General features: G+C 42.2%; 2 protein-coding genes across 4 annotated transcripts; one reads left to right on the plus strand and one right to left on the minus strand.

Moving 5' to 3' along the window:
- The first annotated feature begins 73,450 nt into the window (after positions 1-73,450).
- On the plus strand, positions 73,451-172,498 carry VCAN (versican). 3 transcript variants are annotated; one of them, XM_085043651.1, is made up of 16 exons: positions 73,454-73,732; positions 82,039-82,114; positions 87,108-87,479; positions 97,551-97,725; positions 98,361-98,488; positions 107,741-108,034; positions 118,626-119,036; positions 120,543-121,556; positions 138,937-144,429; positions 146,542-146,655; positions 148,109-148,222; positions 155,289-155,447; positions 156,591-156,673; positions 168,386-168,530; positions 169,028-169,210; positions 170,280-172,498. In XM_085043651.1, exons 2-16 carry the CDS (start codon positions 82,045-82,047, stop codon positions 170,408-170,410), a joined length of 8,886 nt encoding a protein of 2,961 aa, XP_084899777.1. In that variant the 5' UTR covers positions 73,454-73,732; positions 82,039-82,044; the 3' UTR covers positions 170,411-172,498. The 3 variants fall into 3 exon arrangements, with proteins under 3 accessions (XP_084899775.1, XP_084899777.1, XP_084899778.1); XM_085043649.1 differs by having other exon boundaries at positions 73,451-73,732; positions 118,626-121,556; XM_085043652.1 differs by lacking the exon at positions 120,543-121,556 and having other exon boundaries at positions 73,456-73,732.
- A 30,524-nt stretch (positions 172,499-203,022) lies between these two features.
- HAPLN1 (hyaluronan and proteoglycan link protein 1) lies at positions 203,023-231,971 on the minus strand. The gene is made up of 4 exons (XM_085042154.1): positions 231,858-231,971; positions 221,010-221,381; positions 211,260-211,562; positions 203,023-203,454 (listed from the first exon to the last, which is right to left on the minus strand). The coding sequence occupies exons 1-4, from the start codon at positions 231,955-231,957 to the stop codon at positions 203,165-203,167; spliced, it is 1,065 nt and encodes a 354-aa protein (XP_084898280.1). The 5' UTR covers positions 231,958-231,971; the 3' UTR covers positions 203,023-203,164.
- Between the last annotated feature and the right edge of the window lie 56,387 nt (positions 231,972-288,358).

The raw sequence follows: 288,358 nt of genomic DNA on the forward strand, positions 1-288,358 counted from the left end.
TTTTTTCGAGTCTTTGCAGGTATATGTAATTCATTTGGAAAGAAATCCTTTAGCATTATATCCCAATACTGTAATAAGTTGGACTTTTGTCTTTCTTTTGATAACCTCCCAGCCCCTAAAAGCACTCAGAGCCTGTGGTGAACCCAGAGCTCCCTGGGGATCTTCTCTCTCTGCATTTGTTTAATTTATGGCTTGCGGTCCACATTTTTGAAGTTCTAATCCAGCATTGATTTAAAGTGTGGTCTGCCACCACCAGTGACTCAGGTGGGAGAAACCATGGATCTGTCTTGGAATCTGGCATTCCTGGAGGGTGACACACAGACTTTGGGGTTTCTGTCTCACACAACAACTGATTCTTCTCGTAAAAGCTCAGCCAAGTAAAAATTGGGTTCCACTGAAAATGACACCGTGACCTTCTATGCTCCAGAGGGGTTATGAAGTTCACTTCATGAAGCTCACCACACTTATCCCCTTTTGGAGAAAGATGTATTTAAGAGCTCATGATGACATGGCACTTTTTAATTCTTTTAAGTGCATTTATTTAATGCAATAGGGGAGAACTTTCCTGGTATGGCAAACACTGTGGTCACTGTTATCTTTCACTGAGTCAGAGCAGTGAATGTGTACAGCAGTGAGAAGCTCATTCCTGCCACCATAAATTCATGGAATGAAATGTTTAGAAAGCTTTTGATGATTACTTGTTCAGGCTGAAATGTAAACAATTTAAGAAATCTCTTAGAAGTGGGTGGTTGGGTTGGATGAGCATCTAATGTGAGTATTAAACCAAAAAAAAAAAAAATAGTTAATTAAGGCATCTTTGTGATTCATGCACACTCAGCATTATCTCGTGCTTTTGAGTGGTTTTTCTTCCTTTCTCCTTCCCTTCCCTTCCCTTCCCTTCCCTTCCCTTCCCTTCCCTTCCCTTCCCTTCCCAAACCTTCCCAAACCTTCCCAAACCTTCCCAAACCTTCCCAAACCTTCCCAAACCTTCCCTTCCCAAACCTTCCCAAACCTTCCCTTGCCTGAAACTTCCCTTCCTTGAAACTTCCCTGAAACTTCCCTTCCCTTTTTCCACCTATTTTTCCTTTTTCCTATTTCTATCTTTGCATCTCCCTCCCCTCCTTTGCCCTGACACTGGCAGCAGCAGTGTGACATCAGCCACAGCAGGCAGTTTTGCCCCACCTGAGCAAACATCACAGATATTGAAGCACCTTTGTGTGGCCCGAGGGGAGCTTTGATAAGTGACCCTCATCGTCTGCACAGTCACCTGTGACTCTCCCAGGCTGGGGTGGGAAGGAGAGCCTGTGCAACAATGGGGTCTGTCAGAGCAAAAAAATGGGATAAAACCTTTGATGGCAATATTGCAAAAACTGTACAAGACATGAATCATTGGGGGGAAAAAAGTGGATGCAAAAAATCGAGAGTAATTCTTTATTCAGTGGAATGAATAAGGGAGAAATAAATGCAACAGAGTGCAGCTGTTTTATTCTTGGTGGCACCTGTGCAGTGTCTTTGTTTTAATGGATAATTAGGCTCCCACCAGCCATGTGGGAAAGGCTGATTTATTTCCATGGGAGGTGGAAGGGACTGGGATCCACGATCACCATTCCTCCTGGCTCCCCAGGGAAAGGTGGGAAAGCATGAAGGCTGAAGGGCCAGGGCAGGGAAAAAATGAGCATTGTCTGCTGACCTCAGAGGTTGCCATTTCTCATGGGGAAATCTCCCAGCTCTGCAGTTTGCAGCACATCTCACCAGGTTTTGTCACTGGTAATAGCCCAATAATTGACTGCTGATGGAGGAGTTATTACTCAGGAAGACTGACAGGGCTGTACCCTCTGCTGTCTCAGGGCATGTTCCTCAGGTCAGGGTTTTATTGCTGTGACAAATCTGGTGAGATATGTGTCTCCGATGATTCATCTATAATGTATTTCGGTGAAACATTTCAAAAAATTTATTTCATATTCCAGGCTGTGAGATCACAGGAGAGGAGCTTAAAAAATGGAAATAATATCTTCCTCCTTACCTTTCTGGTAAACTTTCTGATGCTTTTCCCTTGCCTTTTCAAAAGAAGTTTTTAATGGAATAGTGTTTGACCTGAGCCTTACATTTTAAGCTCCACTTAGCTAGGTTGTGGGTTGGAACAGTTTAATTTATCACACTATGCATTAGCTTTGTTAAATACTGAGAACCTCGATGGGGTGTTGTAACGTGGGAGGCCAAAGAATTTCCCCTCAGAGGTAAATTACACTGAGAAGGAGGGAAGATTGTGTGTGGTTGAGGTAACCAGCAGTGCTGGAACAGTTTTTGGCTTTTGAAGTAGACCATGCTCCAACATTTTCAGCCTTTCAGGGGGAAGGGTGGGAAGCTAGGAGAAGGAGATTGCATTAAAAACAACAAAGAAGGCAATGTTTGAAATTCCACGTACATCCTTGTGATCAGGGTGCACTTTGTGCGGGAACACTTCTGCAAAGGGCTCTTGATGGAGCCATTAAACCTCAATTTCCTAAAGCAGCTTTTCAGGCAGAATTACTTTCACATTATTGGTAATAGGATGGAGCAGGCAATGTGGGTGCCTGAGATTTTGATTACTTGTTGGCAGGAGATTGAGGCTAGGCTGATGGAAAGCCCAAGTTACCTGCTTGCCACCACAGCCCTGATGCCAAAGACAGCATGGAAGAGAATAACAGGAAATCTTGGCTCTGTTAATGACATAAATCTCCCTCAAATACCTGATTATAAAAAAATACCTGTTTTTATTGTTCTTCATGTGATCATGATGTTAAGCCTTCTTTCCTGCATTAAATGGAGTGTTCTGCATAGCACAAGTGTCTGTGCAGGGCATCATCTTAAATCATGATGGAGCCCAGGAAACATGCTGGAGAAAATCCTGTGCACAGAAATACACTAAAACTCATGATCTGGGAAATGATTCCACAAACTCTTGCAAATGCTGCTGCTCTGCTGAGGTGATTGCTCAGTTCAGTGCACTTTTCAAAACTCAGACTCACTGCATGAAGCTATTAATCTTTCTATTTTTATTTCTGTTCTTCCTTTTTTCTTTACTTTTTACCGTTTTTTTCCCCTCCCAGAAATGTCCCACCTCAGCAAAGCAGGGCTAAAAAGCAACCACTTAGATTTAGCAAGACTTTTCAATTTCTTCATGCTAAAATTAGGGCTTAATCCCCTGCTTAAAATCCACAGAACTACATGTGTGGGACTTATTTTTCCAGTAGTGTCTTCACTTGTCAAGCAGTGATGGCTGTGTCTGGATTGTCTATTTTTGTTCACCTGCTTAATTTCACTGATTACTGGTAAATGGGAAGACCTACATCCAGCCAATGAGAAATGTTTTAATAGATTTGGGTGTCCTTCTAGACCTTGTGTGTGTGACGCATAAAGATGCTGTTGAAATTGAAAAGGATACAGATATTAGGACATTTTCTGTTCCAGGATGTTTAAAATCTAGTGCAAAAACAGATGGAAAAGGGGAATAGGGCTTGTATTGTGTTTAATTTTAATCCTGTTCCTGCCTCAGAATGGCTTGGAGAAGGAGCAGGAAAAGGTCAGGAGCACAGCAGAGGGTGGGAGGTGACACTGGACATGTCTTTGAGCAGACATGTGGTGAGAGTCACTGATGGTGCATTTGTTTTCCTATTTTCCATAAATCCATGTCTCCCCAAAGCAGCAAATCAAACCCTTGATGTCCATGACAATGAATTTCCGATGATATTTAGAGCATGCCCAGATCTGGTCAGAGTGGATAAATATTCATAAATTTATACACTGTGACTAATACATACGGTCTGAGCAAATGCACTTTCATGGTCGGGTGAGGGGACTCATCTGTTTCTGCCAACCTGAGTCAGAATTCCTGTGACATTAATCAGGATCCCTTTCTGATGAGGTCTGCCATCTGTAGCAGGGCATGGAGAACATTCTCAGTCCAAAAACTTACAGAATTAGAGAGAGAGTAGCGCAAATCAGGTCTCTCTTAAAATTATTTAACTACCTTTCAATCTCCTCGAGCATAAATAAAAATGTCCTTATTAGAAGCTGCAGGAGGTGCAGAATTAGATTAATGTGATCCTTGTTAACACAGAGTATTGCTGACACACTCCCTTGATTGCTTAATAACACTTAAAATAATTCCTTACTTTATTCATCTGTCAAACCATTCATAACAATTGTCATGTAGCTGTTGCATCACTCAAGCTTGAACATACAACCAGCAATTTGAAAGCTAATTACATGCTTGTATTTTCCTCAGATGGTTTTCTGCATATCAGCTGTTGTAAGTGGACTGGGTATGAAACTGAAGGAAAATGGTCAATATTCCAAAATCATCATCAACAGAGGCAATGAATCATAATGAATCTTTAATATCAGAAGTGAGATAAAATTAAAGGCTGTTTTCAAAGGTTTTTTTAATGATTCAAAGTACTGAGGTGAATTAACATCTAAGTAGTGTAGCCATTGACATCAGTATTCCATGAATGAGCACAGCAATAATGGCTAAAACTGAGGAAATGTGACAAATGTGCAAGAAAACTCCACTATTTGGTGAGGGTGAGTTTCATTCCAGGTCTCATGCTGGGAAGAGATGAGATTTCTCATGTGCTGCTTTAAGAGGTGTTAATTATTCAGGAGTGTAGAAATAAATATTTTATATACCACTTATATAGACCCCCCAAGGAGTATTTGACATTAAAGTAAGAGACCTGTCTGTTAAATTAAAAAATGGTACCTCTGGTCTTGTGTTTATCTAGAAAAGATAAAGAAGGTATTTAACTTGAGAAAATAATTTATGAGAAGGTTGTTGAAAAAGGTGCTAATTGTAGAAAAAGGTTGAAAGACATTTGTTTTATGTTTAAGAGGCTCACAGAGATGTGATGTTCTAGAGACATCACAGAAGACAGAGGGTGTTCACTGCATTTAGCAGAAGTTTGAAAAAAGATGATTTTTTTTGGTTTTTTACATATTGAGAAGTTTTTCACATAGTAATTAAAATTTTGGCTACAGGAATAAAACTGTTATCAACACCCAGTTTACATTGTGATATTCCCCACTCCCCAGATTCCTGAGCAACTCTATAAAATATTTTCATATGGGTTATTTTTTGTTCAGAGAGGAAAATTGTTCAGTATTCATCACTTCAATGTTCTGCCACAACTGGCTAAACCTTGGAGCTGCACAAGTGTAAAACTGGTGATAAATCAGTTGTTTTCTGCTGGTGATGTGAACCATCCAGAGAGTTATTGCTTTAGTCCCTCTGGAGTTGCTCCTTGGGTAACTATTGAACTACCTGAAAAAAATTCTATTTTTATTAAGCTATCGTGAAAAAAATACATATTTTTATAATGAAAAGCTTTATTCCTTTAGGCTAAAACTCACCACTGAATAGGAAAACATTTCTACAAGGAGTAAACCTACTGGATTTGCTGTTTGTCACAAATACAAAACTGTTTTTCTGTTCAAGTGCTATATCAGTGTCAAACTGTTCTGAAACACTGGGGTAGGAAAGAATATCTTGGTATTAAAACTCCACTCTAGTTGTGTATCTGTGTAGCTGCAGCATTGACTAAAAGTGTTAAATGGAAAAAAAAATCAGATTACACCCAGTTGTGTTGACAAAATGGCTCAGAACCTGAGCAAGTATTTCAGTTGAAGTAAAAGTAGATTTGAAGACACAAACCAGATCTCCAAATAGAAATAAAATATTGTCAGGATGTGATGAGTTCCCCGTTGATCCTTTAAATTATTCAAAATACCTTGTGAGCTCCAACGTTTTAAAAAGAGGCAAAACCATCAACTTTCCATCAATATTATTGAGAGCAATCCCCGAGCTAAATGTATAATCAAAAATCAAAATGTCCAAACCACTATCACCCAGCCAGTGAGGGAGGGGAAGAACAGGAGGAGAAGAGAGAAGAGAAAGAAGAGGAGAAGAGAAGGAGAAGAGGAGAAGGAGAAGGAGAAGAAGAGAAGGAGAAGGAGAAGGAGGAGAAGGAGAAGGAGAAGGAGAAGGAGAAGGAGAGGAGAAGGAGAAGGAGAAGGAGAAGGAGAAGGAGAAGGAGAAGGAGAAGGAGAAGGAGAAGGAGAAGGAGAAGGAGAAGGAGAAGGAGAAGGAGAAGGAGAAGGAGAAGGAGAAGGAGAAGGAGAAGAGAAAAGAGAGGAGAGGAGAGGAGAGGAGAGGAGAGGAGAGGAGAGGAGAGGAGAGGAGAGGAGAGGAGAGGAGAGGAGAGGAGAGGAGAGGAGAGGAGAGAGGAGAGAGAAGATACAAGTTTGTGCCACCTCCCTTTGGGGTTGTCCTTCCCAAATCTGGGAACAACAGGGGTTGTTTGGGACAGTGAGTCCTGTCTGTGAGCAGGTGGTGGCTGGTGTGGCTGAACAAAGGGAGTAACACAGCAGGAGACTTGCAAAAGCCACATCATGGCCCTGAAATAAGCAGGGATGGGGCTGTGGGGGCTGGAGGGTGTGTGGTGACACAGAATTCAGGTTCAGAGGGATGTGGTGCTGCCCAAGTGAGTCTTCAGCCACCCTTTTGTGTGAGACCTCAGTGTTCTGCTTGCCTCCCCACCTGATGCTCTGCCTTGAGAGGCACAGGATGGCCTCCTGCACGCCTGACAGGCATCTGCACCTTTTCTGCTCTGTCTGACACCAAATCAAGCATCACATCTGAGGGCAGCGGCAGGAGTGCTCCTCAGGCTGTTTGCTCAGCATGACTGCCTGCAGGATGTTGCCAGAGACCACAGTCCCCCCGTTCACAGCTCCTCTCATGCCATCATCTGCAGGGTTGAGGCGTTCCTGATGCTGCTGTCACCTTTCCTTGAGCTGGGTTGACAAAAAAAGGCAATGTTTCGTGCTGCCCTGGGGCAGTGTTAGCCAGACACTCCCTTTCTTCATGGTTTTGTTCACGCCACTCCCAGCCCTTGACGTGTTCTCATTTTGCCAAGCTAAAAATGTACCACAGACTTATTGTTTCTGACCTTTCTGCTGCTGAGGTCCCTTTGCAGAACCAGCCCACAATGTGTCACATTGAATATGGTGACACATCTAGAGTTTCATGGTGCATCAACCAAAATATGTATTTCCATCCAAAAGAGAAATATACAAGTGAAAGAAAAACAATTAATCTGGGGGAGATTTGTATTAGTAAAGTTGATTACTGAGATTACAGATAGTGAACAGGCTTGGAGGTTGCTGGACAGGAAAGTTTGCATGTGCTCTGCAAGCCTTTCAAATTACTTGAATCACCCTGAATCTAAGCTGGCTATTCATATTTTTGTTTCACATCTTCACTTTTTCTTTTTTACCAGGCGTTCTTGTCTTCAGTAATATTTAGTAGTTCATTTTCAGCATTCACTCAGTGTTGATTTAAAGGCCATTGCCTTGGCATCAGAAAGCTGAGTCTCAGTTAGGGCTTCCAAATCATTAACCTCAAAACTTGTGTCACACCTGAAATTGCTGTTCCTTAGCAGGGCACCAACATTCCAAATGTAATTGAGTTCTCTGCTTTTACATATATTTCTTGGCCAAGCCATGTTGACAAATGCTTTTCATCTTGAGAACTTTCCAGTTGTTGAGACTTAGCCAATTTGACATGGAATTTAGAAAATTAAATCGAGGTAGATCCTGGTGCTGCCTGCATAAAGGTGCACCTGTGAGGAGGTTTACCTGCCATCACCTGACATCTCCAAATATTATTCTTCCATTGTATGTTCTCACAAAAGTGGGTTGTCTCATGTAACACAGTCTCCATTGTACCCTGGGGCAAAACGTGACTGCCTTAATGTAGGTGAAGAAAGGAGAAATCAGATTGTTTTTCTGAGCAATTTCACCTAAACATTTAGCTGATGGAAACAGAAACATAAGATCCACAGATACAGGGTTTTTTTCTTGAGGCATAACCTTGGCCAGAGCATCCTGGGATGGCTTTATACAGTTTTTTTAATATGGTTTTATACATTAATTTATAGGTCACTGCCTTCAGTGTTTGTTGTGTCAAAATACCACTGAACTACGAAATTCCAGGTGAATATTGGAGATTATTTATAAACTGGGACAAGATCTGTAGTCTTGAAAGCCTGGTTCTCATCCCTCTTTGGACTCTGTAGAGTAGGAGTTAACTGAGGACAGGAGAGTGACAGGACATATTCAGGGTCCTCAAAAAGTTCCTACACACATCATTAACATGTCAATTCCTCGTTTGTGTTATTGTGGATCTATTAATGGAGAAAAATTTGCAAGTCTTCAATAAGAAGGTGGATTGTTGAGTTTTGTTTTGTTTTGTTTTGTTTTGATGGGGTTTAATTCCCAAAGACAGTTTTGCACTATGCAAAATTAATTTTCAGTGAGCCAAGGAAATAATCAGTGCTGCAGGACAGGATATTACTAGGATATAATTGAAAAATTGAACTTTTATTATAAATGTGCAAGCAAGACACCTCCCTAGATTTCTGTCTTTTTCTTCTCTGCAACAGGATAATTTTAATTTATGCTGTTTTACTCTCCTTCCTCATTTTATCTTGTTTTCAATATGGTGCTATATTTATTTTCTCACTTACCGTCTTTCAGCAAAATGAATTTTCCTGCCAGCAACCAAGCTGTCAGATAAATTATAATAAAATTTATTTATTAACCTGAAAAATAAACTAAAGGAGTAATCCAAATTAAAGTACACTGTAGCAATTCCATATTCTATCTGTTTATGAAGCTTACTTGAGAATTCCTTGATAATGCCAACGCTGGAGCTACTGTTTTCATTTTAACACTCCTTGATTTCACAAGAATTCTGGTCTAGATTTGCACACAAATTAAATGAAATAGTGCGGGGCTTCTCCACCAGGGAAGCATTCAAGATAAAATATGTAATAGGTTGACAATAAATACCTTTTTAATTGGATAAATAAGACAAGCTCCTGGATGAATGATGACTGATGGGTGATAAAGCTCTCTGGTGTTTAATTATAGATGAAATGACACCACGAGCATGGCACAGATGTGTGAGAAGGGCTCAGGCAGCAGCTTCAGTTTTATTAAAAAGCACTTCAGAAGGAAACTTAATTACACAGAGGCAGTGCATGGATCTAGATAGGGGACAGAGAAATTCTTGGTGTGTTGAGAGATGGCAATAAGCACACTGGCAGGGGGTCAGGGGTTTAGAACCTGATGGTTTCCTCCTTTCCAGGAGCTCAGGCTGTGTCTGGCTGGATCTCTCCATCCCTCTGTTCCCAGCAGCTCCTGACACACCTCCCAGGACAAGGCTGTCCATGTTCCACCAAAGCCACAAGTCATGGTGAAATTTGAAAAGTGTCCCTCTTGTGCAACTCCATGATCTCTGCTGCTGTGAAGAGAGTAGAAAGCTTAGCCCAGCCTCCTCTTCCCAGCAAAATTTCTTCTTTCTCCTGACTTTTTCAGGCAGGATAAACTATTCTGTATCAACTCCAGACTGTCCTCTGGAGTACTTTGTGCCACAGGGCAGGCTGTTGAGCTTTTTGTGGTTCAGAGAGACTGGGGGATGAGGAGTGAGCTGAGCTGTGGCTTTACCTTCTTTCCATCTCTGTCTTTAACTTAGGCCAGTCAAGCCCTCCACCTATCCAACTGTAAAAAAAAAAAATGTCTGCTAGAGTAATTTTAAATTCAGATTTAAAATTTATTTTTAAACTGTGGAGCCATCACTGGAATATTTATGCATTTTCTTTTTTGGCTCATAATCTATTAATTAACAGTGCACACTTTGAAATAGACACTTTTTCCTTGCTTTTCTATTTTAATCCTTATCTCTTCTTCCTCATACCTCCAGCCTGCCGAGTACGCCCACTGCTTCCCCCTGAAGCTAATGTGAGAATTTAAAATTCAAATTACTGACAGAAGTGGATTGCTGTTCAAACAAGGCTTCTCAATGTTCTCAAACACCTTGATGAGTTATGCATTCAGAGGGCGTTTGATCAATGAAATCTTTAGTGTGTTTTTATTTATAGTCTTTCCTATCAATGGAGTTGCCTTCTGCTTAATCTCCAAAGCCCAGTCTGACAATTGCCATGGTGTTTCAGGTATTTAATACACTTATTTCTAGAATACAAAGAGCAGATTAATAAATATTGCACACATGATATGTGGTCCCTAGACTTATTAACCAGCACAGAAGGTTAACTGCTTGCATTGAGAAGCATTCAGAAAAACACAAATATTTTCCCTGAAAGGCACTGAAGGTATCTTAGATTTTATTGCACCATGTATTCAAGTACTCCATACAACTGATCATGATAATAAATGATGGAAGGCTGTTTTACAGGTGCCTTTATAGCCCTAAGCAGAAAAAGAGATTTCTTATGCGTCCGTTTGCTGTTCTAGCAATTAAAAAAAATTACATGCAGCTCATTCTCTGAATAAAATATATACTGAACAGAGTTCTAAGCATAACAGAATGAGTCTGTAGAAAGGGGGTCACTTGGATTAGTGAAAAAATTCTTTTTAACAGACACATGACCAGTATAAATGGCTGAGCATAGATTCTACCGAGACTGAAATAAATATTTTTAGATGTATGGGCCCAGCCTCCTCACTTAGTCTCATCAATTGTAAAAATCATTTGGAAGGGGGATCCTTTTTTAGCCTTTGAATGGTTTGTTTATACACTCATCAGTCAGGAGCTGCTGCAGAGAGCTCACCTGCCAGAATCCTTCCACAGGGCTTCCAATTTCCTGCTCTTTTAATCACACTGTGTCATTGTGTGTGTGCCTTCCTGAGGATTTCAGTCAGAAAGCAGGTGAGCCTCAAAACACTAATTGTGGCACACTAAATCCCTTGATATTCCAGAAGGCAGCTCTGATGTCGGGCAGTGCCTTAACTACATGGAGCTGCTGGATTTTTACTTCTGCAGGTTGAAATTTAGATTTCTTACTGTACATTCCACAGGGTTTACTTTTGGCAGGTGGTTTTTCTGTGTAGGAAAACATCCACCCAAAACTGTAATTTTGCACTTCTTGGATAACCTGGGGGGTTTTGGTAAAGATCTTCTTTGGTTAGGAATCACAGAATCTCCTGAGCTGGAAGGGACCCACAAGAATTACCAAGTCCAACCCCTGTCCCTGCACAGACACCCCAAAAATCCCACCCTGTGCATCCCTGGAGCTCTGGCAGCCTTTTCCCTGATCATATTCTAAGTGAAATTGCATCTATATTTCTTCTACATAGCATGACATTTTTGTTTGGGAAACAAAAAGGCGTTTTGTTCTCCAGCATGAAAGAATAATGATGGAAAATGGAATTACTGATCTCCCTTCCTGCGGTCACAGCAATGACTGGGACTTGCATCAGAAGATAACTTCATAAAGGAGCAGTCTGCAAAAGCTTAAAGTCAGCCCAAAAGGCAGTGGTAAAAATTAAATTCATCCTGATCTGGTTTTTGGGCACAACATCCCTTCAGGTGGAAGGGAACAATGGAAGGCAGGGAGCCCCAGTACCTCCCTGTCCCAGAAATGTTGGGCAGGATGTGTCTCCTTTCCAAGGGAAGGGTTTTTATGGCAGAATGTTAAAGCACAAGCTGTGTTTTTGGTGTGGATGTGTGACACCCTGATGTCCTGGTGACACCCAGGACAGGAGTGACACTGGAATGTGACACTTGGGGATGCCCTGCTGGACCCACCAGCTGGAACTAAACTGGGTTTCAATATTTGCCCTGCTGCCTTGGGTTAGCAAAAACACAATAACACAACAAGCAATGCACAAAGAGTGCTGATGACAGGCAGACAATGCTTGTGGTGCAGCTGTGAGGAAGCACTGGGTTCTCAAATATGGATTATCTTTGAATTTGTGCTTGCTGGTAATCCACTGTAATTTCCATTAAACAAGCATTGTGAGCAGCCTATTGTTTTTAGGGGAGTTAGTTAGATGAGCATCTTAATGAATTAAAAATGTACCTCATTTATCTGTGGAGGAAGAGCTTTCATCTGCAGTCCCTCAGGTCCCAGTGCCCTCCTGGGGAGAATGGTCACCTGCTGAATTGACCAGAATAAAGTGCTGAAAATTGCTTAATGGGAGGAGAAGAAGCAATTTATCACTAATCTGTCTCAGGCTTGCCAGAGGTGATTTCTCAATTTGAGCTGCTGCTGCCGGAGCTCAGAGGGATGGCCAGAGAAAATGGGCAGGTGGAATTATTCAGCATAAAACCTGCCTGCCTGCCTTCCTGGGAGGGAGGTTCTGGAGGGCAGAAGTGCTGTTTAGGCATGTGTCTCCCCTTGGCTATCCGTGGAAGGAAGATGTGTAATCACCCATGACTGGCAAATCTAAAAAAACCTCTTCCTTCACCTTCCGAACAAACTGTCGGAATAGGAAGTTTGAATTTCAGCAGAGTGAATATAATGAGGTCAGGGCAGCTGCAGAGCACTAATCATTCTTCAGAAAAAGGCCACTCTGTGCTCTCAGTGTGAAACGTTTCCCGTCCTCAGACATGCATTTTATCCCCTTTTTGTCTGGCTTTTGCAAGTGGACGGCTTAGTCACCCTGGTATTAACAGTTCCTGTGTTCTAGACCTTGCTATAAGCTTGATTACGTAGGCAAATTATTGCAAAATAAGCTATTTGTTTAATAAGTGAATTTAAAGAGCAGTGGTGTTGCACAAGTCTCTGAATTACACTCTGACTCCACAATTATCCCTTTTTATGCTCCAGCTCTGCCCAGCTCCAGAGGAGGCAGATTCAGACCCTGTGGATGCTCCCTTAGCATAACAGGAGTCTCCACCTGAGGAATTGCTCTCCTGTTGCTCTTCCTGGGTGCTTGAAAAATAGAAAAGTCCTGTTCATCTCAAGGCATTAGAAAAATGTTACTTTATCCAGTACATGCCCTGGTCTATAAGCTTTCCAATAGTGTTAATTTCTGGGGGGTAGTTCAGCCTGATCAGCTTTTAGAAAAACGGTTTCTTGGGCATTTTTGTAGCTTGGAGCCAAAGTAATGTGATTTAAACTTTGCTTTATTTCAGGGGTTGGGTACCCTGTTAGCAAAATTACCTGTTTTGTGCGTAAACTGTTCCTGTGTTTGGCATTCAGCTATCTGATCTGTATTTTTACATATTCCTGCAGCTTAGCCCACAGGACTGCAGCACCAGCTAAAACAAAGCAACGTTATAGGGCAGGATTTGTGGTGCTGCTCAGCCCCTGAGAAATAATGGCACAGCTGGAGAAATAATGCAAAAAGTATTGAAATTATTCCAGAAAACATGAAGAGTTCTTATGAGAACTGCAGGCTGCCGAAGCACAAGAAACCGTGGCACACATGAGGCTGGCAGAGGGAGGTTTTTGGGGGAATACAGTCCCTGGAGGAACTAGTCCTGACAGTTTATCAAAGGCATAAAGCAAGACAAACTGGGAAAAGTAAACAGAGGGACAGAGCTGCCTTTGTCGGGACAGGTTTGGGATACAATGGCTCATGTTGTTGCTGCTTCCTGAGTGAGCTTGCCCCATCCCTGCCAGCCAAGAGCTTTTGGTGTGTGTGCCTCATTGCCCCTCTTTTCTCTCACTGCCCCTCTGCTCAGAGAGGGGAGGCTGGAATGACAGTCTGAAAAGCTTCTCCATAAATTCCCTGTTTTCTGGCTGTCCCACTGACATGCCACAGTTCTGCTCAGGACCAGGACAGCAGGAGGTTCACCAGCCCCCTGAGAGTGGGTTTTCCATGGTGTTTTATCCCTGTGGGTGCAGGGAGATGTTTTCTGGGATGGCTGTGTGTGCCTCAGCTCGTGGATTCCCAAGGGGATGATTTGCTGTGTGCAGTCAGCCTGTGAGGAAAGAAATAAACCTACAACATCTGCGGAGTCATAAACATCTTGAATAAAAAATTGTGTTGCTAAGTATCAGGAGGGAAGGTTTTCTTCACTCCTGTAGGCCTCATCTCACACAGAAATTACTGTAAAGCCTCACATGCCCTGAGAAATGTGCCTGTGGTTGTTTTCAGCCACTACACACACATTCTGTAGTGGTATCCATTATTAGAAATATTCTGGTTTCGATACAGAGAAATCCTTAAAAAGGCAGAATAGAGCAAATTTAGATGGGGGAAATACAAGTCAGCATACATTACATATTATTTAGAGATCATCTGGAACATCTTTGCTCTCTCTGGCAAGAGTTAAGAAATTTTCTTCCAGAATAATTTTCCTGTTGTAAGAATTCCTTCAGGCCATAAAAACCTTGAAAAGCTGCTTCTTCCTATTCTGCCTGCAGGCAAATTACAAAACTTGCTGCTCTGAAGCAGAAGAGGACCTGACACTTTTACACATTCATGGCTTTGGTAAATGGATCTTTCCAAAATGTGAGGGAGATACAGGGAGGATAAAAGGAGGAGGTGCATTTCCATCCTCTATTGCACATTTTAGAGTTGAAGGCAAAAATTTAACATTCTGAGGGTCTGCAGGGCAGGAAGAAAATGGAAAAAAACCCAAAAAACCCAAAACATCTTATTTATTTATTCAATTTCAAGCTGCAAGAGGGCTGCTGGAATTGTGGCTCGTGGCAAACTGCTTTGCTTGGAGAGCAGGGAGAGCAAGCACTCAAAACCTGTAATCTTTGGAAAGGTGCTTTGTTTTAGCTGTATTTTTTTAATCTGTTGGCTTGATTACTGCCAGCTCGTTATAATCAGAATGTGATTCTTGCAAATGCAGTGAATTGACTTTAACCAGAATTTCCACTTCTGTAGGGAGGACCAACCAAGTAGTGAGAACCCCAGAACAGAGCTGTGTGATGCTGCAGAGGCTGCTCCTGTTTCCTGGTGATGCAGGAGGAGGCTGGAGCTCCCTGCTGCTCCTCTGCCTCTCCAAAGTGCAGCTCTGAGCTGTAAAACTGATCCAATGAAAGCCCTTAAGGTCTAGTGGGCAATCACCAAAACAAAAGGTACAGTTTTCTTTCAGCCCGACCAACACAACGTTTCTTTGATTAGACAGCTGAAAGTCCGAGTAAATAAAGGAAGAAGATCATCACTTGCTCTTACTTTGGGAGCAATTAATAGTCCTTTGATAACAGACTATTTCCTTTTTTCCGGCTTTTGCATTGCCCTTCCTTTCCTTCTGCTGGTTAAGCACTCTCAATAGAGTTTGTCTAAAATTGTGGGCAGTAGAAATCGTGATGGTTTTTATCTTTTCCAGGTGATTAGTTTTGTTTAGTTTGTTTGGGGTTTTTTGGTTTTGTTTTGTTTTGGGGTTTTTTGTACATGGGAGACAAAGGTTACCCTTCTAAAAAGAAAAATACTAAAGGTTTTCTCACATTGTTTTTTACTTTCCTCTCTAACTAACACAATTAGGCTGAACTGTCTTGTATATCCCGGATGGAAGATCCAGTAATTTCATTTTGTTCCATTAAGCATTTATTTTTATTTCTTTCGACTGTCAGAAAGTTCCTGTGCATCTCAGTGGATTAAGAAAAAAAGCAGGTGGGGGTGAGGGAAGAGAATATTCCTAGTGGATACATTTCTGGAATCAAGAATTTTTCTGGAAAGTGCATGTTTTTTCTTTCCTAATGAATGGTACTTTTTCCTTAAAATCGTGCTTAATACCACATTATCCATCATTGCAAGCACCAAAAAATTAGATAAATTGTTTTTCTTATTACTGATGATGATAGTTCTTTAGCAACAAAACTGATAGTTAGCAATCATGCATAATTAAATTTGTAAGTTTCACTCTGCAGCTGTGCATTTGTTTCCAGCCTTCCTGTCCCATTTAGATACCCATTCCAGGACTTCTTTTTTCTTGAACACGTGGGAATTTTTTTTCCAAGGTTTTCAATAGGCCTAGAACTGACAAGTTTGTCCCTAATTCATTTGCATACAGCTTAAATTGACTTGTGTGATTTAGCCCTGGCATAAGGGTTGTTTTCCTCTCATGGTAATGGTGTAGAGTTAGAAGCTTTTTGTTTATTTCATTGTTTTCCTAATCTTTTTTTTCTGTTCTTTAGGCAGATAGCTCTGAATCTATAATTTCATGTAGGCAATTATATATATTTTTATATATATATATTTATAATCTGTTAAGCCTTTGTGTTATGTGTTATTCTCAAGAGGAAACCATGGAGCAGCCATACCCTAAATCCCTCTCAGGTTTGTGTTTGAACAGTGTTAGAAGTGGTGGCTCAGGGCAGCCTGTTGACTGCTGAGAGGGAACTGCAAGCAAACCAAGTTCTGCAGAGGCAAATTGAACTGTTTTCCTGCCAGAATGCTGGAATTATTCACAGCACACCGCAGCCCCTGGGCTGCAGGGGGACATTTGGTAATTGTGCTCCATGTCTCTCATCCTTTTCCTGTGAAAATGTGGATTTGTGGCCATTCCCTCAGTGCCTTTGAGGTGTGCTCTGGGCTGGAATATGCTTCCCCCACCCACCCTCCTGCAGTTCTTACACTCCTTGAATACATGAAGTCACAGAAGCAGCCTTATTTTTAAAATCAGTAAATATCCATGCTGCAATGACAGGGCTTTGCACCCAGCAGCCTGAAATGGGCACAGGGATCCAGCTGATGATGGTGAATTTGGCACAGAATGTGAGGTGTGAGCTGACAGGTGATCCAGGTGGGGCTCAGGGTCCATGGCCAGGTTTGGAGATGTTCCCTGCTCACTCTTTTTGTGTAGCTTTCTGAAAACTTCCATGCCATGCCAAAACGTCCACATTGTTCCTCCTTCTCCGCTCGTTTATCTTTTTATTATTTTTTTCTGTTTCTCTGGCTTTCTGTCCTTATGGCAAGGAGTTTTGAATGTTCCACGGGTTTCTTGCCATGGGATGACTAATGTCAGAGCAGTGCTGGTCCCAGATCACCCACTTTGAGGGTAAAACAGAAGGTGCCTCTCAATTCCCCCTGTGCTGGCGTGACAGGGCTTTGAGTCACCCTGACTCATCCCTCCAACCTACAGCACAGGACAGGCAGAGTTCCTCACTTGTTTCTTGTGTAATTTCTTTTTTTAAAATCTCTTCATTACTTATCAGGCGCAGAATCGCTGGTCCCATAAAAATAGTAATTATAAACAGATTTGTTTCTTCCCACAGTGAGTGCAGCAAGCCCTGCTGCTGCTGCCCTCACCTTATGGCAGAGATTTAAAACAAAAATCAGCACTGAGTCCTTCTGTTTGGAGGAGTGACTCCCACCCTGCCTCCTTCTTTCACTATGGGAGAACACAAGCCCTTGCTAATAGCCTTTATCAACTTCTTAAAGCCTTTCCAACCAGCTTGCTTTTCTTTTTTTCCCCTTTTTTCCCTTCTTTTTCCATTTTTTTCCCTTTGTGTATATGTGTTGGTTTTGCTGTTTCCTGGATTAAACCTTAGCTAGCAGCTTTTGACCAAAGCTCTGCTTCCCAAACACCATATTTCACCAGCTCATTGCAGTGACACTGATCTTGTCCTGTGATTTTAATATTTCTTCTGTGAAACAAGGCTCAGTTCTTGTCTCTCTTCCTGACAGGTAGCATCTGATACCTTCAGGGAATGAAATGGTTCTCTCAATCAAGAGGAAGGAGCAGTTTTTAACCACTGCCACAAAAACTGGGTCTTTAAAAGGATTGAATGCTTTGGGGAAGTGCTGGAGCTGAAGGCATATATTTGAATGCCTGATGATATTGAGTTACTGCTGGGTGTTATAAATAGCATTTGTTTCAGTGTCCCAAGGTGTTACCCAGCAGCAGTTTTGGTGAGGAAAATTACTGGTTTGTGGTTGTTTTTTTTTTAAACACTGAGTATTTATGAAATACCTCACAGAGGTCAAAGTTTGACAATTAATTAATTGCAAAATTTTAAAACTCGAAACATTGGCAATGAGTTGATTGTGTATGTTAATAAGGATCTGGGGGTGCTGTTTGATTCCTATTTCTGAATTTAGGCAAACTTAGGTTGTGCTAATGTTTTGATGCTTTCCAGGAAGGACACAAACTGTAAAGACAAGAATTATTTTTGTATTCCCAAAATTTTCTGACACAAATATAGCACCCTGAGAAAAACATATCTTAGCAGACATATGGTAGGAAGTATTCTTATTCTTTATGATGGTATCAATACAGTCACCATAAAATCTCCCTATTATTATACTGTTATATTTTTACTACTTTTCTCCTAACTTCTGTCTGAGTTGTTGCTCAGATCCAGGTTCCTTGTTCAAAATGCTTTCCTAGCCTGTGAAAAGGGTAAAGCACACCCAAAATTTTGTTTTTTTGGTTTTGGTTTACGTATCAGGGAATCAGTAGGAGTTAGTCCAATCTAAGGCTATAGAGAAAAGCAATAACACTTGTACTAATCTGGTGGATTTGTTAGGATATTTCTGCACATTCAGTCTATAATTAACAGTTAATAAGGCTGTCTGTAATATTTTAATTACAGCATATTATGTATTATGTATATGATGTATAATCAGCATCCTGGATCTCTAAATGTAGCTTGTTTTTGTGACAATCAAGTTCTTGGTTAGCACTTATTACACTTTTCAGCAGGGAAGAAATTTTCCTCTTCTGTCTTTTCTAGGAAGTGACTCCTCATAGCTCCAGCCCTTCCTCTTGTCAGGCAGAATATCAACATCAGGGAATGTATTTCCATCAATATTAGGAACCATATCAGCAGCTTGTAGTTCTGGTTTTGTAATCATTGATACCTACCTTTTCTCAGAGGTTTTATTAGTTGAAAACTCTGCAAAAGTAGGTCACTTCTTAGTGAAAAATAAAAATTTTTCCATGGGTGCTTAAGAATTTAAAATAGCTTTGCACTTTTTCAACAGTGCCTTAACATGTAAAGTGTTAAGGATTAGTGTAACAGTGATGGTTCATGCCAGTAATCTGTATTTTTATGCCAAAAGATGAGAAGCATGGACTGCCTTAAAAGTGAAATAAAAGTGTTAACAATATTAATTTCAGTCTGCATAGCTCCTTTGCTTTTTAGAGTTACCATGTTGGTAACAGAGGACATTTTGACTTAAATATATATAAAAAAAATCTGTTTTATTTCTACGCCCTCATTGGATCTGATACTTTAGCTTATGTAAATCAGAGAGGTTGATGAGTATGGTAATTGTTACCAACTGAGTGCTCTGACCTGAATCTTCACGTGATTTTTATTTTTTTTTTAATGGAATCATGAGGCAAGCAGGTAGCACAATTTCCAGGCCATTTTACCTTATTTTTTAACACTTCCAGTACAACTCATGGGAAATGGAGACACTCATGGCAGGGCCTTGGACTGAATAAGCTGTAAAGCTCTCTTCCATCCCAAACCATTCTATGATTCTGTGATTTTATGGTAAGTTATTCACCATATTACACACCTGGCAGCCAATTCAGTTACTTTTATCAGCAGAGTAGATACAGCCATTAAGTCCTTCTCTTTTTCTGCTTGACTGTTTCATTACTTTGATCGTCACGCTGCAAAGCATTACTAATATTGCATTTCTTCACCGTGTGGTTCAATATCTGTGATTTAATTTGGGTTCTTAGTGGTATCTTCCCATCAGTGAGGCAGCTCAGGTGCTCTCTGAATTTTGGGGCAATGAGCAGATTTTGCAGATTATCCCCATCTTTGGTGTAAAGGGGAAAATGCAACTTACATTCCAAGCGAGCAGTGTGGTCAGCTGGGGAGTAAAGTGTGACTGACAACAGCAATTTTTCTGGTTTCTCATAAGAGTGGAAATACAAATAATCAGGTGACATTATGTTTTATAAGGAATTGTTACTCTGTAATCCTCGTTGTCTCAAGGTGATGCCACTTACTGTCTGCAGATGTGTTTGAGAATCATTTTCATCCCTCTGAGACCAAAATGTGTATTTCAGTGTGAACAAAGACTGCCCATATCCAGTACAAAAATATTATTTGAGGAGAAATTGCCAGTGGTGGTTTTGTTTTTTTTTTTAATAATTTCAATTACCGTTGTGCTTTTAATTTACATTTCTGTAGTGTAGAAATATTCAACCATGCTTTTTAGGGTCATTAAGCTTGTATTTAGTAGGTGTACCTCTGGGATTGTGATGAGTGACAGCTCATAAAATTCAGAGTCACTGGAGACCTCAGTGTATGATTGACATGAAAAGCACTGAATTGGTTGATTTTAAAGACTGTTTTTAGAGGCCCAAGGCATAAGGCTATGCATTTTTAAACTGGGTTCTCTGATACACGGTGTGAAATACTCTTATTTTCATTTTGCATTGCATCAGAATAATCTGCAGCCTTTTAAAATAACTAATGGAAAGGATAAAAGGGGTGCAGACTGCATGTATTTCCAGGGAGGGAGAAAAAAAAATCCAAGGGAAGGAATCTCCCTTGTGAAAGGTGCTTTTTTCATTATTCTGGAGTGGACAATTGTTTCATTACCCAAAGGCTGCAACTTCTGTGCTCTGCTTGGCTGTTTGGTTTCTTGGATATCTCAGTGAGCAGTGAATGCCATGGAAGATGAGCTGCTAAAATCATTTCCGTCGTGTCCAGCTGCTCAAAAACATCAGTTCATGTAAACAAACCCCTGTTTTGTGGAGTTTGTCATCCACTGAAATGTCAACAGCAGCAATTCTCATTAGACAGCATGATGATAGAGAGATGAACCCTCTGAAAACCTGGTTTTGGGGTTTTTGCTGTCCTGGTGTTGTTTTGGTTAGTCTGGGTTCGTGGTAGATGCTGAGCAATTGCAAATAAATCCCATGCATTTTCTCACCAAGCCATCTGAAATCTGAGCTGCAGGACTCTGCAAAGCTGAGTTTAGGAAGTTCATGAAGTCTCTGTCTCAGAATTCTGTGAGAACATCCCCCTTTATTTATGGGAAAACATGGTGTCTTCAGAAATGTGGCATTTATCTTAAAAACTAGATAAACTTGTGTAAGTAACAGATCTGTATTAGAGAGTGCCAGAGGTGGACTTGGTGGGAAAACAACATCAGGTAAAGTAAAGTAAATACTTTAATAAAGTGAAGTAAAGTAATTAAATACTTTAATTAAGTAAATACTTTAAATAAAGTAAAACATTAGTGTTTTACTCTCAGGAGATGAGATTTGTGGAGCAGGCTGGTGCATTTTGAGCTCACACTGGATTTGTATTTTCAACAGTTTTTTGCTCCATGTAATACAGAAAATTATGCCTTTTGGAATTTGAAATGGTTTATGACCTATTCCACGAAGTTACTTTATAGAAAGACACCATCTTAACCCAGTGTAGATATCTCAATTATTCATATTCAGGACATAAAAAATCCACCATCTGCTACCTTAATATTAATGCTACTTTCCCAGTAGGTATGAGCAAATTATAAAATATGTCCCTACAGGTTTTCTGCTTATCAGAAAACAAAATACAAGGAAATGCAGTGTTCCTTTATGCTGGAAAATCTCATTTTCTTGTAGTTGCTGTGCAGTAGCAGTGCTGCAATACATTTATGTGGGAAGAAGAAGAACAGAGGTGAGAAAAAGAACTTCTGTGGCTCCCACGTGTTCATCTTCCTTCTTGTCTTGCCCTTCTGGCCACAGAAATGTTGCAGCTAAAGCTGGTTTATTTACTAAATTTATTAAATTTACTGGAAAATTTAACAAGTGGAAGAGCCAAAGATGGGAAAATAATTAAAGTTGCATTTGCATGTCTGTGGCAAACTATTTATACAAAAAGAGAAATTCACCCCAAATCAGATATCCCATCAATCTCTCTGTGTTCCATGCAGTTTCCAGTTTTCACTGTCAGGCATCTCAATATCACTGCAGTCCTGTGTGGAAAACTCAACTCATTGTGGAATCCCAAGAAACTCCATAAAAACGCTTTCCATTCAAGGCATTCCTCTTTCAGTCATATTCCATTTCATTTCAGGCATTGCCAAAGGAAAAACGTGAATTAGACCTGCCTGAATGTGTACTAAGAATGGTCATCTAGCAAAAGTAATTTTTTTAATTGGTTTTTTGTTTGTTTGGTTTTGGTGTTTGTTTTTTGGGGTTTTTTTGTGTGTGTGTTTTGTGGGTTTTGTTGTTGTTTTTATTTGTTTTGTTTGTTCTTTTGTGGGTTTTTTTGTTTGGTTTTTTGTTTGGTTTTTGGTTTTTTGCGTTTTGGTTTTTTTTTTGGCTTGGTTTGGTTTTTTGGTTTTTTGTTGTTTGTTTTGGGGTTTTTTTTGTATTTTTGTCACTTAGACAGAAAACGCCAAGCTGTTGAAGAGAAGTTTGCAGGTTGCATCATGCACCAAAGCACCAAAAGCCATTTTGCTTTGAAATTTTGAAATCACTGTCAAGCCCAAAGACAAGCAAACAATTTTGCTCAGGATTTACTGAATTAATACAATCCAGCTGATACACAAACACAAAAATCTATTTTCTTTTCAAACCATGGCATAAAACCCAGCAATTTTCACAACTCTCACCAATTGCCAGACATGATTATTCTCCTGCATCTATTATTTCCAATTGTCTGTGGAATGAAAAAGGGAATTTTGAAGCATATTTTAAATAATGTTAAAATGAGAGTAGTATAAGTCTTTTGGTTGCAGTGCAGGGAACTACATGTAAATGTCTCAGCTTTTTGCAATTATGTTGAATATTCTTGCTGCTCTCCTGTTGCTTTTAAGGTTTCTAGAATGCATAAATATTGCTTTGTGCACTCTGATAGCCTAATTATTTTATTAGGTAAAATAATGTCCTGTATCTCGTGGTTCCACCAGTATTAAAGTTGCTTTTCCTCATCGCCCAATTCACTTTAGGGAGTGGTGGAAGGACACCAGAGCAAGATAAATCAGTGACTTTATTCAGGATGAAATTAAGACGTTAGTTCCTCCTATTTGCATGAAAATTACTCAGCCATGCAGACCACAACATTAATGAGATACGAGGCTGTGACTGATGGTGTCACTGGAATTTATTGAGCTCCCTTTGTCCAAACTCTGATCTTATCCTTGGTGTTGCTCTGTGATCATAGTTCAGATCTCAGCAGACCAAACACCTGCATTTATCAAAACCTTGGCTATTTTTGAGCTGCTAATGAGAGCAGGAAATAAAGGGATTTCTTCCTTGCTGCTTTTCTGCTCTAGCTTCTTGTTGTGATGCCATCTGAGGAAGATACAATCACGGCTGGTATCAGCCATGAGTGCTTCAAAAGAGACAAAACTCATCAAGAAAAAATGTATTGAAACATCCTACCTGTTTGGTTTCTTTTTTTTTTTTTTTTTTTTTAAATTCCAAATGATGCCTGCATGGCATTACATTTGCCCCCATGTAATCTGATTTTGGAGGGAAAGATGTCATACCTGCTTGATTTTTAAAACAGTCAGTGGATGAGGTTGCTCTGCAGTCTCACCATCAATGTCTTTTATTTGATGTACACTTTAAAAAACCTCTTTATCCCTGTGTGTCAAATCTTCACAGGTTGGTTCTCCCTGACCCTGGGCAGTGTTTGCAGTGCCCTGCTTGGCTGGGAGGAATCCCATGGATTGGAACAATAATGTAAATAAAGGAAAACTGGCACAGTTCTGTGTCTCCCATACTGAAGTGTCACCCAGGAGTCCTTTGTGACACAGAAATCAGAGGGTTCAGAGGCACAGCCCATGGCTAGAATTGGGGGTTTTAATAACTTGTGGGGACTTTCTGTGCAAAGATAGCAAAGTAGGATGGTTAGATTAGTTCTTGAACTGCCTTAGGAGAGATCAATATATGAGCACTTCTCCCACGACAACTGCAAGGAAAATTCTTGTAATTAATAATAAAAAAAATTGATTTTTGTGATGGTGGTGGTTTCAAACCATAGCTCTCAGGCAACCCTGTAGGCATAAAGCACTGCAGTGTTTGGTGAGAAAGTCCAGTATTGATTCAGTCTGATAAAATATTTTTATTTATCTTTTGAGAAGCCTTGCTACATGGACGGTATGAATAAAAGATTGGTATTTCCAACACGTCAAGGGTCCCAGCAGACACAATTCTTTTTTGTTATAAAAACTATATTCTCTCTCTGTCTCGTTTGCTGTTGGACAATGTATGTGAACAGAGAACTGCACACAGAGGCAGAGAAGTATAATTCTCTGTTTTTCTGGGGCTCAGGCTACTGAATAGGTATCATTGTATCCATGCCTCTTGAGGGAAAAAGAAAAAAAAAAATCACTGCAAAAACTTCTTGGAGCTTTTTTTTTTTTTTTTTTTGGTGTGCAGCCTCCTACTGACAGCTGCAGAGAGAAATGTCTTGTGGCCTTTTCATCCCTTCCTCTGGCTGTGTGCTTTTCCTATCAAGTGCCCCATAAATATTTTCCTGTAAGGATGCTCCTCGTTAGGAATGAGACACACAGCTCGGTGGCTTCAGGGCAGCTGGGGGCTGGCTCTGAATACCAATCATCCTGCTGAGCTCAGGGACTTCTCGTCCCTCCTGGGCTCAGGTTTCAGCCCTGTGCTCATGGCCAGTTCATACTTGGTGCCAGAGTTCGTTCTCTGTTGTCAACAGTTTGTATTTATCCTGATCCACACCGTGGGTTCCCTTCCTGCCTATTCCCTTCCTTCCAGACCATCCTGCATTGTCTCATTGTGCACCAGATATCATATATTATATTTATAGCTAAATAAAGCTCTTCCGATTTCCAGATTTGGCTCAAAATTTCTCTGAGAATTCTCCCTCTACAAGGACAGAGGAAATTCCCTGTGATGGGTATTAATGGGAACCAATCTCAATTCTTGCTAAGTTCATCCTGATGGACACCTCCTTCATAAGGAGGGAAGAAAGCCATGTATATTCCATGTTAATGTTGGCCCATTTGCTATTTAAAATGTTTATTTGGGATGTCACAATAAGATTAAAATAGGTTTCTCTTGTTCTAGGTAGATGGGGAAGGTAGTGATACAAGGAATTAGAATTTCTAAGTCGATGTAGAAGATGGTGATACAAGGAATTACAATTTCCCATTAAAAAAAAGAAAAAGGTCTACTGTAAAGCATGTAAAGAGATGCTGGCATGTGTGGTCTGGAATTGTGATTACATGAATTACTGAATGTGGGATTTGAAAACAGAACCAAGTTAGCCAAAAACACACCAAACTGCACTGGTATTTGTAAACTTTATAATCTGAGTTACGGAGACTGAGGAAAAAACAAACTTCTGTGTGTGACAGCAAAGATTAGCATGAAAATCCCAGATCATTTTTTACAGTGCTATTATCTCATTGCAGGATAATATTGGTTTCATCTTAGGGATCTTTGCTTCCTGCAGGGAGCACTACTATAACTTTTATTTTTTTTAAAGGAAAAGCGTAACTTGCTTATGGGTGGATGTTTAAGTGTTATACAATATGGCTTTAAACTTTTCCTGCAATTAAAGCCTAATCCAAAACACTGAGGCACATTATTAATTTTATGCTTAACTGGAGCATTTTTTCAACAGCCCTATTCATCTACTTAAAACTAAGCACATGCTTAAGTGCATTGTTGAATCAGGGCCAGAGTTGTTATGCTGAAGCAAAAGAAAGGCAAAAAAAAAAAAACAACAAACCACCAAAAAAAAAATGTCTAACAGATAATATTCGTTTTCCTGGGATTAAAATGTTCATTTAAAGAAGAGAAGGGGCTGCAATGGTGTTGTGTGCAGGCACAGGTGAGGCAGGCAGCTGCTGGGACAGGGCTGCTGACAGCTCTGATTGCTGGCAGCTCTGGGACAGGCTGAGATGGATTATTCCCTGTTTGCTGCTCGGGGAGCTCAGCCTGCCAGGAGCAGCAGCTACTGCTGGGCAGCATGGAGAGGCTTCCTTGGAGTAAAGAGGCTCTGGGTGCTGAGCAAGGAACAAAGACTTCTCCTCTTCCAGTCCCACACCCCATCTCCCCACAGACCATGTTTTTCTCTTTCTTGAGAGAAAACTAAAACTTCCACTTGAACCTTCTCACAATTTTTTTTTTTTGCCTATTAAGTTTGGCCATGTGGGTTAAAATTGCTGCTTTTAAGGCTTTGTTTGCTGCTGTGGACAGGTGGTGACAGCATCAGCAGCGAGAGCACTGCAGTGGTGAATTCTCCATGGGATCCCAGGCTGGTTTGGGTGGGAAGGACATTAAATCCCATCCCATTCCCTCTGCCATGGCAGGGACACCTTCCACTGTCCCAGGGTGCTCCAAGACCTGTCCAACCTGGCCTTGATGGTGACAAGATGTAGAGTAAAACATTGATTTGGCAGCAAAGTCTGTCCCAGGAGGAGCAGAATTCCTGTGTGAAACCTGCAGGTAATGCTGAAAATCAAACCACTTACAATAAAAGCACAGCCTGGGGAAGGAGGACTGTCCCTAAGCGAAAAGATGTTTCATTTTTCACTTTTCCTCCGTGTTCTCTTCCCCTTTTGTCCCTGAGTGGAGCAGAACACCTACACTGGTCCCCAGCACTCCTGCAGGGTGCCCCAGCTTTAAAGTTAAGTAGGTGTTGAAGTGCTCTGTAACATCAGGGAGCCTGGGCAAGAAGAGGAAGAGGCCATTGTGTTGTAAACAGTCTAGTTGCCATGGAAACTGGTGATTCACAGAAAGATGGAAGGGAGAAGAGGAAAGAAAATGGAATTTTTTTTTTTTTCTTTGCTTAATATTTAAATCATATCTGGGATTAGTGACCACGCTTCCTGTATTTGTTTAGGTAACGTGGTGGGCAAATGTAATTGTTTTGGAGCTGCCAGGAATCCCTGTGTGTTGTTGCATGCCTTGTCTGTGAGGCAAGGATGCTAAAACTTAACAATTATCTACTGAAAACAGTTGACCTCATAGCTGTGTATCCTGAGCTATTCTGCAGATTGCCACGGTTCTCATACAGAGCAATGTATGCTGTCTAATGATTTGTTAACTTTCCACTTCTTGGCCCATGTTTGGCTGTAAAACCACAGTCCTGCTAATTACAAAGAATCCGTGTCTGTGTTTTCTTTACTTTGCCTTGTAGGGGGAAAAAAAATTAAATGTTTGGGAGAGGAGTTGGCGTTTTTCAATTTTTTTTTTTCATATAAAATGTTAAGTGACCTGTGGCAATTTCCAAAGTATTTCAGTGTGTTCTCTGATGTTTAAATTAAACTTTACATCATTTGTTATAGTGACACCTGCTGCCCTTGTAATGGTTAAGTGCATGTGAGTACATAGAACCCACTTTTCAAAAAAATTTATAACTCCACTGTAAAGATTTTATTCTGTGCTGAAACCTGGCACACAGGCTTTTTGACTAGGAACAAATTATTCTTTTAAAAAATGTGTTGGAGAGAAGTTGGTTATTCACAAGAGCTTACTGTGCAGTAAAAGCAAGCTGATTTTACTGACACATTTATCTGTTTGTGCCTCTGTAACTTGGAATATGAAGTTGAAACACTGCGTTTGTCCACTTTTTCTGTCTTTAAATCTCAATTCAAGCTACTGCTTAGGTCACTGCTGGAAATGGACCTGATTGTCTTTTCTTAGTTTTCTTCTGAATGTTTCTCTCTGTCACTGACAATTTGATTAAAGATTGCTCAGCAAGGAGCCCAGATGGTTTTCAGCCAGGGAAGAGACATTCCTGGATGAAATCTTGGAAAATTCCTTTAAGGCTGTTCCAGTTTCTAGGTCTTTCAAACCTGCTGCTTGTGGGAACAGCAACAGGTGCTGTTCTTTCATGTTAAGGCTAGTTTTTTTTAATAAATATCTCCCCCAGTACTTAGACACCTGGGAAGGTAATCACTGCTGATAGGTATATGTGTTTTTTGTGGCATTTTCACCTTTCTGAAATGGCTGTGAGCTTTCCAGCATGTTTGCTGCAATCACCTCCATCATGTCTTCGACAAAAATCCCTTGCACACCAACCTTGTCCTTCTGGTTGTCTTTTATTAGGAATAGAAATGCAAATAAAAACTGCTTGTGCTTTTTGTTTGGGTAATTATGTGAATGCAGGGAACATTTTTTCCAAATCAGCGTTGTATTAGTTTATCTGCTTAATGCCAGGAGACAAAACCTGGAGCTAACACGTGGAGGGTAATAGTCAACTAAGAGTGTTGTATCAATGTGTAGAAAATGAAGCAAATTGAATGTGAGCAATCAAGGTAATAGAGTGGAACTGCAGCAAAATGTGCTGCACTCCTGAAATCAGCTGCCTGTATGTAGTAAATTGAATTGGTTGATTTTTAAGAGTGTTTTTAGAGGCCCAAGGCATAAGGCTATGCATTTTTAAACTGGGTTCTCTGATACACTGTGTGAAACACTCTTATTTCCATTTTGCTTTGCATCAGAATAATCTAGCCTTTTAAAGTAGGTAATGGAAAGGACAAAAGGGGTGAAATCAGCTGCCTGAACCTAGTAAAATGTACCCTTTTCTTTCACATATTGTTTTTGTGAAGACTGTCCTGAATTTGGTGGTGTTTTGTGAATTATTACCTCTGTGTCCTGCTGCTGAGGCGACTGGAGTTAAAAACTGCAGGTAAATTAGCAATAGTGACAGAGGCATTGCACATCCTCTGCTCCAGCTGCATCTCAGAGGTGAGAAATGCCCGAGTGGGAAGGAGGATCACCTGCAGGCTGGGTGTGAGGATGGATGGGGCCTGGGAACCATCCTGGGAGGGCAGAGATCATCCCAGAGATCATCCCAGACCTGCTCCTCGTCCCCCAGCAGGGCTGACAGTCATGCACAGCTCTGTCCTCGTGGTAATTCAGTAACCAGCAGCAGCACCAGCGCTGGTGACTGTTTATCCAGAGTCTAGACATTTTATACGAGGTTCAGGGCTCTGTTCTCTGTTTTATAAGGGAGGCAAACACGGATTTTTTTCTGGTCCTGTGGTAGCATGACGGGTGCTTTGGCTGCGTGCTGCGCTGCCCAAACAATCTCCAAAGTAAACAACCTGCTGGCTTTTTGTCTGGAGCCACAGTTTGGGGAACCTGGCACAGGTGTGCTCTGCTCCACCTGCAGAAATGGGGAACACACCTTTCTCTCAGCAGCACCAAGCAGAGCTCAGCAAACACAGCCTGGCATGCAGAAGCACTAGGTGGTTGGATAGAATGGCTTTTTTGCAGTCTTTGAGAAGATCAAGTGCTGTTTTTTCTGCTTTGGTCTGAATTTTGTAGAGGGACTCTAGTCCAGATAAAGAGGGAATATGGTAAAATATTTTTAATGTTTTATGGTAAAATGCCTCATGACATGGCTCATAAATATATTTGTTGGGACAAAATAGAGGTGGAAGTGAAGATCTGCCATCCTCATGGCTTTGGAGGAGGTTCATAGGAACATTATCACAGAGCTTTCTGAGTCAAAAATTGGTGCATTTATAAAAACCCTTCTGGGCTAAGTGGTGGGTGAATCCTGGTAGGTGCTGATTGTGCCAATCCCAACCAAACCCGAATACATAAACCAAGATTTAACCCCCATATCTCTGCATAATTCCTCTGAGTTCTGTGGTAAGTGATTTATTGGACCAGGCCCAAGCACGCAGCCTTTTGGAAGAATAAACCTTGCCAACCTATTTAATGCCTGCTTTAACAAATTATCTGGGTTGGTTTCCTTCCTTTGTGTCCCCCATGCTCATTGTCCCCCTGGGCTTGTCCTCTGTGTCACTAACCCATGAGCTGTGAGTCCCCAGGGGCACCACGGTGAGGATGCACACCATCATCTGCCACGGTCTGAAGGTGCTAAAAATGTACAGAAATACCTTCCACTCCTTCGTGGAACAGAGCTCTGACACCCATTAAAGGCAAATGTAGGAAATGCTGGGCAGTGCAAACACAAGGGCTTTTGTTCATTTGTTTTTCTGAATGATTAATACCCAAGCTGCCTGAACTCACCAAACTTCATTTCATTCAGCATCTAACAATCCCCTGCACCAGGCCTTGCTGGGCAGCCAATAATTCAGCCAGACAGTGTTTATACAGCAAAAATCGGTGTAAAACACACAGGCAAAGCTGCAAACCATCCTGAGTTTCTGTTTACATTAAATACATAAACAGCAGAGCGGCTCAGGCCGTGTTTTTGGGTGCAGCACACACGGTGCAGGGCTCAGCTCTGGTGTGTGCACAGCCCACATATAAATATTTCCCATTATTGCACCCAGCCAGCAGTGCTTTGTTGGAAATCAAGTGCCCATGACCAAGGGCTGTGAGCAGAGTGTGTTGATGTGAAGTTTATGTGACAACAGTAATGGAGCACATTTCCCATCTCAGATAAGGATGCTTAATATTTATACAGCGCTTTCCACTTTAAAAGCATTTTAGAAACATTAATTAGCGTGAGCTTATCAAGGGAAAAATAATCTGAGACACGGATTCCTGCGGGTGAGGGAAACCTTGGAAGGCAGTGATGCCAGAAGGGACTTAAAAAGTAGTAACTGACAGCAAATTAGGCATGAATTTGGAATGCTGATTTGACAGCAATAAAGACCAATTCAATTTTAGTGTAATAAGCAGAGGTCTCCTGTCACCAGGGATGCTGAGGTCTCGTTAGCAGGGAGATATTGACAGCTGGAGGGATGGAGGGAAGAGCTCCGTGCACAGGAAAGGTATTTGGAGCCCGGATTTATGAGGGATGGGTTTAGGTTAAGTACATACAGGCTGGCTGCAGGACAACAAAGGAAACATTTGATAAGGCTTGAAGAGTATCAACACGGAGCAGAGGATGTAATATGAGAAATGGGATTAGGAGAGATGACTTGAAATGAGAAAGAGCTTTTGGACAATATATTCAGAAATTGTCGGTTACATTTATTGGCTTGCAAAATAGTATTTCCAGAGGAAAAATGAAGCAGCATCTCTTGCTGCAAAAATGCTAATAATGAGGAAGAGTTCTGGGGGAAATAGGTCCATTTGAGAAACTCCACAGTGCTTGTTTCTCTTCACAGTCCTTTGTAAGGGACATAAAGACCCCTCATCTAATTCTGTGCTCTGGAAAAACAATGCAAATAGAGAAATTAATTATTTTGTGCCTGCAAGAAAGCCAGTGCAGCTCCAGATCTGTGAACAGATAGATGTGCAAGCACTGAATTCAGGCAAATTGCTCTTGGTTGTCAGGGCATCCTGACTGCTCGTTGAGCACCTTGTTTCCTTAGGAGCTATTTGTATGGATAAAAGGCATGTTTTCCACTGGCACCACCTCATTTTCCCTGCGCCTCTTGCAATCAGACTTTAATGTTCTGAGATGAGCTGAGATGAGCACGCTGGAAGTTGAGATTCCATTAGGGGTACCAAGGCAACCAGTTCAAGTGATGCTTGTTGTGCTGAGTGATGTCCCCAGCCTCATCAAGGAGCAGATTCAGCTGAAGTGACCTGCTCTGATGGAAAAGCTCATCTCTGGGCTGTGCATCAAGAGCCCTGCAGTGTTTGCAGGAGTTCTTGTGCTGCAGGACTTGTCCAGTCTCAGCCACAGCATTTCTTGTCAGACAGCACAGCTGAGGGTATTTGTAAAGAAGCCTGCTTATTTCTTTGGATTTGAGCATTCTGTTTAATGAATTATTCAGTTCTTTAGCCATTTCTGGGGCTGTGACCTGCTGTGGGCTCAGATTTCCAGCTCTTGTGTGTTGTAGGAGAGGATCTGGGCTGTGCAGCATGTGTGTGCTGAGCACAGAGCTGGGCTGGGCAGGCTGCAGAAGGGAAGGCTGAGGGGATCCATCCATCCATACCAACATCTCCAAGGGTGCAGAGCATGGGGCAGACTGTTCAGAGGTGCCAGGGACAGCATGAGCAGCCATGGCCAGAAAATAAAGCACAGCAATTCCAGCCCAGCAGCAGGAAGAGCTTTCCATGGAGGGGCAGAGCCCTGGAACAGCTGCCCAGGGAGGGCTGGAGTGTCCCTGTCTGGAGACATGCCAACCCAGCTGGACACCTTGCTGGGTCACTGCTCCAGGGCACCCTTGGGCTGGGGGAGCTCCAGAGGTCCCTCCAATCCCAAATATCTTGTGATTTACAGCTCTTTATAGTATTACACCCAGTGCCTTTGCCTGTTTGAATCTGCAGGCTCCTGGTACCAGGAGCATTGCTTTCAGTAGGATTATGATAGTCAAGTTAGGATTGGCAGAATGAGATTCCATCCAAAGCCCTTTATTTTTCTCCTTTCTTCAATGCACAAGATCCTGTTTTGCAGAATTACTGGAAAAACTCTTGATTTGAAGGAAGTGCTGTAGTAAAAGGCTCAGAGCTTTGAGACCTGTTAGTGTGAGGGACCCCACTGACAACACTAAAGAAAACAATAAAGTACTACAAAAGATGAAAAAGAAAAGTTTTTGTCTGCCCACTACAGAAGATAACAGAAAAAAACCCCACTTAAAAAACCACCAACCAAACAACAAACCAAAAAAACCCAGCTATGTTGCTTCTGCGACATACTCCATTTTGGTGTCCTCAGAACAGGTCTTTTTCCATCTTTTCCCCCAGTAATGGGGCAGCAACATTGCTTGGTGAATGCTTGAGGGCACAGCCTGGTCAGAATTACTAGGGGATACTGCTTTCCAGCTATGGTTTGGTGTTGCCTAAGTTCCTCCTGGAGATTTAGCTCAGCTGGAAAGCACCCAAAGATTCTTTCCTTTCCGAAGCGCCTTCTATGAAAGCTGTGGCTGGTGGCAGCAGAAAAGTTCCAAAAATTCATCCATTCCAGCGTCACTCCTGCCAACACGAGGGCGAGTTTGTGCCTTTTCTGCTTCCAGTGTCTTTAACAATGCATGGAGGGATGTAGAGTGGAAAATAACAATGCAGACCAAAAGCTGTTTGCAGAGCTGCATGTGCATTGTGCCACATGCATCCCCTTGGCTGATTTATTAGCCTCACGTTTCGCTCTTGAAGTTAAATTAAGTCATTATGTTCTGAATGAGGGGGGTTCTTTCAGTGCAAAATGTTGTTTCCCCTCTAATGCCTGTGGCTAAATGCACAAGAAGTTTAATGGTGGGTTTGATGTAACAGTAAATTCTTTACAGTGGTTTGACAATCCCTAGCAGATTCTGTAGCAGTTTTCATTCACTTAATTGTGAAATCCTTTGCAAATTCTTTTCATTATCTAGGAAAATATATGTTCTAAGGCTGATTTCCAGAGTTTAAGGCTTTAGGGACAGAAGTTAAATTTTCAAAACTTCTCCCAATTTTTTCTAATACCCCAAAGAAAATGCTTTGTCTTATTACTTGGCTAATCTCCCTGAAATGCGGAATTGCGGAATGAGGTTTTGTTTAAACAGCTCCAGACTATGTATTGTGTTAATGCAGAAGATTTCAGGAGGAGTAAACTGTGTTCCAGTAAAAACACAGCAATAAAATTTGCAACCTACGATTCCTCTTTGATCACTGAGATTCTTTGGGATTTGATTCCCAGCATTGCAAATTGGGTCAGTAATTGATAGTTCATTGTGCTGCCATATAATTCATGGGGTTTTTTGGTTGGGTTTTTTTTTTTTTTTTTTTTTTTTTGCAAAACCACAGCAGAGGCACGACTGCCTCCTGGCCAGGGTGAAAGGACTGATTAGGCAACAGGAACTTGGATCCCTGAACAGCTTCTTCATGCTGGGCTCACACTCTTGGCAGAGCCTGGAGCTGGAGGAGTTTGTAATCCTGGCTCAGCTGTTTGTGCACAGACAGAGCAGGACTGTGATGGGGAAAGCAGCATCAAAGGGGAGGACAGTGGGGGAAGGCAGCACTGAAGGGCTGTCTGTGGAGAGGAACTAATCCGTGAAATGCGTCGGCTGAAGAAACCCCAAGCCGTAAGAAATAAACCATCACGATGCCTTTATGGAAAATTAGCTAATCCAACCAAGCTACAAGTGCAATCTGTCTTTATTTCAGTGATAATCCCCTCAATTAAAAATAGGCATTGATTACCATGCTGTCAGTGCAGTGAGACACTGTTGGCTGCTGTAAGGAAATAGTTATGTCTTTAGAACGAGGGTTTTTTGTGGGGGAGATCTGCCACGGCCTCATTAAAGTCTTATTCCATAGAGCTGTAGACAAAGAAATAGCTTATGGTTCAGATCAAATCTGGTAAATCCCAACCTGGAATTACTCACCATTAGCTGTGTTAGTGAGTGTCGTTTCCCAAAATCAATTCTGTCATTTTGGATTATTTTCTGTGCGCTGTATGTCACAAGTGTTTATCTTGACAGAAAGCAAGATACGCTCCTCTCTCTTCTAAAATTAACTGTTTGAGCTGAAAAATAGCATGTAAGGATGAATTGCTGTGATAAACGTATGTGAAGTGATTTTTCCATGTCTTTTGTTGAGCTAGCTGTAGATCTGTTGGAAATTTCCATTAAACCTGAAGCCATGGCTGTCCAGATCAGAGGACTTTCCTCAATTAATATTCATTAAATACCTGTCTGACACCCAGGTATGTAGAGAAAGGCATGTTTCATCATTTGGTTTGAAGAGATTCTTGTAGTAAGTTTCCATCAGCCCTGAAATTCAAGCCCAAGTGATCAATGTACTGAAACAATTGCCTTTAAGTAATGGATTGCCTCAGAAAATGCTCTTTTTTTCACCTTCTGGTTATTGGTTGAATATTTACCTCTAGACTGCCTTTAGTGTATTCACCCAGAAACAGGAGTTCAGCTGTGTGAGAGAAACTGGAAAAGCCAGGAATAAACACTGTCCTGTCCCAGGACTCATCTGTTCCCCTTGCTGACAAAAACTATTCAAAAACAACCTGAGGTTGGTGCTTAATATCTGTATATTTAGCCTGGCAAACATATAAATTGAATGCCTGTCTTTCCATCATGTGTTAGACAATTCCCAAAACCCAGCTGTGTATCTGGAGTATTTTAAAAAGGAAATATCAATGGCTTCTTTTTGGGGTGAGGAGGACACTTTTAAAAGCTCAGTTGTAAAGGGGAGTATAATCCACATTTCAGGTGTATTGTGTCACAGTATTCATTAATATTGGATGTGAGACTTATGCTGAACACACCATTCTATTTTTTAAGCCTTTTTTTTCACGTTTCTTCCCAAAACTCTGGTATTTGAGTTCGAGGGAGACCCAATGACTGTCTGTCAGTGTGTGTGGTTTGGTCTCTGAATTAGTCACATCCAAGGCACACCAGAGCAGCACTGGGGACAGGAACATTGCACAACAGATTTCAGGAAGGGCAGTGAGGGTTGTGAGCATTTTATCTGTTGAGAGCAGGAAAAATGCTCTATGTGGATGAGTGTAATTAGGTCACTGGTGTATGTGCCCAAAGCCCTAGTTTCCCAATGCTTCTTAAAATTAGCGAGGATGTATATTTAATGTGTATCTTTGATTTGCCTGAAAAACATTAGCCAGGCAATCCCCTGCTGTCTATACATAATTGTATGTATATAATTATCATAATTGTATGTGTATAGTTATATTCAGAGCTTCACAGGCATGGATTATTCCAAGGACTAGCAAGAACCTCTTCTCCTCTTCCTCAAAAACCTCCAATTTCAGAGACAGTCAGATTGTCAGGCTCTGGAACACCTTTGGTGCTACAGAGCTCCCTGGGTGTCTTTCATTTAAAGGACACCTTCAGGGGGTCTGTGGGCCACAGTTATTTACTGGGATTTCCCATGGAGGTGGAATCCTGCGGGATGTGATGAGAGCTTCAGCCTAGTGCTGGAAAAAATCTGTTTCCAAATCTCTTGTTTAAGGTTGCTTTTTGCTTCCCCCCAGAAGATTCCCTTCATTTCCCACTGAGAACAGCCCAGCTCAGCAAAGTCTCCATTGACTGCAGAGGGAATTCCTGTTGGGAAAAGGCAGCAACACATCACTCACTGGAGGCTCTGCTGGAGTGTGCTGTACTTAACCTTCTGAAAAGCCATTCCTGCTGATGCCTGGTGGTTTTTTGTCTTTCCTTTTATACCCTTTTTATACATTTTATACCCTTTTTATACATTTTTATACCCTCTCCCTCTCCTTGTACCCTTCACAAACACTCCTTGTACCTTAGCCCCACATGTTTATAACTCTTCTAGTCTGATATTTAGCTTAGTTTGGAGTTCTCTGGGGGGAAGATGAAATATTTGTAATTATCTCAGAAATAGAGGCTCCAACCTTGGATGAGCCTCCTCTCTGGAACTTGTTTGTGTAAACCAGGCTGTAGTCTCACTTGGGGGGGGTAATTAGAATAGGGGGACAATTACCTCATTTGTTAAGTTTCTTACTGGGGGATTTTAGGTAGATATGCTAATTTGTGAGGTCCATGAATTTGTATAGACATTGTACATGGGGTGCTGCTTGGGGTGATTCCACCTTGGATGAGTTGAGCACCTGGGATCCTTTTTCCCTATACTGCTGCGTCTGCCTCTTATTTTTGCCAGCTTTAAGGCATTCCTGCCCCCACAAAGCTGCCTGTGCTGTGGCTGGAATGGCTCCAGTGCTCCCAGTTTGGAGCCACCCTGGGCTCCTGTTCCCCTCAGAGCAGCACCTGGGGTTTCGTACCACATGGTGAGGGTGGGAGCAGGGAATTAAGTGCTCCAGGAGGTGTTTTTGGCACTGGTGTGGGACAGGCAGCCCAGGGACACCTGGGCAGTGTGACCATGCCAGCTGGACCTTCAGCCTGACACTGACAGCCTCTCCAGAAAAGGGATTTTTAGCCAGACTCATGCTGCTCTGAGTGCTCCTCAGGAGTCCCATGCTTTCCTCTCTCTCACCCAGCTTTGTAACATTTCCAATTCTGATCATTCTGCAGGTATTTAATCATCCTCAAGGCATTTTTAGCAGCACAGTGGCTCATCAGCTCTGAGCAGTGTGGAGGCCAATCAGCCCTGCTGAGGCAGGATGGTGTCTGTGAGGGAATTTGAACCATCTGGGGTTTCTGCTTTGAGGAGAAGTGTCTTCAAGTTCATTATTCCCTTATTGATTTAATTCTAGCTGTTCGCCTCGCATCGATCTGCCCTGCTCACCAGAGACACTTTCACTGGAGTTTCTGTCTTTTCAGGCAACTGTTGTGAGAAAAACCACACACCTTTGAATTAAGCATCATCTGCAAGGAGCGTTTTCTAGGAATATCTGTTTTTATCACACTCCTGATGTCTAGTTTGTGATTGCTGACACATAATAGACACACAGAAGTGCTGAAGATGAATGACTCAATGTGATAAAGCAGTAACTTCCCTTCCTCTGCCTCTGCCCCCAAGGCTTCATTCCTTTTTTTTTTTTTTTGATTCAAACTTCAAAAGGATTGTCCTGAATGTTTATGCTATCCCATTTTTCATCCCACACTGCAAAGGGGGGATGGCTGGTTTTATCCCCTCTCCTTTTTGAAAGCAGCAATAGAGAAATCTTACCAGAAGTATTTCCTTTCATGATCCTCTGCTGTTTAAAGCCTTGAGGAGAAATGGGTGGTTTGATAAGCCTCCAGTCCACTTCCAAACCTTCTGAATCTGCTGATTTTTGTAATGCTGGAATCAGGTCTAGGATGCTTGCAGGAAGAGAAACATCTTTCTGTATAAATTCTGCCTGGGAGCATGGGCATTTCTTACTGCTCTGGTTTTGTACAGCTTTAGTAATCAAACAAGAGGTTTCTTTTCTTTATATCTTATCTTCTAACTCTTTCTTCTGCCTGTTGAGCTCTTCCTGTTAAGAAGAGCTTGAACTGAAAATCTGTGCTTCAGACTGAATTCTGAATTTTTTTCCCACCTAATGATACCAGGAATGTCTTTGGTCTGCCAGATTTATAGGAAAACTCTTCAAGCAACCGTTTTTATTTATCATAGTGCCTAAAAATAAATTTTTAAAAGGCTTTTTGAACAACTAGGTCTTTTAAATTGTTTGCATCACTACTCTTCACTGTCTGAAATGCCCATTCTGAGCAAGAGATTTCATCCCAGGGCTGAGGCTGTGATTTGCTCTTTTCGATGGGAATTCCTCTGTCTTGTTCTTTCTCCTTCCTCTCCTCTCTCTCCTTTGTGAAGATTCTCATTTCAGACAGAATCAGGATTCAAAATGCTCAAACTGTCACAATCTTAACACCAGACAGTGTCTTCCCTGTGATTTTGGGCTATGAACCTGCTCTTGGTTCTAATTTCTTTTCCTCTGGAGAGAAAACAATTCAGACATCAGGTGAGGAGGTGTGAAAAAAAAGCATTAAAATAAATTTAAAACCCCTCTTCCCCTGTTTCCCAGTACCACAGGGTGGATAAAACCACGTGGGTTTCCACTGAGTGGATTTGTCACCAATGCCTCAAGATCCAGGTGCAGTTCCATTTTCAGTGGTTTTTCTGGATGCTTTTACCCAGGCAGCAGCCATTTCATATGTAAACCATGATTATTGTACTCTGATTGACACCTGCCTTCCCCTAATAAAGTCCCAGTTGCCCACCTGTGTGGTGTTCCCTTTTCTCTTAATGCTTTTAATGTAAGATGAAAAATTCCTTTACAGCGCTGTGCTGAAACTCAACAAAAAGGCAAACTATCTAAATTTTTCAGTAGTGGCGCAGCACTGGGACAGTTTTCAAGGCTCTCTGTGGATTAAAACTGTATAATGTTTGTGGTTTGGACGCTGCTTTGAACCAGAGCAGCACAAGGAAATTTTCTGGAGATACTTTAGGTTTGTGCTCATGTGTCAGAACTGAAGGTAAAAATCTGGCTTGGGCTGGAGTTGAGACAGCTATGTAAGGAAAATCACTGTACACTGGTGTCTAATCAATTTTGTCACGTTTCCTCCTTTATTCTGTGTTTTTTGCTGTGGTTTTTCTATTCCTGTGCATCAAGTGTGGGCAGTTTGGGCAGACTTTGGGAAGTTTCCATGGCCTTGGGAAGACTCAGGGCCATCCTGTGAGTGGGAATTGCACTGAAAGTTACTTTCAGTGGCTCCAAGCTGCCAAGGACACCCAGAGAAAGGGGTCTGGGCAGCCTTGAGTGCCCCAAGGGCAGCTGTTCTCACCCTGTGGACATCTGGCAGGTCATCCTTTAGTTTCCTTGTTTAGTTCCCTCCTCGCAGGAAGGTGCTGATTCCACCTCAGTGTGGGTCACAAAACTGCTGAGTGTTTTTCCAGTCCCCACCAGGTCTGAAATGGAACCTGCAGGTGCCCAGGGCAGGTGCTGAGCTGGCTGGGAGAGCAAGGTGGCTGTGGGACAGCAGAGTCACACATTGCTGTGCTTTCATGGTGGTTAATCCTCCTGATGAGCCCAACAATCAGTGCCTGAGTTTTATCCAGAACCTGCTCTTGATTTCCTGATCAAGTGTCTCTGGAAGCCTGGTGCCTGAGAAGAAGAGTCTGGTGGAGAGAAAAAGAAAGAAAAACAGCTTGTTAGGAAGAAAAACCCTCATTTTGTAAGAATTTTAGTGGAAGGAACACACAGGGCCAGTCCCATCTCTTCATTTAGCTGGGGTTTTGTTGTTTATTTGGAGATGGTGCAACCTGCCTTAAAAATCTCATTCTCCAGACCCTTTTGCAGCATTTACCCAGCAAGTGATGGGTAAATGGCATTTACCCACAAGATGGCTCGTGCATTTGGTCTGTCATGAAATGCTCTTGGGGAAGCTCTTACTGCAGGTTTTGCTGCTGAGGCAGACCCCGAGAGCTCGGGCTGGAGTTTTGAGGAGGAAAAACTGACTTTAGAAGCTTGTTAAACAGGGTATCTCACAGCACTTGGCCTCAAGAGCTGCAGATATTCCTGCTTCTTATTCCTGTACCTCTACAGGAGGTACATTTGGAAAGTGGCTTTTTTACTCCAATAAACAGACATAGGTGGGTGCTAGAGCATCTTAACCACATGTCTGGAGTAAAAAGAGTTATTACATCTTATTACCATTAAGAAGTTGAGATTCACAGCCAGTCTCCTCAGCTCACATTCATTTGCTTCATGCACCCCAAAGTCTGCCTGTACCTGATCTTTCAATTTCTCCTGGTGTTTCCAAAGGGCTGGACATGCTGTGTCCCCATCTTTTGGGTTTTTGGGTTGTTTTTTTTCCTCTTGTGTGTTTGAACAGGTTTCTGCTCTCACAGGTGTCACTGCAGGCAAATGTTTGATCTTAATTATCAAAGCTTTGATCTCATTTCAGGAAAGCATGAATGAATTCAGATCTGTGGCTGGGGAGGGTCAGGAGGAACATAGGGAGAGGTTGAATGGAGTTAAGAGGCAGCAGAGAGGAAAGCACAGTTCTCAGTTCTAAAAACAATTTCATATTCAATAGAGACCTATTAGAGGAGGGGAAAAAAGCTCATTATACTTCATCTGCTCTACCTTGGCTTGCAAATTGAATCTTGCTCCGTTTATCCAAGCCACTGCTCCCAGATTTATTAACAACTTGCTGCTGCTCTATATTTCTGAGTGCATTTTGTCATTAGAAAACACCTACATGAGTGATAGCCACATGCTCTGCTGATCTAAAGGGGTTTTCTGCAATAAGCTGATTAAAGTGAATGATCCAAAACCTGCTGAGCAGATCTGTGGATAATAGGTAATCTGGGCAGTCACGGGCTCCTGATGGTGCCCAGGTGTATGTGTGCAAATTGTTCAGCAGGGAGGAAGAGTGTACTTAATTCAGCTGTAGGAGTTCATGGGCTGAGTCCATGGATCCTCCTAGATCAGAATACCCTAGTCTGGTATGAAGAGGGAAATTTTCATCATGTAGGTGCTGAACTAGTCCACTTTCCTTTCACAATAATTTGAATGTCATTAATTTGTGGAGTGGGGAGCTCCATTCTTCAGCACAGGATGGAGCCCAGAGAGCTGGAGGCTGTGGTTCAGGAGGCTCTGCAGGCACAGACTGAACTCCAAACCAGCTCCTGTTTTTCTCCAGTTAAACACTTATTTTTTGTGATTTGTTTCAGTGTGGCTCTCAGTTGCAGCTGCCGTGTGCAGTCACCAGATTTTGGGGTGGAAAACCTCATTCCTGCAACAGGGATGCAGGGGTGCACCAGGACACACATTCCACACACAAAAATCCATCCAGGGGGTTTTATTTTCCCTCTGATGTCTCTGGGCACTGCCTGTGGTCACCCTGAGGGGCAGGAAAGGGTTAGGGACACGCAGCAGCCCCAGGATCTGACAGCCTGCAGCAGGATTGTGACACAGTTTTGCTGGTGTGATACAAATGTGTATGAGATAAATAGTGCCTAATGACTGTGAGAAATGTCCCCCAGCATTTGCCAGTAGATTTGCAATGTGCTGGATTTATGAAAGGCCTTGACAAAATTCCTAAACAAACCAAGTTTTTCCTTTACTCTATACTTTCGTAGCTGTGATTAAGAGATTTGTGTTTTTTTCCCCAGTGCAGGCAGTGGTGCTGGTGAGTTCCTCGAAGTGCATGTGGTCTAGTTTATTTAAGCAGGAAGGAGTTTAAGTGGAAATGAGCCACAGAAATGTGTGCCACTTGTCTAAAACAAACATGGTTTAGGCTTTTTCCCTGTAAGTGACATCTATTATTACATTTTTAAGTAGATCTTTGTTAGTAAGCATCTGTAAGCGTGTTTGATCAGATGGAAAGATCCGAGGCTGTATTTAGATTGCTAAACCAGAATGTTCTCTTCACATAAGGACCTGCACCAAAGCCAGCTGAAGTTAATTGGGAATTTGCAACTCAAAGGATACAAATCCCTAAAAAAGTTCCTGTTTTGTCGGACTAAATAAATGGAGTGGATGAATAGAAGTGTTGAGAACTGATCTAGACCACTTACTGGAAATTATATCAGATTTTAAAAGGTGTGTCATTAAGAGACATATGTGAGCATCTTCTCAACAGAGCAGATTTGTTTGTGAGTTTGCTCCTGTTGCAATCACTGTGTCAATTTATGTGATATTTGGGGGATTCCAGGCTCACTTTCCTCCCTCTGGAGCATTCCAGGGATATGTAAACCAAAAAAACACCCACACAACTTGTACAAGCATAAAACAAAATCCTCCCACATCTGATGGTTTCTGGTCCTGGGGAATGAAGAGTGTCACTCACAGGAGCTGAAGACAATATTTAAAATTGTTCTGGGTTTTGAAGTTTTGCTTTAAGCCGTGCTTTCCTGAGGGAATTCCAGACTTACCCTACTGTGCAGAGGTGGTGATGGATGCAGGTGCAGTTGCAGATTGGCCTCCAGCCAGAGGAGGAAGCTTATTAGGGAACATTTGATTCCCTGGTTGAACTTTAACTTCGTGGTTGCTGCATTGAAAATATTCCTCATTAACTGTGTAATTGAACAAGCTTATTGTTATTATTGTTGGTGTTGTTGTCTGTCTGGTGACCTCAGCTGAGACTAGACTGCTTGTTCAATACTCAGAACTTAGGGAAATGCCACACATGGATATCTCAGGAATCAATCTATTCAGCTGTTTCTTGAGTATTTTTCTCTAGTTTCTACGAATTTGTCCTGGGGCCAGGTATGGATTGGGCTCTGATGATCTCTGACACCACCGAATCATGGAAATCGGCAGAAAAAAAATCCCAGTTTCTTCACTAACTTAGGGGAAAATCCCTCAACAGTAATTTGAAGTGATGAAGCTGACTGCATACAGCAAGTTCTTCAAGACTTGCTGGGGTTTACATTTTGCAGGATCATTTAGAAGTATATGGGCCTGTTTTGATATCATTTCTAGGAATAAATGCCAGCATAAACTATATCTGGAAGCTGAATACTCTTGCTACTGCCAAAATGTAGAACATTTTATTTTCTTTTTCCATTCTAAATTGAATTAAGGAGAAAAATGCCTTTATAATTTTCCTTATATTATAGTCACTGTAGCATATCTCTTAGGGGGAACACCATCATATTTTTAATCACATGTAGCTTCCATTTAGCCTGCCTGCCTCTTTAATGTTCCATTTTAAAGAGCTCTGTCTGCACATGATGTTCTCAGTGCATCTCATGATGTGAGAGGCTTTTCCCCCTTCTCCATGACACCATTTCCTGTTCTTTTTATGGTTAACTTTCCTCTTTTTGCCCAAGGGCAGTCAGGACTTCTCCCAGGAGCAACAAGAGCATTGGTTATTCAATGCCAAGATTTTACCTGTAGCCATGAGCTTCAGTCAGGCTCTGAGGGGCAACAAAAATTTGAGGTTAATGCTGTGATAATTCTCTGTCCATGAGCTGCTGCTGCCACCTGTTTTTATGACACTGAAGAAAGTGTGTATCAGGTTATATCCTCTGTTATTATCTACTCATGGTGTGAAGTCTTCATTAAGATTCATGTCCAAATGAAGGAGGGAACCATTAAAGCAAGCTGGGGAAGAGGTGCACACTGAGAAGTTCAGAAGGTGAGAGCTGAGATCCTTAAAATGCCAGCTTATGGTTGGAAACAATTATTTTAATAACAAAAAAACGAGGAGAATAATGTAATGGTTCAAGGGCACAAGTGTGCCTCGAGGATTACTGAGGATTTTTGGGAAACCTTTCCATCTACATTGGTTTGTAAGGGTTTTTCTCTCTGCTAATCCCATGAGAGCTGCTCAAGGACAAAGCTTGGGCAGAGTCATAACCACAGGAAGTGCAAGGACACTTTATCTTCCCAGGAAAGAAAGATTCTTTGTCCATCACCCTGCAGGGCTCTGAGCAACGAGAGCCTCGCGTGTCTGCTGCTCCTCAGGGCTCCTGCTCAGCACTGGAAAGAAACACCAAGTCATGAAACCACTTTCTTCCAGATCTGGGGCCAGAGTCTCAGCTGGTGTAAGTCAGCAGAGCTCCACTGACATTATTAGTGCTGCAGTGATTCACACCAGCTGTGGCTCTGCTCTTCTGTCTTAATTTATGAACTAAATGTCAGGAAATATGAAATGATCTCTTATAGTCAGCAGTTCTCCAGATGTGTTAATGGAGTTTAAGTTTACCAAAAGGCAGGACTTCAAAAAGAGATCCAGAGGAAGAATAAACTTTCAGGAAGAATGCCTTACTTACAGGCTTTTTGGCAAGAAAGGGCTGTACAACTCGCAGCAATTTACAGAAGTTAACTCAGTTATGCATCAGGACATGGTAATACAGCCTCTCTGAGAACCCAGGATCCAAAATAATTCCACAGCACAAAGCAGGCTGTTGGCATCCAGTGAGTAATTGCCATGCAAATGGGAATCACCAACTCCCAAACCCAAAATTTAGGTTTCTGGTGAGCTTTGTGTGAAGAGCCTGATGCCTCCACTCTGCAAGTGGGGTTGGGTTTATCCAGAGGCTCAGTGCTGCAGCTTTTGGAGATTAAATGAGGACCATGTTGTTGCAAGGACACAGAAGCTGAATAGTTCTCACTGTGTAATGTGAAAACTCAACAGTGGCTTGGCTTAGGGATGTGATCTCATGGATGGTGTTGAAAACTGTTATTTTAGCCAATGAGGATGGAATGGTTGTTGACGTTGCTTAAACCCTGTCAGATTTCCTTGTCCAAATCAGAAAATGATTTCCTTGTCCAAATCACAAAATGCTGGAATAGCTGAAACCTCACAGCCAGCAAATGTGGGGTCTCAGAAATCTTTTAATTCCTGTATGCCTGCTGCTAAAAAAAATAAAAATTGAAAACAAAGATCCGTACCTGAAATATCCTGTAGCAGCACAAAGGCTTCCACAGCCTAATTTATTTGCTAATGAGACCTTTCAGAATTAATTTAAATGATCAGTGTGTGGCTCCACACTGAGTGATTCACATATGTTGTTCTCACTGGGGATAGACCCACAAAGGTAAAAGAACAGCACACCTTCACTGGCTGAACTTGATAACTCCCTGCTGGGGCATGGAGCCTGTATTTTAATTTTAAATAAGTTGATTTCTAGCCACCAGAGCAGCATGGGATGCTCTGAGGTCATTGGTGAAAGGTCCAATGCTTGCAGATCTGTTTCACAGTTAATCCCAGTGACTTTTGGTGAGGCAGATATCTGTTTAGGTCTCACTGCGTGCCAAAAGGAACATAAAAAGTGCTTGGGCAGAATTTATTCAGACTGAAAAAGTGTTTTGGAAGAGTTCTCAGAGAAAGTTCATTAGAGTTTCAGAGAAACTAATTAACATAATCTGAATATAGCAATACACTGAATTTAGAGGGGTTTGCAGAGCTGGAGTGGCAGATAGAGTGGTGAGGAAACCCTTCTGAGTACTGGAAAGATCTCAGGAAGTGACAGCTTCCAAGACTCAGCACTTACTGGGCTTTTGCTGATTTCCAGGAGCACAGGGGGGATGGAATGAAATGAAACTCATCCCCCAGATCCACAGCAGGAAACAGCAGAGTGTTCAGAGCTCTGAGCCTCCAAGGGCTTGAGGAACTTGAAGTGTGAGTCATGCAGCGTCCCAGGGAGCTCACTGCATTTTGAAATTTCCACTCTTGATAGAGACTTCTGCTGCCCAGAGGTTCCTAGGTAGGGGTAATGGAAAAATGTGGTTCTTGAAATTGCTGAATTTGACCAACTGCATTGACTTTGCCACATGGAGCAGATGCTTGAGTCACTCTAAAAATCAAGATTCCATTTCTGTGCCTCATTGCACTGAGCCCTCACAGGGCAGCACTGGAGGGCAGAGCTCTCCACCACTTCTGTCTAGTTCCTCCCGTCCTGAGTAATACATGATTTTTTCACCTTTTTGTCAGGATTGCACCTGTGGAATATACCTGGGCACGAAGCCATCAGCCCTCAGGGAGCTCCAGCCAGCTCCAAATCCTGTAGGACACCACACCAGGTGTGGTCCCTGCTTCCCACACCAATTCCCTGCAGCCAGGGACTGAGCCAAAGTTGGGAGATTCCATCTGATTTTCAACATAACCAGTGATGCTGACCTGGGATGTCTTGTCGCTGGAAACATGCATCCCTGTGATTGATAAATCTCCCTTAAATTCACAGAAATAAAGCTATGCAAGATTGAGAATTTTTTTTTTGTGGATTCAGCCTAAGAGAGTAATTCCTACAGGGATCAGAAGCTGTTGCAAATGCCACGTTTTTTTGGAAACACAAGATACCTCAACTTTCCAGACACACAGGCAGAGCTGTCTTTACTGGAATTGTCTTGGAGAGAGAGGGGAAATAGGAAATATGGTCTCTTAGCATGATTTCTGCATCTGTTCTGCTCTTCCTAGCTCTCCATGTGGAAATTGTGAGTGAAATGGTCATTCTCAGGGCCTTTTAAAAAAAATGTAGCATAACAGCCGAAGCTGTATCATTTATAAACCGAATTTCATCTGCTTGCCTTGGCATTGCCACCTCAGTGGGTGAGCAGGTCTTACAAAAAACACTTTTCCTTGACCTTCACAACACCCAAATATGTTGGCATCACCTCTATCTGTTTGCAAATCTGTCTCATACCCCTTTGTTTTTAATTTCCAGGGCAGATCTTGCCTCGCAGACAATGCCAGTGCAGCACTGCCCGGATTGGGAACTGGAGACACTGGAAAACACCTGTGAGCCTGAGGATCTCTTCGAGGACATATAACCACCTGTGGGCTGGGAACAGAGGCTCTGGAGCTTCCAGAGTGATAAACTGTGAACTAAAAAGGTTTTTTTAATAGAGAAAAGCCAAAATCTATGATCTGGAGCTCTAAACCTGCACTGCACTTCTCCCGTTCTTCACCGTGCGTTTGCAGACCCTTGGCCTTGATACACCTGGTTTGTGGTGCTCTGAAAGCTGAGTTTGGCCTCTGTGTACATCTTTTGTCAGGTGTGTGGGAAGGGAGAACACTGTCAAAGTGTTTTTGCATCCTCACATCCTCTCACTGTGTCCAGGATCAACCATTTCCCAGGTCTGAGGCACAAAGGATTCTAAACCACCACGTGCTTCACCGTTCCGAGCTCAGCCCAGCTGTGGTCTGGATAAATCATAAAATAAATCATAAAATCATAAATCATAAAATAAATCCAGATAAAATTCAGTGTTTTTTGAGGTGCAGCTGGGGGTTTGGAATAGTCTCTGATTCAAAGCATACAAAAAGTGTCCTTTTACTTGAAGGTTCTTTGTGGCACCATGCATTATAAGGTATTCTTGCTTTTGGGAGTGAAGTGCTTCTAAAGCTGATGTTGGCTCTATTTTAACTTTCTGTAGAAACCCACAGGGTTTGAAATTGTCATTTTTGATACTCCACCTTTTTCCTTGAGGTGATTTCTAAAAAAAAAAAAAATAAAGTAAAATGCATTCTACAAATACATCGAATTTGTCTTTATTTGTCAGACATTATGAGTAAAAGCAGTAGTTACCAAAGTGTGTTAATGCCTGGGCTTTATTTGCCCCAAACTGTTGCATTTATTTAGATTTAAGGCTTCACCAAAGGCCAAGCTAACATGCATTTACCTTCAGTGGTCAAAATTAAGAGCTAGACATGGATCTCAGGTTTCTGCTTCACAGTTTGAAGAGCCTGAATCAATTCTTGTTTAAGACAGAAGGATCTAGTTCTTTCTCCAGAAGGAATCCCACTGAATTCAGGCTCTGAAGTCTATTCTGCTCTATGGGTTGCAAAGCTCTTTGGTGAAATAGTTGGTATTTTTGAAATGGCTCTGATTCTGCCAGATTTCCATTCTATATTCAATTAAAAGCATCCGTGTCAGTATTGGCAGGATCAGGGGCTCATGCAAGAACATGAGGATCTGGGAATATTATATTTAAGCATTCCTCTCTGAAAAAACACGGTCACAGCATTTTAAATCCACAAAGGGCTTCAGGACAGTGCTATAAATCACACAGTAAAAATAAGAATGGCCAAAATATTTTGCTTGCTAAAAAGGCTTTGTGCCTGAGAAGTGACAGGGCCACAAAGGAACCATTCATGCACCCATTCATAGGAACAGCCTGATTTAAAATCTTCCAGTGCTGATCTGGCAATGCTTTCAGCAAAACCTTGTATATGGTTTCAGTTTTAAAGTGAAAATGTTCCATGACTTAACCCGGAGTGCCAGAGCTTGGCTTAATTGTGCCTGCAGCAGAAAATGGAGGTAAATGAAGCTGAACATCCCACAAAACTCCTGCTCTCAGGAAGCTGTTGGGTTTCTAACAGCAAGATGCTGTTGTGCAAATAGGAAATGTTACACGCCGTTGGCATGCGTAATAAAGTCTGCCAGAGTGTTTATTCTTTTCTATTTTCTTGGGGTTTTTTTGAGCTGAGCAGAAAATTATGTGTTGTGAGATGCACACCTTGGTCTGTGTGAGTTCAGCTGTGCTGTCTGGGAGGGAAGCTGTTGGGCAGAGACACTTCCCACCCAGCTGAGGCTGTTTGCACTCACAGACACCTCTTCTCCCCTGGAAGCATCCTGAGAACATGTCATTGTCCTCAGCTTTCTGTGAAATGGTGCTGAGATCCTCCTGTCTGGAGATTTGGTGGAGAAAGTATTGATTTTCTGATAAGTTTCTCTTTTCCAGTTGACTTCGAAGGGGAAAAACCTGCCAGCCTTAAATACAGTTCAGATCTGTGTGGGTTTTTCAGAGTATTGCAAAAACTGGAGGGAATCAGTGAAAATGCTTTGGGAAGTGCATTTTTCTGTGAGAGAAGTGAGAATATCTGCTTTATCCTTAAACTCATTCCTCCCAGTGCATGGAGATATACCCAAAGGTCCCACTGACCAAGGCTGGTGAAATCTATTCCAAATTAACTTGTGATTTTTGGGAAGGGAGCTTCAGTGGTAATGCTTCGTAATATATATTTTTAAATCCTACCAGGTTAATATGATACTTGGTGCTGCTTGGCTGTGTCTGAGAAAACCCAAGGTCTTTGTCATCCCTCCATGAACAGTTCTGGATTTAATCCTCATTCCATTCCTTTTCTTTAGCAGATATACCAAATTTAGACTAATTTTTGTGAGCAGTGGTTCTCTAACTCAGTGTTTGTTAAATAAAGATTTATTTATTTCCAGTGAAACCGTCCCATGGAAGGGCCTGGTATGGGATGTCACATCACTCAATTGCTTCTCCCCTGCCCACAATAACAGGAGAAAAAATAGAGAAAAACACCCACAAGTGGGTTTTTTAAGGCAGGAAATTAACCTAAGTTAGGAATCACAGATCAAATTTCAAAGATCCTTTATTAGCACTTCTCCTTGATATTGATCTACAAACGATTTCCCAGGTAAATTTTTTGTTTTTTGCCAGTTTAGACTGTATTTTTTGGGGGAAGATAAAACATGCAGTTGCTTTACAGAATGAAAAATGTGTTTTCATTAAAAGTTTGGACTCATATGGAGTTTTATATCTTTAATGTAACTGCTTAAACAGAATGGGTTTTTATGCAAAACCATTTGTTACTTGAGGTCAGAGTTTATCCAGCAAATTTTAAAAAGTGAAGCTCAAAAATACTTCTTTTCAAGAGAGGAAAAAGAAACTTCTGGACCAAAACAACCACACTCAATTCTTGAAGAAGAGCTGTACAAAGGATTGCCTTTGGGATGATAATGTTTGATTTTGAGACAATGTTTTGACAATCTGTATCACTATTTTAACTATCTTCTCACTATTTTTCCCAAAAGCAGACACTCGTGTGTGTGTCTGTGTTTGTATTAGGTTTTTCTTCTCTTTGTACCTGTGATGAATAAATGTGATTCTCTGGAAATATTTAGTGCAGTGTAGCTGCCTCTGACAGCTCCTGCAGGTTGATCCATCAGCCAGGAGGTGCTTGAGGAAAGAAAAAGCCTTTACATGTGGGTGAAGGTGCTGAAAAATGTTTAAGCTTCTCTTTTTATTTTTTTTCCTGGCTTTCTGGGAAAAATAAAATATGGGAACAGTGGAGTCAAAATGGAAGGAAAACAAGGCAATAAAAGTGTGTCCAGGCTGCCTCGAGACTGAAGGTGATACATTTGGACTTCTGAGCAATCCTGATTGAGAAAAATGCCCAGGAGCTGTTATCCTACAGGAGGGGATCAACAATCAATCCTCTCAGCAGGGGCTAATACCCCTTTCCTGTTAAATATTTTCATGCTCTAATTTTATTCTAATTCTCTCCACAAAGTCTTTCTCCTGAATTTCCTTTTGGTGATCTGTCATCCTCCATCTCCCTTTATTTTCTCATATAATGTTGGTCAACATCTGAATTTTCGCCCTTTGCTGACCACTAAACAATTTCCCTGCTACAATTACACTCCAAAATCAATTTAATTCATGCAAGTCGTCAGTATTAATCTGCTACTGTTATGAAATTGAAACCCTCTGTATTTTTAAAGACCAACAGTTCTAAAAGGGAAAATACTGAGCTGCAGGAAGATTGTTTCTGGAGATCCTGTGGGATGAGTCTTGGGGTCTCATTCAGCATTTTCACCAGTGGTGTTGGCATAAAAACTAGGAACTGCAATGAAAGCTGTTGAAGATGTGAATCTGGTAAGCCTGGCACTCCAATTTCATGCTGTCCCACTGGTCAGGAGTGACAACAGTAACCAGAAAGCACTTTTTTTCCTTTTTTCCTGAATTCTAATGCCACCTGAGGTGATGTTTGTAGAAGCCCTGGATAAAAAGGTTGACCATTCTACTTTAAGGTTCCTTCTTGGGAAGGAAAAAATCTCTTTTGGGGTTTTTATGGCTCTGTTTGTCTTGTACAGAAACATTTAACCAAGGGAAGTTTTACCATCCTTCCTGCGGCCTCACAGAGTCCCTGGACAGGTGATTTTGGAGAGGCATTCTGAAGATCACCTCCCCCAGCTGCTGTAAAGGTTTTCTTCTGATTCTTTTTGCCTCTGCTGAGGAACAAACCAGTGGAACACTCCTCCTGCTTAGGAAACAAACACATTAAACCACTTCAATACTGAAGCTGAAAAATGCTGTCCTTATTGTCTTCCTCACACACATGGAGCTGTTGTTTATTGCAGACAGTCTGAGAGGAGTATTTGATGGGAAAATTTATATCCAGAGGTAGACATCCACTCCACGAAGGGCATGAAGGTACATATTTAAATACCTGTTTTTACGCAACTATTACTGTAGTATTCAGTTAATAATCATCAGTACAGCATGTAGTGCCTATGTTGCTCTGAGTAAATGACATAATACCACATGGTCTTTCTTTTCCTGCTTAATTAATTATAACTTTGAAGCCACAGGGTTAATTTGTTCACATGAGAGTGGAGAAAGCTCAGCCTCCGGCTTGGACCTGACCATCCCCATCTCCCCAGGGGATTTCAGAGATTCCAAACCATGAAAATGTAAAATTTAAAACATGCTATGCTATGGATCTTTCCCACTTGTGAGGCATCCCTGCACTCCATTTTTCTCAGCCTGTCTCAGCTCAGCTTTGATCCAGCTGGTCCTGTGCAAGGCTTGCCTGGCTAACCACATTTCTTTCCAAGAGCTGTGTCAGGTCTGTGGGAACAGAGTCTGGTCCTGAGCAGCTCCTCATGGTGGCTGATGAAGACAAATCCCTGTCCAGTTCCCTGCCTGTGTTTCAGCTTCGTGACTCCATCATTCCCACCACAGAGCCAAACCCCGGAGAGATGGGAAATGAAATCAGCTGTCTACGAGCTGCACTAATAAATATCTATAAAAAAATAAGTGTGTCTTCCCGAGAACAAAGGAGCGATTGAGACATTCAACCTAAACATCCACAATAAATTAATCAGAGGTGATTTAGGGCGAAAAATATTTTATGCTGCAGAGGCATGGAGGAAGTGAAATAATTTCTGCCTGACACTTGGCCTCCTGCAGGCTGTCTCACTCCTGCTCACGCAAGCCCTGGAAGGACGGGACAGAGCTCCTCATGACAGCTCCAGGAATGTTGTGTCTTCCCCTTCGCCTTCAGCAGAGCTCTGCGGCCAAACTGGATGGTGATTTATTGCAACTGCTCCATAATAAGCCTCTGGGAGCCCAGAATAAGCTGTTGTTTTGCAATATTTTTTTCCTCCTTTTTTAAATCTCGATTTTGCTTTCAGTTCTGTGTGGAGGAACAAGCTAGCAATTTTCTCCAAGTGGAACTGCTGTGAGAGCCTTTCCTGTTGCTGCCACCATTTTCAGTGGATGGTTCAGCTGCCTTCATGTCAGGTTTTTGCATCTTTCAGGAGGTGTATTTGGTTAATTAATGGGCATCTGTTGCTCCTGAGGAGCAGGTTTATTGCTCCTCACCAATAGACCTTCAGAGCTGCTCAAGGCTCCTGCAGAAGGGAAATCTCTGGAGTGGAATTTCCCAAATCAAGAAGCCCAGACCAAAGTGTGATGCTTGAAAACCACTGGCAAGTTCTCAAAGCAGTGAGATGAGAGAGGGTGATCCTGTTGGGTTTTGTCACTCCACTTCAAGACCATGAAATGACAAATTAAGCAGCACAAGAAGGTGCACAAGACAAATGAACAAACAAACAAACAAAAACATCCCCCCCCCCCAAAAAAAAAGGGAAGATACAGTCTCTGATTTCAAAAAAAATGTACATAGGTTCCACAGTAAGTTCTTCATACCCTTTCCCTTCCCCTCAGCACAAATTTTGAGGGAAATTTTAAAAATCAGGCTGAAACTGAGGCACATTCTGGGCAGCTTTTTACTGTTTTGTAGTGATTTCTGTTTCCCAGCTCTGGGGAAAATACTCAAATTAATGCTCACACACCTCGCAGGGCTGGCCTGGGTCCCTTTGCTCCCCTATTGCCACTGAGTTTCTAAATAAGCTCCTCCACACCCAGCCCTGAAATTACAATCTGAATGGAAAACTGTCGTGAAATGAAATCCCTTTGAGGGCCTCGAAAATGTCTCTATAAATTCTACTGACAGTGGTGCTTTTTCTTTATTTGCCTGGCTAGGTTTTTGCTGTAGCCCTTTTGTAATGAATTGCTTTGCATTGTGGGACAAAATTGCTGGAGAGAGTTTTGCTGGGGGGCAATGGTGGTGCAGGAGTCAAATTCTCACCCCACTGCAGTCAACCCCAAACTCTGTGCAGCCTTCAGGGGAGCAAGGGTGTGAGCTGTGTGCTTTCTGAAGAAAAATGGCACTTTTGAAGCACAGAAAAGTGGTCAAGGTGGCAAACTAGCAGTTAAACAGACAGTGCTTTAGGGACTGGAGGGCTCTGATGTGTAGGGTGAGGGATGAAAAGGGATCTCCTTTGGGTATTCTGTGGGGGATTGGGGTATTTTTTGAAAAACAGGTTGATTTTTTATTTATAGGAGGGAAGAGCCCAAAAACAGCACTGGGGACAACTTCTGGGTTAAACTCAACTCTTACTTTTACCGAGTTTAACTTAATATGGGCTTGGCTGAAGGTCTGCGCATCATCCCACCAAAAACTTCCTCTGCTCTAATTTTGATGCATCTGATAGGATCTGATGGATTTGATGGATCTGCTCTGATTTGATGGATCATTTTGTGACCTTCCAAAACGCAGCACTGAATGTGATCCTCATGTCCTTCCACCCAAGGTCAGAGCTGAGTCTGGACTTGCACCAAATCATCTCCTTTTCACCCCAAAAAGGTTGAGTATTGCTCTGACAAGGCCTTTGACACAGCAAAGTGAGTTGTGTTCCAGACAGAGCCAGTCTCATAATGAGATATTTAAATGTGACACTTTCAGGAGACCATAGAATCCCATTTTAAATAATGTGTGTGTGTTTTGCACACATCAACACCCAGGCAGCTGCTGCATGGGCAGGCATCAACACAGGTGCAGCTTCAGAGCATCCTCAGGCTTTTTGTTGTTGGTCAGCAGAAGGAAAACGTGGTTTTTCCACGTTTCCTTGCAGCTGCACAAGGTCTAACTAATGTTACAGCTTCTTGTCTCCCGGTGTGTTTTCTTGATAAACATCTTGGTCTCTGCTGACCTTTCTGCACATTTGCATCACGTTGTCTGGTGTGGAAAACATTTCTTGAGTTTCAGCCTGAGAGACATTTCGCTGCCTGACTGTGTTTGATTTCTGTGGCCAGGCGCTTTGGGTCTGAAGGGTTCTTGAGACGTTGTTGTTATGGCTGTGGATTTGATCATAGATGGATGATAACAAGCTTGGGAATCAGCCCCAGGAGCTGCCTCAGAATCCCACGATCCCAGGATCCCTGAGGCTGGAACAGAACTTCAAGACTGTGGAGTCCCAGCTGTGCCCAATGGCCACCTTGTCCCCAGCCCAGAGCACTGAGTGCCACAGCCAGCAATTCCTGGGACACCTGCAGGGATGGGGACTGCAAACTTCCCTGGGCAGCTCCTGCCAAGGCCTGAGCACCCTTTCCATGCAGAAATTCCTGCTGCTGTCCAAGCTGAGCCTCCCCTGGCCCAGCCTGAGGCTGTTCCCTCTCCTGCTGTCCCTGTTCCCTGGAGCACAGCCTGACCCCCCCCCCGGCTGTCCCCTCCTGTCAGGAGTTGTGCAGAGCCACAAGGTCCCCCTGAGCCTCCTTTGCTCCAGGCTGAGCTCCTTTCCAGCTCCCTCAGCGTCTCCTGGTGCTCCAGGCCTTTCCCTGGCCTGCTCCAGCCCTCAGTGTCCCAATTGTCATGAGTGTCCCAGAGCTCCCCCAGGATTCCAGGTGGTCAAACAGTGACAATCCCTGCCTTGGCCCTGCTGTCACCCCATTCCTGGCAGTCCTTTCGTCCCTGTTCCCCCAGGTTCCCAATCCCTGGGGAATCTGTTCCTCCATTCTCACACCAGGCCCAGCGTGGAGGATTGGTCACAGGGCCTTGCTCTCCACATCTCACACGAGTCCATTACAATTATGAACACGTTGTGAAACGAAAATAAACATAATTCCGGGTTATCCAGTGTAAAACTAGCTTAGTCATGCCGAGATAGGGGCTGTCTGCATCTGTTAATTACAGCCTGACAGGCCTCAGCTTGAGGCTTGTAAGACATCACAGGTTTTTCTGAGGTATTTTGATAGAAACCTTTTTCCCCAAAGTGCAGCAGCAAGGGCCAGAAGAATGTTTGTTTGTTCTTGAGGACTGTGTTGGGTCTGTCAGGCAATGGGGGAGTTAAACCCAACCAGGGCATTGGTTTCTCTGTCACACAAGTCACAGAACCTCTGCAACCCAAAGGGCTAACTTAGAGGGGAATTTTCACTGCAGAAAACCTGGCAAATAATGTTATCATGTGCTGCTCAAGAATTTTTGCTGTTTTGATTTTAAAAATGCTGTAGAGAGTCCAACAAGTAAGAGTTACACCTTCTGTAAGAGACACATATGGGAGAGGAGCTGCAAAGCACAAGCCAATGCTGGATACCTAAAGCCCGGAGAGAGAACAGATGTTTTACCACCTGCACACTCTTTTCCACCAGAAAATAATTCAGATTTGGATGCTTCACACACACTGGATGAGGTTTTATTTCCTTCTTTTTTTTTTTTTTTCTTGAAACTAACTTACCATCTCCTTAAAGTGTAAGCAGTGGGGGAAAAAAAGACATTAGAATTATACCCTGGGTTTGCAGAGTGCTTACAGGAAAAATGTTAAAATGAAGTTTGTGTCTCCTGGGGTTAATAATGTATGGTTAGTGTAGGGTTGTTATGAAAAGAACATAGTTACAGTGAGAGCATATGGCCAAATAAAAGAAGGAATCCAGCCTTTTTGAGATGCTGTTCTCATGGAGTGGGAAAGGCAAGGCTGACTGGAGCACAGACATGCTGTAAGCTGCTTGTTTTCCTCCCAGAATGTTAGGATTCTGCTTCAATGGTGGCTTTTGGTGAAGTACAGCATTTCAGTCAGAGGGCAGAGGTTTTAGGGAGAGACCAGAGAGATGAGGGAGCAGTGTAACACAAAATCCCTGATCACTAAAGGCGTAAGGAGCAATTTAAATTGGGGTGAAATCCAATGCTCTGGGGGTGGGAGGTGATGGAGATAATTCCTGAGGGACTCTCCTTTGCATGCTGGTGCCTCAGAGCTCAAGAGGATGGCAGGAAAGCAGAGACTGAATAAAGGCATGTGCTGTCACTTGGGGCACGACTTGCCATGTCGATCTTGGCAGATTCAAGGGAACAAGCAAAATTAATTTTGAATTATCACAGGCTCGCAGAATGATCTGGGTGGGAAGGGACCTTCAAAGTGACCTGGTCCAGCCCCTTGCTGTGGTCAGGGACAGCTCCCTGTGAGTTCAGGACAGCCCATGGTCAAGTTAAAACCACAAAAACTCCATTTCCAAACAGCCATGAGAGAGTTTACTCCACTGACAGACAGAGATAAACAGGAGGAGGCAGCTGTTGAAAGAATTCCATTGACCACTGACCTGACAACATGTAGCTCTCCATGCAAGGCTGTCGAGCTGAATAAAAGTGGATATTTAGATTCTGCAGAAATACTTCCTGCAGCACCAAGGATATTAATTAATTTTCAAGGGTGATGTGTGGGATGGGGAAAGGCCTGGCTCTCTAGGCTGTATCACCACACGTTTGAGAATTACTGTGTGGACATCTTTACCCTCTCCAGTAAGTCCAGAGCAGATGCCCTGACTGCTGCTGACTGTGTAAGGATTTAAAGAAACTTTTCTTAAAGAAAAATTCCAACCCTGGCTTCACAAAACAAACCCAGACCTACTCAGAATCTCCCATTTCAATGCCTTCAATAATTTAAAGTGTTACTGGCATAGCCATAGTCTGAAAATACTGGAAAATATATATTAAAAAACAAACACGGAAATAATCCTGATTTTTTTATTTTTAATTTTTTTTTTTAAATTTTGGTGGGTGGGGTAGGATTTTCTTGCTTGGCTTTGATCAGTTTTGGTATCTACTTAAAACAACTGTGTGGCTGCAAGTGGTTGTGGTTGTCACCTTAGCCAATTCTCTTTCTCACTTGCAGAGACTGGAAATTAATTTATTGGTGGCTGCAGTTAATATGTGGAACGTTAAATCACTGATATAATAGAGCTGATCTGTGCCTTTCCAACTAACAAAAAGAATGGGTTTTTTAAATCTTGATCCTCCCCGAACACCTTCTCAACAACAGGTACCTGAATGTTCAAACCCAGCTGCACTTCTTATTTGGGACAGCAGGCTGATAAATGTCAGATATCTTGGGCATTGGAGAAGATGCTGCCCTACAATCCAACAGGCAAATTGTTTTTATTTCCCCTTCCAAATGATAGACAAGTTATTAGTGGGAATTAACCCCTTTCTGAGCTGTGTTTACTGCAGCTGCCCACAGGACATGAATCAGTTGTTTAGAACTGGCTGAAATTTTTTCTGTGAAACACAGAGATGTGGTGACATTGCAACATTTTGCAAATGCAAATTTAATTCTTGCCAAGTCATTTGTCCTACCAAAAAAAAAAAAAAAATCCCAGAAAGTCCAGGAAAAGCTGGAAACAGAAGAAAACGGAAATCCAAGCATTACTTCAGATTATTTTGGGGATTTCCATTCAGGCTAGAGTTTTGTTCCACATTTCCTTTAAGTTAGGAGTCTCAATCCAAAGCAACATCGTTTTTTAGAAATGAGAACATATTGCTTAATCCCAAAGTAATTTTTGAATTGACTGAAAATGCCAAAATTTCAATCAGCCTGAAATGAAAGTCTGGTTTTTTTTATTTGTGCTTTATTTTTGATCAGCCTGAAATGAATATCTTCTTCTTCTTCTTTTTTTTTTTTTCTTTTTTTAAAATTTATTTGTCCTTTATTTTATTTGTTTTAAAACCCAAGGATCTGTTCTCTCCTCGCTCTGGTGGCAGGTGGAAAGTACCAATGGAGCTGCTGGGATTTACCCAGATGGAGCAGGGAGGAGAGGTTGAGTTTTCCCCATCCTTGGGGACTTCTGAATATATTTAGGAAAGGGGAAGCACAGAAATTGCTGCAGATGTGGGGTCATTTCTGAGGAAGTGTTTCTCTAAATTGCCACCAGTGTTAGCAATTTTCATAGTAGAATTTTAATTTGTTGGTTTTATACTTGAAATAGGTTTGGTTTCTCTGGTTTTTAGAGGTTTTTTTCCCAAATATTCTGATGTATAACTTGCACTGACCAACACCAAGTGATGGAAATGCCACTCCTGTTACACCAGATAAAATGTGATCTGCTCAGGCACCTTCTTGCTAGCAAAACATCACAATTTTGGTACTTGACCTCTGTCTAGTGGACAATTTGGCTTAGCAAGGACCCCTTAGGGACACCTCTTTTTACACCAGTCAGGCTCTCTTTAAACTGAACAGAGATACAGAACTTTTGCTGGCACCAACCATGCCTTTTCCACTGGAGAAAAAACATGTCATCATGAAAATTTAAAAAAAATATTTCCAATGCTACCATATTATCCAGAGGCATTTTTGCTACTTTGTTAGCTACTTGGGTTTGTGTGGAGTTTCTTGGGTTTTTTTGTTTTTTTTTCTTTTCTAAATAATTCAATTCCAAACTGGCTGATGAGTACCACAGTTGCTTTCTAACTGCGGAACAAATGGATTCTACAAACATCGGCCAACAGCTACATTCTGGTATTTGTTTTAAATGCAAGAGAGACAAGTGTGAGCTGAGAAATTAAAGCCCATAAATCTACCCTGTTCACATTGCCAGTTTATTTAAGTGATACACTGTTATGTTAGTTGAAGTGATCATAGGAGAGTGCTAATAGCAAGTGATTAGTTGCTCAGGCATATTTATTTAAGAAATATAATGGATTAAAAGTCTTCTGGTCAGAGTAGATACTCCATCATCTTTAAAGTAAAATAATTCCTGCAATTTATGACTCCTTTTGTCATAATTCAGGCTTTAAACCCATGAATCACAACTGAATTGCTGTTGACTGGGCTGTAGGCAGAGAAATTTCTAATGGCGATAAAAAGAAAGGGCAAATTTATGATTGCTGAACTTATTCTCCTCAGCAGGTTTGAAAAGAGAACGCTGAAATGTTCATTTCTGATGTCACCCTGCCTCTGATATTTTCAACTTTAAAATTACTCTTTAGCAACTGAAATTGCTTCAGCACTTTATGTAATAAAACAATTTGCTCTGCATTGTCGTGGTAGCTCGGTGGAAAACGATGCACGTTGAAAAGGCAGCAGCAACATTTCTGTGAGCACTAGACATTAAACTCTTTTTTCATTGCATTGACATTCTACATAAGTACCATGAATGCAATTCTTGACCATAAGTGCTGTGTGAGGCTAATTATAAAAACGTATAAAAGGAAAGAGAACAGAAATTTCAGGTACTGTTTGCTGATGTTTCAGCACCCACAGCCTGCAGAAATGGGATCACTAGAGGCTGGTTTTGCTTATCGGGATCTGAACTATTTCCCTCATGTTTCTCCTGGCAGCCTTTTTGACTCCTTTGCCAGGACATGCCGTGGGAATGGCATCTCCAGGGGGTTTATTATTTAATGTATCTCTCACCAGACATGGAGCTCCACCAAGCTCCAAATGCTTCTCTTTGAGAAGTGATAATTGGGGAATCATGGAGTGGTTTGGGCTGGAAGGGACCTTACAGCCCATCCAGTGCCACCCTGCCCTGGCAGGGACACCTCCCACTGTCCCAGGCTGCTCCAAGCCCCAGTGTCCAACCTGGCCTGGAACACTTGCAGGGATCCAGGGGCAGCCACAGCTTCTCTGTCACCCTGTGCCAGGGCCTGCCCACCCTCACAGGGAACAAGGCATTCCCAACATCCCATCTAACCTGCTCTCTGTCAGTGGGAAGCCATTCCCTGTGTCCTGTCCCTCCATTCCTTGTTGAGGCTCCCTGCTCTGTAGCTCCCAGGGCCTTCCTTTCCCCCTTTTTAAAAACAATCATGTTTCTCATTTTCCAGGCACTGGGGACTTGGCCTGAGCGCTGTGACTTTTCCAGTATGATGGGAGGTGGCTTGGCAGCACCAGGCAGCTCCCTCAGGATGTGGGATGCATCTCATCAGGCCACAGAGATGTTGTGACTGTTCAGTTTCATCAAGTGATCCCCAAATTCTCTCTGCCAGCAGTGGTAGGGAGTTTGCTCTCTCCTTGGCCCTTATTTCTTACCTCTGAACTCACAGAATCTTTTCTTGCTGCTCACCACATCCCTTTCCAAGCCCTATTCCATCTGTGCTGTGGTTTTCCTGATGCCATCCCTACACACCTGAGCTGTATTCCTCTTCTCTTCCCAGGCCTTGCTGCCACTGGCTCTGCATTGCCTTCTCTCCTCACTGTGAGGAGTTTAGAGAAGTGAAATTACAGGTGTTGTGGTCCTGATTTCTTTGTGTTGGAGTGGTGAGGTGTGTTTTATTCCATACCCACTCCTGTGTTCTTACAAGGTATTGAATATTTATTTTTTTTTTAAATTCAGTTTTGAAATTGACAATTGAATATTGAATAGGTAACACTTAAATTTTATCCACGGAGATGGGTTACCTATTCTGTACCATTCTGGTAACTGGAAAGGCTTTCTGGAATGAATGATAAGATTTATTGGACGATGCCTCAAAGCAAGAAATGGGTGACATATTAAAATATCTGCTCTTTTTTTGTTTGTGTGGCTGCTGATAGAGTGTCTGTTGCTCTAAAAAACAGGGTTGGATATATGTTTTATTCTGAATAGGTCACTGTGTGAGTCCCTCTCTGTAAGAGCTTTCATTTGCTATCTGGGACCCAGAAATGGAGCTGCTCTGTGTGTGGGAGCACCTCTGCAGGTCAGGAAAATGAAAAACATTCTTGTCTGCCTTGCTGCACGGCGCCATAAATGTTAATACATGGCAAATATGTCAGCAGAAGGTCTCTAACATCAAATCCTCATGAAGGATGCGTGATCCGTGGTGGAACTGAAGCCTCTTTATGCTGCTCACCAGCAGGAGTTGTGGTCAGAGCTTCACAGTTTGGATCCCACCAGGACTTTTGGTTTGGTTTGGTGTCAGGGCTTTGCTGGAGTCTGTGGAAACCTCTCATCTTTCTGCAGATGACAATGTGCAGCCACATCTCTTAAAGTGAAGATTTCAGTCTAAAACCATGACAGCTCTCCTGAGACAGCCATCAACAAAATGCCCACAAACCTGCACTTCTCTTAGCTTCCTTCCACAATCCTCCACTCAAAAACCCCCTCACCTGTATGCACAAAAATGTGTTTGTTGGGTTACCTGTTACTGACTCTAACCGCACAAACTTACTGGGATTATCAAAAAATTATTAAATAGGGCTGCAATCCTCTGTGTTTAAAACAATATCTATTTTTCCTGTTCCAGAGAACAAAAAAACCCCAACAAATCAGTTTCAGACCATTTTTTAGAAGCAGCAAAGGTGCCTCCTGCTCCTTCTGACAGGCTATTGTACACAAGCTATTAACACACTGATTTGTGGCCCGATAGGATGAATGCCCAGGTGGTCTCTGGCCTCCCAAAGGAGCTCCAGCTCTCTCCCCAGGTGAAAAGAACCACTCACTCAGATTAATGCTGCCTTATCTCGCCCTCCTTCAAAGCCAGCCCGAGCTGGAGCAGAGCTCAGCTTTCAGCTGGCAAACCCAGAGCTGTGAACTAAGCCCCTGCACTGGATGTTAATATGTTGGGTTTTTTTCTGGGGGTAATGTCACGGTGTGTGGTGAACGCCTGCGTGGGCACAGTGCATGAACTCACACAACCCCCCTGTCCTATCTGAGCCCATTAATTTAATTGTGACATTAAATGGGGAGCTTATTGCCGCCTTCTGGGGAGGCTTAAACGCCTGGCCTTGGGAACACCCGTTTCAGGAAGATAGCATTTTTCTATTTTAAATGCTTTCAGGTTTCCTTTTATAGAAGCATGAGAGGAGTCAACATATTCCTTTTGTTTGACCTTTTCTCTGAACACACCAGAGCATAAAGCTCTTCAAAGCCAGGGGAAGATTTCTGAGAAAATTCAAAACACTTTGGATTAAGACCTAGATATACATTCTAAAAGGAAACAAGAGATAAAAATACCTCCAGTATTTTCTTCTTTTCAAGAATTAGACTGGTCTAATGTTATAGTCTAATAATGAAGTCTAATAATAAAGTCTAATAATAAAATCTAATAATAACCAATATAGCAGCAATAAAAACAATAAAAATATGGTAAAAGTTCTAACTATGTGGTTACATATACACATCCCGCAAGCAAAAATTGCAAATTAAATCTTAGGAATCCCTTTGGCTTCTTGGGAAATGACAAGAATTCAGTAGTTAAGACTTTGATGGCTCCCTGGCAGTAGTTGTGGGAGCACCTTCCTATGAACCAATGAATACTAAAGAATATAAGAAATAACCATTTTTCCCCCCTGATTTATAACCTTGCTGTTGCTTTTTTGCACAAACCACTAACTCTCATGCAAAAATGATGTCAAGGCTTTCAAACAAGATATTTCAAGGTATATCTGTGTTTTGAAGGTTGACTTTCAGTCCTAAAAACATCAATTAATATCTTTGTAGCTTTTCAGCACCCAAGGGTCATTTACAGTTGGGTAGTTAATACGTTCCACTAACAGGACAGGACCTCTCATGGATGACACTTATATATCCCACAGGCATTTTAATTGTGACCCAAACCGTGGTGAATAGCTTGTTATTACTGTATATCTTAGGGGTAATTTTTGAGCTATCTGCTAAATTTATCTTTGTCATTTACTATCTGTGCAACAGTTTAAAGATTTCCTCGACTTTCCTACGTAAGAAAAGAGCTTTATTTGCTTATTCCTCTTTGTTGAGGTGGAATTAACCCCAAAACAAAAAGTTTTAGCACATGGCAACGAAAGTGCAAATCTCTTCTTCCTCTGTTTGCCCTGCACAACCCTCTCCTCTTTAGTTTCACAGTTGCTCAAGTCAATTAGGAGGAACAAGGATTGGGGAGCAGATATGAGCAGCAGGGGTGTTATCACCCATGACTCAGTGCCCCTCGTGCTGATGGAAGTGATTATGGTTTCAGAGCAGAGTTGGTGCTGCTGAGAGCACCTCAGACACCATCAGCCTCTCTGGGATTTGGGGAAATACCCTGTGAAAACAGATGTTGACAGAGCTCACCCTGCTGTCCATCAGTGTCCAGAGACACCACCAGGGCTGCTGTGTGGCACCTCAAACACTGCCCAGCAGCCAGGATTTTCTCAGATTTGAGTCAAAACAGAAGTGATTGCCCCAGAGAAGGAGAGGCCCTGGCAGGAAGCAGGCATGTTACACATCCAGGAAAGATGTGTAACAACAGGAGGGGCTGGGCAAACCCTGCAAAGAGGGGCAAAGCTCCATGGAAAGATTTCTCCAGTTGCTGCTGACAGGTACAGCAGGTTTTCCAGGGACTGACAGGGCTCCAGGACCTCTCCTGGCCCCAAAGCACCTCTCTGAAGGGTCTCTTGGTGCAATTTTGCATCCCTACTGCCCTCTCAGACATCCAGCATCCCACTGCCTGCCCAGGGAAAATCACAGTCAATATATCATCATCAACAGCAAACAAATGCAGGTCTTCAGACCCAGAGCCCTTCCCAGGGACCTCACCAATGTTAAAGTCCTCAGCTTCAGCCCTATATTCAAAATATGGAACTCACTTTTTCTTGTTGGCTTTCAAATACTGTAGGTACAAAAATGCCCTGACCTTTTTTCCATCCAGCCTTTTGCACCAAGCAAAAATTCATTCTTTTTTTCCGCCCCATCTTGCACACCTGGGTTGCACGTAAAGCCATTATTGCAGAGTGTGGCTGCCATGACATAATTAGTGTTTGCTAACAAGGCACTGAACCTGCAGCACAAAGTGGCGCAGTGCAAGTCCTCAGTGAGATGCTGAAAGCAGCAGAATGGGCTGGAATATGTTAGGAAGTTTTAACAGGCATTAATCCTGGGGGATACTCGGGGGCAGAAACAATCCAAGCCTCTGTGAATGGGAGTGAAATGATTGCAGGGGAGCAGAGGTTACACCATGTGGAGAAACCACTCAGGCTTTCAGAGCATGGAAAACAAAATTGCAACAAAATGAGCAAAATCCGAGAAGAATTTTTCAAGCCTCTCTTTGTGCTGCTTCAAGCCTGTGAGAGTTTATTAAACGATTCCACAAGTAGGAAATTATTGCTTCTTGTTCCATTATTTTTTTTAAAAGCACACAAGTATCCCTGTGGAGCTCAGCATCTCAAGCCACTCAACAGGAAAACATACAGACCCTGCCCTGCAAACAAAGGTCTCAGTCCTCGTGTGTCAGCATGAGAATAACTAACACAGCTAAACACAGAGGAAAAGGGCTGGGCACAAAGAGCATGCAAGACTTGGCAAATTCAAGTGTTGTGAAGTCAAAAGCTACAATTTCACCCCCAAAAAATTTAATAAAATGGATCTAGCGAAGATGGATGGACAAAAAATGAAAGGGGCAATGGCAGTGTGCAGGTATGAGTGGATATCTGGATGCATCACAGATGATAAAGTACAAACACAGTGGTGCACACTAAAAAAAACCGGGAGAAGAAGTAAAAATCCCCTTGTGCCCTTTTCCCATTTGCATCCCACATGCTTCCGCTGAGCCACGCGGGGCTGAGTCAAAGAGCCCACTGTTCACCAGCAACTGGGGAGCCAGGGGCAGCTCCTGCGCCTGGAAAAAGCCACATTTCACTTATCTTTCCTCCCCTCCTCGCGCCCAGATGCTTTGCAAAACAAACAAACTGCATATCTACATATCATAGCCAAAACTGCATATCAGACTACATCCACTGAAAGCCTCACTGTCTGGGGCTGTGGGGTTCAGCAAACCTTGGCTGGGCTGTCCTTGAGCCTGCTGCTTGATTTATGTTTTCAGATGGAAGCTATATGAAGCTCTTAGTTATGCCTGGTTTTCTGCCAAAAATCAGTTTGACCTAAACTGGGCTTTATGGAAACCTAAAGTGCAAGGTGAAGTGTCACATAATCCACAGTAAAACCTGGCTCTCTGTATTTTTTTTAAATAAAGAAAGTGTACATTTTCTTAGTCTGAACTGTGAAGCTTTCACTCATTTTTAGACTTTCTCTGTGGCTGTTGTGAAAGGAGTACCTGGAAGGCCCAAATTGGCTTTTCTGTCTTGTCTTTTTTTTTCATGTCACATCGGTGGAATCTGATACCAAGGCAACAAAGAGGGAATGAATTGGGACCGAAAAATTGTCTGTTTTCACTGACAAGCACTACGTTTGGAGGAAATGACCCAACTTCACACACGTGTGGGAAGCTAAGAAGTTCTAACAGAGGCAAAGAAATCATTGTGAGCTCCAAGCATCTTAAAAGAGAAAAATAAAAAAAAACAGAGATAAGAAGCTGAGACAAAGAATATTCACCAGTCGTGCCTGTTTAAAAAAAAAAAATTAAAAAATCGTGGATCAGGTTCCGTGCCCTGTAGCCGATCAAACAGAGCGGGCAATGTTCATTAGCGGCGTCAGACGCGCGGGTTAATTACTGTAATTTGTAGGATGGGAAGTGCCACCTAGTGGCACGGAGCGCGCCGCCGCGGGAGCGCATCCCGCATTCTGCATCCCGCATCCCTCATCCATCATCCCACATCCCGCATCCATCATCCCGCACCCCACATCCCGCATCCATCATCCCGCACCCCACATCCCGCATCCCGCATCTTGCATCCCTCATCCCTCATCCCTCATTCCGCATCCCTCATCCCATATCCCGCGCTTCCCGGGTGTCCCAAATCTGCCAAAAACTCCCTCATAACGCAGCCTATTAATGCTTTATCAAGTGCCAGTGGGAATCACAGCTCCTGGCAAACACAAGAGGCCTCCTAGTCTAATTTAGCTGGGACAATAGGTCCCCGAGACCCAAGATGGATATCCCCAGTGCAGATGCATTCCTTTTAATTCTGTTTGGTTTACCAAATAGGAATTCCTCTAGGAAACCTCAACAAAGAAGTGGATTAATGAGAACCCTAGCAGAGAGTGTTTGCTGTATAAGCAATTTCGAGCCTAAGTAAAGCAAGGGGCAAAGTCTGATCAGTGTTCAGCACCAAACTCAAATAAATTCTGACAGAAGTGGGTGAAAAATGCGCCAGCTGCAGGTCAGCAAGAAATGCTAACAACCCTCAAACACTCGCCTGCCTACATTCATTAAAAAGCAAACAGGGAGAAAAACAAACACTTATTTTCCCCCTGCCTTTTGTTGCTCTGTGGAGTTTGTTTTGACACTTGTCCTCCCTCAGCAGTAGTGTCCCCTGGTTTCCCTTGTTTTCATGGCATCTGCTGTCCTCAACTCCCTTCTCTGCCTGGGCAGCTCCTTCTGCCAGGTCTGTTCCCTGTCTCTGCTGTCCCAAAGACTCCTCAAATTCCCTGTTTTGGCTTCATGCACAGAATCAGGAAGATCCTCCTGTCCCAAGCTGCTTCCCTGAAGGGAGATCCTCTCCCTTCTTGGGCTGACCTGAGTCTGCAGTGCTAAAACTCACTGAATGGAACAGAGGGGTGTTGCTGTGCTTCAGAAAGATTTGTTGCAGCAGCTTGGTCATAACCATCTTCAAACAGAGAAGCTGTTTGTTCCACTGAACAGAAAAATATGAGATATTCTGCGGTGCTGCTGGTGGTGAAGCTGGAGATGCTTCTGGGCACATCTACTACTGGTTTCAGTAGAAACATTTAAACCCCACAGCTTCCTCTATCCCTGGTGCATCTGAAGCAGGGGAAGAAAAGAACAAGGAGGTGATCAAACAGCTCCTTCCTGTAAAATGCTGTGCAAGGATGCTGCTGAGGCCAAAGACAAGGAAAAGATATACATCACCTCCCTGTCTGAGCAGGCCTGGACCACCTCTTGTCCTTCAAAATCAAGTACCAGGCAGGTGGTTTTATCTATATTTATGGTTTCTTGGCTCACAGGACCAGCAGGAAGAACCAGCAGCTATTACAAAACTTCCACAAGGAAGCAGCTTTTGGAGAGCCTTGGGGGGACCTGGTGCCCCCAGTCTGAGAGCTCCTTATCTGCTCATCACCAACCCCATCTGCAGATTCACCACCCCAAAAAGATGGCAGCAGCTGCTCTCTGAGCACTCTGGGCATGGAAATGTCCAAAGCTTCTGGGGTTATTGTGCTGAAGGTTTGTGCTCAGACAGGTAATGAGAGAAACCCTCCATTGCACTCACAGCAAGAGTAGCTCCACTTGCTTTAGTATGGAAAAATCTCACAAAGTTTATGGTATTTCTGTCTGATTTTATACTAAAAAGGGCATCTTTTAGCTCCTACAGCTGGGGTTATGAATGCTAACATTGTTCCCATTCTCCCTCATCCTGGGAGACCCCCCTCGCCACAACAGAGAAAACCTTTCACTGAATATCTGGTTACCAGAAACACTTCTTTTTATCCCTTCTTTAGCAGAAGGAGGATAAAAATGGCATGTGTCTCACCAAAACCTGGTGAGAAATCCTTGGTGGCAGCCAAGCCCTTGGATACTTGGTCCTATCAGAGACCTGAGGGTGGTGTGGGGAGAACACAGAGCTCGAAGCTCTTGGTCAAATCTTGGAGATTTGGTCTACAGAGGCATTTTAGCAGCCCTGCCTGATTCTTGGCCTTCAGGGCTCACCCAGGGAGGGCTTTTTGCTTGTTGTACCTGCCTGCCACAGCTGGAGGAGGTGTGAGGGTGGCTGGTGCTCATGGTGTGCATCACAAGTCAGTTCTCACCCACTGACAGTCCTGGGCTTCCCAAAACACTGAGCCCATGCTCCTCTCAAACAATGAGGTTTTTTGGCAAATCACTTTTCTTCTTTTTTCCTGTCTCTGATTATTTTTATTTTGTGTATGGGTCTTCAGGGCAAAGTTACTTCCTCTTTCCAAACTTTTCTCTGCTCCCACCGTGATTCATGTTCTGTGTAAAACTCAAAGCAGCTTCATGAGTTACATTTCCTTATTTGAGGCCTTCAAAAAACTAAAAAAAAAAAAAAAATCATTAAAATCAGAGAATATGCAACAAAGCAGGGTAATTTTCAACAGAAAAGGACTGAATTTTTCTCTTTGCTTTTATGCCCATTCTTTCCCCACTGAACAAAAAACTGCCATTTCCTTTGTAGGAAGTAATTAGTTTTTTGGGGGGGACAAATGTTTACAGCTACCCCAAGAGCCTTATAAATTGTGCAAGACACATTTGCAGACCTCCCTAGCCATTTTTTTGTTTTGTTTTGTTTGTTTATGTATTTGTTTGTTTGTTTGTTTTAAATGGCATTATGACAGGTAGTATCTTGGACATGTCTGAGAGCCAGCCAAAAGTCATGAGCTGTCAGGAGTAGGTCTGGATCAGCTCTTTCAACCTATTTACACTCTTTTTTTTTTTTTAATGTGGGTTATTACTTTTCCTGTAGACGTGGATATATTCATCTTTCCTTGCCTGCTAACAGCTACCAAAATTTCCACCTTTCTATTTGGATTTGCAGAAAGAAGTCCCCAGAGAAGACAAGTAGAGATTTTCCTGCATGGCAGAGGGCAAGGAAAAAGCCTGAACTCTCCCATTCCTCCACTTTTTAGGGTCTTCCCGATCTATTCGATTTCTTTGCTTCCCCTTCACACATAGCCAAGGAGGAGAAACTGTTGACTGGCACTTGTGGAGTCATCAGGATCTTTCCAGTGACTTCAGTAGGCTTTGGATTAATCACATTGCGAATGTTTGTTATTGCTTTAGCCAAGGATGAGAAGGCCCAGGAAGAAGAGATTAGTTAAGAAAATCTCTCTTAATCCATTTCAAGAGTTTGCCCTATCAGTGTGGAACCAGACCCAGGGAGTTTATTCTTTGCACAATGGTGGTACCTTCATATCATAAAGAAAAAAAGAAAAAAAAAAAAGAGTATGAAAGACTCATTTCTTTTGGTAACAGCACGAGAACAAACCCACGTTTGATTATTCAGGATTACTTCTGCACTCAAGCTTATGATGCAGCCACGGAGTTATCAAAACAAAAATAATGCATGCCCAGGATGGAGTTTATCAGAGGAAGCCCAGGACAGCACGGATTAGCACAACACTTGACTGTGGCTCAGGCCACCCCACACTGATAAAAGTTTCTTAGTTTCTTTCCCCCTTGCTTGCCTTGTCCCTGTGCTTGGTCCTCGCAGGGATCAGCACTGAGAAGGACCTTGGTGGTGCCCTGCCCACGCTGCCCACTCCCCCCAAAATCACAAAGCAGCCATTCTTCAAGGCGTCAGACCCGGCTGCGGGAAGCAGGCTGCTCCTTCAGCCTGACTGGAGACACAGCCTGACACTTCCAGCAGCCACAACCAAACACCACCAGCTTCCTGACACAGCTTTTTGGGGGATTAGCCATGGAAACATAACACATCCCAGTCTGGCCCCTTGTCCTTGGAGCCAAGGCAGAAACACTGAGTCAGAACAGAAGGCAGCATCGGAACACAGGAGGAAAACATATCGCTGCCTTTGCCATCATCATCCAGTGCTGCTGAAAGCCTGGACCTCCTCCTGATAAATCCTGTCCTGGAAACTGACTATCTCAGTGTAGATAGCGCCGTGTCTGCATCATTACATTTAATGCAGAAATAATACCTAACCATCAATTGTGGCTTGTTCTGCTACCAAATGAAACACTCCATTCATAGTTTTTCGGAGCTGAGTGCTCTCCCGTCCGCTGAAGAAATATGGAGTAAAAATAGGTGGAGAAGGGTTTTGCCACAAAAGAAACATTGACATAAGCCATCAAGTGTTTTGTTTGAGAAAGTGGTTGTGTACACTATGGTTACCACTGCTGCTAAGCCTGACTCCTTTGGAGAGTTTTAATTTGCCTCTGAAAACATATTTCACTTGAAGCGTAGGAAAGAGAAGTACTGGGAGAAAAAAAGCTTTTCTTAAACGTGGAATCTGAGAACTTGCAAAAAGTCTATTGTTTCAGAAGATTTTGTGGTTTCTGAAAACACACTGGGGTTTAGATAACTGAATCACTGCAGAATAAGGAAGCAGCCTACATTTCTATACCTCTGAGAGAGGAAAATTGGGCCAATGGACTCATTTTCAGCACAGCTGGCATGGCACAACCCTTCTCAAGTAGATGGGGTGGGAAGTTGGACCTTCAGAGCCACTGACCAAGTGGAATAACTTTGAAAGGATCTTTGATTTGCTCAAACTGACCATAGTACTGCTGACAATTAAATTACATTAATTATTTCCTTTACTTTTACGTAAGGCTTTTCACACACAGCAGCTCAGGATGGGGAAAAAAGCATAGACAAGACAAAGAAAAGGTGATTACGAAGCCACAAAAGATGGCTTAAGAGAACCTATGCCAGACAAATTAGTTTTTCCTTGGGAGACTGTGTTTCAGATCCACAATATTCTTTCAAGTGATGGGAAGCTTTTTTTTTTCCCACAGATGTTCAGTTTGATATTTGCACATTGGCTGTAGCCATGGTCTAATTAATTTCAGATATTTTAAAACAATGGTTTCTCATAAAGAACCATTTAGGGCCTGTGTTTCACATTTAAAATGATAATCATTGTTGAGTCAGTAACATAAAACCTGTGCTTAAGAAGTGTGTAATGAAAATAGTATTTTTCTTCATCTCTGGACTACGATGTAGCTGGGAGGATTATTTTTTTTTCTTGAGTGATATTGCTTTAGGATGGAGACAAAGCCTAAACATTTTCCCTTTTGTTGGGTTTTCTCACACAAATCTGAACATCTGAAAACAATGATTTGTCATGGGAGACTTTGGCAGCCTGAGCAAAGGTTTACTGTTTCTACTTTGCCTAAAATATTTACAAAGAAAAACATCTGACATTCGCAGTAAATCAGACAATGTTTCAGGCCCCTGACATAACCCATGGAGGCAGTTTGCATGGTCTCCAAGAAGAGGAAAGGAGATCCCCTTTCCCCTTTCTGGACAGTTTTTTGGTTCAGCGCAGAAACCTTGGCTCTGGAGGAAGGTGGGGAGGGTTAAATAAAGTGGGATGGAAACACCGAGGGGCTGCAGCGGTCTGTTTTTCCAGCTTGATCCACTCCTCACTTTCCCCAGCCATCCTTAAAAGCCCCGAGGGTCTCCGGTGTAACCCACCCTCCTTCCTGCGGGGTTTTCTCTCCCGGGCGGCTTAGGGATGCCCAGAAGGAGCTCCTCATCCCTCCCTTCCCATCCCCACAGGATCCCTGCCACCACCTCCGTGCCTTTGTCTCGCCAGCCCCAGAGTCTCCCCCTGCCCAGACACCTCCATCCCGGGGCGGGAAGGGCTGGGGGACACGGAGCCCCCCGCCCGCCCGCTCTCCGTGCGGCCCCAGCGCCGGCAGGGTGAGCAAGGGGAGGCTCCGCGCCTCCGGCCCCGGGGCCCCGAGGCTCCGCGGGGGCTCCGGGAGCTCCGCGCCGGGCCGAGAGGAGGAAGAGGAGGAGGAGGAGGAGCAGGGGGAGGAGGGGGAAGGGGGTGGGTTCTGCATCCTCCGCTTTCTTCCCAGCTCCGAGGCTGAGCGGCTTTGGCCGGCCGGTTCCCATCAGAGCTCTGGCAATCGGGGGGTGGGAGAGGAAAGGGGAGGGGGGAAGGGTCTTTTCTCTAAAAAAAAAAGAAAATAATCTATTTCCCTTCCCATCGTGAGAAAGAAAAAAAGAGGTGTCAGCAGCGAGCCGACCCTAGGCTGGTTAGCCTGGGGCTATAACTACTGGTTGCTTCTTGTTGGTGCTTGTAGGGCAGAGAGCAGCGCTACCCCCCGGCCCTGCTCGGATTTCTGGTCAGGCTCAGCATCTCCCCATCCCCTGGAGAGGTGGTCAGTTCCTCTGCAGATGCCCCAGTGGGAGCAGAGAGCTGCAGCTTGCCATCGTGGGGCTGTCGTGCTGCAGGCACAGCCGCGGGAGGATGCTCCTCAGCAGAGCGAGGATCTCCACAGGGCAGGGGCAGCAGTCACTCTCTCCTCTTCCCATCCTTGGCCAGGAGCAGTTGTTCAGTCTCCAGTGGACAAGAGTCCAAGAGGAGATGAAAAAGCAAGACCAGGGCTGCAGAGGTGGCTCCTGCTCTGTTAAAGGTCACCCCTCCTGCCTGAAGCCAAGGCAGGGAGCAGAGTAGGAAGAGGTGAAGCTGGAAAGTTGGGGCCAGTGAAGGCTAGAGGGGTAACTTCAGTTTGACAGTGGTGCCTGGTCATTTACAAGTTCCTCATTTGTCTTGGAGGGTGGAGATACCCAATGTCATGGGGCATGTCCTGCCCTCGTTTCCAGAGGCTTGGGATGGCAGCAGGATGGTCTCCCATCCTCTTCTCCTGGAAAAGGGAATGGGCCATAGAGGTTCCTGCTTTATGCATGTGTCTTCAAAGGGTTTGTCTGCAGCCTGGGATTGTGTGGGGAGAGGGAACAGTGCCCTCACGGTGTGTCTCACACAACCCCCTTTTGTCTGGGAGGCAGACAAGGCTTGTTTGAACCAGTGCTGGAGAGATTCAACGTCAGAATCCTCATCACAACACAGTGCAGAGGAAGTGTGCACTGCCTCAGCAGTGACACTGCACGTGGCAAGGCAGGCAAGGCAAGCAGAAGCAGGAACTCCAGAGCCTCCGTGTGAATTTGCATCAAACACCCTCAAAAACGTGCCCAGAGCTCTTTACAGTGCCTGTTTGTGAGCAGTGTTGTATTTCAATCAACTCCTCTGATGCAGGAGGCTTAAGGACTGAGAAATCTGGTCCCGACCTGGGGCAGGTCTGGCGTGTTTAGGTGTGGCACTGCCCAGGAGCCACATGCACAGTGCAGGGATCGACCCAGGGACGAGGAACTGGAGGGGCTGGGGCTGCTGGGAGGTGGTGGTGGTAGGAGAGAAGCCCCTCTGCAACATCCCAAGTAAGAAATTGTGTATTTACTCTATGTAAGGAGGAAAAACAAACACGCTCTGCAGGCTGAGATAAGGATTTCACCCAGAGCTCCAGCTCCATTTACCCAGGAGCTCACACAAAGCTGATCTGGTTTAAGACTCCAAATCTCCATTTCTCCCTGCTTTGCTGTCATCTCTTCCACCTCCCGCCCCTCCAGCTTGGCACCAGGTCCGTCTTTGGAAACAAGGGCTTTGGGCTTGTCTGAAATCCTCTGTCGGCGTGACTCCGGGGATGCAGCACCCGGAACAGTAACAGCGAGAGGAGCTGAAGGAAAACTCCTTCTGCCTCTTCCTAGCAGTCGTACCTGGGGCTGCCAAAAACGTGCCCAGAGCAGTGCAATCAGACACACCTATTTCTCCAGGCTTTTCTTTTCTGGCTCCAGCTTTACACCTTCCTGGAGGAGGGGGGCTTCTGGCATCTGCTCCTCGGAGGGGGAGCATGCCAGAGACACTGCTTGCCCGCACTTTGTGCCTGCTGAGGGTGCCTTGAATGTCTCCCACATACCGAGATAGGCACATTTTGGGATGGGAGCTGCCTGGAGAGCACAGCAGACCTTGTATTAACTGCTGAACATCCCTTGTAAAAGGGTGGTTTAGAGTTCTGCTTATGACTTCATCTCTGAGAGGTTTGGACAGCAAACGCAGAGTCTAATCTTAAAAAAAAAAAAGGGAAAAAAAAAGGAAAGAAAAGTGGCTGGAGATGCATGGGTGGAGAAGCTTGGCTCGGGCGGCTGCCGATGCGAGGCTGCCTGTGAATTGGCATCGGCAGGGGAAGTTTGGAAGCAGCACCAATATATTCTTTCATTGCAACCTCCGCTGAGACTGGGGAGGCAAAGGGGAAAAAGGCATTTCGGTCCCAGTCACTTTCCCCATTTCAACCGGCTTCGGGAGCCAGGGTGGAGGAGGTCTCTCCATTCTCTTCCCGGTTAATTGTCTAATTGGGGAACAATGCGCCTCTCGCACCCGCCTGCCCCTCTCCGGAGGGCTGGTGCCGGGCGAGAGGAGGGACTCGTCCCGCCGCACCGGGCTGCGGGTCCCGCTCGGGTCTGGGGCCGCGGGTGCCCCGAGGGGGCGGCGGGCCGGGGGCGGGGGGGCCCCGCTCTGCGGAGGCAGGCGCTGGGGGCTCTCCTGCGCCCAGCAGCTGCGGGAGCTTTGGAAATTGCAAGGAGGCTCTCGCAGAGCTTGTGAACCCTCCTCTCCCCGAGCCAGCGCCCCTCCTCTGCAGCGCTGACGGTACAACGATATAATAATGATGGGTGGCTGAGGCTCGCATTTGAACTTGCAGGCTCGCTCGCTTTGCCCACTGCTCGGTCCCGGCTCCGCGGCTCCGAGTCAGGTGCTCGCCGGCGGGAAGCGAGCGAAGGAGGGGACACCGAGCTCTGGCAGAAGGGGAGACCCCGGAACCACCGGCTCCTTGCAGCACTAACGAGGGGATTTACTCTTTCATGCGGCCACTGGGATCTCTGGACTAGCCCAGCCACCACGTTGTGATTTTTTGCGATCTCTGCAATACGCTACCTTTTAAGGTAACTATAACTCTTTTATTGTGGGTTGGTTTTTAGGGCTTTTTTTCTTTTTCTCCCCCCCCACCCCCCTTTTCTTTATATATGACTGCCAGCAAACACCTAGTCTAAGATTTAAAACAACTGCTTTACTGCTTGTACCAACAAAGAGTTTGAACTGCAGATCTTAAGCGGGAGGGAATAGCGATGATTGGTGAATTTAAACAACCTGGGGTAAGTTCAACGACACGCGGGGGAAGAGGAGAAGGAGGGATGCTCGGGAACCCACCAAAAAAGAAAAAGAAAAAAAAAAAAAAGCCAACCAAAAACCCAGTGCAAAGAGGAGAACAAAGAAAACTAGGGAATAGAAGACTTTGGGGTGGGAGCCCTGACAGAAGTGCTCGGTGCTGGTGGCTTGGATGGCTGGGAAGGTAAAGCCGCACCTTGGCGAGCGATGGGGCTCCGGAGGGAGACGGGAGGAAGCTGTTCCTTACGGGTGTTAAGTACACAAAGCGCCCGTGTGGCAGCAGCGACGAGAACGGACCTTTCCCCCCGGCCACCAGCTTTCTAGCACGGGGAAAAGCCTGTGCTCCGTGTCCTCCACCACTCCTGTGTGCTCCCCACATCCCTTTTTTTTTTTCTTTCCCCTCCCCTCCTCTCCCTCCCCCGATGTTCCTGGAAAGCTGCTCGCAGGGCAGAGCGGGTCTGAGGTGCTCAGCATCTCTCCGGAGGAGCCGGAGAGCAGCGTGCCCTGAGCCACATTTTCTCTGTGGAAAAGGGGGGCGGTGGGTGAGGAGGAGGAGGAGGATCGCAAGGTCAGTGGAGCAAAACGCCCCCTCTTACACCCACGTCCAGTTTCTGGGGCACGGGCTTTGCCTTCCTCCTCCGCTCCTTTGTGTCACAAAGGAAAAGTGAGAGCACGGTGGAGGGCACGGAGGGAGTTCCGACGGCGGGAAAGAGCGGGTGTGTGCGGGTGGGTGTGTGCGGGGACGGCAGCGGCACCGGCGGGACCGCGGGCAGCCTCCCCAGCCCCGCACCGTCCCCACACAAAGGGGCGGCGGGCAGCGGGCGGGGGCCGGCCCGGCCCTCATTGTCCCCCTGGTCACGTCCTCCCGGCCACCCCCTCTCCCTCCCCCTCGGCACTGGCTCCCGGGATTAAGCCCCGATGGCTTTTCTTCTTCTTCTCCCCCCACCTTTTCTTTTTCTTTTCCCCTTCTCCCTTTTTATCACCCACTTCCCTCGGTTTTTCTCCCTTTCCCGCATTCTCTTCCTTCCTCCCTTTTCTTCCTCTTTTTCTCCTTCTTTCCCTTTCCTCCCCTTTCCGCCTCCTTCGTCCCTCCTTTCGTTTTCCTCCTTTCCCCCTCATTTTCCCCTTCCCCCCTTTTCGCGTCTTTTCCCTTCTCTTTCTCCCTTTTCCCATTTTTCCTTCTTTTTTTTCCTCCCCCGTCCCCTTTATTTCCCTTCCCCGCCCGTTTTTGCCCCCTTTTTTGTCCTGTCCCTCCTTCCCCCCCTTCTTTTCCCTTTCTCTCCTTTTTTTCCCCTTTCCTTCCTCTTTTCCCCTTTTTCTCCCTCCCTCCACCTTCCCCCCTTTTCTTTCCTTTTTTTTTTTTGGTTAATTGAGGCGTGAGCATTCAAACGCGCTGAAAAAAAGAAACAAAAAAACCCCAAACCTAAAAAAAACCATCCCAGGACGGGAGAGCCTAAATGTTGGGTGGGTTCAGGGATTGCCTTTATTCCCGTGCCTTTTTTTTTTTTTTTTTTTTTTAATTTTTTTTTTCGTCATTCGGTCTGAGCGCAAGGGGAAGTTTCCTCCCCCACGAGGAGCGAGCGAGGCTCGGCGGGGCGAGCCCGGGACGGGGCGGGCGGGAGGCTGCGGCTGGGCTGGGCTTTGGGGGTCTCCGCGCCCCGTGCCCGCCGGCCATCCCGGCTCCGTCCCGTTTGGGGTCCCGCCGCGGTGCCGGTTTGGGGGTCCCGGCTCGGTCCCCTTTTAGGTCTCGGCTCCGTCCCGTTTGGGGTCCCGGGCTCGGTTCCGTTTGGGGTCCCGGCTCGATCTGGTTCGGGGTCCAGGGCACGGTATGGTTTTGGTGTCCCGGCTCGGTCCCGGTTGTGGTCCCGGCTCGGTCTCGTTTGGGGTTCCACCTCGGTCCCTTTTGGGGTCTGGTCTGGGGTCCCGGCTCGGTGCCGATTGGGGTTCCGGCTGGCTGCCGATTAGGGTCTCGTTCGGGGTCTCAGCTCGGTCCCCTTTCGGGTCTCGGCTGGGTCCCGTTTTGGGTCTCTGCTCGGTCCCGGTTCGGTCCCGTTCGGGGTCCCGGTTCGGTCCCGTTCGGGGTCTCTGCTCGGTCCCGTGTCGGTCTCCGCTCGCTCCCGTTCGGGGGCGCGGCCGCTGTCGAGGAACGGGGCGGGAGCTGCAGCGGCCCCGCGGCGCCCCCGGGCGGCGAGCAGCGGCAGCGCAGCGCCGGTCGGTTTCCCGCCAGAGGGCCCCGGGCCCCTCACCGTGAGGGGAAAAAAACCCTAGAAACCTCCAAATCGCCGTTCTAATGAAATAACGTAAAAAACCCAACACCCCCCTCAAAAAAGCCCTGTCGTCGCTGTTCGTCGCACTCCCCATTTAACCGTGGGAGTCCTCCGCACAAGGAGTGAGCCCAGAGGAGCTCCAGCAGGAGCAGAGGATGGAGCAGCTCTGCTGGCAGAGCTGGCATTGCTCAGCCTGCAGAGGAGAAGCTTTGGGGTGACCTCAGTGTGGCCTTCAGTGCCTGAAGGAGCTGCAGGAAACATGGAGAGAGACTATTGACAGGGGATGGAGGGACAGGACACAGGGAATGGCTTCAAACTGGGAGAGTAGGTGTAGATGGGATATTGGGAGGGAATTGTTCCCTGTGAGGGTGGGCAGGCCCTGGCACAGGGTGACAGAGAAGCTGTGGCTGCCCCTGGATCCCTGCAAGTGTTCCAGGCCAGGTTGGACACTGGGGCTTGGAGCAGCCTGGGACAGTGGGAGGTGTCCCTGCCAGGGCTGGGGTGGCACTGGATGAGCTTTAAGGTCCTTCTATTCCAAACCTGTGAGTCTGCGATTCTGTGGCCCAGGAGCTGGCAGTGCCCTCTGGGCAGTGCTGGACAGCAGGTGGGACAGATGTGTTTCCAAATCTCACCTGTGCTGAGGTGTGAGGGTGCCCAGGGCTGTGGGCATGGCAGGGCAAGGTGAAGGCACCCACAGCCACCCTTGTGCCCAGCAGTGGCACTGTGGGGACACCAAGAGGCACTGAGGAATGCCTGCTGGAGCCCACAGAGGTGTCCTGGTGCTGAGCTCTGTGATGGCAGCGTGGGGCTCTGCCATGAGGGACACCTCCATTGCTTCATCTCCTGCTCCCTTCCCCCGTGCTTGGGAGAGGTGGGCAGGAGAGCCCTCAGTTCTCCTGGAAAAGCTCCCCAGGGCAGTCAGGGCACCCAGCCTGGCAGAGCTCAAGGTGCACTTGTGCAACACTCTCCTGCACAGGGTGGGATTGCCAGCGTGTCCCGTGCAGGGCCGGGAGCTGGACTCGGTGATCCCTGTGGATCCAGCTCGGGATATTCAATGTTTCTGGAAGGCAGGAGCGAGAAGGTGGAGCCGGGTGATGCAGAGGAGCAGGGTGTGCTCATTGCCGCTCCACGCGCTGCCTCTGGCAGTGTTCCACTGTGTCTCTGTGGCTGTCCCAGAGCCCGGAGCTGCTCCTGGCATCAAAGCTCAGGGATGTGAGGGATGTCCTGAGGCAGCAGCTGCCGCAGCCAGGAGTGCTAGAACACGCCGTGCTCTGGTCACTGCTCCTGTCTGTGCTCCAGCCTGTTCCCCCCACAGCTGCTGGGGGTGATGCAGATGCCCCAAAGACCTTCTCCGAGGCCTTGGGAGGACAGTGCCAAGAGATAACGGGCCAAGCAGAGGCCACTGATTAATCAGATACAGGCTGATGTGCCATGTGTTGGCACAGTGGGCTAATTAATCACGTGGCAGAGATGTGGTGAAGCTGGTAAAAGTTAATTAGGCAGCGCTGACGGTGAGGTGGATACATGTCAGCAATTAACAGTCAGATGGAGTACCAGGATCAAAGGACTGCAGAAGCAAAAGAAAGTGAAGAATGTGTGCATTTGAGGAAGGTTGGCACCTTTGAAAGTTTCAGAGCTTGGAAGATAGCAAGGGATGTGCTATACTGGGATTGGTAATTTCCAGCTTTTTGGGGTTCCACTGGAAATTAATTTACTGTTTTACCCATTAGTATGAGCAGCCTTCCTTCTTTTCTCTATTGCCAGGTTCTGTTGGGTTCCTCCCTCTTATTTTTTTTTCTTTTAATTTTTTATGTCATTCTGACTTTCACTGTGAGGGTCAAATGGGCAGAGGCTACTTTTTACGTGTTTAAGGAACATGTCCAGATTTCACAGTGCAGCTGCAGAGCATGTGCTGAACCAATCTCAATGTGACCTGAGAAGTTGCAGATTTTAGATTCATTGTTATCTCTGTGATGATGGTTAATTTCTCATTGTCTCAGCTTCAGAGAAATCGGGAGTATTTTTGGATGGTGAGGTTTAGTCTGTTCCACACCAGGACAATTCACTTTCTGAACCTGGAGTTTTAAACAGAAAGAGAGACATGATGTTCTCCCATCTGGTTAAATTAAAATAGCATTGGTGTGAGATCAAGCTTACACTGCAAACTAAACACAAGCTGGAATTTGGTCAGAACTTACTGCTCCTATGAGTTTTTGCTGTAGTGAGGGAAGGTAGCTTTGCCTGCAAAAAGAGGAGCTGTGCTCTTTCCCCAGAGAAACCACCCCTGCTGCTACTTTTTAAAGATGTGAAGTTTGTCCAGGACTTCGGCATCTTTTGGTTAAAAGATGCTGCGCTTAGGGTTGCATCCCATTTGAAAATGTGGCACAGATTTCTACTGTGGATCCATCTGCCTGTAGCAGCTCCTAATAAAATGGATCAGCCCAGTTGGAAACCAGCCAGCAGGCAACCCAGGTTTGGTCACATCAAGTGAGGTACTTTTTTAGCAGAAGGTGGAAATTAAACACTTACTCAAGTCTTGCAGCTTGAGTTGGCAAGATTTTCTCACTGTGTCCATAGTGTTATGGATTTCTTTTACTATGGGTGTAGTGACACCAAGGGGAAAAAAAAAATCTTGTGGAAAAAGGTATGGTTAGATGGATTTTGGCTAATTGCAGTGGACTTAGGGGCAGTACAGCAGCCAGACAGGAGACTTCTGTGAACTGCAGAGTGCGAGAATGGGAAATACAAACCAGTTTTAGAGCAGGGATTTAGCTCTGGAGGCTACAAGGGAACACAGTCAGCTGCAGCCTGTGCCAGCAAAAGGGCAAGAGGCAGGAGCAAACTCAGCCAAGAGCCTGGAAATGTGGGCAGGAATTGGGGTGAGGTGTAAGCAGCATCCTCTGCCTTACCTGTGGCTCCTGAGGAGGATTTTTGGCACCAGGTCTGCAGAGCTCTGTCTCCTCCTAAGCCCTGTGGGGCTGAGCAAGGTGCTGCTGTTATGGTCTGCATGTTTGGAGAGTGTGGCAGGGGTGATTGCACATTTAATTTCAGCAGCTGTAGTGGAGCAGCACTCAGCAATCCAGGAGTGTTTGTGGGAAGCCACCAAGGACTGGAGGATGAAAACCAACCCTCAGGTGTGGAGAGTTGCATGGGAGTCACACTCCTGACCCTAAGGGCTGAAAATCAGACTGTTCTCCCAGGGTTTTTCATTGCTCGAGCAAGCATTTCAGGATAAAGAAGATTTACAAAAAATCAGGAGGTGGTTTTCCAAGAGTCAAGTAGGGATTTCTGGCAGGTGTCTCATATTAAGCTCTGTACTCAAGCAGTGCAATTTCTTGGAGCTATCCAAGCCCTTGGTGTGGCAGGTGTAATTCCTGCCCTACTTAGTGAAAGTCTAGGAGCCATCATAGCCAGGAATGCCCTCTTCTGTTCCCATGCCCGCCTTTAAATTTGTAATTTGTCCTTCCACTCTTTCCCTCTGTCTCTGTGGGTATGTGTGCTGTGTTTGGTGGCTGGAAGCGTAGCAGCAGGGTTTGTGTTCTTACCAAATGTGGAACCAGTTGGGTTATGGCAGCAATTGCAATGAGCTTCCAAGGGCACCAGGTTTCCAGTGACATGTGTGAGGCACTCAGGTACTCCAGATCCAAGCCAGAGAAGGGAGCTAGGTTGCAAAATGCAGCCCAGCCCTGTTTAGGAACAACACCCCCATTGTCGGGAGAAAGAAAGAACTTCATTCTTGTCCAGTTTCTTTGATTCCCTTGTTTCTGGTCCCAAAGTGCAAGGCTGCCTTCAGGGGAAGGAGGGAGATAAAGTGGGTATGGGTAAACATGGAGATGTAAACTTGTAAACATTGTGTTCTGGACCTTGGCTGCGCTGTGGATGTGGATGGCGTGTGACGCATGGGAGCACATGTGGACACAATATCTCCAGAGGAGGTCTGGAGCCACTCAGCTCTCACAGGGGCCAGAACTTTGTCTCACAGTCGAGTCCATCACTCATCACCTTGGAAGGTGGAGAATTCTGTCAGTCTTCTTCCTGTGCTCTCATCAGAGCTGTTGTGTTACTGCTGGAACAGATCTGCAGTGGTTTCGGTGCTTGAGGCTTCCAGCACTTTTGGGATACAAGAGTTGCTTGAAGGACCTTCTGCACATCTGTAGGCTCAGACTGACATTGCTTTTTCTTTTTAATTGTTGTGTAATAATGACGATCACTGAAGTGTTTATGTAGGCAAACATGTGACTGTATTTCAGAGCTGGTCCATTGCATTTAAAGGACTTTGATATCTGCAGCTCTGATCTTGTGCAACCTCCTCACTCATAACAACCTTCTACAGGGAATTTGTACTGGGGCACAGTATGGAATTTTAAAGTTAGCTAATAAATAGCTAACTTTTGTTTTCTTCACATGCAGCTTGGCTTGTTGTGAGTGCAGGAAGAGATAAAACTCTGGCTGGGTGATGTTGGGGGTCTGTGTTAGGGTCTTCAGAAGAAGTTTTATGGCAGGTAGGACTTAAACTGAATGAAGTCCTGGCTCTTGTTTGGGGCTCAGTCGTGAAAAGTTCAAATTCCATGAAGTTCATGTTGCAAAATAAGTGATATCACACTCTACACTCTTCTATCCTGAATGGCTGCAGCGGAGATGGGGCGTCCTTGGCAGTGTGCAGCCTGCTCTGTGGAAAGCAGCTGCATTTCTTCCTCCACGCCCTGGGAATAGGTTGTAGCACATGTTTCCCAGTGCAACCAGCTGGCTCTGGCCATCCATGTACAGGGAATGAAAGGCTCAGGGGTTTTCAGCCCTGTTGGGTGGGAATTTTTAACTTGCCTCAGTGGAAAGGCTTGGTTTGAGATGTTTTGCGTCTTCCCCGTGCTGCTCAGACATTACAGGACGTGTGCCAGTTCACACAGACTCACGCGGAGTTTGGGCTGCAGCTGCGAGCTGTGGAGAGAACTGTCCTGAGGCTGAACACGTCACTCACCCACGAGTTCTCTGAAGTTGCTTCTCTGTGTGTCTTGTAGTCATGTTCAGTGCAGCCTGTGGAGTTTTTAAAAGTTAAAGCTTTAAATTGTACATGTGTGCAGTTCAAGTTCCACAGTCATGACACAGTTTTTTCCTGTTCAAGAGAGATGATCCTTAACCCACTGTAAGGATGAGTGAAGCAGAGATTTAATAGATGTGTATCTATCAGCTAGGTTACTTGCCCAAGTGAAGAGCCCAAGTATCATATTTTGCAGCAATATCAGGAAAAATCAAGGTCTTGTGATAAAATTTTTCAGTGGTTTGACAAACTGCTGCCAAAAATAATTTCTTGTGTTGGGATGTCATAGCAGTATGTGTAACTGTGTGGGCAAAGGACTATTTATAAACCCTTTATAGTCTTTGGTGTTTGTGTGTCTCACAATGCTTTTGTAATCTTTGGGGTATTTACAGGTTCAATGTGTGTAACTATGAACTGAAATAAAAACTGAGAAATACTGTTGTGGACATGCAATTTATTATTGGGTACCTATGGTACACATGAACAGCTTTCCAGCTGTTAGAAGGTGGAGCCTGTAAAGGAAGTGAGAAGCAAACCCAAAGGGAATGGACAGGTCTGAGAATCACTCAGGACTCAACAACCTGAAACTCATTATAAATCTGTTTTCCATAGAGACACATGGTCATTATAACAAATCTCCACCATAAATTGTTAAATGAAGATGTCCTGAAAGCAGGAAGGACTGCTTCCAATATCAGTGACAAATACTGATGTGCTGAGTTACATTTGCTAAGGACACAGTGCAATACTAACCTCTCACTCTTTTGTTCTTCATTTCTAGGTCAAGATGTTGTTAAGTATAAAAAGTATCTTATGGATGTACTCTACGTTAGTTATAACATATATGCTACCTAAAGGTAAGTCTGCTGTATGCAGAACAATTCATTACAATAAATTTAGTGGTCAACTCTGTAGGGCATTTCGCAGGACTGAGGAAATGCAGGAAATTGACTTTCTTTGCCTCTGCCACACTGCACCATGTCACTAATTTTGTTTGTGTGTCCTCCTCAAGGCCTTGCTGGCTAATATCTGTTGTGCTTGGGCTGCCTCGAGCTAACCTGGGGCAGGTCCCTTTGGCTGCTGGGGTGTGGAGCAAGGGTGTGTTAGGGCAGCTGCAGGTTTGGGTGGAAAGGAAGGAGTCCTCCCCACCTGTCTTGGTGATTACATGCTAAAACTGATGTATGTATCCACGTGTAGTGCCATGGTTATTTGAAAGTTTGGGTCAGGCCTTCAGTAAGGAAAATATCCCAACAGCTGCTGCAGACTCACAAAATTGGGAAAGCAGCTTTCCCAAGTCTCCAAGCAAGATTTTTCTTTATTTTCTTTCCACCTTCTTTCCAGGAACTCTTCAAACTGATTTTAGCCCTTGGGAAAATTAAATTTACTTTTTTTTCCCCCCCCACACAACTTGAGCACTATTGCTAGTAATGCCTTTTGGTAGTCCTGAACAGAAAAAGAAAAACACTGTTTCATTAGTGGAACTAATTAAAAAAGGATCATAGGTTTAGATTGGATATAAGGAAGAAAGGTCTGGAACAGACCAAAGACCAAATGCAGAATTCAGGGATGCAGGGATTGAGAGGGCAACACTGTAAGTTGGATGGATCATTGTAGAACATGGGGTGACATCTTTACATATTCCCTCACTTACTCCACCTTTTATTATCTCTTAAATGGCTCATCTTATCTCCAGAGTAGAATTTTTGGAACTTAAGCAGGTTTTTTTATTAATGTCCCATTCTTTGGAAAGCAGACCAGGTTGTGACTCACCCTTATTTGTCCAAGTTTTTTCAAAGAAATTCAGGAAGACACTGATATTCCTAGAACAGACTGTGAACCTTGTGAGGTTTACTTTTTAAGTTTGGGGCCATTCTTTTGCCCTACAGAGTCTTAACCATGTTCAAAGTATGGCCATAGAGAGGAAGACAAGGACAAAAAACTTTCATTTTTCATTAGTTGATCCAATTCATGATCCCAAAGAATCTGTGGGATCACCTCTTGTCCTTACCTTTTGTGGAAAAGTCAGTTGGTGCAATAATATTTTTGAGGATGAGTGTTAGAAGACTAAATTAATCTTTCTGACTATGGCTCTTGTTTAAAAATACTCTAAAAATAACATATATCTCAGCATTCTGAAGTGATAGACATCTTAAATTTCAACCATTTTTTAAAAATGCTTTGTTTGAATATAAAATTGGAGCCTTGAAATCTTTTGTGAAACACCAATTCCCACCACTCATCACTATTCCTGTCTCTGTTTCCTCTCCCATGCTCATCTTTGGGAATGGCCACACTCATAAACACTTTGGTGAGTTTGTTAGATTTCATGTAGCCAGAAAAGTGTTTTCCCTTTGAGGGCAGATTGAGAATGGCCCTGCCTGGCTTCTCCAAGACTCTGGTGGGTGTCAGGAAGGCAGCAGGAGATGGGATGTGAGATGATGAGTCACCTTGGCTCCTTGCTGGGGCACAGGTTTAATTAATTGAAATGGCACAATGTTCACAATCAATTTGTATGCCTACTGCTAGTGTGGCACTTTCAACTCACTGGTGTGAAGATATTGTAGTTTAGAGGCTGGACCTTGTGCTTATAACCAATGCTGGTTTTTTTTTTAGCCTGTTTTGGGTGACTAGTTGTGGTGTTATGTTGAGTACTGCAGCTGAGATTTACATTTGCCTGCCTCCCTGTGAGTGTCTTGCAGACTATAAAAGTTGTTCTTCACCACTCTGAGCCTCTTCTCTTACTCTGTTTGCTCAGACCACAAAGCACCTGGCAAAGGACTCAGGGAGGGTTTTTGTTGGGTCTCAGTCCATTACCTGTCAGTGTTTCATACAAGTTTCACTCATTTTAATTCATCATTAACTCCACTAAAACACTTGTGGTTAATGAAAAGTCTTCTCTTAGGCTCAGTACTAGTAGCTGGATTGACAAAACACTCAATTTCACTGATCCTTTCTATTTCTGCTGCTAGACAGGGCAATATACCATATGTCCCAGCAGGTTGTTGATGAACTGAAAAATGAGATGCAACTTTTTTTTTCCCTCATAAATTTAGCTAAAAATAAATGGAATATTTTATTCTTTAAGCATGTGGGATTTGACTGCACAGTCAGTGGCAACATTCTGTTCAGTTACACTTAATTACGTGGCAAATTCACTGCTCTAAGCAGTGTTACACCATGTAGAGTACTCTTTTATTCAGACTGCTTATCCACTGCAGACCTACTGGCCTGGTCATGGTGGTTAACGTGATACAGAAGGGCAGAATTCTGTCCTTTTTAAAAATTATCTAGACTCCTACTTCAATAATTTTGTAACATTTACCACAGAACAAATGCACACGTTCTAGAGAAAGAGACTTTGTTCTCAAGCAGGAATTCCTTTCCTCCCACCTCAAAAGAAAGATATCCAGCTATGTGTCATTGGTCTATCACATACCATTGATAGGGGCTGACATGAAATATAAGCTTATTAAAAATGCTAAAGGGGAAAAAAAGGGTTTATATCGATTAGTGTAAGATACTGATAGCATCTAGATTGGTCAGTAAATTCTGCTAGACTAGCTAATTTGGACTGCTGCAAGAAATCAAGCTTTTTGGAATTGTGCAGGAATATCACCTAATCTTATATATCAGATATCATGTCAGCCAAATGTTTTCTTTTGCAGTAGGAAAAAAGCTTCTTCCTCCTCCATTCTGCTCCTCCTGTCTCCTTCTTCTCCTTCTCCTTCTTCCCTCCTCTCACCACAACAAATAGCTTTTTATAAAGTATTTTAAAATGATTTCTAAAGTTGGTCAGAACTGCAGCTACACAGAATCTCCTGTTCTGGGAAGTAGCACAGTTTAGGCCGGATCTAGTTTGCATATCAAGGTGATAGGTGTTGTTTGTCAAGGTTTCCAGCTGGCTGATGCGCAGACACAAATTTTAAAGGGAGGAAATTTCCTCAGGGTTCAGTGCTGATATTCCAGATCACTCATAATCAGAAACAATGTTCTTTAAAAAGTTTATTAAAATACTGTCAGTCAGGATAATTATGTCATTCTTCATTTAAGAAGAAAGTTCCTGTAAGGTGTATAGATGACAAGAGATCTTAATAAATTCTAAATATTTTGAGACTGATTTTAATCTCCCACCTGTGCAATTTGGCAGTAATTCCATCACAATAGCTAGAACTGAGAATTCATTCTGTTTCTTTATCTCTAACCACTGTAACTCTGTGAAGTTTCTAGAAAATAAAGGTGATATAAAAGGTCTCTGGTTTCATCAGTTTTCATACCATCGCCTTGACTCCACCTGAATCATGTGCCCAAGGAATTCTATTTTGATAGGCATGGATGGAAAGGACCTGAGAATTTCCATTTGGAATTCTGTGTCTTCCCTGTCAGTTCATTTTTCTCATCTTCTAGTCAGTATTTTGTTATTGAAATGCTTGGGCATCAAGCTGATGACTCTTGTATTGAGCCTTTTTAGATAATACCATTAATACTTCATCCTGTAGAAAATCAGCTGTCTCTGTTAAAAATAATCAGGTTAATGAGCAATTTTCCTTTTGTCTTCTCTTTTCTTTTTTTTCCCCTTTTATTCTGTTTTCTTTCTTCTCCTTTTTCCTTTTTTTTTCCCCTCTTCTTTTTTTTTTCTTCCTGTTCTTTCTCCTCTTCATTAATTCTCTCCCTCTGCCCACCATTCCATCCCACCCCTTAATCTTCTACTCTTTATGGAAAGATTATATGTTTTATCATAGATAAACAGCTAGATCATTTTCATGTCCTGGTGTCTCCTATTTCATGTATCGCTCTGTTGATGGCTAATATATTAAGTTATTATACTTCTAAGCTTTAGGAATCCTACCTCCCTTCAAATTAATGATGACCATGTTCCACCTTTAAAAAAAAGTAAAAGTGAGAGATACTGTTGTGCATCAGATTCTAATCTTCATTAAGCCATTGTGTGAGATGAAACAACATCACACAAAAAAGGTAAATCTATCAGAAACCCTGTCTTCATCTGCAGCATGCAGGCTGGATGAACAGTAGTCAGCTTCCCCCTGAGGGTATTGTCAGATGGCAGCATTTCACTGTGAAATGTTTGCAGCTGGAGATGACATAAAAAATGATAAAGGTCCTGATCATGTCAAGTCTGAGCCAAGTAGGGACTTTCTGTGTGCTTTACTTCCTCCTTTGCTTTTACATCCTGAAATATTTCATTTCTGCCATGTGTTAAAGACCCCGAGGCTACAAGGAAACAACTTTGAAAGAGTCACTATTTGGGAGACTCTCACTGGAAAGGCTTTTGTTTCAACACGTATGCAATAAAAAGAATTAACCCCTGAGAGAACAGTGGGGTCAGGGGTGACAGGGATGCAAAACCAGGGGCTGTGTGTCCCTCTGAGGACAGGAACAGCTGCTGTGAGGTGAGGCAAGATGTGAACACCAGGAGCTCCCCTGTGTTCAGGCTTTTGGCCAGCGAGGTAACTCATCATCTTTCACTCAGAGTAGTCTTCCTCCTGTGAATTGAAGAGACAGCTCTTACAGTTCATCTATCACCTGAAATTTCAGACCACTTTCCCAAGGTCAGTAACTTTGTGACTATAACAAATGGAGAAAATAAGTCAAAATGAAATTTACCCAGAGAGAAATGGACTCCACCAGCAGCCTAAGATGAACCAAGATTGGTACAAACTCTTTTTTTAGCTTATACTCCCCAGTCCTGTTGCAAATCAGCTAAAGTTCATGGATTTCAGGCTTTGCACAAGTGAATCATTAAATAACAATGAAATATATCTGTTTCCAATTTTGCTGTTACACTGATACGATTTTTCCTTTCTTTCTCCTCCCTCTCTCCCCTTTTTCTAGTTAAAGCAGAAAAAAAAACCCTGGTCAAGGGATCTCTCTCTGGAACCTCAGTCCTGCCATGCTTCTTCTCCACCACGCCCACCATATCCTCCAGCTACGCCGCCGAGTACCTCCGGATCAAATGGTCCAAGGTTGAGCTGGACAAAGGCGGGAAGGATGCCAAGGAAACCACGGTCCTGGTGGCCCAAAATGGCAACATCAAAATAGGCCAGAGCTACAAGGACAGGGTGTCTGTCCCCAACCATTCGGAGGAGAGCGGGGACGCCTCGCTGACCTTCTCCAAGCTGCGCGCCAGCGACGCCGGCGTCTATCGCTGTGACGTCATGTATGGAGTGGAGGACACACAGGGCATTGTCTCTCTGGCTGTTGAGGGTAAGGATCTGCCTGTTTCACTTGTAACCAGCAGTGATTGCAGTTAGAACTGTGAAATTAGTAATTAACACAAAACCAGAGAGGATTTAAGGCACCCTTTGCATAGAGCGAGAAGAAGCATCTTATGAGGAAAATGATGAAAACTTATGGTGAAAAGCAACTGAAGCTGTGGTTGGCCTGTCTAGATGTCCCAAACTATGTTGCCACCAAAAGTGGGAGCCACTCTTTCTGGGACAGGAACGTAAAGCATGAAGGAATTGTTTCTTTTCGCCCAGTAATAAATTTTGGATAGGCAGAAGGAAACTCATCTGAGAGAAGCTGCAGGGATACAAGTAGGGAGTGTTTGCTAAATGTGGGGCTTGCAGAGATAGCAGCTTGCTTGCCATCATTATTAGGAAATAGCCTTCAAAATTTTGAGAGGGAGAAATGTACATGTGGAGAGACAGAAGAGACAGGACTTTCAGAGTGGCTGAGGTTGGAGAAGACATCTAAGATTATCAAGTCCAAGCAATAACCCAGCACTGCCATATTCACCACTAAACCAGGCCCCTAAATGCCACGTCCAAACACCTTTTGAATCCTTCCAAGGATGGTGACACCCCCACTTCCCTGGGAAGCTTATTCCAATGCCTGACCACCCTCTCAGTGAAGTTATATTTCCTGATGTCCACCCTGAGCCTCCCCTGCTCAGCCTGAGGCTGTTCCCTCTCCTGCTGTCCCTGTTCCCTGGAGCACAGCCTGACCCCCTGGCTGTCCTCTCCTGTCAGGAGTTGTGCAGAGCCACAAGGTCCCCCTGAGCCTCCTTTGCTCCAGGCTGAGCTCCTTTCCAGCTCCCTCAGCCTCTCCTGGTGCTCCAGCCCCTTCCCAGCTCCGTTCCCTTCCCTGGACGCTCTCCAGTCCCTCAGTGTCCCTCCTGACCTGAGTGGACCACCACTGGACATAGCACTCGAGGTGTGGCCTCAGCAGTGCCAGCACAGGGATGGTCACTGCCCTGCTCCTGCTGCCACACCATGGCTGGCACAGCCCAGGGGCCACTGGCCTTCTTGGCCACCTGGGCACCCCTGGACACCCCTGGGCTCATGTCCAGCTGCTGATAGCAGCACCCCAGGGTTTTTCCAGCCCCTCTGTCCCAGCCTGCAGTGTTCCATGGGGTTAAGCAAAACAGAAGTGTGAGTGGAGAAGGAGGATGTGATGTGTAGGAGTTCCTCCCCTGCTCATGGAGCATGGCAAGTGCAGCACAGAGGCTGCTCCAGAGCTGTGCTGGGCTGGCGCTGAGCCTGAGCTAACAGGCTGTGCTGAAAGGCAGGAGATTCACCCAGGCTCTGTGCCATGCACAGGCAAGTGCTGGGCCCAGGTTTCTGCCTGTGCTTTCAACAACATTGAGCTGTGTGCATGGATCTCCTCAGAGGAGCCTTGCTGTGGGTGCTGCCTTGCACACCCCTTTGCAGTTCAGTGTTTTTTGGAAGTTCAGTATTGACTCAAATGAATGAATCCCAAAACAAACATTAATATCTGCTGCTAGAAATCATGGCTTTGGCTAAGGCCTTTTTGGTGAGCTTAACACTGTATTGTTCTTCCAATACGCCTAACCTAATGTGAACAGTCTGTTGGCATTGATTTGAAGAGAGGATTTGAAGGTGTGGCCTTAATTTGGAAATACAATAAATCAGTGTAGCCATTAATGTCTGCATAACTTCATAAACTGTTAGGTCCTAATGACAAAAGCAAAAGAAATCCTGTTTTGGACATTACTTTTCCTAACGAGTGTACCTGGCATTCCTTACTCCTTTACAAGTGTTCCCTTGACTACATATCTATATCCAGGAGCAACAGATGTTTATGACAATAAAATGGGGGATGATTTATGGTGATACTTTAGCTTTTGTAGTTGCTGCTCCTGTGAAAACACTGCAAAGTGTTGAACTGATTAGATTTATGATTTTACCTCAATGAAAACTTCACACGCTCCATTTTCCTTCTGCAACTGTTCTTTTCCATGACTACTTTAATGTCACAATTTCAGGAGAGGAAAAAGCTAGGTTTTGACTCAAATGGAAAATCACTTTGCTAGACCATCATTTGTGCCATCCATTTTCAGTTTTCTACATTATGTAAACAAATAGCATTTATTAGACTCATAAGAACTTCATGTGAATGTTGCTGCTCAAATCTTTTGCCCTGTTTTCAGTGAGGCTTTATGGATTCTTATGATTTCAGCTTTTATTTATAAAACCAAAACCCATCAGCCCTAAATACAAGTTATCTCCATGGTGTTGTCTTTTTCAACCTGCACCCCAAAGTGGCACGAGCTGAAAAGGCATGATCTCCTGTCCTCCCCCTTGGTGCACTCTGCATTGCCTGTCCTGAGTGGGGTGCAGGGAGGAATTTCCATGTTTGCTGAGCTAATTCCAGAGCTGATGGATAGCCTGGTTCAGCACTGTGCTTTGGTCAGCTCTCCTGGGTGGAGCTGGGGCTGCTGAAGTCCTGGTAAAATTATCATCAGTTTCGTTACTCTGCTCATTTTGTGCTCAAATGAAGCAAGCCAAAACTGCTGAAGCAGGTGTAATTCCTCTTTGGCCATTATGATGAATTTATGGGGGTTTTTAAGGCTTCTTTGGGTATTTTTTAAGCCCATTTAAAGGCCTTCTTTTCAGGGTCTCCATTTATTTTATGGAAACTCCCTAATTTTAAACTTTCAAACAAAAAGCATAATGCAGCATCAATGAACCCAGGAAGATAAGATTAGACAGCTGGCCTGGTTGTTTTCCAAATTAACCTTTGCTAGTAGCATAATAGATAGCTGGGAGAGCTAACTTGAATAAAATCACTGTAATTGCTATTTCTCTCCTTTAGGTGTGCTGGGAATAAAAAACTGCTATTGAGCACACTGTGCATCAAATGAGTGTATTTTACCCGTGATGGAATGTATTGTGAATGAAAAATGGGATATCTGAGGAAGAATAATTTTCTCTGTAGCATACAGATTTTCCCAGGTTAAGCTGAATAGTGGGTGTTAGTCATTGAAAGCCGAATATCTAATGCTTAATTATTTTTTTGCCTGAGCCTTAAATCCAGGGCTGTGCAAAAGTTGTGACTGTGCATCTATTTCTTTTTTCTGTTTAGCTATCAGAACAGATAAATTTGATAATTTGCATGCAAATATCCAGTTAATTTGCTATTTTAGATGCCAAATGAACTTCTGAAGTCATATTCACATGTTATTAATGACAAATTCATTCTCTGCCATTTCAGATAAAAGATATGGCTGTCCCAGGGTCCTGTTCCAATGAAAGCAGCTGTAGCTGATATCAAAGGGCAGATTTAAACATTTACCCTATTCCTGTCAGAGACTTGTCACCCATGAAATTACCCACACAGAGGCTTTGTGTTATTCAATCCCAAACAGATATGTTTTTGGGTTTTTTTCCCCACTTGGTTTTTGAATGTCTTTAGATTTTCATTATCCATGGGTGGACTCCTGGTTAAGCCACCACTTAACCACAGCTCATTAACTTTACTTATCATTCTCAAGGAAGACACATGTTTCATCACACACTTTGTGTTGCCTATTTCTGCTACATTTCTTAACATGACAGGATCTTGAAAATTGATGTAATTCTGTGGGCTTTGGTTATAGGAGTTAACTATGCCAGCTACTTGGGTATCAGTAGCTGCTTATATTTGGAAATAGGTGGTATTTAAGGTCCTTTCCATCCCAAGCCGTTTTATGATTCTATCTCTCAGACATCATCCAGACCCTGTGAGTTCACATGGTATCCTATGTAGTGGTTGGCTATGTGTGCACCAAACTGAGATCAAATATTTTGATTTGAGCACTGCTCAAATGTCCCATCTTACAGCTTGTTTTGTTTTATCCTAGGGGTGTGAGCAGCTGTGATCTGGCTGGGGTGGCTCTGTGTGCACAGTCCTGGGGATCTGGGAAAGACATAGCAAAGTGTAGGAATAGGGTCACACATTGGGATCCTTGATCCAGTTTTCCTTTGGCGTTTCAAGGATCCACATTACGTGCTGAGCTGTGTGCCCAAATCCAGCAGAGAACACCCATCTGTGGGGTCAGGTGCTCTCCACGCTTCACCCCTGAGATCTGTGTCACTATTTTGCATTTTGCCCTTGGCAAGAATGTAAGAGGGAGGAGGGAAACACTTAATTTTAGCCCTTGCAGGAAGTTTGGGGCAGCCAGGTGCCTGCCCTGCTTGATAATCACTCCTGCAGGGCTGTCCTTGGGGGCAGGGCTGCAGGATCACTGGAGGGGCACTTTCCTCACACTGGATACCCCCTTTCCTGTTACTAAACATGGGAAATGCTTTCCTGACATCCTGGTTGCAGCTATAATTACACTGACCCCTCTGACAGGGGTATTTTGTGTTTGGGTCTAGCAGCATGGCAGTGCTAGATGCTTCAGCTTCTCACAAGGAGAGGAATGGAGAATCTTAGAATATTTTGAGTTGGAAGAGACCCACTAGGGTCATCCAAGTCCAATCCTGGATGTGTAGAACAAGTCATTCATACTCGTTTTCCCTTCCGTGTGTTTTCTTCTCTGCCTTACTGAGGCATGTTCCTCCGAAATTGTCCCTTTTTCTCAGGAACAACTCTTCCTTTGTCAAATTTTGTAATTTCATCTCTCTACAGTATTTTGTGCTTTTCTCTTAACCCTTCTTGGTGTTATTAAACCCACAATTCAAACTGTCTCACACTGGGAGTCTTTGGCCTCTAAGCTTTTGGATGTTCCTGTGTGAGATGAGATCTCTGCATTAAAAATCCTTGATCACCAGTTTGGGAGACTTATAGATGACTCTTTTAGGCTCAACTTGTAACCTTTAGGCAAAGCCACCTTGGGTGAGTTGAATCCCAGAAAGGGTTTTATAAACAGTATTGTTTTACCTTTCTAGGCCCACATTTATTCCTTCTTTCTAGTTATAATGAAGTCCACTTTCTGTAAAACACTTTTGAGCTACCTTGTAAAAAGCTGACCTAGAAGTGAAATGAGACAGTAAGTTTCATTCTGGAACATTTTTGAATATTAAATGAAATCCTTGCTTTGTGTGGTGCTATGATATTGGGCAATTAACAAGAACATGTCCAAATATACTCAAAATTAAGAAGTCTGAACAAACCACTCATTTGAGCTGATTTTTTTGTTATCCTCCTTGGAGATAATTGGATTTAAAGGGATCAAAGTGCCAAATGGGATCCGTCCATTTTTTTTCCCTACTCTTTTGTCAGAGCTTCTCAGTGAATATTTTTTTGCCAAAAGTGAGAGCATTTTATTATTTTCTAACCGATCTTTTGGGAATCCACTCTTTTCATGGGCCTCATTTTCTCAGTTTCTGTTTGACTCTCCTGCAAATTTGAAAGAGATTTTTATTCTTCCCCTCTCTTTTTTTGTTTCCTTTTTAAAGCCTGTAAAGACAATCCCAGGCTTAAGATACTGATCTTGTTAATGGAAAGAAACAAGAATTAGAGAAGCAGCGGTGGATGGTAATTCACATTTTCATTTTTACGCAAACTTGTCTTTCCTGCAAGCATTATAATGATAATAAATGAAAGTTATTTCCGATGTGGGACTGCTGCCACTCAGTGCTGCTGTTAGCCCTGGGAGATTGTGTGCTGACAACCTAATTGATCCATTCTCTCCGGAGCAGATCTCCCCTCCTTTATCCCTTAAGTAGGCATTTGGAGAGGTGCTTTTACCTAATCTTTCGGACTTACCTCTCATGAAACCTTGCCACCTCTTGATGTCGAACTTCTGCACCTCCTTGCTGAGTAAAGCACCACGGACCGCCGCGTTTTTCAGCTTTGTGTTTTACTCTCCTGCATGAGGGACCCCGAGGAATCTTCCCGGGAAGGGAATGGTGGTGGGATTATAGTGGCCATCAAAGGATGGCAGAGGGACATTTATTTCTGGGTGGGAAAGAACTAGTGTCTATGTGGAAGGTGTGCCAGGAAGAGGGAAGGAAATGCTCTGGCCAAGCTGCTGTGTCCCTCTCGTAGAGTTTGGGAGCTTGGCAGCCTATGGATGGACAGGCTGGGGTGCTCCTGCCTCAGGCTGGATGCAGGGAATGTGGTGGGAGAGTAGTAAAGGATAAAAACGCAGGTGAAACTCAGCACTGATGCCTCTCCTTATCTGGACCTGTTCAGAGGAGTTGCTGTGCCTGTCCACCTGTGCCCTGTGAGGATGGACACAAACATTTGCACAGAGGAGCACAGGGTGAGTTGGAGGGGGAATGTCTGTCCCTGGAGAGCAGGGCTGGCAGGGCAGGGCGGGGAAGGCACTTTCCCTCCCCACGGTGAGTTCCCTGAGGCTCTTGGCAAGGCGAGCCTGTTCTCAGGTTGCCAAAGCCCGAGACAGGGGTCAGAAGACAGGTGCAAAGCCTCGAGAGAGGGACACACATGAATTATTCATGAAGAGAACCGAAAATGCTGCCCTATTCCTTCCTTTCCTGTAACCTGTATTTTTGGGTTGTGCTTGAAACCTAAATTGCCTTCTGTACTGAGGGCGGGGAGGATCTGAACTGTGGGGTAGTTCTGGCAGGGCTGGGGTTATTTCAGGGGTCTGCACCACAGTGTCCGAGGTCTGAAGCCAAAAATTAACAGAATAACAAGCACTGCCATCACAATATTTTCTCTTTAGATATCCTCTGCTGTGTGAGGAAACCTCTGAAATTCAGGCTTAATGTTGCCACATCCAGCACTGCATGTGGCAGCAGCGTGAGCTCGCTAGTGAAAGTGAACTATAATTTATTAGCCATACCAGGAGCTAATAAACTGGCTTCCCCTGCAGTTCCACGGGGTTTTGATGCATGATACACAGCAAAGTTGCAACCCAAAGGGGTGTAACCACAGAACCAGGCTCTTACTCCTGTTTGTTAAAAGTTAAACACTTTAAATTTTTATATTCTGGTCTAAGACATGAGATAAACGACTAAAAGACGTTCACCCTTGCTCTGACAGAAGTGAATTTTGGATGCTACAAATTGCTTTGCTATGAGTGCTCTTTCTTGCTGCTACTCCTTCCTGTAATTACACTGACTTTGTTTGCCAGATGTTCGGTGACAACATTATACTGCCCTAGTCTGTTTTCCAGTTGCTTTATTTGTTCCTAGGACAACTCCTTACTTGCCTTTTCTTCCAGGGAGGAAACAGACAAAGGAGGAAAAAAATCCTTTACAAATGTTTCAAAGTGCAAAGGCCGGGACAATGGGTTTTGCCCCTCTCTCTGTCTAACTGAAACAATGAAAGTCCTGCACTTTAATCTCCTTAGCCCCAGGGGTTTTTCTAATTATTGCAGCTGTTGCACAGGCTTATTCAGAGTGACGTCCTCCTTCCCATTCATCTCGGAGGCTCTTTCATGTCCATTAGCTCCTCGCTGGAAATGGAGGAGCCTCCAGCTCTGAGAATAGGTGAAGTTTACCTTGTGCATCAGGGCGACGAGAACAAAGCATTCCCCGAGTTCCTTTCCAGGATTTAGAAATGACCAAAGGCTCTTCTTTTGCCGCCGCGAAATCCACTTTAAATTGGCTGGGATATTAACTCTTTACCTTGTTCAGGTTCTCGCACAGCTCTGCCAGGGTAGGAAGGTGCTTCCAATACGGAAAAAAGGGAAGGAATTAGAGGTGAAATAGCTAGTTGTGGAAAATGCACTTGTGTGTTTAAACAGGAGGAAACTTTAAAAAAATATACAACTTTAGATAAATCTATTGCTATCCTCTCTAATGCAACAAACCTTTTTATGGTTGTACTGAGAAGTGGAAAGTCTTGTGCCCAGTTTGAAGTCTTGCAGTATCACTTAAGCAGTCTTGGAAAAAAAATTTTTTAAATGGCAATTAATTCAAATTCATGCAAAATACATTTTAATTAGAGTTAAAACAATCAACTGAATTAACAAATTGCTTCATATATTGGGCATTTCTGACACAGCATCAAACATGCTTTACTACAGAAACACCAATGCTACTAAAAAAAAGTGTTTTAAAATGTTTATATGTTTATGTATATGTTTATATGTTTATGTATATGTTCAAAAATAACATACAGTGAAGCCAGATGCACAGCTTGTGAATATTATTATGGGTTCATAGTTATGACACAGGGTAAATATTTTATGTGCTTCTGTTGTGAGCTCTGTAAAAGTTGCCCATTTTTAAACTCTAGATCCAGATCACCAACCTGGCCACCTGAACTCATGTTTTTATTTACTGCTGTACTGCTAATATGGCAATGCTCACTTATACCAGCAGGTGTTTTGCTCACAGTGTCAACCAGTGTTACTAAATTCTGAATATATTAAAATCAATATTTTTTTGCATACTGCATGTTAAAAAATATAAATCTCCAGGTAGTATTTTTTGTTATTTCAAGTTTTAAATGCCGGTGATGCCTTTGTGCTGTGAGGTGGTCCAGCAGTGAGGCTGTGTGGAGCAGGATGTCCTCCATCCACACTGCAATGCTCCTTTGGCTCCCAGCACAGGATGAAGATGCCCTTTGGAAGCTGTCCCTGTTCTCTGCTAGTTCTTGAAATCCACCCAGAAATTGTTTGGAACAGTGTTGTGTGGCCTGAGCCAAATAATGCAGTGAAATAACCTAACAATTTAACACTCCTAATGACTGAATTTCAGGCACCTGGAAAATTTAATTTAGTGATACAGACATAGCCATAGTTTTTCAGGGTGTGTTCTGCACTTGTCACTACTGAGGAACAACACTTGGATGCATTTCAAGCTGAAGTCCCACTGTTGCTTGGAAGAAGCTGTTTGTGATGGGTTTTGTCAGTGGTTCTGAAAGGTATTTTATGGGGTTGTTGGTTGTCTGCAAGCTTCCAGTTAGTGGCTGCAGCTGGCGTGTGACTCCCTATGAAATGATGAAATATGGGGATTCCCAGCCTTTCCTCTTTTATTTTCCGTTTCACTGCAAGTGGCTTTGATTTTATCTTTCTTTTTTTTTTATAAAAAATGATGTCTGATGGCTGAGTAGTTTTCAGATAATATTTTCTATATTAATTTATTAGTGAATCACAGCAAGAAGAAAAATGTCTATTTTCTTTTTATTGGCAATATGTAGATTTTTAATGACTGGCAAAATTTTGGAATTTTTTGCATCAACAGTTTGCTAAGTGACCTGTTCCATCTTTCAACAATGCTTTAATAGCAAAGACATGTTGTAAAATTAATTACTGTTACAATATCACCATTTTCCCAAACTGTATTACAGTATGTTATTTCCTCATCGTGAAGTTCTTCAGTAAAACCATCAGAGGAAAGGAATGTTTTATGGTTTAGGGTTTTGGTTTTTTTTTTTTTTTGTTTGTTTGGTTGCCATTCTGTGGGTGTTTTATGATGTTGAAATGCTTCTGAGGATTTTGGAGTGCAATAAGTGAGGTATTGCAAGGGACATGCCTTTGATGCTAAACTGTAAAAGATGGTGGTAATAGGGGGAAATGATTTTGCAAGGTGGAATGGCTGCTTTCTGCCCCTTCGATGCCCTTTATGGTTTGTTCTAGCTGTTGTCAAATTCAGTGGGAATTGTGTGTCTGTAGAAAACAGAACGTGGCTTCTAGACAGATCCTGTCCTGACCAAAACCATTTTCACTCCATGCCCCCCTCTCCAAAGTTCTGACATGGCCCAGAAACCGCTGAAATTGTCAAGGTCCTTTTCAGAACCAGAAAAAACTCCAAATAAAAGCATGCTTTGTTTGGTTTGTACAATTTGTAGTGTGTGCAGGAAAACATGACTATGAAAAATTGACCGAGAGCCATATATTGATAAATGTTATATTTGTAGCAATCTCTGCTGGGTAGGAACAGACACCAGGCCCATCACTGATCAACAAATCTCCTTCAAAAAGCACATTTTTGGGGTATTTTGTCATTACTGGTAGCAGCCACTAGAGGGGGAACATCTTTTATGCTCTCATATATCTCATTTTTTTATGCTGTTTTTATTCTACCCATCAATTTTCAGCGTTGTGACAACACCCAGGTAAGGTCACAGAATGATGATGGCTGCAGAAACAACTCAAAACGTGCAGTTAACACCAGATTTTTGCCTTTTTAGGTGTCGTGTTTCACTACCGCGCCGCCACCAGCAGGTACACCCTGAACTTCACCCAGGCCCACCAGACCTGCCGGGACAATGGGGCTGTCATGGCCAGTCCCGAGCAGCTGAAAGCAGCCTACGAGGATGGCTTTGAGCAGTGTGATGCTGGCTGGGTGTCTGACCAGACTGTCAGGTGAGGCTTTCAAAGGGCTCTTCTCTCATTTACCCAAAATTTGTGTGGATTTTGAATCTGCCTGATGATTCGCCCCAAGTGAGCCCAGAGACATTTCAGAGACAGAGTCAGAGCAGTGGGTATTTGCTTTATTCAGTGCACTGGGTGTGAGGGATTCACTCCTCCAAACACACCTCAGTACCTCCAAAGACAGTGTTATAGATAAAATTCATGAACATTGATCGCATTCCCTGGGATAGGAGTGGTTATAGAAATCATCTCTCGGAAGTCATTAATATCATTAGCAGGTGCTCCATGCGTGCTCTGTATGTCCCAGTGGTGTCTGGAGACCCCAAAGCCTCCTCCAGGATGAAGGTCCCAGTACTCTTCATCACAATGCACTTTTCACCTTTCTCTCTGGAGCAGATGTAGTCCTTTGTGGGATGATTCAGTGATTTCCTGTGCTGGATTCAAACAGTTTCTTGTCTCTCTTATCTTGATAAGATTAAGGGAATCCTGTTTTTCAGGATTTTAGAATTCACATATTCTGTCTCCCACTAATTAACTTGAGTTACCTATGGACCACTCCTTTCTCACTGGGCAGCCTGAAACTGCTGGTTCGCTGTCGTAACAAATTTTGCCATGATGCATTCCAGGTATCCCATTAGACACCCAAGAGTTGGCTGCTTTGGGGATAAGATGGGAAAGAAAGGAGTCAGGACCTACGGGCGCCGCTTCCCTAACGAGACTTACGATGTTTATTGCTACGTGGAGCGCATGGAAGGTAAGATGGGAGTGCAAAGCCTGAAAGGGCACTGCAAGACTTGAAAAATGACCAGGGAGCCTAACGTGGAGGGGCAGAGAAATAGGAAATTCCGTTTAAAATAAGTTTGGGCTGCGTTGAGTCTGAAGGGAATTGCCAAATGGAGGGAACCTACAGTTTGTGGTCTTGCAGGTCTTAATTAAAGGCTAGTGTGGAGACTACAAAGAGGCAGTCAGGGTTGAAGCTGCCTATAGTTAGTGCAGAAGATCTCACAAAAGTTGCTGTTGAAGCATCTTGTTTTTTGAATGTTACAAAAGTATTTTAAAAGAAATGCATTTAATGTTTGAGAAACTATGTATACTATATATAAGTATATACAAAGATAGATATAGTATATGTGCTAACTGTATTATAGTTCATAAAGTATGTAATTTAGTATTTTTATATGTCCGTGGCATAAAATTAGACAGATATTGAATTGCCATCTGTTTTTAATATCTTTTTAATAAGGTGTGATCTCAGATCCAGAAAGAAACAAACAAGAAAAAAAATTTTGTAGTTTCTGGGTCTTATTTATTAAAATTATGACAGAGATACTTTGCAACCAATACATTTTCCAGTTATTAGAGTGCCCTGAGTGTGTCACACTGCTTCTGCTTGACAGGTTTTTATTCCACACCAGTTCCACAGCTCCTTTCTAAAAACCCCTGATAATTCCTAATTAAACATCTTCAGGGATGATCCTTCACTGTTACACATTTAATTCAGCTCTTGGAGTCAGCAGAACAATAAATCAGCCACGGCTCTGAGTAAGGCTGACTTTGTAGGTGTATATGGATTTTTACAAAGCAGTTGCAAAATGCAGGTGCTCAGTGTTTGTTTGTAATCTGTTCTACATAAGATAAAGATTAGGTCATGCAAATTTTTCTCCTGGTGATCACTTGTAGAGGTTTTAGTTACTGAAATCAGTAAGTGTTTTAGCGGCTGAAGATTTGTCCCAGACGGTGTTCAGCTTAGAGACTTATACAATTCAAGCAACACAGGTATTGCAAAGCCCTCAGAAAACACATATGCTTGATAACTTGAAACTTGAAAATGAAGTGACAGAATTTCGTTAGTGCTTTCCATTGTCCTAATTTTAGTTATGCCCCATTTATATCTGTCAGTGAGCAGCACCTGTGAGCATCTACATTTCATGACATTTGATGTCATCATCAGTCTTTGATGGGATTGGATTCTGAATCACCTCTAAATCAGGGCTTTAAATTCAGTTCCTGTCTTTCGTAGCTTAAAACAGAAGTTTTAGTCAAAAACCTAATCTCTGTCACTCCTGGGTGAAGAGCAATCGCTTGTTTTTTTTCCTTCTCTGAGAACAGAGAAGTGTAACTGATACAGAGAAGTTTATGCTGGATGCACATGAACCAGAATTTCTCAGGGTCAAATATTCTCACTAAACTTTCAAAAATAAAGTCTAAAATAAGTCAAGACTGAAGTCACAGACCCCTGCGTGGTTCAAATAGGCTGCAGTGACTGTGAAGTCCTCATGGGTGAAAATGTACAGGTCCTCAGTTTCTCATGGACATTAATTGGTTCTTCTTTGTTATAAAATTTCATTTACCAAGATTTAGGACCTGGTTTCTCTCTCTGGATGCATCCACACTTCTGTCCTACTGTTGTGGGTGATGATCTATTTATACATGTACACTGTGGTGAAGGGATCTGCTTCCATAAAACTTCCAGCTTTTGAGAATATTGAAGAGATTTGGTTCATTATATTGAACAAGTTTAGTGCCAGATTATTATAACAGCCAAAGACACTCCCCAGCTTTGTTTTCCTTTTGTTGTTGTTATTGGCTTTGTTTTGTTTGTTTGTTTTGGGTTTTTTTGGGTTTGTTTATTTGGTTGGTTTTTTTTTGTTAAGTTTTGGGGTTTTTTTTGTTGTTGGTTCTTTTTTTGGGTGGTTTCTTTTGTTGTTGTTGTTGTGTTTTCGGGGGGGAGGATGGATTTTGTGATGTTCTGGGTTTTTTTTTTTTGTATGTGACTTTTTTCCCCTCATTCTCGCAGAAGTTTTCAAATTGTCAGGAGCATGAAAGAAAATTCTATGACCTCCAGAGGGGTTTTATGGTATAGGGTGTAGAAACAGAGTAGGCAGGTTGTACTGACATGCAGAGGAGTTAAATTACTCTGTTTGGATGAGGAGAATCAGGCACACATTGGGAAGACATGGTGCCACATCGTAGTGTAGTACAGGATAAATAATTCCTCAGTGCCTTCACAGAACCCTGAGCCTCTGAGCCAAACCTCCTTTTCATATGAGGCTGAGGAGCCAGAGTGGCTTGGTCTGTGTAACAGGAGCAATTTCTGCAAGGACAGAGGTTAATTTCTAATGAGGAGCTTGTTAGAAGATACACAGCATCAATGAGTTTATACTTCAGAACCACTCACCCACAGAAGAAAGAAATTTAGACAAAACATTGGTGGAGTTATTGGAAGGAGAAGGTTGCACTAAACTAGATTGCTGTGTTGGTAGAAAATTTACAGTTCATGTTTTAAATGATGTCAAATTTTTCGTGGCCCTGTCCAACAAAGTCTGACCCTGCAAGGTATGACCCTTAGCTCATGACTTCACTCACAGCAAAAGCCTTCCATGGCACTTAGGGTGTGCTTAAATACAACTTTTTCCATGCAAATTTGGAAGCTCATATCTGTGTACCCTGCTCTGATTCAATGCCAAATCTATGAGACTTGCTTGCACTCAATAAGTCCTTATTTGGAGGGTCTGTGTCAGTGGAACAACTGCTCATGGCACAAGCTGGTGCCTGACTAATGATATCAAAATCTGGCCTATAACAAGGATGTCACCAGGGAAGCCATTGAACACTTATTGGTTTGTTGGCTGCTGCTGGTGTGTCACCCCAGAAGGCCATAAATGGTGGTGGGAATCCCAGCAATACATTTTGAAATAAATGTGCATTGAATTTGCAGTACTAATTTGGGTATTTGCACTGAGGATTTGTAGGAGCAACTCCATCTCAGTTTTATTCCTTTTTGGCCATATGGAATCACGAAGTTAGCCAGAGACATGGATTTCTCCTTAAATTGCAAACTATTAGCTTAAATTAAAACCAGCTATCTAGGCTAACTCTTACCATTTCCTTGTTCTGAGGAAAGCCAGAGAGATTAAAGACTGCACAATTCTAATTTAAATAGTATGAGTTTTGCTACAGCAGTCAGAAGAAGAACTGTAGGAAGGATTTAAACTTTCTGAGCTCCTAGAGATGAAAATGAGAACCTGGAGTCAAAAGGTGCTGGGCACTGTCTTATTACAAACTGTTTTACATTTCTGGTATTTCGTGGTTTATTTCAGTGCACCAAGCAGCAACAGAAGCATTTAGGATACTTTTAGCTGCAGGAAGCAATTTACTATTAAAGAGTTTAATCCAAAGTGATTGAGCTGCAAAGGTTTGGGTGAGGTTCTCTTAACACCACCAGCCAGAGGGGTGTCTGCTGTGGAATAATCCTTAGATGGAGAAGGGTAGTGGGGGAGGAAGAGTGTGAATTCTTCAGATAAGCAGCATGTGGTCAACTTGGTGTCAGAGATGGAGATAAAACCCTCGCCAAAGCCCACTGCTGGAGCAAGGGCCAGTGCTGAGCCAAAGCACAAATCCGTCAGGATTGTCTCCTGGCCAGACCCCCTCAGAGCCTCTGCCATGTGCAGATGGGGCACTCACGCTAGCAGAGTTATTTTTGGGGTGTCTGTGGGGAAGATTATGCAGCTTCCCTTCCATGCACCATCTTCCCCCCCACAGTGAGCACAGGGAAGAAGGATAAAAACCAAAACCAGATGTCCTTTGAATACTTTCCACCTACTCTCATGCGGTTTTGCTATTGTCATGGAAATTTCTGTGAGAATGATAGTCATAATTAAAGGAGTCATAGTCTACCATATGGCTTCAGGTGAGGAGTTGCTTCTGTGTTTTGGGTAGCTAAAGATCTTCTCTGGAGTCTCTCCTGATTTTGGCTAGTCTCTTTTAGTTTAGTCTCTCCTAAACTACTAGATTAGGTTTCAAAACTGGGACAAAGAGAAGAGGACCTTTTTCTTTCTAGCTCAGAGCCTGTGGTAGAATTATGAGCTTTTGCATCCTACTGGAAACTTATCCAGTGTGGATTGTATGACATCATGCAGGCGTAAGTTTTCAAGAGGATTCCTGGTCAGCCAATGGGTTTGCACAGAGCAGACTCAAGACATCCAGGAGAGTTTAGTTAAATCATTGCTGTTGTGCATCAAAAGGAATCAACTGACTTGTTCTGACGTGCAAGAGAAAAAGTCTTCTTCAGCTTGTGCAGCCTCCTGCTTTGAAGTTGAACCAAGCTACTTAGATGTCTGTGGTTTTCCAGCCCTGCAGACTGGTTTTGGTAATTAATGACTTTGTCAAGGATGCCTCTTTATTACCCTGGTGTGTCAGAGAGCCAGCCCTGAACAGCGCAGAAAGAGAGGAGTGGGACATGGAAATCTTTGGTCCTGAAGGCACAAGGCTTTAGTCCTCAAAGTGGTGATGGAATTCCTGCTTTGCATACTCAACCGTGTCCTAGGGATGAGGTTTTGAACAGATTCTGCATTTCTGAGGAAAAGAAAGTCATGGAAGCAGTGGCTCATGTCTGCCTGGGCTTTGAGCTGCCAACCATGCGGCTATGACCAGCTGGTTGTGAGGAGCAGTAGCAACAGGTTACAGCTGCAGGTGAGAAAATGCCCTCAGGATGTTCTGTGTAACATCCGAAAACATGACATTTTGTCACTTTTAGCCAACTTTTATACCTAACGCAGGGCATCCTCATCTGCTGCTGTAGTCACAGAGCCCAGGAGGAGCTCTAACACTCCCAAAGCACATCTTTGCCTGATGAACTTGGTGGGTTCATCATCTCTCAGAAACAAACAAACATGTGTGTGTGGAGTTCACCACACACACACATTATGCTTCAAAAAAAAAAAAAAAAAAAGGGAGCTGTCAAATTCTTGGTGGGAGATAGTGTTTCTTCTCCTCAGACAAAAACAACACCAAGGAGCTAAAATGAAAAGGCCCTGGAAAGTCTTGGTTGTTTTTTGTGGTTTTGGCTTTTTTTTTTTTAAGGTCATCAAGTCCAGCTGTCAACCCAGCACCATCCCCATGTTCACCATTAAACCATGTCCTAATGAAGGCTCCTGATTGTCTTAGGGAGCAAAATGGGGGAAAAGACTGAAAATATTACAAACCTGAGTGTTTGTCATTCCCTCACATGGACTGGATAAAGGCAAGGACATTGCACAGGTGCTTGGCTTTTAATCCACAGCATTTGGTTAAACATAGATGTGCCAAAAGCATTCAGAAGGAGATTCCCAACTTCCCTCCTAAACTTCTCTGCAGTTTGGGAGAATCATTCAGACTTCTGTGAAACTTTGATCACAGACTTGCATGTGATGCCTCTTACTTTGCTTTTAAGATGTGTGATTTGTGAAATTCACATCTCCCAACATGCCCAGCTCACTGAGACATCTCCTGATGAGAGAAAGTGAATCAAAGCAACAAAACTTGCCATAAACTCAGCTGATCAGTCTGGTAGATCTTAAACCTCTTTCCTGAAGGATTGTAGATGAACCAGTTTTGTCCTCAAGGTAAAAACCTGACTTCTCCATCTGCTCTTATACTTTGGAAAGAGATGGAAAACACATGACTTTCATCAGGTGTCTCTTTTGACCAAGCAAAACAAACACGTGTAAGAGGAAAATCCTGGATATTCTTGGAGTGCTGAGGCTGCTCCATCAGCTTGGTTTGGAACAAGAGCCTACAATAACACACATTACTTTATTGTCTGCAGCCTAAACACTGTCACGTTCTCCACCCCACCCCTGGTACTGCAGAACCAGTTTTTCTTCATCTGCTGGCCTAAGCCCTGGGCTTTGCCTGCACAATATTGCTGATTTACCAGGGTGTGCTCCAGCTATAAAAACATTGCACGTGGCTGTTTAACACACACAGAATTGAATTTGCCCTGCCTGGTGTCAGTGGCTATGTCATTTGTTTGTCGAGCAGATGAGTTTCCCCTCTTAATTTCCTTGTTTTCAGTGCTTTGGCTGGGAAACTGGGGTGCTTCCAGTCATCATAATAAAAACACTGTTGGAGTGTGGCAGGATCAGTCTTCCTGTTAAAGATGGAAACTGTTGTGCTTTCAAAAGCAGGAGTAAAATGTAGAGACTGCATAGATTGAATATGTTTCATTAATTTCAGAATTACTTACCTTGCTTTTAAGAGGAAGTTTCTTTGCAAGGGTAGAGTTCTTTTCTCTTTGATACTTGAAAGATGTTTCAGCCACGTGCTGGAAATGAATGGGCTCATTCCCACTCTCAACCCCAGGAAAAACCTCATATTTTCTTAAAATTTTTTGTAAGGTGGTTTTAAAAGATCACAGAACAAACTTTTAAGTGTTTCTGGATTTATATAGCAAGCAAGGCCTTTATTAAATTCTTGCTTTGTTTTTCACATTTCATCCCAACAATTATTAAGCACATTAAATGCACACTTAATCATACAGAAATTTAATTGATTTTCAAACTGGAGAGACAAATTTTAGAGTCATAGTTCCTATAGTAAATTACTGGTATTTGCAGTCTGACTTTTGCCCATTGCTCCAGTTTTTGAAAATAAGAATTGTGGAATCATAGAAAAAGACTCTCTAACTAGAGCAATTACAAGATGACACATTTTAACATTTTTACTCTTTATCTTATCACTAGCATTCCTGAAATAAATGTGCATTTATTTGGTATATGATATAATGTTGCTGATTGCTCTGATACCTTTTTGCCTTCTTTGTGAGGTTATTGTCATAAAGTCTTGAATATAATATTGAGATGGCAAAGACTTTGGATTGTGCTGGTTAGGATGTGCTTTTCCTTAAATACGTGGGGGTTTAATTTTTAAAAAAACTTATTATGAGTATTATTGTTTTTTGTAAAACAGCCATTGACAAAGATGGTGTCTGTATGACAGCAGCTGATTATAAGAGATGAACAAAATTAGCCCCTGTGGGGTCAGTAGAATATATTCAATAAAGGGAAATACATGACACCCATCTTTTAAGTGTGCAGGATTATCACTATTGCAGATTCAGGAGTACTCCAAGGCAAATTTGAGGCAGACTTCTGCACAGAAATGCTGTTGTGCAGCTTGGATAGGTCAGTTCTCTGCAAAGTGACCTCTCTTAAAGAAGAACCCTGAGTTTTGAAATCTTACAGCAGGACATAACCCCTCGCTAAGATTCTCTGCCGTAACTCTGCAGATGACAACTCAGAGGAATAAATAACACTGACTTTAATGATGTTGTGTACAAGCTCCATTTGGAGCCAGTGATCCAAATCACTTGATGGAGAAATTGCTTTTCTAGTAATCTTGCACTGTTTACCCATTTTCCTGTGTGTTCCATAAGTTTTTGTCAGAAGGAATGTTGTGGGATTGTCTGAAGTTATTTTTCATTTCCAGAAGTCATGACAATTCATTGTTCTTCTTCACTTGTCTCACTTCCTCGCCTAACTGGACTTATGTCTGCGATATAATTGCAATTAAATTGCATTTTAACTGTTAATTTTCATGCACATCATGGTTGCTGTGAGAGAGGATCAGTGAACGGTCCTCAGAGCAGAGAGGGCTGCTCTGGAAAGACCTTTCTCTGCTCGCCTGTTTCATGGTGCTGCTTTTGGGGCAGGACTGTGGGATAACTGCATCCATCACTGTGCTGGACATGACACCAGAGCTGGCAGGCAGATGCAGAAGGATGCAATAAAAATTGCTGATTATCTGTGTGGTCTGAAGGGCTGAATGAAGCATTCTGAGGATGAATGGCTCTTTGCTTCCCTTATCTGTCCCTCTCCAATAGACACACTCTGTCCCTCTACCTCCAAGCTGGGAGCTCTGTACAATGAGCATAAAGAAAGTTACACCATGGGATTGGTGCTACAGCTGTAAAAACAAACCAGAGCCTCTACCTACGAGGAGAAAGAAAGCTGGCACCTTGCCTCCTTTCACACTTGCATTCCTTTCAGTCCCCAAACAAGCGTAATATTGATGTGAATGAAACTGCTCGGGGTGATGTAGTTTCTGTCTGCATTTTTCTGGGTTCCCTTCAGACCTGTGCAGGGCTAAGACAGATGGCATGGCCAGTGTGGAAAAGCAGTGCTTTCCTGCAACAGTGGCTGTTGTGTTCTGGACTGCTGTGGCTGAGGGGGGAAACACTGTTTTGCAACAAATATTTTGAATCTGGGCTTCTGGTTTGAACAGAATCATTTTAGGTGTGATTGGTTTCATCTGAAGTCTAAGCAAAAACTGGAAAAGGGTCAGTTTACTGCTTCATTCCCAGGACATGAACATTAGCAGCTTGGTTTTTCTTCACAGTGTTTGGGTGAATGAGGCAACCAAGACAACTGCACAATGGTGATTTACCTTGGAAGCAAAATTAAATTAGATGTGCTATTTGCTTTGTTTTATTTTCCAACTCGATGGTTGTTACTTACAAACTGTTATTCCTTGGAAGCTGAACTGTACTATCAACATTCTAGACTAATTCAGCTTTTCCACACAAAGAGGGCTTTGTGCATGCAACATTCTTCACCTTTGTTTCCACATGGGGCAAGATGAAGGCTGATGGAAGTCTGACATTAGAGCAGCCAGTGAAGAACGTTTACTTTTTTTTGGGGTGCTTCAAGTGAGATTCTAGTGATGCCTTAAAAGGTCAGGTAGGAGGCTTGCAGAAGTAAAAGATTTGCCTTATGGAAAAAATAAATTCTGATGGACTGGATTTAATTAGCTCAGTCGAGCTGCAAAATCTACTCTAAAAGAGGTCATAGGAGAGCTTCAGAGCTGCTGTTACCTCTGCTAGAGACCAAGGAAGGGACTCAGTGTCCAACCACATTGTACTTCATGGCATAAAGTTTGCTTATAGACACTCATACTTTGTGGCAGTTTAATTCAAGCCCGGAACATTAGGTTTACAAATATCTGATTATTTTTATTTTTAAGGAAAAATACACTCATGTTTTGGGGGAAAAAAAAAAAAAAAAAGGATGTTTTCCAATCTTTTGGAATTCCAATTCCAATCTTTTGGAATTCCAATTCCAATCTTTTGGAATCTTTAGGAAAAGGTATTTTTACAGGACTCGGGGTGGGGGGCAAAACTGACCTGGATTGATTGGTTGATGGTGGAATGCGCTACTCAGCCCTTGTTATTTCTCCTTTCCTCCCCCAGATGAAGTGGTCCACGTCACAGCCCCCGAGAAGTTCACCTTCGAGGAAGCCAGGGAGCTGTGTGAGGAGAGAGGCGGCGTCCTGGCTTCCGTGGGGAACCTCTACGTGGCCTGGAGGAACGGCTTTGACCAGTGTGACTACGGGTGGCTGGCGGACGGCAGTGTCCGGTACCCGGCCTCCGTGGCGCGGCCCCAGTGCGGCGGGGGTCTGCTTGGGGTGAGAACCCTGTATCGCTATGAGAACCAGACAGGCTTCCCTTACCCCGATAGCAAGTTTGATGCCTACTGCTATGAACGTAAGCATTTTATTTTTTTTGGTTGTGGTTTCCAGCATGCTTGCCGCGAGAAGCGGTTTTTCTTAACGCGGGTTTTGTTTTGGCCCTGGTGGCATGCGGGTTTTTAAAAACTAAAACTAATGTCTTAAGGTAACATTGGCAGGTGGAGACAGGAAGAGTTTTAAGGTAAGGTTTCAGACTGAGATGTATTTTGACATGCTAAGGTCACTGTAAGTCTGCGGATGCTCTGTGTTTTGGTGCCTGAGTGCACCTTGGTATCTTTGCGTCACATCAATGGACACAAGGAAAATCACATATTCATGCCCCACATGGACATGTCACCTCCTCCAGGTGACCCTGCCTGGACTGCATGATCTCCAGAGGTCACTTCCAACCACATCTAATCTGTGATTCTGTGATCAGAGCAGAAGAAATGTCCTAAAGGTGACTGATGGATATTCTGTCTCCAGTGATGGCAGTAAGAGAAGATGTTTGCAGGTTGTGTACGAGGCTGGCCACTTCCAGGTCTCTGAGATGCCAGTAATTTGGGGGCTATCTCTAGATCCCAAGCACATTCTCCCATCATAATCTTTTGGTTTTGATGCAGTGTTTTGTAGTTCAGTGTGTTTTCTAAATTGCCTTTCTTCCTGCTGCTCGTTTCCCTCCTGGTATTTTCACAGGCACTTCAAGCACTTGCCACATTCATGTGGTAGACTTCACCAGTGTAAACCAGATGTCCTCCACACCTACCAGCTTTCTTTGAGGGTCAAATATTCCTCTGTAACTTCATCTATCTTTAGTGCCAACCACCTGGCTCTGCTATTATGGTGCAGCCTGTCCTTGCATAGGTTCCTGTTGTCCCAGAAGGTTCACCAGCTTCCCAGCTGAATATCCTGCTTCCCTGAGGGTTGCAGCCTCCTCAGCAGCACAGGGGGGTTGGACAGCTCAACAGTTTCCCTGCAGGCCTCTCTATCCAAGGAAGTTCCTTGTTGCAAACAACACAACTGACTTTAATTTTGTGTTGAGTTAAAAGTTCAGAATATGCTCATTAACTATGAATATTTAGGTTCTTTGGACTCAGTCCAGTGACTGTAACTCAGAGCTACTTGAAATGTGCAGTTTGTACTGTCTCCATTTTTGTGGATGATGAACCTACTGCAGCTGCAGATCTTTCCAGCCCGGGCACTGAAGACCCATTTATGAGCAAATCTTACTCTTTGAGAACAAATCCCGACATCTGCTGCAACATTACGGTCTGGCTGTACTCAGACACTGTTGGTTTGTTGTTTTAATTTTCCTTTATAGTTTGTGGGTATGATGTTCCAAAACTTCACATGTGGAAATAGTCCTCACGGAACTGCTTACAGGAAAAAGGACTTAAGTTCTGTGCTCTAATCTGTGGAGCAGCGTTTTGTCATATCGCTCCTTCTGTTCCTACTCCAAATTGTTTATGACCTGTTTAAAGTGTTGTGGATAAAAAAGACTTTAATGAGGGTGTATTTCATAAGTCCCTCTAAAAGACTGGGGTAAGAACTGAACATTTTGCCTGTAATCTAGTCTTTAGTTAGGACAAATTCCAACCTGCTGTTTGTTTTTGTGAATTTCGCTGCTTTCAAGCAAGATGTAATGTTCTTTCCAGAAGTTTTAGTTAGCATAGTTTGTGGTAACACACCATTTGTTCTAAAAGCGACCTTGGTAGGTATTGGGTTGTTTCCTTTTATGTAAAGTCTTTTCCTGCAAACTCTTGCCCTTGGTATATAAAGAATAAATATTTCATGACTTTGCAACCCAGGAATAGACAGCCCAGGACTATCAAGCCTTTTACAAGAGAAAATAAGACTAAACAGAACCAAAACAATTTGGTAGAGACTGAGCCGCTCTCTAGCAATTTTAATTACAAGCGACAGAATATCAGAATTGATTAAACATGGCTAGCCAGAGGACTCAGGTTTTGCCAGATCCATCTGGCTTTCTGTAGGGAAATGCAGGGTTGTTGTAGGGAAATGCTGTACCCTCCTTCAGAGTGCCTGTCTGCCACACATGTCAGGAGTTACTGAAAGCTCTCTCTCCCTCTCAGAAGGTGCTTGGGATCTCACAGGAACCAGCTGTGACTCCTCACTGCTGTTGCTAAAAGATTTATGCAAGTGGTGAGTAATGAGACTCCCTGCCCAGCATCCTGGTCCATCCCAGGCAGCTGCCTGGTGCAGTGGCTTCAGAGTGAGTCACTCTCTCCCACTGGGGCCCTGAAGCCAGTCCCTTCTCTGGGGCAGAAAAAAGGGAGAGCACATAAAAAATGGCTCTGCATGAGAGCAGAAGGCTTGAATTTAAGCCTTTTGTTTCAAATCATCTTTTGTCTGGAAGCTTCTTCCGAAACTTCTCATTATCTCAGTTTCTGAGCTTTGGTCCATCCAAAAATCCAGTGTCCTGCAGCTCTGGCTGCTTTGGGGCTGACATGAAGCTTTCACACAGTGATTCCCACCACAGCTGACAACAAAACTGTCCTGCTCAGGATGTGGGCTCTTGGTGCAACCCCAGCCCTCTGGTCACAGCTCTCTCTATATGTTTCCCTCCTCACCTGAGCACACAGTCACACCACAGATCTGTGGCAAGCCAGGCAGCTGTTTCAGTCATCACAAAGACAAACTGGATATTTAGGAAAGGGGATATCTCCTTCATCCCTGCTCAGGCTCCTCACTCCTATTTCCTGAGTCTCTCCAGAAAAAAATCTCAAAATATTAATTTTAATTTGCATTTAAAAGTAACCTCAATCCGTATTTTGAGCATTTTGCTTGCTTTGAAAGGGGAATCATATTTACTGAAATACATGGAAAACACAGGGAGTAAATTCAATTTAAAAATGATATTCACTAGTTTCAGCAAAGCAGCCAACCTGGACAACTTTTAAAGTACAGTTAAGTTCAGGATTTTAACTTCAGCAGTGTTCTGGTTACAAAATTACATTGTATGAAGTGTCTTGACTTTATGAAAATAAGAGTGCCCCAGACTAATAATACATGATTTAAAATCAAAAAGTCTTGTTAAAAACCCCTGAAACTGTTTTCCCTTTGATCACAAGTGCTTTTCACTCTTCAAAAACCACATGGGTCTAAGTTTCTGAAACATTATCTGTGTGTTTCATTTCATCCCTCCAAGGCTTTTGCCAGACCTTTTCTTTCCTTTTTTGCTTTTTTTTTTTTTTTTTCTGAGAGATGCCTAATCATGTATCCTGATGGGGCCTGAAAAGGTTTCAGGTTAGACACATGATTAAGTACTTGCAGCTTCTTGGAGGCTATCATCAGAGGGAAAGCTTTTCATGTACAGGATTTATATTAACACATTTGAATAAAGTTAAAAAAATAGGAGAGCTGTTGCTGAGAAATTATGCTAATTTTTAAGGGATTAAAACTTTTTATCGTTAAAAAAATCCTTTTTAATTGATACATATTTAGTAATTAGCTCTTGCAGGGAGCTGTAGGGGATTTATTTAATTTACCTAATCCCATATTTCAGCCTCCCAGTCTTGCCAGGCCTAATTCACTGGACTTTGTAGAACTCTTGCCACAGACTTCAGCTCACTTTGGATGGGCCATTGTATCCCCACACCATGTGCAGAGCAACTTGCGCTCTAGAAATGCACTAATCAAAATGCATACAGGTTTCTAGCTTACATACCTTCAACAAAGCTGAACCTGATGAGCTCCGTACACAGAGGTGGTGGAATTTTGGAAACATAAATCCCCATTTTGCTGAGAAACATCGATTTATTAAAGCTGAATTCTTTCATAGACCTGTATTGATTTTGGCGAATCTTTCAGCAAAACATTTTTTACTTGACTCAAAACACGTGTTGACCGTTTTGCTCTGGATTTGTCCATTCTCTTTCCCATTTTCCTCTCTCATTTTGACTTTGTTTCATGCACCTTTATTGCTTCTCGTTGGTTATACCACTTTGGTTTGGCACAGCGATTTAATTTTAGCGGGAGATTGGAAAATTCCAGTTCTGGGGTGGTGTTGCCATGTGTGTTCTTTGGGAACGGAGTCCACCCTGCTTTGATTGTTTCAATACAGCAAGCAGAGCAGATCCAAGTCAGCCACTGTTTTGGGCCTCTTGCTTTGATGCTTCATCCATCTAAAGCTCAAAATCAGAGCACGATTTCGTGGAAGAAATATAGGAAATTGTGACCTCCACAGAATTTTGAGGTGTCCTACAGCACCAGCCATGATGACTGCAGGCTCAGGAAGTATCCACAGTGCTCCTCTTGCCCAGCAGCAGGAAGGAGAAAGACTTTTAGGCACAGCTCAAAAGCTGGCAGGGGAAACGTTGTCTTCCCCTTCTGCTGCATGTGACTTAGCTTGGAAAACCTTGAATAGCTGGGCAGCTTTGTCCTTCTCCACAGCAACCGTCGGTAGCTGCGTGTCCCAGCTATTTCCTGGATGAGGGAATTATTTCCAGCCTGATGTCAGGGGCTGTGTTACGGGAGATCTGTGGACTTCTGATCAGTTTGGGAATGGACGCAGAATAATGAAGACATAGGGCGTGGTGACGCCCGAGGAACAGAACTGCCGGTCTGAAGGGGAAGAAAACAAAAATAAGTTTATCTCAGATGAAACACAGTAAAGTGCTGAGCGTAATAAGGGCAGTGTGATCCACCATTTCACAATCCAGTATCAGAATGGTCAAATGCCTTTGGGCAGGACAGGATCCCAAGGTCAGGGCACTGATCACAGTGTCTGCATGGCTGCTGGCTCTGCAGCTCCCCTCTGTGAAGGTGAAGCTGTGCAAAGAGGTTAAGCTGCCTTTTGAGGCAGCTACCCCCAGATAGCTGCCTTTTGTTATTTTCCTGGGAAGGTAGATGTCTGTGCCTCTCTCAGATACGCAGTTTATCAAGAGCTGCATAGCTGCAGAGATCCCCAGTAATTTCCTGGGCCAGGTGTGGCAGTAATAAATCCCTTCAGCTCTCTGCTGGGCTCATGGTGACAAGGACACGCCACAGAGGCTAAGCCCTGCAGCTTCCTCTCACCACTCTGCCTCAGGGTTCTGAGAACTCAGTCAGACCATGCTGAGATCTACAAGAGAATCCCAACCCACTCCAAACCAGCCTGTGCTGTACATCTCAGCAGCATCTCACCCTGAGAAGGAGGGGAAGGATGTGCTGGTTGGGTGCAGCTCAACCTCTGAAATGCTGGGAAAAGTAGGGACAGAGAGAACCTGATTTGTCCACCTGACGGAAATACATGGAACAGCTGTGTGGAGGTGAAGCCTGGGGAGGAGATGCTTCTTTCGCCAGAGCAAGTGAACTTGCATTTACCCAAGTGATTCGAAACTGGATGCCTTAAGAACAACCTCTAAATGCAAACCTTGTGGCCAGAGAGAGAGAGGACAGAGAAGAAGACACAGCTGGAGGCATTTTCCTTTCATTCCCTCAGGTCACTGGATGGGTCAGGTGACAAGGATGGGATTGGGAGCAACAAGGTGAAGAAGAGGAAGATCCATCCCTTGAAGTGCTCAAGTGCAAAGAGATGAAGTCGATTTTGCTCTTTGCTCTGTTTGTGCTCTGGGCACTGGGTATGGCCCATGGCACACAGGGATAATTTCCCTCCTCTCACACCACCTGGGGGGAGCAGAGCAGCAAGAATCCTGCTGCCAGTTCTTACCCAAGTGACAATCTTGGCCGTTTTTTTCTTCAATTGTTTTTTGCGGTCATGAAGCAAAGATTATTGCTTTTATTTGGTGCTGGGTTACAGATTTAATTAGGAAGAGCTGACTAAGAGGCTTGCTGATTTTTTTTTGTCCTTTTTGGCAGTTTTATGATAAATAATGTGGAAAGAGAAATGCTTTTTGCTATTGTTCTTTCGTGGTTAGATTGGCAGGTTAAAATTCGCTCACAGAACTACACTTGCATGTGGGGAAACCAGGAGATAACATAACATATCTTTCCCCCTTCAACCATCTGATTCCTGAAGTTATGAAATAGCAAGTGGTTTTACTTAAGAGTGTTTGTGTTCACAGAGCTAAAAGAGCTCCTGCCTCTGCTGTTTTGTTAGCTGGAAGAAAAGATCATGGGCTGTGGTGTGAAGAGGATGTAAAACTTTTCATTATAGGTTTTTCTTACAAATAAGACAGATTGATAGCTTTCAAATTTCTGTTTTTATAAGAGTCCATTGGTTTTCTCTGATATGGCACATACTTTGTAAGCAGGAACAGATACTGCATTTAGATTTCCATATTTTTCTCATTACATTTGGCTTTTGATTTCAACATCAAAACAGAGTGTAGGTAAGTGGGAGTTATACACCTGGAGTTAGAGAGAAATTCTCACAGCTGCACTGTCAGATTTTGAATTCTGCTACCAAAGTCTCATTATTTATGAACAAAATCCCACAACCCCTGTGCACCACTGTTTCTGGAAAGGTGTGAATGAGCAGGTACTGAATCAGTGCCATCATCAGAGGTTTCTTGTTCAGTCTGTAACTCAGAGAACCAATTTTTAATTTTTTTTTACTTTTTTTTTTTTTTTTTTGTTCTGTTCTTAATCTTAGACTTGTTCAGCTTGGAAAGTTCTGCCAGTAATTTAAACTCCAGCTGGCAAAACTCTTGGACTCAGGGGAACATTCAAGGCTGTCCTTTCTGCCAGGGTTGGTAGCAGGGAAGGAACAGACACCAAGAAGAAACTTAACAAATTAACATATAAAAATATGTAAAAATTAAGCAAAGCAGCTCTCTGCATAGGCATTATGTTCAAATTTGGCTCGAAGATTTCCAACATTAGTTTTGAGTGTCTCAAAATTACTTATATTTTGTAATAATTTATTTTGGCTGTAATTCACAGAAAGAATTCACTATTTCCAGCTTTTGTTCCAACTTAAAGCAATTTTCTGTTGTTCTGGCTGTTAGTAATGACTCAAAACAATCTCTGCCTATCGGGTCTATGTTCTTCCAGGTTCTTAGGTACATACCTAAATGTAAACAGATAAACAATATTTCTGAGTGCAGAAAAACTGCTCAAGTGGTTCCAGTTAGCTACGTGGGTAGATCTGGTAATGTTGAAAAAACAACTTTATAAATTATAATATATATAAATTTTAAAATAAGCATTTTTCTTCCATAAAGTAAAGTAATACATCTCAAAATTATTATTAAACATCACAGAACATGCTAAAATCCTTATCTGGGAATTGCAGAGTTAAACCGTGTCTGAAGTTAGGCAGTTTGATTTCCTTGAAAAAATAGTAAGTTTCAAAATTGCTCCATAATTTTGAATCCTTGTTAAACCATGGTGGAAAAGAAGAGAAAGAAAATGCTCTACTGTGAAAACATAAAATAAATAAATAGAGACTGAAAAAGTATAGTATCTCTGCAAAGTCCTACAGTCCTTCCAAAGTCAACTTCATGCATGTTGTTCAATGTAGAAAGAATCGATTTAAAAAAAAATATACATATAGCCTTTGATATGAGCAGCTGTTGGTGAGATAATTTGCTTTCTTGCTGCTAATATGTTCATGAATTTTATTAGGAAAATCTGCCTCATGTCTTGAACCAGAAGGAGGACAAAGGAGATAGCATATTGCACGCATGATGCAAGGAGTACAGTAATGCAAAACATCTGGGTGGAGCGGAGGACAGCTCAAACTGGTGTTGTCTATTAAAAAAGCAACCTTCCCTTTGTTTATTTTATTCTTTTCACACACAAAAAAAAATAACATGGATAGATTTCTCATTGAAGAAGTGTTGTCTGGGGTTTTTTTTTATCCACTCAAATAAATCCTGAATGATCTGAGTGAAAAACCTTATATATAACTTTTTTGACAAAGTGACTTTAGAGGCCCTCTAGTTGATTTTAGCCAGAGCTGAACTGCATGCAGTTACCATGGAAGAAAATCTGGCTGTTTATTGATAAACTCTTAAAAAATATGGCCCTTACTTATAACACTCTATAAAGGTAATATTTATTGATTCAGTTATTAATATAAACAAACCAAATATGCTTGGTGTTTTTTCAGGTTTGCATAATAAATGTGTACCTATTCTGTCAAGTCATTAGCAGATAATAAGTCATGAACAATAAATATCTGCATCCCAGGCATAAATATGTGAACTCCTGGGACTTCCAAGCATTTCTTGGAAATCTGGGAGCTGCGTAAGTGATTGTGAGTAAGTGTACACAATTTCCCAGCAGCGATGAAATAAAGTTACCTCCTTTTTCCACAGATTTAAAAAATTTATTCACTTTGCCCTCATTTTTGTCTAGCTCTGTTGGAGGGTATTGCAATTTCATGTTCATTCAGAGGGTGATCCTGATAGTCACTCAAAGTATGGCAATTGGGGTCTGAGGGAGTGTTTGTGTTGGCTGCAAAGCCAATTCCATCCACATTAAGGAAACTGGTCCTGTGATTAGAAGGCAAAGTTTGAGACTTTGCTGCCTCCTTTCCATTGTGCCATTGAAAAAACCAAATAAAGTAGCCATTGAGGAAGATTGGTGAATTTTTTAGGAGATGTTTAACTGCTATCACTCAGGAGCACACACAGCTTGTGTGCTCTCCTTCATTTCCCAAGCTGTGAAATAAAACTGGTGTGGTTCAAATTGGCCCTGACCAAGCAGAGAGGGGGGAAAAAATAGCAAGAATTCATTGATGCTTGATTGTCTGAGCACTGTCTCATACATTGATAAAAAGCAACAAACATCTTCTCCAGGGCCCCAAACACAAAAATCTCTCATGTTCAGGCTGTCCTTTGCTCCACGGGGTTTCAAGAACTTTACTCCTTCTTGCTCAACTGGATGTTTCAACCTAAAAGAAGTAAATAAATAAATATAAATGGAAAAAACACATGTCTACATAAAATCTAAGTCTTCTTTATAAAACCACAAAAAGTTTTAACATGTGGTAGGGAAAAGAAGCTGTTCCTTTTTTTTTTTTTTTCCTGCTGGCAAAGAACACCACCACTTCTAAACACAGCAACGTCATATTTTCTTGCCCTCACAATTTCCTTTTCACTTTCACTTCTCCTTCAGGAAAGCTGAAATATCAGCCCTTTAACCTCATTTTCTTACTCTGTAATTCTACCTTCAAGTTCTTCCAGAAACTCTGAGCAGCCATGCTCTGACCAGCCTTCCTACATCAGGGTAAATCAAATGGGTCTCTTGCAAAGGTGGCATTTTCAAAGCTGAGTTTGTGAAACTGAACAAATATTTGTGTCATCCTGACTTGCAGCTATGGAATTCCTATCTGCAGCTATCCAAGGAGCACCTCATTAGCTATGGGTGTGTGACAAGACTGGATTTGTGCATAGCTACTGCTTATGCTTGAGTACACACTGTAAATAATGTAATTGTTTTGATTTCTGCACGTGAGGGGAGCTGAGTTGTTTGCACTCTTAGAAGCTAAGCAAGATTTGATTTTGCAGGAAGTTCTAGATGTAGTCGTGTCTGTCTGGTAAGCAGTGAGTCCTCATAAGCACAGACTGTTTAATGCATTCTTTATATGCTTACTGTGACTTAAAAACTATATATTTTTCTTTATTTGCATCCTTATAAGGTTTTTCACTCTCAGTCACTTAGCAGTTAACAACACTGGTTTAAGACATTCACATCTTCCACCCACCTGCTCCCATGGCCCTTCTGAAGATTTCTGACCTGGAAGAACTGGCAGAAGGGAAGATGCTTCCAACCTGGGCTTTTCTGAGGAAAACCTGTTTTCTGAGCACTCACATTTTTCTGGAATTTAAAATCTACTGACAGACCTTGCAGTGTTGGCACACATTTCCTCCTCAGATGGAATGGAAATGTGGGAGTGGACAAAGTGCAAGGCCACCAGGTCCTTTAAAACATCACAATTTGGTTCATTGGAAGGACTTTTCTTTCTGTCTCCTGCTCATCTAGGAGGGTTCAACACTTTGCCTTTGCATGTTCAGCACTCCCATGGAAACATTTCTCTGTGTGGAGGAGTTTCAGAGGAGCATCTTTGAAGTGTTTTCCAAAGATCAACATCATTTTCTTACTATTAAGTTTATGATCTTATGGCTCACCATTCTCACCTTTCCCCACAATAAATTTCTTCCAGCATAATTTAAAGGCAGGGCAGCAGCAGCACTATCTAGTGGCATGCTTGGTTCCACTGCTTAAGCACACGCTCTCTGCAGTGAGGGTTCCCTTTATGCAGCTTGTAATTAAGTGCTGAAAATCAGTGAAGTCAGGATTTCACCCTCTTTGTACATCTGAGTTGGGTGCTTCAGCAAGCCTTGAAGAAAACCCACAGGTCTGCAGCTCCATGTCATCCTTGACATTTTCAAATAAAGTTTTGTCTTCCCAGATCAGTACCTGGCTGTCTGATAGGCACTTGTTTGACACAAGGACTTCTAGGGGTAATTACATAAATGACAAATATGAAGAATATTGCTACTTTTCTCATTCCATCTGACTTTAAGTTAGGTGTTCTGCAGCTTTAAAGTGTGTTATTGTATATCATTCAAAGCTCAAAACAACTACCTAAAGCCTTTGAACTTAACAATTGTTTTTCAGCGTGGCATTTAGGGTTTTTTTGGGAACATTCAAACTAATGAATTAAGGTAACATTAATTTGTGTACTGACTGTATTTTTTTCCTTTTTTTTTAAGCTAAAAAAGTCACAACAGAGCCTACAACTGTTGAGCCTGTGACATCCCTGAGAACTGACAGTGTGAAATTGTCACCTGATGTAGTTCCTCTGGAGCCTCCCATCTCTGAGACTCCGACCACTGAAGTGCCTGCCACCCCAACAGCTTCTGAGGAGGAAACAACCCCAGAGAGCGAAGAAGACACAGAAATGACTACTGATGTGGCTGAGGAGAAAAGGGAGATGGAGGTGCTCATGGAGAACATTCCCTTAACCACCCTTCTACCTCAGACTGTCACCGATGGCGAAATATTCACTTACGATACACTGGGGAGGACTGAATCCGATATGTCACCCAGGCTGACAGAGACCACGTCTCCAGCTTTGGAACTGGATCACACTTACTCTGAAGCAGAGCTGCCCGAGGAACCAGGTAGGTCTGAAAGCATTGAGGACGCTTTCTTGACCTCTGTAATTTTTCAGGATAGCACAGCTGTAGCTAAGAGTTCCACTGGTTTTTGGGAAGATACTGAAACGGGAGATGCGCGAAGGCATGATGCTGATAATCAGACTGAACAAATAGAGGTGGGTCCTCTGAGGACAGCCACAGATAGCTTCTTACAGACTTCTCGGAGAGAGGCTGCCAGGACAGGGACTTCAGAGTCATTGACAAAAGAGAATGTGTCTCACCTTACGAATGCACCCACAGAAGAATCAATGGAGGCCAAATCTGACAAGAAGCTTACGACTGTTGTAATCCCCAAAGCTTTGCTGACCGATGGGTCTGACCTTTCTGCAGAGGGGGAGGGCAGCGAGATGCACACCACGGTGCTTGGCAGGGATTCTGGTGTGGCTGCTGGGAGTGCCTCAGGATCAGAAGTGCCTGCTGCACCACAGACACTCCTAGATGAGCACGCAGTGACCACTGGGCAGTTTGCTACAGCAAAAGAGTCAACGCCGTGGGTTAAATTCAGCTCTGCAACAGTGTTTGACAGCGAGGCCTCAGCTCAAGGGAGCAGAGAGGACCTCAGGGATGTGCAGCCCACCGTGGCATCTGGAACACCTGTATCCTTTTTTGTGTCAGCTGCTGACCAAACAGAATCTGGGGCCGTTTCTGGAAGCACTGACTCCCTGCCAAGCTTTGGAGAAGACACCACGGCTGTTATCCCCTTGTCTCAGCAGACAGAAGCATCAGCTGGTTTGGAGGAGCAGGAGGAGACAAAGCAGCCAGAAACAAAGACTACAGATGTGAAGGTCCCTCACTCCACTGCTGTTGTTCCACCCTGTGTTACAGCAGAATCTGAGGGATGTTCTGCACGGGAGAAGATCACACAGGCTCCTCCAGGCTCTGGCACAACAGATGAAGAAGAGTGGTATATGACAGAGGAGTCATCTCACACTGAAATAGTGCTTGAGCTTGCTACAGAGGATGGCTTCTCTGGAATGGAGCCCACATCGTCCCCAGGGCACATTGCAGAATCCACAGAGCACCCAGGAGCTCCAATTTCAGCAGCTACAGATGAAACTGAGACAAGCACAGAGCCAGCGGAGACCACAAGGGATGAAGAAGTGGTGTCAGCTGATTTTGGTCAGAGTAGAGACACCACAAGCGCCTCCCACACGAGCAGCTCTTTGGATTTGGAAATGACCAGACTATCCAAAATACCAGTGGAAGAAAGTAGTGCAACCATAGGGTCTTTTAGCTCCTCCAGTGTTACTGTATGGCCGAGTGCTGTGCCCACAGCCGTGGGGGGAACTGAAGGAGATGAGACACCAGGGATAAAGGGAACTATTGTATTTACAGATGTAACAGAGGTAGATACTGCAGTGCCACAGAAGGAGTATGATGCTTCCCTAGTTCCAGTTACTGTAGACGGTGAGGTCACTAGAGATGTGCCAATTACTGATCAGACTCCTTTTGATGATATCTTTCATACAGAAGCAACAGAAACAACTGCAAAGCATAGCGAGGGGTTCTCAGAGGAACTCTCCACACAGGACCGAGGTTGGGAACCAGGAACTGCCACAGAGCCCATGCTTTCTGTGACCTCTGCCCACACACAAGAACCAGAGATGTCACCAGGACCTGAATCACCTCGAACAGCGGTTCAGGAGAGGCAGGATGAGACAGGCTCAGCTTATGAGGAGATGTTCACAGCAACAGAGGTACCAGTGCCTGCAGCAGAGTTCACAGACCACGGAGGAGTGCTGGGACCTGAGGAAACCAGCACCTGGTTGCACCTCACAGTGACCCCGAAAGCTGAAACTGCTCCTGGCCGAGATGAGGAGGTCACTGGAGTGCTGGCCATAACTGCTGGAACTGAAGCAAAAACACAGGAGAGCCCAAGAGTTCCCACCAGGGAGGAAGACAGTGATGCAGGGAGCTGGGAATCTGTGCCACCCTCCCACAGGATGCCAGCAGGACACTCCACTGTGGAAAGCATTACTCACCTGACCTTGGGAGCTTCTCCAAGCCAAGCTACGGAAGGCTCAGGAATGACTGCAGAACCTGAGGAAATCAAGCCAGCTGTATCTGCAGCTACTGCAACAGATCAGGCAATGCTTCTCAGCAGTGTAAAAACACCTTCCATTGGTGCTGTAGACAGAATTCAGCCCACATCTGCATCCAGACCTTTTGTCACCCAGAAAACTCCACGCATCATCCCTGAGGAAGAGGAGGAGGTAACAAGCCATGACATCATCATCATTGATGAATCTGTCTCCCCCAGCAAAGCCACAGCTGAGGATGATCTCCCAGGAAAGATGCTAGAGCCAGAAATCGATACGGAATATTTCACAGCGTCAACTGCCACGGCAGTGGCACGACCTACTGCTCCACCCCAAGTGAAGGAGGCCACAGAGGCCTTGCAACCTCAGGAGGTGTCTCCTTCTACTTCACACCCTGATAATGACATAAGATTGTATGTTATTCAAATCACAGGCAATGACACAGGTAAGATTTTGCCTTTTAGACCCGCAGTCCATCAGAGTGGACAGTTTGTCTTGACAGACAGGTGTGCTTTAGAATATGCTGGAGATGTTTCTTGGATCACTGAAGGATGCAAAGTGCCACTTTTGTCTAGACAGCAACTTACCGAATATTGGTAGGTCTATTTTTCTGTCCATTAAAAGCCCCTCAGAAATGTGTTTTATATATGCTGTGTGGTAAGAATAATTTCTATGTGAGAATGAATATGAAACTGTTATATTTCCTCTTAAAAGTCATGATGGCTACAGTCCAGTTTTCTTTTTGAATGTTGTCAAGTCATCAATTTAACTCCAGCTGTCTGTGAAACAAGCATTTTAATTTCACAGCTTCCATTCCATGCATTACTAGTCCTAAACGAAGCACCAGATTATTTTAACATTCCATTGGTCTGTAGCAATTAACAATGCCATGTACAGTGTAGTCAGCTAAAAAATGGTTAAACCACTCTAGTGCCTCCTGTCATTTGGAGGAATGGGGTTTTTTTCATGTTTTTATAGCATATCACAGCATTTTTTAAATCCATCTTAGAAAATATGTGATGCAAATTGACGTAATTTTTAATTCTGCCACATTTTTTAGCTGATGGTTCTGTACATGTGTATGTAGCTTCAATTCCATGGGTATCCAGAACAGAAACTTCTAAAGTAGCAATGAACTGTTGGGGTTTATGATGAATATGTCTCCATAATGCAACGGCTGAGGGATGTGCAGTTTTACCTTAATGAAGACTGTCAACTGACTGTTATTTAAGATGTCACGGTAAAACCTTATATTTTAAAATGAATGTAGAGGAACTGACAAGCAGGACAAAGCACAGAATTTCTCTTCGGTTCAATGTTTTATTCTGTTTATTATTTTATAGTTGTATAATAATTATTTTATTTTTTTGAAGGAACACAGTAAAAAATGGATTTTGTGTCTTAAATATCGTAACTACAAGCATTGCTTTAGAATGATTGTGTGAGAAACTGTTTTCTTTTTGGCTCTCGGCTGTAACCTCCGTGTCTCTGAAGAACTCATCCAGCAGAATCCATAATTTATGGGAGTCTTTTGGATGGTTTTGTCAGGTTTGTGCTTGGTAGGGTTCCATTCAAAAATCAAAAGCCAGTAGAAGTTTTTTTCCTTGAGATGTGAGGTATCCTGGTTGGACATTTCATACCTTAACTTGGTATCTTTTTTTGACGTTATGCTTATTATCCTACTTCATATTTACAGGATGCAAACCTGCACAAGTTATATCAATGGTAGCTTAGCCTTCTATTTCAGAAAATGATAGTTCTGAAGCTTTTGTTTCCGTGGTATATTATCATTATTTTGTCTTTATATGTTACTGGTGTCTTGAGAGTCTCCATTAAATGATACAAGCCCAGTAAGTCAGAGCAGAAGGGTAACTTCTGAAGAAAAGAGTTAACAAATCCTTTTGTACCTCTGGAAATTCAATTAATTTGACTTAGTAATGAATAGCTGGACTAGTTAGTGGGGAAATTATTTTTGTTGTTAGATTTTTGAGTTATGCTGCAGTTTATTTCACACAGGAGTGTGGGCTGTGCTGTGTTGCCCCAGGTGATGGAAAGAAGTAGGATGGTTTGGAAGGGTGTGGATTTAGGATTTCTCTGCATGTACATCAAGGAGAGCCTTATTCTACACTGTGTTCTTTCAGAATGCTGTGCTTCATTAAAATAGGATTTGGTTCAAAGCGGATTGTCTGAAGGACAGTGGATCAATGTGTAGATGCTCTTCAGAGGTACTCTTGCTCTGCCTAGGGTGATCAGGTCTCCAGGACAAACTAACTTCAGGATTTGTTTTCTTCATCTTCACCACCTTTCAAAGCTGTGCATGCATTTCCCAGGTGTAGACTTGCAGATGTGTGACGGTGTTTATAAGCAGAGTTAATCATCCTTAAAAAACTGCCTTTAAGAAATATTTAGCCTCTGAGGAGAGAAAAAAAAGTTTGCTTTCTTGAAATATTATTAAATTCTCAATATGGCACTGTCAGAGTTCTTTTGGAACACAAAGAGCCTCATCATGTATCTCATGCAAGGTTAAAAAGGAGTTTTCTTTATTATTCTGTTTTCAGGCCCTGGCAGTGGGAATTCCTCCACTTAGCCATCCAAAGGCACCCTGTACCTCCTTACCATAAATTCAGTTAGAGCTGCCAGATATCTATTCTCTCTGAGGGTTTGGATTGATTACTTTTACTGCTACAGAAATGAAAGACTATGTCTGAAAAATCCTGTCAGGCCATTTTGCTTCATTTTTCCTTAGTCCATAAACTTTTCTTTGTGCTGAAGAGAATGTGCATAGGGAGTGATGAAGAGGAATGAGTTTGGCAAATCTTACCAACATATGCCTTTCACTAGGATGCAGAGTCTTCTTATTCTATCACCCTTTATTTGAGAATTGATTCACAGTCATAAAGAACTACATAAACTGTGCCTCTGGCTTTTTATTGATCAGCAACTATAAATACAGTTTTCATCATTATATCTCTGATAAAATAAAGGGTTTTCCTCCTTTGGCATGCTTTCAAGGTAACACAGCCTAGCATTTTAAGGTAAAATTAATCAGTGATGGTTATAAGCAAAGTCTTTCATTGATTTTCCAGTCAAGAGTCCAAAAGTGCCTCCTAGGAAAGGACAGCTTTCTCACCAAAGCCCTTCAAAAAATAGCTATTTCAAATAGGAATAATAATGAGAGGTTATATATAGATGGTATTGTCTATAAACGAATATATTTTCCTTTTTGTGTTTGCAGAAGTCCTGGAACTATTTATGAGGTTATTCTTTCCCCCTCATTCTTCACCTCCTTTTGTTCAGCTTTTGCCAGAAGCAACAGTTTAACAGCGAGGCAGGGCTCAGCAGAAATTCAGCACCATGCTTTGTTTCCCATCACTCAATTACAATAAAAACTTGCTATTACACAGCTGAATATTGCTCTCTGCAGCTCCATTTGCCATCCACAGCGTGGGCACAATAATATTTAAGTGCTCCACGGAGGTGCCATTAGGCTCTGTTAGTTAGGAGCAGTATTTCACATTCCATGTGGAAGAGAAAGATCGTGCTAAATGGGCGAGTTTTTGAGGATTTGAGATGTTTCTGGCAGTTTCCATCTGGCAGGACAGAGAACATCCCTGGCAGAACAGAGGCCTGTGGTGGTGGGAGCAGCCCTGGCTCAGGTGGGTTCACCTGTGGCCAAGTACAGGTGGAAGGAGAAGCAGGAAGGATTTCTTGAGCCTTTCTCCTCAAAGCCTCACCAAACCAGCACCAGCTTCTCTGGAGAGCTTTGAAGTCCTTGGGCTGGAATGTGCTGTTGATATATGGAATGTTTTATGGATGTATGGAATGTGGGGGATATTATTCTTCATTATTATTGCAGGCTGAAGCTGCACTTGAAAGGTGTTGAGTTAAATTCAATTAAATATAATGGCAAGGATATTATTCTGTCTTATACACACATCCCCCTTAATATGAAGTAGTGCAATATATATAACTGAAAGTTGCTATTAAATGTTGTCATTTCTAAGACTTTACATTTATAAACCAGAAAAAGTTTTTCCTAGAGGACTTTTCTTATCCAGAGGGTAAATAGCTTTATTACTCGCTTTAAAAATTCATGCTTGCTGTCAATTAATACTTTCATAAAGGAAGTTTCAGTTGCTTTTAGATAAAAACAAACAAAACTTGGAAACAGAAGTAATTTGGAGGCCTGGTAGAAGGTCAAGCTCAATTTAGATTCTGGAGGATGTGTTCTAGGGCTGATAAGAAAGAACATAGAGTTGAACAGATAAAGAATTCTAATTTGTGTAATAAGAATAATGAAAGAGCAGTTTTCATTGAGGAAATGTGCAAACAATCCACACACTTCCATGTGGTCAAACGTGAGGCAGGTGCACAAATTAATCAGGGTAATAAGACACATCTTTTCTGATGGCACGTGGGCAGATCTAGAGCTGGTGTTTCAATTAATGAGGAAAATGACAGTCAATTAATGAGGAAAAAAGAAGGGAAATAATGAGGCAAATATTCAATTAATGAGGAAAATAAGCACATGAGGAAAAATCCGTTTTTTATGCTTCAAACAGGACCAATGGAAGGGGCTTGGGACCTTCACTCCCTTGAGTGGAACGAGGAGCTTTTCCCTTGGAATCATGGAAGTGAGGGAGCCAAATACCCCTGCACCACAAGAACAGCTTCCCACAGCATCAGATGGGACACAAGAGTTTGTCTTCCACCGCCAGGATGCAGAATTTGCCACCCTGTGCCCTGTTGTGTCCTCACAGTTGTAGTTTAGTAATTGTAGTTGCAATGTTGTAGTGGTGAGGGCTGCTGCTGGTGCTGGAAGGTCATGGATTAGCAGCTGGGGAAGAAAAAACCCAAACCTGAAGGAACTTTTCAGCTCATAAAGCTTTTATGAGCTGAAAAATGCTTGTGGGGGTGTTGTTTAACAGCGGCTGGGGGGATGCTGGAAACATAACTCCTGTCTGAATCAGGAGTAATTTGCACACCTGCGTTTTTTGGAGACATTTAAAAGTCTTTATTTAGTGAATGTGTTTCAAAGTACTTATTGGACCCTGGGACTCACACCAGCTCTGTCTGGTTTCTTGTCCCCTCCAGCTTTGAAGAGAACGAAATTGCAGGAACTTGTGCTTTGTAGATGTGGAATTTTATGGGAAGAGGTTACAAACCTTTGTGTTTCAACATGTAATTCTCTGACATGCATATTTCTGTCTTAGCAGTGTGAGAGGGCATGTGAAATTTGAATGAAATGCAGAATGGTAATGAGTCATAGTCATAAACCTTAACAAAGGAGGCAGAATAGAGTCTTTTCAGGTCGATCTTAGGCCTTGCCTTAAAATTCCTTTAATCCTGTTGTCTTCACAGCTCCTTCTGGAGGGCTGTCAAAGATCGTCATGGCTCTCTTTAAGCCTGATTCTAATATCTAGCCTGAATTGCTTCTTGGCCAGTTTATACCCGTGTTTATTCTTGCCAGCATTGTCTTTAGCTTGAATAGGTCTTTTTTCTTCCTGACACTTATCCCTTGATACTTTTATTTCTCTGCTCAGTCACAGAGAATAACCATGTCCCCTTTTTCAGGCCTGGTTTTGGTAACTTTGGAGGGGGGAGTGTGTGTGGGAGGGTGGGAATGCTCTGGTGCTGGGCAGGGAGGGAAGATGCTGGCTCTGCTGTGGGGCTGGGGGTGTTGGGATGAGAGCAGTAATCCCTTCCAGGCAGCACCTTGCCTGCAAGAGAAACAATTTAAAAGCTTGCACCATCCAGGCTTGCATCTTTCTTCATCCTTTATGTTCTCCTTTATGTTGTTTTATTTATGCCCACTGGCAAATAATCTCTGTGGACACCCTTATTTGTGGTACACTAGGTGCAATTTTGGGGTGCCTTTCAAAAAGTTCAGGTGCTAATTACTGTGTCACAGAGACTTCTGCTGGAGGAGAAGAGACTTTGTCTTGTGTGAGCTGAAATCACCATTTGTTTTTGCTCAAACGAAGGGTATATGCTACTGAAAGTCATGATTTCTTCACAGGGCCATTTGAAGCCAAGGTTTACTGTCAGGAAAGATGTTGTCTTGCAGCTAGGCTGGGCTGAATTAATTTCTGGTGGGATCTTGAAGCAACAGCAAAAATGGCCTCACATGGGCAGGACCGATTTCCCACCTTACTAAATGCAACATTTCCTTTTGTTTTTTTATTTTAATGGAGGGCTGGGTTTGTCTCCTTATTAGCTGTGACATTCTAAAGTTCATTTCCCAGGGAAGCAGGTCTGACTGAAGTAATTTCCATGTAGTTTTCATGACCAAATTCCCCATGTTATTCATAAAAGCTGGCGTGGAGATGGCCACGTTCCTCTCGTGCCTCAAGTAACTGAAGTGTTAAATGCTGAGCATCCTGGCCAGATCCTGATATCATCCTCCCCAGTGTAATTACACCACAGTAATTCCAATGAGGTGATTGAGAGCAGAGTGTTGTGGGGATAGTAGGTATCAGAATGTCTTCAAAGCAGTTTGCAGCTTCTGGATTGTGGTATAATTAGGTGATTATTTTTCTTCAGAACACGTTTGAGTTTGACCAGACTGGTAGGTCTGTTGCTTAGTTAAAACAGTTGGGGTTTTTCTGTATTAAAATACTCATTTTGTGTTCTGGTGATGTGGAGGGCTTTTTAAAATAGGTTATACACCAACAGCAGTGATGCTCTGTATGAAAGCAAAACCTAACAACCAAATAATTTTAATAAATTCAAGCCTCTTTTTGTTTGCACTACTCCCTTTTTCAAAAACAAAGGAAAAGAAGAAAAAAACCCAAACCACCAGCCCCATATCCAACAGAGCTGAAACTTGATACTTAGAAAGTTTCACAAGAAGCTAAAACTGAATTAACAAGTGGTCTTTAGGCCACTATTGCTGGCTCTTCCTGAAGAAAGACTTATTATAGAACAATAATTTTTTTTCCAACATTCCTTTCTAGACTTCCATAGATACAAGGAGCAGTGCCCTCACATTAAATACTGTTCAGAGGATGCCTACACATTCCCTGCTGTTTTTGCATTGTATCCAAGGAAACGTCTCAGATCTAGACATAGGGATTACACATTTCCAGCTTTCTTATGGCTCTTTGTTTATTCATGTGAGAAATGAAGGAATTTTATTCATAGGTACAATGTAGTTTTTCATACTTCTGTTGTGAAGAACAGGAATCCTTTTAGAGGTTTTGTTTACGTGTGGAGAAAGCCTTAAGAAATCCTAATGCAGAAAAGATGAGCTGTCTTTTACATGGTGATGCAATATGACTTAATTTTTTTCAGGAAAGTGATTTTCTGTACCAAAGTTTTCTGAATGTGTTCAGATTGTAACTTTCCTAGATGGAGTTTTCAGTGGTCTTTTCTTGCTGTTTTTCTTGCACATTTTCAGTGTAATGATTGGATTAATCCTTGTTAATCCAGCTAGTCTTTTTAAATCTTCCTCTTTTCCTGGAGTGGTTAGGGGATAGATTTAATCAATAATATACAAAATATGCACTGATGTCTTTCAGAATATTTTCCTGCCACAAGTGAGGATGTGTGCAGAGTGGCTGCTGCATATTTTGTGTTCTCTTTGGGAACATGTTGCTGAAATTTTCAATCTTTCTTTCTGGAGTAATTTTTTCTTTCCGAGCTTCTGAGTGAATTAGGACTTTTCTGACAAGTCTTGCATTACTATTTTTCTTAAATGAGGAGAATTCAGTATGAAAAATTTCTACTTCCTGAGGAGGAGAAAAGCAGTTGGAATTTTATTCCTGGTCAGGAGTGTCTTCCAGTAGTCCCTGCCTGCCTTGGTATCACCTCTGCTACACTTCATTACCTCCTTGATAGCCATCATTAGCTCAAAGAGTGCACAAGAAACATTAATTTTTAACTTTCAACCATACTCTTGGATTTTACATGTAACACCTCATCAAGCAGGAGTCCCATAGTTTCAGTGGGAGGTTTTTTGGCATCAGAAAAAGAATTTCCACATATTTGATGTAATTTTTTTTTGTTGTTTTTGCCAAAATAGCAGCAAAGAATGTGCCTATATGTACACAGAGTAGCACTGAGATTTTCGATTGTATTTCATTATGGGATTTTTTTCTAAACCATTGCTTTTCTTTTCTTGAAAGTGGTGAGTAAAATGATTCTGGGGTTACGTATATATTCACTATTCTGGCTTCTGGTGAATTTCCAGTCACATGTTTAGTTAAATATTGAGCACTGGAAGCAAAATTCATGAGTCCTTGGGAAATGCTGTGGACATTTGGTCCAACAGAGAGGACCAAGGATTAACCCAAAGTATTACAGGATATGTATTTGTTCACACCTTAATTGAATTGTTTGACTTCTTGAGCTATGTATATATATTTCAGTTTATTCTGACCACATACAGAGCCTGTCAGGTGTGAACTAATGCTGCAGCTATGTTAGCACAGGATGGAGTCGGTGGCAAGCAGTAGTTTATAGTCAAAAATATGTCTCCCTCTGCTGATTTTTACTGGTGAAAAGCATCTATTTTTAGCTGTAGTTGATTTACAACCTTTGTTCTCAAGTATTGTCCAACAGAAATGTCTTTTTCATAAAAAACCAAAATATAAACCCAAAGTGTTTCTAAAAACAAATTAATATTTTTCCAGAACAAATGTTCCAGTTTTTCCAGGGAAAAACAAAACAAAATGGAAAAGAAAGCTGGGATGAAAAATGTTCTTGAAATAAAAAATTATGTGATTACATGGTTAAAAGAAACACTCATGTTCTCTATGCACTATTTGAAGTTGTGTCTGATAGAGAGACACATTTGTGTCACTCCAGCTGCCACAGAAGGGTCTTTACAGACTTATGCTGATTTCACTGAGAATCTCTGGTTTAACCCTAGGCTGCTTTGGGTGTTTGATAACCAAAACAATTTCATTTATTATCACCTGCAGTTAAATTTAAAAAAAAATTAGTTTGGTTTTATTTTTTTCAGAAGTAAGGGATGATACTGAGAATAATTTATTAAAATTGAAGTTGCAGAATCCACTCTGTGTCTCCTGAGCAATATTTGCAAAGCACAAGACTCAGATCTATGTGGAAAAATCCTTGTGCCATGTATGTCAATATTTATGCAGATAATCACTCTAATCATGTATTCATATTTGCATTTAAGAAGTTTTGAAGATACTGCATAACTTGAGTTATCACTGCCACTTCTGTAGCTACTCAAGTAATTTTGCACATGCAGATGGGTCCAGGACAAGGGTGATTTGCCCCAGAATGGACTATTCTACCAAAGTTTTAGTCATAATTCAATGAAGAAAAATGAAGCTTAAAAATAAAATTGTCATGAGAAAATGACTGTATGTTGCCAAAGGATTAACAGCTCAAAAAAAATCCCAAAAGAGCAGGGATTGCAGCCAAAAAATGTGATTTTGGGTGCTGTCTGCATGACCAGTGGGATTGTGCAGGCAGTAAATTAAATGTGTTCTTATGAGGTGCTTGGAAAAGTGCTTGAGAAATGGTAGGAGATAGAATACCAGAAAAGTGTCATGATCAGTGGAATAAAATTCTCCAGATATCTGTAAAAAGAGCATTTTGGGGTAAAGCAGGTGGAGTAATTGTCATCATAGCTTCAGTTCTTAGAAAAATCCCCATTTTCTATTCCTTCCTTCCTTCCTTCCTTCCTTCCTTCCTTCCTTCCTTCCTTCCTTCCTTCCTTCCTTCCTTCCTTCCTTCCTTCCTTCCTTTCTTCCTTCCTTCCTTCCTTCCTTCCTTCCTTCCTTCCTTCCTTCCTTCCTTCCTTCCTTCCTTCCTTCCTTCCTTCCTTCCTTCCTTCCTTCCTTCCTTCCTCTTTTTCTTCAACCTTTCTTCCTCTTCCTTTCTGTCTTCTTCCCTTTTCTATCTCCTTTTTCCTATCTCCTTTCCTTCCTCTTTTGAGACAAATCAAGAAAGTAAAATTTAGTACATGCCTAGTATGTAAACCAACCTTTCTTACTCCTAAAATAATATGATGTCAACCAATTTTTTCCCCAAACTGCCACATTAAGGAGTATATTGTAAGATTTTTCCTGAAGCCAGGTATTTTTGATATTACTGGAAAAAGGGAGAGGGGAAAGAATATTCCTTCCAGCCCTGAGCAGCCACAGGAGCAGTCAAAGGGTGGGCATATGCTTTGAGATTCTAAGTGTAGTATTCTGACTTTTTCCCACATTTAGGTTGTGGTAAGTGAATTTTTGATTCTTCTTGGAGGGGACATTCTCTCCCCATATTGGTAGGGCCAGAACTGGTTCTTTCTTGTGCCACCTGAGTCATGGCAGAAGCATTTGAGGTTGCCCCAGTCAGCAGGGTGTGAATGCAAGGAAGGGATGGTGGTGAAGTGGGATAGGGAAGGACAAGAACCATTGATATCTCAGTGTTTCCACCTCAGTCACGGAATATCATACATTAAATAAAGGATTAAGTCACTCTGGTGAGCAGCTGCTCTTTCCTGCAGAGTTGGCCTTCCCTCCTCACACACCCAGACACACCAGCTAAGTCAGATACAGCCTGACTCCTTGCTTTGTTTCGGATTCCATCTGGAGAAAAATGATTTATTGCACGGCAGTTGTTCGGGTTTGGGTTGTTTAGCCCTGCAGAGCTGTAGAATTGCCTTCTCCGTGGGCAGTGAGTGCAATGTTGTCATTGGAAGGATGCTCACGTCCAGGACTGCTCAGAGGAGGCACCAGTCGTGTTTTGTTAGTGACATATTGGAGCAGCAAGGAAGTGGGAAGGACTGCCCTCTGAATATTGCATGACAAACATCCAGGCACCATCCAGGGAGCTGCATCCTGCCCGTGCTGGGCTCAGCCCTGACACGGCAGAGCTGCCATTTTTAACAACTTGACATTTCACTCAGTCTGCTTCTCTTTAACGAGGTTATTGTCGGGTGGGAGAGGAGAACAAAGGAAACGCCAGGGATTGCCAGAGGGCTCCACGATATGCTGCCATAATAAAACAGTTCCTTTCTTTCTGACATGGTTTCTGCACCATCCTGCCTGTTGCCCTAGAGCTTGGCAGGGCTGAGTGAGCCCAGAGCCCTGTGCTGGACAGATGTCCACCTGAGTGATGTCCACTTTCCACAGGTGCCTCTGGCCGTGGCCAGCAGCTCCAGCCTGGGGTTCTGGCGTGGCTGTAAAAAGGCTGCAGTGCAGGAAAGTGCCAGAAATATTGATACTCATAGATTTTGCATGAAAACACCCAAATATGGTAAAGCAGACGGACTGGATAAGTGAATTTCAGTAGGCAAGACTGACCACCCACCTTGAATTACTTTCAACTCCTACCCAGCCAGCTGTGCAAAAGTCACTCCTTACAATTACTTTCTTCCAGAAGTTTACTTGAGTCATTGTGATTTTTATGCAAGGTAAATTTATATATATGTATGTGTAATGCATTCATCTCTTTTTACTCTCAGAGTAAAATAACTCTCAGAGGGATAACAAAACATAAATTTTGATAAAATTTAGAAGTTAAAAAAACCCAAACAATCCAAACCCCAAACTATTGAAATCTGCCCTACATCCTTAAGGATTTGTAAAGGGAGCCAAAGTTAACAAAAGTTTTAGAAATATATATCCAGCTGGGAAACATTTTAAAGTGAACTAAATAAAACCTTTTATTTGTTTAGAGTGAACACTAATCAAGAACTGGATTTTACTAGACCTCATCACATACATTAGTCATGGTAATGAGAGGTAGAAGGATTAAAAGTATCAAAAATTTAGTTATTTCTGGACTTTTTTTTCTTTCTTTTTTTGACTTAGGTGTGTATAATAGTAGCCATGTTTCTTTAATGCCTTAGACCAGCTCCTTGGCAGTATTCCCACTTTTTCCTGAAGAGGAGAAGGGGTGTGCCTGGAGCACTGTTGCACTTTGACTGTGCTTAGGTAGGATAATGATACTACAAGATTGCACAAGTTAGAAGAATTGCATGTACCAAAGGCTTGGAATTTTGCTTTAGCAGGACATGTCTCTATTTCAAAATCTTGTTTCTTCTGAAATTAAATGAAAAGAACAATATATTAAAAAAGAAAGAAAAATCCCTTTTCTGTGAAACAAAACAGCCCAAAAGATGTTATCAGATTGATTTATTTCTGTAAAATTGAATGGTTTTGTTCCAATTTAAATGTAATATCTTAAGGGGAATGAACCTCCTTCCTAATAGAAAGGTTTTGATTTTTTTTTTCTTTTACTGTGGACAGCTTGTCAAAACCCTTTTCTATTTACTCAGCATGCTTTTAAAACAAAATACATTCAATGAAACTGACACATTCCTGTGGAATTGGTTGAGGTTTTGGATTTTTGCTCCTTGCTGTAAGAGTTTCAGCAAGCCATGGCCATAAAGCTGCTCGAATCCACCCAGGCTGCAGATCTGGTTCCTGGCAGAGCTGAGGTTCAGGGCAGTTGGTGCATGACAGAAAGATGGTTAAGTCTTTCCTCGTCCTCAATCCTATCTGAGGCTTCACTGCTCTTCTAGAGGTTTTGAACTATTTTGAGCTCCTCTGCTTTGAGGACTCCTCATTGTTTTCCAGGTGAAGTGGAGTTTGGATTTTAGCTGTCCATAGGCTCTCTGTGGTGGGTAACCTTTGCAATCTCACCAGGAGCATCCCAAAAATGTGCAGGGATTTTGCAGCAGACCATTGAAAACATTTACATATATAAATGTGTTTTATTAACATTTTCATAGAACCATAGAATCATGAAATGGTTTGTGCTGGAAGGGACAATTAAATCCCATCCAGTGCCACCCCTGCCCTGGCAGGGACACCTCCCACTGTCCCAGGCTGCTCCAAGCCCCAGTGTCCAGCCTGGCCTTGGACACTTGCAGGGATCCAGGGGCAGCCACAGCTTCTCTGTCACCCTGTGCCAGGGCCTGCCCACCCTGCCAGGGAACAATTCCTTCCCAATATCCATCCATCCCTGCCCTCTGGCAGTTTGCAGCCATTCCCTGTGTCCTGTCCCTCCATCCCCTGTCAATAGTCTCTCTCCATGTTTCCTGCAGCTCCTTCAGGCCCTGAAGGCCACACTGAGGTCACCCCAGAGCTTCTCCTCTGCAGGCTGAGCAATGCCAGCTCTGCCAGCAGAGCTGCTCCATCCTCTGCTCCTGCTGGAGCTCCTCTGGGCTCACTTCAACAGTAACTCATAACATTTTAATCTTTATTCACCTTGATATAACTCTATTGAAGCCAACCCCAAAAAATTCTGATTATCAAGTGCAGGAAATAATTTGACTAATGCAAAGTCTTTTGATTTTTCATGCAAACCTGTCTCATCATTATGGGTTGTTGGTGGCAAATGTTATGGATTTTGTGATAGCATCATGTTATGCATTGAAGTACTTTCAAAACAAACAGTCCAAAAATATTTTAGTCTTCTATTTAAAAATCTCTCTTTTTGTTTCCTATTTAACTGTATTCTTATCAACACATGGGGACCAATTTAAAGTCTACAGAACATTTTATGTGAATTTCATGGCTTTATCAGACCACTAGTCCTTCTACAAAAGACTGAACTTACTATTGCTCACAAGTAACTCAGCATGTGGCTCTGAAGCAATAAGTGGACAAATTGCAGGCATGTGAAATTGTGTTATCTGCAGGATGCCAGATTAGATGCTAAGAGCCCCACTTTGAAAGAGACTTCACAAAACCATTAAGTCTTCTGAATGGAATATTTTGTGTTTCGAAAGCTTGGAAAACATCATAATATGTTTTCTGTTTAATTCCCTTTTAATTCTTCTTCAGATGCTTATCTGATGGTTTTTGAGAGGGAAAATGCCTTTTGCTGCCTGCACCCCCAAAAACAGCCTTGGAAAATCTCTTTGTAGAATATTAAAAGTCTTCTCAAGAAAAGAAATATTGCTGCATGTTACACATTTCTGGATGTGTGCAGACATTATCTCGTGCACCAGAAACAGGGAGGCAGCTTTTCTGTTTGACCCACTGAAAAACTGACGTGGGTTTGGAACCAGTCATGATGGACTGGAAGGGCTGTAATGAAAATTTATGGCACCTTATTCAGTGGCTCAGTGGTTATATGCAGTAGCAGGGTAAAATCACCCTGTAGCCAGAGGGATTTCCATTTCTTACGTGTAGGAACTTTTACTGAGACAGATGCCTGTGCCATGCAGGTCATTTGGAACATCTTGGTGTATTAAATGGATTAAGAAACACTCTGTGTTGCATTCACACCCATCCACCTATCCTTTCCATCTCCATTTCAGTGCATACCTCATCACTTCTCTCCAAGAGGGTTTTGCTGATAAATCTCTCACAGGACTTGTTTGGGTTGGCACTCTGAGCTGACAGCCCTTGGCTTTGCTCCTCTTTAGCTACTTGTTTTCACTTTCCTTTTCCTGGAGCCAGGATAACAAAGCACCTCTTTGAAAAAGTGCTCCTTTTGGCTTTTTTTTCCACAAGCCATTGATAAGCGTATTTGATAGCCAAACTCCTTCCCTTTAAAGTCCTGGTTTTTCATCTCTTTTTAGTAGTCTTTGGTCTGTAAGTGTTTACCTGCAGCTGGAATGGGGATGAAATAAATAGAGGCAGCATAAGTCAGTGGCATCTGGGCAGTTTAATTCAAGTGTTTGTGTTGCTGCCCTCAGGGTCTAACAAACCAGTTCAACAGATAAAGAATTTTTCTCTATATTCATCTTTTATGGTAGGTTTTCATCCCAGTGCCTTATACTCGGTTGACAAGGATGTATGAACCAAATCATCATGTAGATTATTTGCCCTCTCTGGAATCTAAGAGCATTTTTCAAATCTCTTAACCCTGAATAATCTGAATACTAACACTGAATAATCAAACCTGTAGGAAGGAAAAAAATTAATAATTTTTTAAAAATCATTCAATTGCATTCTTTACTGTCATCTGAAAAGCTGGTTATTTTTAACTTGGGGTAAAAAGAACATCCATACAAAAAAAACCCCAAACACTTATTATTTAATGAAAGAGCCTCCTGAAAGCTTATTATCAGACTATCATACTTTTTGCTAAGGTTCTTTTATGTGGATTGTTGTGGCATGTGAGATCTTGAAAAAGCTAATAAAGTAAAAGTAGGGTCTGATAGAGATCTCTGCATGTGTAAGAATTTGTATTTGTCTTCTAGGTGAATTTGGAACAGATGTTGTTCACTAAATTTATTGCCTTCCATAAATGACTAAGCGTGAGCTACTAATTTGAGGGACTCCCAGGTGTGCTCTGCTGCAAAAATACTGTGCTCTTGGTCAGGACTTGTTAGTCAGGGTGCCCTCCTACCTTACAGCCCATCCAGTCCCATCCAGGCCTTATAATTTATATTTTTAATGTACATTTCTGTGCAAAGCTGCACGCTTTGTCGCACAGTCTTAATTGCTGTGTATGAAACCGTAATTAATCTTTATGGCACACCAGTCTGTACATCAGCTTGTTTGTACACATCCCTCCTTCAGCTGTTTGCACAGCACAAGGCATCTTTCCTGGCCATGCACAGTTCTGTGTGTGGTGCTCTGCTTCTCTATGTGGGTGCAGTTATTTTATAGTGAATTCAGGGAGAATCAGAAACTCTCAGAGCTCCCTAGCAGTTTTGTCTTGCCATTCTTCTTTCACTGACTGAATTACCATGGATTTTTGCATGCACAGATTTGAAAGGAAGGTGTGAAATGATGTCTCAATTGTTGTCTCTCTTCTGCCTTTATGAAAACATGGTTTCTCAGTATGTCCAGGGTCGCCTTTTGCTGAAATTCATGGGTTCTGAAAGGGTTGTTATTAAATGTGCTCCTCAAAGTCATACTGACAATCTATGAGAGATTACTGAATTCCTGCTATTCACAGAATTTGAAAGGGAGATCTGGGAAAGCTCAAATAAATGGCTGCAGAAACTTTATTCTTCTGTAGCACTGGGCAACCGTTGTAAATATTTCCAATTTACTGGAGAAAAATATTATTTCTTTACAAGAATTGCATAGAATAACAGCCAACAAGCACATGTGAGGGAGAGAGAAGAAATCTCAGTTCTGTAGTCATCTCATAGAGTCATCATAGCACAGAGTAAACACCAGGCTTCACTGGGCAGTGTACAGCAACCAAGGAGAAATGAGGTTAAAAAAACCCTTTTGTCGTTACACTGGGAGCACTGAGCTCAGTGCTGCACAAACTTGACATTGTGGTTGAAATAAACAATGCTGAAGGTGATTTATTCTCTGTATTCTTCAGCTGGAGCTTCAGCAAAGCTAAGATCCCGTAATACTTCATGAGTTTAGCTGTAAACACAGCGTGAGATATTAGAACATTAATTCCCAATGGAGTTGCAATGACCTTTTCAAAACCAAACTGAAGTCAATTTGCACACGCAAACCAGCCCAGGCCAAAGGATCACAAACCTTTCTCAGTGCTTTGTGTCAGTTTGATTTGATTGAGTACATTCTTTTCCAGAATGATCACCTAATGACTCTATCTCTGAGGACTCAGTAGACATAGAGGTTAAATTATCTTCATAGGTAGGGGAATTACTTCAATTTGATGAAGTGCTTTAGCTCAGGTTCTCGTTGTTTTACGTCTTGTACATAGTTTTAGTGAGGAAGATTTGGTCATAAAATTGAGCTCTGTCATGTCACGAACTGCAGATATTTTTCAGGAAGCCATTGTTACTGACAGTGCTGTAAGGCAAGAGTCCTTTTAATTTCTTCAGATCCTCTCCTGGCAGATGTGGGCAAAGCTCCATTGGCTGTACCAGTTTGTACCAGCAAGAAAGCAATCCTCTCTGGGAAGATGGTTATAAACATAGATCCAGAAGAAAGAAACACTCATGAAATAGGATTTCAGCGCAAGGTTTCCAATTTCAAGTCAGTTGGCCAAGCTTGAATTATGGCTTTTTTTCTGAGTCTGTTGAATCCTTTTTAATTTTGTTTTAATTAGGATAGCTTCTATTGTCTGGAACAGAAGGTTTGAAGCAGTGCTTCTGCTGAAAGGGCAAGTTTTAAAAGTGTCTATGGAATTTGGGATCATAAATCTTGGAGGAATTCATGAGGCTTTCTGCAGCTGAAATCTTGACTTCTTACATCTTCTTTCCTCCTCTTTATCTGCCTGACCTAGAAAAAAACTGTGAGAGGTTTGCAACTGGTGGGAGTGTGTAAGTAATTCAGAGTGAGTGGTAAACAGAAGGAAATTGCTGGGCTTCAGTCATGTTACTGTCTGAGTGGGAGCTGACTTCTAAATCTGTGATATTTTTTCTTACTTGCTGCACAATGCTTTAAAATTCCAAACAGCAACAACTTTGTAAATCAAGACTTTGCTCGCTGGCCTATGGTCCAAGTCTAAGGAAGAGTGTGATTGATGTAGATGTTACGGATTTGAATTTCTCTGTACTAAAAAATGGAGATGAAGAGGGAGTTTTTGTATGTCTTATTTTATTTTAGACTGTGCCTTGCTTAGCTTTGTCTGAGTTCAGTATTTGGTAAAGGTTAGTGTCTAAATCCATGGAAGCAGTTGCAGCAGGTTGGTCTAAACAATGGTTTTGATTGTGTCCATTTCTCGTCTTTGCTGAATATTGTGGGAGAAGGTAATTCAGGTGTGGGTTTGGGACCAAGGACCTGTGGCAATCAGCACTACTGAATAATCAATGTGTTGAATGTACAGAAAATCTCCAACAAGAAATTCACACACTGTGGCAGAGTTTAGCTTTGTGTCAAAAGAAAAACACACTGAATTTACAATGAATTGCTGAATTTCGGATTTTTTGGGTTTGTGGTTTTTTTTTCTCCGATGGTTTGCTTGTACTTCATGTGTCCACTGTCACTGAGGGATTATGAAAAGCTCTCTTTTTCTTGCAGATCACCCGGTGAATGAATTTTTGGAACTGTTCAATCGCCACATGCTTCCTCATGCAATAGATGAAACCCACATTGATGCAGACTCAGCTCAGACTGAACCCTGTACCTCAGACTCTGTGCAGGATTCATCTGAATTTATAATATTGGATCATTTCTTTCCAAACTATGCAGAGTTTGAAGAAGATGAAGACTGTGAAAATACTACTGATGTGACAACTCCTCCAGCTTTGCAGTTCATCAATGGGAAGCAACAAGTCACAAGTGCACCTAAGAGCACAAAAGCTGAGGAAGCCAGGAGTGACCAAATTGAAAGCGTTGCACATTCCAAAAACGTAACCTTTTCTCAAATCAATGAAACAAACACATTCATAATAAATGAATCTGAAGCTTCTGGCACTATGCAACCAAGCAAAGCTGGAGAGGTAATAGGGGCGTTTGAGGTCACACAACCAACGTCAGGGGCTGCAATGTTAGAACCTGTCTATAGTGGGGAGTCTGAAGTTGCTACAACATTTAAATCAACAGCCACCACTTCTTCACACGAGCAGTCTCTGCAAAACAGTGGAGAGACCATAACATGGCAGGGGGCTGAGGAGAGCTCTACTAAAGATGGCAAAAACCTACTTTTAATTTCTAGTGAATCCTCTGGAGATGGCTCCACCGAGTCTGATCTGTCCACTTCTGTCCCAGAAGTCATGACAGGGTCAAGAAAGGAAGATGATGAAAACATTTCTGGTATAACATCTTCTCCTGATGCATTTACTGTGGAAGGTTCTGCTGTAACTGCTTCTCTGGATGCAGTTTTTATTCCTGCTACAGCAGACAAAGGTGTAACTGACTTTATTCCCGAAGAGGCAACCCTTGCTCCAGGAGACCATTATAAAACAACTATTAAACTTAATGCAAATTCCCCTGCTGAAACTATTCTGGAAACAAGTCACTCAGCAAAGCCTGAGATGAGTGCTGCTTCTTTTATGGTTCTGGAAGGCTCTGGAGATGCAAAAGATAGCACCACTGTAACTTCAGCTGTAACAGAGAAAATAGCAGTAACACAAACACTTTCAGTGCAAGACATTTCTTTGGGCTCCGGCACAGCACTGCCAACAGAATTTTTTGTAACTCATTCAGGAATCACCTCTGCTTTGCCCAGAGCTATCAGTACTCATTACTCTGATTTTGATCAAAGTTCTGAAGTAACTGTTGCCACCAACTCTGTGTCTGAGCTTAGCACAGAAGGAGTATTTGCCAGCTCTCTTGTAACTGAAAAGAGTATTGATGATGAAAAAGAAATACAGACCACTGTTTATTCAGGTCTCCAAAATTCAGCTACTGCTACAGAGGAAAATTTGGATTTCAGTGAACTTGGGAGCACTACAAGTGAAGTCAGAACTGTAAGTCAAGAGCCACTCAGAAAAACAGTACCAGGTACCATAAGTTCTGAAATCAAAAAGGTCACCACCATTCCTCTCCTGAGAGAGAAGAAGCTTTTTATAACTGAAGGATCAGCAGAAGAGCCAGCAGACATATTTTCAGGGGGTCCCACAAGCAAAGGGGTAAGTATTGGCTCCCCATTTATTGATCCAGGTTCTGGAGACATAGATTTTATCCTTGAGTCTGCTACTTTGACTTCGGTACCGTTAAGGCCCATCACTGAAACACAAACAGAAAAGTATGAAGGGAAAATTTACAGCACAGGTGATGCTTCGCTGAAGGATGCAACAACAGAATATGAAAAACATGCAAGAACAGATGAATCTGCAGTGACAGTTTTGAGTACTGGGACAGAGAGCTTCACAGAGGGGTCTGGAGTAGACAGTCAGATGTTCCTGGATGTGTTCACTACCAGAAACCCAGGGAAACAAAACATGGAAACAGAACCAACATACACAGCTCCTTCCGACATAAAATCTGTTTCTATCAAAGAGATAACATCTCACATTGCACCAGGAACTGAAACTGGGGATTCAGAAACAGGGGAGGTCACATCATCTCCAGGATCAGTGGTCAGTAACAAGCCTCATGAGGATGTGGTGACACATGGTACTGGCAGTATAAAAGCAATAGCTGAATCTACAGAAAGCAAAGATGCAAAAGTTGGTTCTTCAACTGTCTCATTGGGCAAAATTTTCCTGATTGAGCATGGCTCTGGAGATGAATTCAGAGATGACAGCAGCACCACAAAACTTATGTCTAATGGACCTACTGAAGAAATATTTGGACATCATTTCTCAATTACTGACCAGGGATCTGGAGAACCAGACACATCCACTGAATCATTTGCAAAAACAGCAGTAGCCCCTACTGGGAAACCAGAAACATGGGAGGAGGATGACAGACAAGTTGTCAGCACATCACCTCTGGATCTTGCCTTCACTACAGACCCTGATGGCCTGGTCACAAGTTCTGAGCATGAGGTAACCTCCATGGGAACTGCAGGGGACATGAGAACGGAAGAGAAAACAATTGATGAGCTCAGAACTTTTTCTACCAAGATTCCTTTGATGGAAGAGATACATTCTGGGGAAGAGAGGCCAAGTGAAATTTCACCAAAAGCTACAGAATTTTCTGAAGAAACAACAACAGACCTGTTCTTTAAAAGTACACAGACTAGCCATGAACACCTGGGATTTTTAAATGTTCCGACTACCAGTCCGTATTTGGAAGAAAAGGAACTAGAAACAGAACCTGTTCAAGAAATACTTTTGCCATTTAATGATGACAGAGTGACTGAGCCTGTAACGGTTGGAAGGAAATACATAAGCTCTCCAGTCACAGTTATAGAGCAAGAGGAAGAGCTGGTGCAAAACATTTTCCCTACAAAAGATATCCCCAGAACATTCCTGACACCTAAGGAAGAAAAACTGTCAGATAACGAGCTCACTGGTGATCCACTGTTTTCAGGACAGGGGTCAGGAGATGACCCTGCTGCTCTTCCTTCTGTAGTGCCATTTATTGTCAAGGAAATCAAGAGCACCTCGAGTCCTCAGACTTCTCACCCTGCAAATGTGGGACCTGAGCTTTCCACTGACGAGACACAAGACTTTGAAAGGGGAAGCACTCCAGGAAATGCTGAAGTTAGTGAAGAAGTGACAAGTGCTGTAGCCGAGCTGCTGCCAGAGACTGGAGACCAATTCCACACCTCCACGTTCCCAAGTCCCCCAGCTTTAGCAGAAGACAGCTCCAAGAGCTTCCTCTCCAAAGAGATTGAAGAGACAACACATTATTTTATTGCAAATGAAGAACCTCAGGATAAGGAAACTGACTATAGCAGAGGAGAAAATGAAACAGACAAGACAACAGCCATTTCTAAAGCAATTTCTGAAGAGGAAAATTCACATTTTCTGATTAAAGCTGGCACAACTCCTATGTCTGTTATACTGAATGGAACTCCCAGTCCTGAAACAGAGGAATCTCTTGTTACATCAACAAACAAAATGCCAGGCAAATCATTACCTGAGAGCTCTGGGGAGGGATCTGGCTGGGTTGGTGTTTCAGATTCATCTTCTCCTGACATGTTTACTCATTTCTCAATACCCACTGTATCCAAAGTAGAACTAAATGCTTCATCCAGTGTTCCTGGGCATGTTTATTCCAAAGTTCTGACCACAGAGGCACCGAGAGGTGGGTCACAGACTGTGATCACAGGACTAGCATCCCTGTTCACAGAAGAAACAGAGGTTGTGGCAAATCCATCTGCTGTTCATCCAAAGACTGTTTCGTCAGAAGAACTAACAAGTGACACTGGGATATATGACAAAATTATTCCCATGATTGATGACAAAAGAAGTGTTATATTGAACGTTTCTGTTTATGGTGATATTACCCTGATTGAAGAGCGACTGCAGACCCCACCAGAAGAAACAACAATTATAGACATGGATCACTCAAAATCAATGCCTGAGGATATAATAAGTGTGCAGACCATGCCAAATCCTGTTACACAGTCAACATATGGCTATGATGATAGCGTGACAGCTGAAGGGGAGACTTATCATTCAACACCTAAGTTTTCCACAGACAAAGAAAAGACACTTGGATCTGGTGATAGTCTTCCTCTGACTACTTCCAGTCCACCAAGCAGAGAGTCAGTGACTTCTGGGCACAGGCCAACCTCAGACAACACGGATTTGGGTTCAGGGGATGACATGAATTTTGCAACAGAAACTCTCACCACCACTGAGCTCTCTGAACTGAGTGTTTTCCTTCCCACAGTGCCTTCTCTGGCAAGCCCTCAGGTGCCTCATGAGTCTCAACCTGCTGTAACCAGCACCACAGAAGGCACCTACGAGCCAAGTACTTCAGCAAACAGCCAAGTAACAGTAGATCAAAGTGAAACAGTCTCTGGCTTTTCTGGAATGGGCCAAGAAGAACTGGCTGATAATCAGCCCGTGGTTCCTTCTCTCACACTGGTTGCAACTGCTGAGCCAGAAGAGGCTTTGACAACTGGGAAGCTTGAGTTGAGTGTTGTCACCACACAGCCTACATCCCAGCTGACGACAGTGTCACCTACCAGGAGTGCAGGGAATTATCCCATGGTGTACACAAACACAAAATCAGCATCAGCAGAGTACGAGGAAACAGATCCGGTGACTTTTTATTCTCAAACGCCTAAATCCTCAGTAACTGTTCATTTAGTAAACGGAGTATCTGAGTACCCTGAGGTCATCATTACGAGCACATCATCATCATCATCACCATCATCACCAAGGGATTCACATCAGTCCAATCATTCATCAGGAGGAATGTTCAAAGAGGTTAGCTCTGATATTACAGCAACATATAAACCTCCCACTACTGACCTTCTTGACACAACAGAGCCTTCTCTGCTGGAGCCTTCACCTGAGCCTGTTTCAGACAGCACAGCCATGGAAAGCACTCCTCACTTTGGTAGGCTGGTGACAGAGGAGCCAGAGGAGACAGAAACCCCTGTAACTGATTTGACTGGTGAGGAAGAAGCTGCTGTTTCTGGAGATTCTCCATCAATATCTGTCCTGCCTACTGCTTTTCTGAATTTTGGAGAAAGAGCGAGCACAGATGTTCCAAAAGTCAGCACAACAAAAGCTGAAGCTTCCTCGGAGAGAGTGAATAATCCAAGCCAAGAGGAAGACAGGAGCACTGAGAGACAGAACCCCTGGCTCGTCTCCACAACTGTTTCAGACTCACCCAACAGCATCGAAAGTGAAGGATTTAAACCTGGCCAGGAAGCAGTTACCATGCTAACCTCACCTTCCCAGCTTTTGGATGGAGGCACAGAAACACAATCAGCTGTGCTTGGTCAGGCAGAGATCACAACCATTTCCTCTAACATTGCAGCAAACATTGCCCCTGGCAACAGCCCCTTCCAAAACGAGCAGTCAACACTGAGCTCTGAGGAGCCAAACACTGTTGAAGCAGTAACCTCGTCATTTTCCCTTCCGGAGGTCACCAACGGATCAGATTTTGTGATTGGCACCAGTGTGGGTTCAGTTGAAGGCACAGCGGTGCAGATTCCAGGTAACTTCCCAAATGTGATCCCTGTGGTGTTGTGTGTGTTGTGGTCCTTGTGAGAGTGTTGCCCGAGCTCTGGTAAGAGGTGTGACAACCATGTGAAGTGACAACAGACCTCGTCACCCTCCAGCTGAGAAATCAGCGTGGTTGGGACCCTACAAATGGAGGAGGATGGAGGCACCAAAATCCAAGCCTGGTGACTTTCCATCAGTGTCTGCATCGTGGAGCTCTGGATCAGACTGGAGGTAACCAGCCAGTTCTGAAAGGCAGAAGGTAACGGTGGCTGTGGTAGGGAGTCCAGCTGTAATTATTTAATTTTCCAGTTTCCAGCAGGTAATTTTGTCTGATGGCTTTTCTTGTGAGCGTGGTGATAGTACTTATACAATTGGTCGTTGTTTTTGACATCTTGCAGTTGACTTAGAAAGCAACAGTGCACATTTTAGGATCAGAATTTTCTACAAAAATGAGCTTCTCTTGACGTACAAGATAGCTTTCCACACAAGAGAAAACCAAGATCTTGTTTTCAGCCTGTCTTTAGCTTTAACTGGTTGATGCAGTGTCTGTCTCTTAAAAATTACAGAACTTTTTGTTAGACATCTTTTGCCACAGTATTTTGATTTCCATGATGGTTATTGGGCACCATTTCATCAAATAAATGGGTGGTGCCAGTAGTGTCACTTCAATTCATATTATGTCTAAATGCAGCTGAGGAAAGAACTGAATTGGCCTGATTGAATAGAGTTTTTTGTTATTTTTCCTCAAATAATCCAGGTAGCAGTCAATTTGAAAATGTTTACTGGGGAAATATCCCGTCTGTAGGACAACAAACAGGCAGCAAACATACAAAAAACCCCATTAAGGTGCTTTAACAGAGCCCTACATTTGTGACTTTCAGTGAAGCAGTCCTAAAACAGTAACACTATATTGAATGGATGGAATCAGATCCCTTCTGAAACCTCCAAGATGAAATTTCTAATTACTTAATTACGATCCTATACTTATGTACATAGGATTTTCTTCTGGAGGCTTTCAGCTGGACCTTCTGCATTCCCATGGTGCTTTAAGAACACTTTGAATGTTTAATTTGCAAGAGTAAAATAGATGTTCTTACCTTTTTTTTTTCTTTTTGTGTTTTTTTGGTTTTGTTTTTTAAATAAATGGTAGTCAGGTTGTTTTGGGAACATGTGATCAAAAATCTTAATTTTTCTCATGTTTCTGATTTACAGCTCTCTTACCCATTTTGAAAGTTTTCAGAGCCAGGGCTTTATTTTTGTATCCCAGAAAGACTTCCTTTGGGATTTCCCTCTCACTGTGAGAAGTTAACTCTTAGAAATTGTTTAGTGTGCACTTGTTTGTGTGAGTGAGTGCTCCTAGGCATGAAATCAAATGCAAATACCCAGGTATCTAAACTCAGTGGAAATAAACATCACTGGAAAGCATAAAGCTCTTCAAGGAAAAGGTATTTAAACTTTAACTCCTGTAACACCTGAGGATTTCATAGCAGGTAAGTTTTAATCTTAATGTTTAGTTCAGTTACAAATGTACTCAGTGTCTTTGTTTGTATTCTTTAAATGTATTTTTAAGAAAGGCAAGTGGGAAATACTCATGTGAGAAAAGAAATAAGACTTTGTGGGCATTGATTGATAAAATATAAGGGAGTGAAACAGCCAGTCAGTATGTTCTGTGTACCCTGTCATTCTGCATAAACTAACCCTGTTCAAGAAAAAAGCATTTTCCATTCATTTTGCATATGTTTAACTGTTTTCAGCTACAATTAATTGCCATGTCATGCAAACTAAATCCTCAACAGAGTATCATGACTGCCAAATATAGTACAAAGTGCTGTGAAAAAAAAGTGATTCCAAGAGTAATTTACATTGGTTAGTAGTAAATGCCATATTGTTGTTAAAGTTGAAAGTAGTGATGCCTGAAGACAAGCTTTGCTGTTTTATAAACCTTATTTTGAGTAGCTGAGTATGTTAATAGAGTTTCTGTAGCTACAGTAAAGCCTGCACCACCAGTGTAGCAACAAAGAAAGATTTTTTCCCTCCCAAAAATCAAAAATACACCATTCCTTGAAACTAGGGTGTCAAATTCCTTTTTCCACTTGTTCAACAGGCCAAGATCCGTGCAAAAGCAACCCCTGCCTCAATGGTGGTACCTGCTACCCACGAGGTTCCTTCTACATCTGTACCTGCCTGCCAGGCTTCAGCGGGGAGCAGTGTGAATTAGGTAAACTGATGACAAACAGCTGCTGATTAACTCGAGTTTGAAGCTCTTTCAAATCAGATCTGGTGTGCTTCAGAATTGAGGGCTACATGGACAGTGAAAATTCCACACTGGGGCCTTAATAAGGATGATGAAATGGAGAGTTCTCTACCTTCTCTCCTCTTTTCTCTCTCCCCATAAAGTGCACAGGGTGTGTGCACACACACAGTGATTGAGGGAACTGTGAATGAACTGCAGGGACTGGAATTCTCAGCATTAAATTCCAAAAGACCAAGTGAAATGAAATAAATATTGATATTTGCAGTAGTTCCCTGTGAGCTTCATGCAGTTATTTGCAAGGCTGGTCAAATAAACTAATCCCAAATGTGGCTGGGAAGCTGAGCACTGTACACAAACCTGAAAATTTTTGCAGGAAATTTTAAATATGATCATAATCATATGCATTTTTGATACAAATGAGTGTATTGGTAAGAATTCTAGCTGAGGAACCTCTTCCAGTTGTCTTGTAACTTCTGTGCATTTCCTGTGATTGTAGATTTCGAGAGACTCACCTGTATGGTTCAGAATAACCAACTTTTCCTTTCAAAAGGCTAGCCAAAGTATGATGAATTGACTGGAACAAGACCCAGCACAAAATTTGAACAGAGCCACATTTCAAAATATAAACATTTTTTTAAAAGCCTTCCATATGATGCAGCAATTGTTTCTAGCTGTTTGTTGGTTTGTAGACATGTCCAGCTTCTCGCTTGTATTTTGATGTTTGAATCACTACCAGCAGTTCATTTGGACTGAGATGTTTGCAAAATCTGCACTGAAATTTAAGGTCTGATTCTTTCAGAGGAGCAGTGCTCATTAGGAAACAGCATATGATCTTTATTAAGAGATATACTAGCTTATAACTTGTGCAAAAGTAACCTGTGCTCAAAGTCATTATGCAAAATGAACTTGTGCCCCAATTTAAAGGTGAATACAAAGTATTTTAGCAGCTAGATGAGACAGGGAAAGATATTTTATTTACTTGTTGTGCAAGACCATGAGTTCTATGATATTTTGTCCTTGTCATGATAAGATTAGACAACAAAGAAATGAGAAATGCAAACCAATATGAGGCCAGGGCCTGCTGCTCTGCAGAATAAAATTAGCAGTCTAATGATAAAAGGGATTAAAGGCATTAAAGCCACATGATAAGATTTCCAATATTTGAGTTTCATGAAGATACTCGAGGTCTCTGGTGGTTAATGGGAATTTTTGTTGTGCCAGGCTCACACACAAGTCAGAATTTCCACCCAGAGAATGCTGCATGGCATTCCTCTTTCTCAGCTACACAGTGACCTCTTGCAATACTTCATTCTTCTGCTCTGAACTGCTCCCCAGCCACCAGCGTGACTAAGGCTGAACAACATCTCCCTCCTGGGGGTTTGGTGGGTGATAAAACCACTTTTTTTTTCTGCTGCAGATATTGATGAGTGCCAGTCCAACCCGTGCAGGAACGGAGCCACGTGCATCGATGGCCTCAACACCTTCAGCTGCCTGTGCCTGCCCAGCTACGTTGGTGCTCTCTGTGAGCAAGGTAAGGGCTGCTCCTCATCCTCCATCCCATCCCAACACCTTCTGGAGCAAAGGGGCAAAGCCTCCTCAAAATTAGAGGGTGGAAGGGACTGACAAAAATCTGCAGGAAGTCATGGTGGTGAGCAGGGCTCCTAATTTTTGTTAGACTTCCATGACATGAGGCTCAGGGGTTTTTCCCACCTTGCATTTTGCACAAAACCTATCTACGTGCTAACCTGGCTGGAAGCCATGTTGCTGTGTACCACATATAAACTGATATTCTGAGCAATTTCTGTGTCAAAACAACAGATTTTCATCAACAGTTTTCAGGTGGCAAGGCCTGCTGGCTTATGCTGGCTTGCAAACTGCTGGGAAGACACATGAGGAGGTTCTCTCATTACTGTAGTTATCCTCAAAGAGTGGGAGCAGGTTACTTTCTGGTTGAGTTTCTTAAAAATCAGTGCAAAAGACATGTCCAAAAAGCATCAGTGAGATGTAGGAATAGTTTATTGAATGAGACAGATTATTTACTCCTCCACTGGGGACCACAGCTTTGACAACTTCATCCCACAATGATCAAAATGATTTGTTCTAGGATTATTGCTGGAAAAGTAGGTGCAGGATTATCATTGCAAGGGGATCATAAAAGGCTTTCTGAACAGGACAAGTGAAATAAGATTGAATATCCAAGAGCCTGTAGTTAGAAAATTGTCTCCAAGAAATTCCACTGCATTTACTGGAAACATTTACAGTGCAAGATGCTTACTCAATATGTGGGAGGAGGAACAGGGTAGCAAAATTTGCTCTGTCAATAAAATTAATGAAGGCATTTCCGTGGGAAAAAGAAATGGTGTATTAAAGTGTACTTGCTAGATCTTATTAAAATATTTTTTTTCCTTTTTCTTCAGCTGAATGATTTTGGTCACAGGTGAAAGAACTACACCTTAGGATTTGTTTAATTAATATTGTGCATTTTCATGTCTGTTTCTCAGCTTCAGTGAAGAGTGGTTTGCAAACTTTCAGCTCAACCTGTAGAGATGTTTGTTGGAGATGAAAAATCTCAGAGCTGATCCATTCCTTTAACCTTTTCAGCAGTCTGGCTAACCTTGTAACTTGAGAGGTCTTTCTGAATCTTGTCTCCCAAATTAAAAAGTGACAGTGTTTGCACATTAAAGAAATAAGTGTTTTCACTCCCTTCCTCCTCCCCTTCATTCCAGCGAATCCATAGCAGTGAGTGGCTCTGAGTACCATGGTAGCTTTAAGCTGCTTTTTATGGCTAACCTGAGAGTGCATTTTAGGTGGTTAATGGGAACATTTCCTAGTTTGTCAATCAGAACCAGAGCCGTGCTCTCTCAGCTTTGGAATTTTAATTTCCTCCACTTAAAGTCCTGCAGTGGTTTGGGACTTGGGAAAAGGTTTTAGTGCCAAATTTCCACTCCACCAGACAAAATAAAACTGTGTTGGCAATTCAGACATGGTTGTCTGGCAAGCAGGCTTTATTTCAAGGCATCAGTCCTGACCTCACTAGATTTAAAGACCAGCCAGGACGGCAGAATGTGCACCTCGGTGCCACAGGAAAGGTGGAGCTCAGCACACCGAGATTATATTTCATTACTTTCTTTTTTTTTTTCCTCCCCTCCAAATATACTATTCATTTTAGAAAGCTTAAAAAAAAAAAAAAAAGTCAGGCTGGAGGGATTTCTTAGGCACAATGCTGAGCATTCAAAATACCATGGGAGCAGGGAGTGGGCATTGCCTGGGAAATGGAGCTCAGAGTAGGAGATCACCACATCTACACCCATGGGAAGAAAAAAATTCAGAGCTCAGAATTTCACCCAAGTGACTGCTGTGGGCTAAGGGATGCTTGACAGAGATATCATGCTTGGGTCAGCATTTGGAGGGGATGTGAGCAGGGACAGCACAGCTGCACATCAGGGAGCTCTGGCAGGTGGTGAAAGTTAGAGGAACCTTCTGGGTGATCTAATCCAGGCCAAGGCAAAGCAGTCCTGAGACTCAGAGAGCTGGAGCTGGCTCCCTGACAGCCCTTCCTCTTGCCAGGTGGAAAGAGTTCAGCAATCTGAGCCCGGGAACATCTTCCTGAAGGGAGCTGAAGTTGTCTGATGTTAGAAATAATGCAGCTGAAAGTTCCTTGAAAAGTTGCTTAGAAGTTGCTTTTAAACTAAATTGTTAGCTCAGTTAAGACAGTATTGCTTCTGGTGCAGGTGAGACTAAAAGAGAGCACATCCTCTTTTGCCCACCACCTGTATCTTTTAAAAACAAAGATGCATATTCTGCTTGTCACACCTGAACATCGCCTCTTAAAATTAATACATATTCCCGAAACACTTTCTCAAAGAGTGACTGTAGGCTACAGTGAATCTTGGTGTGAGTTTTATTCTGGGAGAGACATCAGTGTTTCCATTGTCATCCCTCTGTAAAAAGCCCATATGACAACTCTCAGGAAATGATAGAAACTTGCAATTTGAACCTCAATTTTAAGGGTGAGCACTCTTTAGGAGAACTGGATGAGCACCTCTATGGATTTTCCTCTTCCTTCCTTGGCTGGCTAGAGTTTCCTTTTCCTTCTCTTCTTTTGCTGCTCTAACTGGTGTCTACCTGCTCTAAAGGAATGTTTTAAACTTAAGGTTTGGCTTCCTTACAGCTGGACATGTGTGCAAAAATGGCACATGTGTGTTTGTAACAGGATGTGCCTCCCTGGGATAATTCAACCAGCTGTTCTCTTCCAGGTTCTGAAAACAAAGCAATTGTGGTTTTTAACCATCCTATCAGGGGCTGTGTTTTCTTATAACCCAAGTTCATTGTTTCAATGTCTGTGATTGCTCCAATCTCAGCTAATTCACTTTGCTCCCAGGGCTTTGTAGTCTGTGATTGAAGCAGTTGAGAAGGGCTCAGGGAAAAGATATTTTCTGAAAACAGATCGTCTCTTACTGATGTCTATCAGCTGAAAAAAGATGCTTTTGAATACTTACTAGAGAAATGGGTTTCCCCTCAAGATGTGTGGCCTGAGTGGCCTCCAGCATTTCCCTGTTAGCTGAAGGCAGAGAGTCACAGAGAAAATTCACAGCTGAGTAAGACTCTCATTATGTTCTAGTACCTGTGTCAGTCTTTATTTCCTTTAAGCCTCTTCTGGAATTTCTTTAAAGACAAGAGACCTATTGTCAGCAGCTTATTGCAGCTATTGAGAAAGCAGTACCAATTTATGTACCAAACCTACAGAGAACTCTTTTTCAATGCAATGTTTAGGGATGTTGTTACACGTGTACAATCACAGGTACAGAGAACAGAAGCTGTGAGAGTAACGCCTTGCACACCTCACTGAAATACCCTGTAAATTGCCATAAATCCTGGTTTAAAACACCACAAACGTGGGGAGCAGTGTTTCAGTCTTTCCATCACATGCTGGAATAAGGTTACAGCAGTCTGTGATTTGCTCCCTGGCTAAGAACACAATGAATGTGAAGTATTGCATTCAATAAGTGCCTGAACCTACTCTGCTCACTGCGGTTGGGTCAGAGAATTTACAGCCACCTGCAATTAGGGTCTACTGGTTCAGTAAAGGCACTAAAAATTTATACCCACATGGAAGCCTTTTACCTTTTTGTCACCCTTTCAGCTTTCTTCATTGAGTGAGGGATGCACACTGAGGACAAAGCACTGCAGAGATGAAACTGTCCCCACATTTTTACTAGTCTGGTTTTCATTTTTCATTCTCTACCACCTCAAATCTTCCTTTCCCTATTTGTTTTTTCCCTCTTCTCATCAACCTCTCCTCTAAAAAAAAAGCCCACCCTCAAAAAAAGCCAACAATGAACACCAAAATAAAAATCCCCCAAAAAACAAACCCCAAAATCTTCAACATCTCCCACAACCCCAAACAAAAAAATCCTCTTTTCTCCCATCTTGTGTTTTATAACCATCAGTCCTGTCTCTTTTGGATTTTTGATTTTTTTTTAGATTTGGGATACACACAGGTGCTGAAATTACTTAACTTTTCCCTTTGTCACTGTTTGGCACTTTTTTCCTTGAGAAGAGAAATTGTGTTATTTATGATTCATGCCAGGCCATTATTTCTCATTTTGTGAATGCAGTCCTCTCTGTTTCGTGTTTTCAAGCCTTTTCGCCTCCCCAGTGCTCCTTTCAGCAAAACTTCTCTCAAATCCTTCCCTTCTTCCCTAGCAGAGCCCAGGGAAGAGCTGATTAGAATAGCCTGGAAATCCTCTCTGGCCATGATTTCCTCAGCTCCTTCTAATTATCTGACTTGTTTCCTGTGGGAGAAAGGAGACTCTGAACAAGATAAATAATAAAATCTTAAGTGCCTTCACAAAGGACATAGGTCTGTTAGTCAGCCTCATGTGGTAAAACTAATGTTCTAGAAAGACCAGAGCAGACTAAACTTTAAAAACTACCTAGATGCCAGAGATTAAAGCTGTGTCTGCAGCCTGCACATCACACAGAATACAAAGAGGGAAGAGATAAAAAAACTAACAATTTGGTTATATGGATTACATTCCTTCTTTTCATATCTGGGATGACTCAAGGCACAAATAGTTTTCTACAGTTCAACTTCCTGGAAATGGGAAAGAGATAATCAGTGTAAGCTTTATTATGCCTTTGCATTTGGTACATTTTATGTCAATAGTGATGACTTTTGGGACATTATTTTGGTATCAGACTCCTGAGACAATGACTACATTTTTAGTGTCAGAGAAATTCTGATAAGCCTCTGACGTGATATGCTTGTCCTTTGAAATCCATTTATGTACACGTAAAATCTAGTTTGTGGCAATGGGGATTTTAACCCTTTTTTGAAAAAATAAACATTTTGGTGTGTCAGGATGTAAATGGCCTCTTCCTGTTATGAATTAATAATCAGCTCTGTGCTGTGAAAAATATTTCACAGTTGTTTCTTAGGTGGTAGCAGCTCAAACCTAAGTAATCCCTTAGTTAAGGTATTTTCAGACATCAGTCCTTGGCATATTCTGCAATATTTGGCTGTTTCTTTGCTAATGCAAAAGGAGCCCTTTTGGCCAAAGCACATTATTGACCACTGACTATACTCACTTACTGAAACTGAGAAAAACCCAGTTTTCAGCCCAAAACATCTCCACACCTCTGGAAAAGGCCAGAACAGTCGGCTTCAGACGCAGTTTCGCTCGGGGGATTTGTAAAACTTGGTGGGAAGTGGCAGATTGCTGCTGGGTGGGTGGGTTGGAAGATGCCAGGCCTTGTGCTCCTCAGCATCCTCCACCGAGGCCCCTCAGGCTGAGGCACCCTGTGCTGAGATAGCTGTGGCTGGAACACGCTGTCATCTTGTTCTGAAACCTCCTTTATGATGCCATTGCATTGCGTTTCCCCTGTTGTATCTCCCACTCCTTCCCAAAACCCTCTCTGATCGCTGAGTCCTTCCCATCCTCAAGCACAGCTAAGACACATTCAGACATCACATTTGTTTTGCCCATCTTATTAATGCTGACTTCTTTTCTATGATTCATCCCTGCAGAAGCAAACTTGGAACTGAAACTCTGTTGTTTTTCTGCCATCTATTCTGTTTACAGCTGCCTAACCTTGACAAAATAATTAATGTCAAATCCTTGGGCTGTTCCTGTTCCAAGGCTTGTGTTTGTTCCTCTTTGAGCTGAAAGGATGTAGTGGTTGGTGTGAACTTCTCTCTGTGATGCATTCTTATCAGCACCATGCCTCACGCCAGCACAGACAACGTGCAATTTCATTACTTTGTGTTTCAGCTTTGAAAACTTCCTGACAAATTGGTGCCTAAAGTTGGATTTGTCAAGGAAGATGGGTTTTGGGGGAGGATTTGGAGGCATGAGTTCAGACAGATAATGTTGCAGCTTTGCTTCTGTGGACTGAACAATCACAATAATTTCACTTCATATAACTTATAGTTATCAGTTTCTTCCAAACTTAGTGCAGTCACTCAAAGAACCATTTGTCCTTGCAAGTAAAAAATCCTACCCCCATGTACTCCTGTCCAATAGCATCCCACACGTATTTTATCTGTAACGTGGGAATGGCCTCATTTCCAATTTGATTGAGAGAAATTTTGTCCATCCTCCAAGAAAATGGTTAAAAAACATTCCATCCTTAAGCAGATGGACAATTCATCTTCACAGCCTGAGTGTTTGCAAAGTCCTGCCTAAAAACCCTGAAGACTTTCATTAAATGTGCTTTCTCCTCATGTCCATGAGAATAAGGAGTTTCAAACAGGTTCAGAAAACTCTGGTGAAATGTAGATTCACTGCAGTCCAGCATCCAGGCACTTCATCCATCCAGGGTTATGGATGAAGATGTCCTGAAATTGCCCAATTCAGCCTAATTCAATCAGTGGAAATCCACCAAGTTTCCAATTGCAATTATACTCCTTAGATAAGTAATATCCTTGCAGGTCATGCTGAAACTGGGTAAGCAGAACTACCTGAAAGTGAGGTTCCAAGGATGAGTGTTTCTTTTTGCACGCCCTAACTGATGGGTTTTTCCTTGAAGCTTTGGCCCAAGGAAAATCCATCAGTGGAGATGAAACTTGCCTGATTTTGGTGCATTGACCAGACATGGACGGTTTTGGTGTGTTGGCCAAACGTGGATGGTTTTGGGTCATCGACCAAACGTAAATGGTTTTGGTGCCTTAACCAAACATTCCTGGTTTTGGGGCATTGACCAAATGTGGAAGGTTTTGGGGCATTGAGCAAAATACGCATGGTTTTGATGTATTTACCAAACATGGATGATTTTGGTGCATTGACCAAATGTTCTTGGTTTTGGTGTGTTGAGCAAACATTCCTGGTTTTGGTGCATTGATCAAAATATGGATGGTTTGGGTGGGTTGACCAAATGTGCCTGGTTTTCTGTGTTGACCAAACATGGGTGGTTTTGGTTCTTTGACCAAACGTGGATGGTTTTGATGCATTGACCAAATGGTCACCTGGTTTTGGTGCATTGACCAAACATGCCAGGTTTTGGTGTGTTAACCAAACGTGCCTGATTTAGGAGCATTGACCAAACACACCAGATTTCAGCTCACTGACAGGGGTTTGATCTTGTGTTTGCTGCAGACACAGAGACCTGTGACTACGGCTGGCACAAGTTCCAGGGGCAGTGCTACAAGTACTTCGCGCACCGGCGCACGTGGGACACGGCGGAGCGCGAGTGTCGCCTGCAGGGAGCTCACCTGACCAGCATCCTGTCCCACGAGGAGCAGATCTTCGTCAACCGTGCGTAACCACAACCTTCTGAGTGGGCAGAGGAGGGCCATGGAGATGGGGAAGGGTCTAGAGAGGGGCTGAGGGCACTTGGCCTGTTCAGCTGGAGGAGGCTCAGGTCAGTTGTGGTCTCCAACATCCTCGTGAGGGCTATCCCTGCTCTCTGTGAGCAGGACAGGGCTCAGAACATGGCTGGAGCTGGGTCAGGTGGGGTTGGGATGGATCTCAGGGAAAGGGTCTTCCCCTTTCAGCCTCCCCAGGGAATGAATGGGCACGGCCTGAGGCTCCAGGGGCTTTTAGACAGCATTGCCAGGGATGCACAGGGTGGGATTGTTGGAGTGTCCTGGAGCTGGACTGGATGATCCTGGTGGGTCCCTTCCAGCTTGGGATGTTCTTTGACTCTTTAAGCAAGAGGGGTCACTGAGGGTTCAGTGCTGGTGAGATATCCTCCTCACCACTCAGCTTATATATCTCCAACTTAAAACATACTTTTAGAATGTTTAAAAGGCACACTTTGTGTTATAAATGTTTGCTTCTGCAGTTAGTACAAGTTTTCTATCACTATTAAGTTATTATTTGTTAAATAGAAAATACTTTTTTTGGGGAAGGATGAAAATAGCAATTTTTGTTTTGGCATTGAAAATTTTTGAAACTTTCCTTTCTGGAGGCTTAAGATTTTTTATGCAGATGACATCAAACCAGTGCCACTACAGGTCACATTATTTAGGCATAAAGAAATGCCTAAATGTATTTCACAATACAACACACAGCTCCTGTGTGTTAGGCTGGTCACAGCCTAACCAAAACTTGAAAAATATAGATTAAAATATGTTATTTTAATTTTTTTTCTTCTTTTTTTTCTCCCTGTCATATGCTCTCAGATGGGAAACTAGTTCTGTCTGCTTTGGTAGACACCATTGGGAGTGAAGAGACAGGGCTCCTTAAAACTGCTAGATGAGAATATGCATTTTTATAAACATCCCAAATTAAAATAAAAAAGCTGGAAAAGAGCCTCTACACCAGTTGTTAGCACTATGAGCAGAAGAATCTTGAGCACAGGATGTCTGATTCATTCCGTGCAAATTATTTCCTTTGGTGAAATCTCTTCCATTTATGGAATTTTTATTTAATAAAAATGCCCTTCTGGTTCCCTAGGTATTGGCCATGACTACCAGTGGATTGGCCTCAATGACAAGATGTTTGAGCGTGATTTCCGCTGGACTGATGGTAGCCCTCTGGTAAGATGCCTTTGAGATTAAATCACTCACTCATTTCTTTTTGTGGTGGCTTATCAAATTCCCACCAGCAGCAAGGGAAGGAGCATGAAAAAAAGCACAAAACCTAACCAAAAAACCCCTGTCACTAAATATGGACCCAAGCAAACAGCCACTAAATTCATTTTGGGATACCTAATATTTTGTGGTTTAATTCTAAGGTCTTGTTCTTAGTTCCTGTTATTGTATGTGTGGGAACCCTCGAAGCTTTCAGACAGAAATATTCAAAAATCTGAGTCTGTGGTAAGTTGAGGGTCTCTGCTGGAGCTGGTTTGTGCTCTTCTGGTGTTGTGCAAGGCTGTGTGAGGCAATCCTCTTCAGTCATCAGGATGCATTTTTGGGTGGTGATCTGGTGAGGAAGCTCTTGCCCTTGCTGGGTCTGTGGGGTGCACAAAACATTTTGGGATCCTGGTCTGTATGGCAGCTCTGCAGCAGCAATCCTTAGGTGGTTCAGGAGGCCTGTGAGCCATAATTCACCCGTAAAAATTTCAAGATGCTGTTGATACCTCTTGCTGCCTTAAAACAAGGAGGAAAGTCAGCAGAAGGAGAGGGAAAACATCTCCACCCAATATCAACGAACCTAAATCAAAGAGCTGACAGACACAGGAAATGACCAAGCTCTTCCCCATTCAAAATAATCCCTTTTGTGGGAGGGACAGGTGAATTATTTGCTGTTGAGCTGAGGTCGTATTTTTTAATTCAGGCTACTGACCAAACAGGGTGCTGTGTTTTTACTGTAATTTTCAATTTTAAGAAATTAAGATATTCTAGGAACAGAGTGATACCATCTGTCCAACAGATTTCTGTTTTGATTGATCTTTTTTCCACCTTATTTTTCTTTCATTTTTTAACAACTGTCCTCTCTCTCTTCCTTTGGAAACAATTTAGGTGTCTCTTGAAATCATTCATGTCCATTGCTTCAATAGATTTCTCTCATAACGTATTCCATATGGTTTCTGGATCCCATGGTTCTGAGCAGCTGCCTCATTTGTTCCTTTTTCCCTGGCTTTTAGCTCATTTCTCATACTTTCTAACCACTCTTGTGGTTACAGTGATTTATTACTTCTCTAATAATTAATAGGAATGATAGCATAATTAAATATATGCATCAAATCGATTTCCCTGATGATGTCCTAAAATTGCAGTGAATTTGAATAGTATGCAGGTAGGAAATTTGCCTCTTTTATGTATTTTCAGTTGAGCAGAATCCATGATAGCTTTAATTCATTACCATAATTTGTGATCATAAAAATCAGCATTATTACACCAACACTCAGGTTCTAACTTGAATTTCTGAGTTTATAGCTGGCTCTTGCCTATAGCCAAAATTTAAATAGCCTTCACATGTTTTGTGTATCATGGTGCATCTGTAATTCAGCTTTTTCTAACCTTGTTTCCCAACTCTGTGCACTCTCCAAATAAATATTATCTATCCACAATTCTATTCAATACTTCTGGCATAGGGGAAAATTTGTCAAGTCTGCTGAGGATCCCACTGATATGAGTTTTGTTGGAGATACTATCAGAAGAGTGATTGTGCAGCTACAAGTGGTGCACATTCATCTTTATCTTGATACTTCTTTGAATTATCTCCAATAACAGCTTGGTTTAATAAAAAAATCATGCTTGCATGATTTTATGAGGTTTTTATGGATTAAAAATAAACCCCTAACTGTTCTGATGCTTGGTAGACTTAAAAGAAAAAGCAAATTAACAACAACAACAGCAGCAGCAAGACATGTTGTGGGTGACAAGTTTTAGTGATTTCTCTCTCACATGAATTTTCTTTCTGAACCAAAACAAGCCTCTGGCACTGGGAATCCTGAAACCACAGGCTGGAGATACAGAACAAGGTTTATATTGCTTTGGTACTCATTTCCCACCAACATAAGAAAACCAGTTGAAATATGCAGCACTGACAGCAACTCTTTTGGAAAAAGGGATCAAATACCCTTTTTTTTTTTTTTTTCTTTCTTTCTTTGCACCTAAAAGGTTTTCCAACCAATGAGTGCAATGGAAGGAAATCAGTAATTTTTTGACATTTTCAGCCCCTGACAAGCTGTGTTTTTTCAGTTTTTTTTTTTTTTTTAACTGAGGCCAAGAGCCAGCCACCATTAAATATGATATTTGGGCAAATCATGCACATGAGAATAAAGAGTTAAGGTTATTAGTGGGAAACCTACATTGAACCTAAAGTACCCTTGACAGGCTCTTAGCCCTAGTGAATAAGATTGTTTAGGTGCTTAATAGTTGACTAAGTATAGTCAGCCACTCTTGATAGCTTTGAATGCTTTATTTTTGACCCCTACAGAAAATGCTGTCTGTTAACAATTTATCAAAACTGGCAGCAGTCAAAAAAAAAAAGTCTCTCTATTCCTTTGCACAGTTTTCGTGCTTCAACTGGAATTCATGATGAACTTGCAAAAATAATGCCAGTAAGCAAATTTTGGAAAAGGTGAAGAGTGATCTTGTAAATCATGCTCTGACTCTCAGAATTCCTGGAGGAAAATGTTGGTGTCTTGAATAATGAAACAAGTACAATCAAATTCAGTGAGAAAGCAAGAAATAGTATTTAAAGCTTCTTGGTCCACATGACCTTTGTCCATATTTGCATAGAGTCTGCCTGTTTTCCATTAAAACAACCCCAACCTTTTAGGACAGGAAAAACGATCATAACAAGATAGAATCAGTCTCACTCCTAAATCACAATATTGCAGGTTCTGCTCCTGCACAGAGAACTTGAGGAGGCTTTTTGATCTATCTCACTTGAGTGTCTGATCACTCAAGTGATCATCATTATCTGTGAGATTTTAGAGGGGTTTGGCAGGTTTATTTCTTAACTGTACAGTGGTTTTTAATTTAAAATTGGTTAGCAGTTTCCTGCCTTTCAGGCAAAATGGCAGAGTCTTGTGCCAGGGGCTGAGTTGAGCAGATAAAGCCTCACCATCTGCTGGTAAAACACACATTTTCAGCTTGTTGTACCAACTACAACCCAAACACAGACTGGGCTTGAGAAGAGCCAAATTACATGAATAAAATAGTTGTGTCCTACCTCTCGTGATCTAAAGTTTAACTGCCAGTTCATTTTCCAAATGGTGGCATTTTCCAAAAAGAAAATGGTTATCAGGTAACTGCATCATTGCTGGATTTTTTTGGCCAAACCAATTTGCTTATATTTGTCTTTTTTTTTTTGCTGTTTCTTTAAAACACAAATTGGGAGCTTCTTGGCTAAAGTCAGAACATATCTTGAAAGTGCTCCTTGGCTAAGCTTAGGGCACCTTGTCCAAAAAGCAGGATAAAATGGGCTATAATTACAGTAGGCTGTGGGGTCCATTGGCTGCTCACATGTATCTCATTTGTTCTGATTTGCTGTGCTGTATCTGGATGGCAGGAAGCAATCTTTCCTCATCTATGTCGTGTTCCTGCTCCCTTTTTTTGATTCCTTTCATTTATTGTTTTTACCCCTGTTCTTGAAAGAAAGAATTTTTCAATGGTGCTGGTTGGGAGAGATGAATTCATGTTCTGGAGCTGATGAGCCACACAAAACACCGGTTTGGCAGCATGAATCCTTTCCTTTTCGTATGAAGTGAAAGGAGTTTTTGGCAGCTGTGTTGGTGCAACATAAAGAGTGGATGTCCTTTCAGGAAACCCAGATCCTGATGTGTGGGGTGGGTTTAGTGAGAACTGCAGGTGACTAGGAGCAGCATCTGAGGTCCTGTGGACCAGCAGGAGGCTGAAACCTTTGGCAAATCTGCCAAAGTTCTTGATTTCAGATAATTTGTCTCAAAGGTGGAGGTGGTGAGAGCAGGTCCTGAGGTGTGTTCAGAGAGCTTGCAGCACCCCAGCTTTTAGAGCTTTGTTATTCATTACTTCCTGAAAATCAAGCCAATTTCTGCTCAAGATGTTTCAGGTGTGATTACATTGATGGATTCAAGAGGCAGGAGAGAATAATACAGTATTTTTTAGAGCACGTTTTGCTAGTTCTGCTTTTCTTCTGTTCAGTGTAGTTATAGGGCTGTTCAGTTGTCATTTGGTGCTGGAGAACATTAGTTTCCCTCTGATTTACATTCTACAGTGGGATGAAAATGGCTGTATGTAGTCTTTGTTTACATTTAGACAATTACAGAATCTAAATTATTCTGGCACTTTACTGTAGACTTTTCTCCCAGCATTTCTATAATAGTGAACAACTCTCTTAAGTATGCATCAAGGATAATATTCATCCCACAATTATCATAAAAAGCTCTAAGCAGTAAAATAAACACATTTGGGAAAAAACACAGAAGAAAGCAAGGCCCAAACACTCACACAACTGTGTGAGCAGAGGAATTTGCCTACTTGGATCTTTTTATACTTTAAAAGAAGTGATGCAATACAAACTACAGAACAACAAAACTTACACTATCAGTGGATGCATTTGATAATTGATCAAAGGGAGAGAGGACACAATGGGACACTTGAAAATATGCCAGTGAAATAAAATTTAAATAATTCACTTAGCTCTGTGAGTGGAAACTGCTTTACAGCTTTACAGTAAAGAAGTAAAGCACAGTGAAGCACACTCATCCAAACAGGAAAAAAAAAAGAAAAGAAAAAAAGAAAAGAAATCTGGTGTTGCTTTTGGCAACTCCCCCTTTGTGTTTGGATTGCTGGCATTTCCCTGCTAAGGACCTGAGGCAGAGAAGGAGCCCTGAGCAGCTATTCTTGTCATGGATTAAGCACATCCAGCCACTTGGGGTTGTGCCCAGGGCCCCCAGCCCCACAAGGGGGTCCTTCACATCCCCTGGAAAACACTGTTGATAATTAGTGCTTTGTAGGGCGGTGAGCTCACTGCCATTACATAAGATTAGTGCTGTAATAAGGAGCTGGCCAGTGTCTGTGGCCAGATTGTCTGTCACCCACACAATGCTGCCAGCCAGGGAAGGAATGGGCATTTTGCCACTTTTAAAGCTGTCCAGAGACCCTGCCTTGGTTTTCCTCCCCTTGGGCACAGCAGCGTTTATGCTTTGTGTTCCTCAGGTTGTCAGCATTAAGTAGCGACATTAAAAAAAAAAAAATTAAAAAAAATTAAAAAGAGAAGGAAAACAAAACAGAAACTTAATTCTGGCAAAAACAAAGCCCTCTCTTTTCCTTCCTTTATTGGTCGGTGAATCAGAAGGCTTTAACTTGAGCAAATCTGAAACTGCACCCCTCTCAGAAAGAGTAACTTCATTGAACACATACCAAAAAAGTAAAAAAAAGCCTTCAAAAGGCATGGAGTATTGTAGGGAAGGAGCCTGCCTCTGAGGGTTAAGTAAAGCAAACAAACTAAAAAAGTGCTGTAGTCAGCTGCAAACAAAAAGCTCATTGTGCCCATGTCCCACAGGATCCTCGGTGAAGGAGATTTTAAACCTACCAAATGTTTGGGTTCTGTGCTGCAGTCAGTCATTACTGCCTCTCTTTAAGATGCTCATTTGACCTGTGTTTAAATGGAGGAGAACTATATAACCCTGTTATTAATGACAGGTATATTTCTGGCTCAGGATGTCGTAGGCAGGGAGAAGGGCCTCTTGGACAAAGTGGGTTTTTGTCTTGTTTTTACCAGGGGGGTCAGCAGCTACTTCAGAGACTTGTTACTGCTGAGCTGAAATTACTTGTTACTCTGGGCTAAAATTCTTGGACACTTTCAAACCTGCAGTAATTGTTGACAAAGTGCAGGATTTTCCCTTTTCTTTTCTTTTTTTTTTTCTTTTTTTTTTTTTTCCCCCCGTGGCTCTCCTGGTAGCTGTGCAGAAAAAGATTAAAGTCACACCCCACACCATTTGCATCATGCTGCTAATATATGTATTTATGTCTGTGTGACTCCAAAAAGAGCATGAATTTCACCAAACCGACACTTGCCATCCTCCTTTTGTCTTCCCTGTGGCAAGAGAAATCCACCAGGTCTTTGCCACTCATTTTTAACACGACTTCTCAGCTCTTAAAGGGATTTCTGAGAGCCCAGCATGCCCAAAAAATTGAACTGTACAGTGTGTGAACCACGAGGAAAGCTATTATTCTGAAAACAAAACATGGTACAGAGGAGGTAAAAGTCCGCAGCTTCATTAAGCTTTGAAAGAGTTAATGAAGGAGGTGTCTTTTCTGAGTAATTATAATTTTGGAGCAACGCTGGACTTTGCAGTGAGTAGGCAGCGTCACCTAGTGGGGTTTTATTGCCATACTCGCCGTTTTCTGCTTCTCATGAAAAAAAATTGTCATTCTATGGGATTGCTTTAAAAATAAAAAATCCCAGAGCTACTCCTCTGCTCCACCATACCATCATCTCTGCCAAAAACTATGGGGTTGACAGTGCTTTTATATTTCAACTTCATCAGGTATCCTTTTTTCACTGGTCTAATTTCAGTCCATCGGATTTCTCTCCCAAGTTATTTATTTTTTTTGCAGAGATCTTCCCACTTATTCAATGTGGAATCACATCTTGTGGATACCCACAGATGAATATGAAAAATATACACATAGAATGTATGTTTTTCAGAATCCCTTTTGCAAGCTGCTGCACAGGACTCAGACAGTTTTCCAACACATTCCATCACTCTTTTACCAAAAAACCCACCCCTTTCCAGTGAAATTTTTTGCAGAAGTCCTTAGCAAAGCTGCTCCTGGGAGCTTGTCTTGCTCACAGTGTGACTCAGTCATGGGGAGTGTTGGGCTCCTGCCTGGTCCAAATCCTGCCAGTTTCCCAAATCCTATGCAAGTAAAACTCAGATTAAGGGCTAAGGGGAAGGCATTCAACTATCACCCAAAAAAATATCAAGATGGTGACATGTGATTTTTGTAGCTAGGTTTAAATACAGAAATTTCTTCAAATTGATTTGAATTTCCCCCAGCGAAGATTTATGTACACACTCAGTCCTGCTTTCAGGCAGTTATTTTAGCATCTGTCTGAATCCTGCATGTGATCTTCCCTTTAGAGCTTGAAGCATGACCCATGCCTTTAAATCAAGGTATATGCTTAAACCCTCACTGAATGGGGTTTTTAATCTCAAGAATGCTTTTGGTGAGGTCTGTCAAACTACTCCCATTCATAAAATTAAACAGAAAAATCCTTTGCAGGACTGGAGTGAACTTTAGTGAAACAGAACCTGCACTATGAGATATTTTCTTGTCTTTCACGCACATAAATGCATTAAAATACTAGATGACCTTAATGGAAATATTTCAGACATTGCCAAATCTTCAGAGAAATCTGGTTGATTTTTTTTTTTCCTGTGGAATCCCAAGTGCCTCCTGCAACAGCAGTGCAGCAGCATGAGTCACAAATGAGGGTTTTCTGGACTGGTCCATGCAATTCCACTCACTGTTACCTCGTGCTGATCTTGTTGTAGTTCAGCCACAGAGTGATTCCCGAGACTCACTGAAAGCGAGATGTAATTTTCACTTAAGCTGTCCAATTATAACAACCCCCACAGTGAGGGACTCATTCAGGGCCTTTCCTGATAAAGATTTCTAAGACATCGCCTGCTATTGTGTTGGAAAAAAAGAAAAAAGGAAAAAAAAAAGAGTATTCCTGTCCTTATCAGAGTTATGGCAGGACAAGAAAAGGGTGATAGCCAGAAAGGCTTGCAGTGGTGGTTTCAGCTTAGTGATAAACACCAGGCAGGAAATGTTGCTTCACTTTCAGATGGAATGGCACAGAAAGTATCCAGTCAGCCAGTCCCTACATCTTCCATTGTTGTTTTTTCTTTAATTTGCCTCATTAGTCTTGCATTGGGAAGGAATCAGATAGGGAAGTAGCCAGGGTGAAAGAAAATAAAAATCACAACTGCAAGTTCCAAAAAGTGCCAAGATAGATTTGTACTTTAAGCTTATTTAAACATGCTGAAAACATGCTTCCTCTTCCCAGAAGGAAAAGCCTTAACCTGTAAATTGAAATAGATGTATTTCAAGTGAATGATTTCCTAGCTTCAGTGTGTACAAAAGATTACTGGCCTTTACACAATACCGAGGTCAAGCAGTAAAGTTTTGTTGGCATCAGTGGTTTATTTTACTGTGCTTCGTTAAACACAGTGCTGCTGGCTGTTTTGGAATACAAAATCCGAGTGTTTGATTTCCGGCACTTGATGAGCCCTTTGGAGATAAAGGAATGGCTGCGATTTCCAAAGGAGTGTCACAAAGCTAGATACTCCTGGATTCACCTGGGGAGCACCTGAAAGAGCTGAGTGGATTACCCATTAGTAAGGGAATGAGCCCATCAAGAAAGGCTGCTTATCTGAGAATTTAAATGACAAATCTCCCACGAGGTGGGATCTTGCTCATGATGGGAAGATTATGCTCTTTCTGTTTAATTAGCAGCCACCTGAATGAGAATAGGTAGTGACTGGCTAATGAAGTTTTCTGTTTTACAGCTCTTGCTATAGTCCTGGCTTTCTGACCCCATTTTATGTGACAAGTCAGTCTGCCACCCAACATGACGGTGGGTTTGTGCACAGCCATATAAGGAAATCCTCTCCAAAAATGTGGAACTCAGTAAAATGTCCCCATGGGCTTTTGTAACCATCATATCCAAACTCCTCCTGTGAGGCAAGAGAATACATTTTCCCTGTTTTATGGACTGAGAATGGCCAGCCAAGTGCATTGTCTAGTGCCACGTAGGAAGCCTGAGGAGCTGAATCCCAGCTCAGCTCCAGCTCTACATCATGGACCATCCACACTCTGCTGGAAAATCTTCAGGGCCTTTCAGCAGAGAAAGCCAGAATGAATAAATCCAAGATGACACAGAAGGCTCTGGTTTCAACAGTAAAACCAAAAAAGCACAAGGAAGATTAAACAATTATCACAGTATAATTAAAGGCATAAGAATCTAAAGGTGGAAGGTGTCCCTGCCAATGACAGGGGTGGGACTGGATGATTTTTGAAGTTCCTTTCAAAGCAATCTCCTCTGAGATTCTGTGATTGCTCTGAACCACTCTCTCCACAGCCACCTCAGTGAAACATGCTGGAGGAGAAGTGTGGTGGCCCGAACCTCCTCTGAAGTATATTTTGAATCTTGTACATAATTAAGATTCTATGCTCAGAAATGTGCAGTCTGGAAGTGCTTTGCATTTTAATACAGAGAAAAAATTCATGTCTCTTATGGTACCGTTGCTTAAAAACCAGATTAGTGACTGTTTTTAGGTCACTCTGTACAATCACCCAGTGTGAGTGTTTCTGATAGGGACTAAAACTGTTACAGCAAATTTTCTTCCATGTATGAACTTAGTATTTGATTCTATTTAGGTTTTTTCCTATGAATGATAGAGCTAAGAGCATCGCCAGAGTTTTTTTCCCATTAATTTTTTGCTGATTTAGGTTTGCTGGAGATGGTGCAGTCACCCCAGACCTACGCTAGGGTGAAGTGAAAACCAGAGTGATGCCTATGCTCACGCAGAGATCTAATCCATAGGAGGAAAGGAAAATATTAGTTAATTTGTCTAGCAGCCTATTCCACTCAAACTGTGAGAATCTCCTTCTATCATTGTCCCATTATCAGTGTCTAAATAAGGAATTGAAAAACTACAGAGGAGCTGGGTGGGGACCTAAGAAAGCAATTCAACAGTCTGGAACTTCCTCTGCTAAGCAATTCTGGCACCAGACCCAGGCAAAATCAGAGCTCCTCAGCCAAAATAAATCTGTGCAATGACGATATCAGATGTGAGGTAACAGCGAGTCATGCTGCAGGATATCAGACATTCCTGAACAAACCACAGGGCCTGCATGTAATCCTTTGCTACTACACTGCAGCCCTGCCAGCTAAGCAAACACAAATTTTGGAGTCATTTTGGCAAGGCAAGTGAGAGCATATGGAGTCTATGTGCTGAGGGTGGGAGCTGGCTGAGCACCTCCAGTAGCCACTGAATATCCTTCATTGCCACACTCTCATCCCCATGGAAGCAAGCAGCTCTCCAGCATAATTTCCATAAGAAACAGCTGCAAGGCTTGGTGAGATCTTTCCTCTGCTCTCAAGACATTATTGATGGATTTTTCTGCCATTAACCTTACAGTTTTCTGTAATTGTTGGTGTGTGTATGCACATGTTCTTGAAAGCGAATGGATTCTTGTACTTGAGTAAATGCATTGGTGGACATTGTAATTTAGGACTGCTAAACACTGAGAAGTTGAGATGGAATTAATTTAGTTCCAAATGAAAAGGGCGGTGTTTTATTAGAGGCCATAAATTCAGTGCAGAGCAAATTTACTCAGACTGTGCTGGTGAAATTGCCTGGATAATTAAAACCTATGATGGGCAAGATGGCATGTGGTAGGAAAAGGTTAAGTATTTAACTAATTTTCCCTTCATAGTTTGATTCATTGTAAGGTAAATACTGCTTGTGTGGGGTATGTTAACGTTATTTCTAAAATGTGTTCACCCAGGCAGTGAATAGGGTTTTTTTCAGAGAGTTAAGAAAATAGAAAGCTAAACTTTTATGACATTTATACAGGCCAGCTCTAGTAAGAAAGATGTAAGCACTGAGGAAAATATAAGCACTGTAGAAACTGTGTCATTTTGCCCATACAAGGGGCTAGCTGCCTGGTTTACATCTGGCATTTATGTGAATTCCAGTTCTTACAGATATCTATTTTTATCCTTCATTAAATTCTTCTCAGAGTGACAACAACAGAAATCCCAGAGAAAATCGCTAGCAGTGGCTTCCAAATATTCTCTCCCTTTTCTTGACATGGTGTTGTGCAAATCTCAGATTCCTGGGCTTTGTTTGGGAACAAGGTGGGCAATTTTCTCACCTTTTCTGATTGCCAGGACAGGAGGCTTGGTGTCCCCTGACCAGAATGCTGCACAGGTTTCAACCAGTGTGACATTCTGTGTTGCTACTCTTCCTGCTGATTGATTGAAAAACCAGTCTGAATCCTCCCAAATTGTCATCCAAAAATTACATTTTGGCTGATATTTCACTGCCATTTGAAGATTCTTTTGTGAGTTTTTTGTTTGGTTTCTTTTCACACACCAAAAATCAGATTTCTACTTCTGAAAGTGGTGTGTTTCAAAGAAGCGCTTTCTGCTTTTATTTGTATGTTTTCATAGATGTCTGGAGCTTGTTTTTCCACAGAGGGCAGAATTGGAATCACAGTTTTTAGAGCTGAGAGGCTGCTGTCTGGGCTCAGTCTGCCACCTAGCATTTTTAGTGGAAACACCAATCTGCAACAGCCACGTTCTGACTCTTTCACTGATCTTGCACCTAATTCTGCACATCGTCCTGTGGAATGACTTCATTAAGCAAATGAAGTCATCTAACGTCATGAATAATCCAAATCTGGGAAGTTAGTCTGTAATTTCCCACTTAGTAGACGTGGATAAATGAGAGTTATGGGCTATTTATTTTCTTGCTTTGTACTTCATAACTTTTATGTAGGGAAGAGTGTTTTTGACACATTTAGACTCCAGTTTTCCTTGTGTCTCTTTGTTTTGTTCACCTGACATCAGTTTAGAGTAAAAGAAAAGCTGGAACAGAATGTTTTTTCCCATTAAGATAATCTTTAATAGAGAGGGAGGATATTACAAATCTACCTTTGTTTAGCTCACTCTTATCAGCCAGAATCAAACAGCTGAGATTGCTCTTCACCACAGGTGATATCATGTGCTCTTTTATCAATGTAAATATTCTCCAGCAGTGGGAATGATGGTTTTGCTTCTCTTTTCTGCAGCAATATGAGAACTGGAGACCAAACCAGCCAGACAGCTTCTTTTCTGCTGGAGAAGACTGTGTTGTTATAATCTGGCATGAGAATGGGCAGTGGAATGATGTCCCCTGCAATTATCACCTTACCTATACCTGCAAGAAAGGAACAGGTACAAAATTTCCAGTGAAAAAAACATAATTTGCTAAACTGGCACTTAAAACTTTTTAACATTTTCTCTGGGCCTTGACGGATCCATCAGTTTTTTAACTGCCTTTGAACAGTTTGTCATTGAGGACGACATGAAGAGTCTTGAAAACAGGACTTTTCCCTTAAATGTTTGCAGTAAATTCACTGATTTTCAGGTTTCTGGAAAAAACCCACTTCTTTGTGTGAGTATGCCAACCTTTTTGGCTCAAATTTAAGCTAGAATTTAAACCAGAAAGGCAATACTAACTACAATATCTGCCATTTTCTGATTTCCATCGCTATTGCTTTTGGTTTACAAGACTGGAGAGCTACAGGACAGACTGACCCTTCTGTCCTCACCTGGATGCTCCTCTTGGCAGTCCAGCTGAGGTCTCCTGCCCCCTTCCCTTAGCTCGGAGCTCAGAAACCCAAACTGGGCTCACCAGCTGAATTTTGGGTGCTTTTCTCTCTTCCCTCCAGTGGCTTGTGGCCAGCCTCCCGTCGTGGAAAACGCCAAGACCTTTGGGAAGATGAAACCTCGCTATGAAATCAACTCCCTCATCAGATACCACTGCAAGGACGGCTTCATCCAGCGCCACATCCCCACCATCCGCTGCCAAGGGAACGGGAGATGGGACATGCCCAAAATTACCTGCATGAATCGTGAGTGCTCTGGAAGGAAAACAGTGGCAAAGCACAAACAGAGGGATAATTTAAGATTGAGGAGTAATGGTTGTGCATTTTGCGAGAGGAGCAAATATGGTGGGGCTGATTATGGCAGCAATACTGCTCATTCTATCTGCGGGGAAAATACACCAAGTTTACCAGACTGATTGGAATTTTCCTCTTCTACAGAGGAGGAAAATTTCCTTTCTTCTACAGAAGGCATTACAATTATTTTAAATACTTAAAAAAATTATTTTTAAATTATTTTAAATTATTTTAAATTATTTTAAGCGGCAACACTGTTAGAAAATCCTGGAATCAACAGCTTCCTGACAACGCTAATGATTCTCTCTGCAACTTTCTGCAACTGTCATAGTTCTATCTGTAGGAAAATACACGAAGTTTACAAGACTATCTGCAGGAAAATACACCAAGTTTACAAGACTATCTGTGGGAAAACACACCAAGTTTACAAGACTGATTGGTATTTTCCTCTTCTACAGAAGAGGAAAATTTCTTTTCTTCTACCAAAAGCGTTTACATTATTTTAAATATTTTTTTTAAAATTAAATTATTTTAAATTATTTTAAATTATTTTAAATTATTTTAAGCAGCAACACTGTTAGAAAATCCTGGAATCAACAGCTTCCTGACAATGCTAATGATTCTCTCTGCAACTTTCTGCAACTGTCATAGTTCTATCTGCAGGAAAATACACCAAGTTTACAAGACTAATTGGAATTTTCCTCTTCCACAGAGGAGGAAAATTTCTTCTACCGAAAGCATTAAGTTTATTTTAAATATTTTTTTTTTAAAAAATGAATTATTTTAAATTATTTTAAGCAGCAACACTGTTAGAAAATCCTGCAATCAGCAGGTTCCTGATAATGCTAATGATTCCTTCTGCAACTGTCACAGTTCCAGTTAATCACCTGTTACCCCTCCAATTAACCAAGTAAAACAGAACAGCGACGCGAAGTGTAGCCAACCCGCTCACACTAATACCATTTTAAATCAATTTAACGAATTTCCCTCATTTTTCCTCCCCTCCTCCTTCTCTCTGCAGCCTCCACATACCAAAGGACTTACTCTAAGAAATACTACTACAAACACTCCTCGTCAGGCAAGGGGATGTCGCTAAACTCGTCGAAGCACTACCACCGCTGGATCAGGACGTGGCAGGACTCGAGGCGCTGAGAGCTAAATGGTGAAAGGGGATTTCCACCATTTCAGCCAAAGTCATAACTTCCTGTGCCTTTTTCTATCACTTATAGGAGTATTATCAAAATCGTTTCGAAAACTACGGACTGCAGTATTCACGGCAAAAAAAAAAAGGAGAAAAAAAAAAAAGTTGCGGTGTTTATCAGAAAATTTAAGAAATAAATAAAAAAAGAGGAGAAGTGCTTATGGGGATAAAAGGAAACCATTTCCAGCCTATAAAGATTATTAGTTTTCTATATGCCATCGGTGTGGACCATTTTATGATATGTACCAGCCTTCTGCAATATTTAAACGGCTCAATTTTAGCACCAATGAAAATGTAAATAAGATGATTTTAATGTTGTTTGACTGTGTGTTGTTTTTAAAGTCCTGTATATAAAATGAAAAGTCACACTAATTTCAGGCATATTTATGGTTAGAACGGCCTCAGAGGTCTTCAGTCATTTATGACGTTGTTTCTGTGTTGTTTACCTAGGCTGGAAATGGTTGAAATCATGACTTCACTGACTGAAATTTGCTATTATCAGGTGAAGATAAACACACAAGTGACATGATTTTGCTTTTGTTTTGGTTTTTTTTATTTTCTTTTTTTTAATGGGAACTGTGCCAATTCCCACCCAAGGTACAGTTTTTTTGTCCCATGAGATGAAAAGTTTAGACAGAGCACATAAAAGTGGCATGAAGCATGAACTAGGGACTGCAAAATGGAACTTTTTTTCTGCTCTCCATCCCAGCTTCACCACACGTGAGAAAGGACTGCGTGGAGGAGTTGTGTATGACAAGGAGAGCCTGTAAAATTCCAAGTGCTAATACATTAACTTTTATCAACCAGGCCCACTTTTTTTTTTTTTTTTACTTTTTCTTTTTTTTTTTTTTTTTAAGGAGACAATAAAAGGAAAAAAAGGAAAAAATTACTTTCACGATATTAACCACAAGGTCTATATTACAGGTCTCTGCATTCTAAAAATGGAGGTAGACCTGGTGTTTGGGGGATTTTTTTTTTGTAAAAAACAAACAAAAATCAAAAAAGTAAATAATTTTGTATATATAACCATTTTTTAATCTTTTTATAAAGTAATGAATGTTTGTGTATGAATGCTGCAGCTGTGAAGCGTACATAAATAAATGAAGTAAGCCATACTGATTTAATTTATTGGATGTTATTTTACCCATGCAAAGAAGATTCAGAGAGCTCACCTGTGCAGTATTAGCCCCTGAGCTCCACTTTTGGAACCATCTTTCAGTTCAGCTTGCTCTTTTTCCCTGGAGAACAAAATTCCTGCTAAACAGGATGACTTGTTTGAGGTTGGATGGGTGAGAACTGTGTGACCTGCAGAAGAATCAGGATCTTGGCTTTCTCTACAGAAGTGTGTGCACAGATTGGTTCTAGGTTCGTAGCTGGTGCAGTGTGTATTTAGGAGTTTTCTGTTTTGATTTCTTGCCCTGGTCAGTGCCACAGCTGACCCCGATGTGTACAGTGAGTGTAGAAGGTGACGTTTGAAACGACCTCTCCACGGAAAGGACTGCTATTCCTGCAAAGTGCCTTGCACACCTTTGGGCACAGGACAAAAAAAAAAAAAAAATTTTAAAAAAAAAAAAAGAAAGAAAGACAAAATAATAATTAAAAAAGGTGAAAATAAAGTAAGTTTCTTAGGATGTACCTTTTAAAGTGACATGGAAAATACACGCAGGCGCGAGGTTTACACCTTTGTGTTCATGTGGGGTTGTGATGGAAAAAAAAACTGAAAGGGAAAGGAGAAGAATTGAAACCCAGCCAACACGGCAGAGCTGCCCTTGGAGTGACCCTGAAACAGCTCCAAACATCTTCCCCTGACCTTGAGGAGGGCAGTGGCTGCTCCTCACCATGCTCAGCCTTGGCTGGTCCATTCCCCACCCCTCGCCCCCAAACAATGCACATAATACTTTTCTCTATTTATATTATTATCTTGTATAGTGTATAATGTGAATGTCTGGGGTTTTTTTTGTGAATGAAAGTCTAAAATCTTTGTAACTTTTATATCTGCTTCTGTTTCACCAAAGAAACAAGGTTTTGCTATACTGTGACTTGTCTTGTTATTGCATGTCTTCCTGTTTAAATCTATGCAATGTGATTTTTTTCATATGAATACAACTAGACTGTCAGGTACTTCACAATTACCATGGGCTTGGTCAAGTGCCCACTGGAGTCAAAGAGTCAGCTGGCTGAACTTTAGTAGGTGCTGGATTTGACTTTATATGAGCAGCTTTAGGGGATATTTTAAGATATACGTTGTATGTTTTGAAGTCGATTATTGCTTGTAAAAGTCAAGGCTCTGTTCATGAATATACACTAATCTACACATCACTTCCTTGTACCAGAAACACACAGAACAGAAAATATATTTTAACACTTTGCAAACTTTCTCACCATATGTATAAAAAACCCTGCATAGATTTGTTGTTTTCTTGTCTACTTGTTGGATTTAAACAATGTTGTAAGACATTCAGATAACATTGTGATTGTAGTTTTAATTAGGTTAGATGCAGTGCTTATATTGATTTTTTTTTCACCTCCTTCTATTACGCATAATAAAATAGGACTGACAACATTCCTTATTAAAAAAGAAACGACAAAAAAACCCTAAAAAAACCTGTCACCCATGCTTGTTTATTCAGACAGGGAATGGCAAGTTACTCAGCTCTGGAGAATTTTTCCCATACTGATGTAAACCCAGAAATGTTTCTGTACCTCATGCAGAATGCACACACTCGTGTCACAGAGCTGGCTCTGCTGTGAAGCCAGGGAGCCACCAGGACAAATTCCATCATTCCTTCACCTGGAGCACCTCTGAGCCTGTGGAGCAGAGCTGGGGTTGGAGTGGAGGGGTAGGAGACAAAACCAGAGATTTCAGAAGGGCTTGGAGTGACAGGGGAATGTGACAAGGGGGAATGGCTTTAAACAGAGAGGGCAGGTTAGATGGGGTATTGGGAAGGAGTTGTTCCCTGGCAGGGTGGGGAGGCCCTGGGATGGAATTCCCAGAGAAGCTGTGGCTGCCCCTGGATCCCTGGCAGTGTCCAAGGCCAGGTTGGACACTGGGGCTTGGAGCAGCCTGGGACAGTGGGAGGTGTCCCTGCCAGGGCAGGGGTGGCACTGGATGGGCTTTAAGGTCCCTTCCAACCCAAACCATCCCATGGTTCCATGATTTGAGAACAGATTTTGCATTTTTTGTGCTCATGAAAGTCTCTGCAATGTACCCATTTCTGCTCTGAACATCCTCCTGCCCCTTCAGGAACTGACAGTACTCGAATTCCAGAGCTGACACCACTCAGGGCAGGAGCCAGCCAGGCCAATTCTTTTGGGAGAGCTTCTCAGACAGCAGGAGAAGGTGCTGGATGGTGCACACATCCTTTTTTTCCCAGCTACACCCTCATAGATGCACAGCTTCTTGAAATGAGAAAGGGACATCTCTGTGGTGGCAGAACTCCTTTAGTTTCCATGGGATCTCCTGCCTGAGACATCACAACTTGCCAGAGACTGGGGATGGAGGAGTCCTGTAGGAGAAAACACAAATGCCTGGAGCTGCAGCAGCTGGGCCAGCAGGGGAGCTGACAGTGCAAGGATTTGCTGCCAACAGGGCTTTGGCATCAGGAGTTTCCTTGCCAGGGCAGTGGCTGCAGGAACACTGAGGTTCAGAGTGTGGGTATGGTCTAGGTTTTTGTCTTTTTACCTCTTTTAAGAGAAAAATCCTAATTTCTGTAGGCACCATCTCTGCCCTGAGCACAAGCAGAGTTCCTGGGCAATGGGAGGTGAAACTGCAACAGCTGTGCAAAGAGGCAAATCCATCCTTTTCCAGAGAAAACACACCACTTGCATTATTGATTTTAAGCAGTGAGTTGTACAACACTCTATGAGCACATTGTTTTCCAGATGAATGACGAAAAAGATACAAACAATGCTTGGATGAAGCATGGATGAAAGCCTGAAGGCCACACAGAGCTGCCAGCATGGCAGAGACAAGAATTAAGGACAGAAACACCATCCAGAAAAAGGTGTCTCATTTGAGCATTTCAGCAGCAGACCTGGAAGGAAGCTTTAGACGTTGCAGAGTGCAATTTGATGGCAAATAAATATTTTCAAGTGGGGAGGCCATTAGCTGTTGCTGCTCCAGAGGTTCAGTCAGTGTATAAATGCTGATAAAACAGAGAAACAGAGCCTTGAGTTGTACCAGGGAGGAATTTATTGGATTCACGACACCATCTAGAATGCCTCCAGATTTCCAGATGCCAATAGGTGGGAGAAATGAAGAGAAAAAGAGCAAAGCAGAGGTTTGGCACAGGTGGTAGAAAAAGATCTGCAGCAGACCTGAGTGTTCTCTGAAGGCCCTGTCCTTTTACATGTTTGAAAAAATAAAAAGAGCAAAAACGGGAATAAAATGACTTTTCTAAGCAGGTGGTGGAAGATTTAATTGCAAAAAGTAGCAGGATCCCAGTTTACTTTATTCAGAGCTAGAATAAATGCTGAGCTCACCCCAGCTCCGTGTCTTTGTTGAAATGTATATTCTTAATAAGCTTGGGAAAGGAGGAAGAAGCACCAGATATGGCTGATGGTACTGTTTGCTGAATGAGAGATCCCTTTGGTTCCTCCTGAAGGGAATTTAATCCAGTTCAGCTTCCAGATGTGCTCAAACCCTTTGCAAGGATGCAAAATCCAGGAATCAAAAGGATTCCCGTGTTATCAAAGCTCAAAAATTCTTACCAAGGATCCAAAAAACCCCAAACTACATGGATTTTTTAGTTCATGGCAGGCTAACAGCCCCTGTGTCTCCCAAAAGTTCATTCCCACGGGAAAGTGTTCTCTCTTAGCAAAACCTGTGCATTTTGGTGAATTTCAAACCATGCTGCAGCCAGGCTGCTATCTGCAGCTTGGAAACAGCTGATGGCAAAAGGCTGAAATGAGAGATCTTCCCCTTTGCTTTTGGGGCAAATAAAGATGTTTTCTGTCACTAGCCTGAGCAGGTTGTGCTGGTTTTCTCATCCTTTTAGGTCATAACAAGAATCCTGAACCCAGGGCAGAGGCACTGATGGTCCCAAAGCCTCTCTGAGCCTGGCAGAACTCATCTCCCTCAGCCCTGCAGGAGGATCTGGAGCAAACTCCTGTCTCCTTGCACTGTGCCAGCACTGACAGACCAGAGGATGATGCTTTAAGGGAAAAAATATAATTTGGAATACTGATCCCTATTCTCCCTTGTCCCTCCTGTGCCCACAGCCTGGCTCACTCCCTGTGGAAAAGCTTTCCAGGCTGATGTTTGCAGAGGAAGAAGATTGAAAATAATAATAAAAAAATATTGTTGTGAAAGGGAATTCTGATGGCAGAGATAAAAATGCAGCAAGGGTGATGGGAGAAAAACTATGTGGGTATTGATTTCAAAGTGGAAAATCAATCTGGGTTAGCTTTGTATTAGGCAGGAATTAGAATTTATTGCAATGAGTTTAGACCAACCAGACAGCGACAACCCCAGCAAATGCACATCAGTAGAACAGCTATATAAGATAAAAAACATATGGCATTCTAGTTTTTGATAAACTGGCCTAAATGTCTGTGTGCTTTGGTGGTGGATTTTGTTTGCACTCTAGAGGGATAGGTGTTTTTTATTTTTTAATTTTTTAAAGCCACTCCAATCCTTCAGGACCTTTTCCTCAAGATGAGACCTTTTAACCTGTGTTTGCACAAGTGGGCTACACTTCCTGTCACTCTCTAGTCCTTGAAAATGGTTAGGAACAGCTGTTTGCACTTGTAAACCCAAACACTAGAGTTTAAAATGACAGCCTGTGTGGACACAGGGATCTTGCAAGCTGAAGTGACATTAACATATTGCTGGAGGGAAACGACACCCAAAGATAAGAGCCTTGGACATCCAGCATCACTTAGTGCTGCTCTTGGGAGATTCTCCCTGCAGAACAGATCCCAGATGTGAAATTTAATGAAAAAATTGGGGTTTAGAATGCAAAAGCCTTCTGAGATAGGCAATATACTGGATATTAGCTAACTAGATTGGTCCCAAATCAAGGGAAAGCTGTCCACTTTAATTTGGACATGAAATGCTGCTTCACACCTCTGAGGCAGCAGGACCAAGGCAGTGTCCATCCCTGTGCTGGAATTTATTCCAGGAAATCACAGAATTCAAGCACAAGGAGGTGTGTTATTCAGCCTTTCCTCTAAAATGGGGAAAACATCAAATTTAGCATAAACATTAGGAACGGATTATACAAATCTGTTTATATATTACATTATACAAATGTATTTATGTACTACATATCTGATTCACGAGTGGGTAGGGAGGAAGAGCTGGAGACTGGAGAAATATCATTAAAAACTCATTGTCTGGGGTTAAGTTTTGGTGGATGTCAGTAATTGTCTCTCCAAGATCAGCCTCTCCACACTGAAGAGTGAGATAAACTCCAGGAAGAATTGAAATACATGGATTTTATTCACAATTATGACATCTTCAGCTTCACACACATGGAAAAATTAAACCCATATAGTTATGCCCGAGAGCAAAACATCTCTGGGTGAAACAGCCAGAGGGGTGACAGTAGCAGAATGGATTTTTTTTCATTTTAAGTGGCTGTATCTCTCTGTTTCTTACCCTTCCTGCAGCTGCCTGACATCTGAGATACCATCACTCAGGGAGTTGGATGTGAAAAAACTATTTGCTTTCCTGTAATATTTACTTAAAAAGTAAAATTACTTACTGAAAGTTTAAAAGAAGAGAGGAAAAAGTCAGGAAAAATATGGAAAACTAACCAGGACTTTTCCTAAAGTCTCAAAAGCAAGAAAATTACCTGAACAGAGGAAATATTTGATAGCATTAAGGAGAATTTATCACCTCAAAAATTATTCTTGTTCATGATGGATTCCCTAGTGACTCAGAGACTTTTCATTCCTGGGAGCTTATCAAGATGTGGTAAAATTTAAAGATGCCTTACAAATCTTTAGGACACTTTTTTTTTCAGTGATAATTAATATTGTTGTTCAGCTTTTGAAAGGATTGCTCTGGGTGGCTACAATGCCAGTTAAATATCATTACCAGTTTTATATCTTCACCAGTTTTGAGTAATCTGATCTGACATGAACCAGGGCCAGGAAGGAAAAAATACAATAGATTAAAGAATGAGTGTACTAATTGCTAATGAGTGCATGAGCAATGCCAAAAAGCCACATTTCTTATGGCTTTTGGGCATTATTTTCCATCCTGCAGGTAAGTACCTACCTCCAAGGATCATGAGGAAGTGCACAAACATAAAGAACTTGATCTTACAAGATTTCAAACCTCCCCACGCCTTGTTCTTCATTTAGATCTGGGCTTGTGCAAACTAATTTCCAGCCCTAAATGGTTCAGCACACCTGAGATTTCAGGCTTTGCTCCAGTATTTGTTGTTTTCATGCAGTACCTGATTTTGCAGTGTGATTAACATCAGGCCCAGGGGCAATGTTTACCAATACAGAGTCAAAAACAAATGATGAGATGTCCATGACTTTCTTCCCGGTGTGCTCAGTACAAGTTCAGAATGGCAGAGCTGAAGCTCTAAATACAACTATCAGCAAAAACAAATATTCAGACAGAAAATGTGTCATGAGGAAACTCTGTTTGCCATGAGCACAGACCAATTTTTTCATTTTTAAGGCTTGCTTACAGATCTGTGGGATCTGGAACACAAGGAAATGGTGGAAAGTTACTGATTTTAACTAATTTTTTTTTAGGTTTTGCTTGGAAGCTACTAGGCTGAATATTTCTGCTTTTTAATGAAGTCTGCATAGCTGAGTGATTGGGAAAATCAATAAATCCCCCAAATATTTCAGGACCTGTGCTGTAAGGGTTGAATCTGATGCCTTCATGGTACACTGGAAAAAGAGCTGCTCCGGTAACAGGCAGACACTCTCAGAAGTCAACACTGAGGTGTAAAGCTTTGCACCAACAGCAACTTTGTGCATTTTATTATTAACTTTATGGTGAACTGACTCAGGAAATTCCAGTGCTTTTTTTTTAATATATTTGTCATTGTGACCACTTTTAAAGTTTCTTGAACTGAAAGGAAAAAAACCTATATTATTTGCCTGCACCTTTTGGGTCTTCATGGTGGCACTGTGATCCTTTATTAAAGCAGTGATCACTAACGAGAGTGCTGAAAATTGTGTTTTCAGAGAAAATGCAGCTTGGGGTTTCAGCCTCTTCCCACATTTGTTTCCTTGAGACAAAACTGGCCTTTCTGACCAGATCAGGACCAATTTTCAGATTTTACCTTGGAGCAGAAGGGTGGAGTGTTTGCCTCCTCCTCAGCAGCCCCACTGAAGCTCTGAGTCTCTCCTCACACAACAACAATCCTCAAACATCAGGGTGTTTTTCCTTTTCCTCTGCATATTTTACTGCAGAAACACGAGGTCCATTGAAGGGCCATTTGGCCAACCTAAAGCACACAGAGGACACACAAAACTGTTCCCTCTCAGTGTCAGGCAGAACAAGGTGGGTGTGGTTGGGCATTTCTGCAGGTGAATTAGGGAAAAGGAGGATAAACAAGTGTCTGTGATGTGTCAGTTGAGAAGGATTTACAGGGATTTGCAATTCAACAGATTCTACCTCAGGATTAGTGTCCACTGACTACGAAGTCATGATATTAGCTTTTATTTTTTTAATCATATGCAACCAGCTACGGACTGTGATAGGGGCTTTGAGGTGGATATCAGTGTTTTAACAGCCAAGGCTTTCCAAATTAGTTTCCCAGGCATCTGATTCCCTGCTACGCCCCTGGAATTCTATTTCCCCTTGGTAGCTGAGCGTGGACAGAGCTATTTTCATTAGCTCTGTGATTAGTTACAGTCCTCTGCAAAACGAGGTGTCTCAGTCTGATTCGGCAGCCAAAGGCCAAACCCAAATCTCCAGAACTCCATCTGTTGATGTTTCCAGCTGGTGAGAAGCAGTGACCTCATGTGGCCTGTGAGTTGGGGATGTTTTCTGCTTTTTCCCAAGGAAAATGTGCCACGAGTTTTCTCCTGCATGGAGGAGGAATACCCTCAGATTTTGCAGCAGTGATCAGTGCCCAGGGTGGACTGAAAATCACTTTTTGTGTGTGGATTGGCCACGAAAACTTGGTGATATGCAGATTCAAGTCAGAGCTCTGCAGTTTGACATAAATGTTTTCTGTGCTGAGGGAGGAAAAAAGAAAGGACTGCACTCCCAGCAGCTCTTTCTCAGTTTTTCTGTTGAAACAGAGGATTGGAGGGGTTTCATTTTCCCCTGCCCTGTAAAAATGTCTTTTTCTAAACTAGATCAGTTAGAGGAATGAAAAATTCTCTACCTTCCTATAACCTTTCCCTTTCTTTATATCCCTAGACAGCCTTGGCTGAAATAGCAAATTTAATCTTAAGCCAGAAATACTGTTTCAAATGGAAACTACAAACCACATGCTTTAAAAGCATATTTCTTCTTCCTACCAGGCAGTCAGCAAGAGAGGCTCCTGAGGATTTTGTGTTTTCCCCTGGCAATGACTGATAAAGGTGAGATTCCAAAGAGGGTGCAGAGCTGAGGGTAGCTTTACAGAAGTACCAGGAGGATTGAAGAACAGAAATATCGTTCACCCTCTGCCTGGCTTTTTTCCCCCTTATAATTGTATTAAGATCCTCTGAAAAGCAACTCATCTGAGCTTTATTTATTGGACCTGACCACTGACAAGGACTGCAATTACAAATGTCAGCGGCTCTGCTAGCAGTGGTCATCAGATTTGTGTCCAATTAAGGGTCTGAAATACAGCTCAGGCATTCCTTGCAATTTGTATGGAAATCAGAGCACTGAGGCTCACTCAGGGAAGTGTCTTTCCCTAGCTGATCTCTGGTTATGAGCTGACCTCCTGCACTCCCCAAAAACACCTGTGAAACTCTCTTTATTCACTCTTTAAATGGAACAAACTCGGTTTATTAGTTTCAGGTTCAATACTAGCAATAGCCTTGCTAGGCTGGGTGAGGCAATTCCACACCTGTTCTCAAATAATTCATAATAATGCACTTTTTCCTCACCCTGTGCCATGAGCTGGGGTGACCTGGTGACATCTGTGACCTCCAGGCTCCTTGCCTTTCTTTCCTTCAGGGAATGTGGCAGGATAAATCCCTCCAGCCCCGATGGGGTGACCCAGGAGTGGCTGGGAAAACCCAAAGTTGTCCCCTTGTGGCTCCTTTTTCCTGCAGAGCTGCCCAGCAGAGCCTCTCTCAGCGCTGTCCTTCGGGCAAGCCAACGCTAGATGTCACACACAGGAGGGTTATTGCACAGGGAAACAGCCTGCAAAACAGGATTTTTGGGGTTTTTTTTTTCCTATTTTACTTTATTTTCAGTTCTTTCAGCTGCAGCTATGGGTTAACTCGTGATAGACCAGCAGAGCTGTGAGCATTGTCTGCTATAATAAATAAAAGTGATCCATTCTGGAGGTGTCCAGGGGAGAAAATAATCTTATATTCCTGATAAATTCCTGATATATTCCTCTGTCTCCAGACCTCCAGACTTCAGCAGGACTCTGTTCTAATTAAGGATTGCTTGGTGTCACTTGAAGAGCACAGACTGCCATTTCAACATGAATATTACACAAAATTGTGTTTTCAGGTATCAGAGATTTTTGGTGGAAGCTGATATGGAAATTCCACCACTTGCTGCAATTGCAACGACAATGTGGGAAATTCAGATGAAACCAAATAAGCCCTGAATCCTTCAGATAAATCACACATATCCTCTGCACACAGAGTGGTGTCTGACTAATTTTGGACAGTTCATATTTTCACTCAGTTCTCAGCCTTAGGTAGTGACTGGAGCAGTGAAATTTTGGCTTTGCACATCACTTTTGATAGGTTTTCTTTTTCCTGGTTGCAAAGTTCTGTAGTTTTATTGGTGAAAGTCTCAGCTTTAAAGTATGAGCCTCCAATTTTCCCCAAAATTATGCAAAATCCCAGAAATAATTTTTACAATCCTTTCAGTACTTTGTCTTGGACTCTCTGGGGACTCTCTGTGTGGTTTTTTTGTCTGTCAAAAGTGTCTCTTATTTCTGTTAAAATCACCACTTTTTTGTGGTTTCCCACTGCCCACCACAGTTTCATTTGCAGTCTGGTTGCTTTTATCACTGTAAAAGCAACCTGTAAATGATAATTTAAAATTAATAATTTTGAATGATTGATTGATGCCTGGAACACAGAACCTCCAGCTTTAATTTTGTATACTTTTTACTTGAGATATATTTGTGGTGTGGAAGAATCTGATAAAACAAAATGTATATTTGCTGGTAAAAGTGTGCTAAATTGAAAGTGTAAGGAAAAATATCCTCTCCATTTTCAGGCTTCTGAAATCTTTGTGGTTTCCTCCAGGGAGCAGAAGATTCTTCATTTTTTCCCCCAAAACTCTGCAATATCCCCTGTGCATCTTTCCCTGCCACTCCCCCCAGCCCAGGTCTGTGGATCAGCAGGTGGAAAATGCAACTTTACTGTATTTTTGGAAATGGTGAAATGAGCCCAGAAAGCAGAAAAAACCCTGCAGGTATTCTGGATTGGTCCCTGAGAGAAGGAATGGCCAACAGCTAGTGCTGGAGTGAGATGAAGAATAAAGAAAACATGTTTTCTGTTGTCTCTGCAATCACCACTGGGAGCTTTTGGTCTTTCTGTGGCTTTCATTAGCAAGATAAAACTGAATATTCCTCTGGAAGGGAAATTCTGGGCAGAAGTGTGTGGCACCTGGGGAAGCTTGGATGTCCCATGGTGGCAGAATGTGATTTTCCACCAAGGCTGGCTTCACATCCACCTCCCAGGTGACATCAAATTGTCACCAATTATGTGGAAAATGGTGGCTGGAATAGGTGAAACCTTAAATTATCATGAGTTTTTGCAATTAGCTGGTTGCTGGGGGGAGAAGGAGGTGTTTCCTTGCAGATAGTGGAGTTTAATTAGTCAATGAGAAACACTGAGGGATGAAAAGCAAAACAGAGGAGTTTGTATTGAAACTTTGTGTGAGATTTCTGCAATGTCTGATGAAAATGAGACTCTGCTGTACCTCCATTTCCTTGGAATATCAGAACAGCTGAGGATTAAAGGCACTCTGGAGTCACCTCTGCAAACCTCCCTGCTCAAAGATGGGTCAGGCAGAGCAGGATGACCAGGAATTCTGATTATTTCAATTTATGGAGATTTTATAACTTCTCTGTACATCTTTCCCCAGTGTTTGACCACAAAAAAACCCACAAAGAGCCAGAAAAATGAATTAAATAGTGTTTTCTTGTGCTGAGATGAGTTTTTGCCCATTGTTTCCTCTCCTTTGAGCATCCCTGAGAGGAGCTGGGCTCTGTTTCCCTCCCTCCAGGACTCTGCCCAGGCATTCCAAAGGTCATCCCTGAGTTATGATGTCCTGTGGAAGGTCCAGGCAGTAATGCCTTGTGCCTGAGTGCCCTGCAGATGTGTTTATCTGCCGAGTAATGTCAGCCTTTCAGTCCAATAAATAATGCATGGCTGGGGGGTGATGAGCCCAGCCTGGAGTGAAATGAAGCTGTCAGGGAGAAAGGGCAGTGCTGAGCCCAGGGTGGATCAATGGAAACAGAAAAACATTTCTGTTTGGTTTATAACTAAGTGATCTTTGCTGGAAATTCTGATTTTGTAGAGCTGTGTCCCAACAAGTGCCTTTTTCCATGGTCAGCCAAGATTTGGGGTGTTGTGAGTGACCTGAACATCATTTTAGTTGAGTCACAAATTCAATAATTTTAGTTAATTCAGTGAAATTTTGATTTGGTTTGATTCAGGTAGACATACAGCAAGGAAACAACTCATAAACAACAATTTTTGGACAATGTCCTTGGGGCAAACAACCCATTTGGCTGCTCACGAATTTCTGCAGGATTTTCCAGTTATTTCTCACCCAAATATTGGGTTTAGATCTCATTGCTCCTCCTGAGGATCAGTCTGAAACTCCACCACTCTGCAAATCTGACTCTCAGTGATGAAAACAGCTTGGTTTTTCCTTCTCAGGCTGAAGAAATACAATGATCTCCATATTTATTTATTTATGTAAAGACTTTTCCCTTTTATCTGGAATTTACAAAAAAACTCCAGTTGAATGCTCTTGGTTTGGTGAACTGCCTGATTCTCTTCCTCATCTTCTCCACATTTTTATTTCAATTATTTGTCTTTACTTTTAATTGTACATTATGATAGTTTTTAAAGAATATTTATTTTTACTTTCCTGTTCTCTTAATATCTTTTTTGCACATTCACTCCCCATCTTTTAATTTCTCTCCTTCCTCTTCTCCAAGGTTTTATTTCAATTATTTTTCTTCACTTTTAATTATACATGATGATATTTTTTAGAAGATTTATTTTTATTTTCCTGTTCTCTTTTTTTGCACATTCACCCCCACCTTTGCCCCAAAGCTTATTAAAACCTCAATATTGCCTTTTCTTTTGTTATATGGCACCAAACTGACCAAGTCAGAGACAAACCCTAATTTTAGAAACAGTGCAATATTTTACCCAAATAAAATGTCATGCAGGCAGCTTGGAGCAAAAATTATCAGCAATGGCATCTGTGCAGTTTCTTCTGTCAGTGACACAGAGCTCTGCAACTTTCACATGGGTTCTTATTTCTCCTAAAAACATCTCCAAAAAAAAAAAAAAAAAACCCCAAAAGCAGCACTTGTGTGGAAAAAAGCATTTCTGTGGAAGGTGGATCAGTGTTCTCCCCTTGATAATGGGGCTGCTATTATAATTGGGGTTTTTAATTTGAAATAGGAGTACAGTTGTGAATCTGAGCTGCATTTCCACAGTGCAGCATCCTCCTGATCTCCAAACAAAGCTTGTCAAGTCCACAGAGAGTGGGGAATTTGCAGCTATTTGCACATTTCCTGCAAGAGGAGTGTCCTCAGTGCAGCTCAAGTCAGCTTTGCTTCCACTCCTCACTGACTGAACACGAGCTGGGGATCAAACCCAACATCTGGATGTGCCAAACACATCACTCTCCTGGAGACAAAGGTTACTTCTGCTAGCTAAAATCTCCTCCAGAGCTAAATTTGTTTATCTAAACTTTGTTTACTGTGAAATGCCTGGAAGCTATTTTCATTAGATTCTTGCCTTTTTTTTTTTTTTTTTTTTTTTCTATGTGTGTCTGTTGTTGGTTGTTTGTGTTTTCTTCTGTAATTTGGTTAATATGAGCTCAGTTTCTCCCTCAGCCATGAGGCTGGTGGGTGAAACAGGCAAACTTCAGCAGGGCTCAAATAGCAAAAAAGTGAATTTATGATCACTCAGAATGAGCATTACTGTTAAAATACATGTGAAAGAAAACCAGAGCAATGAGGAGCACTGGGTATTTCTCACAAAAAACTGGGGGATGGTGGTGATGAGGGGGAAATTCTGTCCCTGAGCAGAGCCCTAAGCCTCAGTGAAATTTGTTCTCTGCTGGAAACAGCATCTCTCAGCATCAGTTAGGACAGATCTGGGCACACCACAGCCTGCCAGACCTTTTCCAAGACCTCTCAGGGTCAAGCCTGGAGAAATCCAGGTATCCCTGGGGGTCAGCAGTGTTTCCTCAGACCCCAGAGAGCAGATCTTGGTGTCCTGCAGTGGGCAAAGCTTCTCCCAGCCCCAGCAGGCAGTGAAGCACAGCTTGGAATGCCCTGGTGGGTCACAGGGTGGAGAGTTTTGTGGAAGCCAATCCTGGACATGGTGAGGCAGTGTGGCAGAGGAGCTGTGGCTGCAGAGGCTCAGCAGCAAAGGGCACCACAAAGAGCTGCTCAAAGTGCTAAATTATGAGACAGGGATTTGGAGGAGACGTTTCCCTGACTCCTGGGCTGTGAACTCCAGCTGAGATGCAGACAAAACTTGGGATTTCTTGGCAAGAAACGGTGAGCAGCAGGACTGTGTCTTCAAAAGATGCCTGGCAGTTTATCTTGAGGTGTCCAGTCAGTGAGGCTAAGTCAACATTTAAGATGAAGGGGTTAGTGATCTCTCTTTTCTCCCCTCTGAGGGCCCAAAGTCCTCTCCTGTCTGATTTATGAGTTCCTGCTGGTCTCCAAATGGCCCCTGGTCCTCCCTCTGAAATCTGAGATCCAAAGGGCCCTCCTGAAGTCTCTCCTTCACACTCAAGTGGGAAAAAAAATAAAAAATTCAGTGTCCAAGTTTCCTAGTGGATGTTTTTTGTCACCCTCCTGTCCCATCCCCACACACAGAGTGTCTGTGGATTATTACAGATGTGATAACAGCCATGTGAAGCCAGGAAAATTTATATCCACTTGGTGTGACACACAGGAAAGGCACAGAAATGAGCTGGGTGAGGTGACACAGCGTTTTGTGGTCAATAAAATGCCTCAACACAGAATCCAGCCTGCACTCATCCCTTTCCTGCATCCAGAGAGACCTCATGGCAAGGGGCAGAGAGATTTGCTGATGGAGTGAGAGGCAATCACAGAAAAATCAATCCAAAGTGAAGCTCTCATCCAGTGCCTTCCAATGAAATCTATTTCTTGTCATCTTCCTGACAGGTTTCTCCAGAATGTTCAAAGCTTGGGAGAAACTGAGGGTGTTTGAAATTTGTCAGCAGGAAGTATGATGTGTTTTTAGGGGTGTTTGCTGTGTTTTTGTTGCACATTGGTCTTTATTATTCCTTCCACTATCTGTGTGCAGGTTGGAGCTCGATGCTGTGAGCTAACTTGGGAATTTTTGGCAGCCTGGTGGTTTTGGCAGGGGGAAATGGACACAGAGCTGGAGGATGTGGTGTGTTTGAGACATCCCTCAGCTTCCTGAAGAGGTCTTTTCCCTGAGTTTTGAATGCAGTGTTTCAGTCAAGGCAGGGAAAATATTCTCTCAGTGAAATCTGTGTGCTGCTGGGGCTCTTTGTGTTGCCTTTCTGTGTCCTCCCCATGGGTGAGGTGAGGTGTCTGGCAGGACCTAGAATCCTTTAAAATCCATAAAATACCAAACAAACCCAGGACTGTGTGGCTTTCAGAAAGTCCTTGGCCAAACGCCATTGAATCTTGGGGATATTTGTAATTAACACACCAACCTTGCTGGAAACTCTGAGTTGTGACTCCTAAAGAGTCTGAAGGACTTGGGCAAAAACCATCTTGTTTTGGTCCATCAGGAGCCTGGTGTCCCTTGTCCCCTGTGCTGCACATCACTGCCTGGCCCAGCTGGACATGTCCTTTCTGGTATGAGCTTTCTTCACCTGCTTGTTTCATTTCTAATATGAAAAAAAAACAGGTGAAACCTCAAGGTGTGACTGACCTTATTTGATTTGTTCAAAACAAATTTTTTTGTTTTTTTCAAAACAAATTGGAAATTTGAATTTGTTCAAAACAAATGCCACATTCTACCCCCGAAGGCCTTGAATTTGTTTTTCTGAAGTAAATTTATAGATTTTTTTTGGGCTCTGTCAGCAGTGCTGCTAACACAGCATAAAGCAGTAATACCTAAAAACTGATCCCACCCTTGCCACGATGGTGGTTGCTTTATCTCCCAAACCCTTGGTGCTGAGCTGATCAGAAATACTTCAATTTCTTTATTTTGTTCTGCAAAGCTCTGTTTGTTTCTGCTGATACAAGATAAGATTCCAGCAGCCACCTGATTTGATGGTATGAGTAATGGGAATTTGCTGTTTTTCCAAGTTTTTTTTTCCACCAATGGGTGGCCTTTGCTATCTTCCTTGGACAGATTCCCCACCCTGAGCTTTCCCACATTTTTGTGGGTGGCATCTCTGCAGCTCTTCCTCCAGAATCACAACCAAAAGATGAGAAAACTGCTGCACTCCTTGGCTTTCCTCCTCATTTTCTCTGCCCCAATCTCAGCCTGTGAGGTGACTTGCCACTGTTCTTTTTCATTAAATAATCCACTGAGCCAAAGCATTATTGAGCCAGGCAGAGGTGCCAAGGAAAACTGAGTCACACAGGCAGAGCAATGAATCATTTGGGGCTCAGCTGAGACCTTGGCGAGTGTGACAATCCCACACAGTGACATGGTTTGTGTTGGTTGTGCTCTGGGGTCCTCACACTCTGTGTCAGGTGTCTGACAGGTCACATCTGGTGTCTAAATAAAAATATTTAGAGGAATCTCGCTGATCTGTGTAAGGTAAACCCAAACTAACAGGTTTTGGTGCTGCTTTTTGGGGTAAATCCAACCTATCACAGGTTTTGGTGTTGTTTTTTTGGGGCAAACCCAAACTAACACAGGCTTTGGTTCTGGTTTCTTGAGGTAGAAACAAATGAACACAAGTTTTGGTGCTTTTTGTTGAGGCAAACCCAAAATAACACAAGTTTTGGTCCTGGTTTCTTGGGATAAACCCAAACTAAAACAAATTTTGGTGCTGGTTCCTTGGGGTAAACCAAAACCAACAGGTTTTGTTGGTGTTTTTTTGATGTAAACCCAAAGTAACACAAGTTTTGGTGCTGTTTTTGAGGGTAAATCCACACTTACACAAGTTTTGGTGCTGTTGTTTTGATGTAAACCCAAATGAACAGCTTTTGATACTGGTTTCTTGAAGTGAAACCAAATTAACACAGGTTTTGGTGCTGTTTTTTTGATGAAAACCCAAACTAACAGCTTTTGTTGCTGTTTTTTTGATGTAAACCCAAACTACCACAAGTTTTGGTGCTGTTTCTTGGGGCAAATCCAAACTAACACAGGTTTTGGTGCTGGTTTTTTGATGTAAACCCAAACAAAGAGGTTTTGATACTGTTTTGGTTTTTTTGCAGTAAACCTGAACTAACAGGTTTTGGTCCTGGTTTCTTGATGGAAACCCAAACTAACACAAGTTTTGGTACTGGATTTTTGAGGTCAACCCAAGCTAACAGGCAGCACGTGCTTGTATTTTTACCTTTTTAAAGGTGGGAGGCAGGAGGTGCAATACCTGAAATCCCAAAACCAACCAAGAACAGAGACCAGGGAGCAGCTCTGTTCATCCAGAAGGCAACTGAGGTTTGTGGGATGGATGTCTCAGGGCAAGGGAGCCCTGCTTTGCTGAGCTGAATCTGCCTGTAAGGATGCTGTCATTCTGCACGCTGCTCACAAGTTATCCCACACTGTTTAGTTTAAATTTTGGGTTTGTTTTCCTCGCTCTGCCTGGAAAAAGGAGCAGCCAGGCAGCCTGGTGCATGTCAGCAGCAGTGCCAAAGCCTGGCTGCTCCCTGCCAGGCATCTGGGTGAGAGTGGGGTGGTGGGTCCTCAGAGCCAGGGACACAGCTCATTTTGGGCTCTGCTTAATTAGCAGCGTGCTTCATTAGAGCCAGAGAGCCCTCCCTGTCTCTCTGCAGGACCAGCCTGCTTGGTGTGGGGTTGTGCTGCTTCACAAGGATGTTTCTTCACAAAAATATGCCCATTGTGGAGGAAAATCCACCCCTCAGTAGCCACGTGGAAATATCTGTCTGCATTTGATTCTGATTCCAGGTAAAATGGTGAAATCAGACAAAAAACCAGCCCGTGGCAGATTGCCCTTGTGAAAGGAGCTGTGGAAAAAGGCTGCCCCTCTCCTCCTCCCTCTTTTCCCTGGCACAGGGCTGGAGGTTGCTCAAGCCCTGGAGCTGTCTGGAGGAAGGGAAATCATCTGCAGCCCAGCAGAGATAGCAGAGCACAGAGGAGAGCAGGCAGGAGGCAGCACAACAAATCCGGAGACACCATCCAGCACATGGGTTTGGAGTAAACATGTAGTGAGCCCTTCTTGACTGGCTGGAAAAGGTATGGGCAGCCCTTCTCCCCCGTGTGCCAAATTCCCAAAATGGGAGGGAGGGGAGTGAGAAATCTGGAGTTTGAAAAGTTCCATTGTTCCTGGAAATGACAATAGCTCCCCTCTCACCACGCTTTTTTTTTTTTTAATAAAAAGAGCTGATTCATTAACCTTCACCCCCATCCCTACCTGCTCTCTTTTGTTTTTCCTTCCAGACTGTGCCAGCTCAGGTTTTCTCTGTGCTGCAGGACACATGAAGCAGGTAGGAGAAAAAAAATGTTGTTGCAAAGAAATAAATATTCTCCAATTGCTCGTTCTAGGTATGGCAGCTTGGATCCAGATTGAGTGACTTGAGGTTGTATTTTGGAACTTTTAGGGCAGTAAAGCAGTTAAACTGTCTGTTCTAATGAGGCCAATGTTCCCTGCAGACCTTCCTTGTCATCAAGGCCCTTTCTTTTGTCCCAGTCCTGGCAGATTTCCACTGTATTTTTCCCTTAGTCCTTGTGAATACCTGACAGAGAACCCCAGAGGTGGTCAGAAAAAAATGCCAACTGAGAAATATCTAGGGCCTTCATAAGTGTCATTATGGCCACAGGGCTCTCTCCAGTTCAGAATGGGCAATTTCCATTACGTTTCATGTGGAATTTGGACTCGGCAAAACTGTGAATTTCACCCAGTGGCTTTCAGTTCTGTCCCAATTATTTGTTAAGTGCTGTTTGTTGAGAAGTCATCTGGTCTTTATTTAAAATCTGGGAAATTAATGGAGACTGATGGAGGATTTCCACAAATGACAAACTCCATCAAACTCATTGGTTTCAACCTGATTGAAACAATGCTTCAGAATTTTTTTGGCATAATATTTGTTTTCATGGATAAGTCAGGGAAGAATGAACAGCCTCTTTTGTGAAGGCTTGCACAGCCAAGTTTTCATTATAATTACTTTTTATGTTGCAAGTTGGTCACTAATTCAATATAAACTTAACATGAGTTTCAAATGTGTCCAAAGTGAGTTCTTAAATACTGATCTAAACTCATTACAAGCCTGAACTGGCATAGAGTTTTAGCCGTGTAAGTTCAAAAATAAATTAAGCCAATAAATGAAGTGTGGGAATTAAATGGCACATCCTGACTCAGTTTTCATTCATTCTTTTGCTCATTAGCCTCAGTCAATGTGTTTTTCCCTCTCCCTGTGAGGGAAAAATGTTGGGCAGGTGTGGTAGGAGAGATGAGAGTAGGAATTGGGGCTCTGCTGTCCTTCAGGAAAGTCACAGGAATAAATCACAGCTCTGTTCAGTGGGCAGTCAGAATCTGACAAGATCCTGTGTCTCAGCAAATTTATGTTTGATAAATTATGTTCATGATAGGTTCCAAAAATCAGTAATTCAAATCCTTCCCGTGAAGGATTGGGTGAAGGTGGCAGCAGCAAGCACAGGGCTGCAAAGTCATCTGGGAGGTGGCACAAGTCATTTACCTCTGGTGGTGTCACCTGGCCGTCACCATTATCAGAGTTTTCTTCCCAAATTCCCCTTCTGAAAGTAAAATAAAGCAATTTCCAGGTTGCTTTGGAGGGTGTCATGGTGCTGGGGTCCAAAGTGACCTTGTTTTGAAGAAACAGAGAAGCTGTGGCTGCCCCTGGATCCCTGGCAGTGTCCAAGGCCAGGTTGGACACTGGGGCTTGGAGCAGCCTGGGACAGTGGGAGGTGTCCCTGCCAGGGCAGGGGAGTGGAAGAAAATGAGATTTTTGGTCCTTTCCAACCCAAACCATTCCGTGATTCCATGACTTGTGCTTATCTAGTGAGAACTTCTGGGACCTGAGGGGTTTTGCTGCTCATCCAGTTGGGTGAATAAGGGACAGCTGAAATCAACACAATGTCATGCTTTCAACTTAAAGAAAGAGAATAGTAAAAAGTAAAATGTTAAAAAAATGTTAAAAAAACCCCCCAAACCACAAACCCAGATCTAGAATTAAGTATGGAAACACAAATGTAAGGTTCCTGGGCTCCCCAGACCTCGAGTTCAAAAAAATGGGCAAAATTGGCCTCTGGTTTCTCTTCCCCTACCAGAAAAGATATCTGCTTGGCCCTGCAGCCCCTGAGGATGAGCCCTCCCTCCCTGAGTTCTGAGAAATCAGAGAGAAACAGACAAAAAGGGATCTCTGACTGCTAAAGCACATCACAGAATCACCCTGTTTTATTTTTCCGGCGTGGAAACATCACTGAAAGGCATTTTTCTTTCAATTGATTGGGGTAGTGTTTTCTTCATGTCTAGATTTGACTTCCTGAGCAGAAGACATACTTTTACAGAATGCTGTTCATTTAAACTTAGAAAAAAAAAATGGGGGGGGTGGGGTTCAGAGAAAATATTTTTTCCCTTAGCTTCTAAAAAAATATAATATTTTCTGTATTTTTTGATTTTGGAAAAGACTGCAGTGTATGCCAGCCAGAAAGTAAGTAAAATACAGTCAAAGACTGCCCTTGTCCACATGTTTGAAATGGACTACCAAAAATGCATCACTTTTTCCAACATTTTTGTTGGGTGGAGCGCGGAAGGTGATTCCCCCTTCACACCCTAACATAAATATTTATACAGAACAGCTTTAGCTTAACCTGAAAGGAAAATTCTGAGAGTGCTTCAGAAAGCCTGTGGCAGGAAATAAAAACTTAAAACAATTTCCATTAAATTTCTGGCTCTGAGCACTGTGTCGTGGGCTTGGCAGAGGCTGTGGGTTTTGAGTCGAACAAACTGCCCCACAGAAAACCCTCAGGTTTTTTGACTACATCTTCACAAACTGTCTCTGTTACTCACCAACCGCTGGAAAAAGAGAGGAGGAAATGCTTTACTGCCTTGGGAGAGAGCTTTATAAAAGCCTGCTGTCCTGGTCTACCTCCTCGCTGAAAAGCAGAAGAATTGTGAATGGATAGCCTATCTGAGGGGGAAAAAATCACACAGCAGCACAGACACAAAGGGGATGTATGAGGATCGTTGGGCAAGCACTTGTTTCAGAAATAAATTGGTCTTTTGTGAGAGGATTGAAGGTTTGGATTGAAGGGTTGCTGCAGGTTGCCCAGCTCTTGCAGTGCTGTTCACTCCTCATCCAGCAAAGGGGAAAATCCAGGAAAAATCTGAATTGGGAGCTTGGGGAATGGTGCTGAGCCCAGCACTGGAGTTAGACCTGTCCCTGAACAGCCCTTCCAGTCTGGTTTATAAACCATGGCAAATGATTCCTTGGCTACCTTCTTAAACTGGTTTTGTCCTGGCTTGAAACTGGGGGCACAAATCTTACACAAATGGTTCTCAGCCTGAAAGTGGACAGAGACATCCCTCAAAACCAGTGAATGTTGGATTTGTTCTGCAAGGAATCTCCTGTATTTCACTGCATTCCCATTATGTGTGCACACTGACTTACCAGAGGGCATCCACTCCTGGTTGAGCACCTGAAAATGAGGAATAATGAAATAAAAGCATTACTTTCATCCTGTCATCACCATTACAGCTGAGGTCCCTATTTTGAGGGTGTTCCTTCAAGGTGGACACACACCACAGGAGAGTTTGGCAAAAATAAATGTGATTCTAGGCCGTAAGTAAATTGAATTTAAATATAATTCTATATATTTAATACAACACCAAGGATTTTAATGCCTTATATAGATGAAGCAACTGTAGGAAGATGTTTTAAAAAAGCCCACAGATGTGGAGACATTCCCCTGAGTGGGGAGGATTGGGCAGCCCCATTCCCTCTCCAAATTCCCTGCATTTGCTGATCTCTAGGGAAGCACCACTCTGCAGTTATCTCTTCCCATAAGGAACCCACTGTTCAGCCTATCTGCCACCAGCCAGCCCTCAACTGCTCTGTGTAATTAGCTTAATTAGTGGCTGCCAGCAAGCCCTAAAGCATCTCTCTCTATCTGGGCTCTCTGTGAGCTACAACAATACTTGGATGTTCATAATGTTGTCCCAAAAGGAGGCTACACCTTTTATTTTATTTGAAGGTTTGTGTTTGGCTGCTCTGTGCAGATTGTGAATCTGTGCTGATATTATCCCTGGAAATGGAGCAAAATCCCTCCCCGTGGCTGCTGGGAGTGGAATGAAATGCAATGTCAGCCTGGAAGAGGTGTAAGGAGGCTACTTAGGTTCAATATAACTCATTAAAATCACTTTTTGGGGAGTTAAACCTTGAATGCTTCATTTTCTGGCTCAGAAACTCAGTGATCCATCCAGGACCTGAAGAAGCCTCCCGTGGGAGTGACTTGGGACAAAGTGTAGCTCTGGGGCTGCTGCTGAACAGCTGGGCTGTGAAATGTGGTCTTTGCAGCATCTCTGAGGTTCATCTGATGGATTTCTCCAACCTCTTTGGCCACATCCTTGGCTGCATCGGTGCTAAAAATGTGAATAATTTGTGCAGGGACAGTTTGGTGAAGCAGAGACACCTCACAGTCCTCGTCCTTGGGTTTGTTTTCTTACACTCACTAAGTTAGGTCACCTGCAGAGAAAAAAAACCAATGAAGTATACACACTGCTCTGCATTTTAAATGCTTATAAATAGACATTTACCAAATGGACAGGGAATCCTTAAACAGCAGAACCAATGTCACAGCTTCAAGACAAATCATTGCAGCAAGTTTTTACTGAAGAGTTCTGATTAATAAATCATTACTTTGCATTTGGGAAATGTGGTGGATTTATTAATGTGGGCTTTTAATCCCTGCCATGATGGAAATATTCTGTTCAGATATTTGATCTCAGAGTTCTCCTTCATAAATCTCAGTCACATTTCCTGGACATCATTTTTAGTCTGCTAAAAAAGGTTTAGGCAAAGACTTTGATAAAAGAGTTTATGTTTTAGGATGTGGCTCTAGATGGACTTCTGTGTCAAAGCTGGACTGAAATGATTGCCTAATTTGTAATGGAAATGAAGTTTAAAAAGCTATGCAAGAGTAGATATGAATGGCTGATTAGTCATGGCATCATCTTCCCACTGGCATGGATAAACAAGGGAGGCTGTTTTGGGCACACAAATCACTGTTTTGCGGTGATTTTGGGGTGCAGGGTCTCACAGATTTTGCTGGAATAGCCCTCTGAGCAGAGGTCTTGTACAGAATGTCATGTGCAGCTCTGGCATGCAGAGGCTTGACAAGTCCAGCTGTGACCACTAAAATCTCCTTCATATTTTTTATTAAATAATAGGAGAGTTTGACTTGGGAGGGACTTTTATCTAGTCCACACCCTGCCCTGGCAGGGACACCTCCCACTGTCCCAGGCTGCTCCAAGCCCTGTCCAGCCTGGCCTTGGACACTGCCAGGGATCCAGATGTGTCCAGCCATCTCCATCCTCATCCCCTTTGCATGTCCCTGACTCTTTGCTCCTGTTTTCCAGAGGATTGCTGGGAAAAAAGGCAGAAAATTAAGTTAACTCTTAGGACCAAATCAGATGATGGAGCTGCTGCCTGGGCTGACTGCCTTGACTGCCTTGACTTTCTCTCACACGAGGTTTTTATAATTTAATCTCCACTGGCCATCAGGCTTTGAAAGAATTCAGAGTGGGGAAATCATCCACAGCTTTTGTTGCAATTCCTCTTGCTTGGGTTGTATTTTAACCGAAAACATTCTGTGTCTGTATCCAAAGCTAACACATAGACTTATATCAGATATTTTATCCTATTTTTTTTGTTAATGCCCCACGTGGGGCAGCAGAAGTGCCCTAATTCCCATGTGACTCTCCATGACAAGTTTCTCAACTCTTAATTGTTTTGCAGTCCTGGCTGTGTTTGCAAAGTGAAGACAATCCAAATCCAAATTCACATTAGTGATTACATTAATCCCCTTGTTGCTGAAATCAGTGCTACTATATATGTAACAGCAAATCTAAGTGAAACAAAATAAAAATAAAATAAAAATCTTCGAGTGTGTAAGAAATACAAAATACCTTCTTAGAAGCCTCACTGAATTCCATGTACAGTTAACCTTCCCTGACTGATTGCTGCATTGCTTCTGCAGCTTAGACATACCCGAAAAAAGCCTTTTTAAAGAAGTTATCATAGGATTGGCTGAAAATTATCAAATTCATCTGTATTGTGGATCAGTGCAGAAAAGCTAACCTTGAAAAGTGCATTGGAAAGATGAACATCTCTATAAATAATGTTAATTTTATTAAGAATTATCATAAAGAAGCGCCGTGTGTGTGCTTATTTAATTTTTTAATAGTTTTTTTTTAAAGTACGATTTATTTTCCTTTTGCCAGAGGAGACTGAGACTTATATGCTATCTTTAGAAATTTGTAAGTGTTTGGTATCAATTTTTCTGTAAGTGTTCAGCCTTGAAGGTCATGTTTTAAAATGGGAAAGGCAGTTTTCCCTGGCGCCATCCTGGATGCAGCAGCTCTTTTGCGATAACCATCTTCCAGATAATTTGAGAACTGCCTGCAGAAGCTGTGAGAATTGAAGACCTTTTTCACAGCTCTGTGTTTTGAGGATATTTTTGTGCATTTGGATGTCACCTCTTGGTTTAACAAAAGTGAAGGTGTTACTGTGGAACCGAGATGCAGAGAAGTGAAGAAAAGGGTTAAAAATACCCCCAAATGTTAGTTTTGTGCTGAGCACTGTGTTTTCCAGAACCAAATATCCCAAGAAACTCCCCTGAGACAAGCTGATGCAGTAAAGCTGAGCTATTCTTGATTGCAGACAGTAACAGCATAAAATCTTATTTTAACTGGCTTTGCACAAAAGCAACGCTGGGTGCATGCTAATGGTGATGTGCTGCACTGATCTCCAAACAAAGAAATGTTTTGTTGGTTTCCCGTAAAGAACGGGCAGAAACCAGATCACCTGGATCTTTTGGAGCTGATTAGGATCTAGAGGCCTGATGAAAGCAGCATGATTGCAGTTTGGTGCTGCCAGGTTGTGACACAGAGCTCAAAGCCTACTGTCAGACCTTGTTTTTGTAGCATTGTTTTGGCAGGCTGTGAAAAAAAGAAAAAAAAAGAAAAATAAAAAAAGGAAATTGTTCAAAATCATAATTTTGGTTGGGAATGTGTTTAGGAGCCCTGTCTCATGGCTGTGAATGGTTAGGGACTGATTCTGGCACTGCCATCCTATTGCAACCCAACACCACCCCATGGGAGAGCTTGGGAAGGGAGAGCAGGCTCTGGGGAATAACCTCATGATTTTCCTCCAGACTGGGGCAACTGGAGCTTCACCACAGCCAGCCACATCTACATCTGCACAGGGCTGAGGTTTAGGGCTTTTAAAATCAGGCTGCATCTTAGTCCAGGCCCTGGGACAAAAATCCACACTGCAGATGTGTTTTGAAGCTGTGTGAGGGCCCAAGGGCTGGTTCAGATCCCTGTATCCCACTGTGCATGGGATGCATTTGATGTCCCACCTCATCCTGACCTTCACATTTAGTTTCCTACAAAGGGAACCTAATTCACAAAAAACCTAATTCACATGCACAAAAAACATGTAGAACAGAACAGAGGGCAAGAAGTGGAGGTTGACAGGAGAAACACTTCAAAACCACTTAGCAGCCTTCAATTGATTGCTCTGATTTTTCAAAAGTACGTATGTAGTTGACCTTAACCTGTGTACACGGGATTTAAATTGTCATCTGACTAAAGAAATCACTGTTATTTTTGTTAGAAGCAAAAATTTAGGAGCACTTAGCTAGCAGATGTTTAAGTTCAAGGAAGAGCTAAGCAGGGTCAAGTGATCAGTTTAAGTACTTCTTCCACTAGAGTCCATTAACAACACAAATGTCAACACGACAGAAATGCTGTTGGCTTCTTCCTGCCATCCCTTCCCTCTGGTTTTTGAGGGTGGTTTTTTTTTTGGGGTGTGGTTTTCTTGCTCCTGGTGAAAAGAAAAGATTCCAAACCAGGAGTGCTAACAAAGAACTGAAACCTCATGAAAAATATCCTTGAAAGTGAGGAAACTGCATAGGCACTGATGGCTCATGTTTGCTAACACAGAATATAAATTAATTTTATGCTGTGTGTTTTTTAATTGATTGTAAGAAGCAGTTACTCAAGGGCCAGTTCTGCTGCAAAGAGGACTTCTCAACTTGTCTCTCTTGTGTTTGAGCTGGAACGCAAAAAATTTCTAAATGTGACCTTTTCCTATGTAAAATAAAGCAAGGAACTTAATTTTCTTCCAGCTATTAAGGAAATCAGGATGAAATTAAGTAGCAAGCAAACAGCATCATGCGTAAAACACAGTGAACATCCGTGTAGGAAGAAAGGAGCTGAAATGCCTTACAATGTATCTTTTAAGCAAAGAACAAGCCCCAAACTGTCCTCATTCAGTACCAAGAAATACCATTTGGGGTTTGTTTGCTGGCATTTAAAAAAAATTAATCCATTAAATACCCACTGGGCACACTGGAAAATATAGCAGTGCATAATTCATTGGCTGAGGCCCCTGTTAGGGCTGTTGTCATTTGTCAAACAATTGCTTGCCTCTGGCAAAATATTTAAGAAATAGATGGGCTTTAAAATTTACCCTGTTGTGGCTTTATGGATTGAGACATTTTTTGACCCCCCCCCTCCCAAAAAAAAAAGAAAAGAAAAAAAAGAAAAACAAGAAATCCCTTCCAAACACTTGATTTACTATTGATCTGTTTGGTTTTTTAAAAAAATTATGTGTTTTAACACGTGGCCTAATAATTATTAGGCAAAACATAACATACTCGGTGTGAAAGATCAGGAGCTGATTTATTGCTTTCTGTTGTCTTTCCTTTCTCTTCTTCCATGCATGTTTTAAAGGGATCATCACTACTCATGGCACAGGAAGAGGAGAAATTTTTTGTAGTTGTTATCATTAACTAATTTCCAGCAATAATTACTTTTCATCACCTTGCCTTTCTCTTAAAATTAAGTGTCTTTGGGAGAGGGGTGGTGGCTGTGGTTTTGCAGGTTTTTAAATACTTTTTGGTTTTAGTTCTCTTTTTTATTTTGAAACCCAGAGAAATATTGTCTCTTTATGTAGTTAATTATCTGGCATTGGAACTTTTCTGCTCCACTGCATATTTGTTCAACTGTTGTAACTGCTTCTGAAAAAGGGAGAAAATTACTAAAAATAGGTGAAATTAATGTTGAAACCTTCAAAAAGGACAACTAGCAGTTCTTGAATAGAAAGCTGCTGGTATCATTCCTGAGTAAATGGAAAAATGGCTAAACCCCTCATCAGTCTTCTGCTTCATGATCTGAGAGTTTGGGTGAAAATCTACACATTTCTGGTTTTGAGGCAACTCCATCAAGGCTTAAATCCAGCCACTTCTAAGCATGAAGACAGTGCCTCTATTTTGAACAGCAAGATGTCATTGCAGGGAAGCTTCTTTTATTAATTAAAATCCTTGTTATTGAGTGGCTGTTTCTACCAAAAGCAATTTTAATAATGTTCTGAAGCGAGAACGTTTCAAGCCTTAATTTATTTAAAATTTAAATTGTTAGAGAGCGAAGGATATTCATCTCAGCCATGTATTAATGGTAACACAGATTTCCTGTATTCTGAGTGACAAATTTCCCAAAGCTCCTTCTCTCCTGCTCTGAATGCACTGAAACCTTATGGAATATTGTGGTTTCCCAGCAAAGTGGTGCAGTGCAGGCAACTTTCAGGGTTAACTTTCTGGCACAGATCAATAAGGGAATGCAGAAATAGTGTGATTACAGAAGCTGAAAAGCTGGCCAAGTGCTTTGAATAATTAATCCTTGCTTGACGCTGGAAATTTTTCTTGTTTCACTTTACAAAGAGAGATTTTTGTTGGGTTGTAATTTCTAAGGCTGGAGGATCGTGTAAATAATTTAATAAATTTTATCATACATGAAACATCCAGTTTCTAGAGATGGATATGCAGTCTAATATCAACCATAACTATAAAAATAATTTAAAAAGCACCTTCCTTATTTATGCTTTATTTTATTTTAGGAGATGGCAGAGAACACAAAGAAGAAATTGGTACTTGCAAATCTACTTTAAAAATGCTTCAAAGAAGCATAAAACAAAGGATTTGGAATACAGTTCTCTTTATTTTCTTTATAAATCATGTTCACAGAGTAGTCTTTCTCCCCTCACCCCTTAGTTTTGTAATCATGTTGTTTACTATGGCAAAGTAAGTATTTTCATATTTTGGTCTATTCCTTTCCTTATTTGTGTTTTCTGGTACAGGAGTAGAAGAATGGTCAGTCAATAAGGAGAAGTCATCACATTGTAAAGAACAACATGATTTAATTGTTGTTAATTCATGGGCATTAAAATTCTGATACACTGTGAAATAGAAGATAATGACAGAGAACACGACGCTAACAATATTCTCTCATGAACAGAAAATAGCACAGGCTTTAATCCAGTTCTTAAGCTGCTTTTTGAAGTTTTTTATTCAAGCACCTAGCTAGCTTAGTTGAAAATAAGAAAACATCCTGACATTTGACATTACAAAAGGAAATGGAGTCATTAGCTGTAAAAATAAATATAATTCGTGTCTTTTTGTCTGTTTGTGCCCACTTCTCAGGCGATCATACACATTTTTTATGGTTTTTATACCTCCTTACATTAGAACTAATTATTTTTTGCACACTTATTTTATTTTTCCATACAAACATATTTTCACCAGACTATCCAATTAGCTGTTCTAATAGCACATAACATCATATATCAATACACAGACCTAAACCTAGCCTGATTATCCCAAATTAGACTCCCGAGCTCCTCGTGAGCAGCACGGCAGGTGTGACTCCATATGTGAATTTGTGATCCCCAGAGAGCAACATGTCCAACGTGAACTCAGAGGTGACATAACCGAAGGGTGGCATTTGGCCATCTGTGATCACACCAGCTCGGTGTCCCTCGGGACACCCTGACTCCTCGTTGCCCTCCTGGTGCTGCCAAGCTGGGGGATCCCCTGGGTGGGTGGGACAGAGCCTGCTCAGCCACCATCCTGGGGTTGCCCTGGGATTTGGGGGATGCTGGAAGCAGGGGTGGGGATGCTACACCCAGGCAGTGCCTGGGGAGGTGTGGACACAGAAGGCAGAAACTAACGCAAGCCTGAGATTGCTGTGATTTAGGACCTGACCAGCCATCTCCAGAGCGTTGCAGGTTGGTGAAAGGCTGAAATTGCCTTTCCAGCAGTGCCTTTGGTCTAGCAGTGAGGGCACTTCAGCCAGCCCCACGAGTGGGTTGGATGTGTACAATTTTTTTTTTTTTAATGCAGGCAAAATATAATCCCCATTCCTGCAAAAAAAAAATTAAAAAATAATAAAGAAAAAAGAAAGATGTGTCTGGGTGAAACCCTGTATGGGGTTTCTTTGGAGAGGTACCAAAAAAAAAAAAAATTAATGAGGGTCTCTTCACCTCTGTGCAATAAGAAAACCAGGCAGCCTCCTCCAGATGTAGCAGATCTTTGGAGAGGATAGAGCCAGCTGCATAAGGCTCCCCTCTTTACAGCAACTCTGGATCTAGCTGTGGTAGTTACTGGGATATTCCCTACAGCTTTACCCATCCCACAACCTGTCCAAACTTCAGAAAAACACTATAGAATAGTCTGCATTTTTTCAAATGTTCTGAAGGTTGGATGGAGGAATGACATGTATTCTTCTTGGTCATGGTGCACTCTTGTTTACCCCAATCCTTACCCTGGTTGGATATTTAACATTTCAATTTCCATTTCCATTTTTTCCTCCAAAGGTTTCAGAGAAAGCTCTGAATGACCTGAGGAAATGTGTGAAATGGGCACCAATTTAAAAAATGGCTGTTCAAAAAAGGTTGCATGGTTTTAGGGACCTGACCTGTAGTGAGTCTCTATGTATAGCTAAGGGGTACTGTTTTGAGGAAATCCAATTCCTAGTGGATTAAAAAAAGGGGGGTTTTGGCACTGAGATTGCTCCATCTGTAAAGCATGAGCAGATATCCACAGAGGATGCAAATATCCCCAGAAGGATGGAAATTTGCTTCGGAGTTCATTGGGAATGAACTCCAATAAAATACATCTTTACACTACGGCCCTTTTCCTTGTATTGTTCCTGGTTTGCTCACAGAGTCTCAAAACAGGACCACAACCACTCCGGGAAAGAGATTTATTTACTCACATCCATGGGAAAATAGCTACACCAAACCATTCATGAAAGCATACAGGTTGTGTCCTACTCAGATAAATACCACTCTACCTCAGATAAATACCAATCTACCTTAGGTTATGGAAACAGTGGGCAGCTATAAAACTTTGCGCAAATACAAACGTTGGTCCTCTGGAATTCTTCATAGTCAGCAAGCGTCCAGCAGGAAAAAGAGTTCTCCATTTTTAAGTGGTGGAACCAACACTGGAGAGACAACATCAAGAACCGCTTGAGAGATTACCCGAGACCAAGATGTTTTTAATCAGTGGCCTCTCTGTCTTTTTTTTTTTTTTTTTTTTTGGATATCCAGCTTGAGACACCATAAGTGGAGTAAATTTTCAGAAAGCCTTGAGCACCTGCTCTCTGAAAAACTGGTTGCATTAAGGTATCTGAAGATGAGCACCAAGAATTGCTGCATCCAAAGTGAGTTTGCATTAGAAATCCCAAATTCCCTCAGACTGGTACTTGGGGAGGACCTAGTGCTTTAGGCAGCTCTGAAAATCCTAGGCACCATGCGCAGTGCGTGTTTATCTCTGACACTGGCAGATTTAGGTAAACATCTTCCGCCTAGACCACTGCAGATTGAGTGAAAAGAAGTATTTCAATAGCTTCACTTTCTGTTAATTCTAAGGAGGACTAACTAAATATTTCAGGGCTAGCGATACTAGATTATTTCATTGACAGTTTAAAAAACAGATGTACTTTTTAGATACAAATAAGATGTAAGGAAATGAAGTGTTTTCTTTTTCTCTTCTAAACTTAATGGCTGGTTTCAGATTTTGTCTAATAATCTTGGTTTAAGACCTCACTGTTTTAAATATTTTTTTTCTAATTTTTATTTCTTGTGATGTGTAAATAGCTAAGAAATATTAAATATTGTAATGTTCTTTAATTAAGACAATAACATTTCAAAGGCTAATGTAAAATCAAGCTGCTAAAGTTTACAATTTCTCTGTCCAGCAGTTCATTTATACAACTGCCCTGAGTAGATGCTATTATGCTGCTTAGCAAATGGCCTTTAAGAGTTTAAAAATAGCTGAGTAAAGCTACTCAAAGGTAATACAACACTTCTCAGGCATCTTTAATTGGAGTTAAGAAGAAAACAGAGTTTTCTCATTAGTTAATTATTCACTCAATGATTTATACACAACTAAAACACAATTGAAATATTCAGGAGAACTAATTGTGCTTCTTCCTATGCGTGGGACCATGAGCTTATTTTTCAGAAAGGCAAGATTTTAAATTGTAAAACTAGTCCTATTTTTGTGGACTGTTTTAGCTGCTTATATTAAACTCTGTTGTTCCCATGTGAACCAGTGAAAAGAGTTATTTGCTAACATACATTGTTGTGAGGTTTCTTTGCGAAACCTCACTGATCCCCTTTAACAAAAAGATAGTTTTATTTTAAAATTCCTGATATAATCAATTTGCAGTGTTTCTCAAACTGGTACAAACGTGTAAAATCTGTGCTTTTAAAAGCTTCTGCTTTGAGTAGCCTTACACTCCATAATTGTGCCCTAGCAATTGTCAAGCTCTATTGCATGCCCCATTCATGAAAATTATATTTTTTTTGGGATGACATAGCTTAAAGAATTTGAATCTAAAAGTTCCTTACCTAGAGCTCCCATTAAATTATATTAATTTAAAACATCTATGGAATGATATTTTCACAAAAAAAAAGAAAAAAGAAAAAAAAGAAAAGAAAAAGAAAAAAAAAAGAAAAGAAAAAGAAAAAAAACAGTAAAACAAAACCAAAACCAAACCAATGGGTTGGGGGGGGTGGGTGGGTAATCTATGAAAAATGACTCTTTACAGTAAGTAAAAGAGGTTTATCACAGTTTTGGTAGCTTGCATGAGTTCATACCGAAAAAAAAAAACCCTTTCACATGTTTTCAATGACTTTTAAAACCAAACTTTGACGCTCTAGGTACACTCAGTTGTAGGCCCTGAAGCAGTAGACGCCGTAGAGCTTGTGCTTCTTGTCGGGGAAGCCGACGAAGCGCACGGCGGCCTCGCTGGGGCTGCAGCGCTTCCGCGGCCGCGAGATCGGGTAGCGCACGCTGCCGTCCGCCAGCCAGCCCGCGTCGCAGCGGTCGTAGCCCAGCAGCTTCCAGGCGGCGAAGATCTGCCCCACCTTGGCGATCTGCGAGCCGTCCTTCAGGCACGCCTGCACCGCCTCGTCGTACGTCAGCTTCGTCGGGTGGATCAGGTAGTAGAAGCGGCCTGGAGGAGGTGGAGGAGGAAGGAGGAGGTGTTAGCGGCGCAAAGGTTGGAGTCAACCATCCTGGAGGCCTTTTCAGACCTTAAATCCAGAGATTTTACAACTACAATGGTGCTGTCTAAAGATTATTTTTACATTTTACGTACTTTACCTGTATTCATAGCTTAGCGATGCAAAGGTTGGACTCAACCATTCTGGAGGTCTTTTCTGACCTTAAAACTGGTGATTTTACAACTACAATGGTGCTGTCTAAAGACTTTTTTTACATTTTATGTACTTTACCTGTATTCATAGCTTAGCAGTGCAAAGGTTGAACTCAACCATTCCAGAGGTCTTTTCCGACCTTAAAACTGGTGATTTTACAGCTACCATGGTGCTTTTTATGTACTTTATTCATAGCTTAGTAGTACAAAGGTTGGACTCAACCATCCTGGAGATCTTTTCCGACGTTAAGTCTGGTGATTTTATGACCACAACAGAGTTGCCTAAAGATTTTTGCTTTTTATGTACTTTACATATATTCACAGCTTAGCGATGCAAAGGTTGGACTCAACCATCCTGCAGGTCTTTTCCGACCTTAAATGGGGTGATTTCATGACTACGATGGTGTTGCCTAAAGATTTTTAATTTTTATGTACTTTATTCATAGCTTAGCAGTTCAAAGGTTGGATTCAACCATCCTGCAGGTCTTTTCCAGCCTTAAATCTGGCAATTTCATTACCACAACGGACTTGCCTAAAGATTTTTACTTTTTATGTACTTTATTCATAGCTTAGCGGTGCAAAGGTTGGACTCAACCATTCTGGAGGTCTTTTCTGACTTTAAATCTGCTGATTTTATGACGACAGTGTTGCTGCCTAAAGATTTTTACTTTTCACGTACTTTGCATATATTCATAGCTTGGCAGTGCAAAGGTTGGACTCAACCACCCTGCACACCTTTTCCGACCTTAAATCTGGTGATTTTACAACTGCAATGGAGTTGCCTAAAGATTTTTATTTTTATGTACTTTTCATATATACATAGCTCTGTATACCAGTTATGTAGCTCCTGCTAGTTTTCCTACCCTTTCTCTTACATTTTAGAGCAATAAGCTGACCTTCTAACACATGGCTAAAATACTGGTTAATCTTATTTTCAGGTAGAGGGCCTACAAGAAGACATAACAAGAATTGGGGCATAGAAGCCCTTGGACCAGCTCCAAGGGGCTGACCCAGGGGTGGGTTACTGGGGCAACTGAATTTCCTATTAGATGTACTGTTAGATATCCTAATTAATTATTAACCTTATAAAAATCATAGAAATTGGATACTGGGTGTGCCCATAGCCCATAACTATGAATGCACCTGGGAGCTTCCAATAAAGAACTGCTTTTTTATCTTACCATTTTAATACTGTTTCAACGGTTTTTTCTCTTTTGATTTCAGGCAACAATGCTGTAACACTGACTTTTGAGGAGAAATGGAGGTGTTCCAGTGAAGGGTCATGTCAAACAGAGGTTAATTTATGTCTGTGCCAGCTGGAGGTTGTGTTGTTAAAAATACTGTAATTTTTTCATATGGAGAGTTGATAAATATCAGGAGGAAAAAAAAGAAAAAAAGCCAGACCCCCAAAACAACAACCCAGGTTCAGAAAACAGACTATTTGAACAAAAAATTAGAAAGGTACTGCTGTGTTTATCTCTGCTAATATCAAAGCATGGCTTCCTCACCTGAATTTATACTCAGCAATAGTATAAATTATTAACAGGGATTTAGGGGAGGGCAGCTGGAGGTAACACTCTTTTCCTCTTTTCCTCTCTGACAAGGTGGTGATCTTGTTTCTGATCAAATACAAGCAAAATTGGGGTGTTTTTCGGTGAGAAAGCCAAGGTGTTGAACACTTCTCAGGAGGAGAATTTGAGACTGCGGTAGAGCAAAATTATGTCTGTTGTAAGTCTTTAGCAGCAGCTCTGCAGCTCTGTTTCTCTTTAGGCATCAAAGGGTAAATCCTCACCACAACATGGCACTGAACTGATAGTGCTGCTAAGAAAAATGTGCCCTGTCTCAAGGTAATGAAAATATATGCCAGAAAATAAAGCCCAAAAAGCAAAGTCTCCCTCACTAATCCATAAGCAGCAATAATATTAATATTGATCCCATTTATCAAGGCAATAAACATTCATTGTAAGCATTTCATTCATTATACTCGGGGTTATTTATCATCACTGATTTGACAGCCAAATGGACTGCAGAGGAATCATGTTTCTTTGAAGGCATAATAATTTCCAAATAAATTCACAACTTTTCTATCTGCCTGTTCCTGAGGAGGAAAGTTAGCTCAAAAAAAGAAAGGACTTTATTTTGAGGGTATCTTCTAATTCCTCTTTGCTGCTTAATTAAGAACATACTCCAGGATGTACAATATCGATTTTCTGCCTCAAAAACACCAGGCAAATACACAGAATTTTGCTCAGTTTTAGATTACTTTGTTGGTGAAGAAAAAGTGGTGAGCAAACGAAAAGTTATGTCAGCTTCAGATTCCTGCAAAAATCAAACAGGGATTTTTTCTGAGTGAATGAAAGTTGGGCTAGATGACAATATAAAGATAATTGAATTAACCATGTCTAAAGGTTGGAAATTTTATATCGAGACAAGAACAGTTTTAAAAAAGCATTTACATTGCAGCTGTGGTGGTGAAAAAACTTTTTAAAAATCTTGTTGCTGTCAGAGACATTATCTACAGAATTTCCACAGAAAGCTGCTGAGAACAGATAATCCCTTTGTAAAACCCTCTTTTTAACTCCATTTCAGCACACTGAAAGCATTTATAATGTGCTGCTAAAGAGAATGTTTTTTAAATGGAAACCTGTTACTATACACTGTTAAGAGGTTTCCCAAAATTAACAGGATTTCTGATTTAGGGGAACAGGGGTTTGGACTGATAGTGTGTAAACTTCACCCAGTTTATGAGTTCCCCTTCAAACCATGTGTCAATGGAATATAATTTCACAGGGATTTGCAGTAGGGTCAGGCTTTTGACATATGACATCAATAAAAAAACTCCTATACTGTGCTCCTTCCTCAAATAAGAGAAATTTTAGAGTAAACCCCACAGGGGTGCAGTGTGTATCCAGAATGTCTGGTTACACAAAATTCCATTAATAAACTCCATACAGATTTGCAGTTTCCCCCCAATAATAGGTGGGAAGTGTTCCTAACTCTTCAATCTCAGCATTTATTAATTGATGTGGAAGGAAAAGGAGGCATTTACTGTCTGTCTCATTAATTTCTGGCAGTTGGGTCACTCTACAGAGGATGAAACTGCTTGATTTGACTCCTCACATCCAAACCATAGGGCAGATAGTTTGTGCAAATACTCTCAAACTCCATCTGTAACAGTTATTTTAAGATTTTGCATGCAACAGACCAGTTTAAAGAGGAAAACTCCAGCCATTGACCTAAATACCCCACACCCCTGTGGCTGTGGGAGTTTGAGGCATGAATCACACTTGGAGATTTCCAACTAAGTGCTAAATTGAGAGGTTTACTAGTCAGTTTTTCTTATTAAAAAAAAAAAAAAAAGACGTTTGAGACCTGGTACATATTTTGACATTCAGTGATCATCTCAAATAGCTGATTTTGAATTAAATATGTGGGAAAATTTTTTTAAACACACCACAACCAGTAACAACTCTGGTGAGTCAGAAGCAACCACTCCTAATAAAGGGTGTGTAATTTTATTTTGGGTTTGTTACTCTTTTTGGAGCAGCGGCTACACGTTCCCAGAGATAAAATACTCTGGAATGGTCAAATGAACAGTCAGCACTATTCAGACAGGACTTTCCACAGACTTCTCCCATTTAAATGGCAGAAGTTTTTGGCTTGTCACATGCACTGCTGTAATAAACAGGTGGCTCACAGCTGTGCTTTCATCATGCTCTCTAAAATTTATTCTTTGTGTTCTTAACTTTGTTAACATGAGATTTTCACTTGATTCTCCAAGAGCTGATGAAAGATCAATTATGCACTATAGTTCTGTGGCAGAGGTATATAACAAGATGCACGTTAATGAGCAGAAAGTGTGATGCAAGCTGTACTTGTATCTTTTTTTATTTCCTTTGAAAATCCTTAATTATAGAGGGGCTGATAAATATATTTACATTTAGCTCTTTTAGCACTTTTCAGTGTGAAAGATTCTAATGGATTTTCCTTGAAATAAAAGTACTGTTCTCCTTCAGAGGACTTTTCGAACTAAAAGAATAACCACTAAGCCCTTCTGTTATGTATTCCTTGGTCTGTGCCCATTAGGCTCTGTGGGGAAGACTGTAACAAAAGGATTCATCTGCATTTATTTCCCCAAGTTGACCTTCTGGAGGGATTGCATGGAAGAGGAGTATCCCCATTCCCCAGGATGAGGCAAGGAGAGAAATTGGGGTGATCTGCAGCCCCAGAAAAACTTTGGATAATGTCAGGTTGTGTCACCACATGGGTCAGGAGCCCTCAGCTTTTCTTATTTGGACTTTGTCCCCAAAGTGGGTCCCACTGGGCAGGACAAGTAAAGGAGAAATTGGCTGTGAGAGAGCAGAGCTGAGCCCTCAGACTCCAGGAAATTCCAATATGGAATTTCCAAATTTGGGTTAGATACTCCCCACTTGTGTGCATTCATTTTCGATAGGCTTTACCAGCACAAGGAATGTGAAAACATATTGGGAAACATATTGTCATCCAGTGCAGGCAGAAAATATTTTGTTATCTCACAATATTTTGATGGATTTCATAGCTAGCATTAGGCTGGTGTTACTCTTTGAATTGTTTTATGAAGCACATCACTTTGTATTCTTATAAACTGGAAACTTGCTGGTACTACCAGATATAAAGGGTATGAAATTATTTCATGTTTTTGGACACAAAACATGAGCAAATCTTGTATGAACTAACAGAAGGATTTGAGTATAAATCAGCTACACACGCAGAACAAAATGTGTAAGTATTGCATTTGCCTCAGTCTAAGAAAAGACATCATAGAGGGTAATTTCATAACAATAACAATAAATAAGATTATTTGATACTACAGTTTTGCACAATTTCCCTGTGCAGGTAATAGAAATGCATGTAAAATTTTTTACTAATGGTATAATCCCTCCATTTCTAATTTTTTTTTTTATTGGTGTCTCCAGGCCATCATAGATAGGATCCAATGATTCCAAAGAGAAAACACTGAACCTGGATTTGAATTCATTGCATTGATGATGACAGTTTCATTTTTAACCTTAAAGGCTGAATACCATCGAATTTACCTTTCTTCTGCAGGAAAAAAAAACCAAGCTTTGCATGTATTTTGGACCAATATTTTTTGGTTTGACTGCTGAATTATTTGAAATTTAACCTCTTTTTTTTTTTTTTTTTTTTTTTTTTTTTCATGTTCCCTGAGATCATAATGTGTTTGGGCAATTTGGGAATTTCTTTCTCTGTAGAGAACCCAGTTAGCAGGTATCTAAACCTCCCTCAACCTCTTTTTTTAACAGAAGCTCCCACAACTGCCTTTTCTTTTTGAGCTATCCTTATCCTCCCCTGATCCTGTGGCCCCTGGCATTTTCCCATCTGCATTACATAAATTTGAAGGCTCCTCTGTTTCATACTCAGGAGACTCCAGCAGCCCCTGGGAATGCACAGTGTCCTAACCACCTCTCATTTTCCTTGGCTGTTCCCGAGCTGAGAGAATCAACATTGGGTGTTGATATAAATATCTTTTTTTTGCCTGCAGCCACTATCTTTGGCAGCTGGCAATCCCAACCTGGGGGCAAAACAGGTCATTATAACCTCTTCCCTCTGCAGTGAGAGAGCTAACATATGCCATTAAACATGCCTATCCAAAATGCTGTGCTGGAAACAGGGTGAGTCAGGGTGGCTGGGTTAACTGTGGGTATTAAAGTGAGCTTGGGACAGGAATAGTGGAGAACACAGCAGGGGCATGTGAGGATGGTGTAATCTGGGGAGCTGAGGAACTGGGAGCTGGGGAAGCAGAAATCTGGATTTTCAGCTGATGTCTTCAGAGACTTCTGACACTGAGTTGTGGGGAACATATATCTATATATAACTCTGTCTCTCCCCCTGTTGCTGTGCAATATTCTCTCTGGAGGTCATTTTCCAGATTCCTCAAGGCTGACACTCTTGTCAGTGTCTTGTCTTTGATTGCTCTCCTACCTGTGCACCTTATCCTCACCTTACCTTTCTCCTTCTCCATCTTTCTTTCTCCTTGGACCAGTGCACAGACAATATTTATCTGTCAATGCTTATTATTCTTTTCTTCCCAGAAATTATGCTCCTCATGCCTTAAGAGATATTGTTCAGCTTCTGGTGTATAAAAGGGTGGTGATTACTGAACAGTTGTCACAAGGTTTTACTCTGCAAGCTCTATGAATAGTGCAGCTATCACATTTTAATTCTTTTTCTTTGATTATTTAATTCCTTTGTGATATTTCTATAGCAGGGTTAAATTTGTATAGAAGAGATGAGTTCATGCAGGATATCACCTTGGATAATTGAAGTAAGAAAAAATTGAGCCAGAATTTAATGGAATGATGCAGCGTGATAAAAACATCAGCCAAACTTTTGTTTCAGATCAGTTTGAACCTCATATAATATTATCAGCTTGAGGATTTGTTTGGAGGTTTTTTGTTGTGGGGGTTTTTTGTGTATTTTTTTTCCTTTTTGTGTATTTTTTGTTTTGTTTGGTTTTGCAGGGGCTTTTGGTTTTTTGGGGTTTTTTTGTTTGATTTGGTTTTTTTTGGTTTTGGGTGTTTTTGGGTCTTTTTTTTTTTTTTTAAAGGTGGTGCAGATGTAACATTGGAGCACATCTTCTGAAAGTAGATGATTTCAGCTTATTCTTATTTTTTGCTGTGCTGTAGGATGGCACTGCTTCACTATGGATGAGCAATCTGTGCATAAATAAAAAAAGGCCATCCTCCATGGTCTGAGTGGGCTGCAAACCAAACATCTGCAAAGTTGTGCAGGAATTATCCACAACTAGGATGCTCTAGAGGAGTGAACATTCCTAGAAATGCTTTCTAAATCCATTTCAGCCACTAGATAAACCCCAAAATGATAGCAAGCTGAGATTGGGTCATTTAATTTCATTTCATACCTAAAGTAACATCAACTAATAGCAAAAAAGCTTCTGGCTGCTAAAATAAGGTTTAGAACAGCTCAGCCTCAGAACAAAAGTGATCAGGGGCTTGGCAGAGTACTGAGATTAGAAATCTAAATTATTAAGGAATAAAGCTAGAAATAGGTTTGCTGATAAGGGAGTGTTAGCCATATTAGACCTGGTACATGAGCAGGAGCTGCTTGACACTGCAGAAGAGGTGCAGTGATGATCAGAATTGTGTTTTGGTGATATATTTATGCAATATGAACAGAAATTGAATTGAATTGAATTGAATTGAATTGAATTGAACAGGAAAGCTCAATTAATGAACCACAGGTTCCTTCATCGCTCTAACTGAATTAAACTCGTTATACACCAGCATTAAAAGGATATGTATAAATTTTAATGGGGTGAAAGTGGAGATATTAGAAACTCCTGCCAGTACAAGCCCTGAGTTGTAAAAACTCCCTACGTGAGCATGTGGCAAAGACGACTTTACCCTGCTTGTGTGCCCTTGCAAATTCCAGAATGATTCAAATTCTTTTCCTTTGATTATTTAATTCCTAGCACTTTCCATGCCTAACACCAGCTCTGACACGTCAAACACCACCTTCTGCCCTTGGAGTTCCTCTCCTGAGCACCATCATTCACGGGGAGGAGCGAAGAAAAACACTCTCACCGTTGAAGTTGGAAGTGAAGCAGAAGACATCGTATCGGCTCTTGTCCTTGTCCCAGAATCCGTAGTTCCTGACGCCAGGCACGGTGTTCTTGCCCCCGCAGGGCTCCCTGGGCTTGGTGATGGGGTACTGCACGGAGCCATCACTCAGCCAGCCGGCGTTGCACCAGTCCAGCCCCGACCTCCAGGCGTCGTAGAGCTGGTCGAAGGAGGCCATCACCGAGTCCTGCTCCGCGCACGCCCGCTGAGCGTCGTGGAAGTTCAGGTTGTAGCGCCCCAGCCGCGGGGAGTAGGGGAACACCACACCTGGAGCGGGGAAACGGGGAGAGTTATTGGGCACTGAGAGAGTGGAGCGGAGGGAAATGGCTTTTTCCGCCATCGGAAGGACATATAAAGAGGAAGCAAAGGTTGGCTCTGTCTCAGAGCCTGTTGACATAGGGTTAAAATGTTAGTTAAAAATGGGCTTTGGGAACGGGGATAGGTAAGAACTGCATGTGCAGGCTCAGGGTGATATGATCATGAAGATTGTTTAGAAAATATCAGGATTGTTTCAGTTAAATCATGCAGATTCGCGCCTGTGAAATAAATCAGAAATGTTGCGGGAGAAAGGGGGCTTAAAGTCATGCTTGGTGGAAAACAGCAGAACAATATTAAGTTGATGATTAACATATGATCACACCACTGTTATGTAAGGGAAAGGTATAAAATATATTCACTTCAGATCAATGTCAAAGTCAGATTTAGGTAAATCTCACCCCTGTCTTCCCGAGCTCGAATAAAAGGCACCTGCACATAACCTTCATGATTATGTGTTATCCACACTAACAAGCCAACAAAACCTTGCAAAACCTTACAAAACCTAACAAAACCTAACAAAACCTTACAAAATGAGGGTCTTGTCATGCTTGTAAAATCCTTGCTCATTCCTGTTACTTTGGCTAACCAGGAAAACTCTCTGAGAATGACTTAGCTATTCTAGAGGTGAAAAGTTATCCAACCCTAGAAAACATATATATAACCAGCATGTGTTCACCTCGTGGCTTGTGGTGGTTGGTTGAAATATGTTTATTGTTCTTGACAAGAATGTAGCAGATAAGGGCCTAATTACTTAAAAACCCCTGGGTTTTTTGTAATAAAACTATTATTTCTCTTTACACCTGCTATGGGAGGATTTGTTTGTTTGTTTCTTTAATTTGTTTTTTGGATTTGTTTGTTTGTGGTTATTTTTGTTTGTCTATTTTAGTTTTGTTTGGATTTTTTTGTTTGGTTTTTTTTTTTGGGGGGGTGGTTTTATGTGTGTGTGTTGGTTTTTTTAGTTGGTTTTTTTGGGGGTTTTTCCATGGTTTTGTTTGTTGGTTGGTTGGTTGGTCTTATTGTTTGTGTGGAATGGGAGTAGGGGATTTCCTGGCAGTTATTTAGAAAGGAGAAATCATTGAATGAATCGTTGAATTTCTATGAATTTTTCTTTTTACTCATAGACATTATTATGAAAAGTTTAGATAGACATAAAAGAACATTGTGTTCTTTGCATGAACCCTTGCCAAGATTTCCTGAGAGGTTCAAGACTGTTGCTTTTTGTTTTCTTCTTTGTTGCTTTTTTTTAATTTCACATCATAGCAGGAATGGGAATGCCTGCCTTAACAACATTTCAGTGCTAATCTGGAAGGAACCACAATTTTATCATTCTGAGGTCTTAAAACAGGAACGCTATGGGGAAACGAAATCAGTAAAGTCGTGTGGGAGACTTTTCTGGTGCTTTCCATCTGGTTTTGGGCAGTTTGCCACCACCTGGGGAGGGAGAGCTCCTGACAGAGGACAGGTTTCCCCCTGTGCAGATGGTGACCCCCTGGCACAGCCCTGGTGGGAAACCATGTGTGTCACCACCTTCCCTCTCTGTCCCTACAGCCTCTAAAGGCATTGTTGGCTTGCTCTAGGAGAGAGACACTGTGCAAGGAGTGTGGACCTGCCAAATGCTGCCTTCCCCCTGGGGATGAGACAGCCTGTCCCCAAGCCCTGCCTGTCCCCAAGCCCTGTCTGCTGCTCACTGGTGCTGAGCTGTTCCAGACAGGTACAGCAGAGAGACCTCATGACAGAGGACATCCAGGTAGGGCAGGAAAATGTGGGGACACCTTCAGAGTTGTTTCAAAAGCAACATCTAATCACAGTCACTGCCCTGACGGTTTGTTTTTTTTTTTTTTTTTTTAATTTTATTCTTGTTTTATGAAAAAGATCTGAAGTTAGACATTGCTTCCTGGAGCATGAAAGACGTTTCAGAAAGCACTGAAGAACCACCTCCCCACGTGGCTTTGATAAAAGAGAGAGAGAGACTTGAAACAAAAATTTGGATCAGACCACCCTAATCTTTGGCAGGGCTTAGAAACTTAACCCAGACCTAAATTTTACAGCTGGCTTTAGCCCAGTCTCATAATAATCTGAAATAAAATGGTATTAGAGAAGATCCAGCTCAGAATGTTTATGCTCAGACATCTCTGTAGAACTAAGTGCTGCAGGACACAGGGGGACTGAAGACAAGATAACACATGAGATGAGCCAAAAGCTTTGCACTGGTATAAATATCCCTCTTTCTTTTTACTTTTTTCCTGCTGATGAACCCTCTTGCCTATAACAATTTCATTTTTTTCATGGTGATGCAGGTAGGACAGAGAAATTACCCTGTGGCCAAGAAAATCTGTCACCATGTGATGAAGCCACTCTTCTTTCAGAACATTCTAACCCATTTCTGTATCTATTCTACCAGTTTCTTGAAGTCCCCTTGCTTCCTCTTCTCTCCCTCACCCTTCTGTCATCCAAGTGTTATTTTTGTTAAACAAAATCTTTGCTATTACTAAATCTCAGTGACTTGGTCCAAGAAAATAAAGCATGCAAATGTAAACTTGGCAGGGTAATAATAAACAGTGTTTTGTTCTCCTTCATCAATTAACTAGAGAGTCTGCATCAGTTCTTTCCTTTTGTATATCCTTTGTTAAAGGGCTTTTCTGTTCTGTGATGTTCTGAACTGCAGAGTACAAATGTAATGTAACACAATGTGTATTAAATTTAACTTAATAAATAAGACACTGATGATGGTTCATATTTTTCTGGATCTCTGTTTTTCCTTCATCATCTCTTTATAAAAAAAGATGTCCGTTCTTCCTCAGTGCGAATTGATAGAAATATCACTGAGTATAATAAAAATTTAGCAAACATCATAGGAGTCCTAGCTTTATTACTTGATTCGAAATCTAATACTTATTATTTTTTCAGAACTACATTTCCTCAAACAGCAGAATCCTTGTCCAGTACACGTGTCTGATTTGCATATACGTTTAAAAAAACCCTACAATTAGGAAAGTTCAAGATATAAACTTATGTACTTCTAAAAACTGAGCAACAATTAATTGAGAACTATTTAAACAGATTTGATTCCTTAAGGTTTCCAAAATCCCTTTTTAAAAGGGGCTAACTGTGTGTGCAAATGTGTTACAAATCTGAGTTTGACAGTTTGGGACATAATGTTTTTATAACACAAATATGCACTAAACTGTAATATTAGCTTTGGGCTATATTCGAGCAGACTGCATAGAAGCTGATTTTTTTGTTGGAGTTCATCTGCAGTACAAGCCTGCAACTGATTAGCATTAATTTCACCCTGCAGTTGGGGGTGGCAGGGGTGATTTTGCTGAGGAAAATTGACTGGGTATGTGTTCTGTGTGGCTTTGCATTACCTTACAGTTCTGTTAATTTTTTTTCTTCATTTCCCTATCAAACCTCACTGAAATTCATAGTATGATCTTGCTATTCCTCTCCCCTTTCTTACACTTTGGCAGTGCTGAGCTTTAGTTAATTACAGGGCGTCTTCCTCAGTCGTGGATCTTACAAACCCGTCAAAGTATAATCCATCCCATCTGTTCCTGAATGCACAAAAGCTGTCCTGAGGCTCACTGCCATTCCCAAAGTACAGACTGAGCCTAAACTTCTGACTCCAGCCCCGTGTTCTGCCACTAGACAAAACACCCGCTCCCAAACGTTAACAAATTCGGCTTAAAAAACGGAGTGACATCAAAACTTCCAGCCTCAGAAGGTTAAAATCTGGTTACTTTGTGGGAAAATGGGGCTGAGGAGCCTTATCTTGACCTCAGTGTTTCCATTCCCTACCCTGAGGAAGCAGCTGAGCCCTGTGTGGAGCCTGAGTGGGGATATTAATTTCCAATATGAGGGTCCATGGTGTGGGTCCTCTCCGAAATTCTCTGGAATAGGTTCCACCCCTGGGGAAGGACCCCCTTGCCTCCAAAAGAGACAGGAAGAACCTGAGACACATTAGCTCAGCAGAGTAAATCTGTCAGGGAAACTGCAGGGATGTATGCACCTGTGACTAAGCAACTGCAGCCCAGAAAATGAATCTTGTGATGGAAATTGGGATTCCTACCAAATCAGAACATGAGAACTGCATGTGTTATATATCCTCCCCAAGGGAACACCTGTATTTCCATGGATTTCTCATTCAAGTGAGCAAAGGTACAACTCTTCCTCAGTTGCTGTGTTTTTTGGGGAATGTATTTGTGTAATTTCTATTTCAGAGCCTTATATGCTGGTAGCCCCTAAAATTCAGTGCCATTACTCAGTCACTTCACACACTTTGTCAGTGCTAGGAGCTGTAACATTTACCCAAGACAACAAGGTGAGGAAATAACCTCAGAAAGCTCAACTCCTCTAGTGATTTATGGGTGTTAATTAAGCCAGCACCGCACGCAATTAGCAGTTTCAAAAGTATTGACATGCGGAACAAAATTACACAAATTTCTGTTGATCCATATGGAAAAAAAAAATAACAAGGTCTTTTCACAGCCAGAGTAAAGAAATAGGCTTTCTTGAGTTTTAGCCAAAACTGAAAAGTAAGTTTTCTTGCAGCCAGTGTAAACATGGGGCAACAGTAGGGTTTGCTATTTAATGCACTGTAGGGTACAGTTTTATTTTGGCAGGTTCATACACTCCATGGCAAAATTTTCCATGCTGGATTCCTAAAATTCCATTAAAACTGGTAAGCCTCTCATTTTGACAGAGACTCCATTTCCCTGCCCATCAAGACTGTCAGAGGTCTGATCATTCAGCTGTCAGCAGGTATCAATCTCCCTAAAAATGAAGCTGAAGCTTGAAGTGATGTCCCTCCAGCCCATAGCATCCCATTGTCCATGTTGTCAGTGGGGTTGCTTACTTCTAACAAATAAAAACATACAAACTAGACTGATCTGGCCCAGGGCAGATTATTCCCTTGTATTTCTATAGCCTTTATCAAAAATTGAAAACTGTTGTCTTTCCTTGCTTTTCTTAGCCTAACTACCCCTAAATATTTAGCACTTTCCATTTGGGTTGTCAATTTCAGATAATTTTTTAAACTTTTAATTTCACCTCCGTCTTTCAAGGACCATTTCTCAGAGCACCTGCAAACACAGCTGTGTCTGCAAAGACCTGTCACAGAAGAAATTACATTGGTCTGTCGTGACTTATTCTTGTCAACCCCTGTTGACTTTAACCAAGGTCCTTGTTCTGTTCTAGAGACCCAAAAAGACTATAAAATCAGTGTCCTATAAAATCAGTTTTCCAGTAGAGAGTAGAACCGATTATCACACAGAGGATATTTGTAATAGTTTTGGTTTTTGGTGTGTGTATGAATGTAACAGCAACACACAGAAGAAACAAAAATTACATTATTAAGCTAAGTCTGATGTCTCCTACTCTTGAGAGCATGGAGTTGGTTTCCTGTTGGTTTCAGCTATGAATTCCCAATTCCTTACATCCAGCTGAAGACCAAATGAACAGATTAGAAAATTATTGTTTTGACAATTTGGAAAAATTTGTTTATATGAAGCTTATGGATTTGTTTGAGCTATTTTGAACTAAAGCATCTGGTTTTGAAAGGGATGCCTGGTTTGTTTTTTTTCTGCCTTGGACTGAAAAGCCAACATACCTCGAAGCAAGAACACAAATGCTGGTGTTTTTTGGTTCCTGGGGAGCCACACAAAGAATTAGTTTCTATCTAGGAGCTGCTTTCTCAGAGGTTTTTAATGATTTTGTCTAGATCTTCAAATTCCCAGTAGTGTTGGATGTAAAAAGTAATTGTTTTAGAGCCTGTATTGCAAACTTAGTGTATTCAGCTTTCACCTCTCTCTGAAGAGAGAAATTATTAAAACAGAATTCTAATGTAATAAAAATCTGCCTTTGGCTGCTGTCCTGCTTTCTCTGTCACCTCTCCCACGGTTCTGGTGAAGGGAGGGCACACAAAACCTGTGCCTGAGCACTACCTGAGGGCTGGAGGCTCCACATGCCCGGGAGGCCAAACTCACAGACCTGGTGCAGTGAGATTCATTGCAGCAGCAGGTATTCCTGAGAGAATGAACTAGTAAAGCATGAACATAAAGAAAATTTAGTGTAGAACAGTAAAAAACTCCATAAAGGAAATTTAATGTGAGCTGAGAATTCTTTCTTTGCTCACGACTCGGACAATATGTGCCTGCTGTCAGAGAGCTTTTAGTACGTCAGGCTTTTGACTTTCAGAACATTGAACAAGGAATGTAAAACTCATGATCCTCCTCCATATGTGCAGGAGGACAGTAAGGCCAGTTCAGAGAGGAAATGGCTTTGGTGATGAAGTTGAGGAATGTCCTGCTTTCCTCAGTTCCTGACACTTGCAGCTGCTGTGCCCAGCCCAGCCCTCAGGAGCCCTTAGACCAGACCTAGTGCTTCAGGCTACAAACAGGATGAGAATCATGACTGGACTGAGTAGATCTTAAAGCTGGTGGCTGTGGAAAACTGCAGTGAATTCCAGTTTGGAGCTTTAGCTGGTGCTCAGCACAATCTCCCTAGTCTAGGGCAAAACCATTGTGGTTCTGAATTAAAAAAAATAAATATTGTGGTTCTGAACTAAACAAAATGAAGAAAACATATCGCAAAAATGTAAGATATGTGACAAATTAAAACTGAATCTAATTTCAGTGTTTTTTTCCAAAGCTAAAAGTACCCAGTTATTATGAATGGTTTCTTTAATGACAATCCCAGGAGGCCTCTAAGTTGAGTGAGAACAAAGCACTATCACAGCGGGAGAAGGAAAAAGGTCCACTGAGGTGGAGGTCAGAAATTTTGATTTTGATACGTGGGTATTGTACAGGGAGCTCACACAGGGTTTTGTACAGGGAGCCATCAGCTGTTTTGCACTGCTTGTGGGCATTCCTGGGTGTAAATGGCTTTATCCTGCTGCCAATTAACCTCCTTAAGGCCACTACCTCAGGATATCAGTCTACTGATGCAAGTCCTTCCCACTGAGACATTAACCTGATTATTTATAACAGATGTAGAATGTTAGAGCAGGCTGATATATTTTAATTTTTGTCTAAATTTTGTTGGTTTTTTTCCCCTTGATCTATTCTGCTGTGCTTAAATACATTAAATGGCAATTGGTGCCAGAACTACGTAAAGCTGCAGGTGAGTTGAAAAAATAAGCACAAGGCCAAGCAAACAGAACATATAGGCATATATGAATATATAGAATATATTCTATCAGCTATATATACCTTTATACCTATTCTAATAGCTATATATACATATACATGTACATTGTAATAGTACATCTTAATGCTTTTTATTGAGAAACCTCAGTGTGCCATAGACCCAAAATCACTGGATTTAGTTGACATGAGCAAGACTGACACTGGCACTCTCACCAGTCTTATCTCACTTGAAAGGTTACATTTTACCATGAGGTTTTGCAAAGGAAATGTTTCTGCCAGTTTAAGAAAAATCACTCCATAATGTCAGACATGAGCAGCCTTACACCTGTCCCATGTATGACAAAAATCATTGAAAAGACATTGCTCCTTATGTAAGCCAGACATTGGTTAAAATATATAAACCTTCCTTTGAGCACAGATTGGAACATACTTGGCTGAAGAAATATGATTCTTGTTCTACTTATGAATTTCTTCATTTTGGAGGAGGGACCCTGACCTTGTATTGGAAGCTGGTGTTGTATTACAATACAGTAACAGTAAAAAAGGTAGAAAATCTCCCCTTTTTTTCAGTTGCATTGCTGAATGCAGCAAAGAAAAGATTTCTCATTGCTTTCTCACTGTAGTATCAATCAAATAACACCTTTCAGGTATGGATTTCTGCGTGTGCACCAGCATTTGTACCAAGCTTCAGGCAAACCTGCTCTGCCTCCACATCCATCAGCATCTCCCCTTCCCTGGCACAGCAAGAAGCATTCACAGCAGAGCCTCCTTGCTTTTAACAGCAGAAAAATAAGGAACCTTTGCTGCAGAGGAAGCAAGAGCCAGGGCAGGTGAGGAGAGCTTTGTTTCACTCAGGTTAAGGTGAGCTTGCCAAGAGGAACTGTCCTCCCTGCAGTGCCTGCCCTGGTGGAGGGGAGGCTGAAAACACTAGAGCTTTTGGCCAGCAGAGAAGAAATAAAGAATTTTTTCCTCCAGCTCATTTCTGTCTTCACTCGTAACTGCTTTAGGGAACTTAAACTAAACATGCAAATGCCCAGTTTTCTTTGTCTCCTAAATTTGAAAAGAACAGTGTGCATTCTTGTTAAAGATGAATTATATGGGGTGGAACAACTAAATGCACCATCCTGCTGGCATGGAAGCTGTGCAGGGTCTTTCTGCACTCAGAAATGGGAAGTTTCTGTGGCCTCCAGCCAGGAATGCAAGAATAGATGTAAAGAAATAAACTAAGCTCATGACATTTATGTGGTTCCAAGAACCATTCAGACAGTCTTATTGTGCAGGGTAACTGCATAAACATCATAATGTACAGGAACTCTCAATGAAAGAGTAATCCTTTCCCCTTTCCCTTTCCTCTCCACTCCCTTCCCTTTCCCTTTCCTTTTCCCTTTTCCTCTCCCTCCATCATGATCCCTCTGATGTAAGAGTATGTCAAATGTCTTCATGAAACTTTTAGTTTACCTCTGTGTTCAGTGCAGTGCTTTGAAATAAATGAAACGAAATAAAATGAAAAAAAGGCCAAACGCTCTTTTGCATGCATTGAAACTCATAAAATTTATCTGAATTTCATAAGAAGAAAAGAAGAAAAGAAATCTGAAACTTTGATCCTCTTTAAACCTGTTTCACTACTTTTTCAAATGCTTTGTACTCTACTGTCTTCAAGAATAATGCTGAAGAAAATGAGTAGACACCACACGTAGGAGTTGTCTTGGCAGGCAATATAAAGATTTAATTTATGTAATTATAAGGCTGGAAAAACCCAAACCTACTGTCTCTGGATGACTACTGTTAACATTTTTCATCTTTACAAGAACATTTGTATCTGCTTGATAATCCAAACTATCCTGAAGTTCTGTAAAATTACTGTTAGAGGAAAATGTAATATAATTTCACCTAGGTAAAAAGATGCAGTGGCTTCTGCAAAATGACAGGAACAAATCAGAACCATATGGAGCTCTCGACACTGTGTTTGCTCATCCTTTCTTGGCTCCTCTCACACCAGGTCTGGCTGGAAGCTGAATATGCCTTGGGCTAGCACAAGTTATAGTAGTCCTAATGGTCTTCTAATTTATGATTGTTGTCATGGGCTGTCAGGCCAAGATTCCCCAGAGCACAATGAATTCTGCTCGCTGTTATCCCTGATAACACAACATCAGTGATAATAAAACATCAGCAGCTCTAGGAGGAAAAGACAGGCAGATATTCCTCAACACCACGCACATCTGACTTAAAACGTAACTCAGGTGTCACCCACCTTCCAAATTGAGAGTCACCACTGCTGTGTCATCCTCCAGCCCCTCGATCACCTCGCACTTGTACCTGCCGTAGTCCTCCAGCATGATGTTGGTGATGATGAGTGAGGCGTCGTTCTCGCTGCTCTCCCGCAGGGACACCCTGCCCTGGTAGCTCCCGTAGCTCTTCCTGTGGTGCCCCATGGCCACAAACACGTCCACTTCCTTGAGGTAATCGTAGGTGAGTTTGGTCCACTTGACGCGGATTTTGTGGGTTCCTGAGCCGGCGGTGGACGTGTGCTCGTGGTAGAATTTGCATGGCAGTGTGACGTTGCCGCCGCGGTGGGAGAAGATTTTGGCTTGTTCTGCTACCACAAGGAGACGGGGCCCGTTTTCTGCAGGATTTAAGGAGAAAAACATAAAGAAACACCCCAAAAATTAATTTGCAAAATTAGTTTCCTTTGACGAAATTGATGTGGTTGATGCCATAACAACAGCTACATCTGCAGGATCACTTCCCTGCAATCATTTTGGACCTATGCAGTAATAAGTTTTATAAACCTGTTATAAATAATTATTTGCTCAGCTGAAAGTATGTCTGTGCCCCCCACACAGGCAGAGGCCATTCTGTATACTCTGTAGTCATGAAGAGAGAGTTGTGCAAATTGATTCACAGAGTAGTATAGCTGATGAATGAATGCCATCATCCATAAAAGGCTAAAAAAAAAATCACATATTTTCCTGTGGGTTGTTCAAGGGCTGCCTATAAATGTTTTATATTTTATTTTCAGCATTCAGTTTTTCTGGAGGGATTTAGCTTATTCAGGCCGCAGCATACAAAACTCCTCACAGTCTGGGATGCAGAGAATCCCACTCACACAGCAGAAAAACCATTATTGTATCAAACGGCATTATTTATACTGACATGAAAAGTGTCAGCAAAATGCTAAAAGAGATGCTTCAGGCATTTTCTATTTGTATTTTATTCTAACTTTTGACTATGGGTTTCTTTTCTGACCATAGTAAGGAAGTCCAGTTTATCCTCAAATGGTAAATCTGATCCTCTGCTGCCCACTTTCTTCATCATCCCAGTGTGGTTTTTCTTAATCTCTTTTTCTGACCTCCTAGAAACTTGTCACTATTTCATCTTGTATATTTTGATCTCACTTTTCAAGCAAACCTGTATGTGACTGTCTGGCTCCTCTCCTCCTCACCCTAGGCACCCTGCTTTTCTTCCTCTAGAAGGTCACCACAGCAGATGTTGCTCTGTGAAATCATTTTGCTTAGGACAGTCAAGTGGAGCAGGTGCTCTCTTCCAGCCCTGAGTCTCTGGGGCTTTTACAGCCTGTGCTGCCTTGGGAAAACCCTGGCAAAGGCAGATTTCACGTGGTAGTCAGCAGATGTCTCCAAAAGTTAGAATGTTCCCTCCTTTCAGTATTTCTTGTCTTGCATCTCATGCGAAGTTTGCAGAACCGATTGGGCAAGCTCAGCGCTCCTGTTGGGTTTGCTGTCCTTGGCCACCAAGACACCTACCAAAACCCCCAAAAAATCACTGGGAAAGCACCACCACCCTCACTCTGCATCACAGGCTGTCAACAAAGACTTTGCAATCCCCCTTGTGTGTTCAGCAAGTCAATGTAACTGCCTAGAAATGATTCTGCTCTCTGAGGCTCAGTCTGGCTCTCTCTAAATCCAGTAAAAGCTGTGGATAAACTTCCAAAAACAGAAGCTGCTGAGAGGATGACCCTGTGAAGGCTAGCAGCACTTTTCTGTGGGGATGAATTTGGATTGGTTCAGACAAAATTGATGCACAAATTTTCATCAGCCAGGGGGATGTGGATGACTGAAGGAGGGAAGGACTGGGGTGGATGCGGGCTGACAGAAAAGGTTTAGGTTGACACCTTACTAATTTTGGGTTTTTTATTCCTCTTCATGTGTCTGTAACTCGGTGTAGCTCTGTGCTCTTACAGAATGCTGAAAACCTCTGTTCCCAACACATTTAACCAAAACAAAGCTCTCTGGATAGAGATTCAGGGACATATTCATTACCCTAGGGCCTGAAAATATGTAAACAACGGTGGAAAGGGGAAGCAGGGCCTGGGGTGATCAATATCATCACCTGAAGGTGTGATTGGAGAATTAGGGACAAATATGCTAATAAGACAGAACTTATAAAAGGTGAAGAGCTTGTGACCCAGTGTCCATTTTGGGTGTTTTCCCTCAAGGGGAACTTTGCTTGGCCAAATGTACCTTGAAGGCCTTGAATAAATTTGTCCACTTTTTATACACCGAATTGTTTTGGCCTCAGTTTTCAGGCAGCCTGTTTCAGGCATCAAGGTGATGAGCTCTCCACAGAATGTCTCTCCCACCCATCAAGCTCTCTGTGCACAGCACTGAAGGAATCTGTGGTGTTTCCATGACGTGCTTAGGCCTCAGCCAGAGCTGACCGACTGTCTGGGCATACCGAGATAAAAAGATATGACAAAGATGCTTCTGCCAGCCGTTTGTAACCTTGTGTAGTCACCTGCAAGGAATGGATCATTGTAAGGAACTTTCCCAACAGACATGAATGAAGAGAGGCTGCTTTGTAGAGCATTGAGGGAAAGCCCTGCCAGCCAGGCAGGCCTGTGCTCTGGCCTAGCCCCGGCCCTGCTGACAGGGCAGGGTGCAGATTTGGGATTTTCTGCACTAAAAGCACCATCAAGTCACTTGGACTGGCTGATTTGGGCCCAGAGAAGCTGCATCCCCTTTTGGGGTGAATCTGGAGACCTCCCCTACAAGTGGACACACCTGGTGGGATTCTTCCCATTGCTGGGAGGATTTCTCCAGGTGCTCACTGTGAAATTGAGCTCCCCAGCAACTATGGGCTCTGAATGATGGCAAAGTGTTTAGGCAATTGGTGATGTGTCTTTCTCAATCCTTTCTCTCATACAGTAATGATTAAGTGCATTGCTTTTCTTATTTTTGCTTGTTGCTAAAGCGAAGAGTGTAGTTCTATTGAATGTATCACTTCACTTTGTGTTACCTTAATGGTCCCAGTAAAATAAGATTATTCTTAAGGCCCGTTGGTGTCTGTGTCCTTTAAATCACTCTGTCAATTGGCAGAACAGTCCACAGCCATGAGAGGTGTGCAGGGAGACATTTGGATCATGAGTGTCTCCAGACAGTCCCAGGCTTCTGCGTCCTGTTGACAGGTCTGTGGTTAAATGATATATCTGCCTAAACTGCAGCCTCAGCTGGATTTACCTCTCTGTCCACTGCTGCACGAAGCTGCACCCTGGGGAATGCAGTATTTTGTGGTTATGCTAACATGTTTGGGGGTGGTAACTGCAAAGACAAGCTTGCTGAGTGCAAATGTGCATCTGCTTGAGGAAAACAGGAATCCCAAAGGTACAGTTCTTTGTCAGGAGGTGCTGTGTCCAGAGCATTGCTGTTCTCTGTGGAAGGCAGGGCTACATTTTCCTCAGGAATGAGCAAGTTTGAGTGCTGCAACGTGTTTTGCCAGGGTGAGAGACCTTCCTGCCAAGTGGAAAACCAGCACTGCAGAGCAGGTCACCTGCAGCCCCTTTTTACTGCTGCTCTTTTTCACTGCCCTCCTTTCCAGAGGCTCAGGGATGCTCCAATAATCCCTCCTCCCCTGTTCAGAGGAGAGCATCCAAGGAGAGAGGTGATCTGAGGCAAGGCACCATGGAAAGTGTTGCCAGCAGTTTCCACAGGAGGAGGAGGAGGAGGAGGAGGAGGAGGAGGAAGAGAGTGGAGACAGCCAGCACAGTTTGTCTGCAAATTTTCCTGTTTCCTTCATGGACAAAGATGTTCCACAGTCTTCTGTCCATCTTGGGAGGAGAAATGTTATGCTTTGGAGTGGTAATTACCAAGAAGTCTGATTCAGAGCTCAGCTATGTTGGGTCTTTAGTCCCGAAATAGTCAAGTTAATAAATATTAGCAGAAAGGACTGGGGCAGGAGGGAGACTCTGACTCAGGCTGCTAATGCTCACTCTTTCTAACAACTGTGCCTGTGCCAGCACAGCCTGGAGGCTTGCCCAGAGCACTGTCACCTCTGACTCCAGCTCAGCATCCTAATTCGAGGATGTTCCTCCCTGCTGGCTGCTTCCCACCTGCTCTGGCCCTTTGCAGCAACCATGACCTAAGTTTGTGTCTCAGTAGCTGTGAAGAGCAGATGGGATGGTAACCTGGGAGAGAAAAGGAAAACATGGCTTTTTCCATCCCAGAACATCTCCTGTGTCTGTCCCTGGAGGTGACAAGGGAGATGTGATGCTTGAAATGTGCCTCCACCCTCAGGTTTTGTAAAAGCCAGCTCTTTTTTACAGAAAATGGGATGATGTGCCCTTCTCTCTGGAAGGATAGTGAGGCAGAAAATTGCATTGCTGCTGCTTGTCCTGGATCTGAGAGAGGAGGAAGGATGTCTGGCTTTCGAGGAAAAGCAGATGTTATACTGGGAATGAGGCACAGTTTGGGCTAGAAGACATGAAGGCAGCAGGGACTCAGGATTAAAAATGAGATGACTGGTGTTTGGCAAGAGACCAAGAGGTCTTTATTATCCAGTAGTCAGTGAGAGCCAGGGCCAAATCAACCTAAACTGCACCTTTTTTTGGAGCATGGCAAAATGAATGCTCTGTGCCTTCCTGGAGCCGACAAATTTTAAAAAATCCCAGGACCACAAGAAATCAAACACAGAGCACACCAGGATCTCTAAATTTACAATACGTAATTGTCTCTGGCTTACTGTTGGGGAAACTCAGCTCAAATGAGCAATGAATTCTGCTTCCTGGGTTATGTTAGTGAAACAAGGAATGATCTGTGGTGAAACAGTGATCTGCTCATGGGAGGTGGAGAAAAGGCAGGTTTGAAGGGTGGTCAGAGCAGCTGCCTGGCTGTTTCCTTCATGGAGATTCTTACAAGGCTAATCCTTCTGAATAGAATTATTTTTGCCTTCAAATGGCAGGAATGTCTAATAGATGGCTACAAGAAGGAAAAGCCCTGTGTGCCACTTGAGGAAGAACTTCTTCCCCAGAACAACTTCCTTCAGAAGTAGCATCAGAAAATTTGTGAGGTGAATGGCCAAACAACTGTAAACTCTGAAAACCCCAGATTAAAGAGGGTTTAACTCTCATTAAGGAGCTGTTCTTACAAACAGGGCAGTCTGGATCCTTGCTGGGGACAAAGCAGGTCACATATGTCACTCCTGAGCCTCCGATGGTGGATGGGCAGTGCTGGGCAACTTCCAGCTGCTCCTTCTTTTGGGGACAGAGGTGGCAACACCCTGGGAATGGCTCTGGTCTCAGCTCCAAGGGCAGAATTGAGATGAGGATGGTTTCCCAGGTGGGGCTTTTCACCCTTCCTGGCATTTTTTGCATTGTCAGACAGGCAGCAGCTAAGCTGTTAGTACAGAACCAGGCCCCACTGGTGAATAATTTGCCATATTTTTTTCCACTCCTGCTCCCCTGCTATCGACTCTGACAGATTGTGGCCTTTTGTTAATCCCCTTGGTGCAATTAGATGGATGACAAAGGCAGCACAGTGCAGGAACAGCCAAGCTAGCTGAAACAGAGTTTGTGCAGGATGGAGGAGATGTCTAGCTGTGCAGGATAACACACGGCTCTGGGAGCTGCTGCCCCAAGCTGTGGGGAAAAGGCTGCCTGACAAAAATGAAAACTCGCTTAAAAACTTGCTTTTAGGTCTGGCTTTGCTGTATCTCAGTGGTGCCAAATCTGGTATTAACTGCAGGGGAAGGATGTCTTGCTACCTTAAATAATAAGGCACAGGCAGCAGCAGGCTGGGCATCTGGTCTGTCCTCTACCTCTCTGCCTCCCCAGCCTGAAAGCTGCACCATGAGCACTCCTGCTCTGGTGGTCACTGCTTTGTCCATCTCTAACCATTCTGTCACTCAGTGTGATGCCCATTTCAAGGACAGTAATGTGGACTTGCTCTATTAGAGCTCTCACCTTAGTCTCACCTGCTGCTTCATTGGTTTAGCTCCAAATTTTACTGAGGAGGTGTTTTATTTGTCTTTTTAGTTGTGGGTTGATTTTTGGGTTGTGGGTTGGTTTTTTCTAAATTATATTTTTGCTTTGGGGTTTTCTTCTGGTTTCATTTTTTAAATTTTTCTCCCTTAACTGGTTCCTGCACTCCAGAATGATGGCAAGCCAGGTTTGGAGGGCCAAGAACACAGTGTGGGGCAGAGGGGATGAGTCACACCACAACCCTTGGCAAACAGCTTTATCTGCTTTATCCACCAGCAGCATCCACAATCTTATGCTGAGCTGGCTACAAAACTTGATTATTCCAGCATTTTCATGGTCTGCCTTACAAAGTGACAGTGAAGGAAAAGATGTGCATTTTCACAGGCAGAAAAAGAAATCATAAGCCAGGGATAACATCACAGAAGTGTTTTGTCAGATAAATTCACTTATTGCCTAAATGTTCCACACTGCTAGCAAACTCTTAGCCTAATAACATCCTGTGCCATCTTGCTTTAAATAAACACAAAGTTGCTTCTTGCTTTCCTGTAGTGTGACCAGGGATTTGAGCTCATGCTAAAATATCCTCCCTCTTCCCACAGCAGTGGCAAGTTTTGTTATCCTCAAATTTTTTTTGTTATCTGAAAATTTTTACTTAAAATTCATAAGTAATTTCTGTGACAACAATAATTCCCATTTCTTGTAATAGGTAGAGATGTAGATTATTTATATGCTAATATAGGGGTGTATTAATCAAAGAATCCAGAGGGAAAAATATGAGGAAGAATTACACACGGTTTTTGCACATACTGCACGTTTTTCCTGTCTGTGTTTTAACTAATTACTTTTCTATTTCCGTTTTTGGAACAAATGGTTTAAAATATTTTACATATCCTCTGTAAGACTGGTAAAAGATATTCTTTTTTGGCTCAAGCACTAATACAATTTTGCCATGTCATGAGAAAGAAAAGGCAAGGATCCAACTCCCATGTTCCCACCTCTAAGCAGACAGGAAAGAACCTCCCAACACATTCCTTTTAAGTCTTAATGTACAATTGGTAAGAGAAAGGCTAGATAAATCTTAGTTAAAAGCTTCAGTTTCCAAATAATAGTACAGCTAAAAATACCTGGTTTATGTATGGCAGAGAAGAAATCTGTCTTTGTAACAAAGACATTACAAGGCTGAGATAAAACATTTTTCAGCTGATTCCATCTCTTCAACTTGAGTAACATGTTGGGGGGAATCATTAAAAAGACCATTTTAACTCAGGTTTTAGTTTCTAGGAGACCTAAGAGCACATAAAACCATCAGGGAAATAACAAACTTCAGCTCTTCTAAATTATTGCCTCAAATAACTTTTAAGTGTGTTTTGCTTGGGTATAGATAAATTTCATGGAGATCAGGCAGCACAGAAGAGAGCAGAGCAGAACAGAAATCACAGCAAGGTCTCTGCACTTCTTCCTCACAGAAGTAAATCTTCATGGGTGGCATTAGGACTGTTTGGAAAAGCCAAAATATTGCACAGAAACTGCGAGGAGCTTTTTCCAGTTCCTTAATCACCCTTAATACTACATATAAATATGAAAATTGAGTGATGTAACCAGCAAAGGCAGATTAATGATTTAAATTTATGTTTCATGTGAATCCTTGTGTTATCCTCTGCAATATAAAGGTAAGAAAAAAACCCCAAACATACAGCAGAATGCACAAAGGCAGGAAAATGGAAAGAAATGACAGGTAGGAAAGATGGAAAAATGCAGAAAGGAAGGAAGAAGGAAGGAAGTCAAAAGTGAAGTGGAAAAGCATGAAGATAATCAAGATAAGATTGTCTTGAGAAGATAAGAATTAGTGCAAGAGGGCAGATGAGCAGTGCATTTAATCTCTTATCATGTTTTGGGCTGGTCCAGGAACTCTGCAGATTCTTGCTCTCTGTTGGTGCTGGCTTTTTTTGAAGGAAAAGAAGTGGACTCTAAATAAAACTCATTATACAGAAGAACAAGTTGGTCAAGTATTTCCTCTATTTTTGTTATTGATTAATTAATTTAACTTATTTGTGTGTGCTTAGGGGTTTTTTATTGTTGTTGTTGTTTGTTAGTTTGTTTGTTTCAACTGGGCAGCATTAAAAACTTTTCTGTTCATTCTATGTATTAACCAACAAGGAGAGGACCAGGAGCTACAACTGACACTGTCAGCAGGAACAGTGCTGTTGATGAAACCAGCAAATGATTTCTGAGGAAAAATGAAATATTTAAAAGAGAATATAGATATGCCTACTGCAGTGTTAGAGGCCGGCAAAGTGTTCAGTAAAAATAAAGAAAACTGTTGCCCAGAGATGTGCAAATATTTAGAATATTTGAAGAAAGAAGGGTAGAAAAACCAGGATAACCTTTCAAACAAAATACATAACCCAGCTTTTTAAGGTCTAGTAAGAAGAATTATTCATATAAAGCTTGTACTTGTTAATTTCAAGTGGCAGTGAGGGAGACTGGCTGCTAAATACTGTCTATCACCACAGATTAATGATCAGCACTGCAGCACAGCTGGGAGCAGCAAGTTTCATCCAAGGTCTGAAGAACAAAGCACTGTTAACTGGAAAACAGAAATGCTAAGGCCAAATGAGGATTTTATCTGGAATAAAGTCCTGGCTGGGTGCATTCAAGGAGTAAGAATTTGAATGAGAACCAGTGAAAAGATGAATTCCTGACATTATCATGTTACAAACTCCAATTAGTACAGTAATCAGGAGGTTATACACTTAGAGAAGAATTTGAAAAAGTACACCCAAATGACAGCTGTGGGGATATGGTGTTATCTTATTAATGTTTCAAAGTGAACTTCAAAGAAGAAAAAATGTTATTTGAAGCCAAAGAACAACAGTAGGAGAAGAATAAGACCACAAAATAAACATGAAGAATTAGGAGAGTGTTTCCCATATGAAAAGTAGGGTGGCAGAAGTCTTTTGCAGTAAGGAGATCTGAAACCCAGCTTTTTAAAAAATTAAACTCAGCCTAAAGGAGATTACATGATGTGAAAAACGGGGAATATCACACAGTTTCCTTCACTGCCTCAGGAAATCCCTTTCTCCTCTGTGTAAATACTGAAATACACAACTTTCACACACCTTTTTTAATTCCAAGGCATTCCCAGGCATGTGACCCAGGGTGAGTTTAGCTACACATCTCTTGTATTTCAGCTGTGGAGAGGTATGCTGGATTTGACAATGTCATAAAAAACATCCTTCATATGGAGCTACAGCACATGAGTTCCACAGTGTTCCCTGATCTCCATCCCATTTCCAGATGTGTTTATAGCATTAGGGAGAGAGGGATCCCAGCCCCGATGGGATTTCATGGTGCAGAGGGGAATTACAGAAATCAGAAGCAAGAATGCCAAGTTCCAGGCAGTTTTGGTCCCTTTGATTTGTGGTCTGCCTGTGCATTTCAGAGCCTGAACCAGCTGATGTACAGAGCTCATGTCAGAGCTCAAATTTAAATTTTACTCCAGCTTTCCTTGAAGGAATAAACTCTGGAGGTACAGGTGAGTTTTCATGGTGAGGGAGAATGGTTCACCTTGAAATTCTGATCAGCTTTGAATTATTTGGGTTAGTAATAGCGACATGTATGACTTGTGAATTGCACTACAGTGCTGACTATTCCACTGATTTAATTTTCCAAAACAGTAAAGCTCAGAGATAAAAAGCTGCATTATACAACGAAAGGCAAAATGTATGTTTGTTAGACAGTGATGTCTGATTTGAAATTTGCCCTGGGAAATAAATGTTCATTGTCTCAGAGCAGTGATAGTTCTTCATTTTGATATAACACTTTCATTTGACCTTCATCCTGTGAGTCTCCTCAGAGGGAGAGCAGCTCCTGTTACTCCTTGTCTGACCTTGACAATCCATGTTTTAATAGGTGCAGGGTGCCTTTAACTTCTGAGACTTTCCTGTGAACTCCCAAACGTTCAGCCTTCCCTGGAAACCTGCTCTAGCTTGGTAATTCATATTTACAAAAATACTCAAATAACACAATTTGCCAGCTGTTGAGAGAAAGACATCAAACTTTAAAAAGAGAGAAAGTGGGGGGGGGGTGGTGGGAACAGTAATTCCACATTTCTTAATTTTTTAAAATTAATTTTAGCCAGGCTGAAGGAAGGTGGGAGTGAAAGCAGGAAAATCCCTGCTCATTCTGCCTGTCCTCACTGCATAAACCCCCTGATTCCTCTTATGCAGGATAACCCCCAACGACTGAAGCTGGGACTGAAAAAACAGCTGCATTGTGCTGCAGACTCAAATCCTGCCACAGCTATAATCTCTGGGACTCAAACATGAACCAAGCAGGATTATGCAGAAGGCCAGGATAATATTTAGTGTGAATTAAAGGAAAGGCACATTTCTTTTGGGGTAAGTTACTTCATTTTCCTTTTCTTTTCTGGTTTAAATTGCCCAATTTTGATCTCTAATGTGCTGAGGCTTTTAAAATAATACACAGGAATAAATTTCTGTACTGTGGAGAACTATGTGTACCAGACCTCTTAAAATCAAATCTATTCCACAATAAACTGAAATATTTCAACCCACTGCAGTTGTTTATTACTTTAGGATGCATGCTTTTTCTCTTTGCCTTAAATCATGCTGTACTTTACTCACTAACCTTTGCAAGGTTGTGACTAAGAGCTATTAAACACTACAACTTTCTTTTTTTTTCATTCTCCTTAGGAGCAATAATAATGCAACAAAACCAGAAAAGAAAATATTTGGTTACCAGTAATACAAGTATTAGAAAAAGAGTGTGACAGTGTTTAAAAAAAAAAAAAAAAAGCATCATTAAGAATATTATTCTGTTTCCCTAAGCAGTATGAAAATACTGGTATTTTGTCACTTATTTCCTTACCTTGAATATGGACAATTCTTTCATGCTCCAGACTTGAGTTGCCAGGGTGAGGTTCAGCCCAACAGACAGAGATCAGCACCAGAAAAAGTAGACTCTTCATCTTTGTAGCCAAAAGAATCTTCTTCACTGTAAGGGCATCACATACAAAGAGGATTGTGAATTTTTGGAAACCTTTACAATGTTGCACTGCACAACTTGTTAGAGCAGTAGTCTTATGAGGGTTTTTAAAAATGTATTGAGCCCACTCGGCTGAAAAAAGTTACAACAGCTGCTAATTTTTCAGGCATGAATATGGGAAGCATTTTATTGTGGACTTTAACTAAATGAAACTGGCAATCCATATTTAACTCTGCCTGTGCAGAAATGCAACAAGAAAAATTTTTTAAAGTTCACAGACAAATATTCCTGAGCCAAACTCCTTGCAAGACCACACATAAGCAGTACCTGTGTTTCAAAAGAGGTTCTGGTGTACTTTTGATTTTCCAGACCTACTCTAGATCTGGTCTGCAAATACAATAAAACAATCAAAGCTCTATCACTGTATCTGTATCCACTGCATGATGCAATCTGCTGGTGATAGGTTTTCAAGATTAAAACAATCTTCTTGTAGGTTTTGGCATTCCAATTAAGTCTGCAGTTTAACTTAGCAGTCAGGGTGGCAAACTTGCTCGAGCTAAGCAGTAAGGATGACAAAACATTTATTAGGCTGAGTAGGAAGATCAATTTTACTTCAGATCCACTTACGATTTTGAAAGATGCCTAAACACACAATGAAATATTTGAAACCACGCACAAAGTAGGTTAGAGTTGAATATGCTACCACTGCAGTTGCCCTGATTGATTTTTCATTCATTTCCACCTAGAATGCTGACGCACTAACTGAGTGTGCCAGGTAGGGTCTCTGCAGTCAGCAGAGCTCAGCGCTGCAGGGAAAATCTCTGCCAGCCTCTGAGAAGTAATTAGGCAAATGAGGACCTGAAATAGAAAAGGAGGCACAAAATACAAGAGGTTTTATGTGGAGGGTTCCGGCTGCTGTTGTGTTTTATAGCTGTAATTTTATGAAACTGATTCCTTGAAATAAAAGGTAGCTATTTCCAAACTTTGCCTTTCAAGAGAGTAGGATTTTTCCCCCCCCATCATCATATAGTGGTGGCATTATTAATATGCTTCTTCTCAAATGCAGCAATAAATTTTTTTCCCCTTTTTTTCTCCATCAGAGCTAGAAACACATAACATTTGCAGAGTACTCAGTCAAAGCCTGGGTCAAGGTGTGAGCTTTGAAAGCAGTCCCCTACCCCCAGATAGACACAAACACTGACATGCTTCAAGTCCAGATCTAAACCCTGTAACCTGAACCAACCTCTGCTGCAGACAGACATGCAGAAATGCCATTGCCATTTTCTCACATCAGAACATGCACGCTACTTGCCTGCCCTTCCATTTCTTCAAAGCCAGTTTGGGTGGGAGCTCAAAGCCAATTCAGCATGCCTTAATCCTTCCTGTGGAGTGCCTAGAGGTAGGACAAGTGCTGGCTGCTCTCTCTTTCCCAGGTGGTCCCCGCTCCGTAACTCAAGCCTCTCCGGCCACTCCCTCTTTCCTGGAAAGCTTGGGAAGCTGATGACCTCCACTGGGAGAGCAAGGACAGATGTGGCTCCCTCTAGAGCACATCAGCCCGAGCCTGGGCGGGCAGCAGGGGTCACCCCAGGGCAGCTGGGTGCTCCTCCTGCATGGTGGCACTCGTGTGACACCACACTGCTCTGTCCCTCACAAACCCCAGAGCAGGCACACCATCCGTGTCCTCCCAGAGAGAAAAACTCTGGGATCTGGGGTGATTTTTTTTTTGGCTGCTGGCTAACACCTGACAATTCTTTATTATTAATGGTTTTTGTTGATTTAGAGATAGTCTGTGTAACTAAGAAGGTTTGGTTTTGAGGGAAAGGTCAGTGGGAGTATTCCCACCTCCATCTGCAGCTTGGATGCAAACATCCTGGGCTCTGTGGGTAAAGGAAAAGCACTCAGGGGCTCTGCAGACCTGCCTTGGGAGTGCCTTAACAGCTCATCAGCATTTTGCCTTTATTTCTTTCCACAAATCTGCCCTTTTCTGGGATACTGGTGAAAAGGAACAGTCACACAGTCTTTCCTGGGGACAGCACTCCATTCTGACTGTGTGCACAGGGAGTGAGGCTCTGCTGAGGAGTGTGAGAGAGTCACCTTCTGGTTACATGGATGGAGAGCTCCACACATGCCTCCCTTCCTCGTCTGAGTCTCCCTAAACTGGGGGAAATTCCTCTGTGCAGCACCATGGGGTGACGACTTCCAGAACAAATAATTTCAGGGTGAAGGATACACCTTTTAAGGATATTTACCTGTACCTTCAGGCAAGTGTGATCTTTCTCTGGGGAGTTTATGTGTGATGATAGCATCACACAAGCAGGATGACAGGCAAGCCAGCGATGACTTGGAGATCTGCTTTTCTTTTTCCTCAACACCCACCTGAACAATCTCAATTAACATTAGGCAGTTTCTTACAAACTGTTCTTTTCACGTGTCACATGCCACAGACATGGCAACAGACAATCGCATTTTTGGGGGAGTTTGCCCAAGGTGGTGGCATTTTAGATTTGTTTGCTTTGTTGAGATTATGCCATGTGTAGCAGCATCTGAGGAAATGTGTGTTTGAAGTGAGGAATGACCTGGTACCACTCTCCTCCTGGGATTCCCCACGATGGGAGCAGAGGCACCGAGCCAAAGCTGTGTTACCAGGCCAACAATCTGACCCCTGGTGCTTTGTAGGTTATCCAAAAAGCAATTAGCCAGAGGAATTCACATCCTCAGCCTCTAGCCAAAGCAATAGAAGTCAGGCTCCATTTCTGCAGCAGCCTGGGGAGACCCCAGGGGAGACATGATAGGTGTAGATGTTTTCATATTAAAATTAATAAAATCTTGGCTGGGAGAGAGGGAATTTTTTTTTAAAGAAATGGTAAAGATTAGTCATACTCAAGACATTCACACTGGTTTCAATTACTGCAGCTTGTGAATCTGCTATCTCCCTGGACAGGGACACAAGGAAGCTGGGAAGCAGTTTTAAAGGCAGAACCTCAAGTCTCAGGGAAGTGTTCAAGGTGACTCTACAGTCAGTGTTTAAATTCTCAAGAACTGAAATTTCTCAGATAAAGTTTGAAGTTCTGACAATGATCACCATTTTTTTAGCCTTAATTCACCTACTGCTGATGTATCTAAAAGACTGTAAAGCACCAGTATTTCTATTTTAACATAATCTGATAATTTACAGAATGCTTTGAAGCAATTTGACTGCACAAGTGACCAGCATTTCTCTGAAGGGCAGAGCACTGGCAAATAACATTACCTACCAATGTCTCTTTTGAATAGAATAACATATTTTTTGTTTTCTTCTGGATCTGCTGTCTAGTTACAGAACATGCTAATTTCCACTGGGTGAGGCCAAGGTCCACCTCTGTGCCAAGTCTCCAAAATATTGAATTTTACCTAAATGTGTAAACACCTGGGTTTTGGCAACTGAGACAAACTACAAGAATGGAGTTTAGCTCCAGATTGTGGACACCTGAGCCATTATGTCTGTGTGCAAAATGCTTACATTTGTCTCAGAAACCCAGACTGTCATCACAGTCACTTTGTACCTGATCAACATGGTCAGTGGAAGGGAGGTGTGTGTTTGACTGACCTAGGATGCCTTTTGTCCATTCATTTTTGGTTTTGAATAACATCCATCTCCTCCAAAGATCCTCCATCCTCCAAAGACAAAAGTAAAACATTCATTTCCAGCCACAGACTTGAGAACTCAGTTCACCAAATCTAATAAAAATCCACTCCCTGCCATGTTTATCCTTACACCGCCTGCTCTGGATTCTGCTGTTCACTTGTTTCACTGAGAAGCCAAGCTTTTCTCCTTGAAAAAGTCCCCCAGGATGATGGAATTAAGGCAAGACAGATTCAGCAGACTGGTCCCCAGGCTAAATTGTTCGTGGAAAATAAAACTTGCTGGTGCTGTAATAAAAAGAGAAGAACAATTGGTGGCTTAAGAGTGATAATGTTTACATTATCTTTTAGAATGACTTAGAGGCAGCTTTCCAAGGCCTCCTTCTTCTGTGATAATTCATGGAAGTGAACACAAATTTAGGGGAATTTGTGAGGCTGTGTGGGATCTGGGGCCATCCAAGGTGGCAGACGGTCGCTGTCTGGAGAACAGGTTGTCATCGTGGTTCTCCAGCCGTGGGCAGAACAGCTCAGTGCAAAAGCAGCATGACAACCCAAAGACATCTGGAATCCCCTGCAGCCCATTAATTCCCCGGGAGGAATGCTGATAAATTGCTTGCAGAGAGAAGGAAAATGTCTTTACGGTCTTTGAAGTGCCTTCAGTTGCATTAGAGATGGAATTTATCCCAGAAACACGGGGTAACAGCACTTTTGTCATTATTTGCAGGGTACAGTCAAGGTCATGGTGCTCTAGGTTTAATACAATCAGGGATAAAGCAAATGTGCTTTGAGATCTGCCCTGGAAGGAATGCTGATCACTCAGTGCCTCCAAAAGTTATATTCCTTGGGGTTTTTTCTAAGATTATCTGGTGAATTTTAAATTTTATTTTAAATAATGGTCTGTATAAATATGTTTTTAATTCATGGATGTGGATGTTTTTGCTGGAAGTATTGCAATGGGGTGTTTTTTGACAACACAGAAAGGTAAATCTGCTTTTTGCTTTATAAAATGGACATATTTTTTTGCAGTCCCTTCCTCTAGAGAAAGCTTTCACTGCAATTTCCATCTACCAGTGGTCTTCAAAAAACTGACAGCTGTCTCTCCACACAGCTTGTGTTTGTATTCTGACATCATCTTCATCCAAAGAAGTCTTGAACATGCAAGCATGGAGGTCACTGGGAGTCAGCAAGAAAACTTGATCTCTCTCATTTTCCTTGTGTTTGGTCATATTTACAAAAGTGGCTTTTCATCAGGGCTTTTCTGCTCCCCATGTCCTGCACAATTACCCACAGGTCTTGTTCAAGGGGATTTCTTGGTGGCAGGAATATTTCCCTCTGCCCTACAAGCTTCTGCAAGGCCACTTGCCTTGGGAAGTTCTGCCAGGGTTTTTTCAGCTTCTCTGCCCTTCACCCATATTGGTGCTTCTGGCTCTGCCTGTTCTTTTCTGGATGCTTGGATTTCTACAGGGACATAAATATCTTAAATTTCTGGTGCTCTGCCCCCTGCCAAAGGTGAATGAAAGCTGGGTGCCTGTCTTCTTCAGACAAAAAACCAAAAAAAACCCCAAAAAACCCACCCCAAAAATCCCAAACCAACACCAAACAAAACAAAACAAAAAACCCCCAAAAAACAACCCCCCCAAAAAAACCCAAAAAGCAAGCCAAACCAAACCAAACCAAACCAAACCACCAAAAAATCCCCAAAAAACAACAAAACAAAAACCAAAAACCCCCCAAGCTCACATATCAATTAACATTAGGTAGTTTCTTACAAACTATTCTTTTCACTTCTTTACAATATGATTATATTATTAGCTATTATTGTTATAATTGCTGTCTTTGGGAGCTTGAACTGCCTTTCTGTACCTTAACTAGCTGTGCCAGATTTCATGCTTTAAATTGCATGGTAAGTCCAATCCACCCTCCTTTTCTAATCAGACAGAATTTCTGAGGGTTTTGTGTTCAGTGAAAAACCAAAGAATTAACTCAAAGCCTATTCAGGGCAGTTGACACTTCTGAAATTTAATTAATCAGGATGAGACTGGGACGTTTGAGTAGGGAGGCTTTAGGATTGTTGGTCCCCACTAGCAATTGTCAGGTTATTGATCACCAAAGCAGCACCACTCTCTAAACTCTTACACCTAGGATGACAAGAAATAGGTTTTTTTCTAACTTCCAGTCTCATTTCATAGTTTTCTCATCCCTCCTACAAGTGATGCTCGTGGGGTTTTGAAGCAGACCTTGAAGGTGAATCCACACAATGTAAATATTATCCAGTTTCCACCAAGTTCATGCATATTCCTGGTGGAAAAACTGTTGTTGCACATGGAAAACAAAACCAGCCTCAAACACCAACGAGCCTCAATGCCTCTACAAGGACAGAGAAAAGTTTATATTCTGGAAATATGGCAAAAAATGAAGGAATTCAAGAGAAGCCAGGAAAACCACCTACTGGTGCTCTGTGTATAAATTCCATGTCACTGCAGGCAGCTGGTTTTCAAACTCATTCAGACTTTTCAATCACTCAAACCAAATGATCTGATCACCACTTCAAATTCAGCCTTAGACTTTTTGCTCAGGAAATGTGGTAAAAGTCAAGGGAATTTTAGGAAACAGTCCAAGTAATGATGACACTTGGAGATCTGGAGCTAGGCCAGATGCCCTCTGTTTTACCCAGGGGAGGTGCAGCATCTCCATTCTGACTGCCCCACAATTAATTTAATTAATTAATCCTCATTCCTTTCCCCCAGCCGAGCTGACGGTACCGGCAATATAAAAATTAAAATTAAAAACATTAACAGTGCCTCCACATCCTTCAAGGATACCACTCTGTGAGAGAACAGATGCACTGCCAGACTTCCTGAGCGGGGCTGGTGCCAGCCTGCTGTAAGGAATTACTAGCACTATAACATTTTTGTCATGGATCCTGGTGCAAAGCATAAAACAGGACTCCTCGTCCAGCCAACCATGACAACTTAGTCCTGTTCTCCCTCTTCCTTTTTTTTTTTTTTCTTGTGGTGTGAGAAATGCACTGTCTGCAATCCCAATGTCATTGAGAATGACTTTAAGAAGCCACTCAGTTTCCTAAAGAAATGGTAACAATGATTTAATGCTCTGCATATTTTCAAATTGCTGCTCCACGTTGCCAATGCAAGTCCCCGTTGAATCATTGCTTCCAAGAAGGTAAACACTTTAATTTTACAACAGCACTGTTTTCATCAAACATCTGCTTCTTACTGCAAATATACGTGAGTTTTCTTTGGATATTTGGTGGTGAAGAATTAGCTGCGGGTGCAGCCAGATCAAAGCCATATGGGGATCACTTGTGAAAGCACAACCCTCTCAGCAATTTTTTAATTGAATTAATCTGCAATCAATGGGAAAACATACCTTCTGCTGAGATCAGTTGCTCCAAAGAGGGGGGAGGTCCAGGGGTTAGGCCATGGGTTCAGGGTTTTTGGGACATGAGTTCAACCCTGCCCTCTCTACCCTTCATGTGGCACCTTGGGGGAAAGGTGGAAGTGATGGGGAGGATTAATGTTCTGTTCCTAATTTTCTGTCCCTGTTGGTGACACCATGACGACATTTTTGGTTGTTCAAAGGGTCTCTTGGAGATGAATATTTTTGCAGTCAGAAGGAGCTGCCACACTGCTGCAATGAGACTTTTTTAGTGCCTAGAACAGAAAGGGACTCCTTCATGACCTCACCACTGAGAAACACCACACATTTCCATGTGCTGAAGCCCCTCATGACATCTGACCATATCTTTACACTCAGGAAAACATTCAGAGGTCCACTTGTACCATTTTCCTGCTCCCTGCTTTTCTCAAATATCTTTTCATTGCAGTATATCTCAAGCCTGAGAACACTGGAAAAACACATGAGTCATATGATTGTTTAGTTAAAGTCTTGTTAGTTAAATTCTACTGAAAACAAATAATAAACATTTGTAAGACTGTGGATGTTTGTAAGAAAATCTATCCAGATAAAGGCAACCCTTTCAAACATTAATAAAAATAAACAGTGTCACCTTGGTATTATGCATACACTTTTTTTTTTTTTTTTGGCTTGTTTTACAAAAGAATCAACAATAATAAGAATACAACCAATTCAAATTACTGGCTGAAAACCACTATTTGTTTTGAGTCCAAAAATATATGACTCATTTATTAAAAAAAAAAAAAGTTCTTTGCTGGTTTACAGCAATGATAACAGAGGGTTACACGTTATCCTTGGTCAGTCAGATGTGAGAAAGATGACAAAAATTAGTATTTTTTTAAAGGTCCAGACTCTGCATATCTGCAGCTGCAGACACTGACACACAGAGACTGCAGTTCTGCACTTTGAACTAAATAAATTAACAACAACACTGGAAAGAAATAGGAAAAGGATTTATTGGACTCAAGAGGAAAGGACAATAATTTGAAAGCTGAAGCTGCAAACTGACAGTCCTGAAGAAATCCATCTGGGAGAGAATGGTTCCTCATGACACGTGAACAGTAAATGTGCCAGCAGTGGAGAAAAGCTTCACTAGAGGTGGATCTCACCAGAGCAGCTCTGTGTCTGGATAAGGACTTGAAAAGAAAGCATCAGAACATTGTCTGTGACTCAGCATGGGAGGCTGAGGAAGAGAGTGGGTATAAGGAGGCAAAGAATTGAAAACAGAGGTGACACAGTTGTGCTGAACCTCAGAATTTTGTCTCAGAGCATCACCAGAGGAGCCTGAGGAAGGGAATCAACAGGGGCAACCAGAGGGAAGGAAAACTCATTTATAAAACGAGGCCAAAAGAGCTTGTCTTGGTTAGTGGGGTAAAACACATCTCAGCAAGGATAGAATTGCTCTCTATAAATATATCAGAGAAAAGGCCAGAAAAGTGAAAGAATGTTTCAGCTAAGGCTTGGGAACTGGACTAGTGGGGCATTAATAAGTATAAACTGGAAAATATATAATTTTAAGCTGTAGGAAAACTTCACAGCCTTCATAAAGACATTTTAGCGTGGAGGAGAGAAACACAGCTAGTTTCAAATCAGAACTTGCCTGCTCTATGGAAAACTGTCTGGGATCAAGGGGAATGTGGGTAGGAGAGGACCAGGTTATGACACATGGGATCCCTTTTCTTTGCTCTGGTGTACCTGATTTTTGGCAAAAACCTCAATATAAGAAAGTCAATCAGTTCTTATTTCAAGCAGAATTCTTTTTCTTCCCCCTCATGACAGGTCACAACTCTCCTGGTTCCTGCAGTTAATGACACAATCCAACACCTCCAGATGGAGCTTCCTATTGATCCACACCGAGCCACAAACCTGTTCCAGGAGCACTCAGCACTGCCAGCAAAGCACCTTTCTCATCACTGGGACTCCTCACAGGAGACACCTCCCAGCAGCTTTTAATGCTCTCACGGTGTCTGACTACAGTAATTTCCTAAGTGGACTCTTTGCTTTAATCTGCTCCCCCTGATAAGGATCATTAAATACCTGCAAATGAAATGGAGGCACTTGTGGCTGGCTTTAATGGCTTGGAATGGCTTTAATGCTGCAGTGCTTGGTGATGCAGGAGGTTTCTCCCTGCCTGCTGCAGTGGTTGTGTGCAAGATGTGAGGAGGGCAGTCCTGGTGTCCCAGAGGTGTGGCAGAAAGACAGGAAAATGGCACTTCCATTTCCACTCTGGGCTGCTAAGAGTGGCTCAATTGTGAAAATAAAGATAATTTCAGCGCCTGCTTGCAAATCAAAGGCATAACATGAAGAAGAATGCAGGAACTCCCCTGACCACATCACCCTGGTTTGACATCCTCATGATGGAAAACCACAATGGTCTGAGTGAATTTCAGAAAATGCAAACCAGAGAATTCAGATTAACTGTATAATTTGCAACTGCTTGATAAAATCATGATGCAGAACGTATCATGGCAAATAAAAACCTCTTAGCTGTGTAAGCATAAGGACTTGCAGAGCAGGCAGTTTAGTGCACCTAGAACTACTAAAAAAGTGCATTGTATTTTAGGTTCAGATCTATCCAGGTGTAGGAAGACATGACTGAAGAGTCCATGCCTAGGAAACAAATTCTGCAGTAGAAAAGCGACATATATGAAGAAACAGAATGTGTGGAAAACCACAAAGAGGAGAAAATTGAGTTTAGTATACTCAGAGATTGAGAGAACCAAAGTCTAAGGATGGGTTTTAATTTGTAGAGTTGTGACATGAAACAGAAGACATTTTAAAAAACATCAACATAATTGGTAAATGAACTATCTTGAGACTTATTTTTGGCTGCCAGCAATATCTGCTGGCTTATGGTCAAAACTTAAGATAAAGTAAACCTGTGCAGATTTCAGAAAAAACCCAAGCAAACCAAACCAAAACATTAACCCAACAGTAGGTTTTCTTGACAATCTCTGAACTGGGAAACTCAATTAACAAGGAAATTGTATTGATTTGGTCCAAGCCAGGCAAGGCCATATTCTTGCTTAGCCAACAATACCCACATTAGCAGGCTGAAAATCAGTTGAGTTTCCAAGATGCAACTTTAAATAAGTGGCAAATGGATAGGATTCACTTCTTTTGTTTTTTTTGCAAGATCCCCTGAATTTAGTTAATTACAGGGATCAGCAATTTTGCAGCCACCCAGAATAAACTCCAGGCTCTTGTTTGTGCTTTCATGTCCTCAGGACTATGCAGGATGCTTTTCAGCTTCACAGACGTTATTCCTGGCAATTACAGGTGACCACTGGGCATAGAGCAAGGCTGACTTTTGCCTTGACACATTATAGACATTCTCTATTCTTTTTTGTTTTTTCAGTTGCCAAAGGTTCACTGAGCTTTTACACCAAACACCTGCCCAAGAGACAATGGAAAAATTTCCATAATAAGCTCCACTGACCAAAACCAGGGGTGTTAAAAGAAGGCCTGGGGTGAAGAACTGAAAAGTAGTAGAAACAATTAATCTCCAAAACTTCCTGAATGGACAATCCCTGCCCCAAAGTGCTGCTTTGGGAAAGAGGATTGGTTTTCCCTTTGGTGTGCTAATGGAAGGGGTTGTTGCCACCAGCCTTCATGGAACCCACAGGGAAGAGAGGAGAGCAGGAGGACCTGCTGAGGATTTTCCCAAAAAGCTGGTATTTCTGCTCATTTCTCCTCAGATGCTCCAGAGTTAGTGCTGTGGAATAATTGCAGTTTTTCTCCACACCACACGTAACTTCACCCACCTTAGGTATTTGTCAGACCATGATCTGTGCACCATCAAGGCTTACTGCTCCCTCATCGCTTTCAGAACTTAGGGTTGTGATTTCCTATCAGGACCATAAATTATCAGATAAATTAACTGAGATACTGACTCCCACTTAGGCCAGCTTTCATCTCAGTGGCATGTCGGAATTTCCCAAGCATCAAAAACTGCACAGGAACCTGTTCTAGGATCTCCCACTTACCAGCTGTTTGAATCTTATGGGTTCAGCCCAGTTTCATTTCTTTCTCAAAGGCCAAAGGCACAGATTCCTTTCCATCCAAATATTTGCAGCCTAAATGCTGCTCTCCAGGTTGTTTTGCCAGGACAGGCTTTTTAAAGAGTCACATAGCAGGGGTTAAAAAAAAGAGCCCCAAATTCCCAAACCCATCCCCGTGAAGGACTCCACAAACCAACCCCAGCACAGCTCCACCTCCCAGCCCCAGGGCTGCCAAACAGAGCTGGGAGCTCTGCTAATCCCTAATTAAATTTAATCTACACTGGAGAGGCTCTGTTGATTTAACTAGATAGGTAGAGAGATGCTGACAGGTCAGTCCTGGTGCAGGCATAGCTGTAAGAGAGGAAAAAAGCCTCCTGGAGCATAATTGGTAGCAGTTGGTGAGCAAAGTGAGCTCTCAGCGTAGAAAGCATTTGTTTATCTGCATATTACATATGTTTGGATGGCCACACCAACCTGGGATGTTGATAACACTCTGATAAAGCAAGAAATGTTTTTGACTGACATGACTGCACCAGGAAAAGCTGGAAAGACTGACCAGTGCACAGGAATTTTGCCTTCCTCTCTCTAGAGATGCCCGCCTGGGACAAGGAGAGAAATTATGGAACACAAAATCTGCAATAAAGTGATTTCCCTCTGTTTTTCAACTCTTGAAGCACTAAAACATGTTATAATCTACTCTGAAGAAAGAATGACTACTCATGCAGTTCCTGTAGGTCCCAGGCAGAGAGCGAATACTTATTTATAAAATATAAACTTTCTGTTCTCTGGGACTGGGATCTCACAGGATGGGCTTGAGCAGATCCCAGATGCACCATCCCCTCCCACCCTTGTGTGATGGTTAATCTGTTCCCAAAATGGATTATCCACATAGAACAGCCATTTTAACATTCTCACAGGAACTGCACATCCAAGGGGAGAAGAGCTCCTCATTTTAGGGGCCATGGCTGCTAATACAGCAAAAAGTAGTAAAGAAAATGTCACCGACAGCAGAAAATTAGAAAATGTGCTTCCATTGGGTGATACATGATATCAATCTTAGAAAATATTCTTGTCTTTTGGTCAATTTGAGGAATAGATACTATTTAAAAAGCAGTTTCAGACCATCAAAATGAAATAATCTGAGAAGCATAAATAAAATTGATGAGTTTTCCAATAATCCAGTCTCACTGCAAACGCTGTAGACAGTAGAAATCTCTACCCCCAAAAAATCAGGTCATTGCTCTAATTAGATCTGACACAGACATAAGAGCATGCATATAAACCCTGCATTTAATGAAGATGAATTTCTCACCTCCAACGTGCCACCAAAAGATTACACTACACTGAATTAATGCCTTTGAACCCTGCTGTTTTAAGCTCAAATTTGTACACACATCTTTTGAGGTGCAGTGGTGGCTCTGTTTTGTATAAATGCAGAATAAGGACCCTTTTTTCTCTCACTTCCAGACTAACTTGAGGCATTTGGCTTTGATCTTTGCTGGTGTCAGGATGGAACAATTCCTGCCTTTAGATACCAGAGGCATCTCAGTCCCAGGGAGTCACAGAGCCTCAGATGTGCTGCAGGGAAAATCAATTAAAGAAATGCAATACCTTCTGCTCCATGGGAAGGGGACAGCAATTGTGGCAGCAAAACAAGTTTGTTTTTTGGATTTTTTTTTTACTCCAAGAATGTGGGAGAGGAGCTGAGGGGAGGGAGAAGAACAATTTTTGGCTGAGCATCTGACTGAGATCTCAGTGCTCACTAAGGTCTACATGGATTATCCAAGGGAAGACAGTTCTTCCTCAGCTGTAACCCAGCTCTTAATTCCCTTCATTGTGACTATAAAAGGACTGGCACACGTATTTTATGAAGGACTTCAAACGGGTCATAATAAAAGACAAAAAAAAAGCTTTCGACGCTAGTCTTCCACTCCAAACACCTCTGTTTAAATGTCTCAAATTAGATTTTGCTGGAAAAAAGGCACTGGCACACTCATAACCTGACATACTTTCCATTATAAACTCATTTCTACTATAAACTCTGAACATAAAAGCTATAAATAGCACCTTGACTACAACTCAGATTTTCCTTAAGCGCTCTGAATTCAGAAACGTTTGGACTTCAGCTGATTTCTTTCCTTGTAATTCCTTACACATTCTAACATTCATTTATTATTTATCTACCTTTCAATAAAATTTTGTAAGAAACTATTTTCTGTCTTGTTATTCAGTCTGGGGGTAAAAGATGTGTTTGCACACATCTGTTAAGCATGCTTAATAACATGCTTAATAAGTGCTAAAAATACTAAAAACATGATAAACATGCTAATAACACAGCTGTTAAGCACCTTCACTTTCTCAGTCAGTGGTGATTTTTAGCCAAAGTGGTAATTTTTCACCTTTCTTCAGAACATTTCATCTCCTTCATGAGAAGTTGTAAATATTTTGCACTGTCCTCCCACCTGTGTGTTCCTCTCCAGCTGCAAAATTCTCCTTTCTTGTGCTTGTATGTTAAGAATATAAGAGGCTAAAATCTAAGAACCTAGCATTCATTAGGATATCTAGAAATGGTTCCTCTAGATGTCCCAAAACACCTGGGACAATGCTACTAACTGAAAAAATACTCAAAAAAAACCCTGTGAAAAACAAATCAACCCCAACCCCAAAACAAAACAAAAATAACAACAAAAAAACCCCAAACCACACAAAAAACCCCAAACCAAAAACCAAAAACCAAAACCAAAACAATCAAACCCCAAATCAAATAAAAAACTAAAAAAAACCCAAAAACCAAAACAAACAAAAAAATTCTAAGAACCTAGCATTCACTAAGATATCTAGAATTCAGTAGGATATCTAGAAATGGTTCCTCTAGATGTCCCAAAACACCTGGGACAATGCTACTAACTGAAAAAATAGTTTAAAAAAAACCCTGTGAAAAACAAATGAACCAAAACCCCAAGCCCCAAAACAAAACAACAAAAAAATCAACAAAAAAAAGCAACAACAACAACAGCTAACAACAACAAAAACACAAGAAAACCAAAACAAAAAAAACCCCAAACCAACCAGCCAACCAAAAACCCCAAAACAAACAAAAAACCCAACCCCTCACAAAAACAAACAAATAAAACCCCAAAACAAACCAACCAACCAAACCAACCAACCAACCAACCAAAGCATCAACAACAAAAAAACCCACAAAAACCAAAAACCAAACCAAACCGTAACAAACAAACAAACAAACAAACAAAAAAACCCCAAACTAATGAAAAAACCTAAACTAATTTCTGAAGCACAAATAGAGATTTGAGACTTCTGGGTTGAATGTTTTACAATGATAAAGCTGTGAAGGCCCAGCTTTGCTTTTGCTGGCCATCAGAAAAGAGGGAAAAGTGATTTAATGTTCCAGCAGTGGCAAAGCAGTCCAGTGGGTGCAGTCAGAGATAAATACTGTTTGGTTTTCAGCAGGGAAAGGAGTGGTTAAACAACACTGTCTGCACTTCCAGGTCACTGAAGCAAAGTTATTAATTTCACAAGGGACATCCGCAGCTATAGATTCAAGAAACATTTCCAGCAGTTGCAAGGTATCTGAGGGAATATCCTGACCTGAAAATGTTTTCTGGGCAAGTGTTCCTTGCTGCTCTCTTCCTTGAGTCTCATGGGAGATCTGTGCAACAGGAAAATCACAGCACAGGCACTGCAAATAAAACCTGTATGTGTATATTCAGGATTCCCTGCATCATGGATGTCCACAGGAAAAATTTGTAAGATTTCTCTTTGATTTGAAACTGCTAAATGTGTTCCAGAACATAACTTTTTATTTGGAAAGAAAAAAAAGTGTATGTATATATATATATGCGTATATATATATGTATATATAATTTCAACTTCATACCCACCTAAATGACTATTGACCATGTTCCTATTTGTGCCAAACAAGTGAAAATTCACCATCAGGACTGCAGCAATTGCTGTTTAAACACAACCAAATTAATGCCTTTGTGGGTAATATCTTTTCCATCTGTATGTCCAAATTCATGCTGGCTTCCCTGAAACCCCAAGAAATGTCCTCTCCCACATGCTAAAATCTCAAGTTCCCCAAATTATCTAAAATCTGTGGTATCTCATGCAATAAATAAAGGTGACATTTAATTTGTGAGGTCTTTATCAGAACAATCAGCAGAGCAAGGGTGGGCAATGCTGAGAGGCAGCCCAGGGTGCTCTCAGAGCTCAACCCTTCCTTCAGCACAGGGAGGAGCAAAACCTTCCCAAAACCTTCAATTCACACAATTCATTTCACCCAAGGAGATGGGACAGATTATGAGATTATTGACAGGATAGATGATGCTGTTGGCCAGCATGGGAAAGAATTTTACCTGCTTTGAGCCAAAGTACCTGAAATCCTCCCCATCATGTCTATGGCTCTATGAATCAGTAATTTCAGAAGCTATACATACTTTGGAAGGAAAATGAAGGCAGAAAATCAAAAGGAATATTATTGGCCTCAGAACCAACGAGTCAGAAGATATTAGCATACACAGCCCTCACTGTAATTATTCAAGACTTTTCAGGCTGCTGTATTAACCTTTAGAAAAGTAAATAGTGGAGAACTGCATTACTATTTTCAACAAAGCACGAGCCAGAACTGCCTTTTTTGTCTTCTGCAAAAAGAACAATAACCTCATAGCTCACAGCATTTTGACCAGATTTTATTTGCCTTTAAATATTGGTAAAGATATCTAACTCTTGGTAAAGTAAATGCACGGTGTTCACATACAACATGTCTTAAACAGAGTGAGTAATGGGGGTTCTTTCATTCAAAATGGTGCATAATTTTCCATATATAACTTTCCATATATAATTGCTATATAATCTATTGTTTTAGTTTTAATTTGATCACTAAAATGTGTCATTTATAAGTGACAAACTGTGAAAAATTTATGTAGCTTTTGCTGTTGCTTCTGCATCTTCCCTGTGTAATTTATTGTATTTTTTCCTAGAAGAAAGCTAGAAAGTTTCTGGGGCAGATGTTTACCTTTTTTTTTTTTTTAATCTAAATGGTTCCCAGTACTCTCAGGCAGTCTAGATTATTTTATTTCACTCCCATTCACTTTCCTGTAGTCTGTAACACACAGACATCTCTTTTCTATTTGGAATAATGACTATTTGAAGTACAACAGAAGGTGGTAGCCCAAATCAATACAAATCCTGAGAATTATTCCAGCTTCTAAAAGAGTTGTTGTTTGTTCAGTAGCTGTGGTTCAGTGTCTCACCAAAGCTCACCAACCCTGCTGGCACCACGAGTTTGAATAAAAAACAGTGATCTGGTACCAGCTGAGCAGTGATTGATGACAGGGATGTACTTTTCATGCAGTTCCTCTGGAATTCCCACATTGCAATCCCTCCCAAAGCCATTGGAGATTTGCATGAAGGCAAATACTTCCTAGGGTGGTGTCAGAAGGAGAAATAAATCTGGCCTGAGTTGGAAAGCAATAATTGGGCTTGCCTTAATGAGCTGCACAGCCACACTTTATAGGTGACTCTGTACCCTCACCAGATAAACAGCAGAGCTGCCTGCATGAATATTTGCCTCTTCATCCCATCCCTGTGAGCAGGGGAAGTTTGTCCATCCCACCTTGGTAGGTGGAGGAATGAAGGACTAAGAACCTCCAACTGATTCAAAGTCAGTCAGGGATTTAGGTCTGAGCAGGGGACTGAAACAATGCTTCACCAGCAGCAGTAAAATATCCTCACAGCAGAACACCCTGACTACTCAGCAGTACTCTTTCCTAATAACAGCAATACATAATTAAAATATAACAATTAATACTCGTTTTCAGGTGCCTGAATCTCAAATTGATACTGTGCTGTGCTCTCTGCCAGCACAGCAAGTTGTCTCCTCGGAGCAGTGAGGAGTTAGGATGGCAATAACCTCCCCTGGAAGTCCTCTGTGGGATCTCACTGTGCACTGAGGAGTTATTGCCCTGAGTGACACAGACACAGATAATAAGCTCTGGACTTCAGCTTTTCAATAAAGTTGCCTGACTTGCAATCACCCCAGAACTCCTGCAGCAGTGGGATGATAAACTGTTTGGGAAGGACTCAGCAAACACTTATCCATAATGTGCTGCTGTGCCTGTGGAGCTCTGGCCATGCTCTGCTGGGATTGGGTTTGGGAAGGAGGGAAGCAAAGGTCAGCATCACAGGCAAATCTGTTGGCTCATCCCTCACTGTCCCAGCAGTGCAATATATCCGAGGGCATTTCCAGATGAAGGATTGCACTTCCAAAGGCTCCTCCAGCACGGAGCACCCACAGCTTCCTGAGCCAGTGTGGAGATGCTGATCAGTTCAGAGCTGGGGAATTGCATTAAAGGTCAGAGCCAGAGGCAATTAAGGGCTGGGTGATGGGAAATGGGAGACTCAATAGTGAGACTGTAAATGAGCCTTGTGTTTTGTGTTCACTGTCCTGCTTTCCTGCCTTCTCTACATTCAGTTAAACTCAGTTCTAAGAAGACTTTTCTACATTTTACAGCCAGCCATGCAGAGGAGAGCTGAGCTTCCTCCTCACACCTCTCCATCCTTGAAAAGCACCACTGCAATTTTGATATATTTCACTCCTTCCCACTCTTTTTGCCCTTCCTTTTTCCTTGAAAGGCAGCAGAAAATGCAGCTTAACTGGAGCTTAAACATAATTTTATAGTATCTTCCCCTTTTTTATTCTTTATTCTCTCTAATATGCTTCTGCAGTTCATATATTCAAGCTTTCCATTGTAAGCACAAAGGCCAAAAGGCTTTTCCTACTGGGACTCAAGACTCTTATCTGATATTATGGCTTCAAAACTGATTACCTAATAAAGCAAACCCACAAAATGTTATGAGAAATTTTTTTTATGCTTTCTAGGCCATCTGCCATATTTAAGCTTCCATGACTGAGGAAAATGAACCAAATTTTCCTTGAGGTAAGCCCACATGTATTTCCTGTGTGTTCTGTTGTCCTTTTTAAAGTCTGGGAAGAGCTTTTCTACCTACAGAGAATCAGAATTGCCTTTTTCAGGATTTCCTAAAATCACAATGTGCATCCTAAAAACATGGGAATAAAAAGTTATGGCTGTAGAAGAGTGTTTAATTTGTCTTTTTGCTCATAGTTACTTGCACATTTTAACTGAACTTGCAAATATTTAATTGCAAAAGGAGTATTCTTGCTTCTAGTTTTCCTCCAGGTAACAAAGTCCATCTATAAACTTCCCTGATAATGGGATTGGGACTCCAAGGCCAACAGAGTTATTCCTCACAGGTGACATAAACAGAACTCCAAAATTTATTGACCTAAGATCCTGGATTTCTAATGACTTTGGGTCACAATTTAGAGAATATTTAAGTCTGACACAGGAAATATGCCAAACTGGTGTCAAAGGAGCTCAAAGATATTGTGGTTCCACACTAGAGACCTTCACCTCCTCCCTCCTCTGTGGATTTTTTTCAGGGTGAGCTCTTGCCCTCCACCATGTGGTCACCATCTTTACACTTAAAAATTTTTTAACATTTTGGTTTATTTTTGTGTGATAAACTCAATATAAACTGGGCAGTTGGTACTAATATATAATTTTTTTTTAAGCATAAACCTTGTCAATCCCTGTTCCATGGCAGTTTCTGAAGTCATAATATTGAAAAGCAGAACTGATGGATATCACTGTGGGTGGAATGAGGGTGTTTTCTGGCATTATCATTTTGCACACTGCAAATCACAGAAATAAATTCAAATTTGCTGAAACCTGTATTCACCTGGAAGTAAAGCCACATTTCCCCAGTACAATGTCAGGAAAAGGCCAAAGTCCAAACCAACAAATTGCAATAATTCAGTAATGATGCAGAAATCAACCAGCATTCCTCAGCTAAAATAACAGAATTCCTATCAACCATCAGATGCAGCAAATATAAGTCTGCAATATGACTGGACAGGATCTGTGTCTCCTGGTCTGGAAATAAATGTCTGTGATTTCTCTTGACACTTACAGAGTTTTCCCTCAGTGTGGTAGTTTAACTTTCTGTAGACAACTATTAGTCTTTGGCAAAGTCCTATTTAAGGGACATTATATCATAATCCTCTGCATAATGTTTGCTGCTTTATATGCCTTGAAAAATGGCAAACCTGAAGTTTCTATCAACTTGGTATGTAGCATGGATAACTCAGCACGGTGATGTTCACAAGTGAGGATGCCTCTGCTGTCTCAGATTTGCAATACACTATTGAAAATAAATAATTGTCAAGTTTTGTGCACACAAATGAGTTTTGAAATCAGATTGGGCTGACCTGATCTGCTAAGGTCTTGTATCTGAATTTCTTTGTTCAAGAAAGTTTAATTTGGGTCATAAAGTGTGAGCACCCATTTACTTCTTTAAATTTAGTAAACATTTTTCTCCTGGTTTAGGTGCCAAAGTGTCTTTGCAGGTTGTTCTATTGTCTCAGTTTACCACACTCTGGTTTTTTGGTTTTTTTTTTTAAAACATTTTCCTTTTTTTTCTTTTCTCCAGTCAGGCAAAACCATTTCAACTTCAAAGCACACCTTCCAAAATCACTCACTCTCTTCCTACTTTGCATTTTATAGAAACTTAGGCACATTTTCTATTCCCTCACCCAAGTCACTAATGAAAACCTTGAAGAGTAAATGCTGAGCATTGGTAAAACCTGGCAAAACCCCATTTGAAACGTGCTTCTGTTGTCACAGGGAGCTATTTATTTCCTAACCAGTTTTGAAAACATGTCACACCAGCTTCATCAAGGAAATATCTTCCCAGCCTGATTATGAAGATGTTAAACTTGCCACTGCTATTCTGCCATCCTGCTGGGGAAATGGCCTGCTGGACCTGAAAGCTTTTCTGATTGTCTGATTTGATCAGAGCAGAACTCACATTAAAATGCAGGTGGAACCAGCCATGGAGGCTGCTTTGGGAAAAATGGAATTAGCTTCATGCTTCCCTCAGCCTGCTCGTGGGGCAAAACACGAAATGCCTGGAAACTGCAGCAAAATCCTATTTATTGGCTGCATTTGTTGCATCAACAACAACAGCTGGATTGCTGTTCCGTCTCTCTCCGCTTCCTCAGCTCGGCAAAATCTATAAAACACTTGGGAGGTCAACATCTTTGCTGTTTTCCCTTGGCTGTTGGCTCACAGAGCTGGCCATGGAGTGCCCACAGCACACAAAAACAACATGGCATGATGAATGTGACCAGGCTCACCACCAGACACACAGTCACTGCATTTACACAGCTTTGCAATGGTTTGGGTTGGAGAAGAGTTTAAGGTCATCGAGTTTATTTACAGTGCACCAGTGTAGATGGGTTCTAATTAAACCAATCAAAGAATAAACACAGCAACAACTGAAAAAACCCCAAACCAAACCAAAAAAATCTGCCTGCCTGCTTGACTTGCTAATGGAAGCTGAATCATGTTTTGTGCACACATTTTGGATCTACATAATCAAAACTGTCAGAGAAATAAGTTGCAAAGACTCAGCAAAACCTGACATTTTGCTTCAGACATTTGAAAACCCAGAAACATAGATTTTCTGAAAATACCAGTGTGCCCATAAATCTTTCACGTTAAGCATGAAATTAAAATCCCAGACCCTCTTCAGAAGAAGAGCTACCAAACCTCCATGGTAACACCAAACATCATTTTTCTCTGATATGATTCTTATAAATCTCCTGGTTGGACCCAACACTCCAATGTTTTCACATTTTTCAGTGTCCTTTTCCCATTTCTAGCCAGTATTATTTTTATGTGGCTCAGGGGTGGCATTCTTTTTTGCCTGAAAATATGTTTATGGAGAAAACACCCAAGCAACAACCACATAAACATACTGGGGTGTAGCATGTTAATGAATAGATGGGTAGTTACTCAGTTTCAATTGGAGAGTTTGGGAAGTTATTTTAGCAATGAAGATGTTTTTTTTCCATAATTAATCAGTTACTTCTTCCATAGGTGCAGGCCTTGATTCCTCCACTCTTTGCAAGCATGCACAGTTTTAATATTTTATTGACATCACCAAGGTACTTGTATCAATAAAACTAAACATATTTGCAGTTCAGGAGCTTCATGTGATCAGCCATGTGTGGTACTATGTATGCAAACAGATGAATAGTTTGATTCAGTGGGGTTTTCTGTTTGATTTTCTGCTGATTTCACTGAGCTCTTGGAGAGAGCAACGTTCCTCATCTATGAATTTTCTGGATCAGAATCTCACGTCTGTCAGTGGTGCAGACAGATGCACAGAAACTGCACACAAACTTCCCTGTGTGTGCTGGAAACTGCAGGGAAGGAATTCTGGACATTAAAAAGGATTAATCACAATAAATGTAAGTGTTCCTCGCAGTACAGCTCACTAAGACTTGCTGATAAAATTCAGGTCCCAGCTGAGTTATCAGGTGCCACGACACAAGCAGTGAAAATTAACATACAACATTTACAAAAACCCTTAATATATCCACTTGCAAAAGAACAGCAAGAAATTGATAAAACCCCAATCTGAGCTGTCTCTAAGTGACCCCATGGCAGAGGGGCTGGAACTAGATCACATTTAAGGCCTCTTCCAACCCAAATCATTCTACATTTCTACGTTTTCCTTCTTTTCACATTGAAATTTTGTTTCCTACCACTTCAGATTTCTGTCAAACACATTTCCAGCCTAACCTGTCTCTGTGTCCCATATGCTCCTGCAAGTGTTTAAGGTAATTAGAAGATATTGTTAATGGAAAGATGTCTCAGGATAGTGATCTCCTTCAATGAGGCAAATGCCAAGATGACATTTTTTGGAGCAAGACACATAAATCCAGGGACATTCCTCTGATCTCCTGTCTCTTTTTCCTGCTCTGCCAGGCCATGACTGATGCAGATTTAGCCCTGACGTGCCCTGCTGCAGGAGGTGGCAGTGACTCTGAGTGCCAGTGGAAAACTTGGTCCCAGGAGAGGCTTGGTGGCATTGCAAAGACTCTCATTGATGAGGTTTGTGTTTCTTTCCTGTCACAGCCCCAGTGATTCACAGCACCAGGCAGGGCTGCAGGGAAAGGTGAGACACCCAACACGAGCAGGACTGAGTCAACCAGCCCCCTTGCTGCTGTGGTATTTTATATTCCTGGTCCTTAATTCATACACTTTTCCTGATTAGTGGAACAGCAGAGTTTAGCCATTAACTAATGGATTGGGTTAACAACCTCCTGTGGTAATGTTTCGTGTGAGTCTTGGGAAAATATTCCAGGGGGGGCAGAGCAGGCTGCTGCTGTGTGCCTTCCTCCTGCAAGCTTTAGATGTTTGTTTTCAGGGCTGCTGGTCAGGTTGGACACACCCATCCTGCTGTCCTAATCTAAAGAAAATAAAAATTGTGTTTCCCAAGCTGAGAGGATGAGAAAGACTCAGGAATTGTCTGTTGTGCTGAGTGTGATGCTGCCATTTGATTTACTGCTCAGCAGTGAAAATCAGGAGAAAGAGAAGCACAGGGAGCTTGACTTTGCCATGTATTTTAATAATTCTTTGCTGCAATAGCCACTGTGGCACTTATTTAAAAAATGTAGGATCAGAACCATGGATTTTAAAAAAGCTTAGGAAGTACAAGCCTTTAAACTGGCCACAGACCGTAAATTCTATCACAAAGTACACCCAGATGCATATTTCCCTGCTTAAAACATTGTCCCTGGATGGGATTCTGTGTAGAGCTGTGAGAACTGAAAGCTCCTGAATACCTGCCACTGAATAAACAATCCAGTGGAATAAAATGCAATTTTCCTTTCCCCAGTAAAAAACACAATTTAAGCCATGAGTGTGTCTGATGCCTGAGGAAGGTGGAGATAAAGGGCAGGTGAAAAAATAAAAAAAGCCTATGACTTTTTTCCAGCTATCAGAAATAATAAATTTTCTTCATCTATGCTTATGACTGACACAAAATTCAGGGACAAAACAAAGAAACAAATTTATAAAAGCACATCCTATGTCATAAAAGATTTTTGGAAGGAGCTTTGAAATCTTGACTGCTGGACACAACTTCTCCTGATGCACTATTTGTACAGAAATGTCTTTATTTTCACACTGACAGCTCAGTGCACCAAACTGAGGGTTGAGTTGTGGCTGAGTGGTTGGAAAAGTCTCTGCAAATAGCTGTTAGTGGCAAATTATAAATAAAAGCTCAACTGATTTTTATCAGCTCTGATAAAGACTGGAAACACACAGATAACCTCCCCTAAAAATCTAATTAAAAAACCAAACAAACAACTAGCTGATCTTCTTTTTTGATGGTAGAAACCACTAAAACTCACCACTGACAGCTAAATTGCACCTGGATTAGTTACAGATGCTGCGAGCAAAGGAGAATTCTGCCAAAAGGCTCGGCAGGATCCACTAGGTGGCATCCAGCGACCGCGTTTGGGCTCCTTATCGCCACAAAACCTCATTCATACGGCAGATAAAGAGCTGCATTATTAATTTATACCGCTGCATCCACTCTACACCTAATATTTGTTTAGCCAGCTGTTTCCTCTAATCCTCCTTAAACACCATTGATTGAAATCCTGAGTATATTCAGACCTTTTTTTTTTTTTTAAATTTTTAAATTTTTTTTTTTTTTTTTTACCCCAAAGAACATTTTGTTACCTACAAGTTACAAGCTGCCTTTTCAAGTGCGGGACTGTGAGCTACAGTTCCTAGCAGCGGAGACAGAATGTCTAATACTTCCTCACAAGCAACAGAAGCAGCTTGTCACATGAAAAATAACTTTTTCTCCCCCACAAAATTTTTTCATTTTCATAGAGTTTAAGCAACGGAATACGCTGTCAGGTTTACAACGAAACAGAAATGCAAAATATTTCAACTTCCAGGAATAGTTTAAGTGCTGCTTCAGTGAAAAAGCAAATGAAAGGCAGAAAACATTAATTCCATTTTTCGCACTTTAATCCTCGCAGTGAATTGGAAAAGTTTTAATATATTTAAATGTAAGCAATTGCAAAGTCTCTCTTCACTCGAGGATCTCAAAGCACTTTTTAAAGGGTGGTCCATATTGCTTCCAGATTTTTTACCAAGGGGCAAGGAGGTTAAGCAACTTCATTAAGTATTGATAACAGTTCTTTTGGCTCCAAGCTGTGACCAATAGTGGACAAAAACATTCCTCTGAGTCACATATCAGCAGAAAATCAGAAATTTTGGAGACCTACCATAGAAAACAGCCCTCTTATCAATTTTACAAACTAATAAAATAAAGTAAAAAACTGAAAAAATGAAGGTGTGCTCCAGCATGCAACACAAACCCTCCATCCTTCCCTGAAACCTCTTCTCCTCCTGCCCCAAGCCTTTGTGCTTCTTTAGGGTTTTGTTTGGGGTTTTTGGTTGTTTTCTTAGTCTCTGCTGGTTGTTTTACCTCCCAGGCTCACTGTCCCAGGGAGGAAAATGAGTTTGCAATGAGAGGATGCTCTGCTGGGAGCTGTGCTGAGGCTCTGAGGAGGACATGGCTGTGGACAACACTTTTCTCCAAAATGGGCTTTCCCCCTCTTTTTTATTGGAATCTGCCTGTACTTTCAGGGATCTTGCTAGGAAGACAGAGCTTTTTGGCAGAATTTCTGTGGAGACCAGCAGTGTCTTGATTACTACATTGAATTTTTTTGGGTTTAACTTGAAAAAACTTCTCTCCACCTCTTTCCCCCCAACTTTACTTTAACTGTAGCACTCAAGAACATCCCAAACTGGTATTTTTTTACCCCCTTTTCTGTTTGTTCCTTCTTGCATTCTTCCTTCCTCCCTCTCCCCTCGACACAGGTGGGTGTGGGAGGCTTGGAGCCTCAGGTACAACTCAGAACAAACTTTGCCCAGCTGTTCTTCACAGAAGTCCTCACCAGACACAAAACCCCAAGGAAGCAAGAGCTGTCTGAGTGTGGCACGGGGATTTTTCCTCCTGCGTGGCACACCTTGGCACAGCACTGCAGACCCCTGGCTCCTGATGATGATTTTGCTCTTTGCCATGTGTTTCTCCAGAATTTATCTGAAAGCAGCCTGTCTCTAGGAGCTGTGTTTGTGGAGAGGGTCTGCATTCATAGCTACATCTCTGATTTCAACTCTCACACCACACATGATCCTAGCAGAACAACAGGACTCTTCCCAGGTTGCTTCTTTCCCCATTTAGGCGCTGAGGCATTAATACAAACTCATTAATACGAACTCCTTGCTGTCAATCACCTCCATGATTCTCCTGAACACACTGCCAGGCCCCCAGAGCCTCCAAAGGTGTTGTGTCACTTCCATGACATCGAGCAGCAACATATATGGCATCACTTTCTGCCCCGAAAGACCCCAGCAGCAATTAAACCCTCACTAATTATATACAAACAGCAATAAACCTCCTTAATTCAAACGCACAAAAGCTTCCCAGCCCCTGCTATCTAAACCTACCCCACAAGGAGTTTTGCCATGAAAAACGTTTTGAATGGCACCTTTATATGGGTTTGACCCCAAACCCCAAACAAACAGGCAGTAAAAGGATATCCCAGCCCTGGACCAGCTACACTTGTAAAATGCTGAGGCATCCCGACTTTCTCTGAGTGGAGATGGCACAGAAACCTGAGCCAAACATTATCCAGGCTTTCCCTGGCAATAACTAGCCAAATATGACATCAGTATGTAACATATCACATCTTATCAAAATCCTCTGGCTCCCAGCTGGACGGGCAGTGCTTTGTGCAGATTCTGCTTCCAGCCCTTGGGATGTTTGTTCAGCCTGCCATGCTCTTTTCCCCTGCGCCCTAAAAACTTCTAAAAGCATCAGAACGGATGGAGAAAAAGGAAAAAAGGATGAGTGATCCCACAGGAGGAAGGAGCAGAGCAGAAGCACACGGATTTTGTCTTTCGGAGGGAATCTGCAGCTGCAACATGATCCCTGCTTTGGTAACACAGAGCGCTTAAAAGTCAAAGACACTGAAGTTAGCCAGTTTCAATCAGTCTCTCACCCTCTCCCCCCGCCTCAGCTGCCAAATTAGAGCTCCCAAAAATCCCTCCAGCTCAGGCAGCCCTGCAGCTGATGCCACAGGCGCTGCTCGCGGCGTCCCCATCCGACTCACTGCAGCAAAAAAACTTCCCCAAAAGTTTGATTATTTCCTTTTTTTTACCTTGCGCGGAGCTCCCTGCGGGTTGAGATGCTCTCAGAACTCCCCGGCAGCTTGAGAAGGAGGGCGGCGAAGTGCGGAGGAAGTTTTTGGAGCTCACCTTAAGTCAGAGTCTCTGTCCCGAGTGTCTCTTTGTGGCTCGGGGGTGGCAGAGGACCTGATGCAGGGGAGAGAGAGCCACTTTCTCACCGAGAGGAAAAGAAAAGCAACACGTCATGAGTTAAGTACGCCTCCAAGATGTCTTAATTACAGCCCGACGTGCTTCCATTCAGACCCCAGGAATGGGGAGGAAAAAATAAACCCACACAGGCGGTTTGCCTCTCTCACACACCCAGCCCGTCCCAGGTCCCTGTCCTCGCCCCGCAGGTCCAGCCCGCCCAGATCCGCACCCAAAAAAGCCTCTCTCAACTCTCAAAGTCCCAAGCTAAAAACCACACGGGACTAAAAAAAAAAAAAAAAAAAAAGAAAAGGGGGAGAAAAAAAAGAAAGTTGGTGGTGCTCCTCATGAAGAGACCATTGAATTTAGGGATTTAGGGTGTGTGACACCCTGAGAAATGTGATATTTCTGACAGCGTGCCTGTGCCCTCTCCCAGCCCCCACTCCTCATTTGCCCCCCATTAACATTCCCATTAACATTCCCATTAACTCCGAGGGTGGAACTCGAGTTTCAGGGGCAAGAAAGTGATGAGGGAAAGGTCTGGGGGTTGCAGTGGGGTGGAAACAGCTGAACCCAACGGGATCCACTTCTGATTTTCTTTCACTTCCAACGGGATTATTAATCCAAGAAACAAACCCAGCTTCCCTCATTGCACCCCAAACACAGAGCACACCTTGCCCAGAGTGTTCTGAATCTAAATCACCACTCAATTCCAACATCGGGCAGCTGTTAGTCCTGAGACTTTCTGCAACTCTAAACACATCGCCCCAGGCCAAAATGTTCTTCCAGCACCAAAAATTTCTGGATTGTTGTCCACTTCTCATCATGAGACCCACGACCCCAAAGGAGCCTGATAAAATCCACGCAGAATGTGGCTTTAACCCCCTAAATGCCATGGCATGAAAAGCAGATGCATTAAATCTATGGAAGGTGTTGACGTTGTTGTATCTCTAAAAGTGGCTTATTTGAAAAAAGCAACCAAGCAAGAACAAAACCCCAAATGAAACAACACAGAGCAAAGGAAAAAGGGTGGGAAAAGGCCAAGCCTTGGTGATGTGATATAGGCTGGCAAATTTGGGATCTAATAATGTTATTTTTGTAAAGCAGGTGTTACTTTGCCCCACTTGAGAAAAACGGGGTCCTTGATGTCTAATCATCCAGCAGCAATAGGAAATACACGTGGAACTCTTAACCTCTAAAATCTGCTGGATTAAAAAGCACAGGTGGCCCGGCCAGCTTGGTCCTGTGGATTAATTTTACCCTTTCCCCTTCTCCCTGACTCCCACCCGCTCTCTCTCCAGTGCCAAAGAGAGGAATGTGGCTGTGCCACTCCCACTGCAAGTCCCCAGCATCATTTTCCAGCCCGGGCCCTGCCAGGCTCGCTTTTATCATTGCGGGTGTCAAACTCCCAGCCCGCACCATCAAAAGAGGCTGCAGCCCATCAATCCTCCCGGACCAGGAAATGCCAGAGCCTCACACATCCGAGGGGACACGGGCTTGGCCAGCGTCACCGAGCAGGGGTCACTGCTGCTGCGCCGCTGCGGCGACTTCACAGCACATCCCCCTGCAAGGGGAAATAAAACAAAAACAAAACAAACCCCAGGCAAACAAACAGGGCTCTGTTCCAGAGTCGGGGAACATCCTGGGCTGGGAGGGACCCGCAAGGGTCAGCGAAGTGCAGCTTCCCGGGACACCCCAACAATGCCACACTGTGCCTGAGAAATATCAGGGTATTGGTTTATGACTGTAATAAAAATGTGGGGGGACAACAAATGGTCCGGTGCAGGTCTCTAGAGTCCAATAGCGAGGTGCAGGTGGCCGCAGGGAGGTGTTTAGGGACCAGGGATGCTCGGACAGGCCCGGGCTGTGTCCCCACCCCCGGGACACCGAGTGTCGCTCCGTGCTGGGCAGCCGGGGGTCGGGCGGGGCTCAGGGGGTGACACCAGCCCCTCCCGGCCCGACAAAGGGACGTTCACTCGGGCCCGTCCGTCTGTCCATCCCGCCTCCGCCGCGCAGGAAGAGCCTCGGATTTCAATAACAGAAGGGGCTTTGATGGGGCAACACGGCGAGGAAACACCTCCGGCGGGGCGGCGGGGCGACAGGAGGGGCGGCGGGAGGAGCCGCGGGGCCCCTGGACGGGGAGGGTGCGGGATGAGGGATGATGCGGGATGAGGGATGATGCGGGATGATGCGGGATGATGCGGGATGATGCGGGATGATGCGGGATGCGGGAGCAAGACGCGGGATGATGCGGGATGATGCGGGATGGGGATGATGCGGGATGCGGGATGGGGATGCGGGATGATGAGGGATGATGCGGGATGCGGGATGATGAGGGAGGCAGGATGATGAGGGATGATGCGGGATGGGGATGCGGGATGATGCGGGATGGGGATGATGCGGGATGCGGGATGATGAGGGAGGCAGGATGATGAGGGATGATGCGGGATGGGGATGCGGGGCAGGATCAGGGCAGGATGAGGGATGGGATGCGGGGCAAGATGCGGGATGTGGGGTGGGATGAGGGGCGGGATGCGGGATCCGGGCAGGATGGGGACAGGATATGGGATGTGATATGGGATGAGGGGTGGCATGCAGGGCAAGATGTGGGATGCAGATGGGATGCAGGGCAGGATATGGCTGGGACACGTGTGGGATGTAGGGCGGGATGCCGGGCAGGAGGCCCTGGCACAGTGCAGGGGGACATCAGGGAGACTGGGGTTGGAACATCATCCTTCTCCTGTTCCCATCCCCAGGGCTCTTCTCACCCCGCTGTCCCCACCCTGTCCCTCCCTGCAGAGGGATGTCCATGGATGCTGCAGGGAGAGCTGGAGCTCCCCAGAGCACTGTGAAAATGACCCAAAATGGGCATTCCTCTGAGTTTTTTCACCACTGTCATATTTCAAGATGTTTGTTTCCTCGTCACTTTTCTTTGGGTTGTTTATATGTTTTATTTCTATATGTTTGAGAGTCTTCAGCTCATCTACACCCTATGGGGTCTGGGTCAGCAAGTCTTTTAGGAGCTGTATTTTTGGTTTAGGGACCCTCTTTTTGGTTTATTAGACAGAGTAGAGAAAAAGAAACACCAAAAGTGACCCACAAAGTGAACCTGTGTGGTTTTCCACTGTGTTTTTCCTGTTATAAGTCAGGTGCAGGTAACTAAGAGGATGAAGCATCACAGAGTCTTAACATAAAGCCTTCTGGTAAATCTTAAACTTAACTCTGGCACTTTATGGTGGTTTCAAGACTAGCTTAATGGAGTGGAGTTGAGGTGCTGGACACCAAGAGGATATATCTGTGGAAAGTTCATTTTCTCCTAGCTTTTCCATAGTCATCCTTCTGAATATTGCTGAGCCAGATGCTGGGCTAGAGGAATGTCATTTTGGGGCAAGATGTGTGTTTCCATGTATTAAGTGCTAGGAAGATGCTATTGTTTTGTTGAGCAAAGGCATAGGTTCAAAATAAACAGAAATGTTATTTTGATTTTAAGCTTTGTTTCATGCTATAGATGTAATTCTGCAGGAATTTTTGGTTAAACCCAACAGCTCTGCTCAGCATGGCATGAGCTAGTGCACTTCTCAAAGTATCCTGACTGATTAGCACTCAACAAAGGTTAAAAAACCCCTGATTTCACACAGTTCTGACACTTTTGGAGACCTAATCTGCATATCTTGATAGCAATGTTTCTGCATCAGCCCTGTGGAGGGTTTTTGAGAGACGAGGAGTTGACTCCACACCTGGAACACCATTCCATGCACATCCCTCATTTTCGGGAAGCATTGAGCAACTCTATCTATAATAATGATCAAGGATGTTTATTGCCTTTCTCCCAAGCATAGATTAGACTCTTTTTTTTCCCCCTCCCAGTATCTGACCATGAAAGGGTGCAGAGTGAAAGCTGTTTGCTTAAACCCAGCTCAGATAAGATGAACGGATATTAGGTTTGCTTTTACCTAGGAGCACTGTCACGACTGGCAACTTCACAGGCCTGCTGATTATTATTCCTGGCACCTCAGACCACAGCAACAACTCGAAAAATGAACATTCAGTATCATTGTGTGAAAGATTTTGAATTTTCCCTTTTAATATGGATGCAAAGATGGCATTTTCTGCAAAAGTGAGTGTTGTCATTCAAGTTGCATTGGACTGGGAGGAAAAAAGATGTTGGAAACTCCCACTGGTGCCACTTAAATCTGGCTGTTTTTCAGGCTTTGAGGAGAAGGATACTGGGAAACAGCAGCTAAAGTGTAATCTTCCAGATGAACCTAAAGAGCAGGAGAGGAAGTGTTTTAGGGTTTTGTTTTTAACAGGTTTATCACTTGTTTGATTTTGGTTGCTCAGTTCTGGAGTTACTTGCTTTTAAAGTTTGTAGAAGTCCTGCCACCCTGAAATTCTCAGAAATTTTCAAATTACAGTAGTTGGTGCCTGTCAGGGGTTTTTTTTGGGAGGAGAAAAAGGAGATAAAACCATAAACATACAAAACTGACACAAAAATTAGAGTTCCTCAGTGCCACAGTGAGGTCCATTTAGGATTTGGCAGCAAAATCAGCCAACAGTGCAGGACACATCTTCCTGCAGGGAGACTTTTATCCTGTGAGAAATTCACAGCCCATTCTCCCTATGCAACTGCTTTTAGGTTCCTAACACTCCTTTATTCCCTCTTGTCTCTGAATCTCACCATCATTTTCCTGCACATTTCTTGCAGATCAGTGATGGATTTGCTGTGTGATGCTGATCCCCAGGGCAGCCCAGACATCACCTCCTTCCCTCTGCCTGTGGCCACTCACCAGGAATTCTGTTTGCAGGGAGATGCTCACTCTGAACCCAGGAAAAGGGAATTCAAGCAGCAGAAGTGAAGCACACTTGATCCCACTGAGGAAGGTGTAAGGTAAAATCTAACAGCATGGTGAAAAATGGGAGTTATGAACATCCTCTGTTTGGAAAATTCAGCAGGGTGGATGCTATGACTCACTGGTGTAAAGCTGCTGAAATCTACAGGAAAAAAGAAAAAAAAAGCAGCAGAACATACTCTATTTCTTTCCCTGAAAACAATTTTGCACATTCATGCAATTTTTTTACTGAAAAACAATGAAGAACTCTGAGGAGAAATACAAATATGATGACAAATCAAGCAACACCCGTTAAAAAGTTAGTTAATCAAAAGAAAACATATTAAGACACTGGTTTTCCAAACTGACTGAAAAGAAAGGAAATTATTTTATGCCAGCTGAACGGTCAGCTTTCCATTTGAGATTATTTATAGATTCTCAGCCTACAGTGTTTTTTCTCTCTTTTTTACAAGTTGGGCTTTTTACATTATGAGGTTGTTTTCTTCAGACTAGTTGTCAGGTTTCAGTGAGACATTCATACCTCTTTAATACTCCTGGCTGCATAATCTTTTCCTTTTTTACAATATTCTCGTTTCTGCTGCTTCAGAAATGGAACAGCAAAAAAGTTCACGAAAAAAATGCAATTATCTCACTTCTAGCATCACTTTCTCTGGAGATAGATGCATAGGCTCTGCAAAAGGAATTTGCACGGACTTCATTTTGCCTGATTGTATCAGGAGGATCGTTTTCATACAAACACACTTTTGACTTAGCACTTCATCACACAATCTTTACACAGCCCTCTCCAGAATATTCATTGATTTTTGTCTTCTGATCTACGTTATCTCTGCCTTGCCTTGGAATTTGGTTCGACTTATTAGCAAGTTGGGCTGTGTCCAGCCTCTTCTGAGAATTCTCTTGCTGTTAATTCTGCATCTCACAAGTTGTTGGGACTTTTCCACACATGCCAGCACAAATGTGTTTTCTCATCCTCTGTAAGCCTGAAGTGTTTTGCTCTTAATTTTGTTTCCCTTTTCCTGACAGACCCTGGGGGTGCACTGGTGGGGCAGAAGTGGAGTGGGATCAGGGAGCAAAGAAGGAAAAAAAGAAGGAAGATGAGGAGCAAGACTTTGTAATGAATTGTAATTTCATTACATGAATTGTAATTTCATTACATGAATTGTAATTTCAGCAGAAGCAAGAAGGTCTCTGCCACCAGCATTCAAGTTAGCAAAATACTTTGCATTTTCACTGTAGCTTCTGCAGATCTCACAGGAGTCAGAATTGCTCCTGCACTACAGAAATAAGTGAGTTTTATTCCATTAGATAGCAGGAATCTGGATTAGGAAGTGATGAAAGGAAAATATTGAAAGTAATATTTGAACTGAGCAAGTAGATAAGACATTTTTAAAGGCAAACTACCAACTTCTATTGTCTTAAACTACAGAAAATATTAAACACTGATTTTTCAGATAGCCATTAAGTTGAAAGGAAATCATCAGTTCCTACAAATGACTTGATTTGCTTTTACCTCTCTCATTTTTTAAAGTCACCCATTTGTCTGCAGTGCCAGCTGAGTCTCAGAAATGGTCAGTGAATGTCCACTGTGGCTGTTGGGGAGTTGGGGATTTCTGTGTGTTTGGTGACTCTGCCATCCCACAAAGATCCCACACACATCAGGGGACATTTTCCAATCCCTATGAACGTGACTGGTCTCTGATATTTAATATCATGATTTAAATTATGTGATTTCAGGCAACTGTGGCGCTCTCAAAACTAGAAGTGAGTCCAAGGAGTGGCATTTTCACATGGAAAACTGAGGCATATTTTACTCAGCATTGGACAATCATCAACAAAATGCTGCTAAACTCACTGTGCCACCATCAGAGCCATTCAGACAGAAAAGGACACTTTTTATTACTTTTTAGAACCACCAGGCAGCCCAAGCCACTAGAAATAGGTTTCTTTGCTTGCTGCTGCAGGTCCTCTGGAGCAGCACTGAAACTCTGAAGATTTTAGCCATTCTCCAGAACATCCACTGAGCAATCTGAGCACAGCTCCTGCCAGCTGCTTGTCCCAAGATGAAAAGAGGCAGCTCAGCTTTCCAGAGGCACATTCCCAAGGCAGAGCCTGTGCCAGTGATGCCTTAAAAGCTGATAAAAATATGGGGCAGACACAGCAGTATAGGGAAAAAGGGTATTTCCTTGGTTTAATAGAATCCTTGGTGCTCAACTTGTCAAAGATGGGAACATGCTGAGCACACCCTGTACACATAGGCAAATTTATGGATCTTGCAAATTAGCATATCTACCTAAAATCCCCCAATAAGAAACTTAACAAATGAAGTAATTGCCTCCCCATTCTAATTACCCCCCAGGTGAGACTACAGCCTGGTTTACACAAACAAGTTCCAGAGAGGAGGCTCATCCAAGGTTGGAGCCTATAGTTCTGAGACAATTACAAATATTTCATCTTCCCCCCAAAAACCCCTAACTAAGCTAAATATCAGAGTACAAGAGCTATAAACATGTGGGGCTAAGGTACAAGGAGTGTTTGTGAAGGGTACAAGGAGAGGGAGAGGGTATAAAAATGTATAAAAAGATATAATAAGAAAAAACAAAAAACCAAAAAAGCCATCAGGCATCATTAACAATGCACAAACCCCTTTCCTTCTGCATCTGACTGAAACAAGAGACAGGCTGGGTGTTCCCCCCACTCTGGGGAAATTATTAACACTTGCTCAGACCCATTGAAGTGGGATTTCCAGTGTGAGTAAAGGAGAACACCATCTAGTCCCAATTATCACTGCTCTTTCAGCCGAGTATCTCGTGTAGGTAGATGAGGTAACATGAACTGTAACGCTGTCAGTGTGTGACTAGAACACCTCTTACATCTCTGAGCAAGGCACTTCATTATTTTTGCTTCCCAGGGGCTGTGAACAAAATTAAAATTTCTGTAAGAACAGATTCCCTCAAGGTCTAGGGTGACCTCTTTTCTCGTTTTGCATGATAGGGCCTTAAATCAAATGCAACAGTTTTCAGTTAATACATTTCATTTGCTGACAGCATGACATTGTTGGTATTTAGGCTTAAATTCATATTCTGTCAAATCTCATTAGTTTATTTTAATAAGGATCATCTTGATTGTCGCTCCCTGACTTCAATTATAGCGAGGATATCTTTTAATAACCATGAGAAGCTCAGATATCAGTTCCTTATTTGAATACTGCTTTGTGGTTTCTTGTGGGACGTGCCTAAAATGAGAGGGGCTAATATTTGAAAAAATATTTCATGAGAGACATCTTCTGAAAGATATCTCGGAGGTTTTGCCATTTTGCTTGGTTTAAAAGGCACTTCTGACTGTTGTCTTGAAGTCTATTTAGGTTTTTGTGTTCTGGACACCAAGGAATATTTTTTCCAAGGAGTCTGGTGGGTTGTCATGAGCTGGTGGAAGAGAAGGATGTGACAGCCACCCATATTTCTGGGATAAAGGATTGTCTTGGGGCAGAGTTTGTAGGGGCAGCAGCTCTGGTGTGATGGGGTGGCAATGCCTGAGCTTTCCTGGAAATTCCATATCTGCTGCAGGAAGGTTTCTGTGGGAATGGAATGCTCCTTTTTTGACAGCAGTATTCTTACCCATAGGTTTGGCTTTCAGGGTATTTTTTTGGAATTTGCTGGAATTAATACTCATTATTTCAGTATGTTTTAATAGGTCAACACAAATAATATTGCTCATCCTCTGTGCATCAGAGGTTTCATCAGTGTAGCTGGGGGAAAGCTGGATGCAGTTATTCTCATTTCCTGTTTACTTGTTCTTGGAAAAATTCTGGAAAGGGATGAAAACCTTTCCTACCTTGTGACAAAATCCAGTGAATCATTTTTGATACCATCTCCTGATCCCTATCTGGGAGAGCATTTTGAAGTGGAGTCTCTGTCAGTACAAATACATTAAACATATGCACACATGAGATGGGGCTGCCAAGAACTTAATGAATTTAAATGTTTAGGAGTGCAGTGTTTGTACATTGGAGTGCATTCACACCATGATTTTAAATGCTATAGACTCTTGGTTTTAATTTCTTGAATGATTCAGTGTGGAAAATATTCATCAGGTTATAAAAATATGTTGACTTTGATCCTTCTTTATTTTCTTTTTAGGAAGACTGAAAATCTCTGCCGTCACAGTAAGTGGAAAATCAATATAATGAGAAAATGATGATTTACCTTTTCATATGGAAATATGTCTTCTGAGCACAGCTAGAAAAAGAGGCTTAAAGAGACCAGATTCACAGAATTTTTCCTTTTTAAACGAGGATGGTTATTTAAGAAAAACAATTTAAATGGGAGAAAAATCTCATTCGCCAGTGCTGAAATTAACTTCACCTGCATAAATTCTGAGTTATAATCTATGAAACCATTCATATGAGGAGAACCAAATGCTGCTGGAATGCTGAAGTTTTACAGTTGTGAGCTGTGCCACAGCACTAAAACCAAGCCCTACATAGTAAAAGCCTTTCAGCTCAGCACAGCTTCCCTCATACTTTTGCAATAAATGCAGAATATACACCCCTAGCAACACGAGAATTTATCTGCTTTAAAAGGCACATTACTGCTCTGCAGAGAATCTGGAAGAAGGGAAGCAGAGTTAAACACATGAGAAATGGTAAAATAATTTTTAAAAGAAGTGATGAAGCCTTGATGGCCAAAAAGGCAGAATGAATAGAGGATTTCTGTCATTTGCAGAGGATATAAACTAAAATAGCAGTTCAGGTTATAACCCTCCAGCCCCAGGGGACCCTCACCCTGATCTATAAAGAGGATTGGAGTATTTAAAAAAGGGTTTCCTATCTTCAGAGCCTTTGCTCCTTTCAAGCTGCACCACGAACCATTCACCACAAGCAGCAGGCAAATAACTGCCTGACCTGAACTGTAAAAAACTACTTAGATTTAAAAGAAAAAAAACCAACCAAGCCAAACAAACAAACAAAAAATGTTGCTCTTATACTATTTTGTGTCAGTGAATAATCACAGTGATGTTTTCATGGCATCACAAATAAATACCTAAATACCTTCCTAAAATACCTAAAAAGACATATTTTTTTATTTCTGTTTCATTTGTACTTTTAAAAACACTTGCTGTGCATATGTGTGTGAATGGCTTTTTTTGGACCTGACAGTATTTCTGTCCTCACCAAGGAATCATTCTATGAAAGATGCCACAGTCAAAAAAACAACCCTCCCTTAGTTCTTTCCTGGGTCATATACTAATTTTCAGCTGGATCTAATATTAACTTTTTTGTGCAACTCTCTGTGCAGGATATTCCTGGATAATACCAACAGAGGTTAAAAAATTGGTTTTTCAGTCTTCATTTTCTATGGAGGCCATTGTGACAGGAGAGCCCCACCAAGCAATTGTGAACAGAATTATCCTTCTTTCCAGCAGTGAAAAAAATTTAGGGTCACAGTGAACTCTTCGAGCAAGGATGAACAATGAGGGCAATATATTTTTAAGTATTTTGTGAATAATTTAAATATTATGTTATTTTCTTCATGCAAGCAGATTTCTGAGCCTGGCAGATTAAGGCTTCTGTGCAATACACTGGACAAAAAATAACTTTGAAAGAAGTAGGTTTCTGGATATTGTATTCTATATTCTCCACATTCCTTTATTATAACAAAACCCAAAATTCTCCTGCCTCTCATGGTTAGAATACTTGCTGATTTTGGTTGCAGCTTTCCAACATTAGGGACTACAAAAGAAGAGCCTTCATGAAAAAAAAAGTAATTCTAGGTTACTAAGGAAGTTCTTTATTAATTTCCGTTTTAGGGAACCAGAAAATTATGTTGTTTAAACAAGAGGTGTTTATGAGGTATTGGGTGCAGCAGGATTATTGAATTTTATAGGTAGATCCTATCCCAAGTGGTGAAAGAATTCAGGGTTTTTTTCACTCATAATCTAAAATTTCCCTCTTTTCTGTAGACTTATCTAATTATTTCTTCATTAAAAACAGATTTATACTTCTGGAGCCACGTAACTCCTTGTAGAGTGTGCTGAAAGAGTTACAACATCAAATATACAGGAATGTACACCTTTCTGTGCCAGTCTGATGCTGGTTCACAGGAAAGTGAGAGGCAGCTGCTTCTGCTGCCAGGTGGAAAACTGAGAATGCACAGAGAAATGCACCCTGAATAGATTTAGTGGTGAGTTCTGCGATGGGATCAGAGAGGGATAATTAAAATGCTCAAATTAGGCAACAGGAAGTCAGAATGAGGGCACTGGCTTGAGCTGGGTGGTGTGAGAAGGTGGAATTAGCCATCTAATGGGCATCTGATTTTGAATTCAGCTACCTACATTTAACCTGTGTTTTATTTTTGGACCTACAGCATTGGCTTGGAACTTGCTTTGTCACATAATCTTGAATCAAATATCCCTTCCTCATACTGTGTTTTTTTCTTTCAAGGTGGTGGGCAAACTGCTGTTGACATTTTTCAGTGTGCAATAAAACAAAATGCTGTAATTTTGGTGTCACATTTTCAAGGTAAAAAGAACAATTAGTACAGGCTGGCTAAGATTAGGTTGGTGTTCATATTTTTTGTGAGACCTGCCTTTTTTCCTGGCAGTATAGGTTCACTCTCTGTAAAGGGTATTCACACTATTTCACAAGAAAATGAATGTAGTGCTTTCACAGAACAAGACAAATTCAGCCTGAATAAAATTTCCACAGCACAGTCTTAGATGCACTTTCAAAAAAATCTAACAAATTCACACCATAGTTAAGAAACCCCATGACATCTAACATCTCTGTGCATGAGAAAATATTCCTCCTGCCAGAATCAGCTGGTCTTGACTATGTGCAATGAGAAATTTATGGTCTTTAGGGGAACAATTAGTAGTTTGCAGGTGAGAAATTTATGTTCTGTAGGTGAGAAATTTTTGGTCTACAGGTGAGAAATTCAGAGCAACCTGATTTGGAAATGGAAAGGTGGAAGAGGTGTGGATGCTGCAGCTGAAAACCAGCACAGACTTCCCAAGGGGAGTGCTGTTTTCCAAGTGGATGAAGGATGAATTTCTCAGACAGAAGGTAACTTTTCTCAGGGAATGGTGACAGACACTTGCTGCTGAGCAGAATTTCCTGCTCCCTTTTGAGGGATGTCCCCGGAGTGAGCTCTCACAGAATATTCTTCACATTGTGAAGAGCTCCAGGGGAAGCAGGAAGCAAAATGCTCCTCCAAATATGGATCCCTGGCTGGGAGCTGGAGGCCTGAGCTTGCCCTGGGCTGGATCAGGAGCTGCCCTGGGGATTTTTGTGCATGGCAAGGTGTGGAGGTGCAGCCACCCTGCAGCACCATGGGGAGGTCAAGGAGCCAAGTCCTCCCAAATAAATCATTTTTTGCTGAGCTGGTGGTGTTAACCAGCAAAGAGCTGTTCATGCAGCTGTGGAGGCAATTCTGCTGTGGAGAGGACTCTGAAATCAAACTTCCCCCAGCACCTGGAGCTGCTCCTGCCTCTGGATGGTGTGGGTGGACATCATCCCCCTGGAACAAGGGCGCAGTGCAAGTGCCTGGAGCTCTCCTGCTGGAATCCCCAGCTGCAGGCAAAGCTCCTGCTTCGTGTCAAGCAGCAAACTTTAGACAGTGATGTCTGAAGCTCTGCCAGGTTTGGGTGCTGAGCTGGGTTCACCCAGGAGGGAATGCTGGAAACTAATAACCAGCAGCTTGATGGGTTTCAGTATCAGTCAGAGTGATTTTCCTACCCTTTCCTCTCCTCTGCTTGGTTCCCTGAGCAGATACTCCCTCTCAGGTCATATGTTCACTTCAAATATATGTGGGTCTTTCTGGATCACCAATCTTAATCTTCCCCAGTCACTTTCCTGGCTCCTCTCTCTTCTGTGCTGATTTCCCCTGAAAATTAAAAGTCTTGTTTGGTTACAGTGCTGCAGTTGCCCCTTTTCCTCCCTACCTCCCTCTCCCCCAACCACTTCACCTAGGAACACTTCTTGTATATTGCAGTTAAAAATGGTGTTTAATGTTTGCATACATTGAGGCTTTCCACAGGCATCACCCATGACCTTTTCTGCAGTTCCTGGGAATCTGCTGTGCAATTATTCAGAATATTTTTCTCACCAGGTCCACTTTTTCTCCCCATGCATTCAGAGCTGAACTTACAACATCCAATGATTGCCCTGTGTTGTTCATCTGCTTCGTGGAGATAACATGGAGTTTACAAAGCGTCCTTTTTGCCTACCCTCTATCAGTTAAAAATTATTTTTTACTGTACATTCTATAGCAGATATGTCAGCAGATCTTAATTTTGATTAATAAACCTGCGGCTAGTTTTGTTGGTTTAACAGGAGAAGGTGGAAAAAGAATGAGCAGTGTCAGGGTTAAATTTGACTTCTGAGTTGGGTATTTGAGCAAAAAATAAGTCAAGGTGGATGAAACCATAACTTGTTACATTTTTCCTGGAGGAAAAGGCTCCACTTTCCCAAAACTACTTTATACAGGGCAAGCATTGCTTACAAAAACAAGAAAGAAATGTGGGTTGAAGTCAACAGGTGGAGATGTCAAGTGCTGCTGGGGCAGAGCAACTGCTCAGATGGAATTCTCTTATTTCCTGGAGGATGTGAAGCTGAATTTCCCTCATGAATTTCAGCACCTTGCTCTGGGAAGCGAGGGAAGAGGATGGAGAAGAGCCTGCTCAGGTCTCCTATTGAAGCCCTGCTGCTTTGAATAAATAATTAAGCTTTCACACTTCTCAGGCGAGTGTTCTCACCACAGCTGACACAATCCCATGTCTGTTCTCACCAACTGCTTAAGTATTTTTTGGGAAGGAGAAGCATCACAGTGTTGGAAGCATCTCAGAGCATTGATAAAAGCAGTTGCACCCAATCTCATGGCACGTGCAGATGTGAATCTGCCTCCATTTCCCAGTTTTATTGGTTATTGCTGAAAGGGAGAAAGCTCTCCTGACTCACCCAGTGTTTTGGAGAAACATCTGAGTGCTGGTGTTTGTCCTGCTGGGTGTTTGGTTATTTGTCCATTTGATTATTTAGGGAATGGTTGTGGCAAGAAGGGCAGAGTTGGGGTACTGTGGTTCATCCCCACAGTCACAGGAGGAAGGGCAATTGGTTTGACCTGAAAATTGGTTTAACCTGAAAATTGCTTTAACCTGGGCAGTGAAAACCCCATAATTGGGGCTGTATTTTCCAGCAGGACACTATGGGCTGCCTCAGCTTTCACTGAGCACCAATATGAGCCACAAGATATGATAAATCTGTCAGCCAGGACATCTTTCCCCAGCCTGCTGAGTCCTCCTGTTGCTGACATCTCCCAGCTCTGGGTTGCACATGGTCCTCAGCAATCCCCAAACCATTCCCAGGAATCCTCCTTCCACAGTCCAGTGAACATTGTCTGGTTTTAACACAAAAATAGCAGCATTACTCGTGTCTTTTTTGAAAATGAAAGGCTTCCAGGCAGCTGTCCATTTTCATGGAGATGACTGTGTGTTTTATAAATACCTTTTTTTTCCTTCATTAATCTGGAAGAGCCCTACACGACAACATATGGCCCATGCTATAATTTCCAATATTTTTCTTGGTAGCTGGACTTCAATATAGCTGTGATTTACCAGAAACTAAGTACTTTGGTTTCTTTCCTTGAAATGACTTGAAAGTGAGCTACAACATGCTGAATGGCTCAGTTTTAGTTCTCCTCTGCAGTCAGGAACTGAAGTGACATCAGTTTAGTAATAGACTGAACAGATCCTATGGGAGAATGGCTGACCTTGAAATATTAAAAAATCAAAATATAAGCCCATGTAATTAGACCAGAAAAGTGGAAGCCTAATGCTCTAGTGAGGGCAAATGGCATACATGAAAATATTAAACAGCTGCTGGCAACGTGGCACTGAAATATCAGATAATGCCAGCTCTGTTCTCAGATGAATTCCAAAGGCATTTCTTCTTGGAAGCTCTCTTAACACTGGTAGGAACCATCTGAATTTTTCATATGCCTTGATGGGTTATAAATTAGCTGTGATGACTCTGGAGGAAGACCTGTGGCTCAGAGGAGAAAAGCTCAGTGAGAACATCTGCTCAGCTGTGCCACTGTGGTCAAAGGAGCAAAGGAGGCACTGGGTTACGTCAGGAAAAATGTGCAGAACAAAACTGAATTTTCACTATTGCTGTCACATTTGTAGTTAAACGATATATAGATAAATATATAAAGGTATGTGTATATATATATGTATATATACACATATATCTAAACATATATATTTTATATATATATATATATATACACTTATATAATATAGACACATGTATAAATAAAGATGCATTATCTGTATTTCTCTGCTCAGTGCTTCAGGAATTCTAGAATGTCATGGAAAATGCTACAAGTGCACAATCTTGGTGTCTGACTATCCTTTGTTTGGTTTTAAGGTGAGAAATGACAGCTGGTTTTATTTTTATTTATAGCCTTGTTTTCATTACATAAAAATAGTGCTTAAAGCTTGAACAAGTATTAACTCTCGTGGCCCTGTCATAAATAAAAGTGAGAGAAAATCTTTATATTAAGGTCATCCTGTCTTAAATAAAGATTCAAGTACAAAGCACATCATTTGAGGTGCCAGAGGATTTCTCACATGAAGAGAGCTCCAAACAATGGAAAAACTTTGCATTATTGAATGTGTAGAGGAACTGTGGCCACAGCAGAAAAAAACCCCCAGAAAATGGAGCAACAGAGAGAGCTGAGAGCTTTTCTTCCCTCACAGGAGAACTGAGGGATGCTCAGTGGATTGAAAAGATGGAAAACACTGCAATTATATAGGAAAACCTTTTACACACCTTCTCCATTATGCTGAGCTTTGGGAGTCACCTGCCACAGCGCAGGTGGGCAGTGGTGAAATGGCACTCATGGCAACCAAGTGGCCCTTGAGGACTCTTCAAAGAGTTTTAGGGAGGCTGAAGGTGTCAATGCCCCTGCTCTGCAATTCCTCTCTGAATTTCTGGTGTTCTTGGTGTTCTCAGTAGATCTCAGTGCCTGCTGGAGGGTCCTCCAAAATGGCACCTGCTCATAAGTCCCTTCCCTTCCCTTCCCTTCCCTTCCCTTCCCTTCCCTTCCCTTCCCTTCCCTTCCCTTCCCTTCCCGAACCTTCCCGAACCTTCCCGAACCTTCCCTGAAACTTCCCTTTCAATTTTTTTTTTTAATTTATAGAAAGTAAAAAAGTTCGAAACACACAGTAAAACGGATTAATGCAAACCGAGACAGCTGGTGTTTGTGTAAAATCAAAGTAGATCTTTTGGCAAACAGAAAATGTCTTGGTAAATGTCTTAATTTCCTGTGGAGCAGGGAAATCAGGATGATCTGACGTTTGACTGATGGCATTGTGGTCCACATGAAAAAGAGAGAGTCACCTCCCCTCACGCTGATCTCTCTGCTGTCTCCCATTTCCTGTTCACTCTCCACACACTGTTTGGACTTCCATGAGTTACATTTCCCCTCCTGCTGATTTTCGACTGTGGTGCCTCAGAAAAAACAGGGGAGATTCAGCTCAACAAGGCTCTTGCTGCTGTTAAAAAGTGATGTCAGACCTAGAGACAATGAGGAACATTTATGCTGCTTTTCAGAGTGCTTGAGAGGATTATCCATCCTCAGCCATTGCAAAGATGAGTTTCACAGTATTTTGATGTGTGCTGCATGATGTTTTCCATCCATAAACCCTCATTTTGGGGCTATTTCTTAGTACATTCTTGAGTCTATAACTTTATATTTGATTGTTAGCATTTTACCTGGAATGTTGGAAAGGTCCTGAAGGGATTGATTTGAGCAAAGACTCTTCTGTTGCTCAAACCTTCTGCATCACATTTAAAAATATATTTCTACACACTGTTAATCCCTTGAAAAGTTCATGGGGTAAAATCTTGTAGGCTGGAAAAGACCTTGAAGCTCATCCAGTCCCACCCATGTTGTCAAGAATTGAAAGGCAGTAAATATTTCAGTCTGGGGCTTGTGTCATCAAGGTGGGAAAAAAAAATTGCAGAGAGCAGGGGTGGCAGGATTTCTTCCTTATATTTCGAGGCCAAAAGCTAAATTTGTACATCGTTATTCAACACAGAGAGACAGAGTGTGAATTGCTCCCTTCTGCATCATTCAGGAGCATCCCATTGTGGTGGGAATGGCTAAAACCATCAGAGCTTTTCATCTGGTGAGGGAGAATTTTGTCCTGTCCCTGAAATTTGTGCATCTCTGCTCTCCCAGGAGGTATTGGCAGGGCTGAGGGGTGGAAGCTGCACACCCATGGGAACTGGGTGTTTATTTGGGGTTTCCTCACTGCAGGAGGACTCAAAGGCCAGACCTCAGGGTTGTTCACATTTCTGGGACTCTCACCTCACACAAATCCCTCTCTTCACACACAAACTGGGGGAGCAGAGCAGCTTCTCTCTGCTGCTTGCCCTGATCTGGAGGGTTTGGTGACTTGTGGAGTTGCTGCACTTTCTGGAAAGGTTCCGATGATGAATTCCTCTGCAGCCTCAGTTTTCCCAGTAAAACCAAACCAGAAGCTGACTGAGGACTCCCCAGTTTTCCTCTGTGCCATGACAATGTACTTGACACTCTTTGGAGTCCTCAGAATGCATCTTTTCCTGCCAGGGCTGTCAGAAACCAGCGAGATCCTAATGGAGATAACAGATAAAGACCTGGGGGCAGAGAGGAGGTCAGCAGGGGACAAGAACACTCCAGTTTACACAAACAAATGGCAAAGGCTGCAGGCAAAATGTCCCTTTGATGTCTCAAAATGACTAAAGAAACCAGCGCTGAGTGATCAACCTCCAGAGAGGAGTTTGTGATGCCTTTTTGTGTTTCCAGCAAGCAGTTTTGCTCCCTCAACAAAGGAAGGGTGGAATTAGTATTTATAAGTGTTTATCAGATTTTCCACCGTGGGTTGCATGGGAGGCAATTGTGTCCAGATTGAGGAGGGATTGTTGTAATCTGAATATCAGAAGCTCTCTTGGGCAGATAAGGCAGTGCTGACAAGTGTGGTATTATGCTAACTGTTGCTATTTGTTGCCACAAATTCAATTATCTTGAATTGGTCATGCCAGGATGACATTAAAAGCACTGCCAGACCCTAAGTCTGAACGTATTTACAGCATTGAAAATCTTATATTCAGTCAAGTGACATAAAATGAAGTAATTCAGCTCCTATACATATGAAAGCTGATTTTCTCTGGGGGAAAAAAAAAAGTGGTTTTTTTCCCCCAGTTAATAAAAGGGACACTGCAAATTAGCAGGGTATAAGTCTTCCAGTAGAGGAAACTTAATCAGAGTTGGGACAAATAGAAGACAAAAATGTATGTTTGAAAATTTAATCAATGAGAAAAGCCACATGTGAAGTACATGAGATGTGCCAAATTGCCATGGACTAGAAAAAGTATGATATTTACGTCACCTCACCTGGGATGAAAGTCAAAGCTTGCTCTTGACCCAGGAATTAGGAAAAGAATGTGAAATATTGTAAATAGGATGTCTGGACTTTTACAGGAAAAAAAATGTGTAGGAAATCTAAGCAACAATTGATAAATGCTGTTGGTAGTCCTGGTTCAGCTGCTCTGAACAGAGACATTAGTATAATTATTCCAGGGGTACCTGGAGCAGTGCTCAGCAATAGTTCAGGAATAACTCCCCAAATGGTGCAAAATATGGTAAATTAAAATAAAATTTGTCCAGCATATATTCAGATCTGTATCTTTGTTGTTTTATGGTTTAGTGAGTGTGTTTACACCATTGCTGTACATATATTTCCAATAACAAGACTAACACCCTTCCATCTCCAAACCACTGTCTCCTTAATCAAGAAATATTTTAATTATTATTAATCTCTGTTTCTGAGGGTGAAATAAACATGCTGAGGCCTCATTTGTTCTGCATCTGAGTTATTGATGGCGTGATTAAGATGTTAATTGATTTGGTGTGACAGCAGGCACAGGAGGCAGAGGCACTAAATCATGGAGTCACAGAACCATGGGACATCCAGAGCTTGGAAGGACCTGGAAGAACATCCAGTCCAACTGCTCAAGGCCTGGGTGGGAATCAAGCTGGGGTGGCTGGAGATGACATCAGGCTGGAGACACCCTCACCCTGGGGCAGCGAGACAGGATGGACATGATGGAAAAGATGGATTTCATCCCAGGGCTCTGGCAGCTGGGCAGTGCCTGTGCAGGGTGAGACATCTGGCAGCTCTGGGAGCTCCAGGGATGACCCTCATCACCAAAGAAAGGTGAATGCTGCACTCTTATGCCAAAAAGGAGAGGGAAACCTTCCAAAAGGTTGGCTGGAGGGGAAGCTGCAGGCTGGTCAGCCTGGCTTGGTCCTGGGAAAACCATGGAGCTCATTCCTGGTGTGGGATGGACAGGGTGACCTGGAGCTGTCAGGATGGGTTTAAATCTCAGGATGGGAGGCTGAGGTGTGGCTGGGGGAGAGCAGAGGGTGTCCTGTGCCTGGGACAGAGCAGCCTTGGCACTGTCAGTGTTCCACATCCAGGGTGGACCAGGATCTCTCTGGGGTGGACAGTGAGGCAGATAAAAATCCTGGTTTGGATAGTGGGACCCAGAGGGCTTTGGTGTGATGAGGTGATACTGATTCCCTAAAATAAAAACCAAGTTCACAATTGAGAAGTCTTTTTCTCCCATTTTTCAGTATGACTGAGATATTTAATACACTGGACTTGATGTGATTTTTTCCTGAGAGAAGATACTTCAGTTTATTTACAGGTCACCTACCAATAATTACAAATGAAAGCAGAGATGAAAAAAAAGCCCTCTCTGGGTTGTTCTTCAGAGAAAGCTTAGGAAGGAAGCATAATCCTTATCTGCACTTTGAAATTCTTAATTAAAAAAGAAAATCAAAGCAAAGCTGTCTTTTGTAGTTGATAATTTGTTCTTTCAGCAACAGCTCACTGCCCCAACTTGATGGCAAATGACCCTGTGTCATTACAAGCACCATAATTTTCTTATTACCATGCCAGTTCCTAAGAGAATAGAGGGAAATCTTCATTTCATGCATATGTTGCACTATCCTTGTGCACTTTCAAGTACTTCATTGGGGGTTTCCACCAAGTGTTGAATTATATTTTCTGATCCTAATGGTGCTTTGTGTTTTCCAAAGATTTCCACCTTGCATTCAGGGTGTCACAATTCAGAGACAGGTGACAGAGGCATAACCTGATTCGCCTGAGTGGAATAGACTCTGTGAACTTGGGTGCATCAGGACCAAATTTTATATCTTTATCTACACTGAAGGCACAAAATTTTAATAAATTTGTTGGTCTTTGCAGGACCTCATTACCTTTTTTATTCTGCCTTTTTCTCTGGGATAGTTTCACTGTGCATAACTTAATCTCTGGGAAATGTGTGGGGCTCTGCACTTTCTCTTTTCCTTCCTCCTGTTCTGAAGATGTGAGCACATCTCAGTATCTGAGATACCGAAGGCAAACTCAGTTTGTTAAAACGCCAGTAAAGCTGATTAAAACGCCTGTAGGTTGCAGAAAGCACCATAAATGGGGCAATCTCTTGGATGCCCTAGCCCTGAAAAATCTTGGATGGGCTATTTATCTGTCAAAACCGAAACCTTGCAAATAGATCCTCATTTGGCAAATCATCCAGAGCTGGTACCAGCTCCTGAGAGGGAGCACGGATGTCGTATTTCACCCTGACCTAAACACCTGTCAGACTGCACCGAGCCATCCTCCCAGGCAACAACAAATCATGACCCTGCTGGGACATTTTAATGTACTTTTTTATAGCTGTAAAATAGATAATGACTCCAGTCTATAACAGATAAGGGTTGGGTTTGGATTTTTTTTTTGGTTTTTTTTTTTTTAATCTGGTTGGCAGATTGCCATCTTACCCTTTCCCCTTTGGCTCTGTGGTTCTGCATTTGAGAAATGCTGCTTTCCAAGCAGATACCTTATCAAAAAGTGAGTGGGCTGAGCACAGCATGAGGGGTCATTCTCTGTGGTGAGAAAAATGCAACTCATTTTGCATCTTTGTTTGTAAAAATTTAATTTGACAGTCACAGCGCCTGACGAGGAAACTGAGAGGAGCATTTTGAGGCTCACATCAAGACAGGCTTTTATTTAAAAATCAGGGAATCCACTGGCTCCATCAGGGGGTTGGGATCTGGAGGGTTAATTTCCAGTTCTCACTCTGAAATTGGCTGCACACCTGAGCTTGGGCAGTTCATGTAGGTCAGGCTTTTCCAAGGGCACAACATGCCTGAAAACGCTGGGATTTCAGCATAACTCTGGGAGTTTGGTTCCAGTGGCCCCAAAATCACCCTGAGTGGAAGATGCTGCATCTGGGTCAGGGCAATCCCCAGAGCCAGCTCAGACAGAGGAAAGGATGAACTGAGTCCTGCAAAGAAGGACAGCTGGACACTGGTGAGTGAAAACCTAGGTTTGAGCCATTTTCCCTCTGCAGTGGACACAGAATTTCTGCCAGTCTGAAGCTGTGCCACTCACAGAGTGTTTCCTCTGCACGAGCAGATTCCTTCACAACAGAATTGCATTAATAGCTGGGGTACCTCTGCAGTAATTCAGAGATATTACAGTTGAAAAAGACCTGTTTGAACATTTTTATCCCCCTTTTGTTCAGCCACTCCAGCTTTGTCTCTCCAGCTCCATTTTTCTCAGCCCATAGGTTTTGCATTATACCCCAGGGAATGCTCCTTGGCCCAATACATTCCACTTCCAGGAGTTTATCCAGACACTTGGCTTGGATTATTCCTTGCTTAATTTTCATCTCATTAGTTTTGGTTGTTCTCCTTTGTGGTACCTGAGATATATCTTTTCTGTGCTTAGTTTTCATATCCTTCAGCTATTTGTTAATGGTTATCTTGATGCCTTTAAAGCATTCCACAGCCAGACCATGTTTATTTAGATCTTTTCATCTTCCTTCATAAGTCAGTGCCTCCAGCCCACTTTAATCATATCAGTGGCTTTGCACTGACCTCTCTCAAATTTACAACTCTTCTCAATAATGAGAGTCTCAGGGCTAAACACAATTTTCTGAGAGCAGCCAAACACTGCAGGGAAATTATTTTACCTCTGATTTCGAGTGTGATGTATTTGCAGCTGCAAACTATATTTTCCCCCTGCAGTTTTGCATTGAAAGGTCTGTTTGCTGTCAAGATTACCTAATTTTCTATAAGATGTCCACTTTTTTTCTTTTTTTTTCTGCCCTCAGATCCATACAAATCACGAGAAAAATGTCTCAGAGGAATGTGGAGATCAAGGGCACGAGGAGCTCTCACCCAAATGGTGTGGAAATATGGGGAGGATATTTTGTATTTTTACTCAAGAAGTCAGGAAAATTGGCATAGTTGCTATATCTGAGCATCACTCAGATTTGTCACTGCACAAGACACCTGAGGAAGTGTAATAGCTGTATTCCTGGGAGTTTTAGGGTTTTAACATTTTCAACAAAACAGGTGATCTGGATCAAAGTTCCTCCCCATGCCAGTGGAGATGGAAGAATTTAGTGAAGTATATAAGTCACCCTTATGGAAGTCTTCCACAGTGAAAATCAGCAGCTTCTCTTCAATGTGACAAAGGAAAAAGCCAGCAGAGGGTAGCAAACAATAAAATTATCAAGGGGAGAGCTACAGAAAGTTCATTTTAAGACTGCTTGTGTTGGGGGCATATCCTGAGCACAAACTCAGAGGAGTTTTGTCATATAGGAAAACGTTTGCTGCTGCTGAGAACATCAGTGATGCACATTTTTGATTTAGAAAGACACCCACCCTGGCAGAGGGGTGAATGGAGATCTGGTTTGTCACTTAATGAGTGATTTGTGGTTACTGTGAGCTCAGCTTTTCTATTATTTCTGCCTTTCCTTGTGGTGCAGATTTGCTGTCAAGGTTCTCCCAAGTTCCTGGATAAACGATGTGGGATTTGTAATAGGGAAAAAATAAAAACCTGACTATGGCAAAAGTGGTAAGTGGAGAACAAATCATACTCTGCAAACTCCAGGCAGGATTATGAGGAAGAAATACTGTACTTCTTTAAGATTCAAGTTAAAACCCACATTCACTGCTAACATGGCTTAGCAAGCAGGCCTGTTATTTTCAACTCATTTTTTCTACAGATTAACTACTGCAATGATCACACTGTATAACTTGTCATAAGAAGTACATGTTTCCCTTGAATATGAAATAATCTCATAAAATGTAGATGACAGAACATATAAATTATGGGTGCTCTCACGATGTGATAAAATGTAGATCTCCTTTTTCTTTCGTGAAATATTAGATATTCAGTACTTTATCCAGATTTTCTGAATATTCATCTGGCATTTGTCTTCAATTTTCCACATCCTCCGGTGGAATTTGCGTGATGAAGTAAATGGCAAAAACACAGGAGTCACCCCAGATTTATTTAGTGTAAAAAAGGATATGACTGAAAGGAAAACGGGGACTGGATGTTTACTAGGTGAGTACTAGCAGCACAGACCATCCTTTGATCTAGTTCTCATCTCTATTTCTAACAACATGGAGCAACTGGGTGTGACAAAAAAGTCCTTTAGAAATGCCACGTAAACTTGAACATTATAAATAGAAATAGTAACTCATATTTTTTTGGTTCTCACCCCTGTTTGACTAATGATTCACATGAATAATCAGCATTCAGTGGAGTGGTTTTTCTGTGGCTCAGTTTTTGGGCTGAAAGAGTGTATCCTTTCTCTGTTTAAACATATGCATGTTTATCCACGATGATTTAGCCATGGCCAGAACTATAATGTGGAAAATACTATCCTAAAACGTTAAGTTCTTCTTTGAATGAGCCTGGTTTTCTTTGAGGAAGTCTTCATTTTGTATGTGATTCCACTGCAATTAATAAAGCTTCAGATTCTAACCAGGATATAAATGGATGTCTGATTACTTATGTATTCAGAGCAGTTATTTCTAATTTAAAATACAGAACCTAATCATGCCACTTCCTTCATTTTGGGAGCCTTTGCTCTTATGTTTTGCCATTCATCATTTTCTTTTCAACTTCCTGCAGATGCAGAGAGATAAAGAGATGGTGAATTTTTCTTTTATGTTTCCTTAATGCATTTTGATAGGTAGGGAGTAAAAACTTGTTAGCCACATCAGTGTATATAATATTAGAATGATATTTCCAACCTCTGCTATTTGAAAGAGGAAATAAAAGAATCCCTGAAAATCATAAATCAGTAAAACTTACGAGAATTGATTTATAATTTAGACAAAGCCCAAGTACCCAGAGCTCTGATAGATAAAAAATGGAAGTCTCTTTGCAGAGTCAAAGAGTCAAGGAGTAACCACAAACAGTTCAGGTAGATAAGTTTGTTGGTCACTTAGCTACAACCTTTGATCTCCTGTGATCCTCACCTGCCTCTCCTGGGGAGGTGCAGCCCCAGCATTGCTCCAAGGCTGTGACCTCTCCTGGAAAAGGTCTCCAGGCTGCTCAAGTTTTATCTCACTGCCCACTGGAAGCCCTTTAAAGGCAGCTGGACAGCATTGCAGCTTTTGTAGACACTCTTACATGCTGCTTGTTGATGCTTTTGGGGATACCAATAATCAGGGATAATGATCCTCCAGAAATTGCTGAAGTCAAAGGAAGATCCTGAGGGCTTTTAATAAAAGGTTTGTTGTGTTAATAGAACTCTACAGATTTTATGCCAGACAGAAAGTTTACCTCCATTTAACAAATGCTGTGAAAAACATCCTTATGTGGTGTTTTTTGGTGGTTTTTTTCCCCCCTTTTGCCTCTTTTGGTCTAATTCTTCACCAGCCAAGCGCCAGCCCTGGCTGCAGGTGTAGAACATTTCCTTGGTGGCCACAAGGCCACTGCTCCATCCTGCCAGCTGTGGATAGCCTCAGTTCAGCCTTGCAGGTCCAGGAGCAGCATCCCAGCTTTCTGCTGTCATTCCATCTCAGCTCAGGCTGGCAGGGAGTGACACCAAAGCCCACAGGACCTGCACCACCAGCAGGGCAGAATTACCACCCCAGACAGCCACATGCAGCTCTCCTTCCAGAAAATCCCAAACCAGAGGTGGTTGTGACTATTTTGGGGTAAGTCCTACCAGCTTTTCGCGCACAGGACTTGTCTGTGCAGAAGGAACAGCAAGATGTGGCCGTGATGCTCACAGAATTCTGCCTAAACTGGAGCTGTCATTGTCAGGCACTAAATGGGATCACAGGGAAGTGAATCTGAGCCTGCTGCCAGGCACTGTCTGATTGTTTCAGAGAGCACAAGCTCAGCTGACAGAATTACTTTGTGCTCAGATAGTAAAGCTGATGTCGTTCCGTGGAGTTTCTCTGGATTTATAGGAGCTCTGTGGCAACTTAATAAAATTCAACCTGTTGTTTTTAGAGAACATACAAATTGAGGCTTGGGACAGGTCTGTGTTGCTCATGTTTAGCAATTGCTTTTTCTCTGAATGAAGCACCTTAATTCAAATATCTTTTCAGCATCTGCTGCAGCTTTTCTGAAGCAAAGACTTTTTACTTTACAGACTTTCTACTGACAGTAAAAGAACTATTTGTGCATTTAATTGTAACACTGAAGAATGACATTTCATGAGTGTTTTCCATGCACCATTCAATGCACTTGTTTTGCCTTTCTGCTTTTCTACTTCTTTTCTGATTTACTCTTTCTCAGTGTCACTTTATCTATTCATAAAAGTGTAGAAAGTGTGAATTGTCACTGTCATTGTTTTGTTCTCCTCTCTTTCAAGAACTGCCACCTGTGATCTTAGTTTTGCAGCTTGTTAATCACAACAATAATTATCTTAGCAGAGTTCACAATATGAAAAATTACTGGTGAAGATATGTATGTTTGCTGAAACACTTGTATTATCCATTTCCCATCAACAGATAAGTAATGACACATAAATCCATGGTTTATGGATTTATAAATTGACCAAATTAGATAATTTTTGGGGCCAATATACTGCCAAGCTTAGAGAAAACAAAACTGAGGTGCTAAAGGGAATGTTGCCATGAGATATTGGGGAGGCAAAGAGTAATTGCATGGTGAATTCAGGCGACATTTCACTGCTATTATGACCAGGAGTGCAAATGCATTAAGAACCCTTGGATGTGCTCCTTCTCTGCCTCCTCATCTCATCACTTTTTCCTGTACATGTGTACTCTCACACACGCTGTTTTCAGAGAAAATCCTCTGAAAGTCCAAACACGAAACTTGAGTCATCCCTCAGTTTTGGGCTGAATTTGAACTTTTTACCTAGCAGTAAAAAAAAAAAAAACAACCCTGCCTGAGCATACTGTGGCCTTGTTTGAGCCCGCGGGGTTCCACAAAGGCACCATTTTTGTTCCGGCAGCCTGAGCTGCGGTGGGATTAATCATAAACCTGGGCCTGCGAGTGTCTGTGCGTGTGAATGATGCTCTCTGTGAGCTGGGCTGCCACCAAGAACAAAGTCAGGGCCCCAGGCTCAGAAAGCAGGCTCTGTGCTCTGTGCTAAATGCCCCAATTCATGGCGGGGCGAAGGGGACGCGAGCATACCTGGGCGGTCCTTGGGGACGCCGTGCTGTGACCAAAGCACAAGGCCAGGGCTTGTGGAAGATGTTCTGTGCACCCCATTGACAGCCCAGAAAGCTGGGACACCCTTCCAACATTTCCTGCTTCCCGTGGGGGTGAAAAATATTTCGCCTCGGGAAAATATTTCCTCGTTAAGGCGTCAAGGAGAGGAAGAGCCCAGCAAGCTGTCCTTTCGCCTCTGCTCAAAGCTGAGTGTGAAATGATGGTTTAGGAGGGAATGTGGCAAAAAACGTCGTGTCTTGATGGTGTTCCTGAGCTCCCAGCCTGTGGGGAAAAGGCTGTGTGGTGCTGTGGAGTAAAGCTTCCTGTGCTGTGATTCAGGAGCTGGCAGCCCTGCCTGCTGCGAGGAGCCACTGAGCCACCGAGTCACCTGGAAGTCACCTGTGGGCTGATGGGCTTGGCTAGGGCTGGAATATTGTGCTGCACTTCTTGGAAAAAGGAAAAAAAAACAAAACCAAAACCAAAAGGGAAAAGAAAACTAAAGGGAAAAGAAAACAAAAGGAAAACGGAAACAAAAGTGAAAACAAAAGTGAAAACAAAATTAAAAACAAGAAAAGGGAAAAGAAGAGGGAAGGGAAGTTTCAGGGAATTTTCAGGGAAGGGAAGTTTCAGGGAAGGGAAGTTTCAGGGAAGTTTCAGGGAAGGGAAGTTTCAGGGAAGGGAAGTTTCAGGGAAGTTTCAGGGAAGGGAAGTTTCAGGGAAGTTTCAGGGAAGGAAATTTCTGGCTAAACCCAATGAAATAGTACTAATTTTTGGCTTTCTGGAACAACTCAGCAAGCTGCTCGAGCATTTTTTTTAATAATAAAATTTAGAACACTTAAGAAGGTACATTATGAATTAATTTGATAGTTGATTAAAGCTGATGAGAATAAATTCATTTGAACTGCGTATAGAGGTCATCTACTTCCCCAGATAAAGTGTGATGTGATTTTTGCAGCAGTTAATGGACATTTGTCATTGTGATTGAGCCTTCTGCATCAAGATGAGAATAATGGCCTAGAATAACACTCTTTCTTGTTGATACTTGAATAGCCAGTCTCTTATTTCAGTTAAAGTCATGAGGAAATTAATTGGTAACAACCACATTTCTGGATTAACTTTTCGAGTTAGAGTTTGTCTTTTTTTTTTTTTAAGTTGAGGTTACTTTTCCCTCCACCTCTTGAGCTCTCTCTCTTTTTGAAAAACCTGTATCACCTTCATTATCAAAGCTCTTGATGGGTGATGAATTAATCTCATACTCTACTCCAAGGCTGACCAAACCTCCTTCATTTGGCTCGGGAGCCTTAAAGAACATGCTGCAAAATTTGATTAATTCAGAACACCACCCCACTTTTAATGTGTGTTTATTCAGATTTTATATGATAAACTGCGCTCCTCAGGAGCTCAGCTATACATTCCTAGTGAACAAAATTCCCCCAGCACCAAATAAATACATTCAGCCATCATAGTTATAAAAGGCCTCTTCATCACAGACGGAAAACTCACACAGTCCCCACTGAGGGCAAGAAAAGTCAATTCACTCCAGGCTTGCACCTACCCCACCCCAGGGAGAGGCAGAAGAGAGGAAACTGGCATTTCACCTAAAGGATTAAGGCATCAGAGCTCTCTGGCTGTAGCAGGAGACAGTCTGGAGATATTTTTAATTTCCTCTGAACCTTCTCCACTGATATGAATTACAGCTGTGGAGTGTAGGACAAGAGGCAGCCCCTGAGCTTGCCACCCCTGAAACCATCTTTTAGAGGTTAGAATTCAACACCACAAGGCATGGCTGCCAGGGCTTGTCCTGAAACAGTGGAGCCATGGCTGAAACACTGGACATTCTGCTCTACTTTTGGGTTTTCTGGATTTAGAGTGTGTAATTTCAAGTCTATAAAGGGCTGAAAAGGAGTTCAAGGAGACATACAGTCCATTTCCACGCACTGAGATTAGCTAAAGTTATTTAAGCCTCCCAAGGCAGGTATTTCCCTGCCACAGTGCAGTGGCTCCCTCTCTGAGTTGTGTCTGACTCTCTTTTAATGTACAATACAACAGCCAGCATCCCATCTGAGGGTTTATTAATCACTGCAGAGCACAGTGATTGGGTTTTATATCCTCTGCAAAACAATGAAGTGTGAATACAAACATAATTTTAAAGCATGATTTTAAATTTCTGGTCTGCATATAACCCCTGGGAGCTTTTCTGCCACTTGACTTATGGTGGCTGTTTTGCCCTTGTTTGTATTTGTGAGTCTGGGGTCCTCTGCCCAGTTGAATTCCTCCCTGGATTTAAAAAAAAACCATCACTGTTGATACAATTTTGAATTCTGAGGCCTTTGGAAGGCCTTTCACCTGTTAATGTAAGATGGTCTAGCTTTAGATATATCTTTAAAACAAATAATAAATATAAAGTAGGGAGAGAGGGGAAAATTCCCCACGATATTCAGGCTGAAGAAGAAACCACATTCACACTCCAGAGGAAAGTTTTGAGCAGGTCAGCCTGGTGATTATATTATTCCTTGGTGATTGATAAACCAGGAATCAGAGTCAGACACAAGTGGAGGAATGAGCACTTGTGTGAGGAGAGATGAGACTTCCAAATGGATATAGCAGGAAAAAAAGTTAAAAACCCAAGTGGTAAAGCCAATGTGGTATCCCCAAGAAAAAGAAGGTCCATGCCAAGGGTTTTATGTGATCTGAACTGTATTTTTGCCCTGAAAACACTGCAAGATATTTAGTTTTCCTTACATCACAGTTCATTTTTACTGCTACTGGTGTTGTGACAGTTTTTGTCACCTGCTGCAAACAGCAGAGCATTTTAATCATTAATATTTGATTCCATACAGTGTCAGAATCAGGGAAAATGGGAAACTTCCTCATAGCAAGAATAAAACACCAACTCCAAACTGCAGGGAATTAGGCAAATCCTTTTATAGGAGCTCAGGCTTTAAGACTGATCCATCTCTGCCTCTTTGCAAGAGCCTTTGGGGTTACATCACCCTCAGTCTGTGTGATGACAGAATCATGTGGAAGCAGTAAGATCTCCAGATGTTTGGGAAGTTATCTCTGAATCTCACCCTGGAAGCTTTTGTTGCTTCTTTATTCTCAGGCCTTTGTAATCGCTGCTGGATTTTCCCTTAAAATTCTGTGGCTTCCATGGAAGGCTCAGCTGTAGGGAATGCCAGTCTTTGCCTTTCTGGATTTTCTGTCGTAAGGCTGTGACAAAAATAGGAGTGTGTTGGTGATTCTAAAGCAACAGAGACCATTTTCAGTCCTACATTTGTGTCTCCCTGGCTCCACAGCCTCACCTGCCTTGTGAGAGTGGTTGCCAACAGCCCCAGGCCTCTCAGAAACTCTCAGTTCCCAACCCAAATCTTCCTGCTGCTTTTATTAAAGGTGCTGGTGCACTCAGTCTCCAGCTGTTTCCTCCGCCCTGGAATGAAATTACAAAGGTATTTGTTCCCTGCTAATAACAGTTAATCTTCCTCATTCCTTAATCTCTGGTTTGCAGCAATAATATCTGAATGAATTTAAGCAGTTTCTTCTTTTTTTTTTTTTTGAGGTCTTTAATTTCTGCACCTCTCTGACTCCTTGTTTCACTCTGTGGCAAGCTGGACCAGTGAATCATCAGTCAGCAAAGTGCA

The sequence above is a fragment of the Lichenostomus cassidix genome, chromosome Z, assembly GCF_008360975.1.
Source record: "Lichenostomus cassidix isolate B80296 chromosome Z, HeHo_3.0, whole genome shotgun sequence".
Classification (NCBI taxonomy): domain Eukaryota; kingdom Metazoa; phylum Chordata; class Aves; order Passeriformes; family Meliphagidae; genus Lichenostomus; species Lichenostomus cassidix.

Excerpts from the sequence above, each read along its gene's own strand:
- VCAN (XM_085043649.1), top strand. The coding sequence starts at position 82,045 with ATGTTGTTAAGTATAAAAAGTATCTTATGGATGTACTCTACGTTAGTT. Across the intron at positions 108,035-118,625 it reads TGATGCCTACTGCTATGAAC|CTAAAAAAGTCACAACAGAG; the intron begins GTAAGCATTTTA and ends TTTTTTTTTAAG. Across the intron at positions 121,557-138,936 it reads AATCACAGGCAATGACACAG|ATCACCCGGTGAATGAATTT; the intron begins GTAAGATTTTGC and ends TTTTTCTTGCAG.
- HAPLN1 (XM_085042154.1), bottom strand. The coding sequence starts at position 231,957 with ATGAAGAGTCTACTTTTTCTGGTGCTGATCTCTGTCTGTTGGGCTGAA. Across the intron at positions 211,563-221,009 it reads GGTGACTCTCAATTTGGAAG|GTGTGGTGTTCCCCTACTCC; the intron begins GTGGGTGACACC and ends TCCCCGCTCCAG. Across the intron at positions 203,455-211,259 it reads CTTCACTTCCAACTTCAACG|GCCGCTTCTACTACCTGATC; the intron begins GTGAGAGTGTTT and ends CACCTCCTCCAG.